At 37.8% G+C, this 263,325-nt stretch overlaps 10 protein-coding genes and 1 pseudogene across 18 annotated transcripts; 7 read left to right on the forward strand and 4 right to left on the reverse strand.

Annotated features, from left to right (window-relative positions):
• Nucleotides 1–570: 570 nt before the first annotated feature.
• On the reverse strand, nucleotides 571–21,543 carry LOC131955096 (mitochondrial pyruvate carrier 2). Its single transcript, XM_059319069.1, has 5 exons — nucleotides 21,170–21,543; nucleotides 18,885–18,925; nucleotides 15,755–15,839; nucleotides 11,561–11,672; nucleotides 571–861 (listed from the first exon to the last, which is right to left on the reverse strand). Exons 1-5 carry the CDS (start codon nucleotides 21,276–21,278, stop codon nucleotides 738–740), a joined length of 471 nt encoding a protein of 156 aa, XP_059175052.1. The 5' UTR covers nucleotides 21,279–21,543; the 3' UTR covers nucleotides 571–737.
• Nucleotides 21,544–29,133: 7,590 nt separating this feature from the next.
• LOC131955091 (kinesin-like protein KIF23) lies at nucleotides 29,134–40,900 on the forward strand. Of its 2 annotated transcripts, XM_059319048.1 has the most exons (24): nucleotides 29,134–29,274; nucleotides 31,350–31,401; nucleotides 31,664–31,756; nucleotides 32,563–32,595; nucleotides 32,897–33,002; nucleotides 33,224–33,360; nucleotides 33,590–33,711; nucleotides 33,818–33,979; nucleotides 34,133–34,245; nucleotides 34,357–34,478; nucleotides 34,657–34,677; nucleotides 35,095–35,277; nucleotides 35,367–35,486; nucleotides 36,171–36,294; nucleotides 36,574–36,635; nucleotides 36,757–36,859; nucleotides 36,983–37,191; nucleotides 37,378–37,488; nucleotides 37,637–37,830; nucleotides 38,229–38,403; nucleotides 38,594–38,693; nucleotides 38,880–39,019; nucleotides 39,253–39,437; nucleotides 39,790–40,900. In XM_059319048.1, the coding sequence occupies exons 1-24, from the start codon at nucleotides 29,264–29,266 to the stop codon at nucleotides 39,812–39,814; spliced, it is 2,703 nt and encodes a 900-aa protein (XP_059175031.1). In that variant the 5' UTR covers nucleotides 29,134–29,263; the 3' UTR covers nucleotides 39,815–40,900. The 2 variants fall into 2 exon arrangements, with proteins under 2 accessions (XP_059175031.1, XP_059175032.1); XM_059319049.1 differs by lacking the exon at nucleotides 34,657–34,677.
• A 594-nt stretch (nucleotides 40,901–41,494) lies between these two features.
• Nucleotides 41,495–47,922, forward strand: LOC131955095 (biliverdin reductase A). 6 transcript variants are annotated; one of them, XM_059319067.1, is made up of 8 exons: nucleotides 41,495–41,582; nucleotides 44,404–44,540; nucleotides 44,666–44,782; nucleotides 44,995–45,092; nucleotides 45,476–45,583; nucleotides 45,891–46,065; nucleotides 46,285–46,412; nucleotides 47,582–47,921. In XM_059319067.1, the coding sequence occupies exons 2-8, from the start codon at nucleotides 44,422–44,424 to the stop codon at nucleotides 47,713–47,715; spliced, it is 879 nt and encodes a 292-aa protein (XP_059175050.1). In that variant the 5' UTR covers nucleotides 41,495–41,582; nucleotides 44,404–44,421; the 3' UTR covers nucleotides 47,716–47,921. The 6 variants fall into 6 exon arrangements, with proteins under 6 accessions (XP_059175050.1, XP_059175049.1, XP_059175047.1 ...); XM_059319066.1 differs by lacking the exon at nucleotides 41,495–41,582 and adding an exon at nucleotides 41,814–41,832; XM_059319064.1 differs by lacking the exon at nucleotides 41,495–41,582 and adding an exon at nucleotides 42,413–42,483.
• A 33-nt stretch (nucleotides 47,923–47,955) lies between these two features.
• Nucleotides 47,956–54,027, reverse strand: LOC131955097 (NADH dehydrogenase [ubiquinone] 1 alpha subcomplex assembly factor 4). Its single transcript, XM_059319070.1, has 3 exons — nucleotides 53,671–54,027; nucleotides 51,207–51,304; nucleotides 47,956–48,799 (listed from the first exon to the last, which is right to left on the reverse strand). Exons 1-3 carry the CDS (start codon nucleotides 53,819–53,821, stop codon nucleotides 48,365–48,367), a joined length of 684 nt encoding a protein of 227 aa, XP_059175053.1. The 5' UTR covers nucleotides 53,822–54,027; the 3' UTR covers nucleotides 47,956–48,364.
• Nucleotides 54,028–58,392: 4,365 nt separating this feature from the next.
• Nucleotides 58,393–68,446, forward strand: LOC131955120 (uncharacterized). Its single transcript, XM_059319095.1, has 2 exons — nucleotides 58,393–58,504; nucleotides 66,644–68,446. Exon 2 carries the CDS (start codon nucleotides 66,677–66,679, stop codon nucleotides 68,444–68,446), a length of 1,770 nt encoding a protein of 589 aa, XP_059175078.1. The 5' UTR covers nucleotides 58,393–58,504; nucleotides 66,644–66,676.
• Nucleotides 68,447–88,887: 20,441 nt separating this feature from the next.
• LOC131955090 (monoacylglycerol/Diacylglycerol O-acyltransferase) lies at nucleotides 88,888–90,201 on the forward strand. Its single transcript, XM_059319047.1, has one exon. It carries the CDS (start codon nucleotides 89,097–89,099, stop codon nucleotides 90,012–90,014), a length of 918 nt encoding a protein of 305 aa, XP_059175030.1. The 5' UTR covers nucleotides 88,888–89,096; the 3' UTR covers nucleotides 90,015–90,201.
• Nucleotides 90,202–93,510: 3,309 nt separating this feature from the next.
• Nucleotides 93,511–206,358, forward strand: LOC131955099 (ras-related and estrogen-regulated growth inhibitor). The gene is made up of 6 exons (XM_059319074.1): nucleotides 93,511–94,082; nucleotides 154,447–154,503; nucleotides 199,866–199,939; nucleotides 205,057–205,161; nucleotides 205,767–205,919; nucleotides 206,016–206,358. The coding sequence occupies exons 1-6, from the start codon at nucleotides 94,016–94,018 to the stop codon at nucleotides 206,196–206,198; spliced, it is 639 nt and encodes a 212-aa protein (XP_059175057.1). The 5' UTR covers nucleotides 93,511–94,015; the 3' UTR covers nucleotides 206,199–206,358.
• On the reverse strand, nucleotides 130,178–167,458 carry LOC131955098 (zinc finger protein 836-like). Of its 2 annotated transcripts, XM_059319073.1 has the most exons (3): nucleotides 167,392–167,458; nucleotides 161,169–161,241; nucleotides 130,178–132,170 (listed from the first exon to the last, which is right to left on the reverse strand). In XM_059319073.1, the coding sequence occupies exon 3, from the start codon at nucleotides 132,136–132,138 to the stop codon at nucleotides 130,420–130,422; it is 1,719 nt and encodes a 572-aa protein (XP_059175056.1). In that variant the 5' UTR covers nucleotides 132,139–132,170; nucleotides 161,169–161,241; nucleotides 167,392–167,458; the 3' UTR covers nucleotides 130,178–130,419. The 2 variants fall into 2 exon arrangements, with proteins under 2 accessions (XP_059175056.1, XP_059175055.1); XM_059319072.1 differs by lacking the exons at nucleotides 161,169–161,241; nucleotides 167,392–167,458 and adding an exon at nucleotides 150,712–150,821.
• A 12,382-nt stretch (nucleotides 206,359–218,740) lies between the features above and the next one.
• LOC131955126 (uncharacterized) lies at nucleotides 218,741–228,129 on the forward strand. Of its 2 annotated transcripts, none has more exons than XM_059319100.1 (8): nucleotides 218,741–218,983; nucleotides 220,560–220,718; nucleotides 221,871–222,005; nucleotides 222,750–222,928; nucleotides 224,170–224,329; nucleotides 225,010–225,054; nucleotides 226,115–226,165; nucleotides 226,534–228,129. In XM_059319100.1, the coding sequence occupies exons 2-8, from the start codon at nucleotides 220,565–220,567 to the stop codon at nucleotides 228,081–228,083; spliced, it is 2,274 nt and encodes a 757-aa protein (XP_059175083.1). In that variant the 5' UTR covers nucleotides 218,741–218,983; nucleotides 220,560–220,564; the 3' UTR covers nucleotides 228,084–228,129. The 2 variants fall into 2 exon arrangements, with proteins under 2 accessions (XP_059175083.1, XP_059175084.1); XM_059319101.1 differs by having other exon boundaries at nucleotides 218,741–218,964.
• A 464-nt stretch (nucleotides 228,130–228,593) lies between these two features.
• On the forward strand, nucleotides 228,594–230,880 carry LOC131955100 (uncharacterized; annotated as a pseudogene).
• A 6,624-nt stretch (nucleotides 230,881–237,504) lies between these two features.
• On the reverse strand, nucleotides 237,505–239,202 carry LOC131955101 (uncharacterized). The gene is made up of 2 exons (XM_059319075.1): nucleotides 238,627–239,202; nucleotides 237,505–238,503 (listed from the first exon to the last, which is right to left on the reverse strand). The coding sequence occupies exons 1-2, from the start codon at nucleotides 239,200–239,202 to the stop codon at nucleotides 238,006–238,008; spliced, it is 1,074 nt and encodes a 357-aa protein (XP_059175058.1). The 3' UTR covers nucleotides 237,505–238,005.
• Nucleotides 239,203–263,325: the final 24,123 nt, after the last annotated feature.

Raw genomic sequence — 263,325 nt, forward strand, 5'->3', positions numbered from 1 at the left:
GTTATCACAATGACATAAGTATAATCCTATCCTAAAATTATTATTTCTAATTGGAACTCTTAGAATTAAAACTGTTTTTATGCTAATTTTTAACAGCTTTACAAAACAAAGAGACTAAGTTGGCTCTGTAAGTTTTTATTACAAAGTTGATATAATTATTGTTTTAAAAAAAAAAAACTTATTTTACACTTCCTCTACATTAGCACTTCAATCATTTTATTAAATCTACTTTATAATATGGGTATTGCATACAGTTTTTAAAATTTAAAATCCTTTATCCCCAACATATTTAAAAATATTTACCTATTCCAGAATATATATATATATATATATAATTATATTTATATAAATTAAGAAAACATGACACTGCATTGTAGTCAACAAAAATATTATTCAAATTAATCAAATATTCACCAATATTATAACCTAAGCTCTTTTATACCCAAACTGCCGATTACACTATAAATAACAATCAGGAGTAAAATTAATGCAACAACTTTAATTTTAAAAATGTATTTACTTATTAGCTATGCACACATAAAAAAAAAAACTTGAATACCTGGCACTCATAAAATCACATTGAGCTTTTTTTTAAATACATTATCCCTTAACTATTATTTACATGGTTGGGTTATGTAAGGAATTATTTCTAATTTTGCAGCTTTCAAACATGGAAGATTTTTATTTTTCCAATTGTTTTATTGCTCTCTACAACAAGATGGAAGATTTGTTTACATCTATTTTTTCAGCTCCTTCTCTGGTTTCTTCTCTTGTATACTCCCTACTTGGGAATCCTTGTATTTGTTGTGGAGACGTTCCGCAGCATCCGCCTCCTCCTGGGGCTTCACAACATAGGTGTAACTGAAATCAAAGAAAAGGCAACGATGGGAAGGTTTGTTGAGAGGTGGAAGTTATGAGGTGATCAGAATGGTAAAACAGTCAGAGGCGTAGCGACCCATTCCGGCGCCCGTGGCGAACTATAAATTTTGCGCCCCCCCCCCACTCCCATTTATATTTAATTGGGCAAAAAAGACCCCCCCCCCCCCCCACTCCCTCAATTTGGAAAGGTTGGGTGCACATTTTACCAGTCACTATCCTGTAACCATTTTTATTTCGGTTTCACACACTTGATGTATAAAATAGTTACATCCGTCTGTAAAGTCAATAATCGGTCTTTTTTCTTAATTTAGACTGTATAATTCATTAACGCAGCTCAAAATGAGCTTTTTTATTTTTCCCCCCACCCCTTTGGCGCCCCCTAAAAAAATGATATCATGTTAACCAGACGTACTAGTATGACTTTAGCCGCAACTTTCAGGCAACTCTCTCTGATCTGGTTTTTTACAACTATCCCCAATGGCAACCCATCTTTCTTTCAAGCTACTCTTCCAGGTTTTTCTTAACCTGCCTTTTTTTCGTTTGTTCTGGTGATTCCAGGGGAGAGCCTGTCATGTTAAGTTAGTTGTCTGCTTGTGTTAAAACTAATTAGGATACAGTGTATCCGTACATTTGTAAGCCATGAGTAGGCTCTCCATTATCCAGCTTATTTATTACTTTGGCTTTAGGGGTCGTCCATAAACAACGCTTTTTAAAACTTTACCCCCCCCCCCCTACCCATTGTCTTACGTCGTAACAAAATGTTAGACCCACTTTCTATTATGAGGTCACACATCAGCCTACCCCCTACCCAGTAGCGTAGCGAGGGGGGGGGGGCATATGTCCCCGGGCGCCGACCTTAGGGGGCGCCAAAATGGGTTGGAAAAATAAATTGAAAGGTTGGGGGGGGGGGATGCAAATCGAAATCTTGAGGGGGAGGGGGTGCAAATCGAAGTTTGTCCCCGGGCGCCGGGAAGGGTCGCTACGCCTGTCCCTACCCCCCCACCCCTATTAAAAAAATTGCAACGTTTTAATTTTTCGAAATTGCTATTTCTTCAAAAAGATAACGGTTAAAATTCAGTTTCAAATATTACTTTTTAAAATTGAAAAAAAATAATTTCGGCAGACTTTTTGACCCTCCCATCGTCACAGAAGTCTGGACCCTTCCCACCCTCACCCTCAAGAGTGTGACGTCTTTTATAAACAATCCATCATTAGAACAATAGAACCCCCCCCCCCCCCCCCCCCATCTCGCTCAGCTGTTTATAGAACAGGTTGATGAACGGGTGAAAATCTGGTCACCTTGCATAGAAAAAAACAACAGCCCAGCAACCTTGTCTAGTGACGTCATAAGCAGAACAAACAGGTAACAAATGCGTGCTATATCGTTGTGGTGTTCAAACACACCAAGGGTTAGCCAACAATTTTTTCCCCTCTCTTCATTTTGTGGATAACTGAATCCACTGGAGAAACGCGGCATTGTACTTTAATGTAAGATGATTACACCGAGCCAAAATATTTAGGCTCCTGTTTGTGTGACAGTAGGGAAAAAAAGTTGTGATTGGGTTGATACAAATAGGGCTAGTAGAAGTTTTTTTTTCATTTATGTTTTTGTGACGATTTACCTCCCCTCCATTGTCACACTTTTTCACTCAAAATTCCACTTATCCAAATTAAGTAGTTACTACATACTTCCCCCATCGATTAAAAAAAAACAACATCTATTCAACACTGAAAATTATTTTAGCAAAACGGAGGGTGGGGTAGGGAGCTGTGGCATCGCATCCTTTTTACATTTCGTCCTAAAGTCCGCAACCCCCCCCCCTCCCCCCCAACCACCGTGAAGGAGTGTGACGTCATTTACGGACGACCCCCTTATCACCGCCAATATACCAAATGCAACTGTAATAGATTGAAATAATTGTGAGGTCAAGGGAACTCACTCTTCTGTATTAGTTATATTTATTATATTGTTATCTTGAGTGATGTCCCTTGAGTACTTCCTTCCGGCCTCTCTGGTATTACCATCGTGGTAGTTAGACCCAATTAAACGTGTTATATACAACCACAGGCTTCTGTCGTCAATCTATTATAACTGGCGACGAAGGATAAACATCTACTAGAAAGAGCACCTACTTACGCAAAAAAGAGGTTTGCTAGAGCTTATTAGCTAATTATTTCTAGAATTATGGCGCTGTATGGCCAAATAAAAGAATTTGATGCGAATGATGAAATCATTCAAGATTACCTAGAGAGGTTAAGCTTTTACCTAGAAGCTAACGACGTGACGATAGAAGCCAAAAAGAGAGCTGTTTTATTAACAGTCATAGGGCCTCAACAATTCAGGCTACTAAAGGACTTATGCGCACCAGCTAGTCCAGATACCAAGAGCTTTAACGAGCTGAGCAAATTGCTAACAGACCACCATGCGCCTACCCCATCAAAGTTTCTATGTCGAGCTAGATTTGACAGTAGGACTCGTCAACCAAACGAGTCAATATCAGAATATGTTGCTGCTTTACGTCATTTAAGTAGATTCTGTGAATTTGGAGAAACGCTGTCTGACAGACTATGTGAAAAGTTTGTGACAGGTGTAAACAGCCCTGATATTCAAAGAAAGTTGCTGCTCGAGTCAGATCTAAAATTGGAAAAAGCAATACAACTTGCAATGTCATTCCAGCAGTCATCAGATGCGGCGAGATCTTTAGCACCTTCAGAGATCCATGCAGTAAACAGCAGGTTAGTCAATAAACATCAACCCCATCAGAGCATTCCAACTTATGCTAAACAGCCTGCTCGTTCAAATCCTAGATCTAAATCTAGTAATAATTATCAAAAATGTCATCGATGCAAAGGTCCCCATGCATCTCATCGGTGCAAGTTCAAGTCTGCAACTTGTTATAAGTGCGGTAAGCAAGGTCACATTGCCAAGGCCTGCTTTGCAAAGTCTTCGTCTGTTGCTAAATCTAGCCAGTCAAGACAGTACCGCAACCAAAAGCAGCACTATGTTAACTCTCACCAAGACTACCTAACCCAACCAATGAACCACTCTACCTGTGAAAATGCTCAAATTGATTTGCAGCCGGATTTCAACCTGTTCTCTGTTAAATCAATAAGTCATGCTCCCATCAATGTACAAGTTAATATCAACGGTAAGAGCATCAGCTTCCAACTTGACACTGGAGCATCTCTAACAGTTATAACAAAGGAAGATTTTGACGCTATCACTGGAGGATCAGTGCCTCTACAGCCATGTCACAAGTGTCTAACAACATACACTGGTGACAATGTTCCGGTAATAGGAGAGTGTATGGTTCATGTAAGTTATAATGGTCAAAGTGTTAAACTTCCTCTTCTTGTGGTTGAAGGAAATGGACCGCCATTACTAGGTAGGAACTGGTTAAGTGATCTTAAGTTAAATTGGGAGAGTATTTGTTCATTGAAGAATGTAAAAGAATCTAGTCTTACTTCACTAGATAAAGTTATATCTGAAAATAAAAGTGTTTTTGGTAATCATGGATTACTAAATGATAGAACAGTGAAGTTAAGCATTAAAGACACAAATCCAAGATACTGCAAAGCTAGAGTTCCACCTTATGCAATGAGGAATAAAATTGAAAATGAGCTAAGTAGATTGGAATCTAATGGCATCATAAAGAAGGTAGACTATTCCGATTGGGCGACGCCCATTGTGCCAGTGTTAAAGAAGGATGGTTCTATAAGAATTTGTGGAGATTATAAAACTACACTGAATAAGCAAATAGAGCTAAATAGGTACCCTATACCTAACATTGAGGAAATTTCTTTGAATTTGGCAGGAGGAGACAAATTCACTGAATTAGACTTTAGTCATGCTTACACTCAACTAGAACTGCATCCAGATTCAAAAGTCTATACGACAATAAACACACATAAAGGACTCTACCAATATGAAAGACTATGTTTTGGCATATCATCCAGCCCTGGAATTTTCCAAGCTGTCATGGACAGTATTTTTAAGGATATTCCAAATGTTTGTGTGTACTTTGACAATGTGTACATAACTGGTAAGAATGACACTGAACATCTTAAAACACTTGATAAAGTCTTGAAAATTGTTGGTGAAAAAGGTTTAAAGATAAACAAAGATAAATGTCAATTCATGCTGACAGAAATTAGTTTTCTTGGTTATATATTGAGCAAACAAGGCATCAGACCTCAACCTGAGAAAACAAAAGCCATTAAAGAAGCACCCAAACCTGAAAATACCCAACAACTAAGAGCTTTTTTGGGCTTGATAAATTACTATGCAAAGTTCATAGGAAATCTGTCTGGTAAACTATCACCACTGTACAAGCTGCTACAGAAAAATGCAACTTGGCACTGGGGTAAACAACAAGAAGCTGCTTTTAATGCAGCAAAAGAAGCTTTGTCTGCTGACACCTTACTAACTCACTATGACCCAGGGAAAAGACTTATATTAACATGTGATGCTTCACCAGATGGTGTAGGAGCAGTCTTGTCCCACATGGATGAGAAGGGTGACAGACCCATTGCTTTTGCCAGTAGATCTTTGAATCAGGCTGAGAAAAATTATTCTCAGTTAGATAGGGAAGGCTTAGGCATCATTTTTGGTGTTAAGAAATTTCATAAGTTTCTGTTTGGTAGGAAGTTCACCATCTTTACAGATCATAAACCATTGCTAGGTTTATTTGGAGAAAACAAAACCCTACCTGAGCATGCCTCACCAAGAATTCAAAGATGGGCTATCACACTAACTGCATACAATTATGAATTGAAATACAAACCTGGATCTCAGAATAGTGCAGATAGTCTTAGCAGATTACCTTTAAAAAAACCAAAGCCTGAGCTATGTACCAGAAGATGTAGTTGTTCTCTTCACTATCATGAATAACTCCAATATAAATGTGAATGATATTAAAAGAGAAACACAAAAAGATGAGTGCTTAATAAAAGTATATGAGTACTGTAAGAATGGTTGGCCTGAAGAGTCTGTGAATGATGACTTAAGGCCATATTAAATAAGAAATAAAAACCTTTGTGAAGATAATATAAAAGATGGAGAAGATGCAGTCCATTATCAGTCAGAGTTGCCTAAACAAAGTATTTGTAACTTAATAAATGATTATGGTGATATGGCAATTTCAAATGTTTTAAAGAGAATACATTAGTAAGAAGGAATGTGATCATCAAACAACTTTGCTAACATCATTAGCACTTACAGAAACTAAAAGGGTAACATCAAAAGAAGAAAAAGATTTTTGCCATTTAATACACCCACTTCAAATACTGGATCACAGTTGCAAAGTGATATTGTCCAGGATATTACTTTTAAACAGTATTTTTGGTTACCAAAAAGCACTATCAGATTACCTGAGAAAATTGATCAATCAAAGAAATCTATGTCAGTCAAGGATCTGAATAACAGCATAAATTAATACTTCCAGAGGCCAATTCAAAAAGTCAATCATGACAGAACACCCATTGAAAGAGAATTTGGTATTAATGAGAATGTGTATCTAAGAAATTATGGGAGAAAGGAAAAATGGATACCAGGTCAAATTGTTCAAGGTACAAGACCTGTGCCTTATAAAGTTAAAAATAACTTGTGCAGAATGATTTAAATCCTAGACCTCCTGAGATAGAGAATCCAGATGGTCAGAATATTGAGTCACCAAATCAAAAGCCACTGAGAAGGTCAAGCAGGACAATCAAGGTCCCAAATAAGTTAGACCTATGATTTTAAAGGTCAAAAGGACTTTGACATTATTGTTTTGTATCTTGATTATGTTGTGGCATATTGTACATTGTTTGTAAGGATGTAATCTACCATAGTGTTCATGTTACAATATAATTGGTGATTTTAGGATACTATCAATTGTTCTATTGAGAGATGTGTTATTGTGTTCTAAGGGTAAAGGGATGTAATAGATTGAAATAATTGTGAGGTCAAGGGAACTCACTCTTCTGTATTAGTTATATTTATTATATTGTTATCTTGAGTGATGTCCCTTGAGTACTTCCTTCCGGCCTCTCTGGTATTACCATCGTGGTAGTTAGACCCAATTAAACGTGTTATATACAACCACAGGCTTCTGTCGTCAATCTATTATAGCAACTATAAGCCATACCCTGCTATTAATAAACCACATAGAGAAACCATGATCGACAGACCGCCAACTTTAGTTAGATCTAGCTACTCGTTGTAAGTCTAGGGTGGATTAGAATTAATTGGATGAATTAATGGAAAAGGGTTGGGGCTTCAACAAGGGTCTATAACAAGACTTAAACAAATCAATAGGAGAAAGTTAATTATGTCATTAATCCTTTATAATTAATGGAAAATTTATTTTAATGACCAGAGTTTCAGCTTGTCGAATGGCACGCTTAACCCGCCAATGGGTACTTACAATTTAAAAAAAAAAATACATCACTGGCATGGAGGAAGTTTTTTTTAAGCTTATGTAACAAATATTCAGCATGTCTTTTAAAGTTGGTTTTCATATTTTCAGATATAAGGTTGGCCTTATGTGTAGGCCTATATATGGGAGAGGGGCAGTAGGCTGAATCTGTGTACCGTGTCTATTCATCTGCTTGCCATACAATAATATAACTGGCACCCCGAAGAATAATTGCTGGAGTCTTCTTATGTAACAAATATTAAGCAGGGCTATAAAAATTTAAAATGTGTTCGCTTTAAAAAAAATATAAAGTAGGCCCTATGTTAGGGACGGCGTGGCCTAGCAGTACAAGCCGAGAGTCACGAGTTCGAATCCGGGCGCAAGTCTGAAGAATGTCCCTGAGTCAACTCAGCTCTGATGGGTACCTAACTCACGTCAGGGAAAGTAAAGGCTGCTGGGTATTGAGCTGGCCGTACTATCGTTGGCTTCATATGCGAGGTCACAGACACAGGTTAACTCTACTTCACTTTACCATGGACCGTTAGGTTCGAAAAGGGGACTTTGATATTTATATTTGGGACATGGTCAGTAGGCTGAATGTGAGTATCTATTGGGCTGATTCCCATCTATAATAATAGTTTCGCTGTCTGTCTATCTATCTATCTATCTATCTATCTATCTATCTATCTGTCTGACAAGAACGCTCTAGAGAAAACACAAGGAAAATAAAAACATGCACAGTAATTCGAAAAACGAAATATGACGTCGACACATTTAGCGTAGAGTAGAACATAATCTCAAACCAGAGAGTGCACACAGTAATGTAATGACGTCATTGAAACATTGAAAAAAAGGAAATGTTGTCTAATCTAAATGGTTTGCGTGAAGAGTTTCTTGCATACAATTCTTCGGGTAGGGGCGAAGCCCCACCCCCGCGTAAGAACGTCTGAGGGGGGTGGGGGTGGGGGGGGGGGGGTTGAGTGGGGGGGTGGTTTTAATTTAGACTTTTTCCTCCCCGGAGAGGGGTGAGGGTACTTGAAAATTTCGGGGGCGGGTGTAGAATTTTCGGGGAGGGGGCGGACACTGGAAAAAGTATATAATTATATTTCGTTGAATGGGACGGTAGACATGTTTTTTTTGGGGGGGGGGGGGGGGGGGTGGGGGGTGGGGGGTGGGGGGTGGTGTGTGTGTGGGGTGGTGTGTGTAGGGGTGGGGGTGGGGGGGGGGGTGGTGTGTGGGGGGGTGGTGTGTGGGGGGTGGGGGGTTGGGGTGGTGTGGGTGGGGGTGTGGGTGGGGGTGGGGGTGGTGTGTGTGGGGGGGGTGGTTTTTGTTTAGAGAAAAGAGACAGCACTATCAACCTAGCGCCCGGTGTATCCTTCCTCAACGGGCCATTTTTCTCGTTAATACTAATAGTTTCGCTGTCTGTCTATCTGACAAGAACGCTCTGTCTGACAAGAACGCTCTGTCTGACAAGAACGCTCTAGAGAAAACACAAGCAAAATAAAAACATGCACAGTAATTCGAAAAACGAAATATGACGTCGACACATTTAGCGTAGAGTAGAACATAATCTCAAACCAGAGAGTGCACACAGTAATATGACGTCATTGATTATCGCGTAAACATTGAAAAAAAGGAAATGTTGTCTAATCTAAATGGTTTGCGTGAAGAGTTTCTTGCATACAATTCTTCGGGTAGGGGCGAAGCCCCACCCACCGCGTAAGAACGTCTGAGCCCCCCCCCCCCCTCCCCAACTCAAAAGAAATTTCCTCATCGATACTCTATAATAAAATTACAGCCTAATTAATGTGTCTAAACTAAAAAGTGGTTTTCTTGCAATGGGAAGGTAGACATGTTTTTTTTTTGGGGGGGTTGGGGGGGGGGGGGTGGAGGGGTGGGGGGGGGTGGTGTGTAGGGGTGGGGAGGGGGGTGGGGGGTGGTGTGTGGGAGGGGTGGGTTGGTTTCAGTGTTTCTTTCAGACTTTTTCCTCCCCGGAGAGGGGTGGGGGTACTTGAAATTTTCGGGGGCGGGGGTAGAATTTTCTGGGAGGGGGCGGACACTGGAAAAAGTATATAATTATATTTCGTTGAATGGGACGGTAGACATGTTTTTTTTTTGGGGGGGTGGGGGGGTGGGGGGGGGGGCGGTGTGTGGAGGGGGTGGTGTGTGGGGGTGAGGGGTGGGGGTGGGGGTGGTGTGTGGTGGGGGGTGGGGGTGGTGTGTGGGGGTGGGGGGGTGGGGTGGGGGTGGTGTGTGGGGGGGTGGGTTGGTTTTAGTTTAGAGAAAAGAGACAGCACTATCAACCTAGCGCCCGGTGTATCCTTCCTCAACGGGCCATTTTTCTCGTCTATAATAATAGTTTCGCTGTCTGTCAAGAACGCTCTGTCTGACAAGAACGCTCTAGAGAAAACACAAGCAAAATAAAAACATGCACAGTAATTCGAAAAACGAAATATGACGTCGACACATTTAGCGTAGAGTAGAACATAATCTCAAACCAGAGAGTGCACACAGTAATATGACGTCATTGATTATCGCGTAAACATTGAAAAAAAGGAAATGTTGTCTAATCTAAATGGTTTGCGTGAAGAGTTTCTTGCATACAATTCTTCGGGTAGGGGCGAAGCCCCACCCCCCGCGTAAGAACGTCTGAGCCCCCCCCCCCTCCCCAACTCAAAAGAAATTTCCTCATCGATACTCTATAATAAAATTACAGCCTAATTAATGTGTCTAATCTAAAAAGTGGTTTTCTTGCAATGGGAAGGTAGACATGTTTTTTTTTTGGGGGGGTTGGGGGGGGGAGGGGTGGAGGGGTGGGGGGGGTGGTGTGTAGGGGTGGGGGGTGGTGTGTGGGGGGGTGGGTTGGTTTCAGTGTTTCTTTCAGACTTTTTCCTCCCCGGAGAGGGGTGGGGGTACTTGAAATTTTCGGGGGCGGGGGTAGAATATTCTGGGAGGGGGCGGACACTGGAAAAAGTATATAATTATATTTCGTTGAATGGGACGGTAGACATGTTTTTTTTGGGGGGGTGGGGGGTGGGGGGGCGGTGTGTGGAGGGGGTGGTGTGTGGGGGTGAGGGGTTGGGGTGGGGGGTGGTGTGTGGTGGGGGGTGGGGGTGGTGTGTGGGGGTGGGGGGTGGGGTGGGGGGTGGTGTGTGGGGGGTGGGTTGGTTTTAGTTTAGAGAAAAGAGACAGCACTATCAGCCTAGCGCCCGTTGTACCCTTCCTCAACGGGCCATTTATCTAGTCTATAATAATAGTTTCGTTGTCTGTCAAGAACGCTCTGTCTGACAAGAACGCTCTAGAGAAAACACAAGCAAAATAAAAACATGCACAGTAATTCGAAAAACGAAATATGACGTCGACACATTTAGCGTAGAGTAGAACATAATCTCAAACCAGAGAGTGCACACAGTAATATGACGTCATTGATTATCGCGTAAACATTGAAAAAAAGGAAATGTTGTCTAATCTAAATGGTTTGCGTGAAGAGTTTCTTGCATACAATTCTTCGGGTAGGGGCGAAGCCCCACCCCCCGCGTAAGAACGTCTGAGCCCCCCCCCCCCCCCTCCCCAACTCAAAAGAAATTTCCTCATCGATACTCTATAATAAAATTACAGCCTAATTAATGTGTCTAATCTAAAAAGTGGTTTTCTTGCAATGGGAAGGTAGACATGTTTTTTTTTGGGGGGGGGTTGGGGGGGGAGGGGTGGCGGGGTGGGGGGGGGGGGTGGTGTGTAGGGGTGGGGGGTGGTGTGTGGGGGGGTGGGTTGGTTTCAGTGTTTCTTTCAGACTTTTTCCTCCCCGGAGAGGGGTGGGGGTACTTGAAATTTTCGGGGGCGGGGGTAGAATATTCTGGGAGGGGGCGGACACTGGAAAAAGTATATAATTATATTTCGTTGAATGGGACGGTAGACATGTTTTTTTTGGGGGGGGTGGGGGGTGGGGTGGCGGTGTGTGGAGGGGGTGGTGTGTGGGGGTGAGGGGTTGGGGTGGGGGGTGGTGTGTGGTGGGGGGTGGGGGTGGTGTGTGGGGGTGGGGGGTGGGGGTGGTGTGTGGGGGGTGGGTTGGTTTTAGTTTAGAGAAAAGAGACAGCACTATCAGCCTAGCGCCCGTTGTACCCTTCCTCAACGGGCCATTTATCTAGTACATTAATATAAATGATACACCAAAAACTAGTAGTTTTAAGCCTCCGCCTCTTACACCTAAGTTAAAGATAAACCTTTGGCATCAATGATGCTAGTCTTAACACACGTGTAAACGACACGAACATAGATCCACTCACTGTGCAATTCTGCTGAGCTGCATGGTCCCGGTAAGGCCAGTGAAAAAGTTGACAGCGAAAAGGCTCCAGTTCTTAGGTATAATCACTAGTGAATATCTGGACCATATAAATCCTGAAACATACAGATTTATGACATAAACATTTAAGTAAGAATGGGAAAATTAAATTATATACATTTTAAATGTAATCTCCGCCTACTTCTCCCAACAGAGTATTTATTCTAAAATAAAGAATATCATTTTTAAGTTAGTGGTAAATTCAGTTAAGGAATAGAAACACATTGGGGGGGGGGGGGGGGGGGGCGTGGCCTGAGCGGTAGAGCGCAAGGCTATTAACCCGAAAGTCTCGAGTTCGATTCCGGGTTCAAGTCAGTAGACCGCCATTGAGTCCGCCCAGCTCTAATGGGCAACTAACTCACGTAAGAGAAGGTAAAGCGGCAGGGCAAAGCATTGACCACACCTTCCCCTCATCATTAACATATCAACTCTACTTCATCTGGATGACTAGGACTAATGAGGATTGTTTCCTAATATAAAGACAATTAGTGATCTAATTAACTCTGCTATTGGAGTAGGCCTAAAACTAGTGAAGCGAAACGTTACCACTCGAAACCTGACCAGTTGGCATTTAATCAAGCGTGTGTCCCGTATATGCTTATGTATATGCACACACATATCTGATGACACCCACCCACACATCCTATACACATAACCACAGGGTTGCTTTATTTTGTTGATCTCCCCTGATCCCGGTACCCACTATTATGTAATGTGTTTAAGGCCCGAATACCCAGGACCGGATTTAGAGTTGATTAGGGCCTAAGCTTGAGATATGCCCCCCCCCCCACCATAAGCCCAGATATTATTTGGTTACCGAATCTGATCTATGGTCTACTGAGTTTTCATTGCGACAGATAATGAGGCAGTGTATTTAAGCATAACTATAGCTGATTCGGTGGTGGTGGTGGTTGGGGGGGGGGGGGGGTTCCAATAAAGTGGGGGCCCTAAGCTATATCTTTCTATGTAAATCCGGCCCCTGCGAAGACCTGTATATTTAGGGATATATATATATATATATATATATATATATATATATATATATATATATATATATATATATATATATATATATATATATATAGTTATAACGTACTGAAACTGGTTTGGACCAGTGGCGCGAGGTACCAGGAATTGAACCAAGGTACGATCAAGCCAACAGTGGCTAAAACCAAATATTTCAAGGTGTTTTTATCCGACAAGAAAAAAAAAACAATAACAAACGTCTACGTTCACCCAGTTCTTGTAGAAGGGTGTCTGGATGTCGCGGGGAGGTGGGTTTTTTTTACAGGCCTAAAGGTTGGTGTGACACATTCAACACGACAAGGTCATTTTTTAAAACTAGCAAACAGGCGACTGTGACCTTTTTTTTTTTTTTTTGCTGTTGTTAAGCAAAAAAAAAAAATTAATTGATGAAGTCAGTGAACGATTTATAATTTATATCTAGGCGTTGGTAATGGTATCATTAAAATATTACTGCTAAACGGAACTTAGGGATTCGAAACATCCGCATATCTTTCAGGCCTTTTTTTTTTCTCCGAGAGGACGGGCACTGGTTAAATTATATACTTATTATTATCTCATTTGTGGTGGGGAGGGGGGGGGGGAAGAAGGGCACCCGAAAAGATGCACGAAAGAAACCATGGAAACAAAGGTTGTCATGATCGTGTGGAGATACTTGAATGTAGCACGGTAATTCCAGAATAGAAAAATATATTTATGGGCTAACCCCCCCCCCCTTCCTCCCCCCAAGTATTTTTTTCAAGAATTAGCTGAGGTATGGGTTATAAAAGAAGAATTGCATCACCGCCCCCTTACCCGTCAAGGACGTTTAAGGACATATGAAAAAAAAAATGAAGTCACTAACGCCAACAGCCAGGTATACACAGCTCGACACGGCCGGTGACGACACACCATGTATGTACCGTTTCATGTTTTACATAGCCCCAAGTGTGCAACAGTCTGATCACGGAAGTAGAGATCAACACGGTTACTATTTAACTTCATGTCTATAGACCTATTGACGTCTTTTTTTTTTTGCTACCTATTGCTACAACAGTCATACCTAGCTCTACCCAGAGGCGGCGCAAGGGGTGCGGACCGCACGGGTGACACCACTTAGGGGGACACCAAAACCAACAAAAATTGCAACATATTTAGAATAAATATTTTTTTTGTCAGTACAATGAATGGTTAGAGTTAAAAAGTATTTTAAGTACATAAAGACGATCCGAACAAGGGATGGGGGGGGGGGGGGTGTGACACCATGACGTAAACATGTTGCAAACTAAAGAGAAAACAATGCTACACCCAGCTTTATTAACAACGATTATAGATAACCATCAGTAGTATTAAATGTGCACACGGTAAAGCTATTACGGGGGAGGGGGGACTGCAAGGTTTACAGAGAAACAAAAAAAAGAGGGGGGGGGGGGGTGACACAAACTTCAAAATTTACAGAAAAAAAGGGGGGTGATACCATGAGGTGCCGCACCGGGTGACACCCGACCTAGCGACGCCACTGGCTCTACCGCTGATTTGGTAAATTTGCTCTGAAGTCCTAGCATTTTAAACCTGAAGGTCCATGGGGCAGGTGAAGTTCAGTTCCTCTGTTTCAGTTACCTCGGCATTATGTCGAGATAGTGTGCCAGCACTATGTCCAACCGCCTTTACTTTCCCTAACGTCAGTCAGGTACCCATCACAGCTGGCTGGACTCAGGGACTTTCTACGGACTCGAACCCAGGATCCGAACTCGAGACTTTTGGGTTAGCAGTTGAACGCTCTACCTTATTTCCCTGTACATCATTATTAACGCCGGGTCTCCCTCCGAAACATCAATGACAATATGCTCAAGCAACTAACGTTAAACCAGCATTCGCAGCAATGTTTTCGTTTGCATACTTTAGTAAACCGTAGTAACAAAGGATTGATGTACACCTACAATGTTTTGGCCTTTTTTCCCAACAACAAAAAAAAAAACAAAAAAAAAAACTATAACATTAATAACAAGAATATCTTAGCGATCACTCAGAGTTGTCTTATTGTCTATTCAGGAACCACCGTCGTTTCCGGACCGAGAATCGAAACAACGTATTCGTGGTAGCAAGCACTACCGGAATCGATACTTCAAACCCTTACCTAACCCTTAGGGTTAAAATTCCAGGCTATGCGGATATCTGGGTACGGTAAATCAATAAGAGCCTTAACATAACTTCAGCAACAGAAGAATGTCGACATTAGTGTTTATGCTTATAATTTAGGCCAGCCAACTTGCCAAGTTCACGGTTCATACCCCATAAGTTAAACAGTGAACAGGTAACAGATCAACGAAGCGTGGAAAGTAGCTGAACCATGACGTAACACCACTGGGATTGTGACAGCTAAGCTCTATATATACAACCTACGTTTTAACAAATGTATGTTAACCATCTGCTGTGTTAGGTCTAAAACTTTAAATGTAATCATTCTTCTATTGTAGTTTACATTCTCCGAGACCTAGCCAACCAGAGTTTCTTTCGTGAATCTTTTCTGTTAAGGGGGGGGGGATGCGTGCACGTCCACCGGCAAAATTGAAGAAAACAGATTTAATATACAACATATTTACTGCCCCATTTCGGAGAAAATGTCTGAACGGAACACTTGTAGCAAGAGACACAGTTTGGCAGAGGCGTAACGAGGGGGGGGGGGGGAGGGGGGGGGGGTGCGGACCGAAAGTCTGGGGGGGGGGGAGAGGGGTGCAAATCGAAAATTGAAAGTTTGTCCCCGGGAAGGGTCGCTACGCCTCTGGGGGGGGGGGGGTGACACCATTAAGTGTCGCACCGGGTTACACCCGAACTCGCTACGCAAATGCAGTTTGGTGCTACATATCCATCGATTGAACGGTAGGGGTGATGGTCTACTTTACGTCACTGTAGTTTAGGACTGAGTGCTAACGAACAAAAGATCTGATCGTATTAAAATTACCAGTGAGACAGAGCTTAACTCTGGCAGAGACTGAGCTAATGACTGTTAACAATACCATTGAGACATAGAGCTGTACTCTGGCGGAGACTGAGCTAATGACTGTTAACATTACCAGTGAGACATAGAGCTGTACTCTGGCTGAGACTGAGCTAATAACTAACGTGTTAATATTACCAGTGAGACATAGAGCTGAACTCTGGCGGAGACTGAGCTTGTTGGCTGGTCTAGAGATGTCTCCAAGACCTGCTATCACCAGCAGCTGCAAGGAAAGAAAGTGTTTGTTTTACAAGCTTGAAACAATAAGGGAATATGCAATGAATTGAAATAACGAGATGGCTGCTTAACTGAATAATTAATTACATACATGGCTTTAAGCCAACAATAATCAATATCAAGTAATGTGGTATGGTATTCTGTTGACGATTCAATGTGCACTAGACTTACGCCATTGTAATAGCATAGAGAACCCCCCCCCCCCACCCCCACAATTACAACCACGTTACAGTGCTATTGGACAATTCGTCACCCAGCTTTTTAAAATGTAATCGTAGATGGATGTAAACATCACACGCATTTTATCGTTAACGTTTACCTCTTGATCGTCTACCTATTTAACGCCTACCTCTTTCCCAACTACCTCTTTAACGTCTATTTATTGAACACCTATCTCTTTAACGTTTACCTCTTTATCGTCTACCTCTTTCACGACTATCTCTTTAACGTCTACCTATTTAACATCTACCTCTTTAAAGTCTACCTCTTTCACAACTACCTTTTTAACGACTACATATTGAACACCTATCTCTTTAACGTCTACCTATTTAACGCCTACCTCTTTCACAACTACCTCTTTATCGTCTATCTATTGAACATCTTTCTCTTTAACTTCTCCCTCTCTAACAACTATCTCTTCAACATATCTTTATCGTCTATCTCTAACTTCAACGTCCATGTATCTACGGGTACATGCCGTATCGCGCCCCACCAACATCGTCTATAGTTCATCAAACCACGGGACATCTTCTACCATGTCCATAGCCACGAACACAGACAAGCCATGTGTCACATTTGTGTGTTGTGGGCAGGTTCAAGCCACCACAAGAAGAGCTATCGGGATGGGTACAACTGTACCTCACCACACTATCCTTACATTGCTCAGATAGCCTCTCGCGTTGATTGGAGAAGAGCCCAATCTATAAACAACTCGATTACCTCATCCTCTTTTTTTAAAGGGTTACTGTAACCCTTTCGTTATTCTTTTACTTTTTCTTTCTTAATTTTAGAGTTGGGACCAGTGGCGGAACTAGAAAAAAAGGGCCACCCCGCAAAAAAATTTTTTAGGCCCACCATATATATATATATATATATATATATATATATATACATATATATATATATATATATATATATATATATATATATATATATATATATATATATATGTACAATCACAAAATATGAACATAGGATACTCGTTGCAGGCCTGTTCGTGATTTGAAAAACATCAATTTAAAATTTTTTCAACATCATGTGATGTGTGTAAGTGCATTAGTGTGTTTTGTGAAAATAGTTTAATTAATTTTTGATAGAAGTCCTCTTAGCATATTGTCGGTTAAAATAATATAAAACATGAAAGCTTTGTATAAGTAATGGTGTCTCGTGTTATGTTTATTTTTATGTTTTTTTTGTAGTTATATTATTAATGTTTTAAATATTATTGATTTAATACATTTCAATACATTTTCTTTTTGTACAATATCATTCTTTAGTAATTATTTATACAAAAAATAATAATTAAGAGAAGTAATTCCTTTTTAATTTGTTTAGTACAAATCTATTAAAAGGAGCTTATGATCACCCCTATTTGACTATTTAAAAAAAAGGGGAAATAAGTCATGGAAGTGGTTTGAACATTTGCTTATCTTTGATACGTTTAAAGTTTAATTGTAGGAGAAAGACTCGGCTTTCACAGTTATTTAAAAACAAAGGGAAAAAGACGATACAAGAGCGTGGGGTGGTGTCTATAGAATAAAGATAATCCAAATGCAGCTACGGTAATTTTTTACAAAACAACCATCAAGTCAAAAATAAAAGAAAATTTACTTTTTTTTAACTATTAAAAAATGTATAATGGTCGGCTCTGGGCCCCTAAATGGCGAGGGCCCCCCCGCATTGCGGGGTCTGGCGGCACTGTAGTTCCGCCCCTGGTTGGGACGGATTTCTTATAACACAATTAAGTTGTAGTGTCAACTTGTTATGCTCCGTATAAGTCGTTGACTTCGATTTCAGCCTGCTTTTCTTTTTGGATTTGCTACCATAGCCTTTGCCAAGAACAAACTACAAGGTAGCAGTTGTTTGATTTATGCCAGAGGGTTCGAGACCACGAGCTTTACCGACTCGACCACGCCGACCCCTAAAGAACGTTGTCTTTCTAATTATAGCGGTCTTAGCATCGATACAAATGTGACGCCGACTATAGCAACTAGTAGAATATTTTTAAAAACATAAGAGTCAAATGTGGACTGAGAAAAATGCCCAACCAATAAGCGACACGATCTTGCTAAAAATCTTTTTTTTTAAAGAGAAATAACTTATAAGAATTTATAGTAATTAGGTTAATGGATTTTATCGTTAAAACGATTTCCTTGTGACGCCTTGTGTAGCGTCAGTATTGATGAGCAGAAACTATTTTTAGAGAAGTCAAATTGAAAAGCCAAAAATACACGTGTATATAAATAAAAAAGAGTGTTTTTATGACCTAGAAACCCACAACCAGCTAAAATTAGACGCGGCGTTTTTTTTTTTCCTTTCAGGAAAAGAGAGGGGAGATAAGGACGACTCGCGCCCTCACGATAACTCACTCGCACACCGGGTCAATACTCGTTCTGTGTAGCGTGCTAATGTAAGCGACACGCACACAAGTAAACAGGGGCGCTGATGTGTGTTTGTAACGGCTGCATTTTACGTGTTTGCTGACTGCATTACACACTTCTATTCGTGTTTGCTGACTGCATTACACATTTCTATACGGGTTTGCTAACTGCTGTACAGACATCTAAAAAATTGTTTTTTTTTTTATAACCGTGTTGTGATTTACATACACGGACTAGATGTCCTGTTTCACCTTGAGAGAAGCGACGTCCTATAATTGTTTTACGACGGGCTACACGCGTTTAACAATATCGCATATCAATATCGATCACAGAAGGACTTATCAAAACAGACATTGATTGATTAGCTAGCTCTGTTTGATATTTTAATAAAGGGAGACAAAACTAGGCCAAGTATCGAGGAATGTGCTTACCCATTTAGCAAACGGAGACCAGAAAAATATTGTTTTAGGACCTGTAATTAAAAAAAGGGGAGAAAAAAAACACATTAATAAAACATTTATAGTGTTCATTTAAAAAAAAAATATACGTGTGCTGTTGTAAACAAAACAAAAATTTGACAGATAAGAACAGTGTAGGCTTAGCTATCTATCGTTGCATGCCGTGAGTTAGACCTGTATTTCATAGACAGGTGTAAGCCTACAACAGTTCACATAACAAAGATTGTTAAAAAAAAAAAACCCCAGCTTGATCGAATTGCTGGAACTCATAAATTTACACCACGGCGTAACGAACAATAAAGGACAAACGTGACCATGTTTTAATTGCTTTAAGTAAGAAGAGCTAGGTCACATGGTATTTAGTAGCTTAGATGGTGGGATTTTTTAATTAACATTTCTATGTGGTATAGACAACAACTTTTGCTATTGTTGTTCATGTGTAACAACAACACATACTTTTAAGTTTATAGGCCTATAGAACTCAATTATTTATAATTGTTTTATGTAATTCGTGTAGAGCTTTTAATGTGTGAAATACATATTTCATCCAACACACGCATAGGCCTACCATATATAAGACTACATCAGCATTTTAGAGATAATGGGTCAAGAAAAGTGTCAGAAAGATAGCTTTTAACACACTGAAGTAAAAGCTGCCTAATCTCTGGTTTAGTAAGATGATTTTTTGGGTGAAGTGCCCTATGACCCCGAGAACAAAGTACACTGGCTGGTCCTAGTACGATATAGATCCCTAGCATGATCAGATTTGTGACGAGAATGTATGCATACAATGTTGAATAGGTGTAGGCTAATCTATATAAACATCTTAACTAAATTAACGATTGGAAAAAATCTTCAGTTAAATGATACATTGCTTATCAAGAGTATTGATACATCAGTATATACATTTTAAAATATTGTTAGTAATATCACTATATATGAATGTTTCGACCCTACGTCTTCATAAGTATTATTGTTAGTGTTATCTCGGGAAAAGACTAGCAATAACAACATGGCAGACAAGTACAAAAGTTAATTGCATTTCTAAGCTAGCTACTGTCGAGAAAGGAATGCTATTCTTTTTTCTATTGAAGGCCTATGTCGCTATTATGGTTCGGTATTTTTTAAAAAGTGAAACACACTTTACGTAACTTTAAGATTGCACTTTGCCCTGATAAATACTTATCTAACCATTTTCGTATATGCAGTAGACGTCTAGTTGACAATCTATTCATATGATTAAGTAATAAAAGAAGTTTATAAATTGTGTATTTTGCACTTTGGTCTTTGACTTGTTTGACAGGCTAGCCAGTTATATTTTACTGTAAATAGCGTAATCACTTCTCATTGTATTAGCTTTTTTATCATAATATTAAGAGGTTAGCCGGTTTAATTTTTACTGTAATGACATTTTGATTTGTAATTATATTCAATAATAATAGCAACTGAATTCACTGCAGTTGGGGTTACTTAAACACATGACTTATTTGTATCAACAGTTAGTGTCTTATCAACCCTGAGATTTAAAATAGTGTGATTGAAAACAGTAACAAGCGTGGCATAACACAAACTGTTTACAATAAAAAATAAACAAGACAGCACAACGCTACGGTTATTGACACAGCTAAACAAGGCCCGTCAGTTTTGATGAGGAAAAACGTTGGCATTTATTTTAACGCTACGCTTTAAGAGTACAGTATAGTCTGAATATAGCGACTTCCTAGACTAGACTATTATTAACGCAGCATACTTCTGTCTAAAAATATGTCGCGCCAACGTCATAGACTGCTTGAATGAAAAACAAGTGAAACGCAGGCTTGGTGTAAGCGCGAAGGTTGTGTGTGCATGAGTGTTGTTTTACCAATGGGGGGTGATGCAATAGAACTGTGCATGTAGGTTTAGCGGGTTTATTTATACTACACGTTTTAATATAAAGTTAGTTACTGGCAATATCATTAAGACTAGAGGAAACGCTCGAGTGAACAATGAATTTTTGTAATTTAAAAAAAGGGTGAATACAAAAATTCCCGGTCATATTAGATCTATATATTTTTTATTATATTTTTTTTTAATTATAAAAATAACTCAAAGTGAAGTTAGATGTTAAATTAAAATGTAAACACTTAGTTATTAATACAATAATAACAAAAAAATTGTTAAAATTAATGTTAAAATATGAAATTTAAAAAAAAACACTGTTTTAAAACTTGACAATATTAATTAAAATAATAAAATATAAATTATACTACGTAGCCTACCTGCTGGATGTTCCCATAGTGGTCTTAGCTTAGGAGGAACCTTAGGTTCAGCCGTTCGTATAAGGTACAGATAAAAGTTCGATGCGAATTTTGGCATCAGCCGAACCATTTTTAGGTGTGTTTATTTTTATGAAGTTTGGTGTATTAAAAAAACCCAACAAAGGTGGCCCTACATCTCAGCTAAGCAACCGACCGACAGAGGTTCACTAGGCTACGTACAACCAACACGCAGGACTACACCGAGGTCGTAGCACCGCTGTTCACTGACGGCGGAGTGGGATCTATGAGCGAGTGTGGGCTGTGTGTGTGGGTTTGCGGAAAGTGGGTTGGAAAATGTATGGCGTTATTCAGATACGGCACACTTCATTGATTCTCTGCAGAAGAAAGGATATCCTGTTGTTGAATGATATTACAAGTTTAGTGGTAGATCTAATACGAATAATGTCTGTTAAGAAAAACTCACGATCCAATAGTTAACTAGATCTAGAATCTAGTCTATAATATTTTTTTTAAATACGTATTTTCATTCACGTTTAACACCAACATTATAATTAAATATAATTCTATTTCGATTTATACAATAATAGAAAAAGTCTTTCAATAAAAAAAAGTGTGTAACTAATCTGAGAAAGATGCAGTAGAACCACTGACTGGCAAACTGTCAAAATTATTAATACAATTTTTAATATTTGTGGCGGCATTTAACTTTTTAAAAGATAGATTTAGATAGATCTAGTTGCAAATAGGATTGGAGTAATGTTTTTATTAAGTAAATACTACCAACAGAGGCGTAGCGACCCTTCCCGGCGCCCGGGGACAAACTTTCGATTTGCACCCCCCCGCAAGCTTTCAATTTATTTTTCCAACCCATTTTGGCGCCCCCTCAGGTCGGCGCCCAGGGACATATGTCCCCCCGCCCCTCCCCCCCCCCTCGCTACGCCTCTGACTACCAATGACCAATGCATACAGATCTAAAATCTGTTAATGATTGTATCATTTTTGATTTATGAATGTAATGTAAACTATTTTTTGCTAGATTTAGATCTAGATTCTAGATCTAGTTTAGAACCTAGAATTTATTTACTAGATATTCTAGATCTAGAATCTAGATCTTGCACACAGAGACTCGAGTTCTGTTTCAATGACTTAGTCATTAGTGTGATCAGCACTATTGCCAGCCGCCTTTGTTTATCTAAAAAGTGAGTAAGGTACCCATGAGAGTTGGGTGGATCCACATAATGTAGAGCTAGATAGATCTGGTTTAGAAACCAGATAGATCTAGAATCTAGATGATATTATAGATCTAGATCTGTATCTTTTCTAAATAATAAATAAATTTAAAAAAATAGAATAGACTACTTGTACTTAGACTAATCTAGATCTAGATTCTAGAGTACTCTAGAGTCTAGAGCTACTTAAATTTGAATTATAGAACTAGAATCTAGACCTAGTATTTAAGCACGTCATAGTAGGCCTACTCATAGTCGTAGAGATAGATCTAAATAGATAGATCTATTCCAGATCTAAACTATTCTAAACTGAGACTAAACTCAAACTAAACAGATCTCATGAAACTCATTCATTATTTTTATTTATACATAGATCTAGATCTATTTAATAATTAATTTGGTAATCTATCGTTTTAGGTACGTAAAATCGGCCGCGACTAGTAATGTGAAAAACAGGTGACTCCTTACATTTTAATAATTATTTCACATTTTGAGGAGGATTTATGTTTTGAAAAATACAAAAATGTTTCCTTGTTTCATTTATGTACCTGTTTTTAATCAATTGAATTAAAACTTCTCAGTAATAAATGAACACCAGCGATGTTTCCAACAGATGCAACCACGCTCATTTACTATAGCAGCCATCTTGTTAAAGTTTTATTTTTATAGACATATAGCGCGAGATTCAGGCGGAAGTTACTCTATTTTACAAATGGCTGCTGTTTATATAGCAAATCTTGCTTGCAGACACAGCTGTTTAAAGTTAATTTCTGGCCTATATTGATATATTTAGCCATTGATTTAGGTTTATTATTCATTTATCTATAATATTTGACACAAACATATTACAATATACTTCTATTACAGCCTTGACAATGAGGTAACGTTTTCGTACATTAATAGCCGCGGCCGATTTTACGTACCCAAAACGATAGATTACCATTAATTTTAATACTTGATTCTAGATCTAGATCTAGATTCTAGATCTAGATCTAATAGCTTAATTATCTTAATAAGATAATATTATTATACTTTATAACTTTATAGCTAGACTAGATCTAGCATCGATTAATTATATTCTACTTATTATTAGATCTAGATTCTAGATCTAGAGTACAAGTTAGCAAGCTAAAGTTAACCTATCCGTTGCCGTTGACTTCTCCCCGAAAAAGTAAATAGTGCAAGATCTCTAGATCTAGAGAGATCTAGATCTAGAATTTAGATCAAAGTTCCGGTGTTGTTTTTTAGAACAACTTAAGTTTTGGAGGCAATACAAATACGAAATTTGTATTGACCTAGGCCTACGGTGTTTTGGGCGCGTTTTTTTTTTTTTAGATCGAAATCTAGATTTGCACAATGTAGATCTAGGCCTAACATGAACTATCAAATTTTCGCAAATTAAAACAACGTCCAGGATGTTTTAGTTAGAGATGGTGACTTTAAATACCTTCTCTGTGATGTCTAGCAAAATTATAGAATGTATAGTGTAGAGTGTTGCTAGAGCTTAGACAACAACGCACTTTGTTTTAAATGTCACCCTTCTCATTTTATTTCTTTCAAACACGATAGACATTGTGTAAACATAAGTTAAAGTTCCATTTGCAGATTAATAGAACAATAAGCAGTGTTTTTTTTTCAGGCATCTCCTCGGGGGAGGGGGGGGGAGGGGCGGTATAGCGACTTCTTTAAGATGACCCCCCCCCCCCCCCCCCCATACCCCCAGAAGCATGTCTACCGCACCACCCCTATCCCGGACAAAAAAAGAATTTATATAGAAGACATACTTTAAAAAAAAAATTATTCCGCCTGCCCCGAAAAGTTCAAGCCCCCCCCCCCCCCCACCATAACCATAAGGCCTACATTTTTAATAAACATAATAGTAATAAAAAAGGGTAGCAAGTAAATAAAAAAAAAAAAACAACAACAGTAGTATATATTATATTATATATTGAGTAAAATCTATACAAAAATCTAATTCATTTACGTCTAATCTGTAGATCTACATTACTACGATATTCAATGAAAGGTCAACCAAAGCAACTCTTTAAAGGTTACCTATACTAAAAATGTAATGTAATGACAATAAAAAAATCTTATAATAATAAGCTTGACCTAAGTGAAGAGTAGATATGCTGTGCTCCCTAAAACTCGACCACCTTTGTTTGTTGACATAGAGAGACATAATATTCTACGATCGGTTTATTTACTTGTGTGAAACAGGAGAGTCACAGTTTGTAAGCAACAAGACGGATATCCTGGTACAAAGAAGTGCAAGAATCTAATAATAACTTGCATGGTGTTGATTAGGGGTGTGTGCTTTATATTATAGGTTACTGAACATACTATTTTAAGAATTTTCAAAAACTTGATAAACCACTTTTTAAAAACAAATCAATAGTTTTACTTATGGTGTGTTTCCCATAAGTCCATTTTTAAAGACACGCGGGGCAGATGAAGTAGAGTTCATCGGTTTCAGATACCTCGGGATATGAAGGGATAGTGTGGTCATCACTATGCCCAGCCGCCTTTGTTTTCCTAACATAAGTTAGGTACCCATCAGAGCTCAGTGGACTCAGGGACGTTTTACTGGCCCGGATACGAACTCGAGACTTTCGGGTTAGCAGTCTAGCTCTCTACCGCTAAGCCACCCCGTCCCACTTTATAACCTGATACCCGACCTGTGTCCTACATGAGAACCCTCTGCCGTAGCCTGATCTACCGAGAACCACTGACATGAATAGCGAGAGGGGCCCAACACACATACACACACGCACAGTTCAAAGGGGACGCTCATTATTGATCTCCAATAAAAGGTTTCAAAAATCATCAATCCAACTTTTATAGTAATTTATAGGTTGGTATTTTTTCAATATAAAACTATGGTTTAGATTTTTATAAGATTTTTTTTCTCAACTATCTTTTGTGTACTAGACGGTCAAACAATATTTCACACATCTAACAAGTTTCTTCACAATGAACAAGGCTCGACCAGTGATTCTGGGTATGAATCGATATCATAGCGGCGATGATTTGCATTGACTAGTCTTGGACTATGCTCCTAGCATGACTGTGGCGCTGAGTGGCACAGAACTGTTTCGACGAATGTTGTTTCGCCGAATGTTATTTCGTCGAGTGTTGTGGCTAAAAGTAAAGCATAGGCGATACGAAATGTAGTTTCATTTTAATTATTTTTGTGTGAAATGAAAAAAAAAAAAATGAAAAAAAAAAATCAACAACCATCAAAATAAAAAATTACAGGCATAGGCCTCTTGACGTTAGAACATTTATAAGAGGAAGATGGGCACGGTGATGACTTTTTAGATGGATGGAGTAAAGAAGGGGATGAGGCTAACGTGGGAGCACTCACGCCAGGAGCGTAGCGAGGGGGGCGGGGGGTGCGGACCGCACCGGGTGACACCATTTAGGGGGGTAACACCAAGGCAAAAAATAGCAAAGTATATAGAGAAAAACTTGAGGGGGTGCAAATCGAAAGTTTGAGGGGAGGGGGGTGCAAATCGAAAGTTTGAGGGGGAGGGGTGCAAATCGAAAACTTGAAAGTTTGTCCCCGGGAAGGCTCGCTACGCCTCTGGGGGGGGGGGGGGGGGGGTGACACCATTAAGTGCCGCACCGGGTGACACCCGACTTCGCTACGCCACTGACTCACGCTAATATATTACTCTGTTAAACCGCTACTCTGTATCTGGTATGTAATTTTGAACCCCGAGAATGCAAGGTTCAGATTTATACCACTTGCCTTAAGGACCGACAATAAAAATTGGCTTGGCAAATGGCCTATTTTACAATTTTTAACATTCAGAATTTGATAGCCTAAATAATTATTCACTCTAATTGATAGGCTAACATTGGGAATAGGAGTATCGACTGACACTTAAATTACCGGTATCTAGTTAATAAAATATTCACTTGTTTACCACCTAGTGTTGGTCTATATCAGGGGTAGGGAACCTGCGGCTCTCCAGTTCCATGATAATTATATTATTTTATTTTCAAAACTCATATTATACTGTAACAAAAAAAAAAAATTTAACCAAAATAAAAAGTGAGAATAGGTGGAGTAGAGCGTATAATATGGCATTAGGCCCCACAACTGTGATTTACACCAGAGGCGTAGCGATGGGGGTAGGCCTACATATGTCCCCGGGCGCCGACCTTAGGGGGCGCCAAAATGGGTTGTAAAAACAAATTAAAATGTCATTTTAGCTGCATTTTTGCATTATAAACAGTTTGAGGGGGGGGGGTGCAAATCGAAAGTTTGAGGGGATGGGGGTGCAAATCGAAAGTTTGAGAAGGTGGGGGGTGCAAATCGAAAGTTTGAGTGGGGGTGCAAATCGAATTTGCTCCCGAGGGGGGCGCCAAATTGAAAGTTTGTCCCCGGGCGCCGGGAAGGGTCGCTACGCCTCTGATTTACACTAGCGAAGTGCACATAAAAAGGTTAGTGGCTCTTTAAAAATTTGGAAATTTTGTAGTTTGTTACTTTTGGCTCTTGCGTCTCAAAAGGTTGCCGACCCCTGGTCTATATGAAGGTTCTATTAACAATCTGTACTTAGCAGTAGGAGAGTTAGCGAGGGAGAAGATGGGTGTGTCACTTTTAACACCAGAGATCAAGGTTTAGGGTTGTTTTGGTGGCAATGGTCGGCTATTTCTCATTGTTTCCAGAGTTTCTTCCAGGCATCTCTTCGAAATGAAATTTATATAATTTATATAGAAAATATATACTTTTGACAGTGTCCCCCCCCCCCCGAAAAAAGTCTACCGCCCCTCCCCCCCCGAAAATTTCAAGTGCCCCCCCCCCCCCCGGAGAAAAAAGTCTGGAAGAAACACTGATTGTTTCCGTTTTCATTTTATTTTGATTAATCAATGTCGGATCTCTTCCTGGGGTCGTCCATAAATGGCGTCCCACTCGTGGGGGGGGGGGGGGTCCATAATATTGTTACGACGTGTGCTGAGGGAGAGGCTGGTAGATAATGTGATATCACTTTTTGTAGCGGGGGGGGGGCAGTGTTTTTTCCATGCACAACAAATAAAAACATGACCGCTAACTAAAATCAAGAATACCGCAAATAAAAGAATATTTCAGCAAGATAAGGCGACACGTTTTATAATAAAATATACTGTGTAATGAAAAAATGAAGACTTCATAAAAAAAGGACATTTGATGACCGATTAAAGTTTCAAGTCTATCAACCTAGATGAACAGTATAGTTGAATAACATTAGCATGGTGCTCAAATTTCGCTTCACTATAAAGGGGAGATAACCGTTAATTTGTTTTGTTTCCTTTTTAAATCTGCTATTACAGGTTGTCGGCCTTTAGTTACAGATTAGCAATTTATTTACATTTCATTTTTAATTTCTTCAGCCTCTACAAGTAGGGCGTTATTATGCCTGTGGCAATGGCATAGACATAGGGGAGCAGACAATCTGGCAGCTCACAAAAAACATTTTAAAGATAGTTGCGCATTACATCCGGAGAAAAATGTCTGAAAGAAACACTGCTTTTGTTCATTGCTGTAAACATTGACCAATATTAGTAATTTATTAGCTACCTAATTTTGATCCAGCTTATTTATTGCTTTAGTAAACGCCGTTGAAAAAAAAACCCAACAACAACCGAAATTATTACAAAGTGTAATGGAGATGTTGGGGTTTCAATGTCTGGTAATAGATGGCGTCACCTCTCAAGTCCCCACCCCCCCCCCCCCCCCAACAAAGATTGATTTTCAGTTTGGTTTCACCACTCTCCCCTACAATTTTTAGTGGGTAACACATTGTTTTTAGCGTAATGTTTACGGTGTTGTCGATTGGATGCCAACCATAAATTAAATGGCTTACCCGATGCGGACCTCTCGTTGTTACGCTACTCTATATAGGCAGAAGTATAACTTCTTTTTGATGAACAGCGTTTCAAGCATCTCTTCGGAAGCATACCCCCCCCCCCTCCCCAGAGAGTAGGGTAAAAAGAAAAGGAAACGAGTAAAAAGAAAAACATATATTTTGCTCCGTGTAGGGGTCTTTTAACTTTCCGTATGTATATATGGGTCATCCATAAATGACGTCATGCTTTTTTGACGATTTTTACCTCCCCCTCCCCTCCGTCACACGTCGTCACAAAAAGCCAGACCCCCCTTAAAATGACGTCACGCCTCAGCCTACAACCCGGCTCAAAATTGCTGTTGAATTTTTCTTAAAACATCGATATTTTTCCAAAATCTTGTCAGACCTCTGTCAACATAGAGTATTTGGACACCCCCCCCCCCCTCCCCCCTACGAGTGTGACGTCATTTATGGACGACCCCATATATATTTTTTAAATTCATTCATTTCTTTTTAAGGATTACCCCATAGGGGAAAAAGTCAAAACAGACAGAATTATACAAACGTAAGAGTTTTGATTTATTGTAGTATCATACTTGAAACTTTAAAAAAAAAAAAAAAGGTTCCTTAGAGTGACGGAGCGCGTGACGTTATACGTATTTTTAAATTTTACAGTATATCAGACTAGGCCTAGATGTAAGCTCTCCGATCCTTTAAAAATATATGCTTATATTGAAACTCCAGTATTTAGATTTATTTATAAGCGAAACCTACTACCTAGTCATTATCTTGCCTTATAGTTTAGGATTAATAATTAATACTAGATCTAGATCTAGATTTGCCAAACTAAAAATGCGGATCACTGATTGGACGTTTCTTGCACAAAATTCAAAAACCGGAAGTTTGCTTGATGAATACTTTTTGTATGGAGTTGCCGCACCAATTTTTTCTTTGTAAATATATTAATAAACAGCTGGATATATTCGTGCTTTATGTTGATTTGATGCAGTAGTTGCTAAACGCATTCTGCAATGAAGTCTCAGTATGTATTTTTAATAGTAATTAGATCTACCACTGTCAATAATAATTAGAATTTAAAAAACTTGCGTCGCTAACCGACTCGACCGTTCACTCGCAGTCAACTAAAAAAAATGTCACTTCCACCATCGCCGAGCCGAAAGGTGGAGCGACTGTCACCGAAACAGAGCCTATTTATTAAAAACGAGCTGACCCGCTGCGTATCATACGCCGCTATTTAGTTGTTTTTTTCTACTTTTCAGTAATTTATAATTTGTGAATTCGACAGTACCAATGCTGCCATTGAAAACATTTGCTTAAAAACACTAAACCCCCCCCCCCCCCCCCCACGTGAAAGCAGCCTCCTCTTAGTTACCTCCTCTAAGTTTAAAATCGTTTCAAACTAAATTATCTGCCCCTAATAGCCGTCACCAAACCCGTCTCTATGATTGTAAAATGTAAACAGAGTGAACACCGCTCACCAGATCATGTGGGGGTGGGGTGGTAGTGATAGAGAGGAATAAAGGGGACTGCAAAGGCGCGCTTGCAGCTTGTTTTCTAACTGATCCCAGAAGAGAATTAATACTAACGAGCCGACACGCGGTGTATCATACGCCGCTATTTAGTTGTTTTTTCTACTTTTCAGTAATTCATAATTTGTGAATTCGACAGTACCAATGCTGCCACTGAAAATATTTGCTTTAAAACACTAAACCCCCATCCCCCCCCCCCCCCCCCCCGTGAAAGCAGCCTCCTCTTAGTTACCTCCTCTAAGTTTAAAATAGTTTCAAACTGAGTGATCTGCCCCTAATAGCCGTCACCAAACTAAACATTTAGCGTGAACTACAACTCACCTGACCATGTGAGTGGGGGGGGGGTGGTAGTGATAGAGAGGAAGAGAGGGGACTGCAAGGCGCGCGTTTGCAGCTTGTTTTCTAACGGCTCCCAGAAGAGAATTATATATATAGATAAACTGTTGTAGGGTCCAGGATGTCTCAGTTAAAGTAAACTTGATAGATCTAGTCTTATACATTTTATGGCCCTTAATCTAGACGTCTAGATTTCAGATCTATTCTAGAGGCCTGATTTTACGGATTTATTTTAATAAATTAAAAAAAAAATCTCTCAGCCACTCAGGACAGGTGAATCTTAACTGAAAATTTCTAGATTCTAAATTTCTTAAGTATCTTAAGTTAACTTCTTAAGTAATCTTAAGTCTTAATCTGAATAATCTCACACCAATCTGCTCAATCTGGGTATAGAATCGAGATCTACTGTTCTGGAGTTGAAGTGAGTCTTAGTGAGTTCAAATTATTTTGACCACTCTAAGTACTCTGCTGAGCCCAGAAGTGTTTAGCCACTCTGTTTCTGACTACTAGACCTCTAGTAACTAGACTAGATCTAGTTATTTAAAGAAAATACTGATCATAATAGTAATAATGATGTAGGCCTATCTAATTAATTGGGCCTAATCAAAATTGATGGATTCTATTAATAATCAAAATTAAATCAAATAAACAAGAAAAGTCAGTTAGGCCTACATCAAACAGAATGCATGATAATTGATAAACTATTCAATAGGATGGGTAGACCCTTAGCCTACATTTTAATAGGCATATTTACTAAATATATAGGCACGCCTAATATATATTCTTCTGATGTGTAACGGAACCCCAGGTCTAAATAGTGACCCCAGGCTAGACAGGCATGTGTCTTAATAGGGTCAACCTATTTTAAGCGATTTAAAATAATAAATGCAAGTTCAAGCATATTTAGGCCTATTAAATGCTTAGTTTTTGTTGTTGCAGAGATCATTAAACTGATGAATTTTTGGAATTAGTATTGAAATTTCAGATGTGGTCTGAAATTTATCTTTGTTGTGTAAAGAAGAATACAACCAATATTTTAAAACTAATAGCCTATATATTTACATAACCAGTGGTATGCTTGGGGGAGGAGGGTCTAGCTTATAGACCTAATAATTTTTGACCCAGACTTTGTAAACTTACAGAAACTGGGTCAGAAAGATACATTTTACTCCTTTATTACATGTATATCATGCCTTACTTTGTTCTATAATAATTGTTTTTCATCTTTAAGAAAAAGGCAGCGAAAACAGACAAACTCTCCATATCAGTATGAACCTGTGGAGGTAAATATTTTATACATAATGCAAACTTTTACAATCATAGTAGTATAATTAGTGCTCAGTTGGCAACATGTGTGCCAAAGCTCATTCCATTAATAAATTACTATTGCCCAAAGATCTGTTAGTTTTGCTTCACATAGATATCTTGATTTAATATATTTATTAGCTTTTTGAGTTTGTGGTTTATCATGTCTGATTTTTAAGTTAGTTCAAATTTTATATAGTTCTCTTGCTGTTCTGCTAATGTTGTAACATTTCTTTCCAGGTTTATTGTCGACTACGCCCTCTGGATGATCCAAATGAGCCGCCATGTGTAAAGCCAATTGATGAAACAGTTGTTCAGCTTCTTCCCCCAGAGGTATCTTCTTAACTCACTTTAACTTTATGTACACATTTCACCATGTTATTAAATTTGGTTATTGAGTAATTAAGTTGTAAGCTTTTACATTTGCAGAATTATAAGATGCCCCTTTTCTGTATGTTTAAATGAAAATATAATCTTGTAAATTCAGAAGGTTGACAGTGTCTTAAATTGAAGTATTGAAGGAAGATAGTCTATTTAGTTTCTCACACTAAGCTAATTTTTAAAAAATTTTTTAAAGATCAGATGGTTTTAACAGCTGTAATTGTGTGCTTCAGTTAAACAAAAATATAATCAAATATTAATCTTGATTTGAAGCTATCAATCATATAACAAATAAGATTCTTTTTATTATTGTTTCTCAAAATGCTGCATGATATCTGTCTTCAAAATTATGTTAATATAATTCATTTCATCTTGTTATGACACCACCACCTAACTATTGCGAGCTATTTGTAGATATTTTACATTTATCTTAATTTTTTTTAGACATGCTTCAAGTTATTTTTTTGTTTGTTATTAAAATGTTACAATTTATTAAGTATAATTAGCAGCTTCATTAACTGTTTTAAAATTTTGTGTAAAATAAGAGTGCTATGGTTTTTTTTAAACATTTAATACCAATTATTATAAAATTAATAATTTAAAAAGCCATTGCTTTTTTTCTAAAAGTGACAAAAATCACTGTGGACCTTCTTCTAATTTTTTTCTTCATTGCCATAAAATTTGCACAAGCACTGCATGTGATGTTCCTGCTGTTTAAAACTATCAGCATGGCATGACATTCTCATTTTCTTTTGCAGAATGCAGTTGCAAGGAATGGACAGGTGAAAGAGGTAATTTAATGTTCTCTTGTTACAGCTTTAGTTGTTTCATGTGCTGCATATTTTTAGTTTAGATCCTGTCATGCCATTAATGCATGATATTCCCCTTATCTTTACTAATTTTGCAAACATTGATCAAAGGTATATAACTGAATTCACAATGTATATACATTTTCAAACAATTAAAAATAGACATCACAAACAAAAATTCAATAAATTGTTAAATCATAAACTTATTTTGTTAATTATGTATAATGTTTATAGTTGTTTAGTTTTTATAATCTTAACATGTGGTATACTTTCCCCCCTGCAGTATCAGTACACTTTCCAGAAAGTATTTGATGAATATGCTTCACAAAAGGCAGTTTTTGATCAAATAGCTCTTCCACTCATTGCAGATTTAGTGGCTGGGAAAAATGGTAATATTCAGTTTGGTCTATTTTCTTTTTCAATTAACTAGTGCCAGTTGTATTTAGGACACTAAGATAAACTGTTTGGAACCATTTTAAAGTAGTATTAAAATACTGGTTCAAAATTTACTGTAAATATTTACATAAAATAAACTACCAGATATTTAAAATTAGAATTAAACACAGGGTGTACAGGAATATAGTGCAATACAATTAATTCTCTATTGTAGGTCTGCTGTTTACTTACGGAGTCACAGGCTCTGGTAAAACATACACCATGACTGGAAGTCCACAAGATCAAGGCATTCTACCACGATCTTTAGATGTATTGTTTAACAGCATTGGAGATCTGCAAGCAAAGAAATACGTGAGTGAAGTCAAACTATGCTAGTCTGTGTTGGAGAGCAGTGTAATAATAGTCATTATGATTAACCTGTTTGGTTTTGAAATGACGTTCTAGCCTTTTCTCTCTAAAATAGTAGTAGCTTATTTGTGAAATGAACTGAGCATTGCACTGGACAGTAATACATTATGTATTAAATCCTGCTTTCAAAATTAAGTGTATCGGTTGCATATATTTTGATATATTTTTACAGGTTTTTAGACCTGACAGAATGAATGGTTTTGAAGTTCAAACAGAGGCTGATGCAATGATAGAGAGACAAAAGAAAGAAATAATGCCCAACCTTACAACCCCAGTAAAATCAGCCAGTAAAAGGTAAGCTGCTTCATACAGAGTTAATGTACACATATTTAGTTAAGTGAGAGATACAAATAAAATTTGAGAAAAGTTGTGCTTATGTGTTGACAATTGTGTGATACAGGCCTGAATCTGGTGACATTGAGCGTGTGATGGATCCTACCAAAGTGGATACAGTGGAAGAGGACAACAACTATGCTGTGTTTGTTTCATTCATTGAGATCTACAACAACTATGTTTATGACCTGCTTGAGGAGTTGCCTTATAATTCTATCACTGGTTACAAGTAGGTGCCTTTCTTTTTTACTTATACCAACATATTTTTGTTGTCGTAGAAATTTCATAGTTTAAAATCTTTTGAAAGCATTATCTCAAACTTTTAAAACAGATGGAAGTTAAAATTACATAAATTAGTAATTCAACTTTTTTTGGGTTGTAGACCTCCGCAATCAAAGATTTTACGAACAGACTCAAGTGATAACATGTATGTTCACAATTGTACTGAAATAGAAGTGAAGCAACCTCAGGATGCTATTGATGTGTTTTATAAAGGTATGCAATTATGACATTTAAATTATTTAATTAATCTTATTTTAAAGCAATCAACTGTCACTGGTACATCTAGTGAAAAAACTACAAATGTTTTTACAATTTGTTTTTAAGGTCAAAGACGCAGGAAGGTGGCTCACACAACACTTAATGCTGAATCAAGCAGAAGCCACAGTGTTTTTAACATTAGATTAGTGCAAGCACCATTAGATGCCCGTGGTGAAGAAGTGATACAGGTAAATTATTTTTTGTTTTTTTAATTTACCATTTTAAATTTGCATTTGTAAACTATCATGCACTTATATTATAACATTCATTGTTTATTTATTATTATTATTCACTTTAGTAGACTCTTAATATATTTTTCTTTTTGGCCACATTTTGAATCTAATATAAACACAATTTACTTTAAAGGAAGAAAACATTATCTATATTGTAAGTGTTGTCGTCCATTGTAGTATTATTATTTTGATTAAGATTTGATTTTCTTCTTTTTGGTTTTGTTTTTTATTTTTTTACCTTTTTTAATACTTGTAAATTTAAGCAAGTTTTTAAAAAAAAAAGTTGTTTTAAAAATTTATTAACATTAAAATTAAATAAAAACAATAGATAATTTTCTAAATCATTCTGCCTCCTGTGTTAAACATATAGTGCGTGATCATATTCAATTTATGATCATATAATTTAGATATTCCTGTTAGTTACATAGAGCTTTGAACAATAAATTTTGATTATGACTTTGATTTTAAATAACATCTGGCAATCAAGTTTTACTATTATTATGCTCATGACTTTCAAGTTTTGTTGCTATCATTTTGTATTTGTTGTACTGATTTGTTACATTTTTTCTAGGACTCTGAGAGGATCTGTGTATCACAGCTCTCCCTTGTTGACCTTGCTGGAAGTGAGAGAACAAACCGTACAAAAAACTCTGGGGATCGTCTCAAAGAAGCAGGCAATATTAACCAATCACTGATGGTACTGAGAACCTGCCTGGAAGTTCTTAGAGAGAATCAAAAGTGTGGAGTAAACAAGGTACATTTTTGTTGAACAATTTTTGTTTCTTTTAACATTTTAGTATAGAGTTCGATATTTTAAGTTCTAATGCTCATGCAACATTGCAGATGGTGCCATACAGAGACTCACGTCTGACACATTTGTTCAAGAACTTTTTTGATGGTGATGGAAAAGTGAGAATGATAGTGTGTGTTAACCCGAAGATGACTGAATATGAAGAAACTATTGTAAGTACTGGTCTTCCCTTATTCCAAAACTTTAATTCTCTCTCTTACATCAATTCCTATCCTTTTATTTTTATTGGTTCTTTTTTTGTTTGTTTATTGCAAAGTATTGGTATCATCCTTACATATTGTCATTAGCTAACATAATATAATCTCAATTTGTTATTGGCATGGAAAAACCAATTTTTTTACTGTGCTGACGAAGACCTTGGGTCGAAACAAGACGTGTTTTCACTGTCGAGCTAAGTCAAAAAATGTGTTACTGTTTGTCTTTATTTGTCTAATCTGTAATCACACTGTTGTGTGCTGACGAAGACCTTGGGTCGAAACGTCCATAGTACTTGTAACTGTCTTTAACTTGTGAGGTAACTAATACTATCTGTTTTATTACTAATTACATTAACCTCACTGCAGCTACCATTTGTTTTTTTACTGAAACCAACCAGGTTTCAGCCTTCAGGCGTAGCTTTTGAGAACTTCCATAAAAACTTTCAGTTGCCTCAATCTCTGGTCATATGTCACTTAATTGGCCAAATATAATACATATTTTTAAAATTTTAATTAAACTATTATGTTTTTACAGTAATTATGCTCAGATAGAAAGGAATAAATTCATTATTTAATAATTATAGGAAGCTATGTGAACTTAATAAAAACAGTTTGTTTTTTTATGTTCTCCTTCACTAGCATGTGATGAAGTTTGCAGAGATGACACAGGAAGTTCTTATCACCAAGTCTCAACAATCTAACAAATTTGACCTTGGGCTCACTCCTGGGAGAAGACGGATGCACCAGGATGAAGTTGAAGAAGGTAATGTATTACAATTTTGTAATTTTCTAGTACTTCCACTCTATATGCATTTTTTTAGATGGCATTGTAAAAAATACGTAGCAAGCTTATCCAAAGACTTCTTATTAGTATTTTGAATACCAGAAATACCTCTCCTTTTCTGTTGAAAACATGTTGTAGATTATATTTTAGTTTAGGTGGTTACCTGAATAATTATTCATAATTAAATTAACTAATAATCAAATATGGAATCATGTCTCAGAAAATTTGAAATTAAAACATTTTTTTAAATTCCCACAGCTCTTGTGATTCCATCTCTTCCAATTGATTTTTCAGTTGGTCCACCTTTCCCAATACTTGAGGTGAGATTTTAAGTATTTTTTAATTTGTATTTAATATTTTTGAACTACAATTTTCAATTTTATTTTAATCATCTTAATTACATTTTATCTTTTAATGTGAAAATTATAATTCTATTTGTAGCTGATTGCTCCAACTGATGATCTTACAATAAAAAATATCATTCAGTGCTTAAATGAGCGAATGCGACGCAGACAGGAAATGTCAATGGATTATGAGAGATCTTGTGAGTAACTCCATTTGAGACTAATTTCATTGCTGTAGAATTATATTTTACATTGATTGCTTACTGTGGGTGATTCTTTATTCCTAGGTACATTACTTACTGTGGGTGATTCTTTATTCCCAGGTTCATCATTTCGAGCTCAGCTGGTAGAGTTTGAACAAGATTATGGCCAAATGAAACTCCGTCTGCAAGACCTGGAAGAAAAGTCGTCTCAGAGGGAGCGGGCAGCAGCTAAACTTGAGAGCAAAAACAAAAGCTTGGAGAGAAAGTTGGATGAGCTGATGAAACAAATGAAAGACTTGGAGAAGGAGAATCAACTGCTAGGTCTTCAGGTCTGTACTCCATACATTTGAATTATGTATTTTTACATGTATTAACTTAAATTGAGTTGTATAAAGAAAGCTGAAGGTGACAAGTTCAGTTCCCAAGTGTCCTTAGTATTTTCTTGAGACCACCTCGCTCCACTGGGCGTCTTATTATGCTTTGATTGAAGGTTTCTTACAAAATAACTTTTGCAGGTTCAAGATAAGGCATGGAAGATACAGGTTGAAAAGCAAGCTAAAGATAAACTGAGATCAGAATTTAGAAGTCGGTTGCAAATGAATAATCAGGCTTGGGAGAAAAATTTGGTGAGAAAATTTTTTTTATGAAATTTGCTATTTATGGAATAATATAGATTTACATTTTTTTTCCTTCAATTCTCAAATGAATTTTAAGTTCTGGAATAGCTGCCCAACTCACCATTTTAATTGATATTTTATTCATGTCTTAATGTAGGAAAAAGCAAGACGACAGCTGGAGATTGAGGCTGAGAACCAGCTGGATGAAAGAGACAGGAAATTAGAAATGCTCAGGGATATTGTGAATGAAAATGAATTAGTGGGCACACCAAGAATGAGATCGCGTGCCACAACTCAACCAACCCCTAAGCCTCGAACATACACAACACCTGCCTCTATCCAGACTGCAATGTAGGTATTTTAATATCATGTGCTGCACTCTAGAGTACATCATGTTTTGGTTATGGCTCACAGTGTTTATTCTTAACCCTTAAAATGCGCACCATGTGGCCTTATGTGTTATAACTTATGTAACAGCAAAGCCACGATCGTGGCTTGGCGCGCTTTAAGGGTTAAAAAGACTTGTGAAATGTTTAAATTGCAGGAATACAATTTAAAAAAATTTGTTTCAAATCTTGAAATATTTATGCAAAAGTCCATAATAAAATGATGAAAGTTTTTTTTTAATTTGACAAAAAGTTCTCAGCTAATACAACTTAAGTTGGTTTCAGTACTAATATTTGAAAAACAATGTTGAATGTCAATGTTAAAAATAAAAATTTAATACTGTGTTTTAAATTTGATGACAGCTCTGAAACTGACATCACATCCGTTGGATCCAGTACCATAGCATCATCAGCACGTGCAGCTGCTGGTCGCGCTGGAAACACCAAAGTTCAGACAAGACCAACCAACAGAATTCCTGCTGCCAAATCTATTCCAAACCTCACACAGGTTGGAGTCACACCTTCATCAAGCAAATCAGTAAGTTGTTTTATTTTATTGGGATTTTGGTATCATTCTGTGCAAATCAGTTAAGTTTTTTTTTTATTGCACCAAGATTTTGATAACGTACTGTATAAGTTGCTTCGTTTGATTGAGATTTTGGTATCGTTCTGTGTATTTTGGTACAAAATTTCATCAATTTACACATTTATGTTTTACTATATTTTAGAGACAACCTGTAGTAAATCTTCGACATCATCGCCGATCAAAATCCTCTGGTAGTGCTGAAACATGGTTGGAACATAAGCCTGCTGACATAGTTGAGACAGGTACTTAAATCAACATTAAATATTTTTTGTGTTTTCTGACATCTGATGAAAGTTTAAATTGAACTAATTAAAATCTTGCTTCAAAGATTACCAAAAGTTCAATTCATATTAGCTTTTAAGAAAAATCTGTTATCTTTTAACTTTTCTCTCTTGATTTTTTCAATCATTTTCTTCCCAACACTATAGATACCCTGTTCCAGCCTCGCATGTCCAAGAAGAAATCAGTAACAAAACTGGATGTTAAAGACACAAAATCTGCATCTAAATATGTGCTTACTCATCAAGAGCAGGACTCTAATGATGAACTCATTACCAAACTTATCAAGGTATATATATTTTCTGTTTTGAAAATACAACACTATTTGAAATTTCACTTTTCAAATGATCTAGCCATGCAGACTTAATTTCAGCCCTTGTTATTCCAGCATAATTTATTTCGTTCTCATCTGATGGTGGTTTTTGTTTTCCTTTTCTTTTATTGAATTCATGTCATACTGACTGAAACAAAATACAACAGTATGTGTAAACAATGCAATGACCTGGTATAAAATTGTTCCAGGGTGATGTGATTCCCACATCAGGTGGTGGTGCTGCTGTTGTCTTCCACGATGTAGAAACATTAAAACAAATATCCCCTGGGTCGCGTAAGAGGCGCAGCCCAACTACACCGAGGTATGACCCAGAACTCCAGTGGACCGATACAGAAGAGAGGTGTTCTGTTGCCCTTGAAGGACATAGTCGCAAGTAAGTTGGGACAAGCTTTACTTAATCCTTAATCTACAGGGGCTTTGTCGTTGAGTGGAAAGATCACATGATAAATACTCATATTTAAATCATGTTTTGACTACAGCCAGCTCAGTTGGGTACCTGACTATTGTCTTGAAAAGTAAATTTGGCTGGAGTTAGTGTTAGACTGCCTAATTTGAGTTTTTACTGAACTTTGTTTCTAGGCTAGGTATTTTATAGCCTTTCTTTCTATTAGAAATGTTCAGGATCAGCTGTCTAAAATATACACCCATGCTTGTTTTGAGCTTTGGGGGTTTTCATTCCTGTTTATAAATGGCTTTTTCAATGTATACAACATTTAAATTTTCAGACGAAGTAAGACCACAAACTTGTAAAGTTGCAAGCAGGTAGTCACCACACCAGTAGAGTGGAATGCAGTCATGTAGTTACACTAGAAGTAGAATAGTGGTATGGTCAGATGTTATATTAGTTGCCAGTTACATGTCAATGTATCGTATATCAAAGCAGCATAATAAGGCATTAATTTACTATAAGCAAAATCCATTTATTGCATGTTAAATATTTATAAGTTTCATATATATATACCAGTTGCAACTGAACCTCATGTTAATCAAACTAAGTCTTTTATATTTTTTTTAATGATCTCATCATTTTTTTAATATAGAGATTTAAAAGTAAAAATACAGATGTTAAAACATTTAAATTTTTTTTTCTTTTTTTTACTTCATGGGATTCAGAAATGTTAAACTTTGAAAATTTAGATCAGATAATATGTAACCTTTTTTGCTGACTGTCTGTAAATAGCTAGCTCATGAGGCTTGTAAAATACTCATCCATCATTCCTCTTCCATTTCTAATCACCCATCAATACTTAATGTAAATACAGATCATATGCTGGAATCCAGTTGAGTTGTTTGTACAGGAATGTTTATTACCCTCTACTAGAGGAAAAATATAAATCTGTTTCATAACATGTATACAGTGTAAAAAATACTTTTTGTACACTTCGGAGACAGCTAATTATTAATATAGATAGAATTGAAAATTGTTTTAACTAAATTAACTGATGTTGGTGTTATCGGCTTCTGCGTTAGACATGTGCGTCTGTAATCTGGTAGCTGTTTGACTGCTGGATTACTGGGTGTTGTAGACTACAGACTGCCTTATTTTCTTCCATAGAGATTTTTAAGTCTATACTAAATTGAGTGCACACTCCAGTACAATGCTAATATTGGGGTTAGTACACAGGTAACATTGAATTTAAATGTTCTATAGAATTTTTACAGTTTTGTATTGAATGGGTAGGGGTTTTTATGTAGAAATTCTTACAATTAATGCTTTATTTCACAAGTTCTGTCAATTTTTAATATAATTTATATTCTTTGAATGCATTTTTAGTCATGGTGTCATATTTACAAACTGGCATTGATATATTTGTATATTGTTTGATAATAAATGGTTACATTTGAATTAAAATGTGTTTTTCTTTTCTTAAATTAAATTCAGAATAATTGCTAGATTTGCAATTGTTGTTGGTAAAAACTTATGTATAATATGCAAATACTTAAGACAGCTTGAAAATACTGGTCAAGAAAAGCTTTGGAAATCTATTTTTAAAAAAAAACAACTTAAGGTAAATGTATTGTAGCTTATATTTATTGTGCCGGCTGGGCATAGTGCTGACCATACTATCCCTTCATTTGCTGAGATCACTGAAACTGAACTTCGCTTGGTTCATGGACCGGCTGGTTCAAAAAGGGAACTGAACATAAGCTTTTAAAATATTCATTTTCAGTTCTTCAACAGATTGTTTGAAGATTGTTGTACCACCCCCACATCAACACTACAATATAGGCCTATTAATTTTTTTAAAAATCCACCAATCTTACTAAATTTATTGATATGCGCTCAAATTGAGTGATCACAGATCAATTTGATTTCAATTTACAAAATTCGCTTTGGACTTGAAATGACGAAAAATTCGAAGTAGTGTGTCTTCATATTTACAGAAACTCCCCATTGCCCTACGTCTCATCCTCCCTACGGGTGTGACGTCGTTTATGAATCACAACTTATAGGCCAAGGCTACAATAACTTATAAGCACCCAGTAATAAGTAGGCCTGGATCTAGCATGCGATAAAGTAAATATCGTTAGAGGTCATAAACCCGAGGTGGTCATAATTCTTTTTACTGTTAGGACTGCTAATATTATAATGCACCTTACCTGTAAAACTTTTTTTTTCCAGATTCAACTTTAATTATTTAGGGCTAATAATAGACATATATGCTAACACACTATATAGATCTTTCAATAACATTTCAATGTAGCCTTCACAACAGGTCTAGATCTAGATATCTACATGCTATTAAGTTAATATTAGTAAACTGGAAGTAAGTTATGTGAGCTCAACAATTTAGTCGGCGTACACATGGAGGTTTAGTCGAAAGTGGACGAGTGTGTACAGGGTGGGGGGGGGGGGGGGGGTGGAAGTCTAAAGTACCATTTAGTACCAAACTTTTGTCGACGTCATAAATGGATGGCGACTTTTTAAAAATAGATTCTACGAGCCGGCCCGCGGCATAACATACGCCGCTATTTAGTTGTTTCTAATTTTCAATAATTCATAATTTGTGAATTCGACAGTACCAACGCTGACACTGAAAATATTTCTTTAAAACACTATAAGTAGCTCGTTAAGGACCATAACCCCCCCCCCCTTCCTTCCCCCCCCCCCTCCCCCCCCCCCCCTACGTTTAAAATCGTTGGCTCTGCTTGTAAACATTTAGAGTGAACACAGCTCACTAAAACCATGTAGGGGTGGGGAGGTAGGGAGAGCGTTTGCAGCTTGTTTTCTAACGGCTCGAAGAGGAGAATTATATATATAGATATTATGAAGACGAGTAGGCCTACACAACTGAAAAAAAATCTAAAGACCCCCCCCCACTGCTCAATAGGAAAAAAAACTGCTGTGAACTACATTGCGTGTATACCAACCGTTTCATAGTTGTGTGTGTGTTATATAATCATTATAAAATATAAAAGTAAAGTAAAGTAATATTATATTTTTTTTTAATTAATAAAATAAGTAAGATTTGTGATTTAGAATCTATGTGTGACAGGGCTACGTGACTCTGGTATCACCAATAAATGCCAATATACTATACGTACGTAGTGCTCAGTGAGTGAGTTGAGTCCGACGGCTCAGAGTGGAGTCAAAGGGACGACTCGAAATAATATGAAATATATTATATTAGATCTATATAATATATAATATTATATAAGCATCCCTAGAAATCTAGATCTAGAAAATCTAGATCTAGTACTAGACTACTACTAGTACTAGGTAGTAGCTAGACTGAGAGACTCAGCTTGAGCTAGTCTGCTAGTGTTAGAGCTCTAGTCTAGAGTCTAGACGGTAGACAGTCATATTTCAGATAGATCTAGAGTCTAGGATTATTTATATTTATTCATTACTTACTTAGGCAGGCCTATTATTTACTTTATTGTTGAGTAGGGCTAGACAGCTAGTTAGTTACGTTAGATAATAGATACTGACTGCTTGTACTAGATCTAGTACTTAGTCTTCTAAGTACAAGCACTACTAAAGTTTACCTAATTGTACTAAGGCTATAGTAACCGTTACGGATAATTTTAGATACCTATGTCCGATAATAATAGACTCTTCCATAAAATAGTTGTGTTGGGTTGTTTGTACTATTAGTAGTATTGTAATCTCGACAAATTTTATGGTTAGAAATTAGGCCTAGGGTTAGGCGTATGGTAGGACCAGGGTTTGGGTTAGGGACAGAGTTAGTATTGAGTCATTGACATTAGCCAGTCATGTGTTTAAGTTAACTACCAGTAACCTAACACCCCTTTTTAAAGAAGATTCCATTATCGGACACCGGTATAAAAATTCCCCCTACAGTTTCAATAGTACTTAGATCTAGTAGTTGTAGTAGGCCCAAGTCCGACAGTTCACTAGCTAGCCTGCCTAGACAATGCATGCTCAGTCTTCCTGAACTTGAACGTTTAATAACTTTTTAATCTTATCAGTCAACTATCATCACTGACACTCATCATCATGGACGGGGACACCAAGCATGTGACTATCATTCAGCTGTTTTAATGATACTTATAGATAAAAAGAAGGCCATATAATATATATTATTATAACTATACATGTAACTATATAAACTATAATATATAAATACTGGGACTAGTACTCCATAGATTGTATAATACTCAGTTAAAACGCCTACATATGTAACTATATGTTACTAGGCCTAGGTTTATAATATAGTCCTATATAAATAAAATTACCCACCATAGATAGATATTTTGTAGATTAATTAGATGCCTTTGGCTTGGAATTAGACTTAAAATTATAGATTCATCTACACTACTTAGGACCTAGTCAAACTGTTACTCCCTAGTGTTAGGTATGTTTTTTTTTTTTTGCAGATCAGATAGACATCATAAGTGATCAGTAGATGATTCTAGATCTATTAGTTAGTAGATAGATTTATTATACTAGACACATACCATGGTGACATGATAAGATAATATAAAATATTCTCAGAACTGGATGGGCATTTTATGTTTATATTTATTAATAATTACATAAATTATTCATTGAGGAATGATATTTAAAACAATGTCCTTTTGAATCTAACTGTCTATGGGGCAAGTAAAGTAAAGTTTACCTGCTTCTGTGACCTTGGCATATGAAGGTATAGATTGGTCAGCACTATGCCCAGCCGCCTTTACTTTCCCTAACATTAGTCAGGTACCCATCAAAGCTGGGTGGACTCAAAACAATAATGTGAACAATCTTGTTTTAATTGGTTATGCCAAACCTCACTGATAGAGTTAGCCATTTTCATAGTCTGTGGTTAACAGGATAGGGAGAGCTGATTATTACTCGAAATACTTGACGATAAAATTATTTGAATTTACAGAATTAAGAAGCTTTGGAGATGTCACTACAGAAAGAGATAGGAGTAGTGGTAGTTGGTCTTGGGATGGCTGGAAGGGCTCGTGTTCGAGATTTGAAAGAAAAAACATGCGGATTAAGATTGAAGGGTGTGGTATCAAGGTAAATAAAAACACATTTTTATATTTTATGACCGGCCAACATTTTTGATCTGTTTTATTCTTATTTTGCAGTCCTCATAAAAAGCCAAGTGATTTTCATAACCCTCTAAAATTCTGTTATTGCAGACGCCCTGTAGAAGATGCTGATGTCCCAGCCTTGACCTTTGATGAGGCCTTAAATAAACCAGATGTTGGTGCAATATTTATTAGTACTGAGCCACGTCTGCATGAAGACTATGTTAAGTAAGTTAATTGCATATACAAGAAAGTATAAGCTGTATATTTTACCACTATTAGATGAACTCAACATCCTTTGTTTGGTTTAAAATTGAAGTTGTCCAATAAAGACTGCAGACAAAAGCTTTACAGGCAACTAAATTTTATGCTTATCTCAACAACTGACCCAGTAATAACCCATCTCTCTAAAAATAGGTTAAAACATTTTTTTTTAATAGAAAAAGCTTGGAAAGTGGCAAACATGTACTTGTGGAGTATCCTCTGGCTTTGTCTTCTGCTACAGCTAGAAAACTACATGAGCTGGCAGAACAAAAAGGTTTGTTCTTTTCTTCTCATTCTTAGATTTTCTTTCCAATGGCACGTTATCTAAAGGTTAACTTCAAATGTGCTTAAAATATTGTTGTAACACTATTTAATGGACAATATAATTTTTAAAAACATTTGTTTTTGAACCAGTTTGATAACATTTAATTTTCACTAACTGCTGATATGTTCCTGACTTTAGTATAGTCATCTTTTACTGCATTGTTCATATTCCAATAAAAAAAAAAACCACTAGATTCTAGATTTGCACCCACATAGTAACATGATTAGCTTTTCATGAACTGGGATGGATATCTGCCTTCTTCTTAGACTTTGTTGTCTGGTTTATGTACCAGCATACATGTGGTTCTGACTTCTCTGAATGCTCCTTTGCAGGACTTGTCTTATATGAAGAGAACATAGGGCTTCTGACTGAGGGATTTAATGTAGTGAAGAACAAGGTAAAGAGTGTTGGGATAAAGTCAGGCCAATACACTCTTAAAGGTAAATCCTTTATTTATATACAGGTTAAGGATATACAATTAAAAAAACCTGATAATATTCACTCAGTTTATGCAATTATGTTTCACTGTTATGAATATATGTAAATATCTGTGTTTTTAGGCCTACACCCACATAAAGTATTGCTCACAGAAAAAGCTACACAGAAGTTTCAATGTGTTTTCTATTTACAATTTACACTTTTCTTTTTTAATTTTTTTGCCAACCAACTGTACCTTTTTATAACAGGCTTTTACAGTGGATGGAGATTATGGCGATTTAATTAATCTCACTTAACATTTTTGTACAGGCTCCTACAATGGATGGATTGAAGACTTTCAAGCCTCAGGCTTGCCCTTTGTGACAGGTATTTCAGGTATCCAAAATATGCTCTCTTTATTTGGAGATGTGAAAGTTGTGAATGGGAAACTGGAGAAATCTGAAGATGGCTACACAACAGAAGCTGATCTTGAAGCCAATGGAAAGTAAATGAATATTTATCAGTATAATGATGAGACTGAAGTATATTTCTTTCATCAGTTTATAAATTAATACATTTTATGATTTGATAAAATACGATATGTAGAAGTCGAATAGAAAATGTATTGAATTATTTATTGCTTATTTAATAATTTGATATATTTTATGAGAAAACTAACTCGTGGAACAGGTTATACTATTGAGGGATTGATTTCTTTCCCCAGGCCAATCAAGATAACACTTTCAAGAAGCAAATCAAAGGAGGAACACAGACGAAAACAGACAATTTATGAGTTTGAGGATGGGGAGGTCATTGACTCAGATAAAATACCCCAGACATCATCAAAGCCTGGTAATCATAAATATTTAATGCTGGAGTTAGTTGCGTTGATACAGCTGTGTTTTTAAAATTTGAATTACTGATCAAATATCTAATACTATAATGGGCCACGTTCGCACATCTCTCTCTCTCTCTCTCTCTCTCTGTCCGCAAAAAATTTTCGCCGGACATCACGTCAGAAACGGCAGCAATATATGGAGAACTTTATACGGACTTTTGTTGAAAATAATATGTTAGATGTTTTAAATGTATAACCACAATTTTATTTAAAGAAGAAAAATATAAAATAAAGGCGTATTCGAATGTAGAGAAACAGTATTATTTATGCAACCGGAAAAGCATTAATAGATGTGTAAAAGAACGCATAAAACTGTGACGACACTATTGCTTACTAATGACATCATCTGCCGTGTTTAGAATAAAAAAGAAATGAACTATTTCATTCAAATTTGATTTAGATCTACGTACACTATGAAATGTATACAATACAATTTTTCCGGCCTAAACTCATAACATTTATTTATACAAAATCTTTGTTTGGAACTGGCTAATTTGGGATAAAAAAATTAATTTGAAAGAATAGGCATATTCGCGTAAGTTAAGATTTTAAAATACGTCTTTCATTCTCTGTATTTTATAAGGTGCCTAAATAGCGGAGATGTTAGCGTACTATAAACCACGCAGGTGGTGCGGGTTCGAGACCCACCAAGTCAACTTGGTTAATGTATTTTTTTTTTATTTTGCTCGGACTAAACTTAAAAAAAAAAATTCAATTAGGATTCTAGATCTAGATCGTCGGGTGTCCGATAAGGCACTTCCCGGCGCCGCAGGCGCTTCAAATTTGGCAGGATCTTGCCTTGGGGCGACAGAGCACGTGGGCCGGTTGGCCGAAAAGTCTACGATGAGGGGGTCAAAACTGACCTCGACTGACCGGTACCTTATATGAGCTATAAATCGAAAAAAAATGTCCAAGGAGGAACCTCTTCATAACTCTTGAGGTCGTAGACCGACCCTCGGGCGAATTAATTAAGCATTCAAATTCTCAATGTTTTCGAAAGCCTAAGCGAAGCTGGGCAGCATGCCTAGTATTTACATAGTGTGCATAGTTAAAAGTATAGCTTGTGTTAAATATTAGTGTTATTTTCAACTAGAGCTAACAAAAATTATATCATCAACTTCAGGTCTTTTCATGAGAGATATGGAAGAATTCTACGCTGCAATCCTGAACGGGAAAGTGTCTGATGAAAACAAGTTTTTGACTATTCGGGGTTTAGAAGTAGCTGAGGAAATTCATTCCTTTTATTCTAAGGGCTGATTTCAAATGGCTGATAAAAATTGTTATTTGCATGTTTACAAATGTTGTTCACATTCTAACTTGTTGCATTTAAAACTGTTAATAATTTAGTGGATAGAAAGCTAATAGTCGTAGTTTATAGTGCATGATTACATTGAAAGACTGACTTTGTAACGAAAATAATATATAGCAGACTGATATTGTTACAAGAACAAGACAAAAATCAAAACATGATGACAAAAGACTGCGACTGGATCAAAGTGCTTTATTAAGGTTGATAGTATTGATACTAAACAAGTACAAAAAAAATGACGAACCTTAGCACAATGATTTAGATCCTAGTAAGCAGTAAAATGAAAACTGTACATATGTGAATAAGTCTAAGTAAATCAGAAAAACTTTCCAATAACCTTTTGTTTTACAAGAAATTATAAAGCAGGAAAAAACTATCATTCTGAAGTTATCTTTTAATAAATTAGCAAAAAAATCTACATTTTTGTTTGTTATTTATTCTTGTTTCAATTCCTACCATTTAAATATATTAATAGCCAAGTAATGTGACAATTCACCAATTCTTTAACAGTATTTTAGTAAATAAATATATTTAACATAAACATGAGAATTTCCAGTTTGTTAATAGCACTTAAACAACATTCTATGTTATACATGCTCAAGTTTTAGGAAGATCCAAATTTTCACTCTTTACTTCTTTCAATTTTGAGTCATTTTGTCCCAATTTTAGTGAGTCTCTCAGCATGTCACCTGGTAACCGAAAACTCAAAGGATTTTTCTCAGCTGCAGCTATTTGTTGCTTATACAGCTTCTCAAATTTGCGATTTTTCTCAAACATTTCTTTGGGTATGTGCAAGTGAAAAATCCTAAAATATTTAAGCACATTTTCTACCTGAGTTTGATCTAGTTTCATTTCCTGGGCAATTTTCTCTGCTGTCACTTCCTTCGGATTTAACTGGTGGCTATTCAAAAAGCTTAAGACATTCTTGAGATTAACTCGGCCTTCACGAACAACATACTTAGTTTCCATGGCACCAAGTTCTGTCTCTTCTGCCATACCTCTTTGTTGTGGTAAGGGTTTATCAGCTGAAATCTGTAAAATAAATAAATAAGATTTTTTTTTTGCATACTCTGTTCATCTTTAAAACTCAAGTTATTATTTTCTTGTAAAGCCCTAAAATAGAAAAAAAATATTTTTCTTTCAGTAGTTTCAGTGTTATTGCTATGTTTAAGTCTAGGTCATTATCAAAAATGCTAACTAAAGTACCAAACTGCTATAATCATTTTCTGCTGGAAAGCACCAATTTATTTTTATCATGGATTTGTGTACTGCTTACATATAAAAAAAAGAAAAATGTACAGTTGAAAATGTACAGGTAAATATAGATAATTTAAACATTTAGTTGACCAACATAATAAGAATACTGCACCTTGTATGGTAAACAAGGATTGTTGGAATACTTCAATAAATATTTAAGTAAGACTATTAATTAGCATAAATACTCGTCTTTCTACTCATAACAAAACTATTTACTTACTGCAATCTCTATTTCATTTTAACACTTAAACTTCAACATGGATTAAAACTATTTTCAAACTTTACATAAACAGTCATGGCCATGCATTGTTTGGCATTGACAATACCTAGCCACATTTCATTTTTCTGAAATGTTGGGTACAAATCTGATATGTTAGCAAAAATGTAAAGATCCAAGTCTAATACTCTTAGGTTTTTTAGGCTCTCTTATAACTAGATGTAAATTTGAAATTTGGGGTGCCAGTTAACTGCAGAGATGTAAGTAAGGATTTCTGTATTTTGGATTACACAATAAACAGCTTACTTAAGCTAAAAAATCAATCCACATCAACTATTGTGACTTTTTTCAGAATCAGAATATTATAACACTTTGCCATCTGATGGGAAATTTCCCACTAAAAAATGGTTCCATTTTCCTGCAAACTTTGCAACAGCCTCTATTACCCAGATTTCATAATTCAGCTTCTCTTGGTCGTGATGAACTGTGAATGTGAGGCCTATGAATGTGACAGCCTCATGACAAAGCAAATGTCTATATTCAACAGCTGTTAAAAAAAAGTGAAGTTTCCCTTTCAAACCTGACGGTCTATGGGGCAAGTGAAATTGAGTTCACTTGTTTCTGTGACCTCGGCATATGAAGAGATAGTGTGGTCAGCACTATGCCCAGCCGCCTTTACTTTCCCTAACGTGAGTTAGGTACCCATCAGAGTTGGGTGGACTACTGACTTGAACCTGGATTCGAACTCGAGACTAACGGGTTAGCAGTCCTGAGTCCAGCTCTCTACCGCTAGACCACTCCGTCCCCTAAACATTTAATTTCAATATATTTTCTTTAAACTGATTACTTCTAGGTGAAAAAAAAACCTCAATTACAACAAAAGGGTAGGGGGGGGGGGGGCGCGGTTATTAAGAGATGAATGTAATGTCATTATTGAAAGTATTAATAGTAAACTGGATTATAATTTATTTCCAATAGTTTATCAGAGCCCAAGTGATTTTAAACTTAATTGGTTTTATTTCCTGAAGTTTTAATTACAACCTGAAAAATCCTGGAAATAATTTAAATTGTTTGGGTGGAATTTGTGTCCATAAATGAGGTCCAACTTTTAAAGTAGATTTTAACCATCCCTCCCTCCACTTCTAACATCCCACTGACCATGTGTGTGACATGATTTTTTGAATGACATGTATTAGCATGGACACAATTTCCATTTGTTTATATGGTCTCTTTTTACTTTCTCGTATATACGAAGTATAGAGAAAGTCTTGTAATCGTGCAAAAAAAAAAAATCGAGATTTTTGCAAATCTCGACGTTTTGCATCTCACTGATACGGAAAAACATAATTTTGCAATCTTGTCCGTATGTCTGTGTGTCTGTGTGTGTGTCTGTGTGTGTGTGTGTCCGTGTGTAAACACGATAACTTGAGTACCGTTACAGCTAGGTTGATGAAATTTCATATATAAGTATTTAATCAAAATCGTAGATCCGTATCAACTTTTGAGCGATTTCCGACAACCGGAAGTGGTACTTTTTCTACTTTGAATTTTTCAAAAGCCTATAACTTGAGTACTATTTCAGATAGATAAATGAAATTTCATACGTAAGTAAAAGATCTAATTCTCTACCTTCTATTAAATTTTGAGTCATTTCCGTTGACTGGAAGTAGTACTTTACCCTACTTCCGATTTCTCAAAAAACTAATGTAAATTTTAAAAGTTATAATAATATTGCGCACTATTATGCGCTTTTTTATTTCGCGTTCACTTGGTGTGCAATTAATTTGTCTACGAGATTTTATTTTATTTTTAAAACTTTAAGTATTTAAAATTGGATTAAAAATCATGTCTATAGCCCGAGTTCCCATCCCCTGTTATTTTATATAAGAATATTCGAGAAAGTTTAGGGGAGATCACTCCCGGTTTATTTAAAGTTGCAAATTAAATAGAAACATATCAAATTACCTGAGGAAGTGCCCCTTTAGACTGCACATATATTTGTTTGAGATTTTCATTCAGTTTTTCATGTTTAATAAATTGTGCTTCGAGGTATTCAGGGTGTTCTGAAAAAAAATTACCATAGAGTTAGGCTTACTATTTTTTATTATTAATAACTTAATAGCAGTAGGCATATAAACATTAACTATTTTTTAAAATTATTAATAATTTGATAGCAAAAGCATATTAGCATTTACATGAATAGAAATTATAGGCCTAGTTAGTATAATTTTAGTACAATCTTTACCTCTGTCATTGCAAAAATTATTTTTGCACTGTAAAAGTCAGTCTATTTTTAACAACAAAAACACTAGACAAGTTTTGTTTTAGACTGTTTATTATTAGGCTAATCATTTCAAGTATATATTATATAGGCCTACTATAAGAGTATAATTTAATCCCTATAAATTTATTAGGCCCCTATAAAAACTATAGACCTAATATTAATAACCAAGTACTACTCAGAAATTTTTTTTTCGCCCTAGCGTCTCCACTTGGTCGGTAAAAGATAGTTCTGTGCATGTGCAGTGACCTTAATAGCTGAGCTATGGTTAGGGCTAGGATTAGGGCTAGGGTTCTGCGGTTGTGAACACACGCATGCGCAGTACCATTGAAAGCATCGCCGTGAAGGAAAGTCGTAGTTTCTCTCCATTGCGCAAGCATATCTTTTTCCGGCTAGAATCAGCTATTAATTAGGCCTATATTTATACTTATAGGCCCTTATAAATAGTAACTAGTTCGAGTTAAAAATAAGGTAAATGATGGATCTAGACATATCAAGTTAACTAGTGGATCTAGTTCTTGCAGCTAGATTGTTCACTTTTAGTCTCTTGGCTTGGGTCTAATCTAATAGGCCCACCTAAGATAAATGTTTCCCTTTCAAACCTGACGGTCTATGGGCCAAGTGAAGTAGAGTTCACTTGTTTCTGTGACCTCGGCATATGAAGAGATAGTGTGGTCAGCACTATGCCCAGCCGCCTTTACTTTCCCTAACGTGAGTTAGGTACCCATCAGAGTTGAGTGGACTCAGGGACGTTCAACTGACTTGAACCCGGATTCGAACTCGAGACTTACGGGTTAGCAGTCCAGCTCTCTACAGCTAGACCCACTACCTAAGATAATTATATTATATAATACTTTATGATATCACTTAAACCTAGAGTGGGGTAGAGTTAGAGAGTCTAAGCCGTAAACCTAAAAGCCAGCAGACTGTTACTATTATTAGTAATTTATTAGTTAACTAGATTTTCTACTTGACGTAACTAATCTAGATAATTAGATATCTAATAATATCTACTTCTAGTATCTAGCCTACTAACTAACTTTAAATTTCAACATAAATTTTTTTTTTTAAATTAAAATCTAAGTAATAGTGTAGTTAACTATAGTGTATAGTGTATGTAATATCTATATATATAATTCTCTTCTGGGAGACGTTAGAAAACAAGCTGCAAGTGCGCCTTTGCAGTCCCCTCTCTTCTTCTCTATCACTATCACTACCACCCCCACCCCACCCCCTTATGATCTGGTGAGCTGTGGTTCACTCTAAATGTTTACAAATCGTAGAGCCAGGTTTGTTGACGGCTATTAGGGGCAGATAATATAGTTTGAAATGATTTTAAACTTACAGGAGGTAACTAAGAGGAGGCTGCTTTCAAGGGGGGGGGGGTGTAGGGTAAGGGTTGGGGGGGGGGGGGGGGTTAGTGTTTTAAAGCAAATATTTTCAGTGGCAGCATTGGTACTGTCGAATTCACAAATTATGAATTACTGAAAAGTAGAAAATAAAACAACTAAATAGCGGCGTATGATACGCAGCGGGTCGGCTCGTAATAATTATTATTATTGGTAATCTATCGTTTTAGGTATGTAAAATCGCACGCGACTTGTAATGTGAAAAACAGGTGACTCCTTACACTTTAATAATTATTTCACATTTTGAGGAGGATTTATGTTTTGAAAAATACAAAAATGTGTCCTTGTTTCATTTATGTACCTGTTTTAAAACAATTGAATTAAAACTTTTCAGTAATAAGTGAACACCAGCGATGTTTCCAACAGATGCAACCATGCTCATTTACTATAGCAGCCATCTTGTTAAAGTTTTATTTTTATAGACTTATAGCGCAAGATTCAGGGGGAAGTCACTCTATTTTACAAATGGCTGCTGTTTATCAAATCTTGCTTGCAGACACTGCTGTTTAAAGTTAATTTCTGGCCTATATTGATATATTTAGCCATTGATTTAGGTTTATTATTCAATTATCTATAATATTTGACACAAACATACCACAATATACTTCTATTACAGCCTTGACAACGAGGTAACGTGTTCGTTCATTAATAGCCGCGGACGATTTTACGTACCCAAAACGATAGATTACCTTATTATTATAGCTAGGCCTAAGTAAAATACAATTAGATCTAGATCTACCTTCTTTTAAACGAGACAATACTTTCACTGTTGTTGGGTGTTTTGGGGCAGGATCAGCAACTCTCTGGTGTTTTTCGATGAGCTTTTCTGTGCGACTTTCAATGTTAAATCTTCTCAAAGTTCGCGTTATTTTAGAACCTACAACGCCCATTTTAATATAAAATAATTTTCCCCCTAGAAATTATCTGAAATGTCTTGATCTAGTCTATATACCCTTACAGTGAACGCATTCTGACATTGTAAGTATAAATGTCAAATATTACAAGTACAATCTCATCAAACTCAGAAATTTACGTTCTGAAAGTCAGAATCTGTGCATTGAAAGTCAATGCTTCAATCACAAACATGAGAGTGGTTTCCCTTGGTGTGGTCTAGCAGTACAAAAATGGAAATACATTACAAAAGGTTTCAAGTAATTTGACAGTTTTTTTTTTGACAAAAAGTAAAACACAAATCCCGTACATAAAAACAAAAACGCTACTACTACTAGATCTAGATCTAGATTCTACTTACATTAGATTCTAAATCCAGTAAATGGGAGGGGAGGAAGAAGAAATAGAGGTATTTTAAAAAGTCAGCTTTGGGGTAATGAGGTCCTCCATTATGACGTCACACTCGTAAAAAGAGGGGGGGGGGGGGCGTAATTTTGTGACGGTGTGTGATGAGGGGGAGGGGGTTCAAATAGCTGACGTCACACTTTTGCTTTGTAAAAAAACAATGTTAGAAAACGAATTTTAGCCGTTATTTGGCGTTTTAGAAAACTGTTTTAATAAATTGTTATAGAAATTGATTAAAATACTTCAGACAAGATTTTGGAAAAATATCAACGTTTCAAGAAAAATTCAACTGCAATTTTGAGGGGGGGGGGGGGGGGGTGTATGCTGAGGTGTGTCGTCATTTTAGGGGGGGGGTCTAGTTTATTGTGACGACCAGTGACGGAGAGGAGGGGGGAGGTAAAATTGTCCAAAAAAGCGTGACATCATTTATGGATGACCCGTTGCTCCGAAGTGCGACGAGGGTATAGGGTGGGGTTCAAAAAGTGTAACGTCACACTCTTGCATTTTCGCTATTTCGCGATTTAAAAATATAGTTTTTGTAGATTGTAATAGAAAATGATAAGGGCACTCAAAGTTTACAGAGCTAACTAATCCTATATATTTTAGACAAAAAAAAAAAAGCTGTTATAAAACGATAAACTGCAACATTGGAGTGGGAGGTGGGTGGGTGTGGAGATAATAGGATGAAGTGTGATGTCAATTTTGTGTGTGACAATGTTTAACGATGGGTATGGATAGAGGTAAACAGTTAAAATATTTTTGGGATTTTTCTAGTTTTGTTTTCACGCCACAGTATGTTTTGACTTCGAGTTGTGATGAAAAAAAAACGGTTTAAAAAGCTTGCTATGAACCGCACAACAAAACGTAGACAATTAAGTGCTTTGAATAGTTTCTGTAACTATTGATAAATATAGCCAACGAGACTGTACAGCCGAGAGTTTCTCCAATTCGTCAAAAGTAGTAGTGCCAACGTTTTCTGTAGTTGGCGTCCCATACTCCAGCAGGACAGAGAACTCTGGAGAGATGTAGTTGGCGGCCCATACTCCAGCAGGACAGAGAACTCTGGAGAGCTGTAGTTGGTAGCCCATACTCCAGCAGGACAGAGAACTCGGGACAGCTGTAGTTGGTAGCCCATACTCCAGCAGGACAGAGAACTCTGGAGAGCTGTAGTTGGTAGCCCATACTCCAGAAGGACAGAGAAGAGAGCTGTAGTTGGTGGCGCATACTCCAGCAGGACAGAGAACTCTGGAGAGCTGTAGTTGGTAGCCCATACTCCAGCAGGACAGAGAACTCTGGAGAGCTGTAGTTGGTAGCCCATACTCCAGCAGGACAGAGAACTCTGGAGAGCTGTAGTTGGTAGCCCATACTCCAGCAGGACAGAGAACTCTGGAGAGCTGTAGTTGGCGGCCCATACTCCAGCAGGACAGAGAACTCTGGAGAGCTGTAGTTGGTAGCCCATACTCCAGCAGGACAGAGAACTCTGGAGAGCTGTAGTTGGTGGCCCATACTCCAGCAGGACAGAGAACTCTGGAGAGCTGTAGTTGGCGGCCCATACTCCAGCAGGACAGAGAACTCTGGAGAACTGTAGTTGGCGGCCCATACTCCAGCAGGACAGAGAACTCTGGAGAGCTGTAGTTGGCGGCCCATACTCCAGCAGGACAGAAAACTCTGGTTGGCGGTCCATACTCCAGCAGGACAGAGAACTCTGGTTGGCGGCGCATACTCCAGCAGGACAGAGAACTCTGGAGAGCTGTAGTTGGCGGCCCATACTCCAGCAGGACAGAGAACTCTGGAGAGCTGTAGTTGGCGGCCCATACTCCAGCAGGACAGAGAACTCTGGAGAGCTGTAGTTGGCGGCCCATACCCCAGCAGGACAGAGAACTCTGGAGAGCTGTAGTTGGTAGCCCATACTCCAGCAGGACAGAGAACTCTGGAGAGCTGTAGTTGGCGGCCCATACTCCAGCAGGACAGAGAACTCTGGAGAGCTGTAGTTGGTGGCCCATACTCCAGCAGGACAGAGAACTCTGGAGAGCTGTAGTTGGTGGCCCATACTCCAGCAGGACAGAGAACTCTGGAGAGCTGTAGTTGGTGGCCCATACTCCAGCATGACAGAGAACTCTGGAGAGCTTTAGTTGGTAGCCCATACTCCAGCAGGACAGAGAACTCTGGTTGGCGGCGCATACTCCAGCAGGACAGAGAACTCTGGAGAGCTAAACCTAAAAGGAAGTCACTGTTAAAATTTCACTAATGCTTAGGAGGCAAAAGACTGAGTGCTTTTAGTAAATGGCAAGACCGAATGGTAGAATGTTTGGATGCTGGCCAGAAAGTCTCTAGTTTGAATCTCAATTCGGACATGTGAGTGTTAAACGTCCCTGGATCAACCCCAACTCTGATGGGTAACTGACTTACGTTGCCGAGATTAAGAAATACGAGCTGACCAGCGACGTAGCATACGCCTCTATCTAGTTGTTTTATTTTCTACTTATCAACAGTTCATAATTTGTGAATTCGACACTACCCCACCGCCCTGCCTCGCCCCCACCCCCACCCCATCCCGCCCAGCGAAAGCAGCCATTCACAGACGACAATGAAAATATCAAGCAGAACTTATCTCCCCTTAGTTTCAAATCGTCTAAAAATTAAATTATCTGCCCCTAATAGCCGCCACTTATTCGAACCGAACCGGCTCTACTATTTTAAACATTCGGGGTGAACCACAGCTCACCTGACAGGTGGGGATGAGGGTCGTGGCTAAGCTGCATGGTGTCTTCTATGGTCCCCATGAAGAGAATTATATATATAGATAGATATGAACTCTACTTCATCTGTCCCATTGATCGCTAGATCTACTGAGGAACTTTACTTGCATATTATGTTAGCGTGACATAATCTGATTCTTCCATTTAATTTCATATAATAAAAATATGAATGCAATCAAAGACAGAGACTTATAACATTGCTAAACATACAAACTCACGCATGCACCCAATACACTAAAATCTCCCTAGAAATCAAATAGACATTTTCCCTACTAATTTAGAATTGGCTAATCTATGTCAAGCAAATTCCATTTAGTGTCTCCAATATTCACTTAGTGTATAAATAGCTCTGTCAAACAATCTCTGTAACGAAGGCAAACAGATGATAACAGATCGGCATAGGGTTGGAGAGTTTTTTTGTTTCGTGTGTGAAAACGAAAAACAAAATAACCGCCATCTTGAATTGGTTTGGTTCGGTGGCCTAATCTCGTTAGAAAAAAAAAAGATAACAATGCATTATTGAAATTGACATTTAGAAAAAAATATTATTAAATCCTGTACTTTTAACAGCGTCAAAATGATCTCTCAATATAAATTCCGACCACACCGAGCGAACGACTCGCGGCTGCCTCGCATCATTCGTTACCAAGGCAACGGCGTCTTATCGATCATGGCGGATCGGGAGCATTCTCGTGTTATAGTGGTGCTATTTCTCTAAATCAAGACATCCAGCGTATCAGGATATATTTGGTGTCGCCTAAATTTAGAATTTTTTTGGAACACGCGTGTGAAACACATCTAAAGAGACTCATAATTTTTATACTGCTCGTTTTGAAGTGTTTTGTTTGGATGATACAATCGTTTCTGTTTTTCGCAGTTAGGACGCGAACAATAACGAGGAAATATGAGCCTACAGCTGGGAGGGAGGGAGGCAGGGAGAAGAAAAAAAGATTGAATTCCTGTAGATTGAATGCGATTGATTTTTATCAGAACCTGGCCGTACTCGCCTCAGAACTTCCCGTCCCCAGGGCGTCCTAGTTGTCTCAGCCACGGGGAGCGAGGGTGTGTGTCGAAGTCTTCTTATATATAAGGAGTCTATTCATGTATTTTAGTTTACACCCAACGTACCTTGCTTCACTAAACTGACTTAGATCAGAATCGATTCTTCGGAAAGCTGTAATTATTTTTTCACAATAAGAAGCTTTGTGCTATTGATTTGCGTTATTGATTGGCTTTTAAGAGTTATTATTTCGCAATTTAATTATGTAAAAATAAATTAACCAATTACCAAGAATTTTGTTTCCTTTTTTTTTACGTTTTAATTCCAACAATCAAGAGAAGAGGAAGACATCTTTTATTGAACTGTGTAGTTAGATAATATGCTACACATTGTGGCATACATTTGGAGTTGATTCATAACTGTGCTTTGTTAAAGTTCACTATCTGAAGTTCCTGTGTCCATTTGTGGTCAAGCTACAGAACCAAGACACCAGTGTACATGGACCAGATTTTCCACATGTATGTACACATTTACTAGTTTTGTTAAACATTTTTTTTTATACATGCGATGATAGCTTTATTAAATTACGACGCTTTGTTTGCATTTCCATTGGCCTTTCATTAAGATTTTTCTGTCTTAAAGACATTTCCACGAGGTAGGAAGTTGGAGCTATAGTATTAGAGCGAGCTCCCAATATTATATATATATATATATATATATATATATATATATATATATATATATATATATATATATATATATATATATATATATACCCCTGCTTCAGCACTAAATTTCTGATCTACAATAATATAAAAGATACTCATCTCAATAGTAGGTCAAACAAGAAAATTGCGACAACAAAATAAAATTACCATTTTACAGTACTGTGGGTATCTTAGAAATCATTTTTTTCTGCCCTCTCATTTTCCAGAGTACCGGTAGTTTTTTTGTTTTGTGTTATATATATACCGTTTCATATGTTTCACTCACTCGCTCACAAAGAGATACAGATGTAAACTTGGTAGGCAATATGAAGAATTGCCTTGGACACTGCATTAAGTAACCACCTGTCTTATGCTAGTGCTGAAATTACCTGGATTAGTAACAACCTAATCAATATTCAAATTTGCTCTTCATTAGAGAGAAAGATGGGTTTATCGAAATAGAGGATTCACTCCATTCACTACTTTAGAACGTCAGCTCTTAGATTATATAATAACTTTATTTAACCCCCCCCCCATTGGCCATTTGTTTAAAAACAAACAAACACGTAATAACATTTTCATAAAAAAAAGCAATTTAGTAGTAAAGACAGTAGGCCTACCAAGGTATTTACAAATTGAGAATAAAAAAAGTAATATTACATAGTTATATTACAAAATGGGATAGAATAAACAGATGCATGAGAAATGTTGCAATGAGTCAGTGGGAAAGTGAGGGGGTTATATTGGATTACAAATGTTGAAATACCTGTTCGTCTTTAATTCAGTTTTTTTTTCATGAATCTCTGCCAGGGTGGGCGTGGAAAGGGGTGGGGTGGGGGAAGGGACACTTTTCACAGCACGTCAACCCCCGACGAAAAAAGTATACTTTATTTCTAACATATATATTTTAACAGTTTTCGTGTGACACTATTTAGGGGGGGGGGGTGACACCACGACAAAAAATTTGCCAAATATATTGAAGTAAAATGCCTTTTGCGCAGAGGCGTAGCGAGGGGGGGGGGCGGGGGGGACGGACACATATGTCCCTGGGCGCCGACCTAAGGGGGGGGGGGCGCCAAATTGAAAGTTTGAGGGGGGTTGGGTGCAAATGAAAAGTTCGAGGGGGGGTGCAAATCGAAAGTTTGTCCCCGGGCGCCGGGATGGGGTTGCTACGCCTCTGCTTTTGAGTTCAGTTAATGAATAAAAAATTAGAGTTAAAAGTCTTATAAGTACACATTGACCATCTTGACTATACATTCACACCCAAACACACACACACACACAATGTATATATACTTTTTTCCTTTGGTGTGGGGGGTGAGACCATGAAGTGCCGACCGGGTGACACCCGATCAAGCGACGCCACTGCCCCCACCCCACCCGGAAATTTTCAAGTGCACCCCGGAAGTTTCAACCGACCCCCCTCTCCCGAGAAAAATGTCTGAAAGAAACCCTGGTCCTCATATATGTGTGTATGTAGTTAGGGTAGGATAGGCACAGTGACCCTATAGTCTTGTTGGGATTTTGTAGAATTTCTACCCATAAAAGATAGCCTTGCGATATTTTCAAAAGGTTTTAATGAAACGAAGTAGTGAAAAAAAAAGTAGCAAAACACAGAATAGGTAATTTTTTAAGTCGCTTTATAAAATTATGATCTCCGCATCGTTTTGAGGCAATTCATCTCATCCATGTTTTTTTAAATTATTTAACGACGCAACTCAACCGTCAAATTTTTTATAACGGTAATTTGTTTTTGAAATTGCGCAAAAAGTCTAAATCTGTTCCCACATTTACTCTCGAGGCTATACATTTCATGATCCACTGGACTGTAATTATTCGGGTCGAGGCTTGGTGATTGAACTAAAAATACATTGATTGATACGTTCAAATCGAGGCCGAAGAAAACTTGTCGCTTGCGCAATATTTCCGTTTCATCGATTTGAGATTGAAAACAAAAATCAGAAAGTGCGCAAAACAAGCGCGTTAGGTGGAAAAAAATATATCTTTTGACATTTTAACCTCACGGACATTGATTTTATGCTCCGAAACAGACGAGTGGCTGTATCAACAATTAATATGGTCATAAAATACAGGAGATGATTAAAATACAAAGACATAAGCAAATGATCTGTTAATATAAAAGTGGACAAAAACAAGCAAATGATCTGTATTCTGTTTAAAAAAAGGTGGATAAAGGCAAAAAATGATCTGTTAATATAAAGGTGGATAAAGGCAAAAATGATCTGTTAATATAAAGGTGGATACAGGCAAAAAATGATAAAGGTGGATACAGGCAAAAAATGATAAAGGTGGATCAAGGCAAAAAATGATCTGTTAATATAAAGGTGGATAAAGGCAAAAAATAATATGTCTATATATAGGTGTATAAAGGCAAAAAAAATGATGTTAATGTAAAGGCCTATAAAGGCAAAAAATGATCTTTTTTAAATTATTATATAATTTTTTTTTTGCATTTTACCTGTGCAAAAAAAAAAAATGTTAATTAAAACGAGAATGATACATTTACAAATTAATGTTTCTAGGGGTATGCATAAAATATTACTAAAGCGTAATGAAGGACAGTTAAAGCATGTGTATATGGGATAAAAAGTAAGCTTTTAAATTTATTTAAAAATAATAATTGTTTTTAGTCAAATATTGACCAGATATTTTTTAAGCAGTGTATTGACTTAAACTTTTAAACCATTATCAACGTATCACAATCGTTTGCAATTTTGTTTTTAGTTAAGAAATGAAACCATAAATTGTGTCCCTTGCTCAATATTTATTTTACTAATGAATTATCATGGGAGGTAAATCAATATTGCCATACTATACACGTGGACGATCCTATATTTTAGCTTTTAATCAGGGTTCAACGTTAATTTTTTGACAATATATTTTATAATCAGTGCTATAGTTATGGATGGATGATTAATGTCTGTTTTAGTTTTTATGCTAATGATAATTTTCCATTTATCTTTCCTTTTCTCAGGGTTTATGTTTAGTGTTAATTTCAGGGATTCGCCTTCGTTTTCGTGAAAAATTGAGTAAAACTGTTGTTTGAGGACTGATTATTGTAAGAAAATTCTAATTGTCAAATAGACTGTTAAATTTGATACCCCCCCCCCTCCACCCTTGTCGCCCAATAGTGCAACCCGCACCAACCTCACCCACATTTGCTGTGCTATGGCATAGAGAAACGTCTGTTGGTACATTGCCCTTAATTAGCCCAGATCTAGCCATACGACCAGTGACATATAGGCATTGTGGGATAGCTGTACAACTAGACAACAGCAAAGTACAATTATTTTGGTCCTGTCCGACGCAGAGAAGTCGCCGATTGGTCAGTGATTTATAAATAGCGCATGACGTCAGTGACTGATTGCCGCGGTTAATATTTAAATAGATTTTGACGTCATCACTGTCCTAGAGGCGGTGTTGGCATTGTACAGCCGGGGTCATCATCAACGGTGGCTATAAACCAGCCTCGTTAGCAGCTGCCACTTCTGCTACTTCGTCTTTGTTATCATCATTATCATCAACGTCATGATCTCCCATCATGATGGTCCTGTACCATCCTGATTTGTCCCTTGTATGTCGTTACCATCCTGTTTTGTCCCTATTGTGTCACTTTTCAAATTGTATTTGGGGTCGTCCATAAATGACGTCACACTCGTAGGGGGGAGGGGGGGGGGGGTTCGTAATTTTGTGACGGTGTGTGATAAGGGGGAGGGGGGGAGGGGGGGGGAGGGGTTAAGATGGTGCGATATCACACTTTTGCATTGTAAAAAAAACAATGTTAGAAAACGAATTTTAGACGTTATTTCGCGTTTTAGAAAACGGTTTTAATAAATTGTAATAGGAATTGATTAAAATACTTTATTTTGACAGAGTTCAGACAAGATTATTGAAAAAAATCGATGTTTAAAAAAAAAATTCAACTGCAATTTTGAGGGGGGTTGTAGGCTAAGGTGTGACGTCATTTTAGGGGGGGGGGTGTGGCTTTTTGTGACGACGTGTGACGGAGGGGAGGGGGGAGGTAAAATCGTCAAAAAAAGCGTGACGTCATTTATGGATGACCCCTAACGACGCCGATATAACTTTGTATATTAAGAGCAATATTTTTAAAATAAAAGAATAAATTTACCAACTGTTCGGGAGGGGGAGGGGAGAAGAACTCACTAAGTTCACTAAAACAAAATACAATGGTATATTTATGGTAGAATAGAGTCGATGTTTTAATTAAGTTTAACGAAGAGAACACAAACGTGAATAGATTGGTTCAGTGTAGTATTGGTCGCTGCGGTGGTGGGTGGTGGGTGGTGGTGGGGTTGTGAGTGGTAGATAATAATGTGTGTGTGTGGGGGGTGGATATGTATATATAGGGAGTATGTATGGGTGTGTGTGTGGCAGTATGTGTGGTGAATATGTATGTATAGAGAATATGTGTTGAGGGTGTGGCAATGTGTGGGGGAGATTTGTGTGTATGGGGAGTATGTGTGTACTGGTGTGGTAAAATGTGTGGGGGGATATGTGTGTATAGGGAATATGTGAGGAGGGTGTGGCAATATGTGTGGGGAGATTTGTGTGTATAGGGAGTATGTGTGTACGGGTGTGGTAAAATGTGTGGGGGGGATATGGGTGTATAAGGAATATGTGTTGAGGGTGTGGCAATATGTGTGTGGAGATTTGTGTGTATAGGGAGTATGTGTGTACGGGTGTGGTAAAATGTGTGGGGGGATATGTGTGGTTGGGAGTGGCAGTATGTGTTGGGATAGGTGAGCATGCTTTTTATCTTTAAGGTGTGTGTGATTCAGTGTACATGTTAAATTTGGCATGTGTGGGGGAGTGCGCTTGTGGGGGAGTGAGTACGTAGAGTGGGCGTGACGGCGACATTGAAAGCGTCTAATGGCACGACTAATAGCACCGAGACAAAAGTCAACACTCACCACCGATGGGGTGCAGCATTAGACATTGATCTGGTCGATTGTACTTTAGAACAATGTCTAGGAGGAGATGGGGGTTGGGGTGAGGGGGGGGGGGGAGGTTGGATCGTGGGAGGGGATTGTTGAAATCAATCGATACACTAAACAGCTAAATTAATTGTCTGTTGCACTGTTCGTAATCTTGGGGGATTCTGGAGGTCCGGTATCGTTTTGTCTTGGTTTGTTTGGTGGCATTGCTGATGTTACGTTGTCAATCATTGAGGGTTATGTAGTGGCCGTGGCGTGGGACGGCCTGGTTTAAGAGGTAGAGGGATATGCTGCTAACCCGAAAGTCTCGAGTTTGAATCCGGGTCCAAGTCAGTAGAACCTCATGAGTCTACCCAGCTCATATGGGTACCTTGTTCATGTTGGGGAAAAGTAAAGGCGGCCGGGCATATTGCTGATCCTTTACTTTCGTGGTCATGATCGTCACATCACCCCACGTACCAAGCATGCAAAAGCAAAACAAAAAAAAAAGAACAAATAACTCATAAGTAAAAAAAAAAAATTCCTTTTTCGAATCTGATGGTTCACTGTGAAAGTGAAAGTATAGTGTACAAATAACACACACACACAAAAATAATAAAGAACACAAAACACTCACACAAATAACCAAAATAACACAGTAACACAAACCCAATATAACAAGAACACAAAAGTACTATCTTTAAAAGACACAAGAACCATAATCCCACTCACAAATTTACAAAAATAGGCTACATCCCCCCCCGCCTCCCAACACAAACACACACACACAGAAAGATTAAAAAAAATATCCAAGCAAAGGATCATAAAAACTCCAAATACTATTTCAAAAATGTAACAAAAAATAGGCTACCCCCCCCCCCCCCCACTCACACCCCCCAGAAACACACAAAGATCACAAATATAAAATCCCCAAACAAAGCTTCACGAAAATAAAATATCCAAATATAGGGTCAGAAAAATAAAATATCCAAACAAAGGATAATAAAAACTCCAAATACTATTTTGAACACAGACGAAACAAATAGTATCATACGCATACTTAAAAATTAACATTTTTATCTGCTTAATACAATACAACAAAGAATAAATAAAATAAAGCTGAATCTAAATTTGTCAAAGTTACAAATTCCTAAAGCAAAATAAAGAACAAACGTTTGTTCTAAATATGGTGACATATCTATTTTTAGAAACTGTTTTATAAATAGAACAAGCTCAGATATCTTTAGGGCTAGAGGCGTTTTAAAATTGTGAAGCAATTATTGAAATGTATAGCCAAGCTAAATTTGAAATTTGATTTTTTTTCCAATGACGTCAGATGCTCTTTGTTTGTTTATATTTAAACCAAAATAACTATTCTAATGTCACACGGGCATTGTAGCCTATATTTCGTTAAACTATTCATTTAACTGCTTATCCTAATTAAACAGATGTGCATTCTAAAAAAGGAACGTTTTATTATCCATGCTGTAATACCTACGTCAGAGAACGCAACGTCGGTCAGTGACGCTTTGGGTAAAATGACGTCACGGTGCGACAGTTCTATTTTAAGCCGCGCGTGTTTCTAATTATAATGATTGGATCAATGAGCGCGGCTGAGATTTCTGCTCTATTTACCTCGCGTCAAGCTATAAAGAGCTGCTCGCGACTGGCGCGCGCTGTGACGTACCTTCCGCTCTCGCCCTCTAGGGGATGTAATCACGCAGCGCAGAACCCGCGCGCTCGATGACAGTTGTGATGACATCGGAGGCCGTGTGACATTTGCCCGGGCGCGTGACGAACTCTTGTCACTGTACGCGAGTAGATTGCGAGTGAAAAATAAAATGTATCGATTTGTTAAGTAACAAGAAAAGACAACGACGTTTTCATAACTAAACCAAATCAGACGTTCATTCGACAGTACAGCGTCTGACTGATGTAACCAGAGTGAATGTTCAGAAACTGTGATCACTGTTAAAAAAATTTCTTGTGAGGATAATTAATGTAAAGGTAAATAAGAAAACTATAGTTAACTAAGTGGAATGTAGCGTCGTAATGTTTATTGTAAAGATTCATAAATGTTTGTGTTTATTTGGAAAACGAAGCGTGTTTTGTAACTCTTTGAAAAAAATCTAAAACTGATGCGTGTAGTTTTGAGATTGTTTCAGCGTGTTGAACAATTGCGTGTGTAATATACAATAATGAGCTCGACCACCATTTAAAAAATTCAAATGTATTTTTTTTTTATGTTACTAAAAAATTCAAATGTAATGACATGAAATTAAGCCATCTTAATAGTAATACCCAACCTATTAGGCTAGATAAGCAATTTTTATAATAAAAGATAGATTCCTAGTTTTTTTAGTAATGTTTTTAAAGATTAAATTTAAATTTAAAAATAAAAGCCTTTTGGGTTTTCAAATACAAAGCAACAACAGTTTTGTTTCAAAAGTAAAATTAATCTTTTTATTGATTTTCGAAATTTGATTATTTATAAAACACTGTGTTGTAAATTGTATTTAAAAAAATGTGAACGCTATATAAGAAGCCAGTTGGAGTTGTCGCCCTTCCATCTTAATGCGCCAAGTGCAGCTTAGTACACAAGCCATTCGTTGATTATCTTGTACTGTCTGGTGGGGATTCGAACCCAGTATCCCAGATTAACAATTGTACGGCCACACATGCAATATTGAACCTCTAAGATGATTTATGAAGCGGTGTGTCGGGCTAATAGAGCGCACTTTGTTAACACTTTACTGAGTCCTCCCAGCCTTTATAGGTACCTGGCTCAAATTGGAGAAAAAAAAACCAACTAATAAATACTGCATAACACAAAATCATTTCAAATCCGAGGTCGCATTAGTAGATTAACTCTACTTCATCTTCCCCACTGGGCTGTTAGACTTGAAAGTACACTTTCTTTAATATCATATGCCGGTTTGTAGTTTTCGGAAAATTCTAATTAATCATTAATTAATTAATACAATTCTCTCTCCAGATACCAAGTCGTGTTGTGCTCACGTTAGCTGTCATGGTCATTCTACAAGACCTGCAAGTGCAGAACAGCTTCCACCAGGCCGGTCAACTGGATGACCTAGAGCTACCCACGTACTCGCCAACACAGGAACACTTCGTGCAAATAGCCAACAGGAACGCTCAGCGCGCAACTGGAATAAACGGAACCGCGCCGCTGGCGTCAGCTATGGAAGACCGTTATTCCATTAATGATATTATCAACAGCAAAAATGAGGAAATCACCAGCCGGAATTGTGAAAGCGGCAGGTCAAAGTTCAAACTGGGATCAAGCAAATCCTGGTTTAACAAATCGTTTGATCAAACTATTCTTAACCCACCTACGGAGGCCGTCCAGCACAAGACTATTCGAAGACAGAATTCGGTGACCGATTTTTTCCAGAACATGATCAGCAAAAGTAGATCCCACATTCAGGACATGTTCAGCTTAAAACGAGAGAAAACCAAACGGAAAACGGCCGCGGGCGGGACGCAGCGTCGGAATCCGACACCGGAAATCGGAGCCGAAGGCGGCGCCGGGGACATCTCCTCCGAGTTCGCCGTCCACTGTGACGTCATGCAAATCTCGCTCCACAACTCCTGCCCCAGTTTTTGCAGCGACGCGGTGGAGGATTTTCCCGCGAGATCTCGCGTCAGCTTGAACCCTGACCCGAGTTGGAGAAGGAACGACAAACGAGCGCCATCGCCGTCCAGTATTACCTCCCCCGATGACCTTTTCTTCATCCACGACCATGAGAACGTCAAAGTCACGAACGAAGACACAAAAATCCAACACATCCCTATCGTTATGAACTCTGGACTTTTCTCCACGGGGAATCCCCCAATTAGAAAATCCCCCACGCAATTCCGTAGAAAATCCCTGCACTCGCCGCTAATCCCCCCGATACCCTACCGCGCTCCCACAATCATCACCACCGCATCCAACGACTCCTCCGAGAGCGCAGACGACAACGACGTGGTGCACGCCCTCCTGGGCAGCCGCTCCTCATTCCTCACGGCGGAAATGACGCATAAAAACAAACGCGCGCTGGTCAAGAGCAACTCAGACACGTTCACCAAAACGAATCCTTCACCGCAGCTTCTCGCTAAAGCCTCGTCGGACGGGAACTGCTCTACGAAATCTCTCTCTTCGTCTTTAGCCTCTAGTCTTACGTCAAACAGCAACGTCATGATTGCCGTCACTGACTATCTATTTTTAGGCAGCATTGAAGCCGCTTATAACGAACCCCTCCTCTGCAAGTACGGGATTTCCTCTTTGATAGACATGACAAACACGAACCCGTCCTCTGTCCCGCCACATAAAAAATCCGACTGCCCATGCGCATGCGTCAACAAAACTCACTTCCGTTCTAAACTCAACATCGGCGTCGACGATATCGAATGGGAGAATTTGGAACAATACTTCGGGGAGATCAACGCTTTTATAAACGGCGCCCGAAAAATGGGGCGTCATGTGCTCGTCTTCTCCTACATGGGGAAATCTCGCGCCCCGGCAGCCGTCATCCAACATTTGATGCAGACGTTCCACATGCCGTACAGGGACGCTTTGAATGTCGTCAGGGCGAACAGGCCGCAGGTGAAGCTGAACTCAGGGTTTGTGAAGACGTTGAGGCGTCTGGAGAAAGGGCTGGGGCTGCAGGGTCAGGAGACGGACTTGAACGGGAAACAGCTGAGGGAGGAGTCGCCCCGGGTGTCGTGCGGTTCTATCGAAGGGATCGAGACCCTCAACGTGCCTCCGGTTGTTAGAGGGGCGTGGTTAGAGTGCTGACAGCTGAGAGTAGGCGTGGTTTGACTTGTTTTTAAAAAGCGAGGCGTGACTAAAATGATAACAATTATGGGTGTTTTTCCCCAAGTATTTAGTGATAAAAGTGTGGCGTGGACATAAAAAATGACAACATTAGGGTGTGGTTCTTTTCCTGAGGAGGTGTGGTTTTTATGCTGACAACATTGGGGCGTGGCAAATATTTTGACCAAAGTAGGGTGTGGCAACATACAGGACAGCAATGAATATAAATGTTCTAAATGTTTCACATTTGCAAACGTCGTTTCATTCTTTTTAATTCAATGTACATATAACTATGCCAGAACTTATGAAAAAAATAATCAAAATAATAATTTATTGAATTGATGATGTACATATGTGAACATTTGTTGTATTTAATTTAAAGAATTTAAAGACGTTCTTTCATGTACAGTTTGGATGATCTATCAATTATCGTAATAATTGTAACATTTTATTTATCAATTTAATGCTTTTACCCCCCTCCCAGACTGCTTGTTGTTGTGAAAAAGTACTTTATGTTTTATGGTGGGTGGTAGTTGCAAATATTTTACGAACATTTTAAAAGTTCAAATTGATTACATGTGATCAAACATTGAAATTTATTTACTGAGACCACCAATATGGGGTTCATACTTCACTAAGTAAAAGAAAATATTTTTTTCTTATTTTTTTTTAATAAGGCAACGTAGATTAGTTTGATTAGTTTAATGATATAAAAAACGTTCCACGACAATAATTCTTGTATGAGCATCTGTGTTAAGTTTATTGTTTGTATACCATCCTATCCCCACTGTTAGCGCTTCCTTGATGCCGCGTTAGAAAATGGAGGCTACACCTGCTCACAAAGAGGCTCCTCTGTTTTGGCTTTGGTGTTGTTTCAAGACATTTTTTACTGCAATAAATTGGCTCTAAATTAACGTGTGATCTTGCAGTATTTAAATCGTATTGTAAATTTCATGTGTAAAGCAGTGATCATTTTTTATATACATCAACGTTGTCTTAGTTGTGTATGATTATAATGTGCGGTTCCTGGCTAGGTTTTTAGAAATCCATTAGTCATGGCTTATACACTCCACCCAGCTCTGTTAAGTACCTGGCTTATCACTTCCCGAGTCCACCAGCTCTGATGGGTACATGACTGTAGCCTGTCCCTGAGTTCACAAAGCTCTAATCGGTACTTGGATGTAACGCGTCTCTGAGTCCACACAGCTCTGATGGGTACCTGGATGTAACGCGTCTCTGAGTCCACCCAGCCCTAATCGGTACCTTCATGTAGCCTGTCTCTGAGTCCATCCAGCTCTGATGGGAACATGAGAGTCGGGGGAAAGTAAATCTAGGTATTGTGCTGACAAGAATAACGTCACAGGGAAGAGCGGGGGGGGGGGGGTAGTGGTGCTGTCCACACCGGTGACACCATTTAGGACACCATGAAGAGAGTGAAACCAGATAAAAAAATCGCCAAAATTATTTGCAAAACTTTGTATTCTAGTATTCATAATACTATTATTATAAAATGAGTAGTTGAGCCAGATTTACACAAAAGCAAAAATGTAAGCTTTTTGTGGAAAGTAGGTGGCGATACCCTGATTGACCGCACCCGACGACACGGCATGACCTTAGATGACCTAGGTTGACCTTAGGACGCCACTGCTTACATCACATTACGGGCTGTGAACAAAGCAAGAGATGAACTCGTGATAAAGTTCATCTCTGTCATTCACAGCGTTTTAGCTCATCAATATTGACCAAATGGGTTTGTTGTACTGGACATGAGCGACTGTCTCAAAGTGTCTGTGGTATAACTCACTGACTCACTGACTCACTGACTCAAATAACTCACTGACTCACATGACTCACATAACTCACTGACTCACATAACTCACTGACTCACATGACTCACATAACTCACTGACTCACATAACTCACTGACTCACATGACTCACATAACTCACTGACTCACATAACTCACTGACTCACATGACTCACATAACTCACTGACTCACATAGCTCACTGACTCATATAACTCACTGACTCACATAACTCACTGACTCACATAACTCACTGACTCACATAACTCACTGACTCACATAACTCACTGACTCACATAACTCACATAACTCACATAACTCACTGACTCACATAACTCACTGACTCACATAACTCACTGACTCACATAACGTACTGACTCACATAACTCACATAACTCACATAACTCACTGACTCACATAACTCACTGACTCACATAACTCACTGACTCACATAACGTACTGACTCACATAACTCACTGACTCACATAACTCACTGTGGGACTGGGTGAAACGACATGTATGTGTGAAGTGCAGTGAAGGACGTCACACTTATTTGGTGTGACGAGCGAGGCGTATTCCTTCAGTAATGGTCTTACACCAGATTGTTGACCGTCGTCTACCTAGTTGTGGTAGCTAGCACTGCTGTATGATTCTGTTGTGAATAGGACAATCAGAGATTTTATATACATAAATATGGGAGCAGGAATTACTACCCCCCCCCTTCCGTCAGTTACCCCCAGGCGTCCCCCCGACATTACCCCACAGAGAAATCAACCCCCCCCCCTCGTCAATACCCCCATGCCAATTACCCCGCCTAGTTAGGGATAGGGTTAGGGTGAGTGTTAGGTTAGGGTTAGATAGGTTTATAGTTATTAGAATTGATCTTGGAATTTGGGTTAGCAATAGGTTTGTGGTTGGGGTTTGGCGTTAGGGTTCTTCAGGATGGGGGGGGGGGGGGGGTTAATCGATGTGGAGTGGAGTCCGAGGGAGGGGTAATTGACGGGAGGGAGTAATATCCAGAATCCAATATATATATATATATATATATATATATATATATATATATATATATATATATATATATATATATATATATATATATATATATTATAGTGTATACATGAAGGAACTAACAATCGATTTTTTAGAGATTGTTCAAGCAGATATCATAAGCGGAAGTGGGATTGATTTCTCTTGTTTGCTTACATTAGTCTTGTGGTCATTCAACTTTGCAATTCACAGCTCAATAATTAAACCGTAGCCAAACGCAATCTGCCCCCCCCCCCCCCACCCCACCCGCCCATGTTATGGATGAGTTATTGATCTGGGACGGCCGCGCAGCCGCAGAAGGGCGGGCCGGAAGTCACCGGAAATAGACGAGGCTATAAAGTTGCCACCTGGGTACTTGACTCGCGCCGGTGTTTTGTTGGCTATTTCCAGCCGTTTTTATCTGGCATGTTGGATTGGGGGAAAAGGGGGGGGGGGTGACTTTTTCAGAAAATAGCTTTCACGCCGAAAATTAATGGGTGTGGAAAAGCGTCACAGATTTATTTCTTCAGAACTTCAGCGACCTTTTCTGTTAACTTTTAAACCAATTGATTGGAGTCATAGAGTCTACATCTTGTCATCGATTGTCACGCGTCAGTCATTGATTGGAGTCACGCTAATCTTCACATTGTCGTCAGTGACGGGAGTCATGTCACTTTCCTCCATGTTTACAATTACGACGAGTCATGTGACTCTCCATCCCATTAATGTAAGTGAGGACTCCAATACAAATAATTTGGACTCTCGATTTTCCCCCTTGTATAACATAAGCTCGCACTCACCATGGTCTACCAAGAAGCGTCATATTCAACTTTCAAAGAAACTTGTTATTATTTGTAAGGAAAAAGCTACCTAACATAGTGTGAGCGGAGTGGGGGGGGGGGGCTTCTTAACAACGCAAATAGATAAAGACCACCACAAGTCGTTTATGTTAGGGTGCTACCTGTTGGTTTAAAATAACCTGTTTCTCTGGTCCAAGTCACAACGTTGATGCCATGCTCCCTCCTTGTGCTACTCGCAACATCTGACAGCCGCCCACCTCCACCCTACACACCGCCTGACTTCCGCTCACAACTCACACGCTATCACTCGACCAGTCGCTTCCCTCGTTTACTCATATTCATCAACACACCTGGTCTGGACACTGACTTGCAATAGAAACGTAAAGATGTATACACTCACACACTCACATACGCATCACTCCATCCCACATACACACCTTTATACACATCACATCACAGCTTAAAAACCCTTAAAAAAGACTTGAAGCTATTTTTTGCTATGTTTTCCAGCTTAACAAACAGTAAGCCGATTACATTAGTTTTAAAGCTCGTAACACCTTCAACAAAAATAACCGCCTTAGCGGGTACTAGCACCTGCAGAGATGGAGTTCAATGACCTCAAGACTTCTAGAGACTGTTGGAGTTGAAAAAACACACACGATCAACAACAGAACCCATGAAAACGTTTCAACTGTATGTCTTCGTCAGAGTTAGGTAGAATACTGAATTAAAAGTATCAAAAATTTAAACTAGGCTTTGGAAAGATGGAAAAGTTTTTCTTTAAACTACAATTAGCCTCGATTTTGTAAAGTTTGAAAAGATCAGACATCGTACTATGTTCGTAGTTCGAAACGTACCCAATGCAGAAAGTTCGAAGCCCGAAAAAGGCATAATTTAAAACGTTTGTCAATAGAAACAAAGTTTACTATAAAAATCATCCGATGATACAGATAATGAACAACATGTTCTTTAACCAACTAGAAATATCTAAATGACGGGGTTGACGATAGAGTTGATTAATCGTCCCCGATAGTTTCCTGGTTATTGGACGGAAGTGCGCATAAATTATTGCGTTGATGATCTTTTAGCCTTTCTCTGTTGAGTTCAGGTGAAGTAGGTCTACAACACGTCATATTAGATGAACTTTTATCAGATGGCCCTACCTATCAGATGGCCCTCCTTATCAGATGGCCTCCCTATCAGATTGCTCTACCTATCAGATGGCCCTCCCTATAAGATGGCCTTATCAGACGGCCCTCCATATCACATGGCCCTCCATATCAGATGGCCCTCCCTATCAGATGGCCCTCCCTATCAGATGGCCCTCCATATCAGATGGCCCTCCCTATCAGATGGCCCTCCCTATATGATGGCCCTCCCTATCAGATGGCCCTCCCTATCAGATGGCCCTCCCTATCAGATGGCCCTCCATATCAGATGGCCCTCCCTATCAGATGGCCCTCCCTATATGATGGCCCTCCCTATAAGACGGCCCTCCATATCAGATGGCCCTCCATATCAGATGGCCCTCCCTATCAGATGGCCCTCCCTATATGATGGCCCTCCCTATAAGATGGCCCTCCTTATCAGATGGCCCTCCATATCAATCAGATGGCCCTCCCTATATGATGGCCCTCCCTATAAGATGACCCTTCTTATCAGATGGCCCTCCATATCAATCAGATGGCCCTCCATATCAGATGGCCCTCCATATCAGATGGCCCTCCTTATCAGATGGCCCTCCTTATCAGGTGGCCCTCCTTATCAGATGATCCTCCTTATCAGATGGCCCTACCTATCAGATGGCCCTCCATATCAATCAGATGGCCCTCCCTATAAGATGGCCCTCCTTATCAGATGGCCCTCCATATCAATCAGGTGGCCCTCCTTATCAGGTGGCCCTCCTTATCAGATGGCCCTCCTTATCAGATGGCCCTCCTTATCAGATGGCCCTACCTATCAGATGGCCCTCCATATCAATCAGATGGCTCTCCTTATCAGATGGCCCTCCATATCAATCAGATGGCCCTCCATATCAATCAGATAGCCCTCCTTATCAGATGGCCTTCCTTATCAGATGGCCCTCCCTATCAGATGGCCCTCCCTATCAGATGGCCCTCCATATAAGATGGCCCTCCCTATCAGATGGCCCTCACTATCAGATGGCCCTCCATATAAGATGGCACTCCCTATCAGATGGCCCTCCATATCAGATGGCCCTCCCTACGTAGTGGCTCCTCTCTATCACTCGGTAAGGTCTTTTGGATCTCCCGTATAATGAAGACTTAAAGGTGGACCTTTTCAGGATACACAAGGTCACCCGTAATCAACGTCAAGCAATTTTCCTCATCGTCCCTTATCGCCACATAAAGCCAGACCCACTCACAAATAACTCACACATCCGCCTACCGCACCGCCCTCACAAAAAATAAAAACAACAAAATAACAAAAAAACAAAAAACAAAACAAACAAACAGCTGTTTATTTCTAAAAGTATCATCATCATTCATCATTATCATCATTACTGCCCGTCACCCCTGCTAGAGTATGGAGTATCACACATCGTCGAAAATATCCGACACCCCTCCCCCCCCCCCCCCTCCCCCACACCGTTTGAATGTGACATCGTTTTTAGACGACATCTAACACCCGTGAATCTTTACACCAGATTAAATAAAGCGGTGTTACAAAATGTGGGACATTGCCCACATCAGATGAATAGATTGGAACGATTGGTTGAACGGTGGCAACAATTGTAGGCCTACTCTTAAAACCTATATCTGGTTCTTCTTCTTCTTCGTTCTCAACTTTAGTGTTGGAACGGATCCCCTCCAACACAATTAAGTATACGTGTCAACTGGTTATGCGCCATTGAGGCCATTGAATCCAGTTTCAGCCTGCTTTTCTTTTTGGATTTGCTTCCATAGCCTTTGTCCAACCAAGAACAAACTACAAGGCAGCAGTTGTTTGATTTTGGAGTTGTCTCTTCTAGAAGAGTGGCTGTCCTAAGCTAACGAGCCTCATCTGCCCGAGTATATTTGGTTAATTTTCTAGATGTCAAAATTATAAAAGTGTGTTTGATTAAGGAGACCCCCCCCCAACCCAAAAAACAAACAAAAAAAAACAAACAAAAAAACAAACAAATCAAGATGAACGTATGACCGGAAAGTTTGAACAGAGATGAGCTGATTCTGGTGACAAATTAATTTATCAAATATCAAGAACGTGCTTTATCATCAGGTGCAGGTATACTAGTAGGAAGGCAAGGACGTCCTTAGATGGAGGACATCAAGGTACGGCCTGCTGTTATAGAGCAACTTCAGCAGCTGAGGACCGTAAACGATAGCAGCACGACCCCACCCCCCCCCCCCCTCACTCAACCCAATAATTGGCCTGAAAGAAACTCAAAGTAGAGAAAACACGTAGTTGCGTACACACATTCATATACATTCAGATACACCGTCAACTTTGCCAAAAGAAAATTGCAGCATTACCAATCCTAGGTATGAATGAACTACGAACAATAACTCCATTTCGATTAATTTTATCTCCCCTTACCTTAGTAGTCTATTTTTATCCCCTACCTAAAAATAAAACCCACCCAAGAAATGATGACGACACACTGCAGCATAATTTACGAGCAGCAAATTAATCTTTACTACTTAATAACCCCTCATTGGCAGAAAACATTCATCGCCATCGGTCCATATAAGTTATCTTTAATACAATCCTAAACTTGGCGAATCTAAATGACAGAAACACGATTGTTAATTTAAAAAAAAATGCAAGTCTCTCTACAATGCTTCACCGTGGCGCATAAAAAAAAAAATTATAATTGTACAGTTTACGGTTATCGTTCTGTCGATGGTTATAAGTAGCGTTTCTCCGGGTTATCGATTGGTTTGTACTGCAGCCTTGTCTTGTGTACTCACGCTCATGTCTTCACCAACTGCGCGCGTGCAGGATGGGTCAACCTTGGTAATTAGATTGCCCCGAGCAGGATGTCTTTGTATCTCAAACTACTTATATATATATATATATGCATATATATATATATATATATATATATATATATATATATATATATATATATATATATATATATATATATATATATATATATATATATATATATATATATATATATATATATATATATATATATGCATATAATTATATGCACATATATATATATATATATATATATATATATATATATATATATATATATATATATATATATATATATATTAATATATATATGCATATATGTATGAATATAGTTATATATACATACATATATATATATATATATATATATATATATATATATATATATATATATATATATATATATATATATATATATATATATGTTACGGTCAAAGCCCGAAGTGCGGCCAAAGCGCGGATTGGCCGGCCAATGCGCGCATTGGCCGGCTCTCTTGGCCAAACCCGAAGAACTTAGCACTAAGATCGTATTTCGTACATTGGCCGGCCAATGCGCGCACTGGCCGGGATGTACTGGCCAAAGTCCGAAGCGCTTAAACTTGACAGCGTATTTTACACATTGGCCGGCCAGTGCGCGCACTGGCCGGGACGTCCTGGCCAATGTTCTATCTAGACTAAGTTGTGATCGCGTTTTCATTATTCTGGGTGCGGTTTTATTGTTCGTTTAACGTATTGTTTAGCTCTTGTTTGTATAGCATTCTATGTGCAAGACGACATGGATCAAAAGGGCCGTCAGACCATGAGACAGACATAGCAGATGGCTGTCAAAAGAAAAAAATGTAAATCCATGTTAGTTTCCATATATGGGCTACAACTGTATGTGACAGCCTCCTCCATGATGACGAGGTGAGACAATCATCAAAGAACAAAATCAAAGACATTCGGCGTCACCGACCAATTGCAACAAGACGGAACGTTCAAAAGACTTTGCCGCGTTCCTTGTAAGTTGAACAATAGTGTTCAAGCGACTTGAGATGGCGTGGGCGTCAGAAACCATATTTCCCCAACAAAAGGGGAATACCAAATGAAGAAATGGAGGTTGCCATAAATGCAACGACATCCTCAGCTAACACATCTGCTGCTGTGGCGCAACGTCCAGACCAGTTGCGTCACAATAATGTGGCCAACAGATTCTGTATAGTTTGTGAAAAACATTGTATTGCAGCTCATTCTTGTGGATCCTGTGGCAACAATGTCCATGCTATGTGTGGAATACCCAATGAAGCAGACGAAGGGTACGGAGGAAATATTACCTGCAGATTATGTCACAACAAACAAGACATCATGGAACACAGGTCAGCAGCTCATACTAGCTTGCAAGCTCAAGGTGGTAAGATGCTTAAAACATCAAATACAAAATTTAAAGATGCTGAAGTGGGTGACAATGTACGCATCCGTGTTCCAGATTTTGACAGAGGTCGCGGTGATCCCCGAAGCGTGATTGCAGTTGTCATGATCGTCGAGGGCGGTTTCTACAAATTAGGAACGGAACATGGTGTTCTAAAACAACTGTATGCTAGAAGTGAGTTTTCAATTCTTCACGAAAAACTGCTCTTATTGTCGTCAGTTGGCACTGAGGAAAAATCACTACGAACCATCGCATCTTCACAATCATTGACTGGGGGCCAAGGTTACAATCGCTGCAATTGCACAACTAAGTGCACAATAAATCGCTGCAAGTGTAAAAATACCAAGCTACTATGTAATTCTAAATGCCATAAAGTTCAACTTGTTGTAACAAATGATAATATTGATTGATTGACTTTAGTACAATAAAAAATTTGAATGTTTCTGTCATTTACTTTACTTAATAATCAATAAAAACTTAATTTCATGATCTTTACGGCATAAAAAAAAAAAAAATATCTGCTCATGATCTTCTAATTAAGACTTTGGCCGGTCCACCATGGCCAGTCCGCGGACTGCCCGGCCAAAGGCCGAAATCATGAGCTATTTCAGACTTTGGCCGGTCCACCATGGCCAGTCCGCGGATTGGCCAGCCAAAGCCCGAAATCAAGCGACGCTTCGGACTTTGACCGGTTAATGGGAGGCGATATTGGCCAATGCGTGGATTGGCCGGCCAATCCTAGCATTGGCCGACTTCGGGCTTTGACCGTAACATATATATATATATATATATATATATATATATATATATATATATATATATATATATATATATATATATGTATATATATATATATATATAAACATCTATGGTTACATTCTGCCAATGAATATCTAAAATGTGAGGGTGAGGGGTGACGTAGGTGCAATACCGTCTTAAGATGCCCGTTCTATTAGTACTTTTATCGTTTCGACTCCAATGCAAGCCCCCCCCCACCTAGTCGGTGCAATTAGTTAATAAATGTGAGACGGTCCGGCCTGCAAGCTCCGTATAATCTGGGATCATTACCACGTGACATAAACAGACGGAGAGTCACAAAATGTGACACGTGAATAGATGGAGATTAGGAGGATCAGAGGCGTAGCGACGGGGTGGGGGGAAAATATGTCCTCAGGCGCCGACCCCAGGGGCGCCAAAATGGGTTGAAAAAAAAATAAAAAACTCATTTTAGCTGCACTTTTGAATGATAAATATATAAAGTATATGGGGGGTGGGGGGGGGGGGGGAATTGAATTTTTTTACCCGGGCGTCGGGAGGGGTCGCTACGCCTCTGAAGAGGATAATAAAGGGTTTTGACATTAGGGTTTTGACACTAGGGTTTAGATACCAGGGTTTTGACACGTGGGTTTTGACATTGGGGTTTTGACATTGGGGTTTTGACATTAGGGTTTTGACATTGGGGTTTTGACATTAGGGTTTTGACATTAGGGTTTTGACACGTGTATAGTCGGAGATTAGGAGGATAATATAGGGTTTTGACAAGTGATAAAAAATTGATTGTTCCTGAGTTCTACTTTCTCGTGCTTTATTTTTTCCATCGCCTGTTTACACACATTGCTAATTAAAACATCCGCGCAAGGCCGATAACCCACGAACCACACCACAACCACCCCAAAATTAAAAACAACCCCGACATGTGGCTAAACACAACACCAATCAACGTGTTAAAGAAATATTTTACCCGTATCCACGCAAACATTCGGCGTAATTTTTTTTTTTCATTGAATTTTTCCGGTTATTATTTTTAAAGAAATTCTTTATCAACGTCACAATATTTTTTTACCATATCGATCCACTTATCAGGATTTGACCCGCAACCAGCTTTAGAGATAAGCATTAGTCGTGGTCCTTGCCTCAACAAAACACCGCAATAAATTATTGACGCGGAGCATTTTTCTGGACGTCTTTTTTCAATCGTACACCGGATCTCATAAGAATTACTTCCACTTTCGTCGTCATTTTAAAACCAATTCGTGACAACTGGAGCAAAAACTTGCTTCAGTTTTAGTTTTAAAAGTGATAGTTAATTATTAATAAATTAAGTAAGTTTTTGTTTGGATAAGTAATCAGTGTTTCTTCAGACTTTTTTTTCCGGGTGGGGGGTGGGGGGGGGGCGGACTACAATTTCTGGGTGGGGTGGGGGGCGTACACTGGTAAAAGTATGTACTTTCTACATAAATTCCATTTCGCTAGGGGGGGGGGGGGGGGGGAAGGGGGTAGACTTTCTTCCGGAAGGGGGGGGGGGGGGGAGGGACAGGGCGCCCAGAAGGGTTGCCTGGATGAAACTCTGTAAGTAAATCCTAACCATGGTACATTTTTTTTCTTGATAAACGATTGAAATATCTGATCGAAGTTACGAAACACAGTAGACAAATGTATTTAAAGCGACAAAAGACAGCCTCAAGGCTTTAAGCTATTGATCATCTAGGCCTATTTCTGTATAGTTCAAAGGTCAGATTCACGTATTACATGTGAAGGTTATTTCGACCAAAGAACCACTTACATAGCTTTCTGTAAATACCACCTTGTGCAAAGGTTGGTATTGCCTAAACGTCGCCTCTACAGACTTATAAAACCAGACTCGGAAAATCATTTCCCCGGGGGGTGGGGATAACTACCCACATGAACAACATGTAGGACAATCCATCCCCCACTCCCACAAACGCCATCGTCTATATTCCCGCCCACCACTCACCACTCAAAGATGCACCTTACAAACTGTCCCCACCCCTTTACAACCCGCAACTACTTGAACTGGAATCATGCCCCAACACCGAGGCAGTTTTTAGATAAACTCCCTGATACATACACATACATCACCATTTACACCCCCCGCCTAGGTTTGATTTGGTGACATATTCCCCTGGGGTGGGGGGCATTTTAAACTCCCGAAGTGGGGGGGGGGGTCCAACTTTGGTTATTAAGTACATATTTTTTATGCAGATTTTATATTTTTTAGTCCGGGAGGGGGTGTACGTTCTCAGATACATGAAAAAAACACTGCCCCATGAAATAAACACTGCCCAATGAAATAAACACCCCCCGTCATATATTTTCCCCCTGGACACATCCCGTGACCCCCCCCCCCCTAGTTCTAGTTTTAGTATGAGCGAGAGCACAAAGAGACGAGAACTTCTCCTTCAATCACCAGGTCAAGATGACATTTCCACGGGGTAAAGGTCAGCACTGAGGTTCTAGAGATCTCCAACCAGGAAGTGTTGTTGTACTCTCGGCTTCGTGTTCGCTTGGAGGGTGGCGTTGGGTGGGTGTGGTGTTGAGTGGGTGTGGTGTTGGGTGGGTGTGGTGTTGGGTGGGTGTGGTGTGGTGTTGGGGCGCTTGTGGTGTTGGGGCGCTTGTGGTGTTGGGTGGGTGTGGTGTTGGTTGGGTGTGGTGTTGGGTGGGTATGGTGTTGGGTGGGTGTGGTGTTGGGTGGGTGTGGTGTTGGGTGGGTATGGTGTTGGGTGGGTGTGGTGTTGGGTGGGTGTGGTGTTGGGGCGCATGTGGTGTTGGGGCGCTTGTAGTGTTGGGTGGGTGTGGTGTTGGGTGGGTGTGGGGGAGGGGGAGGGGCGCTTGTGGTGTTGGATGGGTGTGGTGTGGTGTTGGGTGGGTGTGGTGTTGGGGCGCTTGTGGTGTTGGGTGGGTGTGGTGTTGGGTGGGTGTGGTGTTGGGTGGGTGTGGTGTTGGTTGGGTGTGGTGTTGGGTGGGTATGGTGTTGGGTGGGTGTGGTGTTGTGTGGGTGTGGTGTTGGGTGTGGTGTGGTGTTGGGGCGCTTGTGGTGTTGGGTGGGTGTGGTGTTGGGTGGGTGTGGTGTTGGATGGGTGTGGTGTGGTGTTGGGTGGGTGTGGTGTTGGGGCGCTTGTGGTGTTGGGTGGGTGTGGTGTTGGGTGGGTGTGGTGTTTGGGCGCTTGTGGTGTTGGGTGGGTGTGGTGTTGGGTGGGTGTGGTGTTGGGTGGGTGTGGTGTTGGTTGGGTGTGGTGTTGGGTGGGTATGGTGTTGGGTGGGTGTGGTGTTGTGTGGGTGTGGTGTTGGGTGTGGTGTGGTGTTGGGGCGCTTGTGATGTTGGGGCGCTTGTGGTGTTGGGTGGGTGTGGGGGAGGGGCGCTTGTGGTTTTGGGTGGGTATGATGTTGGGTGGGTGTGGTGTTGTGTGGGTGTGGTGTTGGGTGGGTGTGGTGTTGGGTGGGTGTGGGTGTGGGGGAGGGGCGATGGGGGAGATGACATTAAACATGACCAGTGTTGGTCAACCCCCCAACCCCACGTTGAATTCTTCCCTCAACGCTAAGAACACTCAACCAATTTTTTTTGTCAAATTAAAATAAATAAATAAATCGCGTTACAATGCGGTCATTATCAACGTTTTAAAAGCGAGTTGGAGTACTGTAAACACTCTTCGTGTCTGATGCGCCGCTGAGAAATAAAAACACAACAAAAGTTGGATGAAATATGTAAGAGTATGAAAGGCTATTTTTGGTATCATGACCCGGAAGTGCTCTAGTGACATTCACGAGTCATGTGACTCCTACGCCGTGACCTTTCCTGGTAGAGTTGAGCGCAATACTCGCAATACCCGTGGTTTTTTAATGCTGTATGATCAGAGAGGTACTGTAGGGATTACCAACCCATTTCATTCTTACTAATTCGATGGCGTTGCGGGGGTGCGGCGGACTTAAAGGAAAGTGAGGGTGGGGGGAGGGCTTGGAGGTTGGGGTGGACCTAAATTACGTTGTGGGTGGTGAGGGCGTGGAGGTGGGAAGGGGGTGGGGGAGAAGGTGATGCAGGTTTGATTTGTGAGTTTAGTGATGAAACAAGTGAATAAACCTTCCATAAACTTTAACGCCATGAAAATGAGTGAAGAAAAATAAAATATAATTTCTGTCTGATCAAAACCCCTTGCTCACTTCGATAGCCAAATGTTTCAGGTTGTCCCAGCGTCTATTTACTCTATGGTCGTGGGATCTAACCCAATCAAGAATGTGATTATATGCTGCAGCAAACACATACTAAGACTGACACATACATAATAATAAAAAAACAACGGTCTCAGTACAACGTGATGGGTAAAAAATCTTTAATAAATAATACATAAATCGCACCATAACAGTAGATACCTTAATTACTGCTCCAAAGTTCTATTGAATACCACAATTACTGCACCAAAGTTCTATTGCATACCACAATTACTGCACCAAAGGTTAATGAAATACCCAAATTATTGCACAAAGGTCATGTGACATACATCGATTATTAAGCAAAAGTTTATGGCACACCACAATTACTGTACCCAAATTTAAGTACATTCCCAAATTACTTCAACAAAGTCCCCTTATATATTCCAATTACATCACCAAAGTTTAATTACATACAACAGCTACTGCACAAAAGTTTAATTACATTCAACAATTACTTCACCAAGTTTTAATTACATATAACAATTACTTCACTAAAGTTCTACCACAAGTTGTAGTTAAACAACAAAGAGAGTTAAAAAAACGAATCAATTGACAACGTTTTCCCAATACTGGTAACTGAGTACGAAACAAACAAATCATTAAATAAATTTTTACTGTTTACTTGTCGCAGCTATTTTTAGACGATTAATCCATAATCCTGGGGATTTACGTAGCACGTCACATGGTGCTGGTCGATGACGTCACGCGGCTCTGGACAATCATCATCAGCTGATTGGTTTAGTTAATGAAGGCAGCCATAGCACTGTCTCTTAGGTGGCAGCCATAGCACTGTCTCATAGGTGGCAGCCATAGCACTGTCTCATAGGTGGCAGCCATAGCACTGTCTCATAGGTGGCAGCCATAGCACTGTCTCTTAGGTGGCAGCCATAGCACTGTCTCATAGGTGGCAGCCATAGCACTGTCTCATAGGTGGCAGCCATAGCACTGTCTCATAGGTGGCAGCCATAGCACTGTCTCATAAGTGGCAGCCATAGCACTGTCTCATAGGTGGCAGCCATAGCACTGTCTCATAGGTGGCAGCTATAGCACTGTCTCATAGGTGACAGCCATAGTCATGTGTTATAAATGGCAGCCATAGCACTGTCTCATAGGTGGTAGTTATAGCCATGTGCTATAGGTGGTAGCTATAGCCACGTGTTATAGGTGGCAGCTATAGCAATGTGTTATAGGTGGCAGCTATAGCAATGTGTTATAGGTGGTAGTTATAGCCCTCATGTGTTATAGGTCGCAGCTATAGCCGTGTGTTATAGGTGCCAGCCATAGCCATCATGTGTTATAGGTGGCAACAGCCATATGTCTGTCTCATTGATATGATGACAACTATAGACGTATGTCATCTGATGACAGCTATAGACGTATATCATCTGATGACAACTATAGACGTATGTCATCTGATGACAACTATAGACGTATGTCATCTGATGATAGCTTAGATATATGTCATCTGTTGACAGCTATAGATATGCGTCATTGATCGTTTGATCAGGTGGTAAACACGTGTCATTGAGCTGGTGACAACTATAGCGATGTGTCATCTGATCTAATACTAACGTGATATCGTCTGTAAAACTCGGGCCTTTAAGATTTGATTATCAAGAGATGACTCAGGAGAAAGTTTCGCATCCACCGGTCCCGAAAGTCTCGAGTTCGCATCCCTAGCTCCAGTCGGTAGGACGTCTCTGAGTCCACCCAGCTCTGATGGGTACCTGACTCACGTAGGGAAAGTAAAAGTAGCTATGTAGAGTGCTGTCCACACTATCCCTTCGTATGCCAAGATCACACAAACATAAGAACTCTACTTTACCCGCCCCTAACCTTAAGGTTAGAAAGAGTATTTTACTCTTTTCTTTTCAATAGTACCGATATGGACCCTACTATCTTTTTTACAAACTAGTAAGGCCTTTTTCTTTAATTCAACTCCTTAATAATCTACCAACAAATGCCCGTAACATTAGACCATAGTAAACTCACATCTATACTGTATATTTTGTTGGTACTTATATTACACAGAAATTAAAACAATAATTGTTAAGTAACGTTTCTAAGATTTGACTGTGTAAATGCAGTCATGTACAAATCACTACACACTTGTTTCATACATACACACTGAGGCGTAATTGGTTTAATTATCTTGATTGCTTAAAAATCAATATTTCCAATCACTCGTTTTTTTATCATTTGTTATTGGCATTAGGTCCAGTGACACGTTTCCTGGAGCAACCAGATCGATTCAACTGTTGTACTCACTGGTATCGATGTTGCTTTTATACTTCCTTATGTCTATTCTACTTTTATGCCATAAAAATCGACTCTTTTATTAAACTCACCGGCGTAGTTTCTGCCCCCCCCCCATCCACTTTACAGTATTACATGCAAACCACCTTGTTGAGTGGATTAAATATGGCGTTTCACCCCTGTCTGGCTGGGTGTGAGGTAGGGGGGGGGGTGTAAGTGGATTGCGTCTATAAACCTTCTATTTACAATACACATATATTCAGTTACAATATATATAGATATATATATATATATTAGCTGCATACCTGTGTTCCGCCATGGTAAATTTATTTTAAATGCACTAACTTAGGAACAGAACAAAACTAAACACAAGCAAAAACACAAACTCAAACACAACACAAACACAAACGAAAACACAAACAAAAACACACTAACACAAAAGAAAAAAACAAAAGCAAATAAAAACACAAAGGAAAACACAAACACAATGCAAACACAAATGCAAACTTAAAAAAACACAAATGAAAACACAAACACAACACTCATAACATAAACACGACTTAAATGCAAACATAAACGCATAGTGCTCACCGTGTAGCCCGTGGCGCCAAATAGCACCATGACCGAGCGTTGGCGGACGCGCCTGATTCAATTTCGTGAACGAATATAAAACCCCCAGCTTTTCCGCAAACCGAAAGATAGAAACAATAATTAGTAAACAGTTCGTTCAGCGTATAAAATAAAAAAATATTACCTTTTAACAATCGATTGTATGCAGTGGCGTAGCGAGGTCGGGTGTCACCCGGTGCGGCACTTAATGACTTAATGGTGTCACCCCCCCCCAGAGGCATAGAGACCCTTCCCAGGGACAAACTTTCAAATTTTCGATTTGCACCCCCCCTCGAGTTTTCGATTTGCACCCCCCCTCGAGTTTTCGATTTGCACCCCCCCCCCCCTAAAACTTTCGATTTGCACCCACCCCCCTCGAGTTTTTCTCTATATATTTTGCTATTTTTTGCCTTGGTGTCACCCCCCTAAATGGTGTCACCCGGTGCGGTCCGCACCCCCCGCCCCCCCCCCCTCGCTACGCCCCTGATTGTATGAAAAGGACGACATGTGATGTGTTTACCTTTACGGTTCCAAAATCTATAGCGATGACAGACTTACACACTACCAGCAACGTTATATTATAGATATATTTATTTAACAGATGCATGTATTCAGATACAAGATGCAAATATTCAGTTAATAGACACATATATATTTAGTTACAAGTAGCATATACTAATAGACGCATATATGTAGTTACTTGTTGCATATATTCATCCCATGAACCTGTACCGAACTGACTTTCACGCATGTTTTGTAACATTAAATAATGTTGTACATCTGTCTTGTGCTGTGAGATTAGGTACTCACACCATCTGACTAAATCTTAACTTACTTTGACGGGATTAACCGAGACGCCTGTCGAAGATCACAGAATTAAAAATATTATCAATAACGAAATTTGAAAGAAATGTCAAATTAATTTTTCATTTTTTCGAACTCCCTATAAACTGTTTAGCGATTGGTATTTAATACGTACTTCATGCTGCGTTAAAAATGTCTTACTTCTTCTTCTCCGATAACCCCCCTCCCCCCTCAGTTACATGGCGTCATCCTTATGTCCCCCCCCCCCCTTCTAGATTAGATACTATGTCTCGTAACATGAAATCGATCTGTAAAGAAGCTTTTCTAACATAACCATACAGCAGAGCAGCGTTGTGGTTTTAGCCGGGAGCAACCTTTTAAATATTTAATGAAATGTCTTAGCTGTCTTTTTAAAACTCTGCGGTAATTAAATGTTGATTATATTTTTTGCAGCACCCTTTTATATTTTGTTTGTTTTACAAGCAGCGTCTACGTATTTGATGTTAGGAATAGAAGAGGTAAAAAATCAATACCTCATCGATATAGCCAATCGTTTGAGATAGGAGCTGTGAATAAATGATTCTTTCCAATACTCAAAATGTGTTCTCAATTTTCGCCATTTCAAGTTTATATATATATATATATATATATATATATATATATATATATATATATATATATATATATATATATATATATGTATGTACACACACACACACACACACACACACACACACACACACACATATATATATATATATATATATATATATATATATATATATATATATATATATATATATATATATATATATATATATATATATATAAACCTTAAAATAGAAATTTCCTAACGTTAATCGTCGTTAGGCTAGAATCACACAACAATACACCCCCCACCCGAAACAGATTCACAAGTACTATTTCCTGAAAAACTATGTTTTTATTAAGCCAGGTGCTGTTCGATTACAAGATGAACCCGTAGTGAATTGAAGTTCACACACGTTTTGAAGATGCAAATATAGTATGCCAAACAAAGAGAGTTTCATATAAGTGAACTAAAAATAAAATAAAAAATAAAATCAGCGTCCGACCTTAAAATCTGCTTGACAACGTATAATTAGATACACTAATTAATGTCATGAGCACACTCGAGTTTTTGTGATGGGAAGATCACTCGATTTTTTTTACGAACGTAAGGGTTAGTAGAATAGATAAGTTATGGTCAACTAGATTGCTCTTGTAAAATGATGTAATACATCCTAACAGATGAATTACTAATGAACGCTAACTTTCATTTGTCAATGATTTTAGGATTTTGTCTTAGTACTTTTTAAAAACTTAATAATAACGCGACCACCCGTCATATACATGGATTTAGTATTGACGAATTATGCAAATCAGGGGAGTTAACCACATAATATTTCATATTTATAAGTGTATACATAGGTTACCTTCCTTAGAAAGAGATCTACATGAGAAATAATAAAAAAAATTTCTCACGTAGGACTGACATGAGTTCCCATCTTGACGATGTATGAACCCGGGAGTGTTTCTTCCAGATTCTCTTCCATCCCCCACCCCCGCCAAAGAAGAAAGTCTACCGCACCCCTCCCCCCCCCCGATATAAATGGAATATAAATAGAAAACTTATACTTTTACCAGTGTCTACCGCCCCCCCCCCTCCCCCCGAAATAAATGGAATATATATTGAAAACTTATACTTTTACCAGTGTCCTGTCCGCCGCCCCCGCGGAAATATCAAGTGCCCCCCCCCCCCCCCCCGGAAAAAAAGTCAGGAAGAAAGACTGGAACTCACCCATCTTCGATAGACGGCTTAACTGTAAAAGTGGTCACACGGGCTCTACTTCACCTATACTCATGGTGTCCTAAACCGAGACTGTTGTTTACTTTTATTTAGACCAGCTACAAGATTGTGAAGCCAACTGTTCTTAGGTGAATATAAAAGAAGTTCAACATAGCAGTTCAACATAGCAGTTCAATAGTACTTTAAAATAGCAGTTCAACAATAACAAGGCATTACAGCTTATATTCTACAATAGCATGAATACAGGAATTATTTATAATAAATGTAACAGCACCATGTATAAAATATTTTTTTGTACATATTTAACAGTATATTAATATTAAGTATACCAATTTAGTAGTATTTTTGTTACCGGTCCATAACAATACATTTTCCACTATATATGTACATATATTATATACAACTACACGGTCCATGAGAGCAAATCAGTACGGCCACTTACATACACATATTGCAGCACATAGTAAGGCAGGAAGACAACCCCAATGTTGTGAGCTATTGGCATAATAAAATCATACACTCAGCAAGACAGGGAGGCAACCCCCATGATATGAGTTATTAGTGTTTTTCATTCCCACAGCTAGGCAGGGAGACAACTCCCTTGTTGTGAGTTATCGCTGGTACGTGCTCTTTATACATCCAAGACACGTTACCTAATCACTAATCAGTCAGGTAACTAATTAGAGTACACGTTAATTAAAAGCACGTTAGGCCTGCTTACGCGAAAAGTTTACGACTGGTGTCATTAAAAAAATTGCCTCCGAGTATACTGGTAATGAAACCATTAATTGTTTTACTGCTGTGTTTGGTTATATAGTGACCTAAAATAATTACTAAATTGTTACAACTGATGTTTATCTAAATTAAAGTTTTTGCCAATAGATCTAGATCTATTACCCTGGCCCTAGGCCAAAAAGTATTGATTTAAAATCAGATCAAATTCTAGCGACATTGATCAAGATAATCCATTCTGGAGCTGTTAACAGTGGGAATCCATTTCTATGTGACTGTGATGGTGAAAGATACTTCAATGATAAAATAAAGATATTGAAAGATAATCTCTAAGGACTTAACACTGTGAAACTCGATGATGGAATAATTATTTATCTAACTATACGACAAGCTTGTGAAAGAATGGATTCCATATCAGTTGTACTAGATTATGTAAACAGCATAGATATTGACTCTTGGGTGCTGTGGGTTCTGTACCCCATTCTGATCACCTTTTTACTACCTTCATTTATCATCCTCTTTCTATACCTCTCTTCTCTTATGCTGTTTATATACAAGCAGCGCATGAAACTTAAAGCTGCATATGACCATGATTTCTGGGATGGCGCAAGAAAAACCCTTGGTGCACTTTGGTGGGCACAAGCAAGAACATGGCATGGTTATGAGGTGGAAGGCCTCCACCACATCCCAGAATCCGGGCCTGCATTAATTATCTACTACCACGGCGTCCTCCCTGTTGACATCTATTATGTCCTTACAACTGTTTTGCTAGAGAAGGGCCGACTAATTCACTTGGTTGGTGATAAGTTTTTATTTCACATTCCAGGTTGGCAGACGCTAATGGAAGTGTTTAATGTGACTCCTGGCACCGTGACCAGCTGTGTCGACCAGTTGAAAAATGGACATCTGCTGTGTATATCTCCAGGGGGTGTTAGAGAAGGACTTTTTAGTGATGAAAACTATGGCATCATGTGGAACAAAAGATGTGGCTTTGCTAAAGTTGCCCTGCAGGCTAACGTGCCCATAATTCCAATGTTTACAGTAAATATCAGAGAAGCTTTTAGAACACCCAACTGGGCCAGAGCATGGTTCCGAGGCTTGTATGAGAAGACCAGACTTCCGCTGGCGCCTGTCTATGGATTATTCCCAGTTAAACTCAAAACAATATTTGGTGAGCCTATCCTGGCAAACCCTAACTTCACTGCAGAGGAGCTTGCAGAAGCTGTGAAAAGTGCTTTGGAATCTCTAATTGCAACTCATCAGAAGTGCCCTGGCAATATACTGCGCGCATTGTTAGAAAGAATTCCCTTCTTCAGATGAAACGATTTTGCTCCCATTTCTGCTGTGTTCACTTAAGAGTTGCATCAATATCCCAAAACAAAAAATTTAAAAATGCCATTCATTTTGTTTTTCATTTGTAAATAGCTCAACCATATTTATTTCTTTTACAAATACCCAGCTGAATCTGTGATAATCATCACAAAGCAATTTATTTCAAATAAAAAAAAACAACCAAGCATTTAAAAAAAAAAAAAAAAAAATTTACTGTAATATTCCACAATAATATTTTTCAAATATCAACGAGAGTCAAAAAAAAATATATCAAATTGTTAATTTCAACTATTTCTTTGATTCATCCCAGCACCCCTTGAATAATCTGAGACTATTTCCTGTATGTAAAAAGCCGAATTTGAACAGTACCTCGGCAGCTATATATCAGCAAATGGCAGCATGGAGAAAGAAATAGCCACCAGAATAGCAATGGCAGCACAAACTTTCAACAGACTTGCTAAGATCTGGAAATCATCCTCACTGCAGCAGGGAACTAAAATAAGAATCTACAAGTCTAACGTACGTTCTGTACTCCTCTATGCTGCAGAGTCATGGAAACTAAACAAGAAAGGAGAGAGCCGACTCAGAGGCTTTGAAAGAAGATCCCCCCAATGTATCCTCAGAAAAAAGTTGGACGACAAAGTCCCGAACAAGGTAATACGACGAAGGACAGGATTAAACGACATTGTTTCAGAATTTTGAATGAGGAGATGGAGATGGCTGGGCCATGTCCTACGCATGAGCAAAAGAAGACTCTCCAACATGGCGCTGAAGTGGACTCCGCCTGGAAAGCGAAAGAGAGGAAGACCACTGGGAACATGAAGGAGAGAGATGGAAGAAGAAGTGCTGGCTTCAGGCAAGACCTGGCATGAACTAAAGTGGCTCGCCCAGGACAGAGTAGAATGGCGGAGATTTATTGCTGACCTATACTCCACAGGGAGTGATGAGGATTAAGTAAGTAAGTAAGTATGTGGGTGTTGGGGGAGGGTATAATGGTCTGTCTTGTGGATATCATTGACCTTGTAGCATCCGTCATGAACTGTACCCCCCCCCACTCTATAAATGTCAACATAGAAGTTTAAAGAGTATAGTGGCGAAGAAAAAACAACAAAGAAAATAATTAACAAAGCAAAAAAAAAACAGCTAAGATTAACCAACAATTTTCAGAAAATATAAAAAAAGGGTAAAAAACAACAACAAAACAAACAAAACTATAAAATTAGATAATATAAATTTGTTTCTTCTAAAAAAAACACCAAACAAAGCAGAGGCGTAGCGAACCATCCTAAATTTAGGGTTATTCACGGTTAAGAAAAAGACCTAACTTGGAAAAGCTGGGACACTTTTTATCAATGATTGTGCCTTAACATTTGTTAAGTTTTACACACAGTTAAATAAAACCAAATAGCAGTCTATTGTCGTAACTTTGACTGTGTTAAATTAATAAATGCAGCTCGGAATGAGCTACCTTTTTTTCTACCCCGCATGGCTCGCTCCCAGGGTAGGCACCTGGGACGCCCCCCCCCCCCCCCAATCCATCCTTCCCTAGCAATTTCCTCTGGAACCGACTGGTGTAATCTTATGACAGAAAACGGATTTCATTGAATAACACAGGTGAATCAAGGCCCACAGGACGCCTGGTACTTGAGCTTATAATTAATAGCCGATCCTATACATCGATGAAAAGATAAGCCGTTGCTATGGCAACTCCCAAAACACAGCATGGGGGTCATCAACGCTCCTATGGTACGTCACATCAAGGGTGGCGGAGGTTGGTAGTGAAGAAAGTTGGTGCGCATTTGTGGTGAGTTAGATTGCACTGGTGCCGCCTAACTGTGGTGCGCATGTGTGGTGAGTTAGATTGCACTGGTGCCGCCTAACAGTGGTGCGCATTTGTGGTGAGTTAGATTACACTGGTGCCGCCTAACAGTGGTGCGCATTTTTGGTGAGCTACTGTTCAGCGTGTAGGGACGGAGTGGTCCAATGGTAGAGCATACGACTATTAACCTTAATGTCTCAAGTTCGAATCCGGGTTCAAGTACGTAGAACGTCCCGGAGTTCACCCAGCTCTTATGGGTACCTAACTCACTTTAGTGAAAGTAAAGGCGGCTGGGCATAGAGCTGACCACAAATGCCGAGGTTACAAAAACAGGTGGACTTCACTTTCCCCATGGACGTTAGGTTTGAAAGGGAACTTCACTTAGAGTGGCGCCCACTGGTGGTATGCATATATGTGAGATGTAGGAAAATTAGCTGTGTTCAATAAATTATGTTTGACATGGCAGATCAGGAATCTGAATACTAGAATTTGTTTCTGATTGTTAATGCGAAGTACATGTCTTGATTTAGCTGTGTAGGCCTATAAAGTTGTGCGAGATTTGCGAAGCCTGTTTTTAGAGGTGGGTTTTAGCGAAGTATTTTTTTTTATTAGTGAAGAGGTATTTGAGAAGTGGGTTTTTAGAGACGGATTTTTGAGAGGTGCATTTTTAGAGGAGTTATAAGAGTAGGTTATAAGAGATAAAAATTAAGAGATTTTTCTTGAGAGGTGGGTTTTTAAGAGGTGTTTTTTTTTAGAGATTGTTTGAGGATGGGTTACTAGATTTGGAGTTTGAGAGAATTTTGATAAATTAGTTTTACAGGCGGATTCCGAGAATGTGTTTATGATTATTAATTTCAACAATAGTAGCAGAAACATCATCAACAACAACTGCTACAGCAGCAGCAACAACAACAACTACAACAGCAACATCAAAAACAATAACAACAACAACACCTGCAACAGCAGCAGCAACAACAGCAACAACTGCAACTACAACTACAACAGCAACATAAAAAACAACAACAACAACTGCAACAACACCTGCAACAGCAGCAGCAACAACAGCAACAGCAACAACTGCAACTACAACTGCAACAACAACAGCAAAAGCAACAACAACAACTGCAACAACAACAACTGCAACAACTGAAACAACAACAACTGCAATAGCTACAAGAACAACAACTTCAACACCAACAACAACTGCAACTAACAATAACGTGAATTTCTATTTTCAAGCACCAATACATACTTTCTCGTCTAATTTCCTATTCTGCCCAACGCGGTGAAGCATGTTAACTTTTAAACCCACATTTCCCAACATTTTAAACAACAAATCAAGCAGAAAGAAAAATGTTTATGTTTTTTTTTAACATTCTCTACAATCTAAGCCACGACCTAAATAACCTCCTTACCTATATACACTCTTAACAATGACATACCTATATGGAGGGAGGGAAAGGAGGGGGGATGACTCCTGTCAGTTAATAAGCCCGCCCCTTCCTCCCAACTTCGCAAACGTACACGATTTCTCCCCCCCCCTCCCCCCCCCCCCCCACGGCGCACTAGCGGCTGAGCAAACAGGCATGCCGCTCGTCCATGGTTTTTTTATTTTTATATGAGCGAGCATGTGCACGCTGGGGATGTTCAGTCGTGTGTGAGTCGCCGTGTGCACGTGCATTCGTGGTACTCACTCGTGCACGATACAGGACATGCTGTAGGACATTGTTTTAGGACATGTTTCAGGACAGGTCGAGCAGTGTGTCGTGTTGTTACAAAACAACTGTGCTGTAGGATGAATTAATTTACAAATTAATAAATTACTCATTTCTTTTTGGAAGTGTATGCAAATCAATTAACAATTTAAAACATTTTGTTATGAAATTAAAGACAAAAATAATTATACTTGAAATATAAAAATATAATTATGGTTTGATATTAAGAGATTTTTATCGCTATCGTATATTATTTAAATAATTGAATCCTGAATGAAATCGATAATTTTATAAACTATTTAAGTCATCAATGGATGTTTGAAGTAACACATCAGATCGGCTTCAATTAAGATTAATTTCTCACAAAGGGACGTAACCGTGAATTTGTTTTGTTTTTTTTAAAAAAATCCAAAGTTCCGAAACTTTCCTTGGATATCTGAGTGCAGGATATCAAGATGTCTCAACGAAGATTCACCAACGCTAAAATCGTCATCCTAGGTGGCTCTGGCGTCGGGAAAACAGGTAAATCTCATGTTTTGTGTTGGTTCCAGATTAATTAACGATAATCTTTCAACAGTAATGATATAAGCCGCCAACCAGAATTAAGATTGAATTTGTTGGTATAAAATTATAATTTGTCTTTTTTAACAAATTAGAAAGACGTTTAGACGAATGTAGAATTAAGCTAAAACCAATGAACAATAAGTACTTAAGCATTAATAACTACATGGCTAGCTCGTAATGTGTACGTGGAGAGTGCTTAGAGTGTACACATGAAGAGTGCTTACAGAGTGCTAATCCAAGACCGTAGATAGTAAACATGCGGGTGTTTTGAGAGTAATAACACGAGGGCTTTGAGAGTAACAACGCGAGTGTTTAGAGAGTAATAACACGAGGGCTTTGAGAGTAACAACGCGAGTGTTTAGAGAGTAATAACACGGATGTTTAGAGAGTAAAAGCGCGAGTGCTTAGAGAATAAAAGCGCGATTGCATGCAGAGTAATTATCGAGCACTTGGCAAGAGACTGTAACAGACATAAAAATGTTATTTGCTAATTAATTAGTGAATGCGAGATTTATGTCGACTACTGTTTTTACATAATTCACGTCACAATGTAAACGAACGTAAACTCTCTAGTTTACACATTAACCATAGACAGCTTTGTAATTCTTACCCACCATCATCGAAACATAACACAGAAGCATGAATGTAATCCTTACATGTTATCATCCAAATAACACGTAGGCATCAATTTAATTTATAAAAAAACTCACTCATTACATGTAGGTATCAATGTAATCATTACATATTTCTTTAAAAGATAAACATGTAGGTAAGTATGTAATCCTTATCGACTACCAACAAAACAGAAGCACAAGAACATACACATAACACAGTAACCCTATACCGATTCCCATCAAAACATAAGCACAATAACATACACATAACACCGCAACCAACCTACTACCGTCAAACATAAGTACAATAACATTCACATAACACCACAATAATATAGCATACACATAACACCGCAACCAACCCACTACCATCAGACATAAGTACAATAACATACACATAACCCGTTACCTATTACGACCCCAAGGGATAAACGCGACAGGTACGCGCGAAGCTATTTTCCCCGTACAATCGAGCTAAAGAAAAAATCAACATTGACTCGACCTAGCGGCAGGTTAGGATAGAAACTAACTGCTCATCATTCTGGTTTGTTCGTTTATTCTGTACGTGGGATCTTTTTAACACTCATAAAGATCTTTATACTTATTGATGAAGATCTTAGCACCAGTTCATGATGATCTTTGCAGTTACTGATAAAGATTTTTTACCCCCCCCCCCACACACACACACTCAAAAAGAAATAAAATGGAAAAAATTATTGGAAAATATTTGGCCCCACTTTCTCGTACTGTCCTGACCATCACGTTAAACCATACAACCAATTAAGCTTGACGTTTAACAGTTCAACACGACTCCCCCCCCCCCCCCCCACACACACTCAAAAAGAAATAAAATGGAAAAAATTATTGGAAAATATTTGGCCCCACTTTCTCGTACTGTCCTGACCATCACGTTAAACCATACAACCAATTAAGCTTGACGTTTAACAGTCCAACACGACCCCCCTCCCCCCTACTAAAGTATAATTATGTATTTATTTGGAAATAATTACTCACCATTTTAGTTACATCGCATGTTTTACCATCTCTTAACTCCCCTTAACGTTTTTATCGTCACATCAGAACCTTCACCCGATTCCTCTTTTGATGAATGACATGTATTGAGCTCCAGTTACACCGACAATCATTTTACTGTATAACAACAAGTTGGCAATATTGTGGTCATTTATCTTAATACCCCGACTTGTAAACCCACAGCTAAGACTCTGCCAGTAGTCTCTATTTTCAATGACCCCTGCTATACCTCCGATATAGCCCACACTATAACACCCATTATAACACCCGCCATAACCATCACTATAACCCCTGCAATAACCTCCGCCATAACCCCCACTATAACCCTTACTATAACCATCACAATAACCCCCACCATAACCCTACTATAACCCCCGCTATACCCCTTTGCTATACCCTCGCCATAACCCCCCCCCCCCCCCCAAACCCCTGCTATAACCTCCACCATAACCCTTCTATAACCCCACTATAACCCATACTATAACCCCCACTATAACCCCCACCATAGCCCCACTATAACCCCCACTATAACCCCCACTATAACCCCCACTACAACCCCCACTATAAAAAATTTGACTGACGTGAATCATCAAGTTTGTCACACGCGATAACGTCACGTTCTCCCGATAGTTCTGACACATTTAATGCGCACCGCCTGAGTGTGAAACTGTAAAACAAATTTCCAGACGCGACAAGCCGCACTTCATAAACCGCAGTGAACTGTGCAGCACCTTTTACCAGGTGCGAAAACCTACACAGGTGGGAAAAATACATGCTTATTTTTAACCACAAAGAAATTCCCGATGAAGATAAATATTATGGTACGGTAAGGTTTGTGAAATAGATTTTCAAAATTTTTATATTCTTAAAATGACAATTTTAGTAAGGGGTCGGTCATAAATGACGTCACACTCGTAGAGGGGAAGGGGGGGGGGGTCCGTAATTTTGTGACGGCGTGTGATGAGGGGGGGGGGGGGGTCAGATGAAGTGGCGTCACACTTTTGCATTATATTAGAATCTTCGCCGTTATTCCGAGATTTAGAAAAGTGTTTTAATAAACTGTAATAGGAATTGATTAAAATACTCTATGTTGACAGAGTTCAGACACGATTTTTGAAAAAATATCGTATTTTAAGATAAATACAACTTCACTTTCGAGAGGGGGTTGCATGATGAATTGTGACGTCATTTTATGGGGTGGGGGTCTGGCTTTTTGTGACGATGTATGACAAAAAGCAGGGGGGGGGGGTAAAAATAGTTAAAAAAAAGCATGACATCGATTATGATGAACCCTTTTCCTTATATAACCAAATACCACATCATCATTGTTCCTTTTCCTGCCTTGCGGAACTTAGAGCCTCCGTCAAAGCTTTCCCCTCCCCACGGTATCCTGACACTCATCACGGCTCCACCCAGCTCACCCCCACCCTTTCAGCCTCCTCCCTCACTTTACGTCGCCATGTCTTCGAGGGTCGACCTCAGCGTCGCATACCCATGGGCTTCCATTCTATAGCCTTCTGTCTCAACCCAACACTTAAACAGATATAAAGGTTTATAATAACGGACGGTGTGGTCTAGCGGTAGAGAGCTGAACTGCTAACCCGTAAGTCTCGAGTTCGAATCCGGGTTCAAGTCAGTAGACAGACACTGAGTCCACCCAACTCAGATGGGTACCTAACTCACGTTAGGGAAAGTAAAGGCGGCTGGGCATAGTGCTGACCACACTATCTCTTCATATGCCGAGGTCACAGAAACAAGTGAAATCTACTTCACTTACCCCATAGACCGTCAGGTTTGAAAGGGAAACTTTACTTTACTTATATAATAATAAGATTTTATAAGCACTTTCTTACTTGAGAAACAATAGTTTAAGCCGTTAGTAGCATACGCTTTTACCGTAATATGAAGTTCGCAGTTTTTTTATTGGTGGGTAACCATAATGGGTAGTTCATAGTTCGTATGCCGAGGTCCCAGAAATAAGTAAACTCTACTTCACTTTTCCCATGGACCGTCGAAGTTCAAAAGAGAATTTTACTTTTACTTAATCATAATTGGTTTTATGTTTTATTTTCTACTTTTTTTTTCTTTCTTCTTCACTGGAAAATATTTTAAAAAGTAGTAAGATAGATATAGTTCTATTCATTTCTTTCTAAATGAAGTAGACACCCTACACGTTAAAAATATTACTTTGAATCCGCAGTCAGTAGCTTCCGATAGACATCATAATTATCTGCACCTTATTAATGCCCCTTATTACCTACCCCTTATTATGTCTGTAGTCGGCTTTAAGGCATACAAAAATAATATTAGCACACATCAATCAACTGGCTGATCGAGCGATCGATCGATCGTTTGTACTAAATCGCATCATCTCCCCTTTTGTTTAATATTGTCTTTAATAATAACTAATTTAATATCTGGATAGAATAAAAAATTACATATTCTTGCTTTGTCATCGGATGTGAATTTATCTACAAATAAATAAACCACTGCGATAGACGTGGGTCAAAATTGAGTTTCTATATTGGACCACACCCACAGACAGACCTACGAAAAATGTAAAAAGAATGTAACGTTGATAAAAACAACAGCCGAAGATAAAAGTACAACATTATGTATTGTCGTTTTTCTAGTTTCTATTTTTGTAACACATCTGTTCTCAAAGATGCGGAATGATCCGAACCATAGACCACGACTTGAGTTGTGCGTTTTAGTCCAGTCGGCCACAGGCGGATATGGGATATGGGCCTAGAACTAGAGTACACTTTCACCAATGTGATAACTAGGTGACTCGCGTGTGACTACTTGGTGACTCGTTTGTGACAAATGTGCCAGTGTTTGTGACCTCCCAGCATGCCAGCCAATAAGCAATAAACACCCAACATCCAACAACAAACTAAAAAGTCATCCGACAACCAACAAACATATCATTCAATGACCAAACTAAAAAAGTTAACTTTCAATCAGTAAACACGACATCCAACAACCAACAAGACATCCAACAACCAACAAATCATCCAACAACCAACAAGACATCCAACAACCAACAAGACATCCAACAACCAACAAGACATCCAACAACCAACAAGACATCCAACAACCAACAAGACATCCAACAACCAACAAGACATCCAACAACCAACATGTCATCCAATAACCAACATGCCATCCAACAAGTCATCTAACCAACATATCATCCAACAAGTCATCTAACCAACAAGTCATACAACAACCAACATGTCATCCAACAACCAATAAGTCATCCAACAACCCACAAAACATCCAACAACCAACAAGACATCCAACAACCAACAAGACATCCAACAACCAACAAGACATCCAACAACCAACAAGACATCCAACAACCAACAAGACATCCAACAACCAACACGACATCCAACAACCAACAAGACATCCAACAACCAACAAGACATCCAACAACCAACAAGACATCCAACAACCAACAAGACATCCAACAACCAACAAGACATCCAACAACCAACAAGACATCCAACAACCAACAAGACATCCAACAACCAACAAAACATCCAACAACCAACAAAACATCCAACAACCAACACGACATCCAACAACCAACATGTCATCCAACAACCAACGAGTCTTCTAACCAACAAAACATCCAACAACCCACAAAACATCCAACAACCATAAAAGACATCCTACAACCAACAAAACATCCAACAACCAACAAGATGTCCAACCAACAAGTCACCCAACAACCAACCAAACATCTAACAACCAAAAAATCATCCAACAGCCAACCAACCAATCACCCAACTAACCACCCGACCACTCCAGTTCCCACAAAGCCCCTTACAACCAACCTCTCAGAATTTTATCTCCAAAGGGTCTCAGGTTTAAAAACGCCGTGCTGTTATCTCTCGCAGGAGTTATCCTTTATCCGCGGGTAAACATGGGTTATCTCCCTTGCTAACCGCGACAGTTTATGTAAGAAAAAAATGTTTAAAAATAAATCCTCTCGTTTGTTGTTGACCGTCTTCTAGAACGTTCGACATAGGAGTGGGGGGATCTCTATTTATTAGAGAGTTTATGTTTGTAAAATACGCTTTTAGTTCATAGACGTTGTCAGGTTTTTGAGAGTTTAGAAGCTAGAGAGTATTTGTAAGTTTTATGGTTTGTTTATCGGGAGTTTGTGTTTGTGGATGGTTAATGTTTGTAGCAACTTAAAAGAGACTAGTTCAACCTGATGGTGTCTGTCATTGCGGCTTCGTTTGTTGATGAACTTGGTGCACTCGAGGTTGCAACAACACTGTGTGCTTTCATGTTCTGTCTTAGACAGGGATAAGACTTTGCGTCGTGGTCATCTTCTGAGTTCACGTCCCCCAACTAACCATGTGCAACCAAAAAAACAAACAAAAAAACAACATAAACAAAACTATGGTGGTTTTACAGCGTGGATAATTTAAAGTACCATTGTCACGCCTGCAGGTTCAAGGAGCAGGGGAAGTAGAGTTGTATTTACATCTGTCTTTTTCGTGACCCGACTGGTGTTTTGGGTTCACTAGAGCTAAGGTGACTCAGCGTCGACATCGGGACTTCCAAGATCATAGGTTTAATCCTGCACGACCATTGCAGGGTCTTGATCCAAGATCATAGGTTTAATCCTGCACGACCATTGCAGGGACTTGATCCAAGATCATATGTTTAATCCTGCATGACCATTGCAGGGTCTTGATCCAAGATCATAGGTTTAATCCTGCACGCCCATTGCAGGGACTTGATCCAAGATCATATGTTTAATCCTGCATGACCATTGCAGGGTCTTGATCCAAGATCATAGGTTTAATCCTGCACGCCCATTGCAGGGACTTGATCCAAGATCATATGTTTAATCCTGCATGACCATTGCAGGGTCTTAATCCAAGATCATAGGTTTAATCCTGCACGCCCATTGCAGGGACTTGATCCAAGATCATATGTTTAATCCTGCACGACCATTGCAGGGACTTGATCCAAGATCATAGGTTTAATCCTGCATGACCATTGCAGGGTCTTGATCCAAGATCATAGGTTTAATCCTGCACGCCCATTGCAGGGACTTGATCCAAGATCATAGGTTTAATCCTGCATGACCATTGCAGGGACTTAATCCAAGATCATACGCTTAATTCTGCACGATCATCGTAGGGACTTGATCCCAAGTCGTATTCTTAATCCTAACTCCAAGCTGAATGGGAAATCTTACAATTTTTCTGTACAGAATTTAAAATGTAAACATTTGGGCTATTTTAAACAAAAAAAAAAAAGACCAATAAAATATATTAAAGGTACCACTAATTTAGGTCTATCCCAACGTAATTTAAAAAAAAAAACTTTTTTTCTCTACACCCTGCCCCCACCCTATTTCAGCACAAAACTAGTTGGTGCTTCTAGTATTATTCTTTCACCCTGATCCCTTACATGTTGGTAATTAAAACACGACTAATATAATTTTATCAATGCCTTAATGCCTCCTCTTTTGCGATTTTCCAAACCCCAGTTTTGCTGTTACGCTGCTAAACTGATCGCCATCTTATCTAAGGTCCCGATCCCTCAATTTTTATTTAACTGACCCCTACTCAACAAACTGATCCAACTCTAACCGAACTTACCCCAAACACTAACAGCCACTTTAACCAGATACTCCTACTATCATACTAACACCCGATTCAAGCCAACTAAATATCTTAATTAATTAATCTTATAATTAAGCTTATGAAACAAACTCTACGTCATTTTAATTACACTAATAAAAACTAACTTAGAAATCAGCCATTCAAGTTTTACCGTACGTGTTTTGAAACCTCCTTAGATTAGGGATAACATTTTTCTTAATTAAAATATAACAACTCACTACAGCCTCGTTTCGGTTCAAAAGAACAGTTTATAAATAGCTCTCAGAGACCAAAGTGGGGGAACTTCAAACAAGAAGGCAGATAAGTGCCTACATGCACGCGACCCAGTTCTTAACCAATCATAAAACTGATTACGTACTTTGGTGTGAATTACGTAGTTATCGGTAAATAAATTAACCAATCACACGCAATTTCCTCACACACTTCAGACTACGGGAAGTGAATTGGTATATATATATATATATATATATATATATATATATATATATATATATATATATATATATATATATATATATATATATATATATATATATATATATATTGGTTTCTGTACTAATATACAATCTAAATAAATGTGTTTCTCAGTTTCTTATATATTTTGTTTACACGTTTAACATGTTTTTTTAACATTTAGATTTGACATTGTGAAACTGGTGTAATTAAATTAAGTAGTATTTTTGTTAAGTATGAATATTTTTCGCACAAAACATAATAAAATATTTTAGCTAGTTCTGTTAGCTGGATGATAAAATCAAATTATAAAGCTATCCCTACCCAACTAAGAAGCTAATAAGTAAACGACTATGTTACTTAAGTCAAATTAATGCACACTGATACATAAGAAATTGCTTTCAGAAAAAAAAATTACAATTACTTTTAAAAACATTTGAAGAAGAAATTTCAATTTAAATAGTTTCGGGTATCAAGCCCTTAACACAAATAAGAATTGTTCAACTTGACAAATTATGTATTTAGCTAAGTTGATAGCTTTTGGTTTACACTTGGGAAAAATATTTAATCTAAAATTAATAAAATGTAAAAATAAGTTAATGAATTCTTATACTTCCTAAATTCTATTTTTTTCAGTATTATAAACAATTATTCACAATTTTATTTTGCTACAACAAATATAATCTTTATTTTTAACGTCTGTTGATAAAAATGTTGTACGTTGTCTCCCTTTGTAATTTCAAATTTAGAATCGGGAATTGACCAAAGCAAACAAAAAAAAAACGAATACCAACAAGACACCATAATATGGAATAGACTATTATATAGTCGATTAAAATTATATAAACATGTATATAATATATATATATATATATATATATATGTATATATATATATATATATATATATATATATATATATATATATATATATATATATATATATATATATATATATATATATCAGTGGCGTCGTTAGGTCGGGCGCCACCCGGTGCGGCACTTCGTGGAGTCACCCCCCATATAAAACTATATATATATATATATATATATATATATATATATATATATATATATATATATATATATATATATATATATATATATATGTAGGCTGTATGTGTGTTTCGCCCTATAATTTAAATATATGCTACATAAGCGTGCATGTATGTGCACGCGTCTCAAAATTTGGAAATTTCTGATCTACAATATTAAAGATAGTCATCTCAATAGTAGGTCAAACAAGAAAACGGCGACAACAAAATACAATTACCATTTCTCATTTTACAGTACTGTGGGTATCTTAGAAATCATTTTTTTTCTGCCCTCTCATTTTCCAGAGTACCTGTAGTTTTTTTTTGTTTTGTGTTATATTTTTACATTGTTACTGTAACATATTTTATGTAAGAGTGAGCATTGTGTAGATTTTTCCCCCCTATGAACCAGCTTATTCTACAATAAATTTAACAATGAAAATAAAGTTCAGCAAATGAATAATTTTTATCACAGCTTATCACAATGATGCTGCTAAATTCTTTTTTTTTTTCCATTTTCTGTTTTCTTTTTTATAGATCTTATTGCAAAACAAATTATGTTTTTTTTTTCCTCAATGAAACCACAGACACGTTTTACCTTAAAATATAGCAGGCAATCGTTAACTGTTAACTGTTTCACCAATGTTGTTGGCAAATGTTAACTGTTAACTACCCCATTTGTGCGTTTTCAAGAGGTTTTGAGCTGCTAGTTGAAATAAAGTTTCTGAAAAAAAAAACAGAATCACCCGTGTCTAGTTCAAAAAGATAGATCAGGAACGTAAAAAGGAATCTTACGGACAAATGTTAGTGCAAAAAGTTAGTTTTCACCAGCATTAGATTCTTAACTGCTTCCTTTACGTCCATCCCCCCCCCCCCCAAAATAGCATCAGGCATATAGGCTTAACGTAACAACTTCACATTTTAAAAATAACACTATGCTGATTTAATATTTAATGTGTGGAAGTTAACGCTAAGCCATCATCCCCTCAAATACCCCCTTACGCATCCACAAAAGTGAAAAAAAAAACAACGTTGTGTTATATATAATTTCAAGGATATCATTAATTAATAGCAGAGGCGTTGCGAAGGGGGGGGGGTGCGCAATGCACTTGGTGACACCATTTAGGGGGGGGGGGGTGACACTAAGGCAAAAAATTGCAAAATATATAGAGAAAAATGATAATTCCACTTAATTGACTAATTCGAGTGTTAAATAGTCTTTTAAGAGGTGCAAATCGAAAGGTTGAGGAGGGGGGGGGTTGCAAATCGAAAATTGAAAGTTTGTCCCCGGGAAACGCGTCTGGGGGGTGACACCATTCAGTGCCGTCCCGACCTGACCTCGCTACGCCACTGATTAATTGTTAGATGTAAAAGCCCCCCTCCCCCACTTCTTATTAAACTACGCGTATATATTTTACATAACTTATCATTATAATTTTCCCCGTCCGTGTCCAAGACATATCGTGTAGGTGAAGTAGAGTTCATCGGCTTCAGTTGACCTCGGCATGTGAATGGATAGTGGCCAGCACTATGCTCAGCTGCTTTTTCCCCCTAGCGTGAGTTGGGTACCCAACAGAGCTGGGTGGGCTCAGGGACATTCTACAGACTACTTAACGTATAGAGCCGTATTTAATCCAGCTTGGTGCCGTGTTCGGCTCAGGAGTTATAGGCTCAACCAACATCAGAGGTCAGTCAGAGCCGCCTGTGGCTCTTCTCTGGGTTATAAAATATCTTACATGCCTAAGATATTTTTTCTGATACTAAGATACACAATCTGATGCGAAAAAAAATATTCTTCTTCTTCGTTCTTAATTTTCTTAACTTAATGTTAGAAGGGATTCCCTACAACACAATAAAGTATACGTGTCAACTGGTTAAGCGCCATATACTATAGTATATAGACAGTTGACTCAAAATAAACCTGCTTTTCAATAGGATTTGCTTCCATAACCTTTGTCCAACCAAGAACAAACTACAAAGCAGCAGTTGTTTGATTTTGGACCACGCCGACCCCTAACAACTATCTGATATTAAGATATAGACGAAAAATAAAGAACGACCAACTATAAATTTGCTTTTGATTCAAGAGCTAAGCATCGGATTTCCAGGCAAACATTAGTACTATAGAATTCATTTATAAAAAGTTTTTTTACTTGAAAGAGATTAACCTTACCACCCTGATGCACGCGTTTAATTGACCCCCCCCCCCGTCTGTGTACTATGGAATTTAGGTTAACGTTTTGAGTTGACCTTAGTTCATTATAATGTAGGTCAAGGCAATTAAATAAAGAATTCCAGCTGATGCCAGTTGTTAAGGGAAGATTGCTGAGATATTTTGCTGAGATATTTTGCTGAGATATTTTGCTGAGATATTTTGCTGAGATATTTTGCTGAGATATTTTGCTGAGATATTTTTCTGAGATATTTTTCTGAGATATTTTTCTGAGATAGTTTGCTGAGATATTTTGCTGAGATATTTTACTGAGATATTTTGCTGAGATAACCTGCCCAGAGTTGAAACGTTAGAACTGACGGCACCAAGTTTCTGCCGGCATCAGGCTACTGTCGGTAACCGGTTACTGCAGGTAATAGGATATATCCGGTACCCGGTAATAAGATATTGCCAGCACCGGGTTTCCTCCGGCATAACGATACTGCCGGACCTAGGTGACTGCCGGAGTCATGTTATTAACGGCACTAGATTACCTTCGGTACCAGATTACTTCCATCACCAGGATATTGCAGGCATCAGGTTACTGCCTTAACCATTGTATTGCCGGCACTAGGTTACTGCCGGCACTAGGTTTCCGCCGGCACTAGGTTACTGCCGGCACTAGGTTACTGCCGGCACTAGGTTACTGCCGGCACTAGGTTACTACCGGCAGTATATTATTGTCGGCACTAGGATATAATCTAGGCCAGTCCAGTATTAGTACTTTAACTGGAAACCGATAGTTTGGGGCAAGATGAGGGGAAGGGGGAGGAGAGGGAAGGGGGTCACTGACCGATGGTATCACCAGGTACAATCAGATCTACACTAGAGTTGTGTTTGTTGTCAGTATCACGTCCCCACTTATCCCTCCCCCCTTTACTCTCAAGTACTTTAAGTCAGGAAGAAAACCTGTTGTCTACCTAAGTATGCTCTTAATCTGTCTTAGATTTACATCTCTACATCTGTAGATCCACATTGTCGGTCTGTGAAATCTTACAATTTTTCTTTTATCTATTTTTTTCAAATCTGATAAAATCATCGGTTTGTCTATAAAAATAAATAATCTAATATGAATCCACAAAGTCACGGTGCTAAATGTTGCCGATCTTTTGTGTGTGAACCATGGGTCACTTGAATCCAGCTTTGGTTTAGGTTTTTAAACTTTTGTTTTAAGTATCTGCGGCTTTGCATAATTTCAAAATTTGAAGCAGTGTAAAAATGTTGAAAAACCTTGATTTGCGGTGATAAGCGATAACAGAAATATTACAACCTTAAAGCCTCACATTATGTGATTTAGCTCTGCTTAAATTATATTTTTCTTGTTCTATTGTTGATAAAAAACGTCATCCCTTTCTGTTCACATTTGTATTAAAAATATTTTGTTTTTGGAGTAAAGCTCAGTGTAAATGAATTTTTTTGGTAGATCATCTTGATTTAGGGTAACTGGCGATTTAATAAACACCATTTGTTTATGAAGTCTGGCTTAAATATAAAAAAAAATCAAAATTTTTAAATTTTAATCCTTATCGTCTAATCTTAAATCCATTTCTCCTGCTGTCGAAAGATATAATACGTGGGGAAAAAATGTATCTTAGGTGACATTTGTAGACTCCTATTACACAATAAAGATTCGTGAATTTATGACGTGCATATAAATTGAGAGGGTTCGTGAAAAAATATCCCATATATTTTCTTGGTGCCCCTTTTAAATGTTAACCCTTAATGAAGTTGTACTAGAAATTCCATCCGAAATTCCCACCACAAAATACCACCACAGAGTCGAGCATAAAAAAAAAATATTGATTAATTCTTGACCAACAAAAAAAGTTGCAGTTCAACACAGTGCATAGAATAGTACGTCGTGCCCCCTCCCTACCCCCTCTCCTTATTTTACCTGACTAAATTGCCTCGTGGTTGTCTTAATACAAGCAATTTACCAACACCGTGAGACGAAAAAATATTATCTCAAAAACTTTGTTAAGCAAAAACTTTCATAAAAAAATATTTGAAAGAGTTTAAAAGCATACGCTCTTAACTCTGTCCCCCCTTACATTATATTTGAACCACGGTAGCTTTAAGCAATTTTTTTTTCTCTATCCCAATAAATCTTTGTTCATAAGTTGTCCCCCGCTTGAAACAAACACAATATATTAAACTAAACCGAAAGCAAAAGAGTTCTCCACTTTGGACAAATGAGAGTAATTTCCCCTTCCTTGCCTGCAACTTGTGTGTTGAGAAGTAGATAATATCTCAGGTTTTTAACGAGACGAGTCATTAAAACGTTGAAAGTAACGCCGATGGGTTGTTCTGAGCTGATAATTAGAAGAAAAAGATTGTAATAAATCTTGAACGTACTTTACCCGTCAAAAGTTCTATCTTAATTTTGCTTAACGACGAGATGTCAAATTTCTTAAGAATTTTCATTTCCCATTTATACGTCTAGGATTAGCCACGGCCCATACGCTTGCTAGAGTTTTGGGCTAATATGTTAGGGTTATGGCCAACGTTCAGAGTTTCTTCCAGGCATCTCTTCAAGGGGGCGAAGCCCCCCCGAAAAAAATCTACCGCCCCCCCCCCCCCCCCGAACGAAATGGAATTTATATAATTTATTTAGAAAATATATACTTTTAACAGTGTCCGCCCCCCCCCCGAAAAAAGTCTACCGCTCCCCCCCCCCCCGAAAATTTCAAGTGCCCCCCCCCCCCCGGAGAAAAAAGTCTGGAAGAAACATTGCCAACGTTCTCTTTATGGAGAAAAAGATGTTAGGTGCGTGCAAGGTGTTATACGTCTTATACAAGGATGTATTTTACAAAAAGGCTGTGCGGTAGATTCAAAAGTACTGCGCGGCCGCGCTACTTAGAGTGGAATAAGATTATGGCGAGGAGAAATTTAAAGATAACGCTAAATATTTTAGCTTTAAAAATCAAACGCCGAAGAATAAACGACATATGAGGGGGCTAGACGGCATGAAATGCATTTTTTTTTACAGCAATAGGTGTTTAAAAACGTAGCAAAAATAAGCCACTGCAATTAAAAACAAGCAACAGCAACTGAAAACAAACAACAACAAACAACAGCAACAAGCAACAAAACAACAAGGAACAACAACTGAAAAAAAGGAACAGCGACTAAAATAAGCAACAGCAACAAACAACAGCAATTAAAAAAACAACAGCAACTAATTTAAGCAAAAAACAACATAAAACAACATCGAAATTCTAAAAACAGCTTAACATAAACAAAAGCATCCTGGGAGGAGATTAACTTTGGACGAATACTTCAAGCTAACTATTTCCTCAGTATACAACGACTAATCTCACCGATATACTTTATCCCATGTAAAGCATAAACCGTGATAAAAAGTTTACGGCCGCACAACATGATTACACGCTGAAATTAAATTTTTCCGCTCGTTAAAATATCACTGATAAAGCTTTATTTAAGGAGGGCATTTTAAAAATAACTTCTTTAATTATGTTGGAATTAGATTCTCTCCCCTCCCCCCCCCCCCCCAATTTTATGTTTCATGGCAAAAGAATTAAACCAAATGCATGAAATAAATCATGTTTCATGGCAAAAGAATTAAACCGAAAGCATGAAATAAATCATGTTTCATGGCAAAAGAATTAAACCGAAAGCATGAAATAAATCATGTTTCATGCGAGTTTAAAATTGTAAAAAAAAAAAAAAAAACTTCTCAGACGGACAGTTGGCTGTTACAGATAAAACTGCTCAGGTAAGATGTGTTATTGTGTCGTTTTTATTGGGAATTTAAAAATAAAACCGGTGTATGCGCTGTTTTAGCTGTTGAATCAGAGTTCAGAGACGCAGCCGACGTCGTTGAAGATAGATAAATGGCAATACGGGTGTTGATATCTGATGGCAAGTAACTGTAGTGTTAGCAGCAGGTTATGAAGTAAGGAATCTTTACGCTGTGTCTGAGTTTTCCGGGGTATAGGGGTGTCCCATAGTCATCATTATCATCTTTTCCTGTTCGCGGTCAAGATACATGGGGCTGATAAAGTAGAGTTAATCTGTTTCAGAGACCTCGGAATATGAAGGGATAGTGTGGTCAGTGCCAAGTCCAGCTGAATAAACTTTCTCTAACGAGAGTTATGTACCCATCAGAGCTGAGTGGACTCCTACATTGGGGGGGGGGGGGGAAGGGAGAAGTATAACATGAAAAACAGTTACTCACTTACTGGTATACGTGATACTTTAAAACAAGTATAGTGGTGGTGAGTGACGTTTATATCCTTTGGTGAAAGAAACCCAACGATATGTTTTATATGTGGAACTAACAATATATGGTGCAAACAAATTCAGGAAAAAATTTGCTCGAGAACACACTCAAACGTACTGTGAAATATACAAAAACACATTAAATGTGGGATGAAAAAACTAGACAAAACACAAAAAAAAAAACACCAAAAAAAACACGGAGATAAATAAAAATGACAACGTAAAATTAAACAAGAAAAGAAATAAACACATATTTAAAAACATAATTTAAAAAACAAAAAGCTCCATAAATTTGAGTCTACAATTCATCTCTCCCAGCCCCACAGCTGTCCCTTACGACGGTGTTTAATACTCATCAACACAGGTAACAAAAACTTGCCGAATACCATCGCCATTTTGACAAAATATTTTTTTGAAAAGCAGTACAAAAAGTATCGCCTTTATAAAACGCAACAACAAAAATACCAAGATTTTCGTTTTCTAACCGCCATGTTGAAAATTTCCCTTCATAAGCAAATTCGAAAAATGTCAAAAATATTTTAATTTTTTCTTACACCCGCTTAGAAATTTTTCTCTCGTCTGCTAATCTTTGACGGTAAGCGGAGAAACGTGTTTATCTTAGAAAAGCGAGGCGGTTAATTTATTCGATTCTTACCGCGAATAGAGGATAAAACCTAGCTCCATCTCGGTTTACAACTGTAAAGGATTCTCGACCTGTCTAAAAATATCGAACCCTTTCAGAAATCAGCCAACGTAATCAGCAGGGAGAGAAAAAAAAAACTCAACACGGGGAAGAATTTACTCCACAGAAGTTTTGCTACCTGGGGAAAGTTTCTATACAAGCATAGTGAGACCTGAGTCAATTCCGTCTTAAGTTAGACGTCTTAAAGCAGTGGCCTAGCTAGGATTTTCGGGCCCCTATGCAAAAATTATCAGTGGGCCCCTTTGTCAGCCATTAGGCTACAACGGAGTGAAACGAAGAGATCAACAGCTACTTACTTACCTCACGATAGATAGTTTTAAATAGTATAAATATTAAATATTCTGTACATTTTGTATTCTATACGTCCTGATTATGTATGTATACTATATTATTATGTAGGCCTACAACTGCTACTATCCAGTTGTTGTGTAAAATTTTACAGGCTTATAGTTAATATTATATGTTGTTTTTGTAAGTAACCAAACACACTAGCGTCACAAGGCGAGGGCAGGAGTGCTGTACGCATCTGATGACAACAATTATGCCTGAAACATTGACAAAACATTGTAGAATTTACTGTCAAGACTATGTTGTATCCACCTAAAATAATAAAAGATTTGTGTGAGAGGGCTGACACTCCTCCGAAAATGCATTTTTTTTCTTGATTCTTGAGAACTATGGGGTGGTGACACCCCTTGAGTAAACGCACAGGGGAACATCCGACCTTGTGACGCCACTAACCAAACATTTATTTTAAATTGTTCAAAATTTATTTAGATCTCTTCTCTCTCTCTCTCTCTCTTTTTTTTTGCAAAATGAGTTCATTGAGATCTGTTTTAGCTTCTTCTGTAAGTTAGATACCTAGGAAGGCCAAGCTACTGACACAATGGGCATATGTCATGTCATGTTTGCCTGTCGTCCCTACTGGGACATAGGCCGCTGACAAGAGCTTTCCATACGTCTCTGTCCAGGGCTAGTCTCTCCAACTGTCCCCAGGTGTATCCAATCTTCTTGGTGTCTTCTTCCAGGTCACGTCTCCAGGTCTTTCTTGGTCTGCCTCTCTTCCTCCTGCCTTGTGGATTCCAGGTGAGGGCCTGTCTTGTTATGCTGGATACAGGCTTCCTGAGTGTGTGGCCAATCCATTTCCTCTGGAGGATCTCTACTTCCACTGGCAGTTGATTTGTCCGTTGCCATAGAACATCATTTCTGATGGTTTTAGGCCAGCGAATTCGCATATGGGGCATCCTTAAATGACGTCACGCTTTTTTGACGATTTTTACCCCCCCCCTCCCCCACACATCGTCACAAAAAGCCAGACCCCCACCACAAAAATGACGTTGTAAAAATCTCGATTTTTTTTGCACGATTACATGACTTTCTCTATACTTTGTATATACGAGAAAGTAAAAAAAAGCCAGTTTCTGAGTTAGAGGGTGGTTTGTAGCAAGCGCTAATTTGTTAAGACCAGCCTTTTAATTTATGTTCTATTTTTGGAACGATCTTTGTTGTGATATGGTACATAGTTGGATTATAAGTTTGTTAGAATAAGGTCATACAAGTGACATACAAGAGCAACTTAGAAACATTTATTGATCGCATTGGAATACGACATGGGTATTTCGTTGACTGGTTATTGATGGTATAACGAAACAAGCTAGAGGAAAGAAACTGGAATCCAACGGATGTTAACAGCTCGAACTCTTGGATTTTGCAGATGTGCGCTGCCTTCTCGTCCACTGTCAACAAAAAATGCAGAACAAATTGTACTGGTTGAAGAAGCAGTAATAACCAGTTTTTTCACGTATTTCATTATTGAAATTGTTTGTTCACACAGGTATCTTGTTCCAAAATTTGAAAGGTAGTTTGATGCAAAAGTTGTAGTTTAGGAAAGTCTTCATTGGGCAAAAAACTTATAAAATCCCACCCGCCCTTCTGTGAACGTGTCTCTAATGACCTCCAGCTGCAGTACATCTTTGCAACTGGGCACATTTGCTTCAAATGGGTTTTGGAACAGTCTCAATTCTTCTGCCTTTGAATCCAAGTCAGAAAACCGCTACTGAAACTGCAGCGGGGGGTCTTTGATGATTTCGCATGCAAATGACGTGGGGAACTCAGCCGTAAAGACCCTACACAACTGAGAGTGCATCAAGTTGTTGGCCCGTACTTGTTCCAAAAACATGACAAGTTTGGATCTGAAGGCCATTGGGTGGGTGTATAGATAAGAAACTAGATTTCCCTCTCTTGTAGTTTTAGGTTAAGAAAAATTAAATGACTAGTTATGTCTGCAGCAGAGGCCAATTTCTATACATTCTTCATCAGACATTAATTACTGTGGCTTGCCTTTACTTTCCAGGAAGTCACCTATTTCCTTTTTTAACTTAAATACTCTGCTCAGAACTTTCTCGCAAATGCTGTGAAACATGGTAAATTTTGCGATTCTGGGTTTGCATCTTTCATCATGTCTCTGAACTATCTATGGTTAGATAACCTATCCGGTAACAGTGCTATACATTCTATCAGAGTTTCTTCCAGGCATCTCTTCGGGGGGGGGGGGGGGATAGGTGAAAGGTGTAGTGATGCCATGCCATAAGGATTAGGGTTGACCAAACAAACCCACATACATCTATTTATATATATATACATATATAGATTGGGGGTCGTCCATAAATGACGTCACGCTTTTTAAGCCATTTTTTTACCCCCTCCCCCCTACGTCACACATCGTCACAAAAATTCAGAACCCCCCCTAAAATGACGTCACACTCCACCCCACCCCCACCCCCCTAATTTACAATTTATCCTATGTTTTAAATTTGCTGTGTTTTCATCCCTTTAAAATTACCGCTCGTTGACACAGCATTAAAAATGAGCGCGCAGGACCCATTCGTGGCACCAGCAGGTAAGCAGTAATACAGTGAGGTGATGTTAAAGCTGATAAGATTAATTTTTTTTTTAAATACTTAATGTAAATGTAGGTATTTCTTGCAGACATGAAGACACACGTGAGAATCTATAATATAAGCGGGCTGAGCGTGTGTCAGTCCTTCCTTCCTTCCTTCCTTCTGTCATCGCTATAGCTTTTGGAACCATAAAAGTAAACGTCGCACCATACTGTGCTTTTCAGTGCACCGCAGTGTCTTATTATAAGTTATAGAGTAGGGTTTGTTTATATAACGACATAGAGCTATTTTATAATTGCCATTGTGTTTACTCTTTTGCATAACTTAAAGAAAATATTAAATACACGCACATTGCTAAAACATATTAAAAGGATCAATGTCAAATATCATTTTCGTTTATATTCCTAGAAAAAGTGGATACATTTTAATAACATAATAACAGTACGGTAGAAAAATCAAATTAATTTAACTCTTTTCTAATTTTGACAAAGGAGGTAATTTAAAAATACATTAAACTCACGCTAATAAAAAATGTGAATGCAAATATACGTTCGTCATAGAAGGAATTAGTGTTGCAATAATATAATTAGCAAAATGTGAATGCAAATTATTCGGATGTGTAAGAGGAAATTATTGTTAGAAAATTATAATTAGAATGGATTGATAAAAGGCAATCTTTTATTTATTTTATTCACTGAATGTAGGCCCTACTGTTTATTACTTATAATTTTTAATCAACTATTCAGCACTATTATAGACGTATCATCACGTTCATTAGGTGCGCAATGGTTTTAGTTATGAAACTCTATTGTAAATTTTTAAAATTTAAAGTACTGGAAAAAAAATGCGTGAATGGATAAAGTGAAATATTGTATATGTTATAGATACTGCCTATTATTTATACTGTTTTCTAATTATTATTCTATCTTTCGGGTTTTATAGGAGAGGCGTGGAGAGAGGGGGGGGGGCATATGTCCCCGGGTGCCGACCTTAGGTGGCGCCAAAGTGGGTTGGAAAAAAATTGCGAGGGGGGGGGGTGGAAATCGAAAGTTTTAGGGCGGGGGGGGGGGGGGGGGGGAAGGGGTGCAAATCGAAAGTTTGAGGGGGGTGCAAATCACCGGAAAGGGTGCGATTTGGCGCTACGGGCTAGACAGTGAGCAATATGCCTTTATGATTGCATTTAAATTGTGTTTATGTTAAGAGTGTTGAGTTTGTTTTTTCGTTTGTGTTTTTTTTTTTTTTGCGTTCGTTTCTGGTGTGTTTAGTTTTGTTCTGTTCCCAAGTTGGTACATTTAAAAAAGATTTACCGTGGCGGAGCACGGGATGCAGCTAGTAACCATATATTGAGTATAATATGCAAATTATTTTAAATGTCAGCAGTATACCCAGACCTTTAATTTTCCTAGTATATTTCATTGTAGCCTATATGATGGACTTAACGGATGTCATCTCTCACAAAGCAATATAAATGTAATTGATTTTTAATAGTAAAGACTCTCCACTAGATTATTAAATTGCGTGTTTTGCCGTTAGCGAAGAGGATGTTGAAATAGGACAAGAAATACTTTCACACTGACTTAAATCTAAGCAAGTTTTATAGAAATTTTATTAATAGCGATTAAATAATAATATCAGTAACAAGTTATACTTAACCGACGATATCTATATACATTCATATTTCTATATCTTAGCAAGATCATTAACAGAAGTATTTTAAAAAACTAATTACAACAGTATTAATATGGCAATCCTAAATTAAAAGTTGTGATATTTAATTTTAAGCTTATTCATTCTCCCATGGAGAATTAAAATGTTCCTTCATTGAATACACAGGAACGGAATTGATTTTTTTCCTGTATGGAATGGGAATTCCCTTTACATCAAGGTCTTCCTCTTCTATCCAATCTACACTCTCACCATTAATTTCATTGGCAATTATAACCATCAGTTCACGTTGGCGACGTGCAGCAACTCTCAGAGGCCTGATGCGTTGTAATGGCACAATTGATGATTCCTGTTTGTGAGTTAAAGAATGATTGCGCAGCATAACCAATGAAGAGAAGTATGAATGACACTTCTTGCAAACCCTGTCGCTGATCACGGATTGAACAGACGGACAATACAAATCATAAGGGATTGTGCGATAAGGATTTGAAGAGCGGGAAAGGATTTCATCCACTTTTATACTTTGAGCAACAAAAAGAGATGGAAATTTATGTGAAGATCCATCTGTTGAACGCTCATGTATTGTTAGTCCACAGCTTGTTTGGGCGACTGGTAAAGGTGGAGGAAGAAATCTATCAGTTATTACGCTGAAATACGAGCTTCTTGGCTTTGAGCAACATTTACCATCCATGCATTTAACGATCTGAGTCAAATACTGGCTAGTTCTCACATGAATATCATGCCAACGCTGATCTTTTGAGAGCAGAGAAGTTTCAAGGAGTTCAGACTCTTCTGGATCTATGTATGCTGCCACTGTAGGAAATGTATCCACTGTCAAGTGTGACCATATTTCTGCCAAAGTGTTTCCGGCAAACTGAAAATTCTTCTTCTCTAAATCTGTGTCTATTGTGACTCCTCTTTCATCCAAATGACTGCCGTAGTGGTCATGGGGTAAAACTAATCCTGTGAGCTCATTGCTAAGTGGCGCCATTTTTCTTTCAACCCTATTAAATGCACTTCTTCCTGGTGCATTTGTAGCAATGAACAAACCATCATAGTTCTGATTGAGAAAGTGGTGTACCGCAACTTTGATCACCTTTTGATACCTAGGATTTTCGTCTGGGCCACCATCAACCGTCAACACTAATATTGGTTTAACAATTTGATCCACACCGCTCTTTGTGATATCATCAAATTCATGTAAAGTAAGTAATTTTTCAAAATCAAGTCCATGACTAAGCGCTGTGGATGAGGAATGTTTACCAGATCTGATTGATATGTATGTTGGGCCGGAGTATCCAACAGCTTCTCGATTTCCCAAGGCGTTGGGCTGAATTTTTATCCCTGCATAAACTGAAGGGATCAGCTTATGTCCAGCAGCCACAACCCAGTCATGGTCAGGCAAGCTCACCCTGTATTCCATGTGCATGAGCAATGGACTCTGTTTTTTAGCTGCTGTCAACCCAAGCGGAACGCGGGCCTTGTCATCTTGACTTATAAAGCATACCTCATTCGGTCCAAGCATGGAAGCTAACTCTTCTAGGTGATGCAGTGTTGCCGCTGTAAACAAACGATCAATGTGATTTGCATGGCAATCGTTTTGCGCTCTTATCAGTTTTACTGGGACTGTCGATACATGTCGTTGCCCTTCATGAGAAGAAGTACGTCTTGGCAACAGTCGAAGGTACAGCCCACTTCTACTAATTATAAACCCATCCTGTTTTAACTGATCAGTTAGCTGATCTAATGTTTTAATAGTCCTGTAGACTTCGCTCTGCCTCCTCTCGTGTGATGCTGATCCATGCATAGCAATGTTTATGATAGTTTCCAATAAAGAAGATTGATCTTCTTCAATCCTTGGCCTGCCAGAATTAGATCTAACATTCAAAGTGGCGCGTAGCCCCGGATTCTCTTCAAACAAAGCATTCAGTTTTCTTTTCTTTTCATTTCGAGCTTTCTGAGATCTTATTTGATCTGATATCTTCCTCTTTAGCTTTTTTTCCAAATCACTCTTTTTCTGTTTCTTTTCTTTAAGCTCCATGTTCTGTTCTTGCGTTAACATTCCGCGAGTTTGTCGCGCATACAAGCCAACTAGATCAGAATTCAGAATCTCAATCTCTGATTGTAAGTTTATCTGGACTGTAGCCTGCTTAGATATTGATGGTTTGCTGGTAGAGGGTTTGAAATCACTGACTTCATGAGCATCGTTCACTTTTTCATCTGACTTCAGTGACTTATTAGTATTAGGTATTTCTTTTGCCAAATCATAGGGTGTTTTCTTATTTGTAGATGTAGATACAGATGTTTGTTTGGCCCAAAACGTCAAAAGTGAGCCTTTTTTAGCGGCAGCAATTGCTTTTAGCTCTTGCAGCCAGACCTCCGCTTTCAAGTGAAGATCTAAATCGCTTTTTAGTTGAGTCCACTTTTCAACGACTTCTTCTTGGCAAATCTTTTTACTCTTTTTAGGATATGCCAGCACGTAGGCATCAAAAATACATTGGAACATTTTATTTTTATCCATCATTAATTGTCGATTTTTAAGCAGTATATATGAGATTATTAGATCTACCTTTCAATTGAAAAACCCCAAACAGACAAAGTTGATTCAGCAAGACACGTGTAGGCAGAGGCGTAGCGACCCTTCCCGGCGCCCGGGGACAAACTTTCGATTTGCACGCCCCACTCGAACTTTTCATTTGCAACCCCCCTCAAACTTTTCATTTGCACCCCCCTCAAACTTTCAATTTGGCGCCCCCCCCTAAGGTCGGCGCCCGGGGACATATGTCCCCCCCCGCCCTCCCTCGCTACGCTACTGCGTGTAGGCCTATTTGAGTTGATCGAATAAACACGCATCACAAGCTAACCCTACACACATCCGCTTTTTTTTGGCCGCACCTACAAAAATCACATGATCTCGACCTTGGAACTGATCGTACTAGTTATTTTTCCTCTAGATCGTTCAACAAGCATGAGCTATCGGCATGAACACCATGATGTAAGGGAGACAAGGCGTGTCATCAAGGGCAAGAGTCGCAGCCAGAGGCGTATCCAGGTTTTCGTTGTAGGGGGAGCGAAAAGAGCAAACAAAGGCGCCGAATTTTAACACGTTCTATTTACGTGTGTTATATATATATATATATATATATATATATATATATATATATATATATATATATATATATATATATATATATATATATATATATATGTAACTAGGGGAAGTTACCAGAGACATAAGAACGCAGTACAGCGCTGTCAACTTTGACACGACTGATGTAATAACGCAGGTGTTGGCTGATAACGATCAGAAAGCCAAGGCGTAGTATCTTGGGAAGCGATGCGATAAGAACGCAATACGGTCTGTCAACCTTGATGTGACAGGATGCAGATGGCTTATTAAATCGGACTGTACGATAGAAGCGGCGTAATTAACATTCTGATGCAACGATTAGAATCGATTACGATTACGATTATGATAGAACCGAATACGATTACGAATACGAAGGGGATATATAGGAAGGCGACGGCTGAGCTCGCTCTCTCTCTCGATCAGTCAGTCAGTGTGGCAGTATCAAGTTGGTTATTGAACGGGTTAGCCGTATTGTGTTAAGAAGGACGATAGACATGTGCATTCAGTTATGTGAAGACTAGTGAGGACTGTTGGGGGTCAGTTGATTCAGACTATTATTGTGAAGCATTCCTTTTGATTCATTATATTATTGTGAAGCATTTCTTTGATTCATGTAATAAAAGGATCAATAGCGAACCTGCATCTTCGAGTATCTATACTGTGGTGGATGTTGTGTAGAATGAGTGGTTAGACTCGGTAACATTTGGCGTTGTCGAGCAGAACTCGTTAACATTTGGCACTACAGGCAAATAGTCTCGTTACATTTGGCGCTGCGAGCAGGGTGAATTCAAGAAGATGCAACTTGCCTAGGTCACATTTGGCGTCGTCGGACAGGATGAATCCAACTAGACTTGCCGCTTTAGGCACCCATAGTCAACCTAGTTCATAACTGTGTTTCGTGTGTGTGTGAATTCGGACATTCAGGAACAGTGAAAATTGAGGAACGAGGAAAATTTTTCATACACACACGGTAAGAAAGGTCTCTTTTCTTTTTTTACTCAAGGAATAAGAATTATAATGTCTACTCTGGACGAGAAGCAGACCCATATTGTGGTCCTGCCCAGAGAGTCCCACATTAACGAATTTTACGGGGACGGTGATCCAGCTTTAACCAACAGGTTCAGTGAAGAGGTCAGGGCTGCCTGGGCCTCGAGATACATGTCACCAGAGGAAAGATTAAGACTGCTGATGGGCAGTATAGGAGAGACGGTTAGGGCAGAGGTCAAATGCCACGATAAAACCATCCAATCAGATCCAGATAAGGTGCTGGATCTAATTATGGAGACCTTTGGGGAGAGACGGTCGGGATCGCAACTGCTATCGGGGTTCGTAGGCTTAAAGCAGAGAATGGCGGAGAGTGTGATGGAGTATTCACACCGAATGAACAGGGCCTTTGATTCGGTAAAGGGCAAAACACCTGACATTGATGTACGCCTACTGAGGGACCATTTCATCGAGGGGCTAGCAACCCCGATCTTAAGGAGAGAGTTGAAAGAGGAGGTCCACAAAGACCCGCAGTTGACCTTCCTTCAGGTCAGGAACTCAGCGATCCGCAGGTCCGAGGATGAGGACCAATCGAACTGTTCGGTGGACAAAGTCTCTGTGCCGGAACAGAAACAATCCCCACCCACAGGGACCGGCACGGTAGAAACCATGATGGCTCAACTGTTGGCCCACCTGGATAAGGTTGACCAACGATTGGAGAGGTTAGAAAGCAGGTCAACAGCTGAGAATCAGGAAAAGAACGGGACAAAACAGAGACAGGTTGGACAGCCGCGACCTGCCGGTCCATCGCTCCGGTGGACGGCTGACGGTCGACCAATTTGCTTGTCCTGCTCACAACCCGGACATATGGCACGGTACTGTCCGGTGAAACGATCGCCCTCTGTAAGGCAGGTCAAGGCTACAGAGCGGCGAGGTTATGGCGTAAGAAACAAAAGGAAACAAACAATGAAAGAGTCTCAAACAAGACTCGAAGAGAAATTGTCAGATATTGAAAAAATGAACTGTGAAATGAACTTGAATGTTGAAAAGTTTCAAGTGAATAATTTGTTGGCTAAGAAAAATGATGATAAGGAAGAAATTGGTAGACTTAATAATGAGATCTCAAGGTTAACCATGAAACTGGATAGGGAAAGTTCATGCAAATTAAAAGCACAGGGGAAATGTTCATCTTTAGAGTGTCTGTTATCTGAAGAAGAAAATAGAAACGTTGTACCTGGTTTTGCAAAAATTGCCGCACCGTTGCATGACTTGGTAAACAAAATGACAAAGAAACACAGTAAGGAGAAAAAGAAAGGTAAAACACAACTGATAGGTGAATTATGGACTGATGAATGCCTGAACTCGTTTAAGCTCTTGAAAAAGGCTTTGACAGAGACGCCGATATTAGGATACGCGGACTTTGACAAACCATTTCGGCTAGAAATTGACGCCAGCTCTAAAGGTCTGGGAGCTGTGCTATCACAACAACAAAAGCAAGGTTTCAGGGTTATTGCGTATGCCAGTCGAGCTCTGAAGGAATCAGAGAAGAACATGACAAATTACAGCGCCATGAAACTAGAACTTTTGACATTAAAATGGGCTGTGACTGAAAAATTCAGGGACTATCTATTAGGCGCTAAATGTGTGGTATACACTGACAATAACCCCTTGAGTCACCTAAAGACAGCAAAGTTGGGATCCATCGAACAGCGATGGGCAGCAGAATTGGCACTCTTTGACCTAGAGATAAAATATCGCCCGGGGCGGTCCAATGGCAATGCGGACGCCTTATCAAGGAATCCTTACGAGAGACCGGGCGATGAGGAAGAAACGCTGACAGGAATATGTGAGGTCAGAGCGTCAACAGATATCCCTCACGGGGTGCAAGTGATGCAAAACGGACAGACCGGGGTGGAGCACATATCCACAGAGCCCGGACATATGGACATTAGTGATTTTAATTGCCTTAATCACAAAGAGATAAGAGATGCCCAGAGAACGGATAGTGGCTTACAGCCGCTGTTGAAACACGTCCAGGAACAAAAATTCCCAGGAAGAAGGGAAAGAGAACAATTTGGTCGAGAAACAAAGAAAATACTGAGTCAGTGGGACCGTCTCAGTATAAAGGATGGTGTTCTCATGCGGAGAATTCATGACCAAATTGATGGGACAATACACCAGGTGGTGGTGCCTGGACAATTACGAGAAGAAGTGCTAAGGTTGGCACATGACAGGGCAGGACACCAGGGTCAGGACAGGACGCACAAAATATTACGACGGAGGTGTTACTGGCCCAATATGGAAATGGAGGTCAAACGCCATTGTGAGGCTTGTGTGAGGTGTCAGCATGCGAAAATGCCAGTTGTCAAAATGAGACAGCCATCAGGACACCTATTAGCGACAAAACCACTAGAGATTGTGGCTATAGACTTTACGTCGTTGGAGCAATCATCGGATGGGACGGAACATGTGTTGGTAATGACTGATGTATTCACCAAATGGACTGTGGCGGTGCCCACACGAGATCAGACTGCCAAAACAGTGGCAAAGGTCTTAATAGAACATTGGTTCATCAAATATGGCATACCAAGACAATTACACTCTGACCAAGGAAGGGCCTTCGAGTCAGAAGTAATTAACCAACTGTGCAGCCACTACGGGATCAACAAATCTAGAACAACCACATTTAATCCGAAAGGAAACGGACAGTGCGAGCGGTTCAACCGCAGCATGCATGATTTGCTGCGTACCCTAGAACCTGAACAGAAAAAACGTTGGCCTGATTTTCTCCCAGAGTTGGTATATCTATACAACTGCACCCCCCATGCCACAACCGGCTTTTCGCCACACATGTTACTGTTCGGACGGGAGGCTCGACTCCCTCTTGACTTGTTCCTAGGGAAAAAGGAAAGTATGACTGGCTCATACACCGCACTAGAATATGTGAATGAACATATGAGACGAATTAGAGAAATGTACAGGGTAGTACAGGAAAGACTAGAACATGAAGCACGGCGAAGGGAACCGCCGGTACAGACAAAGGACCCGCCACTCAAACTGAACGACAGGGTATTACTGCGTAGCCACCCGTTAGGCAGAAACAAAATCCACGACCTCTGGGGACAGGAGATATGGCAAGTCGTGGAGATGCCTAAAGTAGCAGGTGGCCCCTTTAAGATAAGACCCATCGATCACACCAAACCGGATCGGTGGGCGAATATTGCTCAATTAAAGAAATATTGTCATAGTCAAGAAGAGCAGTTACACACAAGGAAACCCAAGACAATTAGGGAACCGGAAACTATAACGGAAATTCACATACCCATCCCGGAACCATGTCACCATCAACAGCGCAACAGCGATACACAAGGGGAGGATACCGGCAACAAGGAGGATCCCGGTCCTTCCAGAAGCAGAGAGACAGTAGACCATCAGATAAGTGGTCCGCGGAGAAGTTTGAGAAACAGAAAGAATACGAAATTTTTCGTCAGCAACCATCAATTCTTTCATGGTCGCGCTGGTATGAGAACAGACTGTTCAAAAAGCTATAAAAGTGAACTGGTGAAGGCACCAAACGAAAAAAGGTGGATGTGAATTCTAGAACTGTTTTGTGTCTGAGGAAGATGATGTAGACACATTTGATATGTGAAATACGGATAACGGTCAATCTTATACGAATGTGACGACATTGACAGTGAGTGGAACAATAAATTTTTTTTACGGTGGTGCGATTGACTTTGAAGGACTGCACCTGCAAAGCGTTGTTTGTGGTTGATAACACACAAAAAAAGGCAGGGGTGGATGTAACTAGGGGAAGTTACCAGAGACATAAGAACGCAGTACAGCGCTGTCAACTTTGACACGACTGATGTAATAACGCAGGTGTTGGCTGATAACGATCAGAAAGCCAAGGCGTAGTATCTTGGGAAGCGATACGATAAGAACGCAATACGGTCTGTCAACCTTGATGTGACAGGATGCAGATGGCTTATTAAATCGGACTGTACGACAGAAGCGGCGTAATTAACATTCTGATGCAACGATTAGAATAGATTACGATTACGATTATGATAGAACCGAATACGATTACGAATACGAAGGGGATATATAGGAAGGCGACGGCTGAGCTCTCTCTCTCTATCGATCAGTCAGTCAGTGTGGCAGTATCAAGTTGGTTATTGAACGGGTTAGCCGTATTGTGTTAAGAAGGACGATAGACATGTGCATTCAGTTATGTGAAGACTAGTGAGGACTGTTGGGGGTCAGTTGATTCAGACTATTATTGTGAAGCATTCCTTTTGATTCATTATATTATTGTGAAGCATTTCTTTGATTCATGTAATAAAAGGATCAATAGCGAACCTGCATCTTCGAGTATCTATACTGTGGTGGATGTTGTGTAGAATGAGTGGTTAGACTCGGTAACATTTGGCGTTGTCGAGCAGAACTCGTTAACATTTGGCACTACAGGCAAATAGTCTCGTTACATTTGGCGCTGCGAGCAGGGTGAATTCAAGAAGATGCAACTTGCCTAGGTCACATATATATATATATATATATATATATATATATATATATATATATATATATATATATATATATATATATATACTAGCTGTATGTCATTACTTCGCTATCATGTAAAATAAATTGAAAGTAGCCTTCTGAAGACATAAGAAAAAACACACAATGTAGGCCGACAAAACAAAAATTGTATTAATCTAAAAAATATATATATATATATATACACACTACAACCAAAAACAATGAACGTAACACAATCTGTTTTGTAATTCTTGCACACAAATTTCTTACACAATAATTCCTGGGAAATTATTTAAGACCAGTGAAATAGGGGAAATAATCACTCTCTTAATATAAATACGTATATATCTACACATTTAATTATAAATGTCAAAATAAATAATTACTTTAGAATATAATGAAATTGTTTAACACTATTCGTGTTTACAAAACGTTTTTGTCTATAATCAGAATTTAATATAAAGTCATCATAAATGCTAAAGTATTACAGCATAATGAAAGTTTTTTTAAAAATCAGAGTTAGTATAAAACCACACTTTTTATATAATAGAAAAATATTCGGAATATCAGCCTACATTCAACTAAATATCGGTCTTTTAGTTCAGATTATATGTTTTTAATTAACTACTGCTTCTTTGTGTTCTTTAAAGATCATTTTTTAACATAGTGATAGGCATGGGTTAGATCACTGTATTGCTCACACACCTTTTTACTGGTAGTTGCAAAAACAATAATCACAGAGTTTTACGTTTAAATAGCTAATTTTCTGGCGGCATGGTACTTTGGTACATCATTACGCGTTTTTCTACATGTACTTAACAAATCAGTTCGGGGTGGGTTGGGGGGGGGGAGGGGGTGGGTTCAACTTCATTCACCACTGTCCGGTCACTTTAGGTCAATTATCCAACCCAGTATATATCTAGGTGTGACATTAATGTCGCTCTACACAACTGTGGTGGTGAGGTGTGTGGAAGGGGGGGGGGGGGGAGATAACCAACTCATAGCGTCAGTTTTTAGATGACTGTTCTAAACATACATATATATTACACACATATATATTACAGAAATAGATTTAAACAAGTAGCAGTGGTATTATGACAATATTTTTTACAGATGGGTCCATGGGGGAAGGGAGTTGTAACTGTTTCATATAATTTGTAATCGTAATCACTATCGCCCAAACTGTAAGAATACTACTACTTCATCGTGATGACGTTGTTGACCTTGTCGAAATTTCCCAACCACTACGCAGTTTGCTCATAAGTAAATTTAAATAGAGGTGCCACATCAGTTGTATTTGTTTCTGTATTGTAATTTTAAAAAAATTAATCACACGATTCAAACTGTATATATAAAGTAATTATGTTTGAAGTTTTATGTATAACATTTTCTAATTCAATTATTCGTATGCAAATACATTATACAGTTGCCTTAAACTTAACACCCCTCTTGCCAGATGGTACTACCCGTAGAGGTTTAATAAACATTGCAATGCATCATAATGGTTATTTTTAGAATGGCAAACTGATGCAGCTGTTAATACGTGTTGTAAACGTAGACACTACAGGACTAGTACAATAATGCTTAATTGCTGCATGAACGAAGTCTTGTGATTTACATAGATGTGTCGACCGAAAATATTTTTATAACAAATATCATTGTTTAAAACTTTGAGTTTAAAAAATTTCCAAAAAGGCGCCACTTTGCTGAAAATGGCCAGAGGGGGAGCGGCCGCTCCCCCTGCTCCCCCCTGCGTACGCTATTGGTCGCAGCCCTAAGTGTGAACATAAGTTTATAAATAAAATATTCGGAAAACGGGGTTTAAAGTTTTATTATGACTGCCCTACTCTGTAAGCTTCAAAGAATAGCAAGCATTACACTGATACCCATGCCTTACCCTCACTAGTTGATATGCTTCCGACCTTTATTCATATAGCAGTATTGACAAATTTGCTTATACGGCAGTCTACTACACAACACACATCGTCAAATTATAGGGCAATTTAATTAGAACAAATATATATTTCACAATCTTTTGACAACTTTGAAGTATCGCAACCAATGTAAAAAAATTATTTAGTATGTTTATTTTTCTAAAAACTAAAAAAATGCATGTTAATCAATTCGTGGAATTAAGACAACATGACGTCACACTGTCTCTACCCCCCCTCCCCCTCGTCACAAAAGTCTGAACCCCTCCCCCCCCCTAGGCGTGTGACGTCATTTATGGACGACCACAAAGTACAAATTTTTTTTTATAAAAAACGTTTTAATAACAAGCTTTTATATACTAATGCACTAAAAAGTAGAAAATAAATTATAGACTACTATTTAAATAACTATAAAGAAAAGCGTGGGTCTTTTCCTAAACATTAGTAAAAATATCCAATATATATATATATATAATTAAAATGACCCACGCTTTTCTTTATAGTTATTTAAATAGTAGTCTATAATTTATTTTCTACTTTTTAGTGCAATAGTATATAAATGCTTGTTATTAAAACATTTTTCATGAAATTTTTTAACTTAAATACTCTGCTCAGATCTTTCTCGCAAATGCTGTGAAACATGGTAAATTTTGCGATTCTGGGTTTGTATCTTTAAACATGTCTCCGAACTATCTATGGTTAGATATCCTATCCGGTAACAGTGCCATACATTCTATCAGAGTTTCTTCCAAGCACCTCTTCAGGGGGGGGGGGGGGGGGCGATAGGTGAAAGCGTGCGGCGTCAAAACGGCCCCGACATAAGAGCCCCGTCCAATTGACCCCGACAAAATGGCCAGCGACATATAGACCTTGTCATAAAGGCTCCCGATAAAAGGGCTCCAGTCAATAAGGCTCCTGACAAATAGTCTCCCGTCATTTAGTTTTTCCACAAAACGGCCCCCGTCATTACGACTCCCGACAAATAGGCTAGCGTCCTTTTGGTATACGACAAAAAAGATCCTGTCAATTTGGCTCCAGAAAAAAAGGACCACTGACAATACCGTTTCTAAGTCTCCCGGCAAAGCGGTCTCATTGAATATGACACCTGCCAGTGGGACCCCTTCACCAATATTCTTTAGAGTTAGCTTATCCAACACTCTTAAGTAATATAATGTATGCATCTCTTGTTCGGCAGGCCTTATTTTTATATTAGTTTATCTATTATAAAATGTATGTTTTAATTTAAGGGTCATCTATCTAAGACTTCCATAATTGAGTCGGTTACAGGCTGATCCAACTCAGTTTGTGGGGAGAAGGGTCCACGCTGTACCTTCCTACCTCCAGTACGCTTCTAGGTTATCAAAACAAAATGTCGTTATCCTGTAAACATCATGTATATCGTACATTTTCACTTCTGTGCTCGCTTTTATGCAACAGATCTTTACTGTTGTAAGTTAAACATTATCAAAATTTTAGAATTGATAGATTTTAGCTTTTAATGGCTTGATTTGTTTGAGAATTGATGTTGGTTCATGAAAAACAATTTCATTAAGGCATTAAAAAGAGGTTATAGTAGTAGTGGAGGTAGGACAAAATGGTTACTTTTATGCCAATAGTGGTCATACCATTAGTTTGTCTGGAGCCAATATGTCGGGAGTCATTTTGTCGTTAGCCAATATGTAGGGAGCCCATTTGTCGGTAGCCAATATGCCATGAGCCCATTTGTTCTGAGCCCTTATGGTCGGGAGCCGCTTTGTCTAGAGCCAATATGTCCTGAGCCTATTTGTCGGGAGCCAATATGTCGAGAGTCCAATTGTCGGGAGCCTAAATGTCGGGAGCCAATATAACGGGAGTCCATTTGACGGGAGCCAATAAGTCGGGTCCCTTTTGACTGGGTCGTTTTGTCGGGAATAGAATTGACGGGGTCATATTAACGGGGCCGATTTGTCCCGGGCCGTTTTGACAGGGTACCAGGTGAAAGGTGTAGTAAAGCCAAAAGGATTAGGGTTAACCAAACAAACCCACATACATTTATTTATATATATATACATATATAGATTGGTCTACATCTATATAACAGCCGATCCAACACAATTCTCATACAACAGACATGTTTTTGTTCTCATTCAGCCTTGTTGTTGAGGATCTAATAAAATAGTAGTGTAGGCCTAATAAAACGGAATAAACGCTTTCTGATTTATTAATAGCTGAAAATATTTATTATGTCTTAAAAATAAACCGGGAGTGATCTCCCCTAAACTTTTTCGAATATTCTTATATAAAACAACAGGGGATGGGAACTCGGGCTATAGACATGATTTTTAATCCATTTTAAATACTTAAAGTTTTAAAAATAGAATAAAATCTCGTAGACAAAAGAATTGCAAACCAAGTGAACGCCAAATAAAAAACGTGCATAATAGTGGGCAATATTATTAGTACTTTAAACATTTACATTAGTTTTTTTGAGAAATCGGAAGTAGCGTAAATTACTACTTCCGGTCAACGGAAATTACTCAAAATTTAACAGAAGGTAGAAAATTAGATCTTTAACTCGCGTGTGAAATTTCATTTATCTATCTGAAATAGTACTCAAGTTATAGGCTTTTGAAAAATTCAAAGTAGAAAAAGTACCACTTCCGGTTATCGAAAATAGCTCAAAAGTTGATACGGATCTACGATTTTGATAAAATACTTATATATGAAATTTCATCAACCTAGCTGTAACGGTACTCAAGTAATCGTGTTAATACACAGACACACGCAGACATACGGACAGAATTGCAAAGCCCAGTTTTTCAGACTGGATTACGCATAAAACCTCTTAATTTTGATAAATCTGGATTGATAATTTTTGCCCGATTAAAATAAGTCCTCTATACTTCGGATGTGATAAAGGACCGAGGTGTAATACGGTGAAAATTGTTAAAATTTCAAGAGATTTTTGTGCACGATTACAATACCTTCTCTATACTTCGTATATACGAGAAAGTAAAAAGATAAATTATACATCAATAATAATCATAATAATAAATTGTATCTTCTGTTTTAAAAATTTAATCATTTTCAGCTACATTAATTAATACATTTTGTTGCTCACTTCAATTATCATAATTATGATTAACTTAATGGGTTATATAATTATTTATACAAAATTTAGAATTACATAAAATGGAATATTCAATATAGAAAAATTTTGAGTAAATATTACTTCAATGATTCAAATTATAATTGTACATTGTTGGTGTCTATTAGTGGTTAGCATTATTTTATGGGTAATGTAAAGGGTAAGAATTTAGACATAGTTTTTTCCAAAAAACTTGAACAAAGCTAGCCAAAACACCTAGTACAATATAATAAATGTGCTATGGAGACTCATGACATCCATTCTTTCCATGAAGTGTTTCTTCCTTTGTGTGAATATTTAAAAATTATCATGTTAAATAATTTTTTATTAACTTTTTTAACATTGTTTGAATTTCATGTTTACAATATACACGCACACAATTTAAAAACATTAGTTATAGATAATACATTCATTTCACTTATCTTCAAAATGAAATGTCTAGATAACATATTAATCATTAGCAATACTTTGTATGACAAATAATACTATGAAGAGTATTTTATCCTGTACAGTGTTTCTTCCAGAGTTTTTTTACTATATATATTTTTACTATATAAATGCCATCTCTAGTTTTTTTTGAGAAATCGGAAGTAGCGTAAATTACTACTTCCGGTCAACGGAAATTACTCAAAATTTAACAGAAGGTAGAAAATTAGATCTTTAACGCGCGTGTGAAATTTCATTTATCTATCTGAAATAGTACTCAAGTTATAGGCTTTTGAAAAATTCAAAGTAGAAAAAGTACCACTTCCGGTTATCGGAAATAGCTCAAAAGTTGATACGGATCTACGATTTTGATAAAATACTTATATATGAAATTTCTTCAACCTAGCTGTAACGGTACTCAAGTAATCGTGTTAATACACAGACACACACAGACATACGGACAGAATTGCAAAGCCCAGTTTTTCAGACTGGATTACGCATAAAACCTCTTAATTTTGATAAATCTGGATTGATAATTTTTGCCCGATTAAAATAAGTCCTCTATACTTCGGATGTGATAAAGGACCGAGGTGTAATACGGTGAAAATTGTTAAAATTTCAAGAGATTTTTGTGCACGATTACAATACCTTCTCTATACTTCGTATATACGAGAAAGTAAAAAGATAAATTATACATCAATAATAATCATAATAATAAATTGTATCTTCTGTTTTAAAAATTTAATCATTTTCCGCTACATTAATTAATACATTTTGTTGCTCACTTCAATTATCATAATTATGATTAACTTAATGGGTTATATAATTATTTATACAAAATTTAGAATTACATAAAATGGAATATTCAATATAGAAAAATTTTGAGTAAATATTACTTCAATGATTCAAATTATAATTGTACATTGTTGGTGTCTATTAGTGGTTAGCATTATTTTATGGGTAATGTAAAGGGTAAGAATTTAGACATAGTTTTTTCCAAAAAACTTGAACAAAGCTAGCCAAAACACCTAGTACAATATAATAAATGTGCTATGGAGACTCATGACATCCATTCTTTCCATGAAGTGTTTCTTCCTTTGTGTGAATATTTAAAAATTATCATGTTAAATAATTTTTAATTAACTTTTTTAACATTGTTTGAATTTCATGTTTACAATATACACGCACACAATTTAAAAACATTAGTTATAGATAATACATTCATTTCACTTATCTTCAAAATGAAATGTCTAGATAACATATTAATCATTAGCAATACTTTGTATGACAAATAATACTATGAAGAGTATTTTATCCTGTACAGTGTTTCTTCCAGAGTTTTTTTACTATATATATTTTTACTATATAAATGCCATTACGTTGGGGGGGGGGGGGGGGGGGGGGGTAGAGATGCCTGGAAGAAACTCTGATCCTGTATGACAAACATTAATGGTGTGTATTTAGCCTCCACAATGTGGTATTAGTACAAAAGCAAAAATTTTATATATAGATAATTAAAGATCCTTGTGAAAGAGAATTTAATGACCAACAACACATTCAGGTGGCTTAAGTCCTGAGTGAAATTTTCTGTGTGTAGATAAACTAGACTTACGAGCAAACTTTTAATTACAAATGTCACATTCATATTGTCTCTGGTAAATGAATATTTTTATGTTTAGATAAACTACCTTTATAATTAAACTTTTTGTGACACACATCACATTCATATGGTCTCTCTGGTAAATGAATATTTTTATGTATAGATAAATTACCTTTACAACTAAAATTTTTATGACACACATCACATTCATATGGTCTCTCTGGTAAATGAATATTTTTATGTGTAGATAACTGACCTTTAAGACTAAATTTTTTATGACACAAATCACATTCATATGGTCTCTCTTGTAAATGAATATTTTTATGTTCTGATAGACCATATTTATGACTAAATTTTTTGTGACACACATCACATTCATATGGTCTCTCTGGTAAATGAATATTTTTATGCTCAGATAAATAACCTTTATTAATAAATTTTTTATGACACACATCACATTCATATGGTCTTTCTGGTAAATGAAATTTTTTATGTTGTGATAAACATTTTTTAGATTTAAATATTTTGTGACACACATCACATTCATATAATCTATCTGGTAAATGAATCATTTTATGTTCTGATAAATTATGTTTAAGCCTAAATTTTTTATGGCACACATCACATTCATATGGTCTCTCTGGTAAATGCATATTTTTATGTTTAGATAGATTACCCTTTTGACTAAATTTTTTGTGACACACATCACATTCATATGGTCTCTCTGGTAAATGAATATTTTTATGTTCTGATAGATTACCCTTTTGACTAAATTTTTTGTGACACACATCACATTCATATGGTCTCTCTGGTAAATGAATATTTTTATGTTCTGATAGATTACCCTTTTGACTAAATTTTTTGTGACACACATCACATTCATATGGTCTCTCTGGCTTATTAATTCCAGAATGAATATTTGTGTGTGTGGATAAACTAGACTTTGTGGTGAACTTTTTAGACAAACTAGACTCATTGTATACATGTTCTAGGTTTATTTTGTTAATCTGTTCACCCTGACTGATCATAACAACTTCTTGCTGATGAAAATCATGACCATATGGATTCACCCTTGTGTGAATGTTTATGTGTTGTTTAACATGATCAAAATGGAAAAATCTTTGACAACACATATCACACTTGTATGTCTTCAGTCCCTTATCATTGATCTGATATTCTGTTGGGACATTATCAATCAATTTTGTATGCAATAACTTGAGTTCTTTTAATTCATTTTGAAGATCTGATTTTAAAACTGCTAAATTTTCTTTAAAATCAGTTGATTCTGGTGGAGAAGAAAGTTGTTGCTGTGCTTTGAAACCATTTTGTTGTTCATTCTCCAAAGATGAAATTGTTAATATCTCAGGTTTTATATCTTCAAAAATTGAAAATGCTGTTGATATATTTGGTTTCATGTCTTCAGAAGATGAAAATGATGTTGGGTTATCTTGTTTCATCTCTTCTAAATTAAACAAAGGCTTTGTTTTATCAAGATTTTTATCTTCTAAAGCTAAAAATGGCATTGTTTCCTCCAAGTATTTGTCTTTAACAGTTGAAAATTGTGTTGATACATTTTGCTTTATATCTTCAGGATTTGAAAAGAGTGTTGATATATTTGTTTGTACTCCTTCTGAACTTGAAATAGCTGATGTTATATCTGATTTCATGTCCATAAATGTTATGATTTCGTCACTCAATTCCTGTTTAACCATAATTGAACTCTCCCAAACTATACCATTAGTGTCCTTTGTGTTTTCCATAGCTTTAGATTGATGAATTATTGCAGAAAAAACTGAAATAAAAATAATCTTCATTAGAAATTAGAAACTAAAATTTATTTTTTTAAATATATTGGTTGCATTTAAAAAATGTTTAAATATTTATGTCTTAGCCTTACTATATTATTATAACACCATAGAATTCTTTTAAGTCATAAAAAAGATCAAACAGGCCTTATTGAGCTATGATATTATCTGTTTTAATAACTGAAGTGTCTTTTATCAATCAGAAGTAATATGAATAGATAGATTAATAGTTAAAAACAGTGTTCACGCCTTAGCACACCATGGTTGGGTGGCACAGTGCACATCTGTTAACGAATATCCCCAGAGTTTGAATCTCAGTAGGGAATCATATATTCATGTTTTCTTTGTCTTTTGCCTTTATTAATGAAAGGGCGACCCATTTTTATAAGCCATATTGTTTTTCTCTATATAATTAGTTACAGTAAAAATCTCCTTTTTAAAAAAAAGCATACCTTCAAACTAAAAGAAGCCTGCAAAATTATTAATGCAAATTAATCTAATATTAATTATTAATAGGCCTATTATTTTATCATTTTTTAAATTAATAGTCCTTGATAAGATTTTCGAGAAGGGCTAGTAGTCACTAAATAAGCATTAATATTAATTATTAATCAATAACATTACTATTAGGCTAATGTATGTATATTTTGAATATTTTCGGATCTTATATATAAATATAAAAAACGAGCCGACCCGCGGCGTATCATATGCCATTTTTTAGTTGTTTTATTTTCTACTTTTCAGTAATTCATAATTTGTGAATTCGACAGTACCAATGCAGCCACTGAAAATATTTGCTTTAAAACACTACCCCCCCCCCTTTCCCCTAACCCCGACCCTACACCCCCCCCCCCTTCCCGTGAGGGCAGCCTCCTCTTAGTTATTTCTTAGTTACCTCCTGTAAGTTAAAAATCGAACTAAATTATCTGCCCCTAATAGAAACCCGGCTCTACGATTTGTAAACATTTAGCTTTGTAAACATTTAGCGTGACCACAGCTCACCAGACTGCAAGGAGGCGCTTGCAGCTTGTTTTCTAACGGCTCCCAGAAGAGAATTATATATATAGATAGATAGATTGTAGATCTATTAGGCCTACTAATTTCTATTACCTACCTAAAAACCTACATCTACATATTTAAAGTAAGGTATCAAATAGTAACTATCCATTTTAGCTTTAGATATATATAAAATTATTTTAAAATCGGCCAAAGTCAAAGCTAGTAAATGTGACAGAAACCCTGTCATAGTCCCATAACTTCATAAGCCAATGGCACGATTATAGATACCGGTGTCCGATAATGGAATCATCTTTAAAAAAGGGGTGTTGGGTTGTAAGTAGTATAGTAATCTTGACTAGATTTATGGATAGAAATTAAGGTTAGGCTTATGGTAGGACCAGGGTTGGGGTTAGGGTTAGCATTGACATTAGCCAGCCATGTGTGCATTTAGTTAACTACCAGTAAACCAACACCCCCTTTTTAAAAAAGATTCCATTATCGGACACCGGTGTAAACATTCTCCCAGCCAATGTCCTGACCCTAATTTTGAATTTTCAACCATAGGCCTAATAGAGTCTTTGCATATGATACCACGTCATGCGGTGTACAGGTTTACATTCAAAATGATGATCTGTGGTGTTAAAGGTTGTGATACTCGAAGTGGCAGATCTAAAGGGGTTCCTTTATTACGACTACTAAGGGTTTTATTACACCAAGGTGTCAGAGATCGACATCGATCAGATTGTAGACGCCATAAATTTTTAGCCAATAATTATCGCAGCAATGTGAGCGAAGCAGCGGCAAAAAACATGCGAATCTGTTCTCAACACTTTGTTTCAGGTAAGGACAGTAAAATAATAAACTTCATTTAATTATATACGATAACTGTTAATAAAACAAATATGCTCGACCTTCACTAATACTAATAGTAAAAGACAAAGTCAAAAGTAATAATAAGAATAAGATTTAATTGTAATAACAGTGATTTGATATTTAGATCTAGAATCAAGCTCTAACTCCAAACATGGCGTAAACAAAATTCAGACCACTGATCTAGATTTAGGGTGACTGGCTCCCAGAGGCGTATCCAGGTTTTCGTTGTAGGGGGAGCGAAAAGAGCAAAAAAGGCGCCGAACTTTTAATACGTTCTATATCCGTGTAATATATATATATATATATATATATATATATATATATATATATATATATATATATAACTAGCTGTATGTCATTACTTCGCTATGATGTAAAATAAATTGAAAGTAGCACTCTGAAGAAATAAGAAAAAACACACAATGTAGGCCGACAAAACAAAAATTGTATCAATATACACACACTACAGCACAACCAAAAACAATGAACGTAACACAATCTGTTTTGTAATACTTGTAAAAAAAATTCTTACATAATAATTCCTGGGAAATTATTTAAGACAAGTGAAATAGGGGAAATAATCACTGTCTTAATATAAATACCTATATATCTACACATTTAATTATAAATGTCAAAACAAATAAATAATTACTTTAGAATATAATGAAATTGTTCAACACTATTTGTGTTTTTTCTATAATCAGTTTTTAATATATCGTCATCTTAAATGCTAAAGTATTACAGCATAATGAAAGTTTTTAAAATCAGAGTTGGTATAAAACCACGCTTTTCGATATAAAAGAAGAACATTCGGAATAACAGCCTACATTTAAATAACTATCGGTCTTTGTAACTGTTTCATATAATCTGTAATCGTAATCACTATCGCCCAAACTGTAAGAATACTACTACTTCATCGTGATGACGTTGTTGACCTTGTCAAAATGTCCCCACCACTACGCAGTTTTCTCATAAGTAAATTTAAATAGAGGTGCCACATCAGTTGTATTTGTTTCTGTATTGTAATTTAATTTTTTTAAATTAATCACACTATTCAAACTGTATATATAAAGTAATTATGTGTGAAGTTTTATGTATAACATTTTCTAATTCAATTATTCGTAAGCAAATACATTATACAGTGGCCTTAAACTTAGCACCACAATTGCCAAGTGGTACTACCCGTAGAGGTTTTTTAAACATTGCAATGCATCGTAATGGTTATTTTTAGAATGGCAAACTGATGCAGCTGTTAATACGTGTTGTAAACGTAGACACTACTAGACTAGTAATATTGCTTAATTGGTGCATGAAAAGAAATCTTGTGATTTACATAGATGTGCCGACCAAAAATATTTTTTAACAAATATCACTGTTTAAAACTTTGAGTTTAAAAAGTTTCCAAAAAGGCGCCACTTTGCTGAAAATGGCCAGAGGGGGAGCGGCCGCTCCCCCTGCTCCCCCCCCCTGCGTACGCTACTGCTGGCTCCGCTGAGTAGACATAGAATCTAGAATCTACCTATTTAATTATAAAATTTAGATCTACATTCGATTCAAAATACACCCATAATAAATCAAAAGTAGTCATAATAATAATAATAATAATAATAAAGCATTTGTCTCTAAGAATCTAAAATCTTGCTCTATTATCTAATCATTTATTTAGCCAACGAAATTATCTGAAATTGAAATAGATTGTATGACTAGACATAGATCTAGAATCTGATACTTAAATTAAATTTTAAAAAGTTTATACAAGCATTTAGTTGATATTATTGTAGTAGAAGGCTTTAATAAATTACTAAGGCCTACCTACTTTGTGTCTTTTTACAGTAATATGTATCTGATACTGGACTGAGTTTAAATTCAGATGCATATCTAGTAATTAGTCTACTATTATTAACTATTAAGTTTATGTAGCTTAGAAGTAGAATCTAGATCAGGGGTCTCCAAACTACGGCCCGCGGGCCGCATGCGGCCCGCTATGTCCTCTCATCCGGCCCGCGGAGATCTTTTTGTCCACGAAAAAAAAACGTTTGTTGGTGATGGCTGAGGAAGTTTGCCCAGAAAAATCAAAGACATGTTTGGAACTAACTGGCCCCCGAACTAAAATTTGATAGTTAATGCGGCCCTCGGACTGAAAAGTTTGGAGACCCCTGATCTAGATCATGGGTTCCCAACCTGGGGGTCGCAAAGGGCTTTCTGGGGGTGGGGGGGGGGTGGGTCGCCAACTGGTGGACTAAACTCTAGCAATGAATAAAAAACATAAGTATTTAGAAAAAAATTCGGCATTACTAACATCACTGGAAACAGAATAGAGAATAAACAATTTGTACTGTGCAAAGTTGTTCTTATTCAGGAGTCTATGAAAACTTCCAAACGTCAATTTGAGACGAGTCATTCGGAACACACCAACAAAAGAAGTGTAGTTCTTTCGTCGGCATGAAGTTAGTTGCAAACGTCAGAGACTTGATCGAACAGAACGTTTTCATCAAGAAATCACAGCATTAGTTCAAGCATCATATGAAGTAGTATTAGAAATTGCCAAGCCAAAAACCTCTCACACAAAGGAGAAAATCTCATCAAACCATGTATCCTGAAGATGGTAAAATTAATTCTTGGGGATTCCAGTGCAGTAAAGATGCAACAAATATCTCTCTCTAATAATACTATGCAGCGGCTTATGTTAAAAGACAAATTTAGAATCAAATCAAGCTTTCACCATTGCTTGATTTTCAAGTTGACGAATCGACAGACGTGAGTTCGTGTTCGCAGTTGCTTGTCTTTGTGAAATATATTCATTCAGATGTTAGCAAATAAGTGTTGATGTTTTGTGAAGGTATCATGGAGAAAATAAATACGTTTTTTTTAAACTGGAGGATTAAAATGGGAAAGCGCATGTGGGGCTTGTACGGATGGTGCGTCATGTTTCAGTACGCTGGCTGTCAATAGGAAATGTCAATCGTGTTTTTGAATTGAAAGATGAAATCAAGATGTTCTTGGAAGTGCAAGGAAACAAGACCTTTTGATATACTTTAGCGACATGCTGTGGTTGGAGAGAGTATCATGCCTAGCAGATATATTCGAACATCAACATAAGCTTAACCTGGTAAAGGAACGAATATTATCTCTTTTCATGATAATCTCTTGGCATTTTTATCAAAGCTGCAATATTGGCGAGGAAAAATAAATATTTGAAATACTGCCATGTTTGAGAAACTCTGCATCGTGGTGTGAAAGATAAACATTTTAAAGGATTCTGTGCATCTTGAATCTCTTGACAACGAACTGCGGCGTTATTTTCCCCGAGCTGAAAGAAGAAGAATCTGCATTGTCACCCATTCTCTGCTTTCCTTGATGTTACCAGCATTGCCGATAAATAACAAGATGAATTCTTAAATTTGCAAAATTTAATTGTTAATGCTTGTTAATAGCATGTAATTTTGCTCATCGTATTAAAACAGTTAGCAAGAATAATTCATATTGAAAGTCTACTAGAAAATATTAATTTAGTGCTTATTATTTTCTTTACTAATTTCGACTTGTAAATTATATGGTCGCGGGTCACTTGTGTTTTATGAAAAGTGGTCGCCACTCGAAAAAGTTTGGGAACCACTGATCTAGATCATAGCCAAACAACAAATAACAACATTATTATTATTAGGTTAATCATTAGGCTAATTTTTTTTAAATCCACTGTTTCAAAAGAAACAAATCAAGCTAGGAAATTTATAAGAGTAGACTTTCAATATGAACTACTCTTGATTACTGTTTTAATAGCATGAGTAAAATTGCATACTATTCACTAAACCTTCGTGGTTAAGTTTTTAATTTAAAAAATTTTCTGTTAACGCCAACCTATGTCATTATAATTATCTTAATTTTGTTTTTAATCGAAGAATAGCGTTGAAAATATATTCTCGAAAAGTCAATCAATTTTACGTTTAGGTATGAATGGTGAATACTACACCAAAATTGTGTCTGTAGTTTTTCATCTTACTTGGAATCATTCTGCAAGTCAAAGAATTCATCTTGTAATTCATCGGGAATGCTGGCAAAATCAAGGGAAGAAGAGAATGGGTAATGCTCAGAGAAATAGCGATGCAGTTCGTTTTCAAGAGATTCAAGATGCCCAGAAATCGCTTCTTTCAAAATTTTAATTATCTCACAATCAGATTCATCTACCACACCGCAGAGTTTCTCAAATTTACAATATTTCCAAGATTTGTTTTCTTTACCGATTTTGTTGCTTTGATAAAAATGCCCCGAGATTATCATGGAAAGTTATAATATTCGTTCATTTTCTCTGAAGCTTCAGGTTAACCTTATCTTGATGTTCGAACACATCTGCTAGGTATGATACTCTCTCCACTCACTCTATGTCGTTTTAAGTATGTCGTTTTAAGTATACCAAAAAGTCTTGTTTCCTTTGCACTCCCAAGAACAATTTGATTTCAGATTTCAATTCAAAAACACAATTTACAACATTTTGTTTGACAGCCAGCGTACTGTAGTGTAGAAGACTCTTCTGAAGAGTAGAACCTCGTGATCTATAATAATGTTTTTGCTAAGTTCTTTGAAGGCTCCAGATTTTAAATAATTTACGACTTATACTAGCAATGGACTCTTGATGTCGATTGGTTAGGGCAATGGTTAGGGGGCTATATCTTTTCTGTTTTCTGAAAGCCTGATTTTGAGCTAAACATAGATGGCACACCATCCGTACAAACCCCCACAGCCGTTCTAACCCATTTTAATCATCCAGTTTCAAAAAAGGTATTTATTTTCTCCATGCTATTTTCACAAAAGAGCAACTCTTTTTTATATCATCTGCATGAATATAGGCACAGACCAGCAACTGCGAACACGAACTCACGTCTGTTGATTTATCAACTTAAAAAGCAAACAATGGTGACAGCTTAATTTCAATAAAAATGTGTTATTTAACATTTACGTACATGCAGCGTTTGATGAGATTTTCTCCTATTGTTTTTTTTGCTTGGCATTTTCTATCGCGACTTCATTTGATGCTTGCACTAATGCTGGTGAAAACTTTTTGTTCGATCAAGTTTCTGGCGTTTGCAACTAGCTTCTTACCGATGAAAGAACTCCATATATTTTTTGGTGTGTTCCGAATGACTCGTCTCAAATGACATTTTAGTTTTGAAGACTTCATAGATTCGTGGGTGAGAACAACTTTGTACAGTGTGCTTTGTTTCTTCTCTATTACATTTCCAGTGATGTTAATGAAGCCCAATTTAAAAAATTCCTCTAAATATTTATGCTTTGTTTCAAATTACTAAGGTTTAGTATACCAGTTGGCGACCCCCCCAGAAAGACCTTCGCGACCCCCAGGTTGGGAACCCGTGTTTTAGGATAATAACTTGGATTAGTGCTTTCCCCTGTTAAGCCATGTGTGCTATAAATTACATAACATGACATGGATGTGAGAAATGTTGAGGGGAGAGCAGTGGGACTGATTTCCCCTTTGTTCTTCCTGCTGGGCCCAGAGGGTCATACATTATATAAGAGATGCTATCTCTGGTGGGCTGATATCTAAGAACAGTAATCCCTGTGGGGTATCAGGGAGGTGAGAAATTTTCAGGGGAGGGCAGTGGTACTGACTCCTCTTTGGTCTCAACCCTGCTGAACCATGATGGTCTTAAATTACATAGCATAGTATCTCTGCTGGGCTAGGTTCTAGGAACAGTAATCTACAAAGAGATATTAATAGCCAGACAGCCACACCACAAATGACGTCAAAAAAAAATTCTGTCTACAGCCTCACCCATCTGATACAGCAGATTTGTATTTGGTCTATAGCGCATGTGAGATTGTCGATGACGTTTATTGCTATTTTTTTTTTCTTGAACGTAATAAATAGGCCTACTGGCATAAGGAAATCTTGTTGGTTAATAGTTACAGATCTAGATCCAGCACTATACTATGCTGCGAGGTCACAGTAAGCTAAGATAGACCTAGAAGACCATCTAAGGCCGCAGTGACCAAAATGTCTGCTGATGTCGGGTAGACAAAGGCCACAAAAGGGACTGCGCAATAAGGTTAATTCTAGGTTTACACAGCAGTGGATTTTGTACTGTCGACGCATGCGCGAAAGGCGGAAAGGGTCACTGGCGGGAGTCTTGATGATAAAAACAATTTCTAAAATGCCAAAATTTTTAAGCTTAAAACTATCTTAATTTTTTAAACTGCAAACCCGGAAATTTTCAAACTCAAATCTTGCGAATTGGGAAAGGCAAAAAAATATGATTCTCGAATCCGGAAATCCGGGATATCCGACCTGACTTTGGAATTTTTTTCATTAATAATGTAGGCATTCCGACTTCCGCTGTTTCGATTCGGTATTACACATCCGGACTTTTTGATGCAGACTTTATAAAAACTCGCCTTTTTCCGAAGAATGCCGAATCTCACTGTTGGAATCGAGTTTTTAGAAATATTCTATATAGATATTCTAGTGTAGTCGTATTATATGTTTCAATTAGAAAATTACCGCCATAGTGACAACCTTAAAGCCGAAATCGATCGCACGATTCTAATGAGTTTATCTCGCGAACATGTCCCTTGCGGTGCTGTCACATTTTAAATAAGTTTACGTATTAAACACATTATAAGTGTCGTGCCATTAGTTGTAAGTGCCCATTAAATAAACAAATATTATTATAATAACGGTTTTATGGCACTTACTACTTCTGTTTATGTTACATGTCAAATCCCCGAGCTAGCGCTTCGGCCTTGACAACGCCATGGCGTCGGTTTAGCACCGCATTACCTATTATCGATAAAATACGCGCACTAATGCCAATGACGTAGTTTTCGAAGTTGGAAAGAATTTAAATTGTGGGTGGCACTGTTAAAACTAGATAAAATACATTGATCAAGTTATCTATTAAAAACGACAGGCATGAAGCTTAGGCTTACATTAACTAGTGTCAAGCATTTCACTTATATCTACTTAGTACTTAGATTTAAGGCTTCAGGGTTCGTACTGCTTTTTGAAAATGAAATTCCAGACTTTTTCCAGACATTTTCCAGACTTTTTTGGAAAAATTCCAGACTTTAGACAGATAATGTGTTAGCGAATAATTTTTTAAAATGATGCACTATTTGTAGTCTTTATAATTACTTATACTAAATTGACATTTATTTTAGGCAATTGAGCTATATTCATAGTGAACTTTCTCTAGCCAAATTGACAGAAAATCATTTTTTTCTAAGTTTGCCTACTCCACCCTACCTAAAATTTTAACAATTAAAATAATTGATTAAAATGATGCAACTATTTTGTTTCCAACATTAGACGTATGTAATCTGTTCCTGATCTAGTTGCTTATGTTTTCAATTAAACTATCATTAAAATGGTATTGCATAATAGTGAGTGTTAATTACTTTAAAGAATAATAATGTAATGTATTAATTTAGGTCTGCTCTTGTTAAGTAGCCTAATATAGGCTACTTGTAAAAAAAAAATGTGGAAAAAAAAAACATAATTCACTGTTTGTGCTTATAGTAGTAGCTGAGAAACGGGTCTGCAATAAAAAAAATTTGCCCGTATCCTTCCCCCCCCCCCCCTCCACACACGACACGGTGAAGGGGTCACTGTGAGGTCATAGTAGTCTAGACTACAGTATGCCTGTTTAATATGTCATAACATGAACTGTGCTGTGACTTATACCCCCTCCCCCACCCTACTTACCAAGCAGTACCAACTACGCACTTGGGGTCACGGTGAGTTCACACAAGTGACCGATGTTACAAGGAGGGGCGGGGTAGTCTAACTTTAATCGTCAGCATTTGCAAAGATTTCAAAAACAGTTTAATGGAAGGTGGATTAAAATTAAAGGGGTCATCCATTTATGACGTACACATGGAGGGGGAAAGGGGTCGGAAGATTTTGTGATTACATTCTAAAACAAACATAAAACGTGTATCTTGCGAGTAGAATGTAAAATTAAGACGACTGTGCTGGTGTTTTAAAAACCATCACAGCGTGTAAATAAAACACGGTATTTATATCTGCCTTAACATTATTGCAAGAGCGTGTCGTCACACTTTATAAAACCCTCCTCCCGATTTTCAGGAGTGTGACGTCATTTATGGACTACTCCTAAATAAAAATAGTACCTCTTTGTTAAGCTAAGGCAAACAGAAATACAGGTATGAACCCAAGGAGGCCTTGCGACTTATTAATCTTATAAATGCTAATATTAATCCAAAGTAAGTGAACGCGTGTGGACAGAGGGCGGGGTGGGGGGGGGGGGGGGGGTGGAGAAGGGGGGGGTCTAAAATCCGAAAAATTGTTGTAAGTCATAAATGGATGACGCCTTACAGACTGATAAATTATATCTAAACTACCACTCACACATCTCCCCCATAATTTTTTGATATGACTGCCTGCATGCAAACTCAAACGATGAAAAAATAGCGGGTAAAATCGAGAGCCTAACAATCATGACGGCGATCATTCTTTCATTAAATGACAATTGTAAGTACTTATAACACATTCACACGGTCAGTCGTGCCACAAAATATCTCTACCCTCCCTTCCCCTCTTCTTCCAATGACGTAGTAACTGAGCATCCCTCTTTTTTCTGCGAACCAGCGGAAAAACGTCACAACAAACAGTGTAAACCCGCGCAATAGCGCGGGAAAAAAAAATTGAGTAAATTCACTTAATAATAATCATTAAAAAAGTTTTTAAAAACCCACGTTTTCTGATTGAACTAAAAAGTAGAAAATAAATGCTATAGGCCCTACATCACAATAATGCAAGCGATCACTCTACTATAAGCGATCAAAAACGTGGGGCGCCGAAGTAAAAGTTATATTACTATTGATTAGATAATACTATTGACTTTTATTAGGGAGCTTGTAGAGAGTCAACAGTATTAGAAACTGTAAGAAAATCACGGCGCCCCACGTTTTTGCTCGCTTATAGTAGAGTGATCGCTTGCATTATTGTGATGTAGGGCCTATAGCATTTATTTTCTACTTTTTAGTTCAATCAGAAAACGTGGGTTTTTAAAAACTTTTTTAATGATTATTATTTTCTACTTTTTAGTCTTTGTCTGTTTGTTTGCATTAAAATCTTGCTATCGATTTTATCTTTTCACTTTTTTTGGGTAAACGAAGACAACTCGTAAAAAGACAACTCGTAAAAAGACAACTCGTAAAAAGACAACTCGTAAAAAACACGTTGTTTGAATACGTTACTGACTAGAACACATAGATTTGAACCCGTGTCGAGTGGGATAGCAATCGTGTGCCCAACCACTCGACCATATCGTCTCCCCCAAACTGGCCTACCTCCTGTAAGTTTAAACTCGGTTCAAGCTAAATTCTCTGCCCCTAAGCCTGTGGCGACATGTGATCGTTCGCTTCACTGCGCGCGAGGTACGCGTCGCTGGTTTTTTTTTTGTAATGGCTAGCAGAGGAGAATTATATATATAGATTATATAGCGGTCTAAAATGCTCAATAAAATGTTTCCATTGATCAATTTAGTAATAATAACAATTGAATATTCAATGGTCATCCAAAAGAAAGCTTCCCTGAAAATTTCAGCGCGCTAGCTAACTGGGAAGTGCCAGAAATTTCGATCGCAAGATTGGATTGGAAAGACAAACAAATAAATAAATAAACACACAGAGAAAGCAAGTTAAAGAAAACGTGGTAAAAATAGCAATTTTTAAAGTTGGAAAATATGGACTACGAAGTTTTGTTTCTAAAACTAGATTCCAGTCTTTTTCCAGACTTTTAAAAAATCCTGCCCAAAAACTAGCAATTTTCCAGACTTTTTTAAGTCTTAAATTCACTTTTCTAAATTCAAGACTTTTTCCAGACTTTCCAGACTGCGTACGAACCCTGAGGCTTATACTTAAAATTAATTCAGTTAGGGTAAAGGAGGGCGTTAAGAGCCGTGTGGTATTAAGCCCCAATCAACACCCCACCCCCACAAAACCCCCAATAACACTGCTAATCTACTTCTGAGGTAACAACCACTGCTGTTCTTTGATAACAGAGAAACATAGGATTCATTTTATGTAATTTATATCCCACTTGGTCCAATAGGGAGAGGATGAGACAGGATTTAATCCCACTGCTCTTTCCCTAAAATTTCTCATCTCCATAAAACCATTTTGTGAACTTTTTTTTCCAAATAGACATATCTTGGGAAACTTCACTTTGTAATAAACCAAATAAGTTTTTCAAGCCCATTCTTTGTTCCTGTATTAGAGCATTGGTTGTTGTACATTTTAACACTATTTTTATAGCCATGGCTAGAATAGTTTTATTTTGGTGAATTTTTTTTGCACAGTGATTATTGGTGCCAAAACAAAATGGCAGACATTTGTCCCATTTTACCATGCTATAAAGTTTTTATCATTATCAGAGTAAAACTTGACTGATCATTACCATAATGGTTTTATTTGTTAGATAATAACTAAATCTTCATGAATACATTAATTTTGTTCATTAGCTTGCCTGTTTAGAAAAGTTATAACAGATACTGTTATGTGGCTCTTGAAACCCTATGTGCGAGTTTCTCATTTATTAGACCACTGAATATGACACTGGTATAGGAATAGTTAACACAAAATGTATTAATTGTTAAACAGACTTGTGTCTAAATGATAGAAATACAATTCTAACCTGCTAAAAAGTAAAAATTCAGCCATCTGATGTTAGCAATGTAATTTTTAAAATGGTACTGTACTTATTACCCCTAAGGGGCAATACAGCCGACTCAGCCCCCACCTGTTTCTAACCAACCATAAAACTTCAAATCTCTTTGTAGGTAACAAGAATAAATGCTCTTAGGTCTCAGCCAATCTGGGGTGGTATGTTATGTAATTTATGACCCTCATGGTCCAGCAGGGAAGTAAACAGACACATTAATACCACTGCTCCCCCCTTACAATTTCTTACCCCCATGATACCCAGCCCCCACCAGTTTCTGGCCCACCATTAAACTTCATCTCTTTGTAGGTAACATGGATTAAAGTTACAGATCTCAGACAATCTGGGGTGGCATGTTATGTAATATATGACCTTCATGGTCTAGCAGGGTGGAGACCAAAGAGGAATCAGTACCACTGCTCTCCCCTCACAATTTCTCACCTCCATGATAGCCAGACCCCACCTGTATCAAACCTGTATCAAACCCACCATAAAACTCTTTGTAGGTAACATGGACTAAGTTCTTAGATCTCAGCCAACCAGAGATAGCATATCCTTATGTAATGTATGGCCCTCAGGGTCCAGCAAGGAGAAAAAAGGGGAAACTAGTACCACTGCTCTCCCCTCACAATTTCTCACCCCCATGATACCCAGCCCCCACCTGATCTAACCCACCGTAAAACTTATCTCTTTGTAGGTAGCATGGACTTAGTTCTTAGATCTCAGCCAACCAGAGATAGCATCTCCTTATGTAATTTATGGCCCTCAGGGTCCAGCAAGGAGAACAAAGGGGAAACCAGTACCACTGCTCTCCCCTCAACATTTCTCACCTCCATGTCATGTTATGTAATGTATAGCACACATGGCTTATCAGGGGAAAGCATTAAGGCAGATTAGTTAGTACAACCCCTTTTTACATACAAGAATGTTAACTCTGGACAGCTACACACTAGTATACTAGCTACACACTAGGCATACTAATGTGCCTACTGTAAACTACTAGACTTTAGGCACTATGTACACCTGCAATTGTATCAATTGTAGACTGGGCCCATTGGGGCCTAGTGATAGCTAGTATCAGTTAAAGTGTGTGTACACAGCATTAACTATTTTGGGGTTAGAAATTAATTATTTTTATTGCGGAGTTAGTCTAAACTAGGAGATAATACTTATTGCCCCACTGCCCGGCTCCTTTCACCCTAAATGCTGATTTTGGGGGTATGACAATAAATGTTCAATTAAACCCATTTAAAGTATGTTTAATAGACTTTGTTATTATTTTTATATTGTGTAAGATATGTTAGAATAATTTTGCCATATTTTCAATACTAAAAAATTCTTAGATTAGTAGAAATCTTTAAAAATGTACAGGTGCTAAAAAGTGTGGCTCTTAACGCCCTCCTTTACCCTAATACTAAATTATACTTTATACTATAAATAATAAATAAGTTGTAGGCCTATTTCTTAGTATAACTAATGCTATATGTATCGATTGATAAAGTAAGTCTGGGCCTATTATTGGTTATGAGTAAAGAAGCTTGGTGATAAACTTAATTAATTATTTGTGATAATTATGCCTATGACATTAGTAAATAGTAAATAATAAACAAAAGGCGCAGCAATTGACATGGGGTGGGGGGATACTAATTAATAAGGCAGTGAATTTAGAATGACACGAAAAAGGCATGATAGTTATTATTCATAATAATTTAGGATACAATTTTTACATTTAATAATAAAAAGTAACAAAAAACAAACATTACGTATTTAAATCACAGCATGTTGCCAATATATTCATATAAGCAGATAGACAGGGAAGCTGTAACTTCTGATGTGGTACAACTTACTTAACACTTAATAAACTTTTACAAGAACTTAAGGTTTTTCTATTGATTAGTTGTACCAAAATATCAATAAAGCCTGATAAAGACCCTAGTATATTAAAGTAGTTTCCCTTTTGGACCTGTCAATCCATCATCCATAAAGCAGCTGAAGTAGAGTTGATCTGTTTCTTGACCACTGAACATGAAGTGATGGTGTGGTTAGCTCTCTGCCAAGCTATCTTTACTTTCCCTTGTGTCAGGTACTCATCTGAGCTTGGTGGATGCTGCACGCTGCACAGACAGACTTGTCTGAGATCTGAGCTTAAGACTTGCATGTTAGTAGTTGAGTGCTTTACCACACCATTCCTAGTTTTATTTTTCAGCATTCTTCTTATTACATGCTTCAGTATCAATCACCAAATTTATCCTATCTGTTATAGTAGCATTCTGGACATACGTCTGTTGCAGTCACTATAATTACTATAAAAGGGCGCAACACCCTTTCATAGGACTTTTTAATTATATGCAGTCATACTTGATCTAATTTTTTTCTATATTTCCATTGCCCCCACCCTCTAGCAAAGTTTCAATTTTAATATTAAAAAAAAAACATAGACTTTCAGTCTGCATATTGACCTATATAGAACAGCACAGCTCACTTTAATTTGACCTGATTAGTTCTAATTATCCTTCATCAAATTTTGATTTTACTTTCATATTTCTATTGCCCACACTCTCTAGCACTAATGTGCAAAGTTTTATAATTTTATCTCAAATAGCAGCAGATCTAAAATGGACCCAGATTAATCCTATAATATACCCCATTGATAAAAATATCAAATTTATCATTCTAGGCCTAATAGTTTTTTTATATGAATTTTCAAACTTATGTGTTTAACTTGTTATGTTTCATTGTAAACTGCATTCGAGACGTGTGATTGGCTTTAAACTTGCATACCAATGTTGCTATTAAAGATATAATGATAAAACTTTGCACATTTGTACTCAATGATATGGGCAATAGAAGTCTACAAATAAAATAAAAATTAGAAAAGAGGTAACTAGAAATAATGAAGTCAAATTAAGGGGTGTGGCACTGTTCTATAGAGACTGCCATAAGAGGATTTCCAGACTGCACAGCTAGGTTGCTATTCCATATACCATCATGAAACTTTATATATTAGGACTAGAGCATGTAAAAAATACAATCATGCAAGTAAAATAAACATAGCTAGAGGAAAACTATAAATAGTGAACTTGAATATGGTACAGCGCAATTAGACTATGGTGATTAACTACAGGCTAATATATTGCACTTCTATAAAAATAAAGATTAAACTTTACATATTGATTCTGGTGTTAGTAATAAGAATGCTAGTATACAATACATATTGTACAGGTAATGTATCAAGTTAGAACTTACAAGTCAAATACAGCACAATATGATCAAGATACTTAACGATTTGCCATGAACATTGGATTTGTGTCCGTGTAGGCTATAACATGGTAAAAATGTTATTATTAATTTAGAAAATTTTGGTTCTTGTAATGATTCTGATGAAAAGTGTTGAGATGTGCTAAAACTCAAAGATGGACATTTCACAGTATTCTTATTTATAAAATGTTTAGTAAAGTTGACGTATCCTTTGATAAATTCTTAAATGACATTAATTAAAGTGTTCATGTTTTCTTTCTATTAGTATTATAGTTGCCTATAACTAAAACTGTAATGCAGTGCAGCTTATAAAATTGGGCATTATTATTTTTAATTTAGGCCCTTTATAGATCTAGATAGGCCTGTCAGTATTTACATTATGGCCTAATAGTTTATATATATATATATTATTACACATCTCTAGACCCATTACGCCTATTATTTTAGTGTTTTCATTTCCATTTAGATCTAGATTCTATTTAAAAAAAACTGTTTACAATAAATATAGATTTATTTCTACTTGAAAATGCCTTTATAATCTTTTTATCTGCAATTCGTTAATGCTAGATCTAGTTAACCTGGTATACCGTATTTAGAAGGTAAATAAAAATCTGGCTAATTTAAAATTTTATAATTTATTTACTATTATTTAGGCAGCAATTAGGCCTAATTACATTCTTTCCATTTTTAATTTAATAATTTAGATCTACAGTATATTTATTTTAAAGCCAATTTTACTGTAACTGTCCATTTAAAAACAAACAGCTATTAAAAACATCGTATGCGCATATCTATTAATATCTCATAACCCAGCCGCCATTATGAAATTACGCACGCTTTCTTGTTCCTACCCCTACACGAGTTTTATCGCGCTACTCCTCATTGCCCCGTGCTTAAAAACCCTTCAAATCGACATTTCTATTTATCCAAATGGTAGGCATGCTATTTAAGCCTATTTTCATACAATTTTGAGGATTATTTATATCTGAAATTTAGTTGTCAATGCGCCAGTTCGGTAGCGTCGGCATTTCGATAAATATTTGCTATTATCGGTGATCGCTTGCGGTATCGGACAATGTAAAAAGGGAGCTAATTCATTTATTAGTATGTTTAAAAGATCAAATTCAACTCAAATATTCATATCGAATACATTTTATTCTTCGATTCCGGTGGCGAGAATTAACATGTTAAAAAATGGTGAATTTCAACAAGTACGTTGAAAAAGTCAGGATGTGGTCGTACCGAATCGAAACAGCGGAAGTCGAAATGCCTATTATATAGTATAGATCTAGGCCTAAATTATAGTAATAATTTTATTATAGGTAGGCTACATAATAAATAATATTACTAGAGGAGCTTACACTTTTCGGACACACATAGCGAAAAAACGCAACGTAAAAATTCCATGCGGTCTCATTCAGTAACCGCTTTACATAGAAAACAAAAAAAAGTATCATATCTATCCGCAACCATTCTACTTTAATAATGTGTGTGTCATTTTGTATTCATACGCATAGAACTTAAGCTATTCTTGTTATAGTGACTGGGGGGTCTTAACGTGTGTTCGAACACATGTAATACAGTTTTACATGTGTTCGGACACCTTTACCCGTCATCGGACATAGCACTTTTTGTTCATTTAGAATAATTTAAAGTCAATTTAATGAATAAAAACATATATTATATGCATTTATATTGTGTTATTGATTGTTTGTGAGGTAATTTTAATAGTATAAAACCTTTTTCCCACACTCCCAAAGTTCATCCCATTCAGCCATTGCGGCTCGCGCAGTACGCTGCTAAGCCAGCCAGGTCACATGATTCCCCCTCCTCTTTTGCATTCCACTGCCTTCTTGACCTTATTTTGACCCTTTCCCTTCAATAACCAGCCCCTTTTATGCTCTAAATTCTTATTTAGTAATATTTTTGTGTTGGTGTCCGATCCCATGTAAGGCCAAATAAGTTAGCGAACACCCCTTTTTTATTGTTCAAGCACAAAAAAACCCATTAACCTTGACATTTACGATGTTCCATACATATATAGAAGCTATTTATAGTGTAACCTTTTAGCTAAGCATTGATTGGTTCAAGTTTTGCCCCTAAGTCCAACCCTAGGTCACTTCATCCGGCTGGTGTAAAAATAGAAATGTGCGTACCATGCAACGTTAAAAAATTTCTAAAAATAATTCTTGAGAAAGGAAACGGAAGTACTTGACACGGAAGTGTTCATAAATGAACAGTTTACGTGCAGGCGCCGTGGTTTCGCGTGAGACATGCTAATTAAAGTTTCTATGAGCCAAAAACCGACGAAGTGTTCGGTCCTACGTAATTTTTGGTGTGTGTCCGAAAAGTGTAAACTCCTCTACATAAATATTAAATAATAAATATTAAAATAGCCCACTACTAGATCTAGATCTAATTCTAATCTACATCAGCGTACATCTAGAAATCTAGTAGAATCTAGCTCTAGTAGTAGATCCTCACTAGTAGGCTTTTAGAATCTAGATCTAGATCTGGATTCTAGATCTAGATCTAGAATCTATTCTAAGTTCTAAGTATATGTGAAAAACACTAGGTCTAGATCTAGAATCTAAATGAAAATGTAAAACGGGTTGACTCCTAATTTTAATAGTGTAATTATTTCACATTTTTAGTAGGAATTATGTTTTGAGATTTACAAAAATTGTTCATTTATGTACCTGTTTTTAAACAATTGAATTAAAACTTTTCAACGTGAAGACTAGCGATGTTTTGATCAGATCCAACCATACTCATGATTTGCTATAGCAGCCATCTTGTTTCATTTTTCTTTGTGTAAACTAGGCCTATTAGCGGGAGCAGGGGAAGCCACTCTATTTTACAAATGGCTGCTGTTTATATACAGAGTTTCTTCCAGGCATCTCTTCGGGGGGGGGGGGGGGGGGGGGGGACGACGACACAAAGCCCCCACTCCCGTAATTTTTTTTCCGCGCCCCCCCCCCCCCCCGAACGAAATGAAATGGTAAAATCACGATATAGCGTCGGAAATTATTGGGTAATGTTCGTTGAGTTTCGGTAACATTCGTTACTGTAAACCATAGTTTATTTAACCGTTGAAAAAAAAATAAAGTCAACTGCATTAAATTAATGTTTTAACTTAATTTAATGTTTAACTGACAAAAATTTAGCAACAATTAGTAAATCTAAATATTATTAATAAAGTCGAGTGTAGTAATTTATGTTTTTTTTAAGAAACAGAAAAAATCTGCAGAAGATTTGCGACAACCAGCTCTATTTAGATCTAGTAAATAAGACTAGACGATTAGATTTACTAAAGTTAAAAGTAGTAAGAATAACTAGAATAATGTTTAGTAGAAGCAATAATCAGCGCATACACTTAAAATAATTAGAAATACAAAATAATTAGCAAAACAGTATTTAAAATGCAACTAAAATCAATCCTTGCACATTTTTAAACATTATCTGTTAAAAATAATATGGCGGCAAATAAATGATGGTTTACAGTATTTCCGGTGGTTTCCGGAACGGCTCGACAGACTACGCCATGGTTTTACTGTTTTTTACTGCTGTACAGTTCCGGAATAATAACCGACGCTATATCGTGATTTTACCAATGAAATTTATATAATTTATATAGAAAATATATACTTTTAACAGTGTCTTCCCCCCTCCCCCTGAGGAAAGTTTACCGCCCCCTTCCCGAAAATTTCAAGTGCCCTACCTCGCAAACACTGCTGTTTAAAGTTAATTTCTGGCCTATACTGATATATTTAGCCTTTGATTTTGGCTTATTATTCAGTTATCTATAAGGTAAAACTCCATTTTAGCGTATTTTATTCTCATCTTGTCGTTCAACTCCAGATGAGCGTATTTTATTATAACGAGCCGACCCGCAGCGTATCATACGCCACTATTTGGTTGTTTTATTTTCTACTTTTCAGTAATTCATAATTTGTGAATTCGACAGTACCAATGCTGCCACTGAAAATATTTGCTTTAAAACACTACCCCCCCCCTTTCCCCTAACCCCGACCCTACACCCCCTACACCCCCCCCCCCCCCCCGTGAAAGCAGCCTCCTCTTAGTTATTTCTTAGTTACCTCTCTAATAGAAACCCGGCTCTACGGCTCTACGATTTGTAAACATTTAGTTTTGTAAACATTTAGCGTGACCACAGCTCACCAGACAATGTGGGGGTGGGGTGGAGGTGGTAGTGATAGTGATAGAGAGAAAGAGAGGGGACTGCAAGGAGGCGCTTGCAGCTTGTTTTCTAACGGCTCCCAGAAGAGAATTATATATATAGATAACCGAAACACAACAAAACATTAAAAAAACACGATTTAAAAAAAAAATCGATATTTTTACAAATCTCGACGTTTTACACCTCACTGAGTCGGAAAAACATAATTTTGCAATCTTGTCCGTATGTCTGTGTGTATGTGTGTGTGTCTGTCTGTGTGTCTGTAAACACGATAACTTGAGTACCTTGAGTTGATGAAAATTCATATATAAGTATTTTATCACAATCGTAGATCCCTATCAACTTTGAGCGATTTCCGATAACAGGAAGTGGTACTTTTTCTGCTTTGATATTTTCAAAAGCCTATAATTTGAGCACTATTTCAGATAGGTTCTATTTTTTATTTTGGGATCCTTATTGCGGGACGCGGGTTTGTTCACACTATACCGCATAGACGCACTTGAGCGTGCTGTATAAAAGCATTAAGAGTACGTTAATCATCCTCCGCAATAGTGAGGGTGAATATCTTTCGGTGACCGCCTAGGTGTCAGGGGCGTCGCGGGAGTGACTGGTTACACTACCGTAGGTAGCCTGGTGCACCCTTTGTTCGGTTTAATCATCGAACGTAGAGTCCTACCATGTCCCTTTTATAGAATATTCGTGTGATTGGTGTCATCTGTACGCCGGGGGGGGGGGGGGGGCGTCGAAAGCCGCCACTGTTGCAGATTGACCTTTAAATCAAGTAGTATCCGTGACTCTAAAGTACGCCGAATCAACTGATCTTTTGCACTCAGGTAGCCGCTGGGTAACTCGGGCGCCCATCCTTCCCACTATTGAAGCGCTGGAGGACACCCCTAGTTCGATTTAGTAATCGATTTTAGTTTTCGTATCACTCCGTATCCCTAGCGTATGGCGCTCGTTAAAACGAATACCATGTTACATGACCGCCGGCTAATGCGCCTATGCAGGTAGATTGCTGGATCAATTAGTAACGCTGACCCGATGCGCCGGACACCCAATCAATGGATAGCAGGGTGCAAAGATAGCGGCTGGGAGACTCTGGGTGGCAAACCGGACCGCCTTAGTTTCTTTCAAGCACCTTTTCATAAAAAGTGTCTCAACGACTTTCTAAAGTTTCTTGGCGATTGGATGAAAACCAAAAACTTATGGTGTTAGTACTGTCATATTGATTAAAGATTAATTAGATTAAAAAAAAATAAAATGTCATTAAGGTAAAAATTAGTATAAAACATTGATAAATGTTGGGCTATAAAACATTGATAAATGTTGGACTTCGTTGTGAAAACACTGTCCATGGTTGTCATTTTAATGGTTCAGTTGTCATCATTGCTGTTTAGTAGGATGGATTCGGGCAGTGTGGACAGTTGCACGACAAAGCCTTTATTGTTATTTTTACGGATGGGCCGTGTTCGACCCCAACCCCCCCCCCCTCCCACTGAATCATAATGCCTGTACAGTTGGAATGGACTATGGGATTTTTTGGAACTTTAAACCTTTTCCTTTTTAAAATTATTTATATAAAACATATTTTAAAATTCCAATAAAAAGATTTTAATTTTTTTTTAAGAGGGTAAAGGGCCACTATGTGTCTTGGGCCCCTAAGCCTTGCTTACGCTAGCTTTACGGTAGCTACGGCACTGTCTTAAAGTTATAATGGGTTTAGTTGATACATTGGTGATTTAGAAATATAAATTTGTCGCAGAATAAATTAATTTTAAACAATATATATATATATATATATATATATATATATATATATATATATATATATATATATATATATATATATATATATATATATATATATATATATATATATATATATATATATATATATATAGCTTTATACTAAACACTTGCAAGAGTCTACATATAAAATAATGGTTAGCAAAAAACCCCCATTAAAACAACAGACATTTTAAAATTGCACTTTATATACTCCACACTAACTCCACGCAAACTCCACACAAACCCCACACACTCTATACACAAACGTCCCGCATTATACAAATATCTAACTTTATTCAAGTTAATAACATATCAAAATAACCCGCTGAAATAACCACAGACATCTAGACATAATATTAATACACTATAACTAACAGTTTAATCTTTTGATGCAATGCATACATTTTAGTAGCTAATGATTGACTTTTTTTTTATTTATTTCCAGCCTTCGCTGTTCGGTATATAACGAAGAGATATATTGGAGATTACGCTCCGAACACAGGTAAATGTTTATCTTTTTATAATAAAAAATACAACAACAAATCTGTTAAACAGTTCTAAAAAAACGTTGCCATGTGGTTATAAAATCTATTAAAAATTAGGGTAGCGTATGCGTCTTCACACCAGAGTTTCTTCCAAGCATCTCTTCGATTGGGGGGGGGGGGCGCCCTCCCCCCATCCCACCCTCAGAATATCTACTACCCCATCCCCCCCGAACGAAATATAATTTATATAGAAATATATACTTTTACCAGTGTCCGCCCCCCCCCCCCCGGAAATTTTAGTCCGCCCCCCCGCCTGAAAATATATACTTTTACCAGTGTCCACCCCCCGTCCACCCCCGGAAATTTTAGTCCGCCCCACCACCTGAAAATTTCAAGTGCCTCCCTGGAGAAAAAGGTATGGAAGAAACACTGCTTCACACTAACCCAAGAATGCCTGATGTTTGAGCTGAGCTGAGTGCTTATTGTATTGAAAAGGTATCGTGTCAAAGATAGGGCTAAAAACAAAATGGATGATTAGTATTTATTTATTATATTTTGGTAGTATTAGGAAATTAGAAATGCTGATGAATTTAATTTCCTTTGTTTTTATTTTTTTTTCGCAAAAAAAAAAAATTCTATTAATAATGGCTGAATGAAAAAGTTGCGATAACTTGTTTTCAAATTCTTACTTTCAGCGCAATAAAAGGCTTTTAACTTATTTTTAATGTAGCAATTGATTTCCACTAAAATAAAGGAATTGACTGACTTTGGCTTATTTCTTCGTGGCCCTTGGCGAGCAAAGGGCTGGAGCCACATCTCTCCACCGGACAGAGGCGTAGCGAGGTCGGGTGTCACCCGGTGCGGCACTTAATGGTGTCACCCCCCCAGAGGCGTAGCGACCCTTCCCGGGGTCAAACTTTTAATCTGCCCCCTGAAACTTTCAATTTGCACCCCCCCTGAAACTTTCAATTCGCACCCCCCCCCCCCTGAAACTTTCAATTCGCACCCCCCCTGAAACTTTCAATTTGCACCCCCCTTGAAACTTTCAATTTGCACCCCCCCTGAAACTTTCAATTTGCACCCCCCCTGAAACTTTCAATTTGCACCCCCCCTGAAACTTTCAATTTGCACCCCCCCCCCTGAAACTTTCAATTTGCACCCCCCCTGAAACTTTCAATTTGCACCCCCCCCCCCCTGAAACTTTCAATTTGCACCCCCCTCAAGTTTTTCTCTATATATTTTGCTATTTTTTGCCTTGGTGTCACCCCCCTAAATGGTGTCACCCGGTGCGGTCCGCACCCCCGCCCCCCCCCCTCGCTACGCCTCTGCCACCGGATTCGGGGTTGGGCAGCTCTCCTTATCTGTACCCACTGTGAGCCCAGCAGCCTTTGCCTCTTCCTCTACCGTTCTTCTCCGTGATCTCTTTGGCCGGCCCACCTTCCTTCTTCCCTGGGGAGTCCAGTCTAAAGCATTCTCGCGATATTATCTTCTTTCTTTCTCAGGGTATGTTTAATCCATCCCCATTTAGGGGTTTTGATGTCCATATCTATTGACTCATCTCGCAAAAAAAGAACCGCTACAGAAACTGCAAAAAGCTTCAAACTAGCATTAAAACTTTGTCGAGAAGGTTTTTCTTTAGAAGAGCCCATGATAGCCCAGTGAAAACCTTAAAGGAATTACATAACTTTTTTTTTTGCTTTACCTAATGGAGTCGTGGTTCATAATGAGTGAAAAGCTATATTCGTGAGTTATAAAATATAAGCACGATCACGTATAACATAAGCAAGATCACATATCATAGTAAATAGTTCAGACAGAAAAAAACTGTCCGTTTTTCTGTAACTGTTTAGCTTCTCAAAACATCTACACTGAGCTTTCTATATCGGTCTGGCTAATATAAACATTGCAACTCCTCAGACATAAAAAAAAACCCTATTTGCTCGTAACTAAGTGACCGCCCCTTTTCACTACTGATCTCGCTAATTTGTAAACAAAAACTGAAACACGTATATTTCTAACCTGATTTGTGCGGACGAGCTAGAAGAAACAAAAATGTCTTTAATTAACAATCGTTTCTCCAGTCACAAACCAGGTGGAATGATTTTTTTTTTTTTTTTTAGGGAGGAATTTTTTAATATATTTTTCTGTTTGAAAAGTTCATGAGAACTTTAAAATTTCTGCTGGAAATTTTTCGAATTTTTTTTCTTGGAGAACTTGAAGAAAGCAAATAGGCGTTTATTACGTATGCTTTAAAACAATTACCTCTTTTAACCATTTAAAAGCAATTAGATTAGAGAGAAACTTCTATAACTATCGTTCTAGGCACACATGCCAAAAAGCATAAATTAACAAAAAGTAATGCTGATGAATAAGAGTGTCCCACACAAAAACACACAGCGCTACGTACACATACACAGTTCTTAATCTACGCACATTCACCCACATACACATAGTTTTACACACATGCACATACAGTCGTACACTCATGATATTATAATACACAAACCGCGTCACATACATTGACATACAGCGCCACACATACATACACAATCACTAATCTACACACATTCACACACAGTATCACGCACCTACACATAGTGTGCCACCACACATAGACATACAGTGCCACACACATACACCCTCCCTCGTCTATACACACAGGTGTATTTTTTGCAGGGCGGTTCACTTAAGTATGATAAAGTAGATAAGGCGGGTAGTCCGTCAAATAGTATAGGACTTACTTCGTTTTAGATAGATTGTTTTTAAGGCCTAAATAATTTTGAAACGTCGGCTGGTCATTTATTTCAACTGTCCACCCTATCCTCATATATGCTGAGGTCACATAAACAGGCGAACTCTACTTCACCTTCCAGGTCCCAAATGGGTTTCAAAAATTTACTTAACGAAAAAAAATAATTATAATAATCATTTTCAGTTGCGATTAAATTTTTTTTCCTGGTTATAATTAGCAGTTAAGATCAGCTGAGGTCACCCCCCCCCATCTATTATGTGAGCACACAAGTCTACACGAGGCCATATGTACACACACAAAGGCATACATACAGACACACATATTTACACTCACGCATATGCAGACGCATGCATATATATAAGCATGAAGTCATACACAAAACACACACATATATTCAAGCCGATACAAATACTCAAGCACAAAAGCGTACACTTAGACAAACATAATACACCCGATTACAAGCTCACACCTTCAAATAGAGAAGCATAAACACACGTACGCAATACAGCATTCAAATAAACACACACGAACATACACCTGCTAAACATATTAATTTTCTAAGAACCACAACTGTTACCGCGACGACAAATTCATGGTGTATTTTTTTTAACTACAGTTAACAGCAATGTAAAAATAAAAATAAAAATACTAGAAAAAAAAAAGAAACATCTCCGCAATGATAGAAAAGATAGAAAAATTACGGACATTATCATTTCTGATTTTTTTTTTTCACAAAGCTGTGAAGGAAATCAGGAAAAACTGGCAATCCAAATAGGATTCTATTTCTGGTCGACACAGAAACGATATACCGTGTATGTTTCAGGTTTTTTCATGATTTGATCATGTTTTAGATGATGTTTTGGGTGATGTTTTTGAAAATGTTTTTAAGATACAAAAAAATAAAAATAAAAATGATAATACTGAGACTGCGATTAACGTTCTGTAAAGTAAAAAGAAAGAAACGTTGGTGAGATAACATGGGTCTGAGGTTATGGCAGATCTTTAAAGAAGAAGACACCCGTCATTAAATCAGTTTAAAGTCGGTAGATAGGAGGAGATAACTGATATAGTAAGGGGGCGGGGTAGTTGTTGGTTGGTATGGTGAAGGGGGTATGTTGTGGGTTAGGAAGGGGGGTAGTTATTGGTGAGTATGGTGAAGGGGGTTTGTTGTGGGTTAGAAGGGGGGTAGTTATTGGTGAGTATGGTGAAGGGGGTATGTTGTGGATAGGGGAGGGAGTAAATTGTGGGTAGGGGCTGGTGTAGTTCTTGGTGGGTAGGGTGAAGGTGGTATGTTGAGGACAGGAGCGGGGATAAATTGTGGGCAGGGGCGGAGGCAGTTGTTCTAGATAGGGGTGTAAAAGGTATGTTATGAGGAGGGGGTGGGGATAAATTATGGGCAGGGGCGGGGATTATTGTTCTAGATAGCACTGATATAATTCGGATGCGATAAGTTGCTGGCTAAGGCGGGTAAAAATTAGGGTAGATTGGAACATTTGTATCTGATGTATGGCAGGGCTCTAGGAAAACGGACAGCAAAGATACAGGTAATAGTTGCTTAGAGTAGGGGGCTACAATCTTCTTCTTCTACTTCATTCTTAACTGTAATGTTCGAAGTGACTTCTTCCAACACAATGAAGTATTGCGTGTCATCTTGTTAAGCGCCATATAGGCGGTTGACGCCGATTTCAGCCTGCTTTTCCTTTCTGAATATGCTTCCAGAGTCAATGTCCACCCAAGAACAAACTACAAGGCAGCAGCTGTTTGATTTGGTGTTGTCTCTCCTAGAAGAGTGGCCGTCCCCAATTATCGAGCCTCATCTGACCGACTACGCTGTATTTATAGTCTAATATTGTACTCCCCACTACCTACAAAGGCTTTAGATTTAGAGCCAGAATGCCAATGAAGATTGAAGAGGCTGTTCACCCCCACCCATATATTTTGTATATATAATTGTTACCCTTGGCTAAGATCCCCATACACATAAAACTGCCTGACCGTTCACCCCAACCCATATATTTTGTATATATAATTGTTACCCTAGATAAGATCCCCATACACATACAACTGCATGGCTATTAAATCCAACCCATATATTTTGTATATATAATTGTTACCCTAGATAAGATCCCCATACACATAAAACTGCCTGACCGTTCACCCCCACCCATATATTTTGTATATATAATTGTTACCCTAGATAAGATCCCCATACACATACAACTGACTGACCGTTCACTCCCACCCATATATTTTGTATATATAATTGTTACCCTAGATAAGATCCCCATACACATACAACTGCCTGACCGTTCACCCCCACCCATATATTTTGTATATATAATTGTTACCCTGGGTAAGATCCGCATACACATAAAACTGCCTGACCGTTCACCCCCACCCATATATTTTGTATATATAATTGTTACCCTAGATAAGATCCCCATACACATACAACTGCATGGCTATTAAATCCAACCCATATATTTTGTATATATAATTGTTACCCTAGATAAGATCCCCATACACATAAAACTGCCTGACCGTTCACCCCCACCCATATATTTTGTATATATATAATAGTTACCCTGGGTAAAATCCCCATACACATAAAACTGCCTGGCTGTTAACGTTGATGAAGCGTTTGTTTACTCGCACACCACATCTCGTCTGACGGGCAGACGTGAGTAGCCAGAAGCACGTGACGTGTGAGTTTGTTTCATGAGTACCAGCACACGAGAGACATCAAACAGATCACCCTCATCAAACTTTTATAATTGCTTTAAAAAAGTAAAGTTCCCTTTTCAAACCTGACGGTCTATAGGGCAAGTGAAGTAGAGTTCACTTGTTTCTGTGACCTCGGCATATGAAGAGATAGTATGGTCAGCACTATGACCAGCCGCCTTTACTTTCCCTAACGTGAGTTAGGTACCCATCAGAGTTGGGTGGACTCAGGGACGGTCTACTGACTTGAACCCGGATTCGAACTCGAGACTTACGGGTTAGCAGTCCAGCTCTCTACCGCTAGTTGCTTTAAAAGTGAAAAATACTGTATGATCTTTAAAATCTGGCTTCCATTAATATATTTTTCTCTTTTTTTATAAGTACATCCATCCAGCCTTGATTGATCTGTTGTTGGTTTTGGAATTTTCATAGAGCGTCTATGATGGGTTTCAGTGCAAATTTTAGTAGTAAGCTAGGGTGACCGGAACGATGCGCAACGGAAAACTGCGCACAAAAAAAAGAGCGAAATGTCATTCTTGTTTTCGTAAATCGAGTATTTATAGACAATAACAAAGAGTGACTACATGTACATCGCAGCATTATAAAACGTGTATCAGTGTAATTAGTTTGTATTTGTGAAATTAAAATTTGGTCAACATTAAAGGGGAATACATCGGTATAAACGCCAAGTCACAATATCAAACATGTATTTTTTTTATATTATTTTTTTTACATTTTCAAACATGTATTGTTTTTTTTTTTTTTTTTTTTTTTTTTTTTTTTTTTTTTTTTTTTTTTTTTTTTGGGTGGTGAAAATAAAGGCTTGTAGAAATTGCCGACCGATGACAAATTGATATTCGAAATATATTTAAAAAAAAAATTATTTGAAATGTAGTAGTCGAATTTATTCGAAAACATGAAAATAAATAACAGCAATATAAAATGCAATCGTTTACAGATGTAAAGTTGAAAAGTGATTATAAACATTACGTTACATTATCGAATAAGGGGTAATGGAAATATATTACGTCTTTTAGGAAAAAATAATCAATATAAAAGAATCCTTTATAAATATAATGTTTAAAAGTAATTAAACGAAATAAACTGCGAAACAGGATACAAGAAGCAGCAAAGGAAACAACGCAGCTCAAGCGAATAAAGCCACGGCGAGTTACGTCTCCTGTTTGTTTATTCTTCTAATCGACTTACCTCCCTTTCTTTCACCGCTCTTCTCTCGAGGCGTGATCGGAAGTCTCCCACACTGCCGACCTACCGCGGTGAGCTAAAAATAGAACACAAAAGCCATGGTTAATTAGCCACTTCGTTAGTTTTCTCTTTTGTTACCAATTAGGTATGTTAATAATTGTCTAGTGTAGTCTGTAAGTATTGTTTAAAAATTCTTTCGCGTAGGGTAATTAAAAATTGGAATAAAAAAGAGAGTTGATTGTTTCATAGTTGACGTTAGTAATTGTTTATTATAGTATTGTTTAAAATTTATTCGCGTAAGGTAATTAAACTTTGAGATTATCTTTTTTTAAAATGAGGATGACGTTAATTATTGTTTATTAAATCCAGTAAGTATTGTTTAAAATTTATTCGCGTACGGTAATTAAACTTTGGGGTTCTTTTAAGAAGATGAATATTGCTTTAATAGTTGACGTTGATGTTGCATAAAAAAGTTTAGTTTTGTTTTAGTAAATTTAAAAAGCTACTTTTCTATATAAACTCAATTCATTAAGGGACTTGCGAGGTTGAATCGGAATTTATTTAATGTATGATTTAAGTGTGACCATGTTGTAGGTTACATTGTTGAGTAGCATTAGCAGCATTTGTAAATACTTACACAGGCTTACATAAAGTATGTAAGGAACGTGGTGGTCAAGTTGTAGCGCGCAAGATTCCCAACCCATAGTTTAGAGTTTGGTTTATCATGAGCGTACCTGCGTGCTTACTTAAATGTGTACAGATTCGTTAGTTTAACCAAGTGCAGAAGCGTAGCTATGGTAGGGCGGGTGGGGCGTCCTCAGAGGGTGCCAAACGGGGTAGAAAAATAATAAAAAGCTCATTTAGAGCTGCACTACAAAAACTATACACAGTCGAAGGTAAGGAAATAGACATGTTTTATTGGCTTATTTAACTGTTTTTGGTATTAAATGTCTGACATTAACATAAAACCCATTAAAGAACAGTGACTGGTAAAAAGCGCAACCGACCTTTTCTAACTAGGGTGGGGGTGAAGGGTGCTTTTTTGCCAATGCCAATAAATATACAAATGAGGGGACTATTCGTCCCAGGCGCCGTAATATGTCGCGACGCCTCAGATAAAGTAGTGTCTAGTTGCCAACGAACATGCACGGAATGGTGAGCAGTTAAACAATTTGAAACATCCCGAGTGGACCCGTACCCAAAACTTGCCGGGTGTATTGTCTAGGACTGCTGGTTCAAAGAAAAAAATAGTCATAAATTTGAAAAACAAGGCGCAGTAACCCTATGCTATCATTAAACAAAAATTACTTTCGCTGGAATGCGTACCGGATGCACTGCACTACCCTATCCTTAGGCCAACATCAGACGTTTTTTTTTCTCTTTGCCCTTCCTTATTTTATTTTTAAAAAGTCATATACGAAAATGAAACAAAACTGTCGACGATTAAAAAAAATAATTCCAGAAACTCGTTAAACGAAATTTACCTATCAGAAGCTAATGTTTAAAAAAAAATGTTTTTAGTAATACTGACAGGGAATTTGAGAGATTGATGTTGAAAACAAAACTGGAATAAAAATGTTGATTATTTAGCAAACTCCTGTCAGGCGTGATGTAAACACGACAGCAACGCTCGCATGTCGGGGCACCAGCCTGCTAGGTCAGGTAGAGTTCACGTGCAAGTTGGTTTTCTAAGTTCAGTTCACCCAGTTTTTAGAGTGGGAAACCTGGGCATAAGCCTAAACTTAAACCTAAACATTTTTTAAATGTTTGAAACTTGGACACAAACCTAAACACGAACCTAAACATCTTTTCAATGTTAGAAACCTAGAGACAAACCTAAACACAAACCTAAGCATTTAAAAAAAATTAGAAACCTGGACACAACCTAAACACAAACCTAAACATTTTTCCAATGATAGAAACATTGACATAAACATAAACACAAACCTAAACATTTATTTCAATGTTAGAAATTCGGACACAAACCTAAACACAAACCTAAACACAAACCTAAACACAAACCTAAACATTTTTCACATCAGAATCCTGGACAAAAGCATAAACGTTTCGTTTTCTACACATTTTTAAAACCCAGTCACTCATCAAAACAGAAACGAAAAGATTTGATCAAGATTAAAAATCCGGATACAAATCTAAACATTTTATTAACACTTTGACACACCGTCTAAACACACCCCTACACATTCTTTTATACTAAAATACTTGGAAACACATCAAAACAAAAAAACATTTGATCAAGATTAAATATCTCGCCACAAGCCTAAATATTGTATCAAGAGACCTCATGAGAAGACTAAACACGAACTGAAACAGTTTATCAACAAGTTAAACAATAAGGGTTTAAAGCACCACCAATCTATCTAGTCAGTGTACCCAGACAATACATCATTTGTCATGTTGTGTGTGTTTTAACAAAGTATTTGTGATTTAAAAGCATGAGCTGTTGTGTTGCGTAGTTTGAGAATCGGACCTAATGTTAGTCTGGACTTCTTTGTTTGATAGAGTATCTTGTTTCATCACACACTAGATATAAGACATTAAATTTGTTATATAAAAAACAACTAAAAAAAATAATATTACATTTGATATATAATATAAAAAACTTAGAAAGTTTTGATCGTATTATAACAACAAACCCACTTAGAAAATTAAAAAGCCTTTTTTTGGTTTTCTAAGCAAAAAAAAAAAAATAAATAAATAAAACCAAAATCCGGAATGCTCCCCAAGAAGACAAATAGATCAATTAAAAAAAAAAGCCAAGCATTCATATTTAAAAAAAAATGTTCTTACAATTTTCTTTTAGTATCATTTAATTCAATACAAATTCCAAGACAACGTATGTCGAAAGTAAAATAAAAAAAATAATACCGTTTTTATTGTTTCCTTTTAAATGTATAAATAACTGAGAAATTCCCGATACATTATGACGGGAGTGCAGGTAAGACGATTACAGAGCAGCGCAGTAAAAGAAAATTAAAACCGCATAACACGGAGGGGTGCCGGGGAGATGTTTAACGTCGATGGCGTCGCTATACCGCAGCTGGAGGAATCGGTATCCTCCCCCCCCCATGATGGCGTCGTTATTCCGCAGTCAGAAGACATAGTATTCCCTCCGCCCAGCCCCACCCCAACCTGACGACGTCGCTTTATCGCAGAATGAGACTTAACCCCCCCCCTCCCCCTGTGATGGCGTCGCTACATCGCATACAGGTTAAGACACCCCCCCCCCCCCCAATGATGGCATCGCTATAGTACAGACATGATAAGACACTTTACCCCCCTATGATGGCATCGCTATAGTACAGACAGGATAAGACACTTTACCCCCCTATGATGGCATCGCTATAGTACAGACAGGATAAGACACTTTACCCCCCTATGATGGCATCGCTATAGTACAAACAGGATAAGACACTTTACCCCCCTATGATGGCATCGCTATAGTACAAACAGGATAAGACACTTTACCCCCCTATGATGGCATCGCTATAGTACAAACAGGATAAGACACTTTACCCCCCAATGATGACGTCGCTATATCGCAGACAGGTTAAGACTCTTTTCCTCCCCCCTCCCCTATGGTGGCGTCGCTATATCCATGCTACCTGGGAGCCCACCGAGATTTTTCCGTAGACCGGCGGGCCAGTCCACTCCTGGAGAGGTAGAGCAGGTAGGTAATGATAATAATACATCCTCATTCACTTTGGACCAATCATAAAACACTCCAACTTTTAGATCGATAATCTGAACACGTTTTAAAAACTCTAAACTTAAAACAAAATTTAAAGATTTTGTGGATTTGGTTTAGAAAAAACAAGAGTTTTTTTTTTCTAAAAAAAAAAACAAACAACAAACAAACAAATAATAGTAGCAATTACGTTTAGAATAAATCCGCTAATGTGTTGAAACTGTAAATCACACTGCGGATATTTTGAAAAGCGCCAATTACATTTTAAACAAACACTAGATCTAGATTTAGGTGCGCAGAAAATAAAATAGCTGAAACAACAACCGAAAAAAACACCGGAAATATTTCACGCCGTAAAAAATGTCGAGCATGTCGTGATGGACGGCAAAAATTTGGGAGATAAAAATAAAAATTGTGACACGTTCTCCTTCATCGAAACTGATAAATGTGTGTTTGTGTGTGTGTGTATGTGTGTGTGAGTATGTATATGTGTGTGTGTGTTCACTTGAAATGGGTGAGAGCGTTTGGAGTTTTTTTTTTGCTTCTTCGTGAATATTTCTTGTGTTTTATCTGACTTGGTGTACTTTAAGAGTTCATGTGCTTGTTTGTTCATGTGTATGTTCATATGCTTGTTCGTGTGTTTGTGTTTTGTTGTGTTTGTGTGTTCTTGTGTTTGTGTGTTCATGTGTTTGTGTGTTCATGTGGTTTTTCATGTGCTTGTTTGTTCTTGTGTTTGTGTTACTGAGTTTCTGCGTGTGTTTTTTTAGCGTTTCTATGCGTGTTCTTGTTTTCTTTAATATGTTTTTTTAAAAATTTGTTTGTGTTTGTTTTTTGGTGTTCACCAGCATTGGTTCTTGGGTATATCTGTTTTTGTATGTGCTGTTATTATGAAAGCATACAAAAATAAATATCTTTCTCTCTCTCTCTCATATATATATATATATATATATATATATATATATATATATATATATATATATATATATATATATATATATATATATATATATATATATATATATATATATATGCGAGTGAGCGGAGGTTGTACACCAACTTAACGTGTATCATTGGAAGCCTTTGAGTGCTAACCCAGCTGATTTGTTTTCACGACCCAAAAAAATAAAATTAGAGTCAGCAGGTATTCGGGTTTGGGTTTAAAAACTAAACCGGTGATACAGGTAAATGGTTTTTTCCTCCGATTTAAAAAAAAACAGTTTTAATGTTTTACGTACAAATACAGCGTCTTTGCGGAGTGAGGCCTTTGAATATTAGTTCGAGTGGTAGGTTTTTAACGTTTAGCTTGCGGTTGTTGTAGGTTAGGGTTTAGTGTGCTTCTGATATTTTGGTAAATGTTAGGATTTACGTTTAGCACACTTCTATGGTAGTTAGGGTTTGGTATTGCAATGCTTTACGTAAAGGTTACGGTACAAGTTGAATTCACTTCTAGGATGGGTTTGGGATTAGTGTATTTCTGCTTTACGTAAAAGTTACGTAAGAAGTTTAATAGACGTCTATGATGGGTTAAGGTTTGTGTGGCTTTGTTTTACGTAAAGGTTACGGTAAAAGTTTAATACACGTCTAGGAGAGTTTATGAGCTTAGTGTATTTCTGCATTAGATAAAGGTTGGTACACGCTTAATACACGTCTAGGAGAGATTAGGAGTTTAGTGTATTTCTGCATTTGTTAAAGGTTATGGTAAATTTTAATACACGTCTAGGAGAGATTAGGATTTTAGTGTATTTCTGCATTTGTTAAAGGTTATGGTACAAGTTTAATACACGTCTAGGAGAGTTTAGGAGCTTAGTGTATTTCTGCATTTGTTAAAGGTTATGGTAAATTTTAATACACGTCTAGGAGAGTTTAGGAGCTTAGTGTATTTCTGCATTTGTTAAAGGTTATGGTAAATTTTAATACACGTCTAGGAGAGTTTAGGAGCTTAGTGTATTTCTGCATTTGTTAAAGGCTATGGTACAAGTTTAATACACGTCTAGGAGAGTTTAGGAGCTTAGTGTATTTCTGCATTAGGTAAAGGCTATGGTACAAGTTTAATACACGTCTAGGAGAGTTTATGAGTTTAGTGTATTTCTGCATTTGTTAAAGGCTATGGTACAAGTTTAATACACGTCTAGGAGAGTTTAGGAGCTTAGTGTATTTCTGCATTAGGTAAAGGCTATGGTACAAGTTTAATACACGTCTAGGAGAGTTTAGGAGCTTAGTGTATTTCTGCATTAGGTAAAGGTTATGATACAAGTTTAATACACGTCTAGGAGAGGTTAGGGCTCAGCTCACAGTTGCCTTAAATAAAAGTTGTGCACTATTTCCGCATGTCTCTCAAGTGTTGAGATTTAGCTAATCCACAGGCGCTTTAGATAAAGGTTACGAGCCCCGTTTAGCTCCCGTCTATGACGGATTAACGTGACTGTAACTTATCTAAGCTCCCCAGCTGTTGTTTGTGAGCTAATGGCTGAGCGTAGACAAGACACCACACACAACTCCCTCCACACAAGAGCTCACCTTCAGCAGACGTGCGGCCTGATTTTCGTCACCTGCTCACACGGGATAACGTAATGACCGCTTAATTGACATGCCTTTCACATGTGGGGTAAACCCAGTAAATTTTTTTTCTTTTCTAGAAAGATGCAATGGATGCGTTTTACTTAGCGTTATTTAAAAAAAAAAAAAAAAAAAAAAAAAAAGAATTAAAGCTTTTTTTTTCTATCCGCAAATGCAGTAAAGGAGGTTTAAAAAGTGGAGCAAAACCAACATACGAAACAAAATTTGTGTGAGTGTGACGTATATGCTCGACAGGGCGCACATAAATAACACAAATAGGCGCCTGTCAGTCGTCTTTGTCTTGTGTAATGCGTCACTGCAGGTAAAGATGTCTTCCTTAGAATTTTTACCTGAATTAAAATCGTACACTTGTATGGAGCTTGGGTCTCTGTGAATGAATTACGGTAAATTTTAAATTAAAGGAATCAAAACAGTTGTATTAAAAAAAAATTAAAATAATTCGACATATGAATGTAATTTACTTAAATTTTAATTGACAGTTACAGCGTATATGCAAAGCGGAAGGGAGGGGAGATTGTTCCAGGCAGTAATTTGTCTTCAGTACAGGGTTTCTTTCAGGTCTTCATTCTCCTGAGGGGGGGGGGGGCATGGGTGAAATAATATATTGTATATATAAATAATACATTGTTTTCTATTTCGTCCGGGGGAGTGTAGTGGTGGTCGGGTTGGGAGGGAGGAGGGGGAGTTGCCCGAAAGAAACACTGCTTACGTAAAGCTAGGTTGTAAAGATCGTCAGAAGTTCGAGCTTATCATTGTATTTGGGTAGATGCAACCGTGAGATCTCGAACAGGTATCCTAGAGGAGCTGAAGTTATCAAATTAATGCAATAAATGAGTTTTATGTCTTTTGAAAGTTTCGACCCACGTACGTTTAAAATTAATTTTTTTATTGACGGTCATGCATTGGACAAACGCAGGCGAATATAAACACACATAATGTGTTAGAGAATGTGTCTCAAAGCACCGCTACGTTGATAAGTTGTGGTAGGAACATTCTTTACTTGCACATTCAGGTGTGGTAGGAACATTCTTTACCCAACATTCAGGTGTGGTAGGAACATTCTTTACTCAACATTCAGGTGTGGTAGGAACATTCTTTACCCAACATTCAGGTGTGGTAGGAACATTCTTTACTCAACATTCAGGTGTGGTAGGAACATTCTTTACCTTCATATTCAGGTGTGGTAGGAACATTCTTTACCTTCATATTCAGGTGTGGTAGGAACATTCTTTACCCAACATTCAGGTGTGGTAGGAACATTCTTTACTCAACATTCAGGTGTGGTAGGAACATTCTTTACCCAACATTCAGGTGTGGTAGGAACATTCTTTACTTGCACATTCAGGTGTGGTAGGAACATTCTTTACCCAACATTAAGGTGTGGTAGGAACATTCTTTACTCAACATTCAGGTGTGGTAGTAACATTCTTTACTTGCACATTCAGGTGTGGTAGGAAAATTCTTTACTCAACATTCAGGTGTGGTAGGAACATTCTTTATTCGTTTATTCAGGTGTGGTAGGAACATTCTTTGCTCGTTTATTCAGGTGTGGTATGAACATTCTTTACCCAACATTCAGGTGTGGTATGAACATTCTTTACCCAACATTCAGGTGTGGTAGGAACATTCTTTACCCGCACATAGTGCCAGAATGACTGCTGCAGGTAGATGAAACACCTGCCTTCTCTCAACATTGTGCCATGTATCCAGGAAGTGATGCAGCTTCCTGTCAAACGTCTGGCTTACAAAACAAAATTAAAAAATCGACACAAGAAAAAGTAAAGTACCCTTTCGAAACTTACGGGCTGTAGGGTAGATGCAGATTTAATCTTTTTTATTGAACTCAGTATATGTGGTATAGTGTTATCAGCACTATGCCAAGCTACCTTTACACCTTTACTTAACGTGAGTCAGGTACCATCAGAGCTGGGTGGACTCAGTGATATCTTACGAACTCTAGATCTGGATCCAAACTTGAGACTTGTGGCTTAGCAGTCGATTGCTATACTACTCGACCACACAGTCCCTCGTAAGACTAAAACAACATTTTCAACATATTTTTAAGCTCATTAGGTTTAGAGTTCGTGCATTGTGATCCAGGCGTAATTCCCACCGGTATCTACTATGCCAGTTAACTGGACTTTAACCCCATAGGTCCGCTTAAGGATCTTGAGCCAGCGATGGCGCCAGAGCTAAGTTTGACCAACTCGGCCGGTATGGAGTTTGACAAGTTGACAGGTATCCAACGCCACAGCATAGATGTTAGCCTGTCGTCCATCATGGGACATCGGCCTATGACAAGAGCCTTCCATGCGTCTCTGTCCTGGGCTAGTCTCTCCATCTTTCCCAAGGTGTATCCGATCTTCTTGATGTCTTCTTCCAGGTAACGTCTCCTTGGTCCGTCTCTTTTTATTTTTGCCCTGTCGATTCCAGGTGAGGGCCTGTCTTGTTATGCTGGATGCAGGATTCCCGAGTGTGTGGCCCATGTTCTCTATTTTCTCTAGAGGATTCTTTCTCCAGCTGGCAGTTGGTTAGTCCGGTGCCATAGTACCTCATAGCTGATGGTCATCATCATCATCATTCTTTTGTGGCCCCTGGGGAGCAAAGGGCTGCAACCACACATCTCCAGTGGACTCGGTTTTGGGCTGCTCCCTTTATCTGTGCCCATGTGAACCCAGCTGTTTTCGCCTCTTCTTCAACCGTTCTTCTCCATGTCTTCCTTGGCCGGCCCACCCTTCTTTTTCCTTGGGGATTCCATTCCAAAGCATGTTTAGCGATGTTTTCCTTTTCTTTTCTTAATAGCTGATGGTGATAACTCGGAATTCGAATTTCTGAGATCTTGTCTTCCACAACCTACACGCGGAAACATGTTATTTTCAAATAACCGTTGAAGACACGGGCAGTAAAAATAAACCCCAGCTAAACCTGCCCGCCTCACACCTGCTAATTAAATGTCTCTTGTTTACCTGCCCTACGTCACGGTTTAATTACCACCAGAATACGCTGATGTAGTCCTACTGATAAAAGATGAAACAATTTTTTGGACCGTAAACTCATTTATATATACATCTTAATTTTTTACGCAGCACGTTACGATAGAGATTGTAGGCTTTTATGTTTAGGGATGATCCAAAGATCAAGGTGGTAGAGTGCGATTTTTATAAAAAAAAATGTTATTATATTACCTATGTTGATATAAATCATTAAGTTAAAAGAAAAATTTCAAACTTCTTTCAACATAAATATTTGTTAGGGGATAAAAAGTTATTTAATTAACCGGGGAATAAAATTTAGCTGGTGTTTTTTTTTAACACGTGAAAAAAATGAAGCTGTAAATTGGCGGAACTGTCAAAAAATAGTTTCCGGTATATAAAAAAAAATGGCGATATAGTGCCACCTAGTGCGCGTGTGGTTTGAATGTATGAGGTGAAAGTTGAAGGTTCAAACATACAGAAACAGACATACGTAGACACAGACAAACGTTCACATACACACATGTACGCAGACATAGAAAAGTAAAATTTTCATCCCGATTTAGCAATCCACTGAGTAGATGAAGTAGAGTTCTTCTGTTTCTTTGACCTCACCAAATGATTGGATGTGTGTGATCGGGATTATAAAAAGCTATGTTTAAAATTCCCCTATACTTAAATACATAAACGCATACGTATATACATAAGCAACAAACATAGTGTCAAATACAAACATAAATAGTGACTAAACATGACTTTAAAAATCATACCCAACGTCATTTACAAACATACACACATATGCACAAACATACACACATATGCAAACACATACATGCATACATACACAAATACACACAAACATGCAAGCACATACAAACTTACACACATATGTACAAACATACACACATACACACATATATATATATATATATAATATATATATAATATATATATATATATATATATATATATATATATATATATATATACACAAACACACACACACAAACATACATACACATTCAAACCATCACAAACGTGTACAAACAATCATACATACATTTACAAACACACACAAACATACACAGCAACAGAAATATACACAGATATACCTACTTAAGCTTACACAAATAAACATATAATTCAGCATAGACTAACACTGCAACATACAAAAACATACACACGTTACATGTACATACGAAAAAAAAAAACAACAGTACATATATATAAACACAGGACGGAGATACACACACCGACAAACACACCGACAAACACACATTGAGACCCACTTTAAATGCCGTTCACTGTTATCTTTCATAGTTCAATTACTGCATAGAAAGAAACAACTGTATATCATGTTTAGGAATCGTTTATTAACTTTTAACAAAATTAGCATTAATTATTCACAATAAATTAAGGAAATAAGTTTACAACTTAACCAACATTTTATGATAATAAGAATGCTAAATTACCATTATATTCGATTTTTGAGATCCTAGAGTTTTGACAGCCCTTAGGATTTAATCACGCTAAATCTTCTTGAATCTACCTGTTCCCGATGCTAAAATCTAAAGATGTACAATTCTCGCGCTACAAATGCATCATCTCACTCAATAAACACACACACACACACAAAACAAGCGCAACACGACTACACATCTGACCAACATCTACAACAACACGATTTGGGGTCTAACAACCTACTGAATAAACACACACACACACATACACACCCACCCACCCACACACACACACGCACACTCACAAACAAGTGCAACACGACTGCACATCTGACCAACATCTGCAACAACACGATTTGGGGTCTAAAAACCTATTCAATAAACACACACACACACACTCACCCACACACACACACAAACACACACACACACACAAACACACACACACACTCACACACACACCCCTACACACACACACAAGCTCAACACGACTACACATCTGACCAACATCTACAACAACACGATTTGGGGTCTAAAAACCTATTCAATAACACACACACACACACACTCACACACACACACACCCCTACATACACACACAAGCTCAACACGACTGCACATCTGACCAACATCTGCAACAACACGATTTGGGGTCTAAAAACCTATTCAATAAACACACACACACACTCACACACACACACACAAACACACACACACAAGCTCAACACGACTGCACATCTGACCAACATCTACAACAACACGATTTGGGGTCTAAAAACCTATTCAATAAACACACACACACACACACACTCACACACACACACACACTCACACACACACACACAAACACACACACACACACACAAACACACACACACACACTCACACACACACACCCCTACACACACACAAGCTCAACACGACTACACATCTGACCAACATCTACAACAACACGATTTGGGGTCTAAAAACCTATTCAATAAACACACACACACACACACACTCACAAACACACACACACACACACACACACACACACACACACACAACACACACACAAACACACACAAACACACACACACCCCTACACACACACACACACAAGCTCAACACGACTACACATCCGACCAGCATCTACAACAACTCACCCCCCCCCCACCAAACCACACACACCTCAGCGATACACGCATTTTAAAATCAACACCCGATGCTACCCAACCCCACACCATCAAAAACCTTTACAAGCTCTGGGCAGACGACAGAGCGGGGACGTACCAAAAACATGCGGGCGGGAAGCCATTGCACGTGCTTAAAGAGCACGTGAGTGATAGCAGACGTGGTATTATAAGTTGATGTTAGATTCATCATAGGGGAGGTAACCCTGTGTGGTCTCACCTGAAGGTGTCTGTTGTTCTGATAATGTAACGTGTTTTACAAAGTAAATCAGAGATTTGTCAGCTCTATATACATACATACATACATACATACATACATACATACATACATACATACATACATACATACATACATACATACATACATATATATATATATATATATATATATATATATATATATATATATATATATATATATATATATATATATATATATATATATATATATATATATATATATATATATATATCACTGGTTATTCAAGGATCTACCCCCCCCACCCGGGATGAAATGGATTTTATATAGAGAATATATACTTTTAACTCGTCGTTTCCCCCCCCCCCCCACCCCGAAAATTCTAGTCCGCCCCCCCCCCTCCCCGGAGAAAAAAGTCTGGAAGAAACACTGTATATAAATTATGTATGCGAATGTATTTGCATAAGCATGTAGATGTATATTTTTATATTGCTCTTTACTGGATGTATGAATATTTTTTTTCAAATCAACTCACCTTTGGGATGAACTAGCCAGGTAGTTGATGATTGACATATTAGTTATTGAAAATAGCTCCAAAAAAATATTACCTTTTCCCCCTCACTACTCTCCCTCTAGGGATAGTTTTAAAGTGTTTACATTTGATAGCAACTATATTTATAGTCAGTTAATCGTACAAACCGGTGCAACATTGTTTTCATTATAACTAGCAAGCTTACCTCATGCCCCCCCCCCCCCCTTGTCGGAATTCGTCAATTTGTACTTAAAGTATATAGCTCGAGCTAATTATTAATTGAACGAAAAAAAACAAATTTTCATCTGTATATTTTGCAATTTTTTCTTTGGTGTCACCCCTACCCCCAAAGTGGTGTCCGCACTACCCACGTGACACCGCTTGGCGTTTATGTGACATTTTATATGCTTTCTGGCAGGTTTTATGTAGATATTATATATGTATAGAATATATGTAAATGTATACAGTTTATATTATGATACTGCATTATCTAATAGTTAAAGCACAAGGCGAAGCTACTTGCAATTTTTTTCTAAGGGAAAATACTCTTACAGTAAATTCACTAAAGTACATAAAATAATAAAAATAAAACAATAATATCAAAAATAATTAAACAAAATCTTAGGTTTTTGCTTTATTATTTTAGTAGCATGAATATTTTAAATTAAAATGTTGTGTAAATCAATTTTACTATTATTATTTAACTTTAATCAAATTAAAAAAGCAATATTTAATTTATAACTTAATTTCTATACAAATTAAACTTACTAAAATTAAGGAATTGACCCTTGTTGTCGACACGGTCCTCGATGCTACGTTCATATAACTAAAATTTCAGTCTTGCCTACAGATCATACAATTAAAAAAAAAAGCGGCAATAAAAAAAATAACACAACATAGAAAACAAGTGGTGACCTATTATCAGAACCTAAGTTTTTACCTATTACATTATCAATTTTAATATGGATTTTTTAAAACACTACTTCAGTAATAGGCCTACCGTGTTACTAAAAGACCTTTTAAAAAAACAAACAATTCTCAGCCGTCAGAGATTTTTTTAAAAACATTTGGTTGGAGAGGTTTTTACTATAATTTCTTCTAATCAATTGTTTTAAATCACAAGTGTTGGGTTTAGCTTAACAACGCCTTTGTATTAAATAAAATCCACACGAATGTATTACTTGATTCAATAAATTTGTCAAAAAAAACAAACAAAACAACAACAACAAAAAAGCAAAAAAAAAACAAACAAAAACAACTAATACACTAGCAAGACCGGGAAGTCAAAATTGAGAAGTCGCGCGATTGAACTGTAAAGGCAGATGTCCAAAAATGAACCTAAGATTGATGTCGATTTAGCTGGAGACTTATTTCCGACGTATATGTAAAGTCGAGTCGATTCTGTACTGTGATTTCTTTACAAATCTTTTAAGTAAATACCATCTCCAAACTATACCTTTTTAATAGCATTTTTTTTTAAGTCAGGTGCATCTGGTATTATATGCTGTATTGTAAAACTTTACATGAAGAGGTTGTTTCGATACAAGGGGTTGGGTGTGGGGGTGGCGTACCTGGTTTATTGAGGCCCGGAATGTTAACTTTGCGAGTAAAGGTGTGCCCCCAAACACCTGAGTTGTCACATAAACACAGACATACGCAACTGTTCTCGTTAATTATTATATAAACTTCTTGATTAAACTTTTAGTTCCTGTACAACTCTCTCATTAACGTTAATTAGTATATAAACTTTTTAAATTAAACTTTTGGTTCCTGTATAACTGACTCTCTCAGTAACAAGGTTAACTTATAACCGAAAAGGGGCGTGTCTAACCTAGTAACACAAAAAAAAAAACAGCCGCGAATAAATTAAATAGAAAAAAAAGAAGCATTAAAAAAATAATAAACTAAAATAAAATTGAAATCGAAGCATATAAATAAATAAACGAAACAAAAACAAACGACTGCAGTATAGTATTTTTGTTAGAAACCTATTTTTAAACCCCAAACAACAGCAGCTGACCTGGTTGCCGCTATATGACCTATGACCTATGGTTTACGCGTCAGGATTAACGATTAGCGTTAAAATATTTAACCTGAACACGGCCCCCAATCAACCGGTACCGGGAGGGTTAAGGAGCCCATAATTAAACATGACGCCCGCATCGAGCAGTGTCGATTTTAATTAGCTTCCGAGCTATTTTTAGCCGGTCGTTAAAAGCAATTTTTAGAAAGTTATATTTTAGAGTCAATTATTTGGCTCTCGAGCTTACCGCTAACAGCCGTTAAAAAACGGCTCCATCGGTGGTGAGGATTTTTTTTAAAGAAAGAATCAATTACAGGAGGAGTGAAAATATCAACACTAAACTGGAATGTTTGTATGTAACGCTGTCTAGTAGTTTTTAAGTTGTCCATCAGCTAGGGGGGAAAAAGTAAAAGTTCCTTCTTCGAACCTGACGGTCCATGGGGCAAGTGAAGTAGAGTTCACCTGTTTCTGTGACCTCGGTATATAGAGGGATAAAGTTGCCCATATATAAGGCAACAGTTTCAGAGTTGCCAACAGTTGTTTACATAAGTTGCCTAAAAGTTATCCTAATGTCTGTCTTCATCATATGCGGTCATTTTATACAGATATTTCATAAAAAACATTGCTTCTTTGTTCTTAATTGTAATTGTAATGTGGTACGGGAATTTCCTCCAACACAGCTAAGTTTTACATGTCAACTTGTAATGTCCTTTATGACCCATTGACTCTGATTTCAACCTGCTTTACCTAGTAGATTTGCTTCCACAACCTTTGTCCATACAAGAACAATCTGCAATGCAGCAGTTTGTTTGATTTCAAGATGTCACTCCTAAATAAGTTGCCGTCCTCATTTGTTAAGCCTCATCTGCCCGGGGATAGGGGGGGGGGGGGATTCAAACTCGGGAACTTTAGATTTAACAGCCACGAGCTTTACTGCAGACATTTCATACAGACTTTCTAACCAGACATTTTACACAGACATTCAAATAACACTCCTACGCCACCTTATCCTGACTCCAAATCGTATTCTATAAAGTACATCCCCCATTTAAACCTGAATTTATCTCGCACTCCAAAAGAGAAAAATAATTCACGATACAAATAGATATATGAATGTTGTTTCGTTCGCTATTAAAAAAAGGAAAAACTAAAAATAAAACAGCAACTAAAATAGCAGGGATAAAACATAAACATTTGCACTTCCTTTTGGTATGGATCCCCCACTCCACCCCTTCCCCGACCGCGCACCCAACCAGAAATGTCTGCTAACAAATAGAACATAAAACAACCAACACAGACACGTAATTTCAAATTATTCTAAATTCTAATTTCTAAATAATTCTAATTAGTATTTAAAAAAAAACACCAATGTTATTGATATAGTCCTAACACTATAGATTTTACATATTTTTTTTTAGTGAAGTGGGCACTCACTTAAGATTTACGTTGAAAAATGTGAATAGAATTATTTGCTGGAACATTTAAAGACTGGTTTTAGATTTTAATTCCTGAAGATGTAGTCATCGTGCATTACACCCAGCCATTAGGCCAGACATTATTTCCAGACAAGATTTTATGTCAAAAAATTCTTGTTTAAGTTTATCAGCCCTTTTTCGGGTAATCATTTTACAAGAAAATTGATTTAATAAACTGCTTATCAGAACATATTTTGAATCACTAAAAAAAAAACAACTCAGGCTTATTATTTTAAATAGCTTTCGTAAAAATGAATATATTCTTGGAAAATTGCCAAATTAAAAAAAATCGCATTGAATAACAAAATTGCACTATATATATATATATATATATATATATATATATATATATATATATATATATATATATATATATATATATATATATATATATATATGTGACGAGCGAACATTTATCCTGCCGACAACGCCAATTGTAACGAGCCAACAGTTACCATGCTCGCAACGCCACATGTAATGAGACCTAATTGCCTGTAGTGCCACGTGTTAACGAGTTTAACCACTCATTCTAGACAACATTGACCACAGTATAGATACTCAAGATGCAGGTTCGCTATTGATCCTTTATTACATGAATCAAGAAATGCTTCATAATAACACAATAAATCAACAGGAATGCTTCTCAATAATAGTCTGAATCAACTGACCCCTAACAGTCCTTCACTAGGCTTTATATAACTGAATCCACATGTCTATAATCCTTCTTAACACAATACGGCTAACCCGTTCTATAACCGACTTGACATAGTCACACAGACTGACTGATCTAAGCGAGCGATGCAAGAGGCAAGAGCCTCGAAACGGGAAGAGAAGAGAACGAGTTCTGCCGTCCCCTCCTATTTATGCCTTGAAATCGTAGTCGTACTTGTCTCCATTTCCGTAATCGATACTTGTAATCGATGTATCCGAATACTAATGTCGCAGTTTCTGACGTACCGTCCGATTCACTAAAACATCTGCGTCCCATCCATCAAAGTTGACAGCTCGTCTGAAACTTCTCGTACCGTTTCCCAAAATAGCACGCGTTGGCTTTGAGATTGTTATCAGACCGAACCAATAAGCCACCTGTTATGGTTGCGTCAGATTTCATACTGCGTCGCGGCTTCTCGTTCGTTATCATTTGTAACTGGTAGTTAGGCCTACCCCAGTTACATCCACCCCTGCTTTTTTGTGTGTTTTCAACCACAAACAACGCCTGGCAGGTGCACTTCCTAAATGTCCATCGCATCATCGTAAAAAAATGTATTGTTCCACTCACTGTCCACGACGTTCCATTCGTATACGATTGACAGTTATACCTATTTCACATATCAACTGTGTCTACATCATCTTCCTGAGACACAAAACAGTTCTAGAATTCACATCCACCCTTTCCATTTGGTGCCTTCACCAGTTCACTTCTATAGCTCTTTGAACAGTCTGTTTTCATACCAGCGCGACCATGAAAGAATTGATGGTTGCTGACAAAAAATTTCGTATTCCTTCTGTTCCTTAAACTTCTCCGCGGACCACTTATCTGATGGTCTACTGTCTCTCTGCTTCTGGAGGGACCGGGATCCTCATTGTTGCCGGTATCCTCCCCTTGCGTATCGCGGTTGTTCTGTTGATGGTGATATGGTTCCGGAATGGGTATGTGACTTTCCGTTATAACTTCCGGTTCCCTAATTGTCTTGGGTTTCTCTGTGTGTAACTGCTCTTCTTGCCTATTCCAATATTTCTTTAATTGAGCAATATTCGCCCACCGATCCGGTTTGGCGTGATCGATGGGTCTTATCTTAAAGGGGCCACCTGCTGCTTTAGGCATCTCCACGACTTGCCATATCTCCTGTCCCCAGAGATCGTGGATTTTGTTTCTGCCTAACGGGTGACTACGCAGTAATACCCTGTCATTCAGTTTGAGTGGCGGGTCCTTTGTCTGTACCGGCGGTTCCCTTCGCCGTGCTTCATGTTCTAGTCTTTCCTGTACTACCCTGTACATTTCTCTAATTCTTCTCATGTGTTCATTCACATATTCCAGTGCGGTGTATGAGCCAGTCATACTCTCCCTTTTTCCTAGGAACAAATCAAGAGGGAGTCGAGCCTCCCGTCCGAACAGCAACATGTGTGGCGTAAAGCCGGTTGTGGCATGGGGTGTGCAGTTGTATAGATATACCAACTCTGGGAGAAAATCAGGCCAACGTTTTTTCTGTTCAGGTTCTAGCGTACGCAGCAAATCATGCATGCTGCGGTTGAACCGTTCACACTGTCCGTTTCCTTTCGGATTAAATGTGGTTGTTCTAGATTTGTTGATCCCGTAGTGGCTGCACAGTTGGTTAATTACTTCTGACTCGAAAGCCCTTCCTTGGTCAGAGTGTAATTGTCTTGGTATGCCATATTTGATGAACCAATGTTCTATTAAGACCTTTGCCACTGTTTTGGCAGTCTGATCTCGTGTGGGCACCGCCACAGTCCATTTGGTGAATACATCAGTCATTACCAACACATGTTCCGTCCCATCCGATGATTGCTCCAACGACGTAAAGTCCATAGCCACAATCTCTAGTGGTTTCGTCGCCAGTAGGTGTCCTGATGGCTGTCTCATTTTGACAACTGGCATTTTCGCATGCTGACACCTCACACAAGCCTCACAATGGCGTTTGACCTCCATTTCCATATTGGGCCAGTAACACCTCCGTCGTAATATTTTGTGCGTCCTGTCCTGACCCTGGTGTCCTGCCCTGTCATGTGCCAACCTTAGCACTTCTTCTCTTAACTGTCCAGGCACCACCACCTGGTGTATTGTCCCATCAATTTGGTCATGAATTCTCCGTATGAGAACACCATCCTCTATACTGAGACGGTCCCACTGACTCAGTATTTTCTTTGTTTCTCGACCAAATTGTTCTCTTTCCCTTCTTCCTGGGAATTTTTGTTCCTGGACGTATTTCAATAGCGGTTGTAAGCCACTATCCGTTCTCTGGGCATCTCTTATCTTTTGGTGATTAAGGCAATTAAAATCACTATTGTCCATATGTTCGGGCTCTGTGGATATGTGCTCCACCCCGGTCTGCCCGTTTTGCATCATTTGTACCCCATGAGGGATATCTGTTGACGTTCTGACCTCCCATACTCCTGTCAGCGTTTCTTCCTCATCACCCGGTCTCTCGTAAGGATTCCTTGATAAGGCGTCCGCATTGCCATTGGACCGCCCCGGGCGATGTTTTCTCTCTAGGTCAACGAGTGCCAATTCTGCTGCCCATCGCTGTTCGATGGATCCCAGCCTTGCTGTAATTTGAAGTTCTTTTTCAATATCTGATACTTTTTCTAGTTTGCCAACACTGTTCTTTTGTCTACTATTTTTATTTACTTCTTCCGATAACAGACACTTTAAAGATGAACATTTCTCCTGTGCTTTTAATTTGCATGAACTTTTCCTATCCAGTTTCCTGGTTAGACTTTGAATTCCTTTATTAAGTCTACCAATTTTCTTCTTATCATCATTTTTCTCTACCAACAAATTGTTCACTTGAAACTTTTCAACATTCAAGTTCATTTCACAGTTCATTTTTTCCATTAGTTGTGTTTTGCCTTTCTTTTTCTCCTTACTGTGTTTCTTTGTCATTTTGTTTACTAAGTCATTACCTCGCCGCTCTGTAGCCTTGACCTGCCGTACAGAGGGCGATCGTTTCACCGGACAGTACCGTGCCATATGTCCGGGTTGTGAACAAGACAAACAAATTGGTCGACCGTCTGCCGTCCATTGGAGTGATGGCTTGGCAGGACGCGGCCGTCCAACCCGTCCCTGTTTTGTCCCGTTCTTTTCCTGATTCTCAGCTGTTGACCTGCTTTCCAACCTCTCCAAACGTTGGTCAACCTTCTCTAGGTGGGCCAACAGTTGAGCCATCATGGTCTCCATCGTGTCGGCCCCTGTGGGTGGGGATTGTCTCTGTTCAGGCACAGAGACTTTGTCCACCGAACAGTTCGATTGGTCCTCATCCTCGGACCTGCGGATCGCTGAGTTCCTGACCTGAAGGAAGGTCAACTGCTGGTCTCTGTGGACCTCCTCTTTCAACTCTCTCCTTAAGATCGGGGTTGCTAGCCCCTCGATGAAATGGTCCCTCAGTAGGCGTACATCAATGTCCGGTGATTTGCCCTTTACCAAATCAAAGGCCCTGTTCATCCTGTGTGAGTACTCCATCACACTCTCCGCCATTCTCTGCTTTAAGCCCACGAATCCCGATAGCAGTTGCACTCCCGACCGTCTCTCCCCAAAGGTCTCCATAATCAGATCTAGCACCTTATCTGGATCTGATTGGACGGTCCTATCGTGGCACTTAACCTCTGCCCTAACCGTTTCACCTATACTGCCCATCAGCAGTCTTAATCTTTCCTCTGGTGACATATGTCTCGAGGCCCAGGCCGCTTTGACCTCTTCACTGAACCTGTTGGTTAAAGTTGGATCTCCGTCCCCGTAAAATTTGTTAATATGGGACTCTCTGGGTAGGACCACTATATGGGTCTGCTTCTCGTCCAGAGTAGGCATTTTCTTCCTTAAGTACTAAAAAAAAGAGTTCTTTCTTACCGTGTGTGTATGAAAAATTTTTCCTCGTTCCTCAATTTTCACAGTTCCTGAATGTCCGAATTCACACACACACTAAACACAGTTATGCACAAGGTTGACTATAGGTGCCTTAAACGGCAAGTCTAGTTGAATTCATCCTGATCGCAGCGCCAATTGTGACGAGCGAACATTTATCCTGCCGACAACGCCAATTGTAACGAGCCAACAGTTACCATGCTCGCAACGCCACATGTAATGAGACCTAATTGCCTGTAGTGCCACGTGTTAACGAGTTTAACCACTCATTCTAGACAACATTGACCACAGTATAGATACTCAAGATGCAGGTTCGCTATTGATCCTTTATTACATGAATCAAGAAATGCTTCATAATAACACAATAAATCAACAGGAATGCTTCTCAATAATAGTCTGAATCAACTGACCCCTAACAGTCCTTCACTAGGCTTTATATAACTGAATCCACATGTCTATAATCCTTCTTAACACAATACGGCTAACCCGTTCTATAACCGACTTGACATAGTCACACAGACTGACTGATCTAAGCGAGCGATGCAAGAGGCAAGAGCCTCGAAACGGGAAGAGAAGAGAACGAGTTCTGCCGTCCCCTCCTATTTATGCCTTGAAATCGTAGTCGTACTTGTCTCCATTTCCGTAATCGATACTTGTAATCGATGTATCCGAATACTAATGTCGCAGTTTCTGACGTACCGTCCGATTCACTAAAACATCTGCGTCCCATCCATCAAAGTTGACAGCTCGTCTGAAACTTCTCGTACCGTTTCCCAAAATAGCACGCGTTGGCTTTGAGATTGTTATCAGACCGAACCAATAAGCCACCTGTTATGGTTGCGTCAGATTTCATACTGCGTCGCGGCTTCTCGTTCGTTATCATTTGTAACTGGTAGTTAGGCCTACCCCAGTTACATATATATATATATATATATATATATATATATATATATATATATATATATATATATATATATATGCATGATAACAAAAGCTGGCTGCCTTTTTACAATGGTCAGAGATTATTTGTTCAAAATTATCTCCCTTACCAGACCCTCCGGAAAAGGAACGCTAACTCTAGACGTGGCGATACAAAAGCTTCTCTCCCCTTTCAGTGTTGGTGATTTATGAAACAGCTTGAAGTAAACAACGGGGTGTAAAGTATTTTTTTCCGATTGTAAAAACATTGTGAGGGTACAAAAAGGTTACAGATGTGATATGTCAGACTCTGTGAGTAGATTACAGGCATTAAAAGAGGAAGTGATTTAAAGATTGTAGGAAAATTATCCTTTTTACAGTTGTGAGAGATGGGTCTAATCAAGTGGGGTGAACCTGGGGGGATGGGACATATGTGTTTGCGTGTGTGTATGAGTTTATTTCATTAGCCTCCTATCAGTAATAGTCTCTGGGGTTCGGCGTGGTTGGGTCGGTTTAAGCTCGTTGCTGCAAATTCGAAAAGTCCCCTGTTTGAACCCCCGGGCAGACGAGGCTCGACAGCTGGGGACAGCCACTCATCTAGGAGGGACTACTCCTAAATTAAACAATACTAGCTTGTAGTTTTTTTTCTTAGTTGGACAAAGGCTATGGAGGCAAATCTAAAAATAAAATTAAAAAGCAGGCTGAAAGCTTAGTAAACGGTCTATATAGCGCATAACAAGTCGACAGGTTATAGGCAACTCAATTGTGTTGAAGGGAATCAACTTCTAACATTACAATTAAGATCGCAGTGTAAGAAGTAATAATCTGTGTAAACTTCTGTTTGTTAAAAACAAAATAAAACCACAAAAAACAATGTGCGATTATAAATTATTTTTTTTTTTACAAATTTTGTCCCTAGTATTGAAAACATAACGTATTATAAATATAAACTTGAACCACGCCGATTCAGTTGATCTGTTTTAATGTTATTTTAATCTGAAATCCCGCACACGTCGAGGTTATCACGCCGGCCCTAAAGACACCTGGTCGTAAAAACAATATTTGTATCTAATTTAACGACGTATTCAGGCTACGTCCGTTAAGACCTGACGATAAGACAGCCGGTATCTCTACCAACGCAATGAAGGTCTGCTACAAAAATCTTTCTCTTGTAGCAAAAATCTTTCTCTTGTAAACGCCAGTCTCGCTATAGCCTTCTGACTTTAAAGCATTCATGACGCAACATCTCTATATCAGTGCACGCATGCGCGTTAGGCCTGGGGGTGGGGGTGTGTGGGTGTGGGGTGGGGTGGGGGGTAGGAGAAGTAATTGATAAATATGACCTTGAAATAAAACATTTCCGTTAACACATGCTGCAGACATTGGGGCAAAGTAAAGTTCCCTTTCCAAACCTGACGGGCTATTGGGCAAGTGAAGTAGAGTTCACATGTTTCTGTGACCTCGGCATATGAAGGGACGGTCTACTGACTTGAACCCGGATTCGAACTCGAGACTTACATTTGGGAACGTTGTATAATTATTTTAAAAAATACCTATCCAATCAAAGTAGAAATTTAACCCCTTTAAGTTAAACCAGCAAGCCTTGAGTTTCTTCCGTAATAGATTCTAAAGAAATCAACGTGTTCCACATCATGATGTAGTAAGATACAGTTTTACTCTATCAATACAGTTTTATCCTGCAGTATCGGTACAGTTTTACCTTATTATACCGATACAGATTTATTCTATACAATCAATACATAATGGTCTTATAATATCGATCCAGTTTTACCCTCGAATAACGATACAATTACATATTAAACCGATTTACCTCGAAATATGTTTACAATAGGCTTTTGCTTGAAAAAGCTAGTTCCAAATGTTTCCAAATAATTGTTGCCAGAAAGCATGTTTTTAAAAAAAAAATTGAATATTTTATAACATTTTTTGAAAGAAATACAGATTTTCATTAAGGCAAGAAAAATTAAAACAAATAATTACAAGTAATAAATAGTAATTTCGCTTGCACTTTAAAAAAAGTGGATTAGTAGAGTCAGGGTATTGTATGGATAGGGGGATGATATATTTAATATAGATAAACTACTAGGCTATACCCCACTTACCGCTATTGTGTATTTTATCTTGGAAAACAATTGTACTTTCCCTGGCCATTCCGGTTGACTTCAAGGAGGGGTTGAGGTCGGTTCTAAAAAAACACATGTTGAATTGATAAAATAATTAAAAATGGCTTTTCAACGGCTTAGGTTCAATACAAAAATAAGAAAATAAGTGTAATCGCTGGTTCCCAAACAGCTTTTATTTTACAAATGTAACTATAACTTTATTTCTTGCCATATTTTTTAAAAGATTTTTTTAAAAAATTTAGTATGAGTACATAGACTTATGAAGCCTATTATAACATACGATATCAATATGTTTACCCTATAATTAGGATAAGGCTTAGCCTATACCATCAAAACAATTTTACCGTGATCTAAATTCTCACCCTACGTGACATGGGCACGATCCAATTCTAACCGTCCGTGATATCACCTAGACAACCCGTCTTTTCTCCCAATTTCTTAACCAACCACGTCAACCCACGACTGGTCCATGTTTTACTGAGAAGTACTGAAGTACCGCGTGCAAGTGTGAGGAGTTCACACACAAACACCCACCATGTGCACTCAATTAGCGCCTGGTTAGTGGCTAATTAGTCCATTAAGTTAAATTTACAAATTCCTTATGATTAAAAGCAGGACTAGAAGTGGTCTCAGCGTCGGGCGACTACTGACATTACTAACAAGATATCCAACTGTTTTTTCACCACTCAGCATTACTTCGGCCTAAACCGTGTAACTTAGGTGGACAAGGTCCAAGGGCAGCCGAGGTCACAGGGCCCCCAAGGCCCCCAACCTGATTAAGTAAATTAATCGGGCCCTTGAAACAACTAGATCTAGTATTGGAAAAAAGATATTTCATCCAGCAAAAATCTTGTAGAACATAGCAGGCTTCTGTTGGTGCAATGACCACGAACATAAATGTTTAGAAGGTTATGCTAAGTTTACAATTGAATGGTTTAAATACAATTGTATAGTCAGGTGTTATGTAGCCTACCTTTTTGCGTATTTTCAGCATTAAGGGCCTAACCCAGGGGTCGGCAACTTTTGTGACGGAAGAGCCAAAAGTTACAAGTTACACAATCTCCCAGTTTTTAAAGAACCACAAACATTTTTTGTCTCAATATTATGGTATTTGATTAGGATTAGGTAAATAAATTAAAAATAAATGGGTTTAAGTATGAAAAAAATATGTATTCATATAAAAACATAATAAAGTATTTTAGATAGCTATGGTAGGATTAAAAAAAAACAAATTATACAACTTAGCGCTATCCCTACGCAATTTAGAAGCTAATAACTAAAAACTATGTCACTTAAATCAAACGAATGTACTTCTGAATAAAATAACCTTTACTATTGAAAATACTTGAAAAAATAAATTGTGCACTTCGGTAGTGGAAAGCATGGAACCATTGCCACGGAGCTGGCCAGTGCACAGTTGTAGAGCTGGGCCTTGTGCCCAATCAGGTGCCAGTTGTCTGTATACGCTTTCTTCCACCAATTCTTAGTGTTATTTTATCTTGTTAAAAGTTATTTTTTACAGTTTAAAATGTTTGAGTTATGAATATATATATATATATATATATATATATATATATATATATATATATATATATATATATATATATATATATATATATATATATATATATATATATATATATAGAGAGAGAGAGAGAGAGAGAGAGAGAGAGAGAGCACAGTGGTCGGGTGCGAGATAGTTCACTTCCCAGCGCCGCTGGTGCTTCAAATTTGGCAAGCTCCTGACTTGGGGCAATAGAACACCGGGGGCCGGTGCCGGTTGGCTACAAAGTCCACGTAGAGGGGGTCAAAACTGACCTCGACTGACCTGCGCCTAATATGAGCTATACAACGAAATTTTTTTTTCTACGAATGACCCCCCTTGATATTTTGTGAGGTCGTAGAAGAACGCCTAGGAGAGTCATAAAAACTCGCCATATCTGGGAATGCTTCGTAAAGTGGTCAAAACTGACCAGTCGTATTTCCCTATATAATCTTTGTAATTCGTGGGAAAAACAGAGGGTAATTTCAACAAAAAATTTTGGGCGCTTACCGTCTGTACATGTAGCTATTTTTTAAATGCTCCTAGATAAATGGTTAGGCCGTATGGAAAAGCTGTCGGTTCGACTCATAGCCCTCGATGAGGGCTAAAAAATAATCGCGAGTGCAATTCTCTTCATTTGAGCTCTATTACGAAAAAAACTTTTGCCAAACGACCCTTCTTGATATTTTGTGAGATGGTAGAAAAACACCTAGGGGTGTCAGAAAAAAACTCGCCATATCCGGGTAAAATTTAGAAATGGGTCAAAACTGACCAGTCGTATTTCTTAATATAATCTTTGTATTTTATGTGAAAAAACAGGGTAATTTCAACAAAGATCTGTACATTAGGCTAATTTTTGGTAATGCACCTAGGTAAATGGCTAGGCCATATGGAAAAACTGTTGGTCAGACTAAAAAATGACCGTGAGTGAAATTCTCCTTATATGAGATATTTTTAAATAAATTGACGAACGATCCCCCTAATATTTTGGGAGGTCGTAGACCGACCCTGGAAGGTAATAAAAAAACTTTATTCCCGTTGGAAAAAAACCCTCACGGCCGTTAGATTTGTATAGATGCCGTATTTTATTTTATATACAATTATTTGTGAAAAATTAAACAGACTATGTCATTTGGTCTATGTATAGAGGGGGGGGGGGGTGTAACTTTTTAAAGTAATAATTTAAAAATAATTTTAAACAATTTTAAAGAAGAACAAAAAAATCACAAAGTAGAGCATTCTTTTCAGTAGATATTTCGTTATAAACTTAGTTAAGTATTGTACTGAAATTATAAAAATTAATTGCGAAAGTTATTTAATTTAATATTTGATTTACACTAGTAAGGAAGCCTTTGCACTTCTAATAACTTTGCGAGATTTAAGTATGCGAATACTCCACTAACGTTTGCATGACAGCCAATTACTAAGACTGTTTAAGCTTAGGCCCTAAGCACTCCACATAACAGCCAATCACCAATTAATCAATCATTCAAATTCTCAAACGTTTCTGAAAACCCAGGCGACGCTAGGCAGTATGCCTAGTATGCGGCTCGCGAACCACAGGTTGCCGACCCTGGCCTAACTGTTGGAAAACAACAGTTTTAGATTTCTTATTTAATTTTTTGAATAATAAAAATAGTGATTCGTAAAGCAACTACAAATCAACTGGATTTTAATAATACATTTTATATTTAATATAAGCTTAGTTTATGTAAATTTAGGACTTAGTATGGATTTATAACATATATCTTATAATTATATTTGCTTTTATTAAAATCTAAAAATATGCTATGCAATACATGACAAGAATTATTTTATATAATAAAATGAGTATGATTTTAAAAAAATAAATTAATTAAAGACGAAATTAAATATTATAAAGAAATGTTTTAAATACTTTTACTTATTTCCCCTACTTTCGATATTCACCGCTCCCACTACCGTTACTAACACAATATCTTTTTTGTCACCATTGTAACTATGTTGATTGATATATGCACATCGCGTCTCAAACTGCTCAGCCTGGCTACGACAATTTTAGCAATCGTGTCATGTGTATTAAAAAAGAAAAAAAGAAAAAAGACGGAAAGCAAAAATTATCAAGATAAAAAAATGATATTATTTTTTAAGAATTCGAATTTCCATTATCTTTGAAAATGAAATCAAGTTGAAAAAACTCAATTAACTTATAGTGACCGCCCCACCCCCTGAACTTTTAGTCTGCCCCCCCCCCCTCCGAAAATTTGAAGTGCCCCCCCCCCCCCCCCCCCGGAAAAGAAGGAAAAAAAGTCTGGAAGAAACACTGACCATAGTGCCAAGCCTCTATGATCAAATCACCTGTGGTAACACTCCCGATAAAATGATAAAAAATCTATTTGTTGAGGTAGCGTCAGGTATAGGTGAGATAACGCTGTGTGTGTGTGTGTGTGTGTGTGTGTGTGTGTGTGTGTACGTCCTGTGTATGTGTACGCTTGTATGTGTGTGTGTGTGTTAGGGTGTGTGTTAAGATAAAGTGAAAAGATATTGTCTCACACCGAGGTCTAAAAGTTACACGTGAACATAACGTGAACATAACCATTCGTTATTCAACACATACAATTATGGATAGAATAATATCTTATTTAAATGAATAGCTATAAAAAAATAATGTTTCTTATTTGTAAAAAAGAAAAAAAAACTATCAACAAGCCAACAAGACCAGCATTGATTTTGGTTAAAAAAATGTTTCTTATTTTGTAAAAGATTTTTAAAAAATCAAGAAACCTACATGACCTGCATTGATTTTGGCTATATAAAATGTTTCTTATTTTGTAAAAGATTTTTAAAAAATCAAGAAACCTACAAGACCTGCATTGATTTTGGCTATATAAAATGTTTCTTATTTTGTAAAAAATTTTTAAAAAATCAAGAAACCTACAAGACCTGCATTGATTTTGGCTATATAAAATGTTTCTTATTTTGTAAAAGATTTTAAAAACTCAACAAGCTAACAAGACCCGCATTGATTAGCGTTCAAGTACTAAGTCGAGTAATACATTTTTGTATCCGAAGTATGCAGGAATTTTTCAACAGCTACCCTCTTGGGATTTACACATTGGTACGCGCTGTGTTTCTGTTTTTTTTTAATAGTTTAAACCGCTGTCTTCAATCGTGTGATTATATGAGAGTCTGTTATTTTTTGGTTGATGCATTTTGTGTTATTTGCGTGTATGTTATGTTTTATGTAGGCCCATGTTTTCTTTTCAACATTTTTCTGTTATATTTTTCTTTCTCAAGAACGGTAATCGTAGACCCCCCCCCCCACATCATCAACACAATTGATTTTTTCTTATTATCTAGAGGGTCTGTATACAGCCTTTTTTTTTGTCCGGGAGGGGGGGGGGGGGCGCTTGATATTTTCGGAGGGCGGGGAAGAAGGGGCTGACTATTTTCCTACAAATTCCATCTCGTTCGGGGGGCGGGGGCGGTAGCAACTCTAGCTGTATGCATATGCAGACGTTGCAACTGAAAGAACAATATTGACATAGAGTGTTAGTTCAGCGCCAAGGGTTTGGCGCAGGTACAGAAAGCAATTCTAGAAAAGACAGAGCAGTTTTGAAGCAGACGGGATCTTCGCTCAAAACTGCTGTATTTTCTAGAACTATGTTATGTACCTGTGTCGAAGCCTTGTCTTTATAATACCACTTTAACAATGTTGTTCTTATCCTCTACCTTATGTTATGTAATTTTAATTGTTTTCAAATAGTAAAATGAAATTACTTATTGTTTAGTAAAATTCATTTGATAAAACTTTTTTGTTTACGATGATCTTTTTTCTTTTACTGGCTTGTTGTCATACAGCGTTGAGTTTAATTCTCTTCCGTGGGTCCTCTGTACTACAATGTTAACATTTGACCTCTCACCTTCAACCCCGAACTCACCTAATGCGTGATGCAAATATTTACCAACAAGGATACAACCCGACCCCGTAGACCTAGTCCATTGTCAGCATTTCGCCCGATTGTGTGCCCCATCGATCCATAGTTCAATGAAACCTGACAAAACGATCGCACCTGGTCGGGTCAGCACCACCTGTGGTTATTTCCGGTACCTGCGGGGACCTGAGGCGACGAACATAGTGGGGGAGGGGGAGGGGTGGGGGAATGTAACGGGTGGGGGGGGGCGGACAAGGTGGAAAAAGTTGTACACTAGCAGGTAATTTCATGGCGTTGGTCTATCGATAAAAAGATAATGAGGTGATACACACACACGCACACACGCACACACACACGTTCTCTCTCTCACTCTATCTTTCTCTCTCCCACACGCACAAAGATTGTTACAAAGGTGCTGCCGGCAGGAAACAATCTAGGCAATTTGGCGACCCAGATAAACCGTTATCACGATCGGAAATTCAGTTCCGCTTTCAGCTCATGGGTAACAGGTGTTTGGTTACATGCGTGTGGCGCCTTAGCAGCTCTGCGATAGACACCCTTACAACCTCAGTAAGTCCTCGAGTATCGCGGGTGTTACGTAAGGTAACTCATCCGCGATCAGCGAACATCCGCGAAGTGGCAACATCATTAGTTATTTTTGATTAATTAGACAGTTATTAGGGCATTGGCATGTATATAAAAAAAACAACAGCAAATTTACAGGATAACTAAAGCCCACAAATGAATATGGATTGGGCATACCATAAGCAGGGAAGAGGGTAGCATCGCAAAGAAAGCATTAGCCTGGAATCCCCAGGGGAAGAGGAAAGTAGGCTGGCCAAGGAAATAGTGTAGAAGAACAGTAGAAGAAGAGACAAGGACTGTCGGGTTTACGTGGGAGCAAATATAGAGAGCTGCCCAAAAAAGAGACCGGTGGCTACAGCCCTTATCAACCCAAGGGGGCCACAATAGAATAAATCAACGCGTGCTTTAAAAAAACTTTTAATTATTTAAACTAGAAAATCACACACTACCCATCACAAGAGTTTTTCTTTCTTTGGGTCCTCTGCGATTTTCCGCACCTGTAGAAGTGCATATACTATATATATATATACCCATTCATCTATAACATGGTGTTATCTTGTTAACGTAATGTTAATGATATAAAAAAAGCCTTACTGATATCCTATCGCATAATATAAACAAAGGATAATATTTAAAATTTTAGATTTTATCCAAGCTGTGTACCATATATATATATATATATATATATATATATATATATATATATATATATATATATATATATATATATATATATATATATATATATATATATATTTATTTATTTATTTATTTATTTATTTATTTATTTATTTATTTATTTATTTATTCATTTATTTATTTATTTATTTATTTATAGTTTTGTAAAGATTTGCAAATCATTGCTAGAAAGTCGGTGGAAGTACTTCTTAATTTATTCCAAATAAAACATTATTTAGATGTTAGATATTGTCTTCCCTATCTGATCATCTAGACTTTACAACAGCCATAACACTTTATCTAAAGCGCCACATTAATTACTCTAGTATCGGCGCAAAACACTTAAAATTGAGCACAAATAACACTTAAGATAGCTCCCCGCACACACTAACAGTTGTAGCCATTATTGCAATCCCACGATAAGATATAGTTGGAGGATGCCTTGTTGCTGGGGTAGAGCGTGGTCTCTGTCAGGTCGCTAAGTGAAACGGTAGCTTGCGTGCAGAGGCGTAGCGACCCTTCCCGGCGCCCGGGGACAAACTTTTGATTTGCACCCCCCCTCAAACTTTCAATTTGTTTTTCCAACTCATTTTGGCGCCCCCCCCCCCCATAAGGTCGACGCCCGGGGACATATGTCCCCCCGCCCCCCCCCCCCGTCGCTACGCCTCTGCTTGCGTGATGGACATGGTATTAACGCCATATGGAACTCTTCAGTTTATCAGAATAAAGGAGGTAATTTAATTTAAGAATAGTGCAGGTTTATCTTCTATGAATTCAAGAAAAACACCGGTCGACGTTTATTTAATAGAAGTTTTTATTTTTTTTATTTTCAGTAAAATAAATAAAACCAATAAAACCGGTTATCTGGGAACAAATCGGGAACCCACAGGGAACCCGTGGGAAACCCGCAGGTTAAGATGATGTGATTAGTTCTATGCCTGTAATCTTTACCTGCACACAATACTCGCAGTGGCCAGTGTAGTGGGAAGATAACTCAAGCGTTATCTTATCCAAGAGTTATCTCATGACTGTTTTTTTCTTTTTACACCCGCAAGATAGAGGAGTGCGAGAAAACAGATGTGTGAAAATTTATTTAAACATCAAGGTCATCCAGCAATAGGTGTTAAACGGACATAAACAAAATTACGTAGCCTACATATATATATATAAATATATATATATATATATATATATATATATATATATATATATATATATATATATATATATATATATATATATATATATATATATATATATATGCTTCATTTATTATAAACCCACACATACGTATGTGCAAATTTTTTTATATCTACATTACATATGTGTTTAGTATAATATTTGTTACATGGTGCAGGAAGAATAAACGTAGCTGAAATGAAATGAACACAGTAGGCGCAGATGTTTGTCCCAGGGGTTTAAAACTCTCCCCCCCCCCCACCCCAGGGCGCTTAAAACTTGGCTGGGCAGCCGCTGAGGTGTGTTCACGTGTTTTTCTATCAGACAACAACCGGTGTATAGCCTCGAGGGTGTTTGGTTTAAAATTTTTATGTTTCTGCCATGTTGGCACAAAGGCGTCAAACTGAAGCTTCCAGTTGTCGAGTTCTGTTGCCTAGAAGGTAAACAGTGTCATGCGTTTGATAAAAAATGATTTCAGAATTAGAATAACAGAGACATTAGGTGATAATACAAGACACAACATGATAATTCTGATTTTAATCTCTAGTTTTACGTTGCTTTCAATTTTACTTATTACAGTAAACGAAAAGATTGCTGGAGTTTTTTTTTTAGAAAGTAAAGAAAAATTTATTTTAAAAATTAAATATGGTGTTCATTTAAAACATAAAAATATAAAGGAAAAAAAAACAAACGAAAAGCAGGGATAATTAAAACTTTCCATTTTATACATATTTCAAATATTTTTATGACCTCTCATAAATCAAGCAAATTTCAAGACAAATCATAATATTAAGTTACGTTTTTCTAAAGCAGTTTACATAGCACACATATAAAGCCACGGGGTGCATACGTTAAAAATATTTCAGTCACAGAGAACATCCTACATCTGATTCTTGTTTTTTTTATCCCCAATAAAAAGAGGGAATTCGTTTTACCTTTTGTCACGACCTTGACACACGGCGCCCCCAGGACTAGACAATACCAACACGCCTTCCAACCAATAACCGCCCAATAAATTTATTTCGTTTGTACGATTTGTGCGAGCACGAGACAGATGTAAACTAACCTGCGTGTTGTTTTTTTTATTTTTCTGAGGGGAAATCAGATTTCGCGCAACATAAAACAGTTTGTCAGAATCGTGCTTTCTTGTAAATTATTTAACCCGTACCCCAAGGCGGGTCAAATACTAGTAGACAAAACAGGAATTTCTCTTCTGTACTTGAAGTCAGGAGTAATACTAGAAGACGTAAGATTTTTTTCCCCCGCATACCTTAAAACTGGCCAATATTCGTTTTTTTAGTACTTTAACGCGGCTCAAATATAAATAAATTACAAACGATTTTTTTTACAGCCCGTAACTTATAACGGCATTACGGGCCAAATATACTAGTAAACAAAAGCCAGAGCCGGGTTCACCCTGTCCAATCTATTTTCATGTTCAAACAGCTCGACATGAATTCCCCGGAATGTTTTGCGCCGTTCCGAACATTTAAATCTAGATCTATATTTAGTTTTTATCAATCCGATTTCGCGCTGTCTGTTAATAAAAAAAAAAGTGATGGATGGTTGCCGTTTATCGGACGCATAAGGCGCGTCTATTCTTTGTTCCAAATGTCAGCGTGCAGTTGCGTACAGTTAATTTTTTTAAAACGCAAAATAGAACACGATTTGCCTTTCAAAACAAGACGTGGATTTTTTTTAGAAAGAGATTTAGCGATGACACGGAGAGGTCGAGTTTGATAAGATTTTAGTTTTAAAACATTACATTTAAAAAAATTCAGAATGCATTCACAGTTAAATGTTATGTAGGCTATGCGATTGTATATATATATATATATATATATATATATATATATATATATATATATATATATATATATATATATATATATATATATATATATATATATATATATATATATATGTCTATATATAGTTTGTGTGAGTGTGTGTAATACAGCACAGAAACATAATTTGGGTTAGAGATGAAATTGGTAGATAGATAGATAAAGAGATATAAATAGAGACAGATAGAGATTAGGATAGGATTATGATTGAGTCACATTTTACAACTTGTATCCTATAATCCAATATAGAAATAATGAGTAAAGATATTCAATTCAAACACCCCAAGTAATCTTGTTGTTTTCACATCAGCATTTAATTCGGAGTTCACCTTTCATATTCTCATAACTTTCACCTGACCGCCCACCCCACTCAACAGAATCTCACCTGACTCTAGCACCCCTGCAAACTCCCACACCCCTCACTGCCCCACCCCTGTAACCTCTTCTTCACCACTAAGGTGACCCACCCACCCCTCTCACCCCTCACCCCACACCCCTCTCAACTGAACTCTCCCACCTCTCTCACTTCCTCCCTCCACACTGTCATCTAACCTTCACCTTTCAGGTAGCTTAAACCACTCCCCTCTACCCCCACAGCCCTGTTACCTCCCTTATACTTCTTCCCAATCTCTCACCCCGACACCCCTCGCCTTACTCCCTAGCCCTTCCCCCACTCCCCTCCACATCCCTCACTATTACCCCCCCCCCCCCCACACACACACAACCCTGGCCTTACTCCGTAGCAATTATCTCCCCATCCTCTTCCTCCCCCTCCCCCTACCATCCCCCTAACTATTACTCCCCACCCCCACTCACACCTCACTATTACCCCCTCCCCCCTCCTCCACCTTCTGTCTGACCTTCTGTCAAGCACCAATGTTAAGAAAATACAAAACTTCTTTCATCGCCGAGTCAAACAGAGCGCAAGTTTGATTTGTTCCACCATCTTTAACACAACATTGGCGTGACGTCTGCAGTTAAAAAAAAACTCCCCAGGAACCTACAAAAAAACGAAAAGCACCATTTTTCTGCATGTGTCTATAGATTGTTTTCACAATCTCGCTGCTCAAACATCCAAAACGTTCTTATGACATGAAAAATAATATAAACCGGTACTGAAAGTTGTCTACTTGATAAACCTTAAGGCCATTAGCAATGTTGATTTAGCAATACTAGAGCTGCAGATAGCGATGACATGAGTCGAACATAATAGAGGTTACGTAATTAGGAAGGAGTTTGATTTGGGAGGGGGGGGGGGGTAAGACTGACTTTATGATTGGACTTGGGGGCGAGGGGGGGGGGGGCAGTAAATTAATTTAGGATGTTTTGTAACCGATAAAAATAAACATCGAAACGTGTTGTTTTTCGTTAGGAATTGGCTATGTGGTGAGTGGAATTTGGTGACACCAAAAGTGCCCACCCACGGCATCAACCTACAACACCAACCTACAACACCAACCTACAGCAACTAATCTAAATTCAGCACCAACTTACAATACCAACCTACAAAACCAACCTAAATCAACCTTCATTCCGCACCAACCTACATAAACTAATCTACTTTCAGCATCAACCTACACAGCAACCTATGTCACTTTTCTTTGGTGCCTGCTCTACAAATTATCTCATGACGAAAGTTTAATTATCGAGTCACACAAAACAAAATACACGTCCAAACTCTGAAAACTAAAACAGTCTGTTGGCTTACACACCTCATTTAACACACAAGCTCACACACTAACACACACACTCTCTCACGCACACACACTTTCTTACTCACATACACTCTCACACATGCACACATACACACATACCTGGCCCTCACCCAATGAGCCACTGAATCAATTCAATCAAATACCAGATATATAAATAACTAAATAATTGTTTTAATTTCTATTGTAAAAGCTAGAATTAGGATGTGTGATAACTTTAGTTTTTAAGACACTTCTATTAGTCTTGGGTTAAATAAGTTATGTGTTTTAGTCAAGCAACGAATGCATTTTTAGAGCTTCACCCTAATGGATGTCAAATTGTTTAGTTTTTTTTTTCGGTGAATGTTATAATCTGTTTTTCTTGTCCGTGTGTCAAATTAAAAAAAACAACAACAGCAGATTCGCTTTTTTATCTTAAAGAAACTGGCTGTAATTCTGTAAAAATGTTTTAAAAACAGCTGTAAACGTTAACACAATTTTTTACGAGACTGCTGACTTAATATTGGTAAGTCCCGCTGACATAAGAAGCACTCGATGTAAAAATCAAGTTATTCGATGCTATTGTAGTGCATGCTAGATCTCATTTATGCTTGTCTTGGTGTTTTAAGTAGGGTTGGTTGGGTGGGTGGCGTAGGTAGGGTTGGCTGGCTGGTGTACAGTCGGTTGGGTGGTTGGCTAGGTAGTCTAAGAAGGGTTATATAGTTATAGATCCAAACGACTATCTCTATTACATGGATAAGTCCATAGAACAATAGGCTTGAAAAGCTGTTTATAAACAGTTCCAAATGGCTGTTGCCAGAAAGCATATTTTTCAACCCAAACTGAATATTTTATAACATTTGTGAAATAAGTACAAAAATAACTTTCGGTTTTTATCATATTCAAACAAATAACAACTATAAAAAAGAAAGTAATTTAGCTAATACTTTCATTTTTTTTTAAAATTTGGATTTGTAGATAAAATGTTTTCAAAGTTATACAGAAGTATTTTTTGTGTTCTGTTGTTACATATAGGGGGGGGGGGGTATCGCAGGTTTGAATCGGGATCGTTTGTGTGTTGGTGTGTGTTTAGGGGATTTATTCGTACAAAGTTTACGGAATCTTACGTACCGTACGGCTAGCACGTCATCCCTTACATGCTTACACGCAATCCATTTTTATGCTTACACGTAATTTATTTCCTGTATACAGGTAACCTATTAAATTCTTACACGTAATCTATTTCCTGTATACAGGTAACCTATTAAATTCTTACACGTAATCTATTTCCTGTATACAGGTAACCTATTAAATTCTTACACGTAATCTATTTCCTGTATACAGGTAACCTATTAAATTCTTACACGTAATCTATTTCCTGTATACAGGTAACCTATTAAATTCTTACACGTAATCTATTTCCTGTATACAGGTAACCTATTAAATTCTTACACGTAATCTATTTCCTGTATACAGGTAACCTATTAAATTCTTACACGTAATCTATTTCCTGTATACAAGTAATCTATTAAATTCTTACACGTAATCTATTTTACCCTTTACACCCGAACGCCGATGAAAAAACCTGCTTTTACAATTTAATTTACAACCAAAGTACATCAAATATTTGACCCACGGGTAAACTTGCCAGGCCGCTTGCCAGAAACACGAATCAAATCTAAAAAACAAAAAGTGCTACAGGCTGAATTGGAAATGAAACGAAACAAAATTTATCAATTTGTGCTGAATGCCTGCTAAAAAAATAAACCATGCTAAAAACACACGCGAAAAGTTTACATTCGGCACGAATGTGTCGTGATGTTGTCTAGGAAATATTTTTCTATTATCGTTATCGGCCTTTACTAATAAAAGGACATTAGATGTATGTTTTTCTATGCAACATCACCGATACAAATCATTACACCTCTTTTTTTCTTCTCAAGAAAGAAACATATTAACCTTTTTACTTTCTCGTATATACGAAGTATAGAGAAAGTCTTGTAATCGTGCAAAAAAAAAAAAATCGAGATTTTTGCAAATCTCGACGTTTTGCATCTCACTGATACGGAAAAACAAAATTTTGCAATCTTGTCCGTATGTCTGTGTGTCTGTGTGTGTGTCTGTGTGTGTGTGTGTCCGTGTGTAAACACGATAACTTGAGTACCGTTACAGCTAGGTTGATGAAATTTCATATATAAGTATTTTATCAAAATCGTAGATCCGTATCAACTTTTGAGCGATTTCCGATAACCGGAAGTGGTACTTTTCCTACTTTGAATTTTTCAAAAGCCTATAACTTGAGTACTATTTCAGATAGATAAATGAAATTTCATACGTAAGTAAAAGATCTAATTCTCTACCTTCTATTAAATTTTGAGTCATTTCCGTTGACTGGAAGTAGTACTTTACGCTACTTCCGATTTCTCAAAAAACTAATGTAAATTTTAAAAGTAATAATAATATTGCGCACTATTATGCGCTTTTTTATTTCGCGTTCACTTGGTGTGCAATTAATTTGTCTACGAGATTTTATTCTATTTTTAAAACTATAAGTATTTAAAATGGATTAAAAATCATGTCTATAGCCCGAGTTCCCATCCCCTGTTATTTTATATAAGAATATTCGAGAAAGTTTAGGGGAGATCACTCCCGGTTTATTTTTAAAAGATTTTTAGAAATGATAGTTATTCAAAAACATGCCAGAATTATATTTACTTCTATTATTGAAACAGATTTTTTTCGGAAAAACCCAATAGGATATATATATATATATATATATATATATATATATATATATATATATATATATATATATATATATATATATACTAAATTAAAAAAAATCTTTTAAAAATATGCAAGTGATAAAATTATAGTTACATTTTAAAAACTTAAATCTGTTTGGGAACCATCGATTACACTCATTTTCATAATTTTGTATTGAATATAAGAGGTTGAAAAGCCTTGAATAATAATTTATTAATTTATCAATTCAAATATTTTTAGAAACCGCCCTCAACATCGCCTTGCAGTCAACCGGAATGGCCAGAGAGAGAGAGAGTAAAACAATGAAAAGTCACTACAATCTTTTTCCATTATAAAATACGTAACAGTGGTCAATGGTTTATAGCGTAATGTTCCCAGGTCTTGATTAACCTAAATGGGTTCTACGACAAATCCTCACAAGACACCAGAAAACCTTTTTCCCCGTAGGTTGTTTTCCCGTAGGTTGTTTTCCCGTAGGTTGTTTTCCCGTAGGCCGTTTTCCCGACAAGTAACTCAAATTGTTCCGTTAATAAACCAACAATCAAAGAAAGGATAAAACGATGTCTAATTTTAGTTCACTCCGTGACTGAGTCTGTTGTTGTTTCTCGTTTTTACAGAGATGTTGTACTCACATCGTCTTGTTGTTTCAGAGATGTTGTACTCACATCGTCTTGTTGTTTCAGAGATTTTGTACTCACACCGTCTTGTTGTTTCAGAGATGTTGTACTCACATCGTCTTGTTGGAAGCAGAGATGAACTCACGCTGGAGATATTGGACACAGCATTTCAGGTAGGTTATAGATAGATACAGCATTTCAGGTAGGTCATAGATAGATATAGCTTTTCAGGTAGGTCATAGATAGATGCAGCATTTCAAGTAGGTCAAAGATAGATACAGCATTTCAGGTAGGTCATATATAGATACAGCATTTCAGGTAGGTCATAGCTACAGCATTTCAGGTAGGTCATAGATAGATACAGCATTTCAGGTAGGTCTTAGATAGATACAGCATTTCAGGTAGGTCATATATAGATACAGCATTTCAGGTAGGTCATAGCTACAGCATTTCAGGTAGGTCATAGATAGATACAGCATTTCAGGTAGGTCTTAGATAGATACAGCATTTCAGGTAGGTCATATATAGATACAGCATTTCAGGTAGGTCATAGATAGATACAGCATTTCAGGTAGGTCATATCTAGACATGCATTCCAGTTAGGTCATATCTAGACACCGCATTTCAAGTAGGTCATATCTAGACACCGCATTTCAAGTAGGTCATATCTAGACACCGCATTTCAAGTAGGTCATATGTAGTCACCGCATTTCAAGTAGGTCATATCTAGACACCGCATTTCAAGTAGGTCATATCTAGACACCGCATTTCAAGTAGGTCATATCTAGACACCGCATTTCAAGTAGGTCAAATCTAGACACCGCATTTCAAGTAGGTCATATCTAGACACCGCATTTCAAGTAGGTCATATCTAGACACCGCATTTCAAGTAGGTCATATGTAGACAATGCATTCCAGTTAGATCATACCTAGACACATCATTTCAGGTAGGTGCTGTTAGGTCATTTATATGATTCACGTTAGGTCTTTTTTAGACCTGACATTTTAAGTAGGTGCCGTCAGGTCATAAACACTAGATACATTAGGTCATATCAAGACATGTCAGTTCAGTCTAATTTACTCAACAATAATAACTATTTTATTAAAGGTATTTATTTGTAGATATTTTCTAAACAAACAGAAGTATCATGTATAAATACACGTTAAGTCTACAGATAATGTACCCGATCGAGAGTATTCACAAAGGTATTCAAGAGGTACATTAAATATTTAAAAAATCACGCGCGGTATAAATAAAATTAATACGGTTATAAAATCCTGACTGTTCGTTTTTTTCTGATTTTTAAAAGGATTAAATATATTTGACGTTTAGCTATTGGAAATGAAACGAAACAAAATTTACCAATTTGTGCTCACTATTTTAAAAAGGCTAAAGCGATTTTATTTTAATGTGGTAATGGCGACATAAACAATGACATTTGATAGGCTAGCATACATTTTATTACACAAAATGTAAACAAAATGGCAGAACTAGGTCATGTGGTTTAAAATAGCCTTGCGTTATTTAAAAGCTTTATCGGCAACATTTTTTTTTATTATTCTTCTTAATTATTTTTACGGCCGCTATGTCAAACAAACAAAAAAAAAAGGAGAAAAAAACCCCAATCCAAATAAATAAATAAAAATAAGAACAAATAAAATAAAAGCAAAACAACAACAACAATAACAACAACAACAACAACAACAACAACAACAACAATAACAACAACAACAACGAGTTTAATCGATGTCAACAATATGATAGAAGGACATCTCGGTGGCCTCCATTAGACAAAGTGACAGGGGTGTAGCGAGGGGGGGGGTGCGGACCGCACCGGGTGGCACCATTTAGGGGGGTGACACCAAGGCAAAAAATAGCAAAATATAAAGAGAAAAACTTGAAAGGGGGGGGGGGGGTGCAAATCGAAAGTTTGAGAGGGGGGGGGGGGGGGCTGCAAATCGAAAACTTGAAAGTTTGTCCCCGGGAAGGGTCGCTTCGCCTCTGGGGGGTGACATCATTAAGTGCCGCACCGGGTGACACCCAACCTCGCTACGCCACTGCTAAGTGATATTATCGACACTCACTATAGGGGATATGGAAATCAAGCTAAACAACAAGGCACATTCATGTTTTCACTTTCAAATGAACTTGGAGTACAAGAACAAATGCTGCATGAACAACATGTAGAGTTTGAATTGTCAACAATTGAACACGAATGTTACACAAAATGATGAGAGTATCGCAGAGGCGTAGCGACCCTTCCCGGCGCCCGGGGACAAACTTTTCGATTTGCACCCCCCCCCCTCAAGATTTCGATTTGCACCCCCCTCCTCTCAAACTTTCAATCTGCATCCCCCTCAACCTTTCAATTTATTTTTCCAACCCATTTTGGCGCCCCCTAAGGTCGGCGCCCGTGGACATATGTCCCCCCGCCCCCCCCCCCCCCTCGCTACGCTACTGGAGTATCGCTGTCACGGCAACTATAAAAAGACAAGGGTTTCTCTCTATTTTTTTTGTCGGTAAAGCTCTTGGTTGCTAAACCGAGAAGTCTCGAGTTCGAACCTCTCATGAAGAGAGGCTCGATAGCTGGGGACAGCAACTCTTCTAGGAAGGACAACTCCAACTGCTGCCTTGTAGTTTGTTCTTGGAAGCAAATCCAAAAAGTAAAGCAGGCTGAAATCGGAAGCAAAGGCCTATATGGCGCTTAACATGTTGACACGTAATACTTCACTGTGTTGGATGGAATTCCTTTCAACATTTAAAAATTTCGAATGATGAAGAAGAAAAGAAACTCTAGTTTCGCATGTGCCAGTAAAATAAGTCGTTTACTATAATAGTTTCCTATTTATTTCTACATTTTTTAAATCAAAGGGAAGTAACCGTTAATTTTGTTTTCAGAAATAAACAATACAGAAACGTTCAGAAATAACAGGGGAAAAATTAAATCTTCATTATTATAACTAACGAAATTATTTTATTAAATTTAGAAAGAGTGTAGAATATAATATTACAAAGTATATTGTATTATAATTTAACTTGATAAATTGATTAAACCCAATAGTCACATTAAATATTTTTTCTAAATAAATAAAATAAAAAAAAAGGCTAAATTGATATGCTATTCTTTACAGTAGGTCAACTTTTATTGTTAAAAAAAATAAAAAAATCATCATTTAATTACACATTTGCATTTTCAGGTTGGATATTTTATTTTTATTTATTTTTAAATATTTAGACGTTTTGTACTAGATCTATGTATAAGTAAACCATCTTAAATGAATGAAAGTAGGCTACAAGTAAGAAAGAAATATTACTATTGTAAATCTGTATCAGTTCTCACAAGCCGGTGATGAAAACTGTAATACTAAAGCGAACACACACAATTATCGCTGTAAATTACATATCTGAGGCACAAAAAAAGTAGTTTATTTTATAAAACTCTGCCTTAAACTCACACAGACACTCTCTCCTTATCTCGTCAGACACCTCCAACCCCCCCCCCTTCCCAACATGACCCCAATTCATGATAACCACACCTCCCCCCAACTGCTCCAACGACCTCACCACCCACCCCCAACATCAGTTTCAAATATCCATTTATTGATTTATTTTTTGTAATCCGCTATTGTACAAATGTAATGAAAGCTGTGTAAAACAAACAATTTTTTTTGTGTGTTTGTGACTACTGTACTGTTTGTACATATGGTGAGAGCACGCATCGTGTGAACAGTATATTTTTCAACCAGCCTTCGTTTCCTTTTTCTACATAAGTTACAAATATTATTCACCCGTCACCCTCATTTACTGTAAGATGCTCAATCCTTCCCGCTTCGTCAGCCACCGCCCCCATGACCCTTTACCCTGATACCCCCATGACCATTGTACCTGCTGCAGCGATCCTACATTGCCCCTCCCCCCCCCCCCTCCCCCACCCACCCCAACATCATCTACCATTCGTTTGTTCGTTTTTCCTTTTCTTCTTGTATTTTTTTAAATTGTACAAAATGTGATGAAATCTATGTAAAATAACTATGTTTCTGACTATTCTATTATGTGTATATGTTTCCATACACAATCGCTTTCACACACACGTTTGATGTTGATTGTTTTAGATGAAAATAAAAGTTTGAAAAAAATAATAATAAAAACAAACAAACTCTGCAATCAAAAATGAAATAAAAAATGTCAAACTTGTAGAACAAAACTGCATCATGGAATTTGATTGATTATTAATTTGATTCAATGGTAATTACATTTTCTTCATTAATTAATAAACACAATAAAAGCATTTGCTTTTATCTTTGATACTAAAAGACACTTAAGATGCCATTTAATAACAAAATGTTTCTGTCTTAAATTTGTCATACATGTCTGTGTCTTGTAAAAACGTGTCTTTGTCTTGTGAAAACGTGTCTCTGTCTTGTGAAAACGTGTCTCTGTGTCTGTCTTGTGAAATCGTGTCTATGTCATGTAAAAACGTGTCTCTGTCTTGTAAAAATATCTTTGCCTTGTAAAAACGTGTCTTTGTCATGTAAAAACGTGTCTCTGTCTTGTAAAATAGTGTTTCTGTCTTGTAAAATCGTGTCTCTGTCTTGTGAAAACGTGTCTCTGTCTTATAAAAACGTGTCTCTGTCTTGTAAAATCGTGTCTCTGTCTTGTAAAAACGTGTCTCTGTCTCTTTTAAAAAGTGTCTGTCTTGTAAAAACGTGTCTCTGTCTTGTGAAACGTGTCTCTGTCTTGTAAAAAAGCACTCTTTTTCTTGTAAAAACGTGTCTCTGTCTTGTAAAAACGTGTCTCTGTCTTGTGAAAACGTGTCTCTGTCTTGTAAAAACGTGTCTCTGTCTTGTGAAAACGTGTCGCTGTGTCTGTCTTGTGAAATCGTGTCTATGTCATGTAAAAACGTGTCTCTGTCTTGTAAAAATGTGTCTCTGTCTTGTGAAATTGTGTCTCTGTCTTGTAAAATCGTGTCTCTGTCTTTTGTAAAAACGTGTCTCTGTGTTTTTAAAAACGTGTCTCTGTCTTGTAAAATCGTATCTGTCTTGTGAAATCGTGTCTCTGTCTTTTGTAAAAACGTGTCTCTGTCTCTGTTAAAATCGTGTCTCTGTTTTGTAAAATCGTGTCTGTGTCTTGTAAAATCGTGTCTCTGTTTTGTAAAAAACGTGTCTCTGTGTTTTTAAAAACGTGTCTCTGTCTCTGTTAAAATCATGTCTCTGTCTTGTAAAATCGTGTCTCTGTCTCTATTAAAATCGTGTCTCTGTCTTGTATAAATGTGTCTCTGTCTTGCCACAGATGCCCCGTGAGACGCTGGAGAAACACGTCAGATGGGCGGACGGTTTTATCCTCATGTACTCTGTCACCAGTCGCCATAGTTACCAGGACGCCTGCAAGCTGAAGGTGAGTCGTCGGTTGGTGTCTAACACCTTTAGTCTCTGTATGTGAGTAACAGTCTGTGGTGTCTAACAACTTTAGTCTCTGTCTAATACTTTAGGTCTCTGTCTAACACCTTTAGTCTGTAGTTGTTTAACACCTTTAGTCTGTAGGTGTCTAACACCTTTAGTCTGTAGGTGTCTAACACAATTAATCTCTGTCTAACACCTTTAGTCTGTAGGTGTCTAACACAATTAATCTCTGTCTAACACCTTTAGTCTGTAGGTGTCTATCATCTTTAGTCTGTAGGTGTCTAACACCTTAAGTCTGTATGTCTCTAACACCTTTAATCTGTAGGTGTCTACAATTTAGTCTGTATTTGTCTAACACCTTTAGTCTACATATGTTTTCACCTTTAACCTATAGAATGATTCTAACACCTTTATTGCCATAGACACACAAATCGTCTTGGAATCTTCATTAAGAATACATAAAACATTGCACATATTTAATCATTAGTATTAAAGCCAACAACAAAAGAAACATATCAGAACATTGGATGTTTATTTTCTCTATAGAAAACAACAACAAAAAAAGTTTCTATTGTAAAAAAAAAATCCTGTCCTTCCCAGGAGGTTTTGTTCCAACTCCGTGGGGCGGACATGCCAGTGGTGCTGGTCTCCAACAAACACGACCTGCTGACGGCGCGTGCTGTGACGGAAGACGAGTGTGACAACCTGGCTGGGGAGATGGACTGTCCGAGGTTCCAGATCTCTGTGGCTGAGGTCAGTTTGCGCATGCGCATAACACATTTTCTTGGTTTTATAATTATTGTAATCATTCTTATGCCCCCCCCCCCACCACGCTATTCTCACCCCCAGGGTCAAGACGGCGTCAACGAGGCCATGGAGGAGCTTTTGGTCCTCATCAAGAGACAGCTGGTCAAGAGCTTGACCACGCCCACCCCGGACAACGTGGCCGGGCTGGAGAAGAAGTCCCGCCTGTACAACATGAAGAAGGCCTTCAAGAAACGGATCGTCCGGAGCAGGAGCGACACCTTTTGATGCCAGCCCCGGGGGGTTGACGTACGGCTGAAAGTGATGACGATGGACACGGGGGGTGGGGAAACAACGACTGGGCTTGTTAAAACTTGGGCAGGACGGGTTCGATGGTATCTTTTGTGTGTGTGTTGGTATCGCTTCTGTAACCCAACTCTGTATCTAACCCAGAAGCGTATCGAGTGGGGGGGGGGGGGCGGGGGGGTGCGGACCGAACCGGGTGACACCATTTAGGGGGGTGACACCAAGGCAAAAAATAGTAAAATATATATAGAAAAATTTGAGGGGGGGGGGGTGTAAATCGAAAGTTCGAGGGGCGGGGTGCAAATCGAAAGTTTGAGGGGGGGGTGCAAATCGAAAATTGAAAGTTTGTCCCCGGGAAGAGTCGCTACGCCTCTGGGGGAAGGGGTGACACCATTAAGTGCCGCACCGGGTGACACCCGACCTCGCTACGCCACTGATCTAACCCTAGCCCTTATCACAGACTCTAACTCTAGAACTTACTCTGCTTTTTAATTTAAACTTTGTTTTTAAAATCGAACCTTAAGTCCAACTTAAACCTAATGTAGATCCTAATCTTGAGCAAATCCCTCACTCTATCTTAAATCCTTCCCTTAACAGCGATACCTGCAGATTAAAAAAACAAACACCGATACCATAGTATACTGTCCTGCTGGAGTTTTGATAAGAACCACACCTCGCTAGTGGATATCGTCAAGAATGAGACTTTGTTTAATTAATATCATTAAAATTATCTATTGGCAATGTAACTTTAAAAAATATTGTAAATTAGATTTTTTTATACTTAACCTGTACATAAACCGAAGTGCAATCATATTTAACTCATTAATTCAATCTTTAATTACCACGAATGTTCCATGAATTCAATACTGTTCTACTTTTTTTTTACATAATATAATTTGTTACGAAATGTTAACGGTAGATAAAAACTATAGTTCCATGTTTACATAGTTAAATTTATTAAGTTTCGCTGGCAATAACTGTAGTTCAAAGGTCTCCAACTCTCTGGCCATTAATTCACTAGAAGTGTTTAAAAAAATCAAGCCGTTCTTATTATTTGGTATAAACATTGTATTTTATGAAAATCGAATCTTAGCATAAAAGCATATTTGTTTAATGCATATATTACAGGTGCGGTTTCTTTATTGATTTTGCTAAATAACAGGCGGTGCTTGAACCTTTGCTATAGTTTATTTGAGTTAAAATTTTGTTTTCCCTAATAAATCAGGCGGCGTTTTACAAAATTTGTAATTACCATTGAATATGTGCGATGTCTGGTGTGTGTCTTTCTAGTGATCTGTAGCTATACGATTCAAATGTATGTGTGTATATGTGCTTGTATGTGTATGTCTGTTTGTATGTGTATATGTAGTATCTGCTTTCATTTTACAATATTTGTGTACTTGTATGTCTATATCTGTGTGTATATGTAACTGTATAAATGTGTATATATGTTTGTGTAAGTGTATGTGTGAATACGTATGTATATATGTATGTATGTGCGTGCTAAAGTATTTATCTAGCATCTACTTTCATTGAACCAACGATGTAGTTAAAGTCTACTAGGAGTTGTAGAGTTCTAGTCTTGTATTCTATTCAATTATATTTTTTTACTTTTATCCTTGTGAATCTCCATTTTTTTATGTGACGTCACTTCCTATTTTTTCCTGTTCGCTCCCGATGTAATTTGAACATCCGCCTTGGTCTCCCAACTCACACACACAGACAAACACACAGACACACACAGACACACACACGCACGCACACACACACACAGGCACACTCACAGACTCAAACACACATACACACATACAAAGACACTCACACACACGCACGCACGCAGGCACAGACAGGCACACTCACAGACTAACACACACACACACACACACTCACTCACTCACTCTATTGGTGGAAGTAAACCTGTCCGTGAAGGGGTTATGGCATTTGTTTACCTGATACAGGTGGGTACATTCGATACCTTCACACCTGAGTCTGTGAGTTCCAGACTGGCATGCAACAGTTGCTACTTAAAAGTAGGTCAAGCATTGCAGTTCCATGTTGAGGAGTTCTTTTTTATTTGTTTTGTTTTGATGTAGTGTATTTTTGAAAATATAAAATTGACTAGTTTTTAGAAAATTATAATTGAGTTCAAAAATAGAAGCTATGACATTATTTTTCTAACATTAAAAATTGTATTTGTTTTCAGATTTTTAAAATAGATATCCGCACTTTTATTGGGTAAAAATGTCAAAGTTTATTTTTAGAGCACTTCAACTTGTGTCAGAAATAATCTAAATTTTGATGCCACTAGACCGTCATTTATCAAGTGTCAAAATATTTAGAGACACGAGACGAGAAAATTTATCTGGCAATACGATTTTATCCACATGCAAATAAAAAAAACAACTTAAGTACCCATCGAGACCTTACCGGCTAAAGTAATTATATGATATCAAACCCTGTAGCATTAGCTTTTTTTAACTATCGGCCGACTTATTCATGTATGTCTTTGTTTGTTTAAATACTGTAGCAACATGTCAATAATTATCTTTATATATATATATATATATATATATATATATATATATATATATATATATATATATATATATATATATATATATATGTTTTAATTATACACCGTCTGGTTATACATTAAAAACTTTTGTACCTTATTATTTGTGCAACTATTTTGTTACAAAGACGCATATTTTAATTAGATTGATCGACTAATTATGAAAATAAAATGGTTTACCAATGGCTGGCTGATTTCCATTTATTTTAGTTATCAAGAGCCGTATTCTTGTGGTCAAACTGTTGGAAAGAGGAAGGCGTAAGAACGCATGACGGCTAATTCCAAACGTCGTGAGTTCGGTATATCAGGGGAACTTTGTTTCACTAGTGTACACTAATATTCTACTGCCAAAAGTCTTAATGATAGAGCATATCTTAATATGATGTATAGTGGAGCACAACTTAATCTGGTGGAGCACCTTACAACGTACTGTGAAGCACATCTTAACATTGGTGAAGGGGCGCACGTTACAACGTAATGTGAAGCACGTCTTAACATTGGTGGAGGGGTACACCTTACAACGTACTGTTAAGCACAACTTAACATTGGTGAAGACACCTTATAATTTACGGTGAAGCACGTCTTAACATTGAAGGTAGAGCAGACCCGACCAGACCCGACTGGTGTTCGAACCTCACCCACTTACGTGCTCGTCAGAAATCGTATCACCCAGCTGCTCACGTGTGCACGCCACCCGTGGTATTTACTGTGTCAGCTTCCTAAACATCTCTCCTGTATCGTTGAAGTCTTACAGTAAACAAAAGCCCCTCCATCTGAAGGGTGACACGAATAAATACGTCCGACTCACACAACGGCCCGTGCTTACCTTCCTGCTATAAATAGCGTCGGGGGGTAACAGACGCGCGCATGCACGTGAATCTGAAGTGTACACAAACTCCCCAAGTTACCAGGAACAACAGGAACGGAGGCTTGTAAACAGGAGCTGAACCCCTGCACTCCGGAGTGCAAAGTTATCGACACTCCCAAACGGAGAGAGACGTCGGAGTGGTTTTCTTGGAAGTGTTACCACATGGCTACCACCAGATCCGACATTTGGAGAGTGGGTGAGTCGTAGGACAACTACAGGGATGTTCTCGAGTTGAAGATATTTTGTCTTTGTTTAGACAATATGTAGATACACCTAAAAAAACCTCGGCGTGGTTATACATTTCTGCGTCCGGGGGCGAACTATCGAATTCGCAGTAATTATATATTTATTTATCTAGAAGAAATTTAAGTCGGCCTAGGTCGACCTGACATAACACTGTACCCTTCTCTAGCTACAACAATGCAAGCAACAATTGGAATGGAATCTAATATAGATATATAACACTTCGCTGAGCACAGAACACTTTAAAATAAAACCAAGTATGTTGACAACGTGCCGTTGGGCGTAACAGTCCCACTTCAAAACATCTCTAGTTAAACATTAAAAAAAAATGAAACAAAATTATAACTACGTGGGACGCATAAGGCCTTAGTACCACGGCACGTAACAGCCCTGAAAAATATGACCGGGTTGGCCGCATGAGGCCCCCGTGCCGCACGACTTAACAACCCTTCAAAACATATGACCAAATGGGCCGCATGAGGCCCCCGTGCCGCGGCACGTAACAACCCTGAAAAAATATGGCAAAATGGACCGCATGAGACCCCCATGCCGCAAGACTTAAGAACCCTTCAAAATATATGACCGGGTTGACCGCATGAGGCCCCCGTGCCGCAAGACTTAACAACCCTGAAAAAAACAACAACAAACAATGACCAAGTTGGCCGCATGAGGCCCCCGTGCCGCGGCACGTAACAACCCTGCTTCAAAACATCTCTCGTTCAAAATATCAGCTCTCCCCTTCCAGAATGTCAACAAATTTTACTCTAAAGGTAATTGGTTCACCTGTCACGTGGGGCCTGCCACGTGTTGATGTGAGAGGAGAGAGTGTTTATATCAAGTTTGATTGGCCAAGGGTTTAGAGTTCAATTTTACCTCACTCATAATATAAACAATAAAGAGTAGTGCATTCAATATATATATCGCGAAGGAATAAGGATGTTTTACAGAATAAGGATGTTTTACAGATTTTTGTTATATATATATATATATATATATATATATATATATATATATATATATATATATATATATATATATATATATATATAAATATATATGTTATGTATATATATATATATACACATAAATACATATATATATATATATATATATATATATATATATATATATATATATATATATATATATATATATATATAAATATATATATATATATATATATATATATATATATATATATATATATATATATATGTATATATATATATATATATATATATATATATATATATATATATATACAATATTACATGTGGTATACGTGATAGAGAGCAATGTTTTACAACACTAAATTCAGATTTTTGTTATTTCTAACCACCCTCCCCACCTGCAACAGTTGTGTTTGCTATTAAAGAAGATTTGCCGGTCTTAACATTGTATAACTTTGCAGTGTCAGTGACTTCTTATGTAGATGAGATTACCCCCTATGGTCAAAGCACCGCTATGGTCAAAGCCCCGCTGTGGTCAAACCCCCTACGGTCAAAGCCGCTATAGTCAAAGCTCTGCTGTGGTCAAACCCCCTATGGTCAAACCCCCTATGGTCAAAGCACCTGTGGTCAAAGCACCTAGGACCGGGAAGGGAGAGGAGTGGAAGCGTACCTCCAATGCAAGCTTAGCAAAGTTTTCAAATTCACAGAAATAATAAAGAGAAATCGCATCTAACTCTAAAAGGGCTAAAGTCTTATATCACTATTCTAACGGCAATTACATACTACCCGTGTTTATGGATGTAGAGAATGTTACTATTGCATATACATTTTTAAAAAATATTTTTTTTCCAAATAGAAATAATTACAACCGCATATACAAATGTGTGTGTGTGCGCGTTAGTCTTTAACATAATTCAAACATTAAAAAAAATTATAATTACATGAACAAAATGGTGAACAGTAGTAAAAAATGATTTGTCGATCAACAATTCAAATAAAGGTAATTTAAAAAAAAAGAAATACAAAAAGGTATTTTTACCATGATAGTCTTAAATTTTTTTTTACAATTTTGTTGAGAATTTTTTTTGAATGTTAACAGCGCGAGAAATTAATAGGAAATATTAACAATATGTAAATAATAAACCGGGAGTGATCTCCCCTAAACTTTCTCGAATATTCTTATATAGAACAACAGGGGATGGGAACTCGGGCTATAGACATGATTTTTAATCCATTTTAAATATTTAAAGTTTTAAAAATAGAATACAATCTCGTAGACAAAAGAATTGCACACCAAGTGAACGCCCAATAAAAAAGTGCATACTAGTGCGCAATATTATTAGCACTTTAAAAATTTACATTAGTTTTTTGAGAAATTGGAAGTAGCGTAAATTACTACTTCCGGTCAACGGAAATTACTCAAAATTTAACAGAAGGTAGAAAACTAGATCTTTTACTCACATTTAAAACTTCATTTATCTATCTGAAATAGTACTCAAGTTATAGGCTTTTGAAAAATTCAAAGTAGAAAAAGTACCACTTCCGGTTATCGGAAATCGCTCAAAAGTTGATACGGATCTACGATTTTGATAAAATACTTATATATGAAATTTCATCAACTTAGCTGTAACGGTACTCAAGTAATAGTGTTTACACACAGACACACACACAGATACACAGACATACGGACAGAATTGCAAAGCCCAGTTTTCCAGACTGGATTACGCATAAAACCTTTTAATTTTGATAAATCTGGATTGATAATTTTTGCCCGATTAAAATAAGTCCTCTATACTTCGGATGTGAAGAAGGACTGAGGTGTAATACGGTGAAAATTGTTAAAATTTCAAGTGATTTTTGTGCACGATTACAATACTTTCTCTATACTACGTATATACGAGAAAGTAAAAAACCGGGAGTGATCTCCCCTAAACTTTCTCGAATATTCTAATATAACACTACGGGGGATTTCAACTCGGGATATAGACTTCTAGACATGATTTTTAATCCATTTTAAATACTCAAATTTATTAAAATAGAATATAATCTCGCAGAAAAAAGAAATGCACACCAAGTGAACGCTAAATAAAGATGTGCATAATAGTGCGCAATATTATTAGTACTTTATAAATTTACATGCGTTTTTTGAGAAATCGGAAATAGCGTAAATTAGTACTTACGGTCAACGGAAATTACTCAAAATTTGTCAGAAGGTAGAGAATTAGATCTTTTACTTACATATCAAATTTCATTTATCTATCTGAAATAGTACTCAAGTTATAGGCTTTTGAAAAATTCAAAGTAGAAAAAGTACCACTTCCTGTTATCGGAAATCGCTCAAAAGTTGATACGGATCTGTAACGGTACTCAAGTTATCGTGTTTACACACGGACACAGACACACACACACACACACACACACAGACATACGGACAAGATTGCAAAATTATGTTTTTCCGTATCAGTGAGATGTTAAACGTCGAGATTTGCAAAAATCTCGATTTTTTTTTGGCACGATTACAAGACTATCTCTATACTTCGTATATACGAGAAAATAAAAAGGTAGACAACATGAAAGCAGCACACCATTGGAAGAAATAGGGGTTGCCGTTATATAAATTTTGCTTTAAAATGCTAGCCAAAGTATTTTCGATCATAATTACAGTCATTTTTAAATATGTTACTTTAAAATAAACTTGATTTTTATTATCATATACATTAAATTATTTATTTAGAAAAATATTTAATTCTGAGTATTTTATTTGTTTTACAGGTACATCCATTTTTACTTTAAACAATAATTTAACAAGTTGCCTCCCTTAGTTTAATTGTCATTTTTGTTTAGATTTTCAAAAGGGAGGTTATTTATGGACATCATTAGTCGACACCTACTTACCTCTAAATAAACGCATTCTTTAAATATGTTTACTCAAAATATAGAATAATACACTAAAAGCCGCAACAGCTGTTCTATACTAAATGAAGGCTGGTCCGTAGTGCGGTCATAGAGTCAAGGGCACTAGAGTGGTTATAGGGTTAAGTCTCTAGAGCGGTTAGTAGTGGTCAGTCACTTGAGCGTTATAATGTTCAGTCACACGAGCGGTTGTAGCGTTAAGGTCTGTAGAGTGTAGAGTGCTTAAAAGGTGAAGATATTTGAAATGGCTGAAACAAACAAGCGCGATGTAAAGTCATGTGACAAGAAGGAAATTCCTGGCACCACCGGAACTTTCCGGTCCCTCGGTATATGACAACTAGAGTAGTAGTGTCACCGTGAGCTTAAAGGTGCACCGTGAGCTTATAGATGCACCGAGAGCTTATAGGTGCACCGTGAGCGTATAGGTGCACCGTAAGCTTATAGCTGCACCATGAACTTATAGGTGTACGTTGGGCTTATAGGTGCAATGTGAGCTTATAGGTGCACCGAGAGCTTATAGGTGCACCGTGGGCTTATAGGTGCAATGTGAGCTTATAGGTGCACCGTGAGCTTATAGGTGCACCGTGAGCTTATAGATGCACCGTGAGTTTATGGGTGCACCGAGAACTTATTAGTGCACCGTGGGCTTATAGGTGCACCGTGAGCATACAGGTGCACCGTGGGCTTTTAGGTGCACCGTAAGCTTATAGGTACACCGAGAGCTTATTGGTGCACCGTGAGCGTATAGGTGCACCGTGAGCTTATAGCTGCAACATGAACTTATAGGTGCACCGTGGGCTTATAGGTGCAATGTGAGCTTATAGGTGCACCGAGAGCTTATAGGTGCACCGTGGGCTTATAGGTGTAATGTGAGCTTATAGGTGCACCGAGAGCTTATAGGTGCACAATGAGCTTATAGATGCACCGTGAGTTTATGGGTGCACCGATAACTTATTAGTGCACCGTGGGCTTATAGGTGCACCGTGAGTTTATTGGTGCACCGAGAACTTATTAGTGCACCGTGGGCTTATAGGTGCACCGTAAACTTATGGTTGAACCGTGAGCTGAGCTTATAAGTGCACCGTAAGCTTATAGGTGCACCGTGAGCTTATAGGTGCACCATGAACTTATATATGCACCGTGCTTATAGGTGCAATGTGTGCTTATATGTGCACCGTCAGCTTAAAGATGCACCGTGTGCTTATAGGTGCACCGTGCCAATACACTTTGGAGCCGGGTGTGACGAGGCACTGTTACCTGTAAAATAACTAGATCCGAGGTGTAGCAAACCATTGGTCAAATAACCTACACGAGCCAATTAGAACGAGGTCAAGCCATGACCAATCAGAGCCAGAGCCAGTCACGTGATGAGGATGCGTGATGTAGTCCAGGAAAGGTCTACCGAGCATAGCCAAAAAATTGAGTTGGTATGGGCATGTCACAAGATCAAACAGTCCATCACTATCCACAACAATATGGCAAGACACTGTGCCAGCAGGGAGAAGAAGGGGAAGAGAAAGACGTAACTGGATGGATGACGTCAAGGATTGGACGGGGATGGCCGTCTGAGAACTAATCAAAGAGGCAGAGGACAGAGATGAATGACGAATAAATATGAAGTCAACAGTGATGCCCAAACGACCCCGGTAAAGGGATCAGGGAAAATGATGATATGATGTTCAGTGTTTCTTATAGGAGGAGGTAGACTTTCTTCGGGGGGGGGGGCACTGTTAAAAGTATATATTTTCAATATAAATTATATAAATTTCATTTCGTTTGGGGGGAGGGAGGGGGGGGGGTAGAATTTTTTCGGGAAAGCTTTGCCCCCCCCCCCCCCGAAGAGATGCCTGGAAGAAACTCTGATGATGATTATGATGATGATGATGATGATGATGAAGATAATGATTATGATGATGATGATGATGATGATGAAGATAATGATTATGATGATGATGATGATGATGATGAAGATAATGATTATGATGAAGATAATGATTATGATGATGATGATGATGATGATGATGAAGATAATGATTATGATGAAGATAATGATTATGATGATGATGATGATGATGATGATGAAGATAATGATTATGATGATGATTATGATGATGATTTATTAACAAACGACTACAGGAGGGACAATAATATTTAAGCTGGTAACACTAACAGGATCAGGGTTAGGGTCAGGAAAGGTTGGGTAAGTCAGGTAATTTAAGGATTATGAATTACGAAATATATAAATTTAGCTATTAAGTTATGATTTATACGCAGAAGAAAGTTAATACAAGGGAAACTACTGCATTTAAATTTAAGATGAGTAGAATAATACGGTTACTTCCCCTAGTTTATTAGATTTTTTTAAAAAAAAAATACCCATTCAAAAACATTAATAAAACTTACAGCATTTAACCTTACGTCCTTATCAAAATAAATGGTAGCATATATTCATATTTTAAAACTTCTTGAGCTATACAACTATACATAAGAACCTGCGGGATAAAGCCTTCATATCGGCAGGTGGGTACAAACAGTGGCGTAGCGAGGTCGGGTCTCACCCGGTGCGGCACTGAATGGTGTCACCTCCCAGAGGCGTAGCGACCCTTCCCGGGGACAAACTTTCAAATTTTCGATTTGAACCCCCCCCCCCCCCCCCCCCCCCTCAAACTTTCGATTTGCATCCCCCCTCAAACTTTCGATTTGCATCCCCCCCTCAAGTTTTTCTCTATATATTTTGCTATTTTTTGCCTTGGTGTCACCCCCCCCCCCTAAATGGTGTCATCCGGTGCGGTGCGCACCCCCCGCCCCACCCTCGCTACGCTATGTTTGTGTGTGTGTGTGTGTGTGTGTGAGTCCATTAAATGACTATCATGTCAAGTGTCTTAATTTTCTCATTACCACATTACCAAGGAACTTGAAAGGGAACCACATAAGGAAGAGTAAATAATAAAAATGTCATCTATTCATTAAAATATACAAAAACAGAGTGAACTACCCAACACCAAACACTCGACAGTCTCCATTAAAAAGATAAAAGACCATTGGTTGGATATTCGAGTTTTTGGTGTTTGGGTACGGTAAAGCCAAATGTAATGTGTAATGTGTAATGTAATGTTAACAGTCGAGGTGTTGATAAAACCGATGCAGCAAAAGAATAATCATCAAATCTTTTCTACGTCAGGCCATGTTATGCCATCATTATTGCCCCACCCCACCCCTTCCCTTATGAGTGACAGAACACCCCCTGGCAGAGGCGTAGCGAGGATGGGGGGGGGGGGGGGAGGGGCGGGGGTGCGGACCACAACGGGTGACACCATTTAGGGGGGGGGTGACACCAAGGCAAAAAAATAGCAAAATATATAGAGAAAAATGATAATTCCACTTAATTAAGTGACTAATTCGAGTGTTAAATAGTGTTTTAAGAGGTGCAAATCGAAAATTTGAAGGGGGGAGGGGGGGGGGGGTGCAAATCGAAAGTTGAAAGTTTGTCCCCGGGAAGGGCCGCTACGCCTCTGGGAGGTGACACTATTAAGTGCCGCACCGGTTGACACCTGACCTCGCTACGCCACTGCCCCCTGGTAATGCCACGCTAAAACGTTGTTTGATTTAGGAATCAAGTTGTGGTTACTGAACAAGTGATCAGATGTTTGCAGAGACAATTTTTCTATCAGTTACAAAAACTTCAAGCAGTACACGGTTATGTGTTATACACGGCTAGATGTTATTACGTGTTATATACTCATACATGTTATACACGGCCATCTGGTGTAGACGGTTACAGGTTATTGACTAGACGGCTACCTGCTATACACGGCTACCTACTATACACTGCTACCTGCTATACACTGCTACCTACTATACACTGCTACCTACTATACACTGCTACCGGCTATACACTGCTACCTGCTATACACTGCTACCTACTATACACTGCTACCTGCTATACACTGCTACCTACTATACACTGCTACCTACTATACACTGCTACCGGCTATACACAGCTACCTGCTATACACTGCTACCTACTATACACGACTACCTGCTATACACTGCTACCTGCTATACACTGCTACCTGCTATACACTGCTACCTACTATACACTGCTACCTACTATACACTGCTACCGGCTATACACTGCTACCTACTATACACTGCTACCGGCTATACACTGCTACCTACTATACACGACTACCTGCTATACACTGCTACCTGCTATACACTGCTACCTGCTATACACTGCTACCTACTATACACTGCTACCTACTATACACTGCTACCGGCTATACACTGCTACCTACTATACACTGCTACCGGCTATACACTGCTACCTACTATACACGACTACCTGCTATACACTGCTACCTGCTATACACTGCTACCTGCTATACACTGCTACCTACTATACACTGCTACCTACTATACACTGCTACCGGCTATACACTGCTACCTACTATACACTGCTACCGGCTATACACTGCTACCTACTATACACGAGGACCTTTTATTCAAGTATACTTGTTATAAACAACAAATGAACAACACGAATTCATGAAAACAACAGTAAACCACATAAACAGCACTTTTAAAACAGCTGCGTCATAAGAGTTGAACACGAGATAACATAGTTTCAAGTTTCTAGTCCCCCCCCCCATTCCCTTACAATACAACTAGTAGAACACTTTTCCATTCCATCAACCAGCTGTGAGCCTCGTTTTGATGCAGCGACCAATCAATAGCTTAACTCTACAAACGGATCCGCTAAAAATAATACAGGGTCACGGGTATTCCAACATTCATACCCTCTCCCTCCTCAACCCGGTTCTTACACTTTATACCATCCTTAATAGATATCTCTTTAAAAACAAACTAGGTCAGGTTGTGGTGGTGTATTTTCAATATCAAACTGTGTCCGGGTCAGCTAAAGTGGTCTCTGAATCATACCGTGTCAACACACTAGTAAACAGCTTAGACATGACACACTTGCACTTGTGTTTAAAACGGGAGTGCTGTCCCTTTAACCTTTAGCAAAACGATTCTGCTTTTCCAAGAATTCAACATTTTGTTGTGGGATTTTCACTTTCAGTTTTGAAAGTCCGGGCATGGATAAATCGTGCGGTGTATATTTCAACCAGGTTTAAAGAACGGACGTGTTAATTTCTTGTTTTACAACTCTGGTTTCGGGTGTGATTGAAAAAAAAGGAGGTGTGTTTTCTGTGATACGGTACAGGTTAATATTTGAGTTCGATTTCGTATCTGTGTGATCGATGACTCAATGATTTATTGATTTCTATGTTTTGCCTATGAGAACTATTTTGTTCTTATCTCGTAGTTTAGGCCCCAGTTATAAGGTTAGGGTGTAGTTAACAGAGATAAGGCGATTGTGTGTGTGTGTTAGTGTGTGTGCGGGGGGGGGGGGGGGGGGGGTAAAAAGTTGTGACAAAAGATATTTTTATAAAGATAATTGTGATGAATGAAAATATATTAACTTGATCGTAACCCTAACCGTTTACTTAATTCATAATAATCACCCAGAACGTATAGTATTAGATATTATATAGATTATATACTACATTATAGATATTTTTTTACACAACAAATTAGTTTATACATATGCGTTGTCCCTTTAAACTTAAGTCGAACCGCCATTCCACTGTATACTTAGATATCGATCTATGTTGTTTTCGTAATAAAGCTGGCTAGTCATCGATTGGACAAACCATCGAAGTCTATCATAACAATACCTAAAGCATGACTCTAATTTAACTCTTTCCAATAGCTTAAAACTATATTAAAAAGTTAAACTGCCGATACGACACTACATATATATATATATATATATATATATATATATATATATATATATATATATATATATATATATATATATATATATATATGTATATATATACATTAGGACATAATATAATACTGTTAATATTAATCAATGTGTAACAAAACAATTTACGTGTAATGATTTAGTTCGTCTAACTGATCAACACGACCGCCTATTTCCGCTGACCAAAATATCCAACAACGGTCTAAAAGCATTTTACTTGTCTAGTATAGCTGGTGGCACCCAAAGACCTACAACTAACTCAAGCCTGTTTCTAACGTGGGACTTTCGGGCAATACTCCCGTGTGGATTATAAAGTGTCACTATAAACTAATCATAAAATACCTAATACTTAGGTCATGTTAAGGCTAGGGCTAGGGCTAGGACTGAGGCTTGGCCTAGGGCTAGGGCTAGGGCTAGGGCTAGTGCTAGGGCTAGGGCTAGGGCTAGGGCTAGGGCTAGGGCTAGGGCTAGGGCTAGGGCTAGGGCTAGGGCTAGGGCTAGGGCTAGGGCTAGGGCTAGGGCTAGGGCTAGGGCTAGGGCCCTGGCTAGGGCTAGGGCTAGGGCTAAGGTACATCACACATGTAATGTTCTTGACCAGGAGGCAAATACCATGAAGGGAAATTGACCGGAGGTAAAAGATGTGAGGGTGGGTTGGGATAATGTCTAAGGCGGGGTAATGACCGGGGGGGGGGTAATATTCTAGACCAGGGGTCTCCAAACTTTTCAGTCCGATGGCCGCTATCATATTTCAGTTCAGGGGCCAGTTTATTCCTGACATGTCGTGATTTTTCTGAGCAAAGTTCCTCAGCCATCACCAACAAATGTTTTTTTCCGTGGACAAAATGATCTCCGCGGGCCGGATGAGAGGACCTCGCGGGCCGCATCCGGCCCGCGGGCCGTAGTTTGGAGGCCCCTGTTCTAGACCCACCAAAAAAGTCTCACATAACTTCTGCTCATTCAGGCGTGATGGCGTATGCCGGTCACGCATCAGATGACGAGGCATACGACGAGGACCACGTGGTGCAGCAGAACATTCGAGAACACAAGGAGCACCTGGTGAAAAAACTTCGGGTGTTTGACCTCATCAATGGCGAGCATACCTTCAAGAACATCATCCCGCGTGAGTTACCCACACCTACACCCACACCCACACTCACACTCACACCCACACCCACACCCACACCCACACCCACACTCACACTCACACTCACACCTACACCCACACCCACACTCACACTCACACCTACACCCACACCCACACCCACACCCACACCCACACCCACACTCACACCCACACCCACACCCACACCCACACCCACACTCACACTCACACCTACACCCACACCCACACCCACACCCACACCCACACTCACACTCACACCTACACCCACACCCACACCCACACCCACACCCGCACCCGCACCCACACCCATACCCACACCCACACTCACACCCACACCCACACCCACACCCACACCCTTTTCTGCCAGATTTAGAAGCATATGTCTCTTCTCCATAAAAGTATAGCAGGTTGAAATTGCAGGCAATGACCTGTATGGCGCTAAACAAGTTGACACGTAATACTTAATTGTGTTGGAGGGAATCCCTTCCAACCCTAGAAATAATTAGAAGCTTCTCCAATGCCAGATTTTTAAACAATGTTTTTAGATTTATCATTTTATCCACGGTTTTGTTCTAAATTCCTCTTAGGCTTAACTATCCATTGAGCAGATGAAGCAGAATTCATACGTTTCTTGACCTCAGCATATGAAGGGATTATGTTGCCTGCACTATGCCCAGTCGGATGCGTCTTAGCCAGAGGCGTAGCAAGGGGGGAGGGGGGGGGGTGGGGGCGGGGGGGGGTGAGGGGTGCGTACCGCACCGGGTGACACCATTTAGGGGGGTGACACCAAGGCCAAAAATAGCAAAATATATAGAGAAAAATGATAATTCCACTAAATTAGGTGATTAATTCGAATGTTAAATAGTGTTTTAAGAGTTGCATATCGAGAGTTTGAGGGTAGGGGGGGGGGGGTGCAAATCGATAGTTAGGGGGTGCAAATCGAAAGTTTGAAGGGGGGGGGATGCAAATAGAAAATTGAAAGTTTGTCCCCGGAAAGGGTCGCTACGCCTCTTGGGGTGACACCATTAATTACCGCACCGGGTGACACCCGACCTCGCTACGCCACTGGTCTTAGCTACACATATTATGAATCTCTTTCATGTCCTTATCATTTAGTTGGATAATCAATCGATAAAAATTTACCTTCAGACCAAATTCTGCGGGAAATTGAAGCCAGAGAGACCATTGAAGAAGATCGCGCAGCGCGCATGTTTTTGGATGCCTTCCTAGAGTCTCAGGACCCAACCAAGTACAGCGTTCTCAGAGACGCCCTTGATGACCCAGGTAGGTGTCGCTCAATTTTTCTTTCACATATGGAATTTTTTATCTTGTAACATTTCGGTTTTACTGTTTTTAAACAAAAGGTTCTAAACTTATAAAACAAATGATATGTTTAAAAAAATTTAAGTACCATTCAAGACCAGTTGGTGCATGAAGCAGAGGAAGTAGAGTTTTTTTTTGTTACTCTGACCATGGAATATAAAGGGATTATGTGGCTAGTAATCGTTGCTTTCCGCAATGTAAGTCTAGGAATTCTAGTATTTTAAAACAATTGTACTTTGTTCTTGGTTACACAAAGGCAATGGAAGCAAATCCAAAAAGAAAAGCAGGCTGAAATCGGAGTCAATGGCCTCAATGGCGCATAACCAGTTGACACGTATACTTAATTGTGATGGAAGCGTGGTCGAGTCGGCAAAAGCTCATGGTTGATACATTCGAAAAAAAGTCTCGATAAGGCTCATTCCCTTCCAACACTTAAAATTAAGAACGAAGAAGAAGAAAACAATAAATTCCAATCACTGAAATAGGAATTTGAATATTTCCTCAAATAAACTTAATCATAGCACAGCGAATATATCTCGATAGCTGCACCTTCCACCCCCAATTACACTTTGTGTAGATCTCTTATGTAACTACGTAAAAATTATATTTTATCTTACAAATCAATTAGACTTCCTGTATTGATTAGTGTTGTAAATGTATAATTAAATAAAATGTTTATCAACTGTATTCGTTTTTTCTTGGTAGAGCATGCAATAGTTCGAGAGATTCTCTACACCAAAAACTTTGACGCTTGTAACCTTATCAATGAAGCAGCGCACTTCGATTGTCATAAAAAAACGTTTTTGGAGAACATGGAATCCGATGACGTCTGGTTGAGTTTGTGTCTGGAGAAGGAGCTGATCTTTGAGTCCGATGCCAACAGGGTAGGAATTATTAAAATAGAACATTGCGTGTACGTCTAAACAGTGGCGTAGGATGGGGGGGGGGTTTGGGGCATAACCCCCCCATAGACCCCTCGGTATATATATAAAGTATGAGGGGGGGGGGGCGCACATCGAATGTTTGAGAAGGGGGGGGGGTGCAAATCAAAAGTCTGAAGGGGGGGGGTGCAAATAGAAAGCTTGTCCCCGGGTACCCCCCCCCCGCCCCCCCCCCCCTCCCCCTTGAGACGATCCTGGCTACGCCACTGCGTCTAAACACACCCTGGTATTTACGACACTAGCCTTTAATACAGTGGTTCTGTACCTGTTTGGAGGTACCCAACACCACAAGTTTCATATGCGCATTCACCGAACCCTTCTAATTTGCTCGCACCGACAAACCTGATCGTGAATCGTATGAGTCAGGTGTGGGTCTTGACCTGCGTCGAACCCCTGAGACTAACTCACCGTACCCGTGAGGTACGATCGAAACAGGTTTATGACAGAAGGGTAGGGCGTTGACAAGACGGTAAAGCTCATGGTTAAAAATTAAAGTTCCCTTTTCAAACCTGACGTGTATAGGGCAAGTAAAGTAGAGTTCACTTGTTTCTGTGACCTCGGAATATGAGGTGATAGTGTGGTCGGCACTATGCCCAGCCGTCTTTACTTTCCCTAACAAGAGTTAGGTACACATCAGGGTTGGGTGGACTCAGGGACTTGAACCCAGATTTGGACTTGAGACTTAGGGGTTAGCAGTCCAGCTCTCTACAGCTAGACCACTCCGCCCCCTAAAGTTCCTGTTTGCTAAACCAAAAACCCTCGGGCAGATGAGGCTCGTTAGCTGGGGACGGCTACTCTTCTAGGCGAGACAACTCCAAAATCAAACAACTGCTGCCTTGTAGTTTGTTCTTGGTTGGACAAAGGCTATGGAAGCAAATCCAAAAAGAAAAGTAGGCTGAAATCGGAGTCGATGGCCTCAATGGCGCATAACCAGTTGAAAATTATATTTAATTGTGTCTGAGGAGATCCCTACCAATAGTAAAATTAGGAACGAAGATGAAGAGTATGACATAAATTGTTTCAGTAGAATCGTATTTTTTTAGCATTGCCCGCATGATATGCTTGTACCATGCAATATATCTGAGACGAGACATACTCCTAGCTTGCATATTTTTAGCCTGAAGTATTTGCAGCATGTCATTTCTGCGGTTGAACTACACGATTAGTTACTTTATATTCCAAAGATCAGGGCACACCGAACAATTGACGGGCCAAGTCGCGGTAACGCGATGTTGCTGAATGCCGTCCAAAAATCTAAAGATGGTCTTAAAAGGTTTCTTGACGTTTTGTGGCAGATGGACCGCAAGGAGTGTGTCAAGGAGATCGACAAAACAATTTATCAGAGTGAGTTTTTTTCAATAGTTTTAGTTCTATGCTAAACTATAGAGTCTAGAAAGTCTAACTTTGTAAGCAAGGGCTAGGGCTAGGGCTAGAGCTAGGGCTAGGGCTAGGGCTAGGGCTAGGGCTAGGGCTAGGGCTAGGGCTAGGGCTAGGGCTAGGGCTAGGGCTAGGGCTAGGGCTAGGGCTAGGGCTAGGGCTAGGGCTAGGGCTAGGGCTAGGGCTAGGGCTAGGGCTAGGGCTAGGGCTAGGGCTAGGGCTAGGGCTAGGGCTAGGGCTAGGGCTAGGGCTAGGGCTAGGGCTAGGGCTAGGGCTAGGGCTAGGGCTAGGGCTAGGGCTACGGCTACGGCTAGGGGTTGGGGTTGGGGTAGGGCTAGGGCTAGGGCTTGGGCTAGGGCTAGGGCTAGGGCTAGGGCTAGGGCTAGGGCTAGGGCTAGGGCTAGGGCTAGGGCTAGGGCTAGGGCTAGGGCTAGGGCTAGGGCTAGGGCTAGTTCCAGGGCCAGGGCCAGGGCCAGGGATAGGGATAGGGATAGGGATAGGGATAGGGATAGGGCTAGGGCTAGGGCTTGATATTTTGATTAAATTAAGCGTTTGGTCACTCACGGTAAGTTTAAACCGTTAGGTCAAAGACACGAAGGCCTATCCCCATTTGTGTAGTTTGCACATGATTGATTTCTCGTTTGCAGAAATGGAAGCAAAAGATCAGGACGGATGGTGTACTAATGAGATTGGTGAGTAAAATGTATAAGTAAAAGGTGTTAATTGCAATAGATGAGTAAAATGTATTAGGTGTAATGTGTGAGTAAAATGTATTAAGTGCAATGTGTGAGTAAATTGTATTAAGTGCAATGTGTGAGTAAATTGTATTAAGTGGAATGTGTATAATGTATTAAGTGCAATGTGTGAGTATAATGTATTAAGCGCAATGTGTGAGTAAAATGTATTAAGTGCAATATGTGAGTAAATTGTATTAAGTGCAATGTGTATAATGTATTAAGTGCAATGTGTGAGTATAATGTATTAAGCGCAATGTGTGAGTAAAATGTATTAAGTGCAATATGTGAGTAAATTGTATTAAGTGCAATGTGTATAATGTATTAAGTGCAATGTGTGAGTATAATGTATTAAGCGCAATGTGTGAGTAAAATGTATTAAGTGCAATATGTGAGTAAATTGTATTAAGTGCAATGTGTATAATGTATTAAGTGCAATGTGTGAGTATAATGTATTAAGCGCAATGTGTGAGTATAATGTATTAAGTGCAATGTGTGGTTAAAAGGTATCAATTGCAATGGGTGGGTAAGAGTAAAAAAAAGTTAATTTAGTTTATAATTGTTTTACATTTTTTTAGTTTAGGAAAAGAAAGGTTTCTGCTAATACATTTAAAAAAATAAAGTATTCTTTTAGGCAGATGGCTTGTTCCTGCAGCCTATTCCATACCATTGCTTTCTCATGCATTAATAATTCCTGGTTGACTTAGGGAATATCAGTATTAGCCATTGTACACAAGACTGAATAAATATATTAATGCACAACTATTTATATACATTTTAATAAAACCCGAGTCAATTATATAATTTTAGTAAACGTAATCCGTTGCAAAAGAAGTGCTAGGTCTATTCACTTTTAGCAGTATTTGAGTTGCCAACTTTTATTCTTTTCTTTTTACTGCTTATGTACAGCTTCTTTCAACACGTCTTGTTTATTTATTACTAGTTAACGTTGCAGTTAATACTTCTATTAATTATTAATTAACATTACATTTAAATGTGGCTTGTTTCTATGTCCTAGACTATGTTTCAAATGACTGCTCAGATGACAACCTCACTGGCAATCTGTCTAGTAAGTTCATTAGTTGATTACATAAGATTTGTACAAAAAATATAATACAATAGAGTAGGCTGAGCGTGCTGTTTGGGGGAGTTTAAGAAAAACAAACACCCCATACACCCTCAAAATAACAGTTTTCTCACGAAAAGTAACAACTCTCAGCTTTCGATGCTTTCTGTTTTAAATTAATTCGAATGTCATAAAACAACACTTTTACACATACCTAAATACAATATATATATATATATATATATATATATATATATATATATATATATATATATATATATATATATATATATATACTATAATATTGTGCCAATGGTAAGACAGAATATAATATCACAATTAATTCACTAATTATATTTTCGATCTTGTAGATTGGAGTGAAGAGTACAACATTAAAACGTTTCACAGTAAAAGAATGAACGACTTAACTCGCGACAGTAACCTATCCTTCGAACCTATCGCTCACCGAACTCGTTCAAAAACAACAACAGCAGCCGCCATCTTGGAGCACCCACAAAACACGCAACTCGCCTCAGCTGTTAATTCCCCGGTCATGATGGCGCCGCCCCCAACAATTCCCAAATCGTTTGGATTTGGTTCTCATGGAAACCGGGGTTATGAAGTAAACAAAGAGCCGAGTATAGAAAGACATGAGCCGCGTTTTGAGGAGTGGCAGCCTGCTAGATCGAAGAGTGAGAATTATCCAGTCGAAAAAGAACGACAACTGCCGCTGCAAACGTCATCAGACGTAAAAGAAAAACTAGGTCATAAACGTGAGAACACTTCATCACCACGTGACAAACACACGTGCTCGTGTGGTCACGTGTGTAGGGATGATATCCAACTCCAGGTCCACTCAAAGAGCCAGGTGTGTCGGTTAAACGCGCGTGCTACTCACGAGGTACCTGAACACAGACAGAACGACCGTGGAGAACTCGGATTCCAGAGCTCGCAGACGAGAGGCTACAACCAAACGACATTAGAGTCTACAGGTGTGAACACGTTGAAGAAGGAACTTAACTCGTACCAAGAGAGATCGAAGAATGTGTCAAAAGAACTGGATAATTGCCACGTAGACACATTAACTAATCAAGTTGAAAAAACATCACTGCAACAATCAGGAGCAAGACCAATACCACAGACATTACCAGGAGAAAACAGCCAAACATCAACAAAACAGTTCCGTCAATCCGCAGAACGAACTGTCAATTCAGAACAACAGTTCCGTCAATCCGCAGAACGAACTGTCAATTCAGAACAACAATTCCGTCAATCCGCAGAACGAGCTGTCAATTCAGATGAATCGGCTCCCATTGTCAAATGTAAATTGTGTAACTCAAAGATTTTCAAGGAAAATTTCGAAAAACACCTGGAAAAATGTCGAGGGCAATCTAAATCAGACGAGAGAGAACACGACAGGCGACGACTTTTCAATCGACAGACACGAAGTTTGGATCAGCCACCTCACACACCACGAGATGAAGATCCAAGGGCGATGAGCGAAGGCCCAGACAACATCGGAGCCAGACCTAAATTATACCGATGTCAAAGGTGTTCCAAAACTTACTGCTCTTCAGCGAAATTAACTGAACACCAAACAAGTTGTACCGCTAAACCTAACCGGCAGTTGAACTCTACAAATAGACATGGCTTACCAAAACACCAAAGCCTTGAAGACCGCAAAATGACGGCTGGGGTTACCGTCAAGTGTCCCCATTGTCAACAAAAGTTTCCAGGAGAAGACGACTTAAGAAGCCATGAAGCCAGATGCAGCAGAATGGAGCGGACGCCTACGAGACAGACACAGGTAGACCCGCCTTCAAGTCGCCCACCCGTCTTCAGATGTCCCCATTGTCACATTGCTTTTATATCTAAGGAAGACTTAGATAAACACAAATCGGACCAACATAGGAATAAATAGCTTGCTAATAGAGCCAGTGTGGAATAAAGGCGGACAAAAGCGCACTACCATATATATATATATATAAATAAATAAATATCTAAATAAATAAATAAATAAATAAATAAATAAATAAATAAATAAATAAATAAATAAATAAATAAATAAATAAATAAATAAATAAATAAATAAATAAATAAATAAATAAATAAATAAATAAATAAATAAATAAATAAATAAATAAATAAATAAATAAATATATATATATATATATATATATAATATATATATATATATATATATATATATATATATATATAAATAAATAAATATATATATATATATATATATATATATATATATATATATATATATATATATATATATATATATATATATATATATATATATATACAGGTGGAAAAAGCGCACCGCTAATTCTATAAATAGCTTGCTAATAGAGTCAGCAGAAAGTAATGGCGGACAGTACAACGTCACGACGTCACCTCGTGTGTCTGGATACCCGAATACATGTACTGTGTTTTTATAGTCAAATCCAACGTGTACCTGTGTACTCTAGCGTTATGTTGTCTCTCTAGAAATAAGTTTCATCTAGCTGACTAAATCGTCTCATATCATTATACATGTGTATTTTGTTTTTTTTACTTATATATATATATATATATATATATATATATAAATATATATATATATATATATATATATATATATATATATATATATATATATATATATATATATAGGGCATTAATTTATTTACTATAACCACTAGATAATATTGTTGCTGGTTTACCATTGCTAGTACATAATTTATGTTTAAGTTACATCCACATATAAGGGCATTATATGAACTGTAGTTGACCTTAGATTGGGTAGGACAATACAGAGTGTAGGACGATAAGCAGGACAACAATCAGTATAGGGCAGTGTTTAGGATATATACAGCAGGACAATACGCATCGGGTGTAAACAAAGCAGGACTTTTACCCGAGCAGGACTCACCACAGTAAGACTTAACCACACAGGACTTACCACACAGAACTAACCACACAGGACTTACCACAGTAAGACTTAACCACACAGGACTTACCACAGTAAGACTTAACCACACAGGACTTACCACAGTAAGACTTAACCACACATGACCTACCACAGTAAGACTTAACCACACAGGACTCACCACAGTAAGACTTAACCACACATGACTTACCACAGTAAGACTTAACCACACAGGACTCACCACAGTAAGACTTAACCACACAGGACTCACCACAGTAAGACTTAACCACACAGGACTCACCACAGTAAGACTTAACCACACATGACTTACCACAGTAAGACTTAACCACACAGGACTCACCACAGTAAGACTTAACCACACAGGACTCACCACAGTAAGACTTAACCACACAGGACTTACCACAGTAAGACTTAACCACACAGGACTTACCACAGTAAGACTTAACCACACAGGACTTACCACAGTAAGACTTAACCACACAGGACTCACCACAGTAAGACTTAACCACACAGGACTCACCACAGTAAGGCTTAACCACACAGGACTCACCACAGTAAGACTTAACCACACAGGACTCACCACAGTAAGACTTAACCACACAGGACTCACCACAGTAAGACTTAACCACACAGGACTTACCACAGTAAGACTTAACCACACAGAAATTACTACACAGAATTTACGACAGCAGGACTTACCACAGCAGGATTTAACACACAGATCTTACCACACAGATCTTACCACACAGAACTTACCACACAGAACTTACCACACAGAACTTACCATACAGAATTTACCACACGGGGCTTACCACACAGGACACGACAGTAGGACTTACCACAACAGAACTTACCACACAGGACACGACAGTAGGACTTACCACACATAACTAACCACACAGAACTTACCACACAGAACTTACCACACAGGACTTACCACATCAGAACTTACCACACAGAATTTACCACACAGGACTTACCACACAGAACTTACCACACAGAACTTACCACACAGAACTTACCACATCATGAATTACCACAGCAGGACTTACGACAACAGGACTGTACACGGCCGAATTATACATGATAGGACCTTGCACAAATTTATCAATGCACAGGGTAGGACAATATTCGAGCAATGTGTCATAAACGATCTGAAATAAACTCACAGTACTTTTATCAAATGTCATAGTAATGTCTATAACCCCTTGTGAGAATCAGCAATAAAACCAAACTTTTCCTTGGCGACTCCAAGTTATTGGAAATTTACAGCTGGTTTCACATTATTGGAAAAGCGTTCGCTTGATTCTGGACTGATCCACGTAACTATTGCAATCCTAAGATTCTGTTTTAAAAACTTCACTTTAAAAAGTCTTTTGTTATGATAATTATTACTAAATGAAAAAAACAAAACTAATAAAGAAATCAAATGTACATAGATCATTGAAACAAAACGTTTATTTTAGATTTTACCCTTTATAAAAATTGTATTTTCATATACGTACATTGTGTATGTTCACAATTTTAAACACTGTTTAAATTTTATCATACTTGAAAATACTTTAATCTGTTAAAAATATTCTGTATTATATAATTTGAAATGTTTATAATTTTCTTATACTTTAGGCCTACTTATGTTTGAACGTAAAACTTAAAATATTGATTCGATAAAATGTTTTAACAATATGGTGATCAATTCGAAATGTGATAAAAGCTTGTGAAAACAGACTTACATACAATGTACAATTTTACATAATTGACACATTCCTATTTACTGATTTATTTTTACTTCTAAATGTTTTATTTTAATCTTATTGTATCAACAGGGATGAAATAAAGCACAATGTGTTTACAACAGTTATATGAATGTTACTTGATTTAAAATGTATTTTTTACTTCTACTTCTAAAGACATATATGCACTAGATAAAGTATGTCTAGACAAATGGCCAACTTCAACCACAAAACAAAGAAAGTCTGTCTTTCAGATTTTTTTCTCAGGGGGGGGGGGATTTAAATTTTCTGGGATGGCAGACTAAATCTATTTAGATGCCTGAAATACACTCTCCATAAAGACAACATGATTTCATTACAAAGAATAATGTAATTGTATAACCAATTAAATATTTATTTAATAAAATAAAATAAGAAAAACAACTACGCAAAATTGATATTACAAAGGAGTTTTGCAATGTTTCCAAAATTAATACATAAACACAATTATTTATAGCATAATTGGTAATTGAATGTATACAATTGCTGTGTTGAACAAAAATTAGAATTGTTTTAAATACAATATTAACTTGTTATAGCTACTTCCCCTTTATAAATTCAGAATTGCCAAGGGACACAAGTTGTAATTTTAATTCCAAATATCGCTAAAGTATAGAGAAAATTCAAAAGAAGAATTTAAAAAAAAATTATTGCAATTATATTTGTTAATAATATTAATTTACACAGTAGCTAAACTATATCTGTATTTCTTTATGATATAATTAATATTAAAAGCAAATTGAAATTGGAAACCATTATCTGTATTATATGCTAAATTTTTATATTTAAAATAGTTCACTTATTAATTTGTGTATTGTTCTAGAAATCTGATTCTAATTTAATTAGATTCCATCTAAATGTCCATACCCAGGGGTCGTCAACATTCTGCACTTTTGATTTCAAGATGCGGCTCACGAGTTTCATGCTCAAATATTATTAAATATTTTTTACTTCTTCAAAACTCACGAAAATTATTATTCTGCAACACTCGGCAATGAACGATATGATAATAAATATAAAAAAATTAACACACGCTATTCTATTTGAATGTACTTCCTATTAAAGTTTCCTTCCCAAATTGAAACATTTAACTTCATGGTGTATATCAGGGGTCTCCAAACTACGGCCCGCGGGCCGGATGCGGCCCGCGAGGTCCTCTCATCCGGCCCGCGGAGATCTTTTTGTTCACGGAAAAAACGTTTGGTGGTGATGGCTGAGGATCTTAGCCAAGAAAAATCAAAGACATGCCTGGAAGAAACTGGCCCCCGAACTGAAATTTGATAGTTAATGCGGCCCTCGGACCGAAAAGTTTGGAGACCCCTGGTGTATATCAATACGAAACTAAACGAGCTAAATGTAATACTGCAAGGAAAGGAAAGAAGAAGTGCTGGAAGAAGTGGATTGTTTCGAAAAAAATTACTTGTCTTTGTTGAAGACCCGGAAAGCGGTAAATTACCTAATTGTGAAAAATCTTTAAAAAAAACATCGTGATGAAACGTGATGAAACCAATGATACTAACTAACATGAATCACTTCAGCGTTACTATACACAAAATGAAGAATGGATTCCTGAGAGATTTGAGCGATTCGAAACAAACGCAAGTAATATGACGTTCATGCAGAGGCGTAGCGAGGGCGGTGCGGGGGATGCGGACAGCACCGGGTGACACCATTTGGGGGGGGGGGGGGGTGACACCAAGGCGAAAAATTGCAAAAAGTACAGAAGAAAAATGCCTTATTTGTCAGATTCATTAGTGATTAAATAAAGTTAAATGGTCTTTTAAGTACAAATTAACAATTATTGCAAAAAGGAAGGGTATTATAGGCCTATGTAGGCCGACACACACACACACACCACACACACATATATGTATAAATTATATATATATAAATAAATAAATAAATAAATAAATAAATAAATAAATAAATAAATAAATAAATAAATAAATAAATAAATAAATAAATAAATAAATAAATAAATAAATAAATAAATAAATAAATAAATAAATAAATAAATAAATAAATAAATAAATAAATAAATAAATAAATAAATAAATAAATAAATAAATAAATAAATAAATATATATATATATATATATATATATATATATATATATATATATATATATATAAATAAATAAATAAATAAATATATATATATATATATACATACATATATATATATATATATATATATATATATATATATATATATATATATATATATATATATATATATATATATATACATACATATATATATATATATATATATATATATATATATATATATATATATATATATATATATATATATTCTTAAAACTAATCAAATACTAAGTATTGACATAAAAATGTTAGTGGCCTTTTAAAAATTGGTAAATTTTGTAAGTTGTAACCTTTGGCTCTCCAGTCTCAAAAGGTTGCCGACCCAAGCCCAAATCCCATCAACCCACCCCACCGAAAAGGAAAGAAAAGAGAAAAGGAGGGAAACAAAGAATAAATAAAGCGGGGTTGATCTCCCCTAAACCTTTCTCGAAAATTTGAACGTAACGCAAAGGGTATGGCAACACGGGATATAGACATGATTGTAATCCATTTTTAATTACTTGAACTTTTTAAAATCCTAATATTTAAAAGCCCATGTGCGCACTTTTCTCTCCGTCCGCAAAATATTTTCAGAGGCTATGATATCAGTATTTTCAACTAAATTTAATTTAAATAAGAAAAATAAAATTAAGTCCTATTCAAATTCGTAAACACATTTTTAATTATGCAACTGGAAAAGTGTTTATGGTATTAACAAGAACGTATAAAAACAATGACGTCACATTTCACATGTTTAAACAAAGGAAAGTACACAACACTAATAGCGTCATCTTCCAATTTGAGAATGTGAAGAAATGAGCTATTTCATTTACCAAACTGACGCTATAAATTAAATGTCTGAAGGGAAAAAAACAAGAAAACCAGAACAAGCCAATGAGTTATTTCTTATGTGCTAATTATGCTACACTGTTTGTAATGTTGCTTCTTCTTCTTCGATCTTAATTTTAGTGTATATTTTCGTGCCAACTTTTCTTTTAGGATTTGCTTCCATAACCTTTGTTTATCCAACCAAGAAGAAACTACAAGGCAAACGTCGTTTGATTTTGGAGTTGTCTCTCCTGGAAGAGTTGCTGTCCCCAGTCATCGAACCTCATCTGCTTGAGGGTTCGAACTCGAGCCATCAGTTTAGCAACCATGAGCTATACCGACTCGACCACGCCGCCTCATGTAAGGTTGCACTTTGCGACGTTGAAGTAGCTTGAAGCCAATCCAGTCGATGTCACCATGAGTCACAACTCACTTTCCGTCCTCTACATATCATCTTATATATATATATATATATATATATATATATATATATATATATATATATATATATATATATATACTAGCTGCATCCCGTGCTCCGCCACGGTAAATCTTTTTTAAATGTACGAACTTGGGAACAGAACAAAACTAAACACAACACAAACGAACGCAAAAAAAAAAAAAAAAAAAACAACGAAAAAACAAACACAACACTCATAACATAAACACAATTTAAATGCAATCATACAGGCATATTGCTCACAGTCTAGCCCGTAGCGCCAAATCGCGCCCTTTCCGGTGTTTTGCACCCCCCTCAAACTTTTGATTTGCACCCCTTCCCCCCCCCCCCTGCCCTAAAACTTTCGATTTCCACCCCCCCCTCGCAAATTTTTTCCAACCCACTTTGGCGCCCCCTAAGGTCGGCACCCGGGGACATATGCCCTCCCCTCGCTACGCCTCTCCTATAAAACCCCTAGCTTGTCCTCAAACCGAAAGATAGAATAATAATTAGTAAACAGTATAAATAATAGGCAGTATTTAAAATATCCGTGTTTTACCTACAATATTACACTTTATCCATTCACGCATTTTTTTTCCAGTACTTTAAATTTTAAAAATTTACAATAGAATTTCATAACTAAAACCATTGCGCACCTAATGAACGTGATGACGCGTCTATAATAGTGCTGAATAGTTGATTAAAAATTATAAGTAATAAACAGAAGGGCCTACATTCAGTGAATAAAATAAATAAAAGATTGCCTTTTATCAATCCATGCTAATTATAATTTTCTAACAATAATTTCCTCTTACACATCCCCATAATTTGCATTCACATTTTGCTAATTATATTATTGCAACACTAATTCCTTCTATGACGAACGTATATTTGCATTCACATTTTTTTTTATTAGCGTGAGTTTAATTTATTTTTAAATTACCTCCCTTGTCAAAATTAGAAAAAAGAGTTAAATTAATTTGATTTTTCTACCCGACTGTTATTACGTTATTAAAATGTTTACATCTTTTCAAGGCATAAATAAGAAAATAATATTTGACATTGATCCTTTTAATATGTTTTAGCAGTGTGCGTGTATTTAATATTCTCTTTACGTTATGCAAAATTGTACAAACAGTGGAAATTATAAAATAGCTCTATGCCGCTATATAAACAAACCCTACTCTAAAGTTATAATAAGCACTGCGGTGCACTGAAAAGCACAGCATGGTGCATTGTTTACTTTTATAGTCCCAAAATCTATAGCGATGACGGACGGAAGGAAGGAAGGAAGGACACGCTCAGCCCGCTTATATTATAGATATATATATATATATATATATATATATATATATATATATATATATATATTATGACATGGGTTCCCAACCTGGGGGTCGCGACCCCCTTGGGGGTCGCGAAGGGCTTTCTGGGGGGTCGCCAACTGGTTGACTAAACTCTAGCAATGAATAAAAAACAAATATTTAGAAAAAAATTCGGCATTACTAACATCACTGGAAACGGAATAGAGAATAAACAATTTGTACTGTGCAAAGTTGTTCTTAGTCAGGAGTCTATGAAAACTTCCAAACGTCAATTTGAGACGAGTCGTTCGGAACACACCAAAAAAAGAAGTGTAGTTCTTTCGTCGGCATGAAGTTTGTTGCAAACGTCCGAGACTTGATCGAACAGAACGTTTTCACCAAGAAATCACAGCATTAGTTCAAGCATCATATGAAGTAGTATTAGAAATTGCCAAGCAAAAAACCTCTCACACAAAGGAGAAAATCTCATCAAACCATGTATGCTGAAGATGGTAAAATTAATTCTTGGGGATTCCAGTGCAGTATAGATGCAACAAATATCTCTCTCTAATAATACTATGCAGCGGCTTATGTTAAAAGACAAATTTAGAATGAAATCAAACTTTCACCATTGCTTGATTTTCAAGTTGACGAATCGACAGACGTGAGTTCGTGTTTGCAGTTGCTTGTCTTTGTGAAATATATTCATTCAGATGTTAGCAAATAAGTGTTTTGTGAAGATATCATGGAGAAAATAAATACGTTTTTTTAAACTGGAGGATTAAAATGGGAAAGCGGATGTGGGGCTTGTACTTATGGTGCGTCATGTTTCAGTACGCTGGCTGTCAATAGGAAATGTCAATCGTGTTTTTGAATTGAAAGATGAAATCAAGATGTTCTTGGAAGTGCAAGGAAACAAGACCTTTTGATATACTTTAGCGACATGCTGTGGTTGGAGAGAGTATCATACCTAGCAGATATATTCGAACATCATCATAACAGGGTTCCTACACCAAAGTCAATTTCAAATTCCAGGAGAATTCCAGGAGTTTTCCAGGAGGAATCAAAAAATTCCAGGACATATAATAATGTATAAAACTATGTAAATTTTTTTTTATAAAATAATAATAATTTATTACAAACTAAAAATATTCAGCGTACTCACCAAATTAAGACAGGAAATACTTGAGAGCTTTTATGCACTGATTTATATACATTTATTTATAGAGTTATTTACATATATACAGACTGAATGTTTGCACATTACAAGCTGCCAATTTCTATCACTTTAGATTGTATTTCTAAAGTAATAGCTGCCAGTTGCTCATTCTTGCTTTTGGCAGCCCGACGCATGGCGTTAGACTCAATAAGAAACTTGTGGCTGTTTGTATTTTCAGCCTTTTCAGCCAATTTATCAGCAGATTCAGTCAGGCTGCTAATGTCTTTCTCCAACCTGGCTTTTTTCGTCTTCAACCCATCCAGCTCCTGTTGGCTGTCATCCCTCTTTTGTTTATTAGACTTCTGTTTCTCCAGCTCTGCCTTTTCTTCCAAAAACAAACGATATTTCGTCCTGGCACCTGCAGCTGCAATGAGCAGCCCACTACTGATGCTGACATTTGACAATCCCCCTACACTGGCAACATGGTCACAAATCAGTCTCTTGGCCACCACAGTTTTTTCATGCATGTTCACCAGCATGACTTCCTTATTCACGCTGAAGCCTCGCTCCACTGTGGCCTGGCCATGTGACAGCATCAGTAGTGTGCATGCTAATGACCAGAGCAAAGAATAATCTTCGTTGTGTCCCATATATTGGGAAAAAAAAGGTGTCAAGGCGATCGGTGCTGCAGCAAAAGGAGGAAAATATGCTAGAATAGGAAGCACTAATGCTGCACTGCCACTGCAGGAACTGCATCTTAATATTGTCGCAGTGGTCTGGGTTGATCCTACCAATTGAAACCAAGCAGGACATTACATTTTCTAACTGCTTGACACAAGCTTGACAATCATTAACAATACATTTGGGTTGCAGCCAATCCAAATTCTGAACAATCTTGTTCTTAATGGGTGTTTTGTCTATAATCTTTGTCACAACTGCTTTTAAAAAATCCCTGCTTTCCATCTGGAATTGGAAAATATCCCTTTGGCTCACTTTAGTTTTAATTTCTTTGACTGCAGCTTTGGATTTGAAACCAATGTCAACATCAGACGGTGGTAAAAGATTTTTTGTTGTTGACATGTCTAAACACAGCAGTGTTGCAACTGATGAGCATTCTTTCTTGAAAACTTCTGGTGCAACAAACCTCTGAAGCAGGGATCGCAAAAGGTTAAAAAGCTCATGTGCCATGAATGGCAGCATGGGGGCATCGCTTTGAAATTTTTTAAGGAATGGCTGCAAAGTCTTGGCAATTGAAACAAAACACTCAATCCTTGCAGTTAAAAAATGGTCATTCAAACAATTCTGCAAAAATTCAAAAGACTTGGTGTTTGGTGCTTTTTTTTTCTGCCAAAAGGGATTTTATAAATTGCTTGACGTGTGGCCAAACTTTTAATGCCCTCTCTGCTACCATAACATTCTCCACCCAGCGATGTGGGCAATGATCCAGGGGGAAATCGCTGCTACCAGTGAGTCTCGTGTAGTCTTCACGGCGTGCTGGAGTATCTTTAAACAACCATGAGAGAGAGGAGAAGAAGTGACTTAACTCCCATTTAGATGCCACAAGCCCAGAACGAAAGGCATTGTGTATGGTGTGCAGACCACAACTACCAATGTCGATAAAACCTCTTGCAGAAACATGTTTTAACTCAGCCGAGAGCAGTTTCAGTAAAGCCCAGTTGACATTGGGTCCAACCATGGAGATTTGAACAACTTTGCTCTGGTCAAAGTCAAAAAGACTTGTTATTTTTTGAAACATATCTTGAGCTGTTGCATGTCCCAGGAAGGCAGACCCATAATACCTTGTAATGACCTAAAATGTTAAATACACTATTTTGTTATGCAATTTTTAAAATTAGATCTATATTTTTAAATTGCATTGCAATGTTATGTATAACTATTGATATAAAAAAAATAATTAAAAATAGTTATTTACCTTGTCATCATCCCAATGTCTAACGTGTATGTCCATCTGTTTCTTGCTGAGCTCCCGATTGAGGGCCTCGTCAAACAAAAGGATGAAACCATCATCTAAACTTTTAAGTTTGGCCTTCAGCAACTCATGAAAATATGGCCCAAGTCCAAAAGACACCATGTATGCCATTTTATCCGGCCCACAGGAAAGCTTCTTAGCAATTTCACTATCCGGAAACATTCGATAAAAATGGCTAGAAATGTCTGCACAGCTGTTAAATGAATAATGCGAACATACTGCTTTTAAGGCCCATAAAATCTCAGCAGACAATGTTTGCTCACTGGTGACATGAGTTTTCATTGTGGTTTGAGCCTGTGGCAACTTCGAAGTTGATGGACCAGGACAGGGTAATGATGACTTTTCAGCTACAGCTGTAACTTCAAGCTGGGATGCTGCGGCTGCCGATGGTGAAGGGGTTACAGTAGGCACAACAGCTTTCTTGAACAGAGAGGCAACAGTCATGCAATCAGAAGACTTATTATCAAGCTGTACATGCTTGCTTGATTTCATATGCGATTTGATTGCTGCCTCTCCCATATTACAAACGTCTATCGATTTGGCACATAACCGACAATATGCCTTTGTTGCTGAGGTTTGTTGTAGCCATGATTTTAAATGATTTATACAAATCGTTCTCTAACCATGCAGGTTTGAACGAAGTGGTATATTTCGGCATAATGAAATGTTAAATTGAAATGAAAACACAATAGTTCACAACTGAAATCGAGAAATTTCTCACAGTGACGCAGTAAAAATGAAATAGATCTATGAATGAACATCCGAAGAATCAAACTCAAGAGCTGACACTTGAATAATCGAAGATCCCGCCAGACGGACCCTTATATAGTATATATAGACCAAGGCTAAATCTAGTTTTAAACCAACATCCGATGTGCGCAGAATTAAAAAAACGGAAACGGAAACTCTAAGCGGCGGCGTAAACAAAATACCGAAAATGCACGCAAATTCACGAAAAATTTGTTACGCGCGAAAATTCCAGGAGATTTTTCAAAATTTCAGGAGAAATTTTCTGAAATTTTGAATTTCCAGGAGAATTCCAGGACTTTTGGGTTTTTTTTCAAATTCCAGGAGAATTCCAGGACATCCTGGAATTTCAGGAGGCCGCGGGAACCCTGTCATAAGCTTAACCTGGTAAAGGAACGAATATTATCTCTTTTCATGCTAATCTCTTGGCATTTTTATCAAAGCTGCAAAATTGGCGAGGAAAAATAAATATTTGAAATACTGCCATGTTTGAGAAACTCTGCAGCGTGGTGTGATAGATAAACATTTTAAAGGATTCTGTGCATCTTGAATCTCTTGACAACGAACTGCAGGGTTATTTTCCCCGAGCTGAAAGAAGAAGAATCTGCATTGTCACCCATTCTCTGCTTTCCTTGATGTTACCAGCATTGCCGATAAATAACAAGATGAATTCTTAAATTTGCAAAATTTAATTGTTAATGCTTGTTAATAGCATGTAATTTTGCTCAACATATTAAAACAGTTAGCAAGAATAATTCATATTGAAAGTCTACTAGAAAATATTAATTTAGTGCTTATTATTTTCTTTACTAATTTTGACTTGTAAATTATATGGGGGTCGCGGGTCACTTGTGTTTTATGAAAGGGGGTCGCCACTCGAAAAAGGTTGGGAACCACTGTATTATGAATACTGATCCTAGATTTATAAAGAAAAATATTTTTCCAGACTCCGGTTTAGTTAATAACAAATCTAGATGCTATTTAACACAAAGGGAAACAAACGATAATTTTTTGACGAACTAAGCGGGATACTTGCCCCTTGTTTATGTTTTATTTATGGCTAATACACTTCATTCGTTTATTTTTTTTTTTTTGTGGATTAAAATACACGTAATCACATACCAATGCCCCCTCCCCCCACCTAACAAAAAACGTGTTTATAGAAGAATGTATATATTTTGTTTCGCGTTGATATTTCAAAATTGTCATTATTAAACATTTTAATTTTATTACAGACTTTTTGGAAACGTACATGTTGATGCAATTTGTTTTATTGTAAATAGAAGTAGTCAGTATATTTTTTTTCGTTCTTTTTACTCTAAAACAATTTGTTTTAACATTAATTTGTTGTAGCTACTTCCCCTTTATGAATTCAGAATGGCCAAGGGAAATAAGTTATAACTATATTTCTAAATATTGTTAAAATATAAAGAAAATTCAACAGTAATAAAAGTATTTTTCAAATTTTCACAATAATGATTTAAAGAAATAAATTTTGATACACAGTAGCTAGTCTATTCCTATATTTTTTAATAGTATAATAAATGTTAGTATAAAATTTAAATTGTATACCATTAGCTGTATTATGTGCTTAATTTGTATATCTTAGAAAGTTCACATTTTTCTTTAATTAACTTAAAACATTTAATGTAGTCTATTTAAAGTTCCTTTTTCTGTTTACAAGTAGCCGTCACGGCAAGGCCATACACTGGCCTGTGTAATAACTGTAGACCGTGTTTATTAAGTAGCATATACCCGGCATGGACGTTTGACAAATAATGACATAACCCTTAAAACTAACACGCGCGCACACAGTGGCGCACACAAACATATATATATATAGGCCCCCAAAAAGTTTAATTTCAGCCAGAGGCCCCGCTCAAGCTTGATCCACCCTTGAATGGTCCATATTATATCATGGAAAAGTTTAGACGCTTCTGGCACCTCCGCCGTTCAGCTCCACAAACAGATGCAACGAAAACAGGTGCAAACTCTGACAAACGCATAACTTCTTCTATTGAAATCTACTATGCCTTTTTTTTGCTCCAAACTCAGAAGCGTATTGAAGGGGACCCAGGGGTAACTTCCATTGGGCAGGGGAAGTAGTTTCTGTGACCTCGGCATAATATGAAGCGAAAGTGTGGTCAGCACTATGCCCAGACGCCTTTACTTTCCTAACGTTGGTTAGGTACCCACCAGAGCTGGGTGGACTCAGGGACGTTCTACTGACTGGAACCGGGATTCGATTTTAGGGTTAGCAGGCTAGCGCTCTATCTCTAGACCACGTCGTCCCATTGCCTTATGGCTTACCATAACGATAGCTGTAGAAGCACACCCTAGCTCACACGGATTCATTGTTGTAACATAGCGGAAACATGTTACTTGATACATTTCTACTTTTTATAAATTAATCGTACTTAGGCTAAAAAAAAAAAAACTACTACTTCGTTTTACGAACTTAATCAACTGTTCTTTACATCAATAGGGTGACACCAAAATAAGAACTGTAAGACAGAGACAGGTAAAAGTGTCAACAAACTTTTGGAAGGGGAGGGCGTCGCTTCTTCGCCATTTTCAATAACAATATATTAGGGGGCGGGAGCGCTGAATTGATTTTTCGCCCGGGCGCCTGAGTGACTCCCTATTCCTCTTGTAAGAATTTCATTCATAAAGTGTACTGGATACATTATAAAACATAGTTACCAAAAATATTAATAACAACAAAAAAAAAACACACACACATTCGATTTGTGAAAAGGTAACACAAGAGCACATGATCAAAGTTTTTACGATCCATCAATTATAACAAGCCCGCTCACGATTCGTCACAATATTTAAACGGTCTTTCGAGGTTTCAATCCCTTTCTGCCTTTTAGATCTAGCTAAGCAAACTATTCATGTGCACTATAATTTAATCTAAAATTTGAACGGTGGGGGGTGGCGGACTGGTAAAAGTATATATTTTCTATATAAATTTTCTTTTCTTGGGGGGGGGGGGGGGGGGCACGTAGAAATGCCTGGAAGAAACTCTGATAATAACACCAAAGATAAAAAGAAAACCCCAAAAAAATAGCCGAGTCATGATTTTTATAGTTGTCAGACATGGACATTTACATTTTTAAAAAATACAAGACCCGCCCTCTACCCTATTCCATTCACATTCGGTGTAATCGGGTTTTCCATTCATAACACCATACTTAGGCTGCTTTTGTATTCGGAAAACTTAAGTTAGACACTCTACGAACCGGTCTGCTATACAAGCAGTGTCACGAGTGCTCCACCAGCTGAACCTACCCCCCCCCCCCTCCCCCGACCCCCTACCCCCCCCTCCCCGCCCCGCCCCCTCGGTTCCACTCGACAATATTTTTCAATCGTGAAGTGAAAAAAAAAAACAGGTTGACTCACTCATGTACAGCCCCCGCGGATCTAAGGCATGCAGCTACATCTCTACACCTGTTTTTCTTCCAGGCATCCGCCCCCCCCCCCCCGAAGTGAATCTACCGCTCCCCCTCCCCTCTCTTCGAACGAAATGGAATTTATATAGAGAATATATACTTTTAACAGTGTCCGCCTAACCGGAAATTTTAGTTCGCCCCCCCCCCCTCCCGAAAATTACAAGTGCCCCCCTCCCCCCGAGAAAAATGTCTGGAAGAAACACTGCTCTACACCGGAGTTTTGGACAGCTCTCTTGATCTGAGTCCACCTAAGCCCAACAGCCCTTGATGTTCATTCTATTGTCTTTCTCCATGATTGCTTTGGCCGAAGAAAAACAACAACACTTTAGGCAATAAGGCTTGTAAGTCTCGTTCTCTCTCACTTGAAATTTGAAATCTCGTTAGCCAGGGAGAGATATACATTTTTGAACTAAATTAATTGTTGTGAAAGTTATTCCCATTTTTAACTTATAAAACAGCAACAAAAAAAAACATGTTGTTATGAACTTTATTTCCATTAATTAAAAAAAAAAAAAAAAAAAAAAAAAAAAAAAAAAAAATCACAATATTACTTAGACTATATTTGTCGTGAAGCTAGTCTTCATCTTCTAATCTATCATTGCTATCGCAGCGGAAGTAGCTTTTCTAATTGTTTTACTGATTTGATAAAAATATTCGTATTTGGTTTTAAAAATACTAAGTTGCCGGTACCCAAAATGAGCTTATTGGTTACCAATAGGAATACAGTTTCGATGTCAACCATCGCTGCTTTCCGCATTGGCTCATTCAAATGACGATTACGATAGACCTACTCTTCGGATTTTCCCTTTTTTATTTTCTTACCGTTTACATAAACCTGTTCTATTTTAGGATATGTACATTTCTGTTTTTCCCGTTCATAGCTCCCGCTGTGGACTTTTCTTGCCTCAGTGATAATCAACAGTTCATATTCTATGAACAGGTAGGTTCAAAATAAAACATCTTTGTATCAAACGTATGACGTTAAAAATAAACCATCTTTGTATCAAACGTATGACGTTAAAAATAAACCATCTCTGTACTTAACGTATGACAATTATTCAACTTTGGAAACCCATCCTCCCACTCACATCCATTCGTTACTCCTATGAAGCGTTCAATTTCCAGTTTCGGCTTCAAAATAGGTCTGGAAAGTCCTGGCGTGTAAGTTGAAAACTCCATGAAGTCTGTGCCGGACTAGTACACCTTTAAAAAACATTTCTTTGTTTGAGTGTTTGTGGCTCCAGTTACCGGTAAGTGATTCGCTGTGATACAGGTAAATAATTTAGTTTGATGTGGTCAATAATTGTGATAGATTCTTCTTTCTTAATTATAGTGGTGGAAGGGATCCCACCCAACACAATTAAGTATTACGTGTCAATTGGTTATGCGTCATACGGGCCGTTGACTCAGCTTGATTTTCTTTTTGGATTTGCTTCCATATACTTTGTCCCACCAAGAACAAACTACAATGTTGCAGCTCGTATGCCCGGGGATTCAACTCGAGACTTATCGATTTAGCAATCGTGAGCCTGACCCTTGTGATCAATAATTCAACGATTTATCGATATCAATATGCCAGGAAAACTTTGTTTTTCTTCTGTGGTTATAATTGTGTTAAGGAACGGGATGGCCTAGCGGTAGAGCGAATACACATTCGTCTAATGTTAAGAATATAACCGATGGTAGATTTATCTTACGTTTAAAGCTGTCAAGAGTTCAACTAAGGTCAGAGGCGTAGCGAGGGGGGGGGGGGGGGCGGGGGGGGGACATATGTCCCCGGGCGCCGACCTTAGGGGGGGCGCCTAATTGAAAGTTTGCGGGGGGTGCAAATGAAAAGTTCGAGGGGGAGGGGGGTGCAAATCAAAAGTTTGTCCCCGGGCGCCGGGAAGGGTCGCTACGCCTCTGACTAAGGTTCACGGTTAAGATTTAAGGGTTGTTATAGATCTGCGAAAATCTTAATTTTTTTGTACGATTACAAGAATTTCTCTATACTTCGTATATACGAGAAAGTAAAAAACACACGAACGTCAAATAACTTCTGTCAACTCAAGCGTGATGGCGTCAATCAGTCAAACATCAGATGACGAGGCATACGACGAGGACTACTTAGTGGAGAACATCCACAAGCACAAAGAGCTTTTGGTGTCAAAACTTCGAGTGTTCGACCTCATCAACGGCAAGCACACCTTCAAGAACATCATTTCACGTGAGTTAGCTGGATTTTGATCCTGTGTCTTAGCTACCGTGGGTTTAATATGAACATCATTTCACGTGAGTTAGCTGGATTTAGATCCTGTGTGTCTTAGCTACCGTGGGTTTAATATGAAACACATTTTTTTTCTAACCTTCACCGTATGACATTTTGGTAGACCATACCCCTCCGCCCCCTAATGTTCTATATAATTCTAGCATATTAGCCCAATAAAATGTTGATGCCCATTCGTATTTTCAATATTTCTTTAGTTGGGTTACCAAACATATTTCGAAATATATAGGCCTACATCATGATGTTTATGTTGATCATATAATGTTAATGATATAAAAAAATACCTTACTGATATTCATATATATATATATATATATATATATATATATATATATATATATATATATATATATATATATATATATATATATATATATACATATATATATATATATATATATATATATATATATATATATATATATATATATATATATATATATATCCAGGGTGTAGATAGGGTGTGTAAGGTGGGCTAAAAAATAGCCCCCATGCCAGTCCCACATCACACACTTGTCGCTTACAGTATTTTACTTTCATCTGCGTGCTTGTGTATTGAACCATGCGAGAGGAAGCCACGGTGAAACTGTTCGTCTTACCTTTAACAAATCAACCGAATCGCAGTTAGGTAGTGTTAGGAGGTTCTGGGGCGGGGGATGGGTCGGAGGCTATGATGTTTCGTTTCCTTTACGAATTCCTGAAATAAAGGTTGTCTCGTGTTGTTACAACTATAGGGCCTGTAAGTCTCGGTCTCTCCCACTTCAAATTCGGAATCTCGTTGGCCAGGGAGAGATGCGAAAACGAGAAGTTGGTGACCTACTTTTTAAAACTTACAAGTCCTATTGGTGACTATGCAATTGTTCAAGTTTTGTTAACTTAATATATATATATATATATATATATATATATATATATATATATATATATATATATATATATATATATATATATATATTGTACGCTTGAAAAATCTGGCCAAACCCAGTTTTATTTGTGAAAACAAAATTAATAACTGGATTCTATATTACCTATATTTGAAAAAAATATCAAGTTTAAAAAAAAATTGTTTGATCCAAATGTTTAAAAAGTAACGAATCCTTTCCAATTTGAATTTTTAATTCGTATTACTTTTATTCAAATATGAATCTATTCATTTAAAATTTTCCCAATTGTCACAACACCATTACATGTTCATATTGCAGTATCGATATTGTTTTATATTTGATAGTGACACGCTTTTGTCTATTCTTTCCTCAGATGACGTCCTTCGCAAGATAGAAGCCATAGAACCCTTTGAAGAACATAGAGCAGCACGGGAGTTTTGGGATAACTTTCTAGAGTCGAAAGACAAAAGCAAATACGGCGTTCTCAGGGACGCCCTTCGTACCCCAGGTTGGAGTTTTGTCCCTTTAAAAATAGCGGTTCTAATGTTTTAAGACAGTGGTTCTAATGTTTTAAGACAGCTCTTCTAATGTGTTGAGACAATGGTTCTAATGTTTTAAGACAGCGGTTCTAATGTTTTAAAACCGTGGTTCTTAAAACTTTTAAGACAGCGGTTCTAATGTTTTAAGACCGTGGTTCTAATGTTTTAAGACAGTGGTTCTAATGTTTTAAGACAGCTCTTCTAATGTGTTAAGACAGTGGTTCTAATGTTTTAAGACCGTGGTTCTAATGTGTTGAGACAGTGGTTCTAATGTTTTAAGACAGCTCTTCTAATGTGTTAAGACAGTGGTTCTAATGTTTTAAGACAGTGGTTCTAATGTTTTAAGACAGCGATTGTAATGTATTAAGACAACTTTTCTAATGTTTTAAGTCAGTGGTTCTAATGTGTTGAGACAGCGGTTCTAATGTTTTAAGACAGCTTTTCTAATGTTTTAAGACAGCGGTTCTAATGTTTTAAGACAGCTTTTCTAATGTTTTAAAACCGTTGTTCTAATGTTTTAAGACAGTAATTCTAATGTTTTAATACAGTAATTCTAATGTTTTAAGACCGTGGTTCTAATGTTTGAAGACGTTGGTTCTAATGTTTTAAGACCGTGTTTCGTATGTTTTAAGACAGCGTTTATGTTTTAAGACAGCTTTTATAATGTTTTAAGACTGCGGTTGTAATGTTTCAAGACAGTGGTTCTAATGTTTTAAGACAGCGGTTCTAATGTTTTAAGACCGTGGTTCTAAATTTTTAAGATAGTGGTTCTAATGTTTTAAGACAGCGGCTCTAATGATTTAAGACAGCGTTTCTTATGTTTTAAGACAGCGGTTCTTATGTTTTAAAACAGTGTATTAATAATTTAAAACAGCGGTTCTAATGTTATAAAGCAGTGACTGTAATAATTTATAACAGTGCTTTCAATATTTTTAAAATATTGGTTTGAATAATTTTAAACAGCGGTTGTTTAATTTAAAACAATGTTTCTAATTACATTTTGGCACTAGCTGAAAAAAACATATGAGGTATATTGTAATGAATATATCTAACTTGAACACAACAATTACACTTCCTTAAAAACAGATGAATTAATTATTCTTTAAATTTGTTTTGCAATTAAGGCGTATTCATTTTCTTTAGTTTTGTTGGTCATCTTTATAAACAGAAATAAAATGCTTGTCTTTACTAGAAATTATTGTCGTTTTTTTGTAGAACATACGCTTGTTCGAAGAATATTGTATGAAAAAGGTTTTGACACTGAGAGCCTGTCAATGGAAGAGCATAGTTTTGCATGCTATCGACGTCTGCTTATAGAGAACATCGAGTCTGACCCTGTTTGGCTGGCTGAGTGTTTGGAGGGAGGTCTGATCTCGCAGTCAGATGCAAATAAGGTAACAACTAACGACAATTTTAAGTTGAATATCAAAGTTAAAGTACCATTTCAAACTTGTAAGTTCAAGGGGGCAGATGAAGCAGGTGAAGCAGAGTTCCCCTGTTTCTGTGACCTCGGTTTATAAAGGAATAGTGTGGTCAACACTATGGCCAGCATTGGACATGGCAGCGTGACTTAGAACAGGACATTACCCCTCCCCTGTCAATAACCCCGTCCAGTTTGGGATAAACTAGGGCTAGGGCTAGGGCTTGGCTAGTGCTAGGGCTAGGGCTAGGGCTAGGTTCAGGTTCTATTACGATTACCACTCTGACATATATAGAGCTGGCGAACGTACCCGGGTTCGTTTAGAGGGTTACACACAGATGGCTTGAGCCACAAAAAGATTGTAGACATAAAAATTCAATGAGGACACGTATTTAACGTCTAGGGGATTAACTCGAAGAACTCTTGATACCAACAACACTTTTAATCTACATATAACCTTTAAAATGTGTACAAGTTCTGGATAAGACTCTAGATTTATACAAAATATAACGAATGAGTGGAATAAACAAAACCCAACTTACAAGTTGATGAAAAAACACTATAATACACTATCACAGGAGATGGCACTTATGAAAATCACCACAGCTTATACAAAAATACTCAAAGCACACAATATTACTTAAAACACAAGTAATAAGAATAAAACTGACTTAAAACTACTAGCTACAAAATAGCGGCACAAAATGGCATGGTCTCTCTCAAGATCTGGTCTGGATTACACTGCCGCGAGAGACCAGTGCGCAGGCTATTTAAACTACTTCGAAAACATGGGAGGTCACCTTCAAGTCATAAGACTATTGGTTAGGCCATCTCTGAGGTCCGAATTAACCAATCGTAATTATAGAATGATTACACCACATCTCGTGATGGAAAAGTACCGGGTACATCTCTTTCTTGAGACTATGGAAAAATACTGGCGATTGCACCACAGATTGATAAATATGTGTAAAACTAAAAAGACAGGACCTAAGTAGGTCACAGTTCAGGTTCAGGTTTAGGTTAAGGATAGGGTTAGGGTTGAAGTTTCGGTTAGGGTTTGGGTTAGGGTTAGATGTAGGTTTAGATTTGTTTTTTTGGGACAGGGTTAGGGTTTTGGCGGCTGAGGGAATTACCTTGGGGGTGGGGGTGTAATTGACAGCGGGTAATAACTCTTGGGGTTATGCAGGGGGTGGGACTTCTATGACGTAGATTTTATTTTACCTCCCTCATTAAATATATGTACCATTACGTTTTCTGTAATTTGATGAACCTACCGTATGACGTATTTTCAGCAAACGTCATTTATAGTGTGATATACATTTGGTATGACGTATATGTAGTGAAACGCATCTGTAGTTAGACGTATTTCGACAGTCCACCAGCGTATACCTCCTGTTGTTTTCTTTATTTCAGATCGAGGCCCATAGTGAAACTCAAGGGGACAATCGCGGAAATGCCATGCTCCTAAACGCTGTTTCCAAATCAAGTAACGCTTTCAGCCGATTTCTCCACGTGCTGTGGAAGATGGATCGCAAAGAATGCGTCAAGGAAATCAATCAAGAATTTTATAAGAGTGAGGTTTTTAATTTACAATAATTTATCTAAGCTATTTTGTCCGTTTGTTTGTTTGTTGGTTTGTTTGTTTTCTGCAACGTATAAATAAATTTTTAATTTTTGCGGAAAATTGTATTTCCAAAGACAGCTCACGCATATTTTAGCACCAATCTGAATTAGATATACAGTTTTCCTTTAGATTAATTTTAAGATAATTATATAAAAAAGGGAAACAAAGTGGTAGCTAAATTCATGCTTTTGTTAATAATCTTATAGCATGATCTCTGGATAGATGGCTTTAAGTGTAAGATAATAGAACGCCTTAATTACCAATTTATAACATATCTCAAGCTAATGATTGAATTTAAAATACTTTTCGGTGTCAGCTTAAAGAAAATTGGCTTGGTAAATGTAAGCAAGGTGCTAAATTTATTTAAAACATAACTATTGGGACATGCTGCTATTAAATTTTTTCCATCGTTGGTTGTTAAAATATGTATGAATTATTTCTTCTGCGACATGTGCTATCATAGACAATAAATATAAATTATAAATTTTGTCATTTTACGATTGGAAAATGCTTGTAATATTAAGCTTTATATTTTCAAATTTATCACGGCCTTTTTATGCTGTTAGCTTCATGGCACAAACTCAAAAAACAAATACCAACCGCTCTCCTCCTTTGTTATTACATATTACAGTCTGATTTATACCACTAAACAACCCACGTCCAGGAAATTTTCATGATTTTATTGGTTCATTGATACAACGTTTCACTGCCAAAACATCGCCATTTTCTTCCCGCTCTCTCCCTCTCTGCTTCCTTTCTTTATCGCATGCGCACACCCACACTATATTTTAGATTTATATCGCCTTTTTAAGACACATACTCGAAACATACATTCATCTACATGTGACTGTTACAAAATTAAATTATGCTGTTTTGCTATCTAACGTAACTAATTTTGATTGAAAGTAAATTAAATTATGTATTTATGAGTAGTCTTAATTTTCGTCAATATTAAACTAAATAAACAACGCTTATAATCCCGCTAATGTGAATTTTAAATTTTGTCGTTTCTCCAATGGAAAATTATTGTAATATTTAGTTAAGCTTTATATTTTAAAACTAAATTATACTGTTTTACTATCTAACGTAATTAAAATTGTTTGAAAGTAAATTAAATTATGTATTTATGAGTACTTTTAATTTTCGGCAACGTTAAACGGAATAAACAACGCACATGATCCCGCTAATGTGAAATGTGGAAATTAAGACTGTGCTTATTTCCGCTAATGGGATTCCGATGGCACACACACTGTGTTTTATGGGAGATATAACAAACGAATGCTTATTTTATAATTCAATTTTGATTTCATATTCACTCATATAAAATCATTCTTTTACACTAACCCTAGCCCTAAAACAACCCTACTAATACCACTAACCTCCCATTACCCCCCCCCCCCCCCCCCATAACTCCACTGACACCACTCGCCCTACTAACCCTCACACCTAACTCTAATTTAGATGAAATGTTTTTATATAAGTTACATATGCAATGAGCAATATATTATTCATAGTGTTATTCTATTTACAGGAATGGAGGCACACGATGGGGATGGAACCTGCACTACTTCTATTGGTAAGTACAAGCTGAAAGTTGCGAACTAAATAAAAGCTTGTTAAAAAAAAACCAGAGTACTTCGTATTCAGTTATCAAACATTGAATATTTCACTTTAAAATAACTATTCTCTTATTAGTTATCAAAACTGGTTTCATTCCTAGGGGGCAGATAAATAAACGTTTCATTTCACCTTTTCTATAGACTCTTAAATTTTAATTTACTTAGGGAAGATCAGTGACCGATCAAGCCTGGGAACTGACCACGTGATTAATAAGCTAAGGGAATCTCAGTATCTCGTCTGGGTACCGAATATGTAATACATTTACTTAGGGAATCTCAGTATCTCATCTTGGTACCGAACATGTAATACATTTACTTAGGGAATATCAGTATCTCACCAGTGGCGGAGTTAAAAAAAAACAACCGTAAAAATGTTTTTCGCCCCCTCCATTTTTATATGTATATATATATATATATATATATATATATATATATATATATATATATATATATATATATATATATATATATATATATATATATATATATATATATATATATATATATATATATATATATATATATATATCATTTTATAAACTAGACAATAAGTAAAATGTTATATAAGGTTCATTTAAAATATCAAAATTTTGGTTGTTGCAGCGTCCAGTAGAAAATACAACATAAAGCCAGATTATATTAAAGGAATGAACGATTTAACATTGGGCAGTGACACCCAGCCCATCGCTTACCGAACTCGCTCAAAAATAGAAGCAGCCGCCATCTTGGAGCACCCACAGAACACGCAACTCGTCGTAGCTGTTATTTCCCCTGTTATGATGGGGCTTGGATTTGATAGCCAGCAATACGGGGGTTATAAAGTACTTGAACACAGACAAAACGACCGTAGAGAACTCGGATTCCAGAGCTTGCAGACGAGAGGCTACAACCAAACGACATCAGAGTCTTCAGGTGTGAAGAAGGAACTTAACTCGTACCAAGAAAGATCGATGAATCGGTCAGATGAACAGGCAATTCGTTACAATTACAAACAAACCGATCCATTTATAGAAATATCACCGCAGTCGCTAAAACGGAGATCAGAATCCCAGAAATGGCCAGGAAGAAGCTTGGAACAGCCACATCAAAAAACACGAGATGAAAATCCCAGGGCGGTGAGCGATGACCAAGACAGCATCGGAACCAGACCTAGAGTATACCGATGTCAAAGGTGTTCCAAAACTTACTGCTCTAAAGAAGAATTAACCGACCACCAAACCAGTTGTACCGGTAAACTTGACAGACAGTTGAACTCTACAGGTAAACTTGACCGGCAGTCGAACTCTACCGGTAAACTTGACCGGCAGTTGAACTCTACTGGTAAACTTGACCGGCAGTTGAACTCTACCGGTAAACTTGACCGGCAGTTGAACTCTACTGGTAAACTTGACCGGCAGTTGAACTCTACCGGTAAACTTGACCGGCAGTTGAACTTTACCGGTAAACTTGACCGGCAGCTGACCTCTACGAAACAACAAAGCCTCCAAGATCTCAAAAGGACGCTCGTAAGGTGCCGCCACTGCCAAATACCTTTCGCAGACGCAGATAAATTAAAAACCCATGAAGAAAAATGTAGTCGCCCAGATGTCTTCAGGTGTTCCCAATGTGGAGATGCTTTTAAATCAAAGGAATACTGCGACCAACACAAGTCAAAACAACATGGCTATAAATAGATTTTTTTCCCCCATTATGTCGGTATCGAGCAAAGGTGAAGGACGTGACCTACTTAACCTCTCCACAACCACAAGCCTTATTTAGTGATATATCTAGATACCCGGATATATTGTGTTATTATAGTCTCATCTTGTTTCTATATAAACTTCTACATACACTTTTCTTCAATAGAAATATTGAAGTAGTTCCTGTTGTATACCTGAATTATTACCTGTTTCACACGTCTATATGGTCTCAAGTCACCACTCAACTGTGTTCTATTTATATTAATTTTTTATACACTATTATGGTATTTAACGATGAAATAACATAAATGCTAGTTTATCTTATATATGAAGTGATTTATGTTCAATGGACATACACTTGAAAGAGAAATATATAAAAGCAAACGCCGGACAGGACGATACGATGAGTAGGACAATTAGTAAAGCAGGGCATTACCCAGCACAGGACATGATATAGGACTAGGACATACATCTTCACTCCCGTAAAACGTTTGTGGATCATACAGACGCAGCATCCTCTCTTTTGGGCATTCTTTCATGATGGGTCCATCATCACAGCCGGCTCATCAATGTGCAGGATAAGCTTTCTTCGTTCTTAATTTTTTTTTAATGTGGGAAAGGATTCCTTACAGTGTTTCTTCCAGACTTTTTTCTCCGGGGGGGGGGGGGGGGCACTTGAATTTTAGTGAGGGGGCGGGGGCGGTCAACATTTTACGGGGGTGGGGGCGGACACTGGTAAAAGTATATGTTTTCTATATAAATTCCATTTCGTTCGGGGGGGGGGGTGCGGTAGACTTTCTTTCTGCCTGGAAGAAACTCTGATTCCCTACAACATAATTATTACGTGTCAACTGGTTATGCACCATATAGACCGTTGACAACGATTTCAGCCGACTTTTCCTTTTTGGATTTGCTTCCATAGCCTTTGTCCATCCAAGAACAAACTACAAGGCAGCAGTTGTTTGATTTTTGAGTTGCCCTCCCCAGCTATTGCGCTTCATCTGCCGGTGGGATTGATCTCGGGACTTTTCGGACCTCTATCGACTCGACCACGCCGACCCACAACAAGCTTTCCAATATTATACCTTTAAATGTAAATTACGTAAATCAAAGTTCTCCACGGAGAAACGTCAACACCACCAGTACAAATGTTGGTCAGTCTAAACCGGACAAGACCCAAAATGACCGGCGAAGACATTTGAATCATCAGTTATCTTTTCCTGGATTTACAGAGCAGGATTTACCGAGCTAGAAGAAACATCAGGGCTTATCACAACAGAACTTATCACAACAGAACTTATCCCAACAGAACTTATCCCAACAGAACTTATTACAACAGAACTTATCCCAACAGAACTTATTACAACAGAACTTATCCCAACAGAACTTATCCCAACAGAACTTATTACAACAGAACTTATCACAACAGAACTTACCACAACAGAACTTATCACAACAGGACTTATCACACCAAAACTTACCACATTAGGACTTATCACAACAGAACTTATTACAACAGAACTTATCACAACAGGACTTATCACAACAGAACTTATCACAACAGAACTGATCAAAACAGAACTTATCACAACAGAACTTATCACAACAGAACTTATACCAACAGAACTTACCACAACAGGACTTATCACATTTGAACTTATCACAACAGGACTTATCACAACATGACTTATCACTTTAGGACTTATCACATTAGGACTTATCACAACATAACTTATCACAACAGGACTTATCACAACAGGACTTATCACAACAGAACTTGTATCAATAGAACTTATCACAACATAACTTATCTCAACAGGACTTATCACATTTGAACTTATCACAACAGGACTTATCACAACATGACTTATCACTTTAGGACTTATCACATTAGGACTTACCACAACAGGACTTATCACATTAGGACTTATCACAACAGAACTTATCACAACAGAACTTATCACATCAGAACTTATCACAACAGAACTTATCACAACAGAACTTATCACAACAGAACTTATCACAACAGAACTTATCACTATCACAACAGAACTTATCACATTAGGACTTATCACAACAGGACTTGTCAGATTAGGACTTATCACAACAATACGAAATACAGCATTAAAAATGTTTAATTTTATCATACTTTAACTTCTAAAAATAATTTTGTGTTTTATCTTTAATATTTTAAAATAGTTTAAAAAATTTCTAATACGCTTTGTAAGTTTTAAGTTTTAAAAAAAATCAGTGTTTGATAACTATGCATTATAACAATGTAATGCTCAATTTGTCAGATGATAAAAAAAAGATGGTTTTATTACAAGATTACAAGACACTCACTATTATCGTTTTTATAAGTTTTCATTTAGATTACAATGTTTGTTTGTTTTGTTGTTTGTGGATTTGTGGTTGATCTTGATCATCGTTGTTTACAACCACAGCCTGCCGGTCGGGTTTTAAAGCAAATATTTTTAGTCTATGTACTGTCGACTCCATTAGGAATAACGGAAAAGTAAATAAAAAATTATTAAAAACTTTTTTTAATAATAAGCTATTAAATGCACTAACATAAGATAATATAACATTTTTTTAGCGCAATTTCCATTCTGGAGAATTGCGTTTATTAACTCGTCATTTCTGGATGGATGGATGGATGGATGAATGTATGGATGAATGTGTGTCCGGGCTTTAAGTCGTATCTCCTCCTCAACGAAGCAATATCGATGACTAGTTACAAAAACAATTATGTTAAGCAAGTTACGAGAATGAGCATAGGCCATAAAAATTCCGGGTTTCTTTCATGTATTTCCCGGAAAATCCAAAAAACCTGGAAAAAATTCAGTTTTTGGCCCATATCTCGGCAACCAGACCACTTAGCGACGTGAAACATGTACCAATCGATTCCTGCCATAATTTAGAACAATACTGCCGAAGAAAGTTTTCAAAAATATCCTTTCGTTTGGTCACAAAAATTTTTTTGAATTAATTAAAATTTGGACCGAATTAGTAGGCATTTTATGCAACCACACCACACGCGTCATCACGTTCAATAGCTGCGCCATCACGTTCGGTAGCTAGGCGCGCAATGGTTTTTAGTCATGTTACTCTATTGTAAATAAAACATGTAAAATACTGAAAAAAATAAAAATAAAAAACGTTTTAATAACTAACCAATGGTTTTACTAACCCTGCTCTTGATTTACGCTACGACAGAGCTATTTTTAGATAACATAAGGAAATTGCGCTAAAATTGTCACTAGACTTTTTTTAATTACTCGTTTTCTTTAACAAAGGCTTTAGTAAGACTTGAGATCTCTTAAATATTATTGCAACTAATTCTTTTTAGTTACTTCCCCTATATAGAAAATCAGAAGAGCAAAGGGATACAATTTACAACCCTAGATTCAAAAAGTTTAAAAATATACAGAAAATGTAAAAGTAATAAGAAAAAGAGGACTGTTTTTGTTTATTACTTGAAAAATAATCAGATAAAAGCGGTAACAGAATTATTAGTTAATAACTAAATTTCTTTAGTATAATAATTATGTTAGATTCGAGTTCAAACAACAGAGCATCAGCTACACTGAAATCTTGATTTATAGCTTAGTAAGATCGTCCTTCATGAATAGTAAAATCACAGCAATGAAAAAAATTTGAAATTTACCTAGCTAATGACATGAATGCTCTAATGCAACCATTAGACTTTAGGGCAGGGGTCGGCAACCTTTTGAAGCGGAAGAGCCAAAAGTTACAATTTTCAAAATTTCCCTGGTTTTAAAGAGCCACTAAAATTTTTTTATTTCAAATATTTTATTTTTTTATTAAGATTATTAGTATTTGTTCAAGGAGCTGGAGAGCCGCATCTTGATATCAAAAGAGCCGCATGCGGCTCGCGAGCCGCAGGTTGCCGACCCCTGCTTTAGGGCAATCTGCCGACCCCTGCTTTAGGGTAAACGAATACAAACATATTGGCCTACCGGTAGAGAACTGGACTGCTAACCCGTAAGTCTCGAGTTGGAGTCCGGGTTCAATTCAATAGTGTGACCTACTTAGGTCTAGTAATGTTTTATTTTGACATTGTCATAATACCATATATGGTTGATGGTGCAACAACCGGGTTTTTTCCACTGTCTTACTAAGAGTGTCTAAGACTAAGAAATTTTCCATCAAGATCTGATTGATTGATTCAGACCAGATGACCACCCCAACCAATGGCCACATGAGTTGAGGATAACCTCCCCTGTTGCCTAAGTCTATAACTAGATCGCACACAGGCAGCACGAGGCAGTCCATCTTGACCAGGCCGTCCATCTTGTCCGGCAATCCATTCTGACCATTTGAACGTGAGAGAGCTTAAGTCCTGAGTGTGCTATGCATTCTTAAGTTGTTTTAGTATTCTAGTATTATATTACTTGTCGCCAAGTGATTCTTGATGCTATAGCAGTGTTGTGTGACCTGTGGCTATTTTTTATACAGTGTTAGAATCTGTGATAGTATTTTTTCTTACGCTTTGTAAGTTGGGTTTTGTTATTTTCTAAACTAAATATTTTATCTTGTTTAAACTTGTGTTCTGCCACAACTGTGTTCGCTTATTAAAGGTTGTATGCAGATTGAATGAGTTGTTAACTTCAATAGTATCACTAGTTTTCCCTAGACATCGAAATCGAGCCCTAGTGTGTTGTTGAGTTAGTGTTCATTCATTTAGGCTTTAGGTCATTTGCATATAACCCCAAGAAAGAATCCGGGGGCGTTCACCATCTATCTGGCTGGTAGATAGGTGTCCGTTACAAAGTGGGGGCTCGTCCGGGATTTAATCTGTCGTTCCAGTTGTTGGTTGTATCAGTTAAACACTAAGTTTAGTTTGATTTAGTTGTTTTTCTATCCAGTGGAGCCGTGTTATTAAAACGCGCGCAAGGCTAGAATTATCTAGGTCAAAAGCCAGACGTTCCACGTCCTAGATAGGAGGTCAAGTTCATAACGCAGCGTTGGGCCGTGTTAATTTGGAGAATCTAGGCTTGTTTTGATTTTGAAGTTAGTGAAATGGAATCTTTTTTGGCTAATCCCACTGTTGAGGAGGTAGAAAAGTTGAGTAGGAAAGTTTTGATTAGTGTTGCTAAGGAATTGAAATTGGATTATTCTGTTACGCAGAAATCAGAGGTGTTGAGAGATAAAATTGTTGTTCATTTTATTAATGAAGGTGTATTTGATGAAAGTTTGTTGGCTGGGGTGATACTCCGTGAGGAGAAACCTCTAGAGAAGGTAAAATTAGAAGCTAGAATTGCTTTAGAGAAACAGGAGTTAGAGGCTAAAATTGCTTTAGATAAGAGGAGGTTGGAATTAGAATTTGGTCAAGTTAGTGAAGTCACTTCTCTGGTAGATCCAAAAAAGTTGTCGGTGGGGCAAGTGATTGCCAAATTTGGGAAATTAGTTCCTAAATTTGATGAAACAGATCTGGTCGTTTTCTTTAACTCATTTGAGAGTTTAGCGAAGACATGTGAATGGCCCGAAACTTCCATTACTGCTTTATTGAGCACGGTCCTTACAGGGAAAGCTGCAAAAACATACCAGGCACTCTCTCACGACGTTCAAAATAACTATAGTTTGGTCAAGACTGCCATTTTGAAGGCCTACGAACTGACGCCCGAGGCCTATCGGATAAAATTCCGAGCACTCCGCAAGTTACCCACTCAATCATATGTGGAATTTCTCTTTGAAAAAGAGAAAATTTTCTCAAGGTGGCTACACTCTGAGGAAGTTTCTGAGTTTGAGAAACTCAGGTCACTTATCCTAAGGGAAGAATTCCTAAAGTCCCTGCCTGAAGACATACGACTGCACATACGGGATAACAAGATAATTGACATCCAGAAGGCTGCTGAGTCGGCTGACACATATATGTTGGTGCATAAGAAACCACCAGTGTCAGGAAACCGCCTCAACCCCGTGCTTCCCCTTTTTGGCAGCAATCCTCCTGTTGGTCAACACTTGAAGGCATTACAGTCCAGAGAGAAACCAAGATCAACTCTCAATCGTCGAGCAGTATGCCAGTTCTGCAAAAGACCTGGTCATCTTGTCAAGGACTGCTACAAACATCTTCAATTTAACAGAGAGGTGGTGCGTACTTCTGCGCACTATGCTCTATCCCCTCAAGCAGCCGGTTCAAATATGAACTCTAGAATTCTAAGGGACGCTAACCCTAAGTGTCCGCAAGAAGGCAGTCAAGTCTCCACACATTATGTGCAGTCACATTTTGATTGTTCACGCCACCATCCAGTTTCTTCCGAGTCTACCGATCTCGAGGGATCGAGAAAGGTTGACTTTTCATCTTTCATTACCGAAGCTATCATTAGCAAACCAGGTGATCCGTTGTCTCAGCGGAATATCACCGTCCTAAGAGACACAGGAGCGTCACAGTCACTTCTTCTGAAAAGTTCAATGAACATTACACCGGAGACGAACACCGGAAACGTTTCCATTATCCAGGGAGTGGGGACAAAATCTACTGTCGTCCCTCTACACAAGTTTTCCCTGAAACATCATCTCGTCGAAGGCGAAGTCATTTTAGGTGTGATAGATAGTATTCCTGTCCCAGGAGTACACCTACTTCTAGGGAATGACCTTGCGGGAAGCAAAGTATACCCCTGTACGGTTCAAAACCCTTTGTCAACAGTTCCAGATAATGATAATGAACTGTATCCTGCATGTGTGGTGACAAGAAGCCAGACCAAACAATTGGCTGACACAACGTCTGAACCACACCTACCATCATCGTCAAGAAATTCGACTCCCAAACTGGAGTCTATGCTTCCAGAGAACACAAGCCTGGGCTTACCCCTGAGGATATCTCAGGAAGACATCATTAAAGCTCAACAAGTCGACGCGGAACTCAAAGCAATGGTCGAAAAGTCACTCTCATCTGACGATGGGGAATATTTCTCCGAGAACGGCCTCTTCTTTCGTCGCTCTGTACCAGTGGATGCCTCACCTGCCGAACCATGGTTGGGTAAAAACCAGCTGTGGGTACCTCCACCTTATCGGCATGAAATACTGAAACTGGCACATGACCATCCAATGTCAGCGCACCCAGGAGTCACTAAAACAGTGGCGAAGATCAAAGAACTGTTCTTTTGGCCCAAAATGAGAAATGATGTGTCGCGTTACTGCAAAAGTTGCACGAACTGTCAGTTGGCCGGAAAGCCAAACCAGAAAATTCCTAAGGCCCCTTTGAGTCCGATTCCTGTATTAGAAGAACCCTTTTCTAAAATCATCATGGACTGTGTAGGTCCCTTGCCTAAAACCAAGGCGGGCAACGAGTACCTACTTACCTTTATGTGTTCAAGTACCCGTTTTCCCGAGGCGTTCCCCTTACGGAACATTAAGGCAAAGACTGTAGTCAGAGCCATGACCCGGTTCTTCACTACCTTTGGGTTACATAGAATCGTTCAAACAGATCAAGGCAGCAACTTCACCAGTCACCATTTTCAGGAAGCGCTAACCAAGCTAGGCGTTACCCACATCACCAGCTCAGCCTATCACCCTCAGTCTCAAGGCGTACTTGAGAGGTTCCACCAGACCCTAAAATCCATGCTAAGAACATTCGCTAAAAGTAACACCCAATGGGATGAGACTGTTCCATGGATTATTTTCGCCGCGAGGGACTGTGTCCAGGAAGCTTTAGGTTACTCTCCTTTTCAACTTGTGTTTGGACATTCTGTCCGTGGTCCCCTGAAGCTGATCCACGAGCGTTGGACAGGTACCAGTGATAATCCAGTGGAAAACTTTGACGATTTTCACCTTCGACTGAAAGCCGTGTGCGAAATGGCTCACAAGAACTTAAGAAAGGCCCAAGTGAGAATGAAAGGACTGTATGATAAGAGTTCTCGTAAACGAACATTCAATCCAGGCGAGAAGGTTCTTGTGCTAGTGCCTAATCTGAACAATGCGTTAGCCTTAAGATATTGTGGACCCTTTACTGTGCATTCAAAATTAAGTGATTTGAACTATGTTGTCAATACGCCTGACAGAAGAAAGAAACAGACAGTGTATCATGTTAACTCACTGAAAAAGTATTATGATAATTGTAACAATTTTCATTCCACAGCTAAAATTACTTTACCTGTATGTTCAAATGTTTCTGATGATGTGATACATGATAAATTGAAACCCCCAAAATTGGTAAATTCTTCCTTTTTAGATCATCTAAATGACCACCTTATGCATTTGTCCACAGAGGAAAGCCATAAATTGTCTCAGTTATTTGAGACATTTCCCTCTATTTTTGGGGATGTCCCCAAAGAAGCGAAGGTACCACCTCATGATGTAGCCGTAGGTGATGCAAAACCCATCAAACAACACCCCTATAGAGTTAACCCGGAAAAAGCTGTTTTGATAAAAGATGAAATTGATTATATGCTCAAGAATGATATCATTGAACCCAGTTTCAGCAACTGGAGTTCCCCATGTCTCTTAGTCCCGAAAGACGGTGGATCTTTCAGGTTTGTGACCGACTTTAGGAAGGTAAATGCGCTCACCAAAGCTGATTCCTATCCATTACCTCGAATAGAAGACGTTATTGATAAAGTTGGTCAAGCTAAGATAATTTCCAAAATTGATTTACTTTCAGGATACTGGCAAATCCCCTTATCTGACCGTGCAAAAGAAATATCTGCTTTTGTAACCCCTAATGGTTTTTATAGATACAAACGTATGCCCTTTGGTATGCGAAATGCTGGTCAAACCTTCCAGCGGGTCATTAACTCTGTCATTGCTGACATAGACCAATGTGAGGCCTACATAGATGATATAGTTGTTTTTTCCAATACTTTTGAAGAACATATTGTTCAGTTGACTAACCTTTTTAGAAAATTGTCTGAAGTGAATTTTACTGTAAACCTGCATAAAAGTAATTTCTGTAAAGGTTCCATTACCTATTTGGGTTATCAAGTGGGAACGAACCAAGTTAGGCCCATTGAAGCTAAAGTAGATGCTATTGTAAAGTTGCCTCCTCCCAAAAATTGTAAAGAAATCAAAAAGTTCCTTGGGATGGCTGGTTACTATAGACGGTTCTGTCAAAACTTTTCAGCTGATGCTGAACCTCTTACTGCATTATTGAAAAAGGGTGTTGAGTTTGAATGGTCAACTAAATGTCATGAAGCTTTTTTAACCATTAAGTCATTTTTATCTAATGCTCCTGTTATGGCTGCACCAGATTTCAGCAAGCCCTTTAAACTTGCCATTGATGCTAGCAACTTAGCCATTGGTTCAGCCTTATTTCAAGCAGACAACATGTGGATTGACCATCCAATTGCTTTTTTTTCCAGGAAGTTAAATGAGAACCAAAAGAATTACTCTACTATTGAAAAAGAAGCTTTAGCTTTGGTTTTGTCCTTACAACATTTTGAAGTCTATGTCACTTCTTCAACCAATCCAGTCAGAGTGTTTTCTGACCATGATCCCCTGAAATTTACCTCTAAGTTAGGACAGAAGAATCAAAGAATATTGAGATGGTGTTTATATTTCCAAAATTTTAATCTGGAAATTTCCCACATTAAGGGTATTGATAATGTTGTGGCTGATTGTTTGTCAAGGATGTAAAATCTTATTACACCCATTGATCATGTGACATGTTTTGTGGTTCGTTAGGACCATACACAAGTGTTTTGTTTGGGTGACACTCACATGAATGTGAGTGGTATGAGTTTTGAATTTTTCAAAATTTCAATACTGTTGAATATTTTGTTTATTTTCAGGTGAACCTTAATTAAAGGTGGTTTTTGATTATATGTAATCTTTTATGATAATATGTCTCATATGACTCAGTTGATATTGTAGCTAGTCATTGAAATAAAGGTTTTACCCTGTCGGGTTTACCACTTTTAATATCCACATGGAAATATTGTAATACCCCTTTCTGAGGTATTTTGATGCATTATTATTTTTTGAAAGGGTTACTCCCCTTTCACAAATTGTAAAAGTTTGAGTTACTTCCCTTTTGTTTCCAGGGATATTTTCATCTGGTATTAAGATTTTGATTGGCTACATTTGTAAAGCATTTTTTTTTAATTTCATTGCCAGATTGGTTCCTTATGTATGTTTTTGTGGAACCTATCTGTCACTTCCAAAAAGGGAGGGGATGTGACCTACTTAGGTCTAGTAATGTTTTATTTTGACATTGTCATAATACCATATATGGTTGATGGTGCAACAACCGGGTTTTTTCCACTGTCTTACTAAGAGTGTCTAAGACTAAGAAATGTTCCATCAAGATCTGATTGATTGATTCAGATCAGATGACCACCCCAACCAATGGCCACATGAGTTGAGGATAACCTCCCCTGTTGCCTAAGTCTATAACTAGATCGCACACAGGCAGCACGAGGCAGTCCATCTTGACCAGGCCGTCCATCTTG

The sequence above is a fragment of the Physella acuta genome, unplaced genomic scaffold (assembly GCF_028476545.2).
Source record: "Physella acuta isolate Inbredline_101_S28 unplaced genomic scaffold, ASM2847654v3 ptg001055l, whole genome shotgun sequence".
Lineage (NCBI taxonomy): Eukaryota > Metazoa > Mollusca > Gastropoda > Physidae > Physella > Physella acuta.

Bases quoted from the DNA above. Each gene is read 5' to 3' on its own strand.
- LOC131955096 (XM_059319069.1), bottom strand. From the start codon at position 21,278: ATGGTTCGGCTGATGCCAAAATTCGCATCGAACTTTTATCTGTACCTT. The intron at 15,840-18,884 runs GTAAGCACATTC...CTTTCCTTGCAG, and splicing joins GGTCTCCGTTTGCTAAATGG to CTGCTGGTGATAGCAGGTCT. The intron at 862-11,560 runs GTGAGTGGATCT...CTTTGATTTCAG, and splicing joins CAGCTCAGCAGAATTGCACA to TTACACCTATGTTGTGAAGC.
- LOC131955091 (XM_059319048.1), top strand. The intron at 33,712-33,817 runs GTAAGCTGCTTC...TGTGTGATACAG, and splicing joins GTAAAATCAGCCAGTAAAAG to GCCTGAATCTGGTGACATTG. The intron at 37,489-37,636 runs GTGAGAAAATTT...GTCTTAATGTAG, and splicing joins AGGCTTGGGAGAAAAATTTG to GAAAAAGCAAGACGACAGCT.
- LOC131955095 (XM_059319067.1), top strand. From the start codon at position 44,422: ATGTCACTACAGAAAGAGATAGGAGTAGTGGTAGTTGGTCTTGGGATG. The intron at 44,783-44,994 runs GTAAGTTAATTG...TTTTTTTAATAG, and splicing joins CTGCATGAAGACTATGTTAA to AAAAAGCTTGGAAAGTGGCA. The intron at 46,413-47,581 runs GTAATCATAAAT...CATCAACTTCAG, and splicing joins CCAGACATCATCAAAGCCTG to GTCTTTTCATGAGAGATATG.
- LOC131955097 (XM_059319070.1), bottom strand. From the start codon at position 53,821: ATGGGCGTTGTAGGTTCTAAAATAACGCGAACTTTGAGAAGATTTAAC. The intron at 51,305-53,670 runs GTAGATCTAGAT...ATTTTTTTTCAG, and splicing joins ATTGTCTCGTTTAAAAGAAG to AACACCCTGAATACCTCGAA. The intron at 48,800-51,206 runs GTAATTTGATAT...TTTATTTTACAG, and splicing joins CTAAAGGGGCACTTCCTCAG to ATTTCAGCTGATAAACCCTT.
- LOC131955120 (XM_059319095.1), top strand. From the start codon at position 66,677: ATGGTCATTCTACAAGACCTGCAAGTGCAGAACAGCTTCCACCAGGCC.
- LOC131955090 (XM_059319047.1), top strand. From the start codon at position 89,097: ATGGATTCCATATCAGTTGTACTAGATTATGTAAACAGCATAGATATT.
- LOC131955099 (XM_059319074.1), top strand. From the start codon at position 94,016: ATGTCTCAACGAAGATTCACCAACGCTAAAATCGTCATCCTAGGTGGC. The intron at 94,083-154,446 runs GTAAATCTCATG...ATTTATTTCCAG, and splicing joins CTCTGGCGTCGGGAAAACAG to CCTTCGCTGTTCGGTATATA. The intron at 205,920-206,015 runs GTCAGTTTGCGC...TCTCACCCCCAG, and splicing joins TCCAGATCTCTGTGGCTGAG to GGTCAAGACGGCGTCAACGA.
- LOC131955098 (XM_059319073.1), bottom strand. From the start codon at position 132,138: ATGGAAAACACAAAGGACACTAATGGTATAGTTTGGGAGAGTTCAATT.
- LOC131955126 (XM_059319100.1), top strand. From the start codon at position 220,565: ATGGCGTATGCCGGTCACGCATCAGATGACGAGGCATACGACGAGGAC. The intron at 222,006-222,749 runs GTAGGTGTCGCT...TTTTCTTGGTAG, and splicing joins AGACGCCCTTGATGACCCAG to AGCATGCAATAGTTCGAGAG. The intron at 226,166-226,533 runs GTAAGTTCATTA...TCGATCTTGTAG, and splicing joins CCTCACTGGCAATCTGTCTA to ATTGGAGTGAAGAGTACAAC.
- LOC131955101 (XM_059319075.1), bottom strand. From the start codon at position 239,202: ATGGGAGAGGCAGCAATCAAATCGCATATGAAATCAAGCAAGCATGTA. The intron at 238,504-238,626 runs GTAAATAACTAT...TTAACATTTTAG, and splicing joins GACATTGGGATGATGACAAG to GTCATTACAAGGTATTATGG.